Source organism: Molothrus aeneus, chromosome 4, assembly GCF_037042795.1.
Source record: "Molothrus aeneus isolate 106 chromosome 4, BPBGC_Maene_1.0, whole genome shotgun sequence".
NCBI classification, from domain to species: domain Eukaryota; kingdom Metazoa; phylum Chordata; class Aves; order Passeriformes; family Icteridae; genus Molothrus; species Molothrus aeneus.
In genome coordinates this window covers 50,866,903-51,155,260 of record NC_089649.1, presented here as the reverse complement: position 1 = coordinate 51,155,260, position 288,358 = coordinate 50,866,903, and the positions used below count along the sequence as shown (strand labels likewise).

The following is a 288,358-nucleotide window of genomic DNA, read 5'->3' as shown; positions in this document are numbered from 1 at the left end:
TCACAAACCAGACATGGCTATGGAAAGACCCACACTTCTCCCAGTGCTTTGCTAGATGAGCAAATCCTCCTGAGTTAAGTGCTACCCACCTGAGAAGCCACCCTTCTCTTCCCTCCCTGCTTTCCTCCAGGCCAGAGATACCTCCAGCGATTAGATCATCCCTTGGTGTCAGGATTTGTGCTATGCTCGGCTGCCAGCCATGGGTGGATGTGTTATTAGTCAGATTTACATGTCTAAAACATCATTTGTGCAACCACCCCAAGGCATGGCTATGAAGGAACTCAGGATGAAAATTGCAAAAATAAGTTCAATAAGCAGAAAAAGAGTGTCTGAGTTGATGCCCCCCTACAAGCTAGTCAAATCTACTTGCAGCAAGTTACCTAATCTGATTTACTATCAGATTTACTACAGAATGTGTTTGTTATTGAATGCTTCTTTAGTTGCTTCATGTTGCTCTACTAGATGCAGTATGCACTTGGTATTTGTCTCTAAAAAGCAAAAAAGGAAGCTGAGGAGTCCCACACAAGGAGCACACCTCTAGGGCTCCCAAAACAGGCATTAAATCAAGGGGACTTCATAGGCTATGACCATGCAGAAGTTATTTATCTACCTAACCAGGGGCTTGCAGGCTGTCACTCTGTGTTCAAAGCACATCTCTGTGGCACTAGGATGCTGCTGTCCTCACAGAGTAGTAAAATCACAAGGAACTTCAGACAGCAATGGTAAAATATTAACCAAACCCCAGGGGGGTGTAACACATTACAATTAGCTGGCATGGTATAAACCTGTTTTAAATATTTTCATGACAAAAAAAAAGGAAGACTCTATTTTAAAGGATTTTACTCATGCTTTTCATTACCAACACAAAAAATGGCCACAGCCCAACACTCTGGGGAAACCAGGCATGGGAGGATGGGACTAGTGGAAAGTAATTTCGAGTCATATCAATACCACACCACCAGAAGAGCAGGAGTAAAACAGCCAAATTGAAATAATGTCCAAAATGTCCTCATGGAGTGCCCATCCTCCTTATGGGCTGCCTCTAGATCAGTTGTCACAGGAAGAGCTGTGCTTTCCTCCTCCTGTAGCACTGGGGAGGAATAAAAAGCCAGGGCTGCAGCTCTGAAGGGAAGAAAGAGAAATGTGGAACCCACAAAAAAGTACAGAACCAAGGAACTTCCACGCGGCTTTTGAGGCATCGGGCTGGCAATGTCTGTTCAGATCTCTGGCTGCCATTTTCACACATTTGCTTCTCCTCAACCTCTGTGCACTCTGCAGCCCAGGCCACTGCAGGAACAGGAGTGACGAGTGCTCAGACACTGCCCATGCAAACACCATCACCATCCTGTAATCCTACACCTGGTGCAGCCCAGTTTACCTGATTACATCACTTCTGTTCACACTAAGTGTTCATTGTGAAACTCTCTCAAGACAGGAAAAACTAGATAACAGGGGAAGAGCTCCTCTGTGGAGATGGCCACAGATGATGCCTGTTCTCATTGTTCAAGAAATCAACATGGCATCCAAAATAAAAAATTTCCCCGAGATGTCCTAACTATGCCATAATTTTTCACAGTTAAGCTGTGCTAGGAATATTAAAATCAGACTTTATTTCAGTTTCCGTTCACAAAATGTACACAAATAATCCAAAGCAGGACACAGAGCAATATGCCCCACCACCTCTAGGAATCAAAAGTAACAAGAGACAGATTTTTAAAAACTGTTTTGAAACAAATTTATTGTGTAAGAAAAAAAAAATTAAAGCAATTCACAGGAGTGGTGGGCACACCTGCTAAATTATTCAGACAAAATCAACAACCCCAAAGATAAATTCATGTTAAAATTCCTCCAGTTGCTACTAGCAAAATAAACTGACTCAACCCACTCTTCATGCCTTAACTCTAATCATAACCTGGGGCTATCCCCTTAGGTCATTTCTGTCCTAGACATGGGCCATTAGCCCTCAACACAGCAGCAGAATTCCAGCCCTGATTCCTGTCTTCTTTATTTCATCCATCAGAATGTCCTCCTCTCCTTCCACCCGGAATTGCATTGGCAGGTGTAGAGCAGAGGGTGGTAACTTGCCTTCCCACCTGCAGAGAGAGAATATTAATCCCTTCCTCTTCCCTGGAAACGTGGGAGCTGCCTACCATGCTGCAAGCAAAATCTGAGTTTATTTTTAAAATAATACTGTCTTGATTTCTGATGTTCCAGGTATAGGAAAGGCCTTGATTTGATTATGTCTCATGCTGTGTTCCTTAATGACCTCAAATTATGAAACTGTGATCCAGAAAAAGCACAGTGGTTGGTATCACTGTGTAGAATAATCTGCTTCAAAATGTTCTTAGATCTACATCCACACACATCACTAAGACTAATTAATTAATTTATTAGACTAAATCAAAACTTTCTGGTAGCAACTATATGTTATTTATTGAATAAAAATAAACTACTGAAAATAAAGCCATAACCTTTGCATTTTGCTAATCTTTTAAAAGCCTACATCTAATACTAACAACAGAATTATTTGCCTAAAAAATTTCCTATAAAGTACACTAAGATATTTTATTTACCTGGTTTCTGTTGGTTTAAAATAACAAAACCATTTATAAAGTCCCTTTATGGACTCAATGTATGGGCCATATATTACAGTTTTTTCTCTGGTTTAGTAGTGTAAAATTTATAGATTTACACAGCTAAATTAATGACAATGTATAATTTAGGACTCTGATGGTCTACAGATGATTTGCAATTCTAAATTGTAATTGGCCTCACCAGCTCAATGCAGTAACTTGTACACAGCATCTGCATACAGGCTGTGACTTGTAAACTTGCACAGAGCAGATGATGGCCTTTTTATTAAATCACTAAGAACTGACACTGTGTGGTGGAGAGCTTTGATGTGATTTGTATTAAATATCACTCTTGATAGGAGACAGTACTTTTATTAAATAGAATATTTTTCTTGTATCTATGTAAAGTACTAATACAAAACATAGCAAACCAACAAAGCTATGCCAGCAGAAAGGATACTGTTGAAACATATTTCTAATTCCTTGAAGAGTCATGTTTTATTGTTATTTAAGAGGATATATTGGTAGAATTAGAACTGTTTTGAAACCACACCTAGCAACAGTTTAAGGAATTAATTTGTTGAGCAAAAACTTTACTTACAATCCGTGCACAATTCCTCTAAATTTTCAGTATTAAAAAGTTTTGCAGTAAAATGTAGCTGAGTTTACTACTTAGATAGCTGAAGTATGCTGCTCTTTATCCTTAGTTACTGCACTGACCTCAGGCAGCCCCAGAAAAATGTCAATGGAGAATTGCAGCCAACAAACCACTAAAGCTCCATCCTGTCCTGTGAATGTCCCATTGATTTCTGCAGTGTGGGACCCATCTGAAAAGCTTTGATGAGAAATGGTCATGTGCACTTCCACTCTAGGATTCCTCTTTTAATTATGCCATCCTCAAAAATTGTTAGTGCCAACAGAAGTGTACACTGGCCTAGGGTTTCCTCCACGCTTCTTTTATCCAAATCTAAGGAAAGCCTTCTGCTCTGTTTCATGTGCTTTCCATGCAGAAAGTTTAACCTATAAAGCATACCTTCCACTGTGGGATCCTAATGCTTTAAAAATTATAAACCACTGCAAACTTCCACCTAACAGAAAGCTGCTATTGTCTTTAATAGGAGTAAGACTGGCACTTCATTAATGCAGTGCAGATGGCTTTTAATATCTTTCCAGGATAAAAGAGAGCTCTATCAGCATTTATAGGACGTTATTGTCAGTTGTGTGTGAAGAGGCAAGTGGGTCTGTTTCAAACTGTCCTTTGATGATTTATGATCCAGAGGGATTTCAGAAATATAATCTCCTTAACAAGTACTGAGCCACATCTTTGATATGTTTTCTCCTGCTAATGACAAGTCTCCCATGAAGCTCATCATACTCCAGCAATGTTTCTCAAATTGTGGATTGTGACTCCCTTTGAAGGCCTGAAAGCATTCAAAAGAGGCCATGTAACATGAGCAAAGGGAGAGTTAGTCAGCTCAGTTCTTCCAGGTGAAGTGTTGTGTTTACCTGGCTGCCAACATTCACACCAGCCCAGCAACTATGATTTTCTTCTCATTGCTTATAATTGGCTGGCATTAGTTTGGTCCCTTCAGCACATGGGCAGGATTGTTTACACTTGCAAGCAATAATTACCAGCAATTCTCATTGCCACATCTTAAAAGGACTGACCTGCTGTCAGTTCAGGTGGTTTTACAAAAGATGGACAAACCAGAGAAGGCTGCATTTTCAGAAATTCTTGACATATAATGCTCACAGGAGAACAGATAATAAAGAGATTCCTAATTTCTACAGAGGTAAAAAATAAGTGGGCTTGAAACTGTGGAACAGAGAGAGAAGAGGAAGAGCATTCAGCTGGCCTCTACATCTGCAGAAAAACTTACTTACTTTTAGGAGAAAAGTGCACTGTATGAGGAAGGCTGAAAACTGATAAAAAAAGAGAGTGAAAATGGAGACTCAAAGAACAGTCATCAAAATCAAGATGTTGAGAACAAAATTAGTCATGAGCCCAAAGAATGCAAAAAGAAGAAAAACATAATTGCCTAATCATCAGCACCAAGAGCTGGATGAGGGACTGGAGTTACACAACCACAAGCAATGTGTTACAGAACCCAGCATGATAAGTATGTTAAAGCAAATTGCCAGGATCTGCACAGACACAGGGAATAGGAGAGATGGCCTTGCACATCATGTAAGGTGCATCACTGCCTGTGTGCAGCTCACAAACACTCACAACTGAAAAGCTTGGCAAGGATCTGCCCATTCAGTTTGTGTGCTCAGCCCAGCCACTGCATTCTCTCTGCAACCACGATGATCTCTCTGCAGACCTGTTAAAGGTGTGCCCTCCTACAACTACTCTCCAAGTTGCTGGAACTAGGGGAGAAAATTATTTTGAAAGGCTGTGAATTAACACTGTCACTTATGAAGTTCAAGATAAGTGAAGAGGTGGTCTATTTTGCAGACTGTCAAATCAGATCAGATTACTAGATCCATAATGAGCTATCTGTGGTGCCAGAGTAGAAAAACTCATTCTCATTCACATATTCCAGCTGAATGAAGTAGGCTGAATGTCTTCTGTTGCCACTAAAAAAATGCAAAAGTACAGGCAATTTCCTAATTTGAAAATTAAATAAATCTATACTAGAACTGGATTGAAGACAGTTTGATGACAAAACTGTATTTTTGGTACAAGGGATTATATCCCATGAGTTGCATTTAAAGACTGTGAAGTCCAAAAAAGTAATCTATTCAGTTTGTGATACAAAAGGACAAATGTGTAAATGATTCTATGAAATTCTTGAGAAACTGTAGTAGATGTTCAATAAGCCACAGTTTCAAAGTGCCAAGGGCAACCATTCTTTCTCATAGGAAGGAAATATGAGGGCAGTGTTACATTAACTGCTACAAAAGGAAAAGGAAGATGATAATAATAATTACCAACTAGAAGATAGGGACTAACAGAGAAATAAAAGCACAATGACCAAAAAGTAGTATGTTGTGAAGAAGAAAAATTTTCTATAGTGGATAGATTCTACAGTGTCTCTATAACATATTGTGAGATGATAATGGTAAATTATCAGAAGCAGTATACAAAAGGAAGAAGTGTTAACTAAATCTTTCTATTCTGTGCAGGGAACCGTTCCAGTTGGTATATAGTCATATAAAGTAGTGATGAACGGTGAAGTCTTCAAGCTCTATCAGTCCCTCTGTTTGGCAAACAACAGAATTCAAGTGCCAAACTTTCATTCATATCTCAAAATCTTGTTAATTAATTCAAAGATTCAAAGCTTATGTATTTGTTGGGATCATCTACCCTGCCCCGCTACATAGCATAGTCCATAGGATTTGCATGAATCCCATCCTAAGCTACAGAACACCTACAAGGAATACACCTACTTGCAGGAGTAGAACTATGAAACTCAGATGTTAGTTCGTGTCAAAGCTTGTTTTAATTCAGCTTCTGGCCATCAGAGTCTCCCACCTATCTGCACTGTTCAAAGACTATAGCCAGATCCCTCCTTTATCTTCTCCCAACCATGACCATTATGAGGCACATTTGCCATTTCTCAGGAATTTCCACCCTTGCTAATGGAGTAGCATTCTTCCTGTCCTGTGAATATCCAGACTGAATACTGGACACTAGTAGTTGTTAAACCACTGTTAAGCATGAGACTAATGGCAGTGTCTGCATGAGAAAACTAAAGGTGGACACAAGTACAGGCACACATTTGTTCACACTATGTCATGGTTAGTTCCACAGCACATTTCGGGAATATGTGAACCAGCCCTCTGTCAGCCAGTGCCTTAGCATGGTTTGAGGGGTATGTTGGCACAAGTTGTTCAAGTATGAGTGAGACCACTTTGTGCAAGGGAATCCAGGTGTATGGAGGCAAGTTGTCTAGAAAGACAGAGAACTGAACCTGGCTCACTTTACTGATTAGCATAGACATAGATTTTATAAACTTCTCTAATCAATTTCCTCATATTTTTAAGTTCAAGTGTCACAGAAGTTTGTTTTTCGGTGACCCACACCACCAACTCATGCTCAGACAGTTATTCACCCTGTTTACCATGTCCCTCTGAACATCACTATTCCCCAGCCCAGATTTGTCCACGCCATCTGTATGACCTAAGATTTTTGCTCTCTCTCCAATGACTGTATATTCAACCGTGTTAAAACAAGCAATCAAAGGTCACTTGAATTATAACACTACTGATTTAACATTTGTTAGTTTCTTCACCATTAACATCCTCTGAAAATTCCATTAGCACTAGTTCTGTGTGTCATCAGAACAATTTCTCAAAAAAAACTTTGGTATAATAAATCTGTTTAAGGAAGAGGAACTTTCACACTAAATAATGCATTGTGCAAGTTTGCACCTGTGCAGTCATTGCAAAGTCAGAACGAGACCCCAAGCACCTTAATCTGCTGACACCAATACTGCTTTGAGGAAGGGGCTGGACTATATGAACCACAGAGGTACCGTCCAACCCCAAATGATTCCGTGGTCATTCTACATTTGCACTCCAAGACCTGTCAGCTGGCCAGCTTTCAATCAGCCTAACTCGTGCCATGTTAATTTTATATTGCTTGGCATTCTTAACTGCGGTCTCATGTGATGTTAGATCAAATTTGGTCATTTCCATCACACTTATCAAACTAATTTGCCATTTCATAAAAAAGGTGGCAAGTAAGATTTCCAGTATCAATTTATTTCCCATACAGTAATGATGATACAGCATTACTTGTATTTTTCTCCTTTATTTTTCGTTAATTTAGCCCTAATGAGCTCTTCGTTCTTTTGCCCACGATTTGCAATAGGCCCTATTCTATCTAGCAAAAATTATTCTGGATTCCTAGCTCTTGCGGAGTTTCAGGAATCCCTGAGCAGGCGAGCAGTTATCCACTCTTCAGAAGGACTCCGCTAAGCAGCTCGAACGCAGTTGGCCGGGTGCCTTGATTTAATGTTTAACTTCTCCTGCAGCTCCTGGGAGCACAGAACCGTTTCCCCGCAGCCCGGAACGCTCCCAAGTGAGGCGCTCCCGGAGCCCTCCGTGCCGGGGCTGGGCCAGGCCGGGCGGGGCCGGGGCTGCTGCCGCGGCCTGGGGCCGGGGCCGGGGCTGGGGCTGCCGGGAGCCGCCCGGCGCGGAGGCACCGCCCGCGCCCTGCCGCGCCCTCCTCCTGCCCGGGAACATCCCGGCCCCGGGGCGCTTTGTCCCTGTGACTGTCCCTGTGCGTGTCGCTGTCCTTGTCCCGCCCTGCCTCGCCCTGCCTCCCCCGGGCGGCCCGGCCTCGCTCGGCCTCGGCTCCCCCACCCGCGGCGGCGGGCGCAGCGTGGCCTCTGTCCTGAGGGCCTTCGGCGGGGAAAGCGGCGTGCCTGGGATACTTCCTGCTCTTTCTGCAGCTAAAACCCTCGCCAATGAATAGTATGCGGTTCAGAACGACTTAGCACGACGTGGTGTTAACATGCATATCAAAAAGTCCCATTTGTCATGCATAGCCCAAATCTTATCTGTTTTGCTGGCTGATACAATGCGAATGAATTCCAAGAATTCTGACTTTTTTTCTTGCCTACTCTGTTTTTGAGTCATCGAGACACCGGCTTTTGTTCACTGTCTCCAGACACTTCCACATACTTTATATTTGTCAGTACCTATGGCAAATCCAGAGCCAAACACCAACATCCCTCTTTCCACCTACACCATCTGCCAGTAAGGCACGGACTGACATTCCCAAAACATCACTGAAAAAGGGCAACTGATATTTCTGCCTTTAGCATTGCAGTAAACAGAAGATAAATCTTTCTAGCAGTTTTTTTCCCCTGCCAAATACCAGTTAGTTCTGAAAGAAAGCTTAGTAGCCAGTATTGCATTTTGGTAACTGACCTTAAAAATTTAAATCATCATGCCAATTTCAAACTTGTGAGAAAACTTGTAACTATGTCTCACTACCAGTTGTAAAATCTGCTTTCAATTTTTCACCGTCAATCCTATGGGCTTTCCTGTGGCAAACAGTTCTGCCTTTTGGTCTCCAGACAACCAGTGTGTTTTGACTTCCAGTTATTGTACAAAAAAATAAACTGATTTTGTGTATCAGTGCTCATCATCTGTCACTCCCTGGAAGAGAAAATCTACTCAAACCAATCCTTCTACTCTCATTTTAGTTGGTATTTGGAGTACAAAGCCACCCTCCAGAACACTGCTTTTAGGCTCTCCTGATCATGACAGATGTCAAGGAGGGAGCCATGGGGAGTTTTCTCTCTCCCCTGCTCTACATACCACCAGAAGTTAGGTGTCCTTAATACCAAGTTCCTTTTGCCTGAGATGTCTTTCACAAACAGTACTTAAAGACATATGATGAATCCACGGAGGATACACATCATTCCCAGCCCCTGCAGCCATGGCTCACTCAATAAATCATTGCTTTTGGCACTGGGACATCAATCCTCCCCTCCCTAAGAGACAGCCCTATCCTACACAGCCTATCTCCCATCTCATTGGGTTTCTTTGCCACACCAGAAATCTTCGGGTTGAAATGTTGCCCTTTCATTTGTGAGGGTTGATCGATTGATTCAGGATTGTCTTCAGAAACAGAAATGCTGAAGTTTCTTGAGAAATCTTGTATTTATGATATTGTGTGGAGCAATATTGACTGGCTAACACTAGCTCTGCTTCTGCCAAGTAAAGGTATGTGGGACAACCAAGAGATTACAGGATGGACGTGGTAATCAGCCAGCTTCAAGTGAGTAAGAGGCCATATACACTTATTATCCATGGCCCTATCCTGCAAGAAACTCAGCATATCCAGAAGAGTCCCTCAGGTCCTGCTGAAATCAAGATATGTCAATAGTAATAATGGTGATATAAATATGGAACAAAAAGGAAGACACAAACCCTGCCCAAAGGCTTACAAAGGAACAATCCAGGCATGGGGATCCTCTTAGATGAGCACAGGAAAGTATCAAAAATAGAGATGGATCTTCAGAGAGAGAAGAGAGCCAGATGGTCCTCTTTCAAGGATGGGATTTGTAAGAACTGCTAGTAGCAGTTCCCTCCACTTTCAGACACATGCTTTGGGGCTTAGGCAAAACACTGAGGGATAAATATGTAATATCTAGGTTTCATTCTCACCCTGTGGCATGGAGGCACCCAGTGTCTTTTACAAGTTCTTTGTTTGCCCCATAGGGAGATTGAGATGCTTGTGCAGCATGGGTGCAAAGATGCTGAACATGACCTAGGAAATGCCAGGAGAGGCATGAGTAGTAAGTTAGACTTCTCCTAAAGCTCCAATGCCTGACTCCAGGCTGCAAACAGACTCCTTCTTCCAATCAGAGGCAAGTAAACCAGGTCAGTGACTGTACACGGAAAGAGGAGGAGGAAGAGGATGTAGTGGCAGAGACGACGCCCAGTAGCCCAGTGGCAAGAGAACTCACCCTGGAGGTGGAAGATTCAGGTTTGGATACCTTCTCTTCTGCCTGACTTAGAGCAGGGATTTAACTTCAGGTCTTCTGTCTCCTAAACAAGAAAGCCATGCAGTCTCTCAGTATCAATGGCGCTGCTTTGCACAGAACTTTTAAATGCTTCTTTGGCCAGACAGGAAAAAACCATACTGTGTCATCCTGGTGTGAGATATGCCCAGAAAGCACCAATCTGGGATGAACAGTCCAGCCCTCATCTAGTGAAGGATTAAGTACTTTATAGAAACTGAGAGCTGAGTCCCACTGCAGAGTATCCTCTACTCTATTGAATTGTGCACTTTTTACAAGAGAACTGGGTTTAGACCCAGAGGAATCAGGATTTAAATTTCTAGCATCTCTGTGTGAGGTTTGGGGGGCTTGGGTTTTGTTTCTTTGGGGTCTTTTTAGTTTTCTGGTATTTTGGGACAGGAGACGCAGAAGATGTAGTCTCAGATTGCATGGCAAGGTGGAGACACTTGGAGCTGTGAATGCACTCAGTAAGCAGGTATTAGCAGCTCAGAGACATTTAGAAGGAAGGATTGTATGCATGCTGACAGCAAAAATGTAGGTGCATTATAGCCTTAACTTTTGTCAGCATCCATGCCAAAGGGCACCAAGTGCCTCTCAAGCTAAGCAGACCTTGTGCAGGGGGTTCTGATGATCTCAGAATATGCCAGGTCAGGTTAGCCAGATACCAGCCTAAATATCAGTCTAGCCCTTAGTCTGGAGCTCAACTCCACTGTGGTACAGCAGTATCACAGAGACATGGCTCCAGGCCATATCCACCTCCTACCCATCTGACTTGCCTGCAGAAGCACCTTCAGGGCATGTTCTAGGCCAGCCCAGCTGGTACTCACAGGAATGAACTTTATGTGCACCCAAACGCATTGAAGTGCTCTCAAGGGCACACTTATTCCCATGCAGTGCATGGCTCTGTGTCTCTGTGAAGCCTCTGCCTGTTTGCCTGTGCAAACATATCCTGTGACCTTTATCAGGTGGACAAGAACACCTGGAGTGAGACAGAAATGTGTCTTGCCACAGGTGCAGATGGGACTTGTGAGCTATCTGAGCTCAGGCCAACTACAAGCAAGAGGAGAACTCAGATGCTTTGCTGTCAGAGGACCACTGCTCCAGCCCACCCTGGAGCCTTGGCCTGGGGGTGCAGTACTCACAGCCCCACTGCCCCTGCTCCACTTGCAGTAGCTGTGATCATCCTCCTACCAGCAGCATCGTGAGGATGGACACAGTGGTGTGTGGCCACCAAAATGGGGTATAGGCAGGAAAGCTGATCTGACAAAGCAAAAGTGGAAAAGTAGAAGCTCTTTCCTGGAAACACTTCTGGGAAGCACAGAATGGAGAATGGGGAGGAAGAAATGAACAATCATCATTGCCAAATCCTAGCCACGAGTCAGGTCTCAAAAGAATCATAGGATTGCAAAGAAAAATGACATTTTTGTTCCTTGTATTTTTCATCTGATTTTTTGAGTCTCTAGGGTTCATATGCAATCTTTTCCCTCATTAGAACAATCAGGATAAGATTTTGCCTTTGTCACTAATCTCCAGAAAACGTCGTTGTAAACAAACACACCAAACAGAACAAGGATGCCAACTGAAATGCTGAATTTTAGCTAAAAAAATTAGAATTCAAATGTATAGAATGGATAATCAGTGACATGGCTAATGGGTGCCTTCCACAATCTGTTCTCCTCCTGTGAAACATAAGGTGATTTGTATTTCTGTCAACTGCAAGTCTGAAAGGAATGGAAAAAGAAACAATTGAGTATTTGCAAATATTGCATTACTTTTTTTATCTATCAGGGTGCTAGTAAGAGAAATATATTTGAAACAATTCACCAAGTTTTTTGTCAATGTGTAGGGCACACAGATGAGGGTGTTGTGGGAAAATGCAATTGACCTTCATCTTGTCTTCTTCAGCAACATCTGCCACATCCGTGCTGTTTTCATGTCCCTACATGTTAAAGTGCTGTGCTCCTGTCTGGGAGAAGGTCCCTCAAATCACATAGCTGAAGCACAGATCTGAGAATTTTTATGAATGTGGCAATCCAAATGCAATTGATGGCTAACAGGAAGCAAAAGAGAGTTTTGTGTCTGTATTTACAGTGTGGTGAACAGGTGAGTTCAATATCAGGCATCAAAATAAAATAAATCAAAGTCTTACTGAGCTGGAAACAGTCTTTTTTCTAACTCATTTTCTAACTTCTTCCTTAACAAGGAGAATTTGTTCCTGTTATGAAAACTCATATTTCTCTACTTACTTTATCAATTTGCCAATCAAGTTTCACAGTAGAGCACTATCAGAAATTTAATCCAGTTTAAAAAATCAAAAAGGATAAGGTTTTAATAATTAGTTACTGAAATGTCAGCTCAAGTTCCTGCCATTTCAACCAGGATTCAGATCCAACCCTTCTTTCTTTTTGTGTGGTATCTAATACAGACATACTGCAGTATACCTTCTCTATCTACAGGTGAAATGCTTTGACTTCCTAAACTAAAAGATTGTGTGGGAAAATGTTTTGGTACCTTAAAAATACTGAAACAACCAGCTTCTCAGAAGCAGAAATTTTACTTTATTGGACTGCTACAAGTCTTCTGCAGCATGACTGCTAGGCAGTCTTCCCCCACAGAGAACTGAAAAGAGAGAGAACTAAGAAAGTGAGATTTATGGATAAAGCACATAAAACCTTTATGTGCTGCAGTAAAGCTGAGGGCATGTTGCTGGCAGCATGGCTTTACATGTCTGTGTGCATTTCCAGGGAAATGGAGATCCTTGTATGGGAGTCAGCGAGGAGCCACACAGCAGCAGGACACCTCCCATCGGGGATGGCTACACCTTTGTGCCCGTGTCACCTGAGCAGCTCCCGCAGCCCCGCTCAGCTGGGGCAAGGCAGAGCTCATGCACACGTGCAGGGAGCACAAGGCTGATAGCACTCACCTCAGTGACCCACCAGTGCACACTGTGCCCCTTTCCTTCACGGCCATTTGACCCATCAGGGACATCAACATCTGAAATTGTTATGCATCTGTAGTGCAAGTTTCTTCCAGCATCCTCACCTGGGAGACAGTCTCTTCTGCTAGGCTGTGACATGCCGGTGCTGCCATCAGTCAGGCCAGCAGGGGAAATATCTAAAAGCTCATCTATATTCACACCAGCTCAAGTTCACTTCCCTACACCCACTGTAAGAAGGCTTTCAGCTGAAGGAAACCACTCCAGCTTGCACTTGCCTCGGCTCTTTCCCAGCCAGAGCCCTTCCTGACTGAACACAAACATAACTCAGCTTTTCCTTTGAAACAGAAGAAATTTGGTTCTCTTTGCAGTTCCACCGCGGTGTGGTATGACAGAACATAGATCTGTCTTTCATTTTGTTTAGAAGATGTGACACCAGTAGCAACTGTGGATTTAATTATATTTCAGCTGCAAGAGAATCTCAGTTATTTTTTTTATATCTCTTTTTGTTTCTTCTCAGAAAGCCAATTTTAAATAGGCAGAGCATTCTTTAATATCACTGATTGTGGTTGGGTGTGGCATAGGTCCCCATAAAAGAAATTACTACTTACTGTCCAAAATGTTCATTTTGACAGTTAAAAAATCTCTTTGACACAGATATATATATATATATGTGTGTGTGTATATATACAGACATATATATATGCATGTATATTGAATAAATGTCATTGTATAATTGCATCATGAATTGTATAATTAATATTTGAATTTCATAATTAGACTGCATAATGAATGTCTTGGTACATAAATATATGTCATTATCCAAAATGTCTTTCATATACATACACCAACAGTAAAACTTCTCAGTAATCCTTAGTCAGTACAACCATGACAACATAAAAAGAAAGAAAATATATTTATGAAGGCTGGAGTCTCCTAACTTATGTCTCTCCAAAGAAAACCAACTCTGATAGTCTTCATTTTTTTAAAAACATAATAATTTTACCATATACATGTTTCCTTTAAGCTATTTCTTAAGGATTCATATCTGTGAATATCACTCCCACCTTAGCTTAGGCTCTCTGCTCTATTTCCCCAGAACTATATAAGAGATGTTTTATTTGCTTAGTTCAGAACCAACACCCCTCACTGCTTTGATAAAATCTCCTCTTGGTGTGTGATTGATTTTTTATCACAATTTGTTGACAGGCCTATAAAAACACCTTGGAGCAGGAGGGGCAATGAGCAGCTCACATTGCATGCAGCAATGGAATGAGTGGCACATTACAGTAATGAGGAGGGACATGTAGCTATTAGAAAAAGAGGGTGAATAAACCCAGTTCAGCTCCCAGCTGCAGCAATGCCTCACCTATGGCAGGTGTGGGTGGCTGTGGGCAGCTGCCTGCTCCCAGCCCCCCTGCACAGGGCTGGTCAGCACCTGTGCCAGCTTCTGATTTAGCACACCCTGGGGTTCCTGGTCCTCTCTCAACCTCTTCAGCCGCCCTCCAGAACCAGTCTGGGGTGACGTGTACCGCTTCACCACAGAGAGGTAGAGCTTCCAATGAAGTCCAGCAGGCAAAAAGAGCTTCTGCTCAAACCATTGCACAAAACCCAGTCCCCATCTTTCATTAGGAACAAGTTAACTTTTATCCATCACTCCTTTCCTCTTCTGCCTCTTTCCTCCTTAGTCTACTCCCATTCCTGTGTCAGTTGTGTATCTTTTGTGTGTCACTTAGTTGAACATCAGTGGAATGTAGTATACATGAAACATATATAAAACATTTCCTCTGCTGGAGAATCAACCCCCTCATGGGGGAGGTTGGTTTGTTTTCCTTTGTGGTTGTTCTGGGAGCAGTAAGGGAAAAGAGCTGACTCAATGGTATTTCAAAGATATAGTCCCACATAATAAAAATTGAATAAAACTAATAAAAATAAGCAAAAAGGAAATATCTTTATTTCTATATTATTTGTAGTACTTCACTCACAGTATCAAGCAGCAACATAGGGTTAGACTGGTCGGGGGCTTTTTCCTGTATAACCTTGCCGTGGCAGGACAAAGCAATACACTTGCCCTGAGGTCAGAGGGCTGAGAAATACAGCCTTTACACTGAAAGCTGTTACTGCTGGTATGAAAAAAGCTGTGTATATCTGGATTTGAAGAATATTGATTGGGATCACAAACTCCAAAACCCATCTGCAAAGCACTGATGTAGTATAAACTCACTCTGACAATTCAGCCAGTACCAAGAAATCCCTGATGGGTTCACTCGGACTGATGAGGATCTGCAGGATCTATGCCTGACCTCCTCTAGATTTTCACCAGCCAGGCCAGCATAGAGAGGCAACAGAAACATGCTTGGGGTGATTACACAGAAATGTGATCCTGCACCACACCTGATCTGAATCAAACATGTATTTCTGGGAGATCCAGTCAAACACGGATCCAGTGTTAGTAGTCATGGATTTACAGCCTGAGAAGTTTCCAGAGAAAAGACTACAGGCCCAGGAAACAGTCACAGATTAATGGAAATTGAAGGTGAAGCCAATCAGTATTGCAAATGGCTTCTTTACATAATAAAGCCTTTAAAATTGCGTTCTTTGAGAACTATTAATTAAGAAATTTTTAATTGATTTAATGCAGTCAGGTTGTACTGTTTTTCTGTCAGGCACTTTTTAAAATCCATTTCACGAGGAAAAGTACTTTTCAGAAGTCTACCAGTTGTCTGGAGGAGCAAATTCTTAGCCCAGTTTCTAATTTGGAAGCGTAGGGGAGAGATAATGCCATCAAATTGAAATCTAACTACCATACATACCATACAACTTCATGGCTGGGCAGAAGTCATGCAGCTAACCTTTCTGCTCACTATTTGCATGCCACAAGAACCCCTCTAAGATTTTAACTGAGATCAGAGCAGTTTCCTGGCTCGATCTGCTGCAATCGTCAAGCACTAGCACAGATCTTTGCAGATCTCTGCAGGATGCCTGTGTGTGCCGAGTTCAGAGAATCATTCCGACAACTTTAGAATGCTCTGGGGGGAGATTTTGGAAAGTTCAACTTCACCGGTCAGTGCTTCGCGTCCAGTTGGTCGGCGGGCGCCTGTTGGTGCCCGCAGCAGGCGGAGCCGGAGCGGCCGGGGGTGTGTGCGGGTGTGCCCCGGGCCGTGCCCATCCCGTCCCTCCCTCGGAGCAGCCCCGGGGCGCGCGGCCACAGCTCCGCCTGCCCCGCACGGACTCTGGGCAAAAGGCAGCCGGCTCTGCCCTGGGAGCGGGGCTGCTGGGTACCGCTCCTACGGCCAGGCAGCGCCGACGGCAAGCGCGCCTCGTTGTGCAGCCTGATGGTGATCTGCCGAGTCTCTCTGGGCTGCTGGAAATATTCCTGTTTCAGTGCAACACCCTGGCTGTAGGCTTTGGGAGACTGCTTGCGGTAATTACAGTCTGTCATAACATAAGTTTATTACAATAGTCTGTTCTTGTAATAGGCAGGAATGTTTTTACCCTTATGAAATACACAGATGCTGGAAGATTTATGTGGATAATGCAAACAATAACGCCTTTGCAGATTACAAACCACAGCTAATCTGCATATACTGTACTGAAGAAATAGCAAGAGTGGTTTATAAAGTCATCTGCCTAAAGCCAAGATTTCAGTAAATTATTTACCTTCAAGGAAGCAACATACTGTCTTTCAGTAATGCTTCTATTCATTGACAATTACAAGTTATTTGCTGGCACTTAAAAATTTGGGGGAAGGGGATTTGTCTGCTCAGGGGGAGGACTTCTGTTGGCATTTAAAAAATACTCAGACCTTTCTAGGGGCCAGGTACAGCATTAGACTGTTGATGTGGCACCAAGGTAAGCAGGTTTTAGTGCCTGAACTCTATTATTACGGCTGCCATGGCTCAATACAGTAGTTGAAGACCTTGTCTGCCATAGAACAGGCAGATCATAGAATACAGGCATAGAACATAGGCAGCCAGATCTCTGCACTGGAGCTTGCTCACAATTATGGGAGCTGAAGGTCCTTAACTCTAAAACTATTTCCTTAGCATTTTCAATCAAAGAATCACCTAATTAAGGGGTGAAAAAATATCCTTTAATCATCCTCAATAGTATATCCACAAAGCTCTTTATAAACAGCTACAAAAAATGAGGTTAAGCTGTTGGGGTTGATTTAGAACATTTTCTCTTACATAACTTGTTTCCCCAGGCTTACCTGTGTGGTAGTGTGCAAGTTAAAAGCATTTTATTTGTTTGTTTCAACAAAGCTTTTTGAAGAGGTGTAGCTCAACCCCCACTCATTGACATGGTCTGTGACAGGCAGGCAGCTGCCACAGGAGAGGCACAGCTTCTCAGGCTGCTTATTTGTGTCAGTGTTATCCAGGAGATGCTCTCTGTGTCTCCTACCCAAAGAGCCAAACTGCCACAGGCACCTCAGCAGTAATAATCTGCACCTAGCCTTGAGAAAGATTCTGTGGCATGTGTAGAAATTCAGTTTCTTTAAAACTGATACGTTTCTCTTGAAAGTTTTTCCATGTGTGTGACAAGGTTTATAGCTCCATGCTGTTATTATAGCAAAATTTGCAGATACTTATTTGCATTTGGCATAATGGTTCCCTCTTATTGTACAAGCCCCAGTGACACCTCTTCTGTTCAGTCCCCTCCCTGCACATCAAGATGTCAGCAGGACATGCAAAGAAGACAAGCATAGCAGCAACATCACTGATTCTTGGATCTGCCGTTGATTCGACTCAAGGTATTTTTACTTAAGTTATTTTCCTTCTGAAAACCAACCAGGTACACACCAACCAGGCACTAGTGGGGAGACTAATCAGTATTGCTTATCATTTAGAAAGCACCACAAAAATACTTGTCACTCTACGGAACACCAATTCAGAAGTATTGAACAAACATGCAGGATAGTTCGTGTTCTGAGCAGCTCAATTTAAAAACAGGGGTTAACGATAAAAAAAGAGAAAACAGAATAAATGTGTTACTGAAAATGATGTTTAAAAGTTCTATACTTAATAAATTTAATTGCTTCAGTATTGCTTTGGCTCGCAGTATCCTTTCAGAGCTCTCACTGTACTTGATGCTTAACTTTTTACTTTAATTTAATCTATTTTTGAAATCCCAGAGGCAACCAGTATCCATAATACCTGATACAAATTAATTCTTTTTAATAACATGTTACATGGTTTCATCTCCTTTTATTCATTTGTTTAAATTTCCCACCTGATGATTTCTTTTTATCCCACCTAAATCTTTACCACAAGAAACAGTAAGCAGTTCAACCCACATGCATTTTCTCCCTTCCACTCCATTTATCAATTGCTTGTTTATCCTCCCTCATTACCTCTCCTTGGGTTCAGGGATGTTGGTCTACTTAAGTGTTTCTGATATGAAAGCTATTCCATGTCTTAAGTGATATTTCTTCACCTTCTCTATACCTTTTATGATGTGACTGTACCCTATTTGAGAAGAGCACACTATTCAGAGCAGGGGTGTATCATAGATTTATACAGTGGGGTAGTATTGCTGCAAGCAATTTAGTATCTTCAGCTGCTAGTTTAATTACATTTTGAAAAGATGCACAAAGACTAAAAAGGAAATGTAAATCTTTTTAACTTCAGTCACCTCACACTGACTCTGGGACTGATATTCAAGCTTAAATTTCTAAAGACCAATTACTGATTTGGGGAATCTAACTGTTCTTCTGGAGCATATAATGCTAAGTATTTTTGAGACTGTAAGAGACTCAGGTGCTTAGATTCTGTTTGAAAACTCATCTCTGGTTGAAAAAGAAGAGTAATATTTTTGTTTCCTTCTTTCTCCAGATTTCTATGTGAGACTGGAGCAGGAATGAAAGCTCCTTATCTTATAAGTTAAAACATTTAAAATCACAAATCTCCTCTCTGTCTCTTTTTTTTTTTTTAACTGGCATTTTCTCTGTTTGTTCCTCAAGTATCCTAGAAGATACAACCTGTTGCTGTAACTGGCCTAAAAGAGGTTCCTAGAGCACTCTATAATGCAAATATACATACATATATAATTTTAATGATCACACAGTAAGGAAGACTTTTCTCATTATGAAACTAGTTATAACCTATATATAAGGGTATAATGCATAACTACTGCAGCACTTCTTATCACAGAGCATTTGGGTGCTTTGAATAATCTTAAATCATCATAGGTTCTCTGAAGGTACTGGAGCCATAAAGGTTGAAATTAGATGAAATAGGATGAAGAAACTTTCTGACCATGGCAAAATCATATCTGTCCTGTCCCTTTTCAAAGGACATCCAAAGGCTCAAATAGCATGATTTACCTTCCTACGGTCCAGACAGTCCTTATACTGCATTTGCAAAGCTTTTTGGTCACAGCCATACTGCTGACAAAGGCATTATTTACACTGACAGATCTGATAAGAGAATGTAAACACCTTAAAAGTGCCATTCCTCTTGCACAATAAGCTCCTGGCTGCTGAATCAGCACTCTGGGGACAGCCCCTCCTGCCAACCACCCCTCCTGTTGTTCAGCCTGCACCTATCTTTGCTGCCATTGCACCATTCCTCTTCTTTAGGACTCCACACAAGCCTCAGAGAGTCCAGCAGAGTCTTTTGCCAGCCAGCACAAAGTGGTTGTGCCCCTTTTCTAATCCAAATATTTCATAAACTGACAAATTAGAAGATTAGTTGGGTGTGATAACTGGTAGAATCCTTACCATACAGATATTTTCTTTCGGTCAAGTGCACTTTTCTTGAATTACCCAACCAACCCCCCTAGATTAAAAATATAGATATAGATAATCATTGAGTGGTTAAAAATATTTTTTGCATAAGTTTGTAGGTTCCTCCAGAAGCCCCATGACTTCATCCAGATAGCAAACCACAGTACTGTCTGAGCAGAGACAGACCTACTGTGTTTGCAAAATGCACGGCACCATCTGAAATCCTTCATCCATAGTGGGCACAAATCAATTGATTGGAACCACAAATAAAGGTTTATCTTTTATTATCTTGTAAAAGATAAAAGCAGAGCTGATGATATGATGCAGCAAGTGTTTACAATCGTATTATTGTATTCCATAAGCTGCCACTCCACACCTGTCAGCACAGCCCTGAGCGGTAGCTGCTGTGCAGGCTGCAGGGCAGCAGAGTACACTCTGGGTGCAGCTAACTGGTTGAGATGCCCAGTGAAAACAGCAGCTGTTGCATGGGAGTGTGAGAGAGGACAGGATCAGGCTCTCCTTGGAGATGCACAGGGGCAGCATGAGCGACACGTGCTCCAACATGGGACATTCCAGCTAGATACAAGGAAATTGCTGGCACTGTGAAGGGAGCCAGGCACTAGCACAGGCTGCCCAGAGAGGCTGTGGAGTCTCCATCCTTGGAGGTATTTAAACATGGTCTGAGCAACCAGCTCCAGCTGACCTGCTCTGAGCAGGGCAGATGGGGTGAACCACCCAATGTCCAGAGGTCCCTCCTCAGTTACTCTGTGGTGCTGTGAGTTTGTGGCCAGTTACTGTACTGCAGTTGAAGGAGCACTAATTTACAGGTTTTGAGGATTTTTTACATCACTCTAACTATCCAGGGGAAGTACCAAGAAGAAAATAACCATTACCTATTTAAATAAGAGAACAGAAATGTAGATGTTGGAGAGATGTTTTCCAACCAAATTACCAGCTGGCAGCACAGCTTCTCAGGAAATGGAGTTCACTAAGACATGGGGAATTTCCAGCATTCTAGAGTGTGTTTTTAACCAGATTTGAGATGAAAAATGCAGATCATATATTTTACAGGGATAATTCAAAATATTTCAATTAGTAAAAAATGTTAATAGTGTTAAAAGATCATCACACAATACAGACATGCACATACGTGCCTGAACACAAATAAAATATAAATACATATGGAAATACAACAAGAATACCAACACTAAAAAGTCAGGAAAAGTGATGTACGGGAATCAAAATAAAACAAGGAGAGAATATCCAAGTGGAATATCACGATTCAATTTTGAATTTCTTTGAAATTTTCCTATGAAAAAAGCCATTTGTTTTCAACATTCTTCCTTGTGAAATACATCTTGTACCCTGTGGAGCAGCATTTTCCAAAGGGAAAGTTCAGTTTCAAAACTTCACATCAGTTCTCTTCAGCTATTCCTCCAAGAGCCAGTATCTTTGAGGAATACAAGGAATACAACTATTTTCCTGAGCCACAGTTTTCCTTTCATCACAGTAAAGCAGTGAATTCTTCACATTTGTTACACATTTCTGTAATGTTTCACAAAATGGCATCTACAATTTATACTGCCCTATTTCTTTCCGGACCACCCTAACAAACAACTTCTGCTTTATTTTTAGAATTAGCCTTTCTTGCTGGCTTTTATTTTCCTGTGCCACCCTAGCATGATTTACTGCAATTCAAGTTTAACTATTAGTTTGCTGCACTGCACACCTGACTCTGTGGCACAAATAAAACTTACTGATTTCCCTCCGAGCCCTCATCACTCAGGCTATCTGAGTACCCCAAGTGCTGACAAACAAAAAGGACATAATTAATGTAACTTTCTTACTTCAGAGTATGGAGGAGAGGTAATGAAATTAGGTTCCCAGAGATCCTAGCAATCAGTCCTCACTACATTAAAAGCTGTGACACTATGTCCCTGGGTGTAAGCATATAACATTTATGGATGTGAGTTATGGCCCAGAAAGGAGATTTGTGCTTCCAGTGGTATAATGCCACTAAAGGTTATGGCAGAAGAACTGAAAGTCTCTGTATCACAAGGCTATAAAAACCCATGATGTTTCAAACTCATGGTAGTAAAAAATGAGAATGTCTGGGGCGAATGCACAGTCAGTGTCTGAAGCAGCTGCTGCTCCACAGTTGGTCTGGAAAAGGTTAAGATTTTCTGGAAGTGATGTCTCCACAGATGGCAAATTCCTCTTTCTGTTCAAATAAGACTGTCAAAAACAAAACAACCTCTTTCCCAGAGAAAGAAAACTAATTTTCCACGAATTCAACCCTTCTTTCTTCCACCATTTCCTCCGCTGTTGGTTCACTGCCAGCTCACTACATCCTCAGCCCTCACTCCCAGTGGTTCTCAGAAAAGATTGTGTTTGCTGCTTGCTGTTGATTCCCAGCCCTGCTTACCCTACTCTTGCAGTGAACATTCTCCTTCTCTCTGCTCTAATTCCTACTTTTTTTCTCTTACTTGTGTGGTTCCATCCCCAGTTTGCAATATCATGTGCTGCTTGAGCAAAAGATGCTACCTCTCCCTAAAAAATCTGACTCATTCACAGCACTGAACTCTAAAAGTTAATTGCCGCAGGGATTTATTCACTTCAACAGCATCAAGCTAAGCCCCTTTTTCTGATGATTCAGTTTCAAATCTCTGTGTCACCAGCTTTTTTTGCAGATCTTCTCTTGTTTTCCCATGACAGTCTTCATTTGCTTCACTAAGATCTTTAAATTCAGCAAACTTCAAGAGCTGCAGGGATGGTCTTTTTTTCCCCTTTCAGCTTTCCTCCAAGGCTTAAAAGGCTTCTCTTACATTCTTCCTTTTGTTTTTTATCATGTAAGAAGAATCATCTGTACATCATAACTAGTAGGAGCTCAACCATCACAATTAAATGTCTTAATGAAGGCCTGTATTCTTTTGTGAATGCCTGAACACTCATCTGTGAGAATGTGGATGTACAAATTTTCCATTTCTATGACCCTGAAACTTTCTCAGTAGCAGACCCATTTCTCCAGGAGGTTTTGTAGTTCTGTTCATAGTCTATGGCCCAGGGCCATCGATAACTTAGGCATAACTGGACTTCCAGTCAGTTTCATACTCTCACATAGTTATACAAATTAGGGGAGTTATGTTCCAGGGATTTATATAAAAATCTGCTTAATAACATAAATAGCCTTTACTAGGTAAACAAGACAGCAGGAGAACAAAATTTTTGTTACCATAACTTGAATGATAATGTGGAAATGTGGAAAAACATATTTATATGAGAGTGTCATATTTTTTAGGAATTTACATGGAATTTTGAAATCCCAGTCTTTCTGTAGGTCTTGGCTGCATGTGCATGCAGATGTTCATTTAGCTTGTGTCTACATACACAAATCAGATGGCAAAACTGAGCTGCACACTGGTGTGGCAGAGGCACTGCTAGTGGCATGGCTGGCAATGTTTCCATCATTTTCAAGGAGTGAAACCTCATATAATTGCTTTTTGAACACATACAAAAACTACAGCAGAACTGAGGAAGAAAATTCCCCAGCTGAGAAAAAAAATCCCCAGCCAAACTATTCATGCAGATGGATCCCTCCAGCTCTTGCAAGCAGACAGACACCTATTTCAAGCCACCTAACTTCAGTGCTGTGCTAGCCCATTGGATATGCCACTTTCAAGCATATATTCTGCCTGTAATTCCCATGCACAACACTCACAGGGTCTCCTCTTCCAGTCTCTTTCTGCAGGCAGCTATACTGCATGAACTATGCAATGGGTACACTACAAAACCTGGCTTAGCTCTACATTGTTCAGCTGATGAGTAACTTGGGAGAGAGAGGCTGTGTGTGCTTCAGAGCTCAGCTGAACAGGGGAACTGCTCCAAAAAGTTGTACTTAGGTACAACTGTCAGGGCCCAGGGCCAGCTTTGATCTTAGAGCAACTAAGGCACCTGTAATAGAAAGCTCCACTTCTGAGAGAAGAGCCTGCAGAAGACACCTACATTCAGGAAAAGATACTTTCCAAAGGAAAATTATGAAATCCTTTTCTGATATTATCACATATTTTCTAACTATACGGCACACAAAAATTATTACTTCACCATCTATTCCTACTGTCTGTCTCTGCTTTGAACTCCACTTTCACTCCCAGCTAGTTCTAGCCCTCCCTAATCAGCACCTCTCCCAAAATCAGTGACCTGTTGGTGCCTGACTGCCCGAAGTGCCCTGGGTGCCATGCCTTAGCTGGTTGGTTCACTGATGGCTGTGCCAGGTACTCCTGATGGGAGGGGCCTTTGTGGGCCAGGGGAATGGAAAGCAGTCTCTCATTTTGCTAATCATAATTCCAATTATCAAACGGGATCCACTGTTGTTTCTCTTAGCCCTGTTTTTATGGTAGTAGCCATGAATTTCCATGTAGCCTTTGAGTAAGCTGTGCTGGCTGCCCAAGTTCTTTCATTATAAATACTATCTATAGCTGTTGACCACTGGGCTTTCCCAACTCAATCAAGGGTAAAATCTGGCTTGCTCAGGCTCAGCTAAGGAGCAACCTGTTTCCCTAGCCCTCAAACAAAGTCAAGCCAGTCAGTTTTTACATTGGAAAATCCTTTAAAATTATGTCTCTAGTAACTCCAAGGAGTTTCTTAGTTGTTAAATCAAACTATCCCATGACAATTTCATACTTTTAAACAGAATACAGTCTCCTAATCCTTGCATTTCTGTAGATAAATGTTAAATGAGGACAATGTGGCAAAATTCCAGATATCTTGCTGGAAAGCAAAAAGGTTAATTAATCCTCAGTGTAGTTTCAATCATGAACAAATAAAAATGTTTAAAGAGCTCTAGGGTTTAGATTTCAGCAGAGGCTGATATGCATACAGCAAGACTGTGATGTTCTTCATCAGTGTCTGGTGCTCCACAAAGATTTTTCTGTATGAGTCCCAAAATTCAGGATTTAAGTATTTTTCACATAGCCAAGTTTAGGTTGAATGGCTGAGCCAAGCTTACCAAGATGTCAGGACATCCTTCTAGTTTTAACTCCTCATTTCTCTTCCTTACCATCCCTCCAGCACCTGATCTCTTTTCCCTTCAGAGATCACAGCTGTCAGTTCCACACCAGAGACAAGCTATGACCACAATCTGGCATTTCTAACGACTGCAGACCCAGGGGTGTAGTCCATGACAGGAATTTGCATGTTAAACTTTGTGTCCTGAGACTATAGTGACGTGAAAAACCCTTATTCTTCTACCATGGTTTCCTGACCTAGACACTGAATTTTCCCAAAGGTCCGACTATTTTATTTATAGAAAAAAAAAAAAAAGCATTTTGTGCTGTATTGTAATTGGACAAATGCTGAGTGAAAGATCCTAATTTCTAGACTGGTAGTTCTGATGCTACAGCAATCAGAGGAGTTTTTTGCCATGATTTTGGTGGGAATCAAATCAGCCCCCAGATCTCATGAACGATACTTACAGGTGAGTTTGTACTTACTGCTGGCTGTTTGGGAGTGTGGCATATGAAGAATCAGACCTGCAGCTGCTGTGGGTGTAGAGCAACCGTGACAAGCACATGGAGGTACAAAACAAGGTGGCACACCCAGCATCGTTGGTTAAAGAGCTGAAATCTGATGTCTTTGCAGAAGGACAGAGAGCACTATAAATGTGTATTACAAGGATGTAAATTTGAGCTGTGGAACAGAATTAGGAGATAAGCCACAGCCAAAACTATAGATGTGGGTTTTGTATCTATCTGCTGTGGGAAAATAGAACCTTAGCTACAAGAGCACTTAAATCCGGGGCTTAGGACTTTGGTCTTGAAACTCATTTTTTCATCTTTGTAGGTTTTTCAAAACTATATCCAGATTTGATCTAACATAAATTCAGGCCCAGACCCAAAATCTCAATTCAGACTCAACTCCACTGAAAATTATTTACCCAATTTATGCCATTTAAATCCAAATTTATCCTAATTTCTAGGAAGTTCAACCTCAGTTAAACTGATTCTGAAGTTCTATGGTGATGTTAAGGTTCATATACTGGAAACATTTGGAGAAATTAGGATATCTAGAGTAAGGGGAAAACACAAGGGTGAAAAGCAGAAGGAAAATATTGAGAAGACCAGCTGACTGCCAAGAGAGGAGAAAGAAGGGGACACTATTGCATGTCTGTGTTCATACTTCTATCAGGTAGGACATAGTCTGTTATAGTGTGGAAGCTGTGGAGATAGCTTCAAATGTCTATATTATAATAAATCTTGGTTTTCAGGTTCTTCCTGGAATGAGAACGTTCCCATTCTAACCAGTGATGCAGATCTGCAACTGGAAGTGACTTGTATCTCTCTTGGAAATGATGGCACCTGACTGCTTTCACCTTGTGAGAAGGTATTTAGTATTATAGATAGCTGACACACTGCCATGATGCTGTAGAAATATCATGAATATGGGGTAACAGAACCAAGCAGAAATAACTTAGTACCAGTGACATCTCTTCAATGGTGAAAGACCTTTATATTAAAAGTAAATTCTTATTTTAAATATGGTTTCTTCTAAATTGAAATGGTAATTTTTTTTCTCCAGCCCCTGAAAAGATCACTTCCATAAATGGAGACACATGTGGAATATTACTGTTTCGGTTTTGCTATTCTTGATAGAGAAGGAAACCACAAATCCTTGCTTGCTCTGTACTCAGAAAGACAGAAGGAAAAACACTAAGTGATCACTTGCTGTGCAAGCACAGCCTGAGATGTATGTAAAAGCTAGTGAGAAATAAAACCCTGTTTCATTCTCAGTGAGACCAAAGGTATAAACCTCCTCACACACAGTGTCCCCTTGGTCATCAAGACCTACACAGACTGGTGAACTTGGCAGAAACTGTTCTGTGTTAGTGCTCACTCTCTCTCTTGTGTGCTCACCATTGAGAAGACCAGCTGACTGCCAAGAGAGGAGAAAGAAGGGGACACTACATTGAAAGTAACTCCCCTAGGTCTGCACAGAACCAAAAAGGTAATTATAATTATTCAGACAAGAAAAGAATACTCAGAGTGATATGCAAAAAGCATCTTGCAACTGCCTTTAGAAGGGCAGTGACATTGCAGAAACCCAACAAAATTATCATGTGACACTCAACATGATATTGTGGGTTTTGTCCTTATCATTATCCACATTTCTGTTTGCCAATTTATCCTGTGCATGTGTGAAACTGTGCATCCAGCCTCAGCTGCAGTTGTTGCTGTACTGTTTTGTACACTCTGTGCAAAGCTTTGGCACACATGGATCAAGTGCAGATTCCATAAGACCCACACAGGACAGTGATGGTTGTGCTGCAGAAACACTCAGGGGTAAGAGCAGGGCCATGCATAGAAAGGGAGTCCAGACTATGTGCCAGAGAAGCCTGATAGGATAAAGAAGTTTGAAATTGTAGGATGGTTGTAAAACCCAGCTAAGACTTGCATGGAACTGCTGTGAACAGCAGACTGAATGGGCTCTCTCATAAAAAAGAAAAGAAATCCTAGCAGTGTTAAAAATTCCTCTTTAACCATTCTGGAATGTATTTTTAGGACCTTTTGGTTGATCATTGCAGTGGGCCAAGGAGCAATAATGACAAATCTGACCTGAGCTCTTGCACCTGGGAGTGTGGGCACATGCAGACTCTGGGCACGGCCTGTGCTCAAAGTACACAGCTTTTTAAAGTCTGTTTTCTCCAGATTGATGGCATAATCTGGGAAATGAAATCTTGTCTCTGGAGCATTACACTGGGACCCACAGTGCATTTTTAATTCCATGCCTCATACAAAGCAATTTGTTGATGACTACTCACATAGTGAACTGAACAGTTACCCACACAGCAATTGCTGGGAAGTATCTTCCAAGTGAAAACATTAATAATTTTTGACACATATGGAAAAAGTTAAATTAAGATGAAGCTTTCTTGGTTTTCTTTTCCTTTTTGTGAGACATTCAACATTTGTCTCAGCCCCAATGTTATTTAAGTGTACTTGGTGCTCACACAAGAGTTTGGGGCTGTTGAGCATCCCAGAGGGCGGGGTACACAAGTCCAAGGCTAAACTTTCCTTAAGAAAACATTTCAGGTTACCTTTAAAATGATAGGCCAAATGGCAACAATAAAACAGGTAATAAATTACTATCACAACCAGAGCCCTGTATCTCCTCTGCAAGCAAACATCTGAACAAGACCAAACTACCGGCAGTGCAATAAAACACAAAGGGTGTGTGGAGTTTGTGTAACATGAAGACATAATTTCTGCTTCATGAATCTACTTATAGAAAGAGGAATGAATTTCTGGGAAGTAAGCAAGTTCATTTAAACAGAAAATAAACTTCAAAGAGAATCATAAAAAGGGGAGGGCAAACACAGAGATCACTTTGTTTTGGGCTCTGTACAATTGCTCAATAAAAATGTCTGCTATTCAAATTTAATTTTTGGTTTAAACATTGCAGTTTCTTTTGCTGCTCTTGGCAAAATTATGTTCTTATCCTGGAGGCACTTCTGTTATTACTCTCTTTCTTAGCCTCTGAGCTTAAGGCTTCACAGAGACACCAGAGCTCATTCCCACAGACTGACCTCCAGGATTGTGGGTTGCTTATAGCTTATCTGAAAGTGTGGAGTGATATTTTCAGATATGGGCACCCTATCTGCAAAAACAGTACAAGTTAGCTCAAAGTTTGAGAAACTGTATGTGTCACTACAGAAAAAAAATTTCTTCATTCTTTCTTTTCAAGCTACAATATAGATTTCAACTATAAGGAACCTATTTCTGATTTTTAACATAAAAATGCATATCTTTAGAGCAGCAGAGGGTTAGCTGGCAAGTCAGCTCCTGCTTTTTCCCTGTCTCTGATCGCAATTCCTCTTTTAAAAGACTATTTGTGATCCTCTTCAGCAAGGCATATCAAACATTTACCGACAAAAGAAAGATTTTAATTCTTATCAAAAGTTATAGCTATATTTTACCCACAATTTCCCTATTCTCCTGAGTGCCAAACCAGCTGACATTTATGGATTTAACTATTAGCATACTATACATGAAAAATCTTAACTTACATATGCAGTCTTTGTACAGTGACAAGGATTGCTGGTTTTAATAGTTAAATTTCCCATGGCATTTAGTGAACCTAGCAACCTATGGAGACCTACCTCATTTTCCTGCCTTTGAAATTCCAAACCAATATTAATATCTGACAGTTTTTATAGCAACTCTTTTAATATCCAAAAGAACACAAATGGTATTTGCATACAACAGAACCCAGAGGTCCAAGAAGATAAAGAAAGCCAAAATCACAACACAAAGTCCACTGCAGGCAGAGCAAGACATGGTATGATCCTAGGGGCATCAGTATAGTTCTGGTTATCTGCTACACTGAAAGCTGGGGGGAAAAAAATAAAATAAAGTTTCTTATTTACCCATAGGCAAGTCCTTCTTTTGTGAACATCAGACTCACCTGGAGCATGAAATGTTTCTGGAGACTATGGCATTGTTTTGGTCTGGTTAATATTTCTTTTTGTAAGGCTTTTTATCTTGTTTTTCAAACAGTGCTAGCACCAAAATGACCTGCCAGCTTTTCTTTTTAAAGAACTATGACTGGTCAGATTCCTAGGAATAACTATTTATGCCAGAGGGCATGTGGTAGCCAAAGATCCTCCCCACATATAAACAAGTAGTTTTATAAAACTTTGCTGCAGGCAGAGAAATGTGGCAGATAAGGCACTGCTGGATGACAGCTACATTTTCCTCAAAGTAGGAAAAACAATGTCACAGCTCCCAAAGGCCCCATCTCTGTAGGCTTGAAATAGAGCAAAAAAATTAAAAAGAATGAAAAAGAAAGCAAGCACTCTTTTCCATGTCTCAAGAACTGCCAGTAATAAAAAGACAATGGATAAGCCTTTCTCCCACTGTATGTAATATTTTTGCATCTTTGTTAATGTTATGTGTACACAGCATACACAGAGATGTCAAGAAAAATACTACTATCAGTGGAACCACAGAGTTGAAAAAACAACCATTCAAAGGCAACGAAACACAGTCTTAAAATAAAATGCTATCCCTGAACTTTACCCTTCTATATTTATTCTAAAATATTGGATTTGTTATAGAAATAAAGAGAACTATTGGTGATTCCAAGAGCACAAAAACCATAAAACCATTTTTTGTACAATTCAGCATATTATCCTTCACCAAAAGTAACGTTTGGCCCTTGAACATCCATAGGATGTAGAACTTCACCTTAGCTAGTTTTGTGCAAGCCTGTCATATTTGAATTGCAAAAGTGTATTAATTAAGATAACTTTGGTTAAACTGTGTTATTGCTCAGTTATCTTTGCGCAATGAAGGCATGGTTTCATCAGGGGAAAAGTTATTTAATGTGTTTGTGATGCCTGGATAGGCTACCTGGAACAGAGGCTAGACAGTGCTAAAGGAATAAAGTAGGTATTTATTAAAAGGCCTTCAAAGGATACACCTTGGGCAGTGCAAGAACCTGGCCAGGGCTCTACCCAAGATGGACACAAGATGGACCCAAGATGGACAACCGGTCACAAGTTTCCACACTTTTATAAATTTTGGTCCATTTACATATTGGGGTTAATTGTCCGATTACAGCTTCAGGTTATGAAGTCCCATCCTCCCAGATTGCTCTCCTCAGTTCACTGTTGTTTATACTTTTTGGGCCTGAAGCTGCAAAGGTGTCCTTGGTTCTCAGGCTAGAAATGGATTGTTTTGTCTAACTAAACTGTGAAGAGAACTTGCTAAATTCTTAATGAAGAATGCAGTAGAAACATTCTCCTTGCTGCAAAGGGACAAACTATAGAACTCAAATTTAGTAAAACTGTACACCTTTGGTATAAGGATTTAGAAATTTAAACTAAAGATGTCTAAATCCTTTGGTATAAGGATTTAGAAATTTAAACTAAAGATGTCCCTTTAGTACTCAGTATTACTACTACTACTATCCTTTTTTAACCCACCCTAATTTAATGGTCTCATAAATTAGGCAACACACACTCTGAGTATCCTTTTTTTTTGTTTTCTTGTTCGTTTTTGTTTATGTGAAATAAAAACAATAATTAATTAATTAACTGTCTGCATTGATATCAGTCAGGGACAGTTAATTAAGTACTTTACAAATGCACCATTGAACAAAGTGTTCCTGTAGGTTAAAAATAAATTGAATGTAATATTAATTCCTGTGTTAAGGGATTAGAACCAAGGATTCCTGCAGCATGGTGGAGGTTATCAACTAAAACCACAGAAGAGAAAACAGAGGATACCAACACCACAGGAAATCCATTAGACCCAAATGCAATTATGAGCTAAGTAATGTGGTCCTGGGACATTTCAGATAAAATGTTTCCTCTAGAAATGGAACAATATTCATGGAAATATGCATTGCTTCACCTAAATTTGAAGTATTTTGTGTACAATTTTGGTCACTCATTGTTCAGAAGGGATGAATTCAGGATGCAAAAGCAGTGCAGATGACTGGCATGAGCCAAAGAATGGATAGGCTACCATACATGAAAATACAATAGGTTCATTTATTTAGCCTAGAGGAGTGAAGGTCATTAGTGAAAATGGAATCAAGCATAACACCAAAAAGCTAAAATAACTTTTTCAGTTATTTTTCAGTTAGTTTTTTTTTTTTCATCACTATTGCATGATGCTGACACTTGATGGAAATTGGGATTCTGACATTTTTACAATAATGTAGATAGTTAACCAGCAAAGAAATACATTTCTGAAACACACTATGTGAAAATAGAAACCTGATTGCTTTACAGAGAGACACAACTTCTGAGGGATTGTATGATACAGTTGTCTGCAACTGGAGAAACACAGACTTGATCATCCAAAATGTTTTTTTGAATTTTATTATCCTACCTAATAGGTAATAATCCTATAGGTATGGTATAGCCCATAGGTTTAATGGGGTTCAGCCATCCATAGAAGACTGGGCATCACCAAAGTTTCAAGGTCTGCCACAGCTGGCAGGTACTACCACCTCAAAATCACTTTTAAATTCAAATGGAGAGCTCTCAGGCAATGTTTACTCATGTTTACCATTTTCCTGAAATCCCTCGTTTGCTACGGCTACAAACATGCTACCAGTGGCTGTCCCTGCTAAAAGCAGCTTCCAGAGCACAGGTTTCCCAGACTGTGCTGCGTGGGGTCTGTTCCCTGCCCAGGCTCCTCTGCCCAGTGACACAGCCCTGCTGCAATCTGCCTTGCACTGAGCACAAGCACTCAGGGAGCTGGAAACCCTGCATGGAACACACAGTAAACCTAGAGGACTGTGGGAGGGACTAGCAGTGTTGAAGCAGCCAGGATTTGGAAATTTTGGCTTTCGGGAAGAGGACAGTTTGTTAACATGAACTGTGGATCCTGGAGCATTCCTAGCCTGGCCTTTTGACTTCAGCCTGTTTTTATCAAAGACCATTTTTCTGTTGAATGGGGTGGTCCCACCCAGGGGTCACTTTCTGGTGTATCTGCAAACTTATCACCACAAGGTGAAACTGCAGCTATTGTTTAACTGAAAAGAAGTTTTGCCCACCTACACCCATTGCCTGCCATTCCTCCTGCAATCTCATTAAGCTGTTTTGCTTTGCTGACACCAGCACTGCCAAAAAGCTCAGCTGGCGAAGGAGCCTGTGTTAGTAATGTGGCTGGCATTCTGCCTCCTGCAGCTGAGGTCACTGCTGAGCACTTCTGAGTCTCTACTGGTCCACTTGGATGGATGGCCTAAAACTCTCTCCCTCTGTTCAGCTTCCCAATGATGTTGTAGCAGGCTTGCAGTTGGACTATTGCACTGGCCTTGCTCTTTAGCAGTGATAACATCTATAACTGCTGTTCTTCTTGCCTTGTATCTTCCCTAGCCAGCCACCAGAGTTTTTGAAATACTTGAAGATCCTGTGCTCCCATTCTACTCAAAAGCCCCAAGCAGCCTTGCAGACCATTCCCCATAATTCGTGGAAACAACTTAGCTTTGCTGGAAGATTTTACTTAAATTGTTTCAAATTTGCGCCAGAATGCTTCTTTTCTGGTTCCCTTGTGGAACACTCATCGCTCTCACTCATGCAGGTCTTTTGATTTCAGAGGCCAGAGATGTGAAGCACAAACTCTGCCTTTGCACAGTTTATAAACAATATTAACTTCTAGGATGGAGTCCATTTCACTTCACCTTAGCCATTGAAAAGTCAGCCTAAGTCTATAATTTAGATTATCTCTATAAGGGTTGGAAAGGAGAAATTTTTTAGAAGGAAAATGTCTCCTACACTGACACATGGGGAGGTCTTACCCTTTGGAAAGGTCTCTCTCCATTAAATGCATGTCTAGGACACCTAACACTCAGAAACAAAAGGTAGATAAGTCTGATGATTGATGGTTTACGTCTTGACAGTATTTTGTAACAGAAACTAATTATTTCTGGCTCTTAAAAGCTAAGTAGAACTTTGTAGCCCATTTCAAAGAAGGTAAATAGAAGCACATAAAGAACATCTGACCTGTCAAAAGACAGACTGGCAATCACTGTCAAAGTCACAAGAAGAAGACAGGAGATCCTCAATCACAATCCTGTGCTAAGACCACTAAACCATGCCTCTTTCAACAAACACCTTTCTACTTGTTGCCTGCAAACATCAACAGCAGTTTTACATGGGTTATTAATTGCTTTTAGTGCCTTGCCTGGAATAGTGTGGTCACACTGAGTGGCCAGGCCATGTCCCTTAACCCCTTCAAGCCAGCTTGAAGAGAGCAGTCAGGTCCCACATCCAGAGCTATTCTAAGTGATACTTGACTGCTTCAGATTCAGTAAAATTCCAGTGGAGACACAGTTGTACCAGAAAAGTGTTGGTTGATTTCTGGGTTTTTTCCCCAGGAAAGAAGGGATATGATCAAAAGCAATCCTTCCTCTGACCTTAACTGTGGAAGGCTTGCCAGCTCCAAACATATTTTCTAGAGTAGAGAAGACCTCAAGCCTTCACAAGTGCAATGTCACCTTCTATACATAAAAGTCAGGCTAGTGAACCTTCAAGTTCTTAGGTTATCCAAGCCACTATGTGTGCATCTCTAATAATATACACATTTACATATATTTGAGTGCACCCACTCTAAAGTGAGTACACTCAAATATACTCACTCTCAAGAAGTGTTTGGATGAGCACACACATAATTTTATCATTTTTAGGAGTAACTCTTGATTCTGAAATACTTGTTCTCACTAATGAAGTATACAGCTCACCAGTAATTTGTATGCACCTGAAGGGGAACTCCAAAGAGATATCTTTCACTTTATCATGCTGGACTTAGCCTTCTGAAAAGACTGACCAGATCAGGAAGGGAGAGGTATGGCTATAAAGCCAGGGTGAATAATTTGTGGTGCAATGTAGTTGTAAAATCACTGGGCAAATACCTACTGTATCTCTAACCCATTGATCTGCTGGATGTGGAGTGCATGTTGCGGAGAAGTTCAGCTGTGTCATACCAGAGGCTACATGGAGTCCTGAATTTTTATTGTCAGCTTATCAGAAAGAGTCATAAGAGAAAGGAATTGCTCTTTTTCAAACAGTTCAGTAGCTGAGAGCAGAAAATAGTAGGTTTGTTTGTGATAAGGACAGCACTACACCCTGCACTCACTCTGCCACTGTACAGAAAGAGAAAATATAAGAATGCAAAGCAATAGCATTTTAATTTCAGGTTGTAAATGCTACACTCTGCTCTTCATGCCCATGCTTCATGCTAAGGAAAAGCTGCAGAATGCCAGAAAGGAGCTCTTTTCAAACAAAACTGAGGAAAACAACACTGTTTCTCTGCATTTAACTCCCTTCTCATGGTAAGCAACAGCCACACCAGCAAGCCACAAAGCAAGAGACACCTTAATGGTCCAGGAAGTTCAGAGATCTTTGAGTTAAATATTGAGCAATGCAGGTGCAGGCTGCAGATGGGAGGTTGGGGTGTGAAAGCATGCCAAGTGCATAACAAAACTCGATTGAAAGAAGCCAGTATTAAGATCTCAGTCTGAATTCATTGCACATAGATGGCAGGAATTCCACAGATAGCCTGTGTGAAACAAGAGAGTTTTCAAGGTTCCTCAGTGTGCGAGCCACTGCCATAAAAAAGGACCAGCATTGCTTTGCTCCCTCTCAATTACAATTATCACTGCACACACCCAAGGATGTCTTCTGCTAAATATGCAGGGGCAAATAACTTCTTGATGCAACACAGCTCAGGTGACTGTATTCACAGCATCACTGTTTTTCAAGATTTGTGTCTAATTATTTCAGAATTAAGAACTGAATATTTTGCTGGTCATCATGCTATTTCATCTGTAAACTATAGGAGGTAATAACATTTAATACAGGTATATCTCTTACACATAAAGCTTAGTAAAGAGAAACCCTATCAAAGTAGCCCCTCGCATTTCCTTGGAACCATTGACATACTGGCATTTAGAATCTAGGCCATTGCTCATACAATGGTTTTGATATATAGAGCCTTGTGCCTACACTAACCACTCCATTACTGTTGACACATACTTAAAAGACAGCCTTTACGATTTATTCTTCATGTCTTACATTTCTTTGCTTAGGTTCCAATTCTTCCTAACCTTTACAGCCAGCATTTTAAGTTTACACATTATCAATTATTAGACCAGAAATATATGCAGTATATTAGGTTAGACTCATACACAAGCCTTTGTAAAAAGTTGACTTCACAAAGACTGAAATTCTATCTCCTCAAGTATCTTTGAAATCACGCCTAAACTTCTATTCCAGCTTAAGGATGTAAATAGGATTTATGCATGAATTGGGCTGTTGCTGGCTATTAGCACATGGGTGAATTTGGTCCAGTGGGTGTGTATGTTGATTTTCCACTCTAGAATTTCTGATCCTCCCAATTCTTCATTACTACCTGCCAAGATTGCTATTGTTAGGTTTGGGTTTTTTTATACACATGAAGAAAGATTTATAACCTTTATGGTCAAAGTATTCCACAACTGATCCTTTTTCCATTTGCCTTTAACTCTCTTCCCCAGCCCCGATCATAGCTGCTTTAAAAAGTTTAGATGGACTGATGATGTTTTTATTAATTATTCATGTAACTAAAAGCTAGTTTATTAACTGAGTAGGTCTTGGTTTCTGGAGTACTGGGGAAAAAGCATGTCACTGAGGACTTCTCTAAGCTGATGGTGTCTATAGAAGAGGTTCTAACTTTCTAAAGTGCATATTTCTGAGAACTTCTACCTCCAAAGGACTGGTGTTTGCAACAATTTTCTCTGGAAGATTTGAGAGTTTAAACATTTCAGACTTAGTGGCAAATTTTAAAGCATTTTTTTCTTTTTGAGAGAGATGTTAATTTGTGTTTTGAGTTATATAATTATTTCCCTAAGGTAATAAAACTCAGCTGCTTTTGAAAATGAATGTTATTTTACCTCTCTTATTTTTTAAAATAGTATTTCCTTAAGCTTGATAGCTTGATTCTTAAATTAAAGTACCTTTTCTATTTTCACATTGCATCTTAAATAACTGACGCATTTTATGATCCTCTCTGGAACCCAATAAGTAAAGCTCTGATTTGAGACTTCTGCATTATGAATTTATAGTTCTTGCCTGGCACAAGCACACTTCAAAAAGAGATGAAACTTTGTGCCAGAATATAATGCTATTCAAGCATAGAAGAACAAAAACCCAAAAAGTTTAAAATTGCATTAGAAGAGCCATTACTAGTACCCAAGAAAAATACCTATATTCTGAACAAAACTGGAGATTCCACAAACCCTAAAATCTAAGTTTTCAGCTATTCATTGAATACCTGTAGCAGATTGTCCAGGCCTTTTATTAGAAGTATGCACAATATATTGCTCTCTCCAGATGTATTCTGCAACTGCTTCATAAAGAGGAGAAATGGCACAATGGAAGAGGCTAAAGGAAGACTTTGGACATTGTTTGCCCTGCAGAGATGACAGAACAGATTTGATGCCTGCAGAAATAAATACAGCTTATGTATTTTATTTGTAAATACAACTTTTATTTATTTTTAAAAATAAGCTTCAGGATTTCTACAGCAGATTTTTATGATGGTATTTCTAAGTAACTGTTCACCAAAGGCTGTTTCTTCACTGATGTGAATCTGCTTTTGCCATGCCTCACTGGTGAGGTTTTGCTGAAGCAGTTCCTTTGAGAAGAAAGGAACTCACTACAGGAATAACTGAGTTATTCCTCACAACAGGAATAACTTTGCTGTTCATAAGGGAAGAAGCCTGAGGAGAGCATGCCTTCAGTGTAGACAGAGGAGAGTAAACTGAAAAGCCATCTTCATGTTCTCCTAATCTTGTTCATCTTAGTCCCATGTCACTCAGACATCCCAGACAAACTCTTCAATATGCACATGAGCAGCAGTGCTCTCCCAGCACCAACACACTTCAAAAGGCAGCCATTATTAACATTCCCATGATTCTTCCCACACCCATCCCTACTAAAACCCTCTTACCAAGTTTCTGAAAGCATCTTTGGAGCTTTGGAAAGTGCCACTTGGCTATGCCTGTTCCAGGTCAACTGTCTCCTCTCTAAAGACCTTTTCCTCTCTTCCATCTCTCTTGCATACTGTCAAAGGACACAGTAAGGATAAGGTTTTCATCTACAGTTTGTATAGATCCAACAACCCATGTTTTGATGTGACTCAGGAGAGGTAAAATCTAATTTCTGGATAGTTTTTAGTAATGTTTTCCTGGTTTGGGAACTGTTTTATTTCTGTTTAAATGTTACTATAGATACTGGAACTTAGCCTTACAAAGTTACATAACCAGCCTCTGCAAGGGTGTCTGGTGGGATATAACACCCTCCTGTGCAAATCTGACACAGAGAGCATTTGGTGCAAAAGTGCTGGGAGGGGAAGGTACCCTTCACACCTCTCTCCAGGTCTGGGAGGCTGTGTGCCTGCCCAAAGGCCCAAAAGGGCCAGAACATGGCTGAAGCATCTGGGAACAACTGGGTGAAACTAGTCACAGCACAGTCATAAAAAATATTGAAAGGGTAACAGCAGATAGTGTTCAGACAGAGAGAGACAGCAACACATTCCAATAGACACTCCACAGCTTGGAAACAGGAATGAAAGTACATTGCATTTGTCTGGACTATTCAGGACAGTGATGTATATAGAAACCAACCTAGGAAGAAGCTAAGTCCAGGCCCAGAGCATCACAGTGGCCAAGCACACCAGCTAACTAGCCCAAAAAGCAGAGCTAGTCAGTTGTGTCACTGCTGTCTCTGTGCCCAAGATCTGTGGTGATGGCTGGATAAACATAGTTCAAAAATCAGCAGTTTCCTGAAAGCAAACTGAGCAATGTTACCATGGTAGTATGCTCATGGCCTCAGGCATTTTTCTACTACTCATGAATATTTCTTTGTCATATGGTAGGGGAAAAGAAGTCTCTAAACCAACTTACACATTAGTTTGGCTTTTTCATCCTGTTCATAATTTAGGAAATTGTTAGGAAAAGTCCACTACCCTCAAAGCCCAGAAAATCTCTTGCTCCACCAAATACAACTGAACTCCAAGTGGACACCTGCATGTTAGAGGGGAAGGTTGGTGCATTCCTTTCCCAATGTTTTCAACAAAGCCAGGCTCAGCTCTTGACCTCTTGAAACATTGAAGCCTAAATCCACAATTCTAAGCTGAGATAGACACTTGAACATTTAACAGAATTTCTACTAATTCAGACACTGTAATTTTCACACTTCCCTGCTCACACTACCAGTTTCCTGAAAATGGGGATCATGCTTCCCTGTTTCACAGAGCTGCAGCAAAGAAATTCCCTTAGCAAGTATGTGATGCTTGTCATCAAAGTCTAAAGGAAAGGACTGAAGAAGAGCTGAAATAGAAACTCCCTGCATCCCAGGCACATGAAATGCTCAAATGCTTTTTATTTAAATTAGTGTCCATTGTAATCTTGCCTTTCTTGGCAATTGCTACAAATGCTCCCTTTAAAACCAGTGAAGATGCTGCTGCTTCTTTAGTGAAACAAGGAGAGAGCTCAACCAGACAGAGACGTCAGGCACAGCCATTTAGGACCAGAAGTAAGAATTAATCAACATCACATGGCAATAATATGGGCAAGCAGATTTTGTGAACAGAAACCTCGTTTCACCTTCCCTGCACATACCTGCTACCCCAGTTTTACATCTCATAGCTCTATCTCAATTATACTGATACCAGAGCTTTTAACCCATGTGTAGTTTGTAATTAAATAAAGGCGATTTAGATACTCTTCACAAGCTATGAGTATAGTGCTGTACTTGAAAGTCTCCAACACCATTTGAAATAAGTACACACTTAAGTTAGCAGATTTTTCCCAAAGCATGGAAAACAGGTCAGACACAGGTCCACTGCCTCTGTATGTTTGAAAAACAGGGTTTATGTAAACACAAAGAGGGATAGTAAATGGTCCAGCACTGAGAAGGCAAGCAGGAGGTCCTGACTGCAGTGCTTGTAGTGCATAGATATATATAGATATATATAGATATATATTTTAATATAAATATATATACATACACCGATATTTCAATTCTATTTCCACCTTTTGTTACTAATGATGAAATGAAATGAAATGAAACCCCTCACAAAAAAACCTACAAAACAAACAAAAATTTAAAAGCCCGGTTTGCCTTGAGAAATGCCAATAAAGAACAATTTCTATGATGTACTTCCCTACTCTCCAGGTTTTGGCTGGGATAGAGTTGATTTTTTTCCCTAGTAGCTGGTACAGGGCTGGGGTTTGGGTTTAGTATGATAATAATGTTGATAGCACACTGATGTTCTAGTTGTTGCTGAGCAGTGCATACTCTAAGTCAAAGACTTTTCAGCTGCCCATCCTCTGCCAGCAAGGTGGTCCACAAGAAGCATGGAGGAAGCATGGCCAGGATAGTTGGCCCAAGGAGGCCAAAGAGATGTTCCATACCATAGAGTGTCACACTCAGTATAGAAACTGGGTGGGGGAGAGGTCAGTCACTGCTCAGGGATAGGCCTGGCATTTGTCAGCAGGTGAACAATTACAGTGTTCATCACTTGTGTTTCTTGGGGTTTATTTTGCTATCTCTTTCTTTTTGTTGCATCCCCTTTCATTTAAAATATTATAGTATTATTATTATATTTTATTCCTATGATTAAGCTGGTCTTATCTCAGCCCACAGGTTTTATCTCAGCCCCCTTTTTCCCCCAGTTCTTCTCCAACCACACTGGGGGCCAGGTTGCAGCAAGCAGCTGTGTCATACTTAGTTACCAGCTGGGCTTAAACCATGACTCCCACTTTTTAACAACCTGGTTCCTTCAAAACTGTTTCAAGATGCACTCTGAAAACCTGAGGACTTTAAAAGGACCTGGTCTTTTTTGAAAATGTAGTACTGGTATGAAGTGATGTAGATTAAGGAACAGAAATGATGAGTTTTCCCTCAAAACTTAGACTTGAAAATGTTTTTCTGGTGATGGCTTAATCTGATTCATGAAAAATTTTGAAGCTGTTTGGCAAAACATACTGTACAAATGCTTTCCTATTGCACTGGAGAAGCTATGAGCACAACTGAAAGACTTGCACATATTGTGAAATAGTTTCTTTACTTTCACATCATTTTAATGTCACTCACTTTCTGGATGAAATCCTGAACCATAAACTGAGCTGTAAGCAGGATACCCGTGTAGTAACCCCCCATGTTCTGAATGGATGTTCTGAATGCCACATACTCTTCTACCTCAGTACTTTTGCTTTTACAATTCCATAGGGCTTTGCCTGAATTATAACTTCTGCTGGAGTATTTCAAATAAATTCAGGCCACTTTAACCGATCAGTTCAGTGTCATTCTTTGCTCAGAAATGCCAGTGTGACCTTACTATTTGCTGACTCTGTAAATAAGTAATTATTTGGCTTACTTATTAAGGTAACACACCCTAGCTAGTTTGAAAAACCAGACCTACAAGATAATCCTCATCTCAAGTTTCTGGTGGCTGTACTGTCCCAAAGAATATGCCCATATTGAATAAGTGAAATTTCATCTAGCCTTCATACTGCAGTCAGACGTGTGAGGCACAGTGATGAAAGCAATAGTCATCAAACAGGCATTTTGTCCCATTAATTTATGAGTATAGAATATTGCTCTGCAGATAGAGAGATGTATTTTTCTTCCTGCAGGAACTGCATTGCTAAGCATGCAATTAAAATTTTCAGTCAAATCACTTTTCATTAAAATATGTGGATCAATAATGACATTATTAGATATCTGTGTAGAAGGCAAAGAAATTAAATTTCATAGAAGAGGTCTCTATTTCACACTATAGCTGATATCACCCCATTAATCATTTTTTTATATACACTAAGGTTCTAAATATCATTGCTTTACAAAAGTAGCTTGAAAGTATCATGAAAACAGCAAATATGTTTTAAAAAAGAGACATACTGATATAATTTTCTAAAAGTTTTCAAATTATGTATTTTCTTAGATTTCTTTTTTTTTCTTTTTTTGCTTTTAATACTTAGAATATGCAGAAAATTTTAAAAATATATTATTGCTGGTTAAAATAGGGAACAGCACTTTTTCTCTGTTTTTAACCAACAGATACCATTCTTGCTAGAGCATATAGTACTACATAGGTAGCCACTGGCTATTCCTTTACTTTGTTCTTAATGCCTGCATTATGATAATTTTAACCTGTAATTTGTTCTCATGCAGGTTTTGTTTTTAACAAGTACAGCATTTTATAGCTAGAAGTTGCCATGAACAGCCTGATTTTAAAGTATATAATGATCTTTATCTTCCCCAACAGTGGTACTTAATGCAGAAGCAAAGAAATCACAGGGTTGGTCAGGCTGGAAGGGACCTCAGGAGGTCAAACTCCTGCTCAGAACAGGTTCTGAGTTTAGAATGGATTTGTCTAGACTTTGTCCAGTCAGATCCTGAAAACCTTTTGAAAACATTTCAGAGTTTCTCTGGGCAACTTGTTCCAAAACTTCAAAACAACGTTTATCCTTGTTTTGGCTAGAACTCCCCTCCCCATTTCCTCATTTTTAGGAAACCACTGTCTCCCAATTCCACACTGTGCTCCTCAGCTTCAGTTTCACCTCCTCAGTAACCTCCAGTGCTCAGGAGGCTGCTCTGAGATCTCCTGACACCATTTCTTCTCCAGGCTGTCACAGCCTTTACTGAAATACTTTCTTCATATTGTGATATTTTTAATTTATGAAAATCAGCTAAAGATGGCAGCTAGTTCAAACTGGTCAGAGTCTGCAAAGGTTTTTCAAACAGCAAGAGAAGGAACCATTATCTTACCAATTTCAGTACATTCTTCAGTCAAATGTATTAAATTTTACATTTTGTCTGATAAGTCTTTTCAGGGCCTCACAATTCAGCAAAGAAATGTGCTAACTTTTCCATAAGTATGCAATAACATTAAAGAGATACAACATTCTTTGTTCTATATTAACTTTTCAGTTTCTTCTAGTGTATTTTTTTCATACAATACCAGTTTGCAAGGGAAGAATACCCGAAACAACAAACCAAACCAAACATTGTTTCCCAAAATTGCATGCTTTTGGAGTTTGTTTTTGAATATTGAGCATTATGAGTCATTTGTGACTGTGGAAATTCCAGTAAGTCAATGGAGTTATGTCAGACCTGAATTGGACTCTTTAATTCCTGACAGTACCTCCTAAACTACACAAGCAAACAATGTCCCCAAATGTGAAAGGAGTGTTAACATCCTCCATATTTTAAGACAGCTCTCAATCACCCAAATTAGACCCAAAACCTCCATTCTTGCAGGACACATAAAAACCTGTGATCTCTGGATATATGAAATCTCCAAAGATCAATCTGTCTCCTACTCAAGTTATATAAAGCCATACATAATAAAACACATCAAAATGGGGAAATAAATTCTTAAATTTAAAAAAAAACCAAAACATAAAACAACCCAGTAAAACCAAAACCAAAAAAACTCAAGAAAATTCTTAAAATGTATCTATTTTCCCATCAGTCAAGCAAATAAATAATAACTGAAGGTCTAGCAGCTTTAACTATAGGCTACTATAGTTAGATAGCCTTAACTATCTCCTGGAAGATCCAAGACCTGGTTTTCCCCTAGGAGTAACCTGGCATCACTCCACTGAGTTGCTTAACTGAGCAAAGTCAAATGACTTTTACATTATATGGACCCTAAATAGACATAAACTGACACATCTAAATTACTTTTTTGCATAGCGAAGACAACTTCCATCTGTTAACAATTCCACTTTTTATCTAACTGGTGCATTACAAGATTTTCTGAGAACAGCAAAGAGCAGAATTACTTCTCTTGATTTCCCACCTACCATGGACTGATCCTGGTTGGATGCCAGGCACCCACCAAAGCTGTTCTATCACTCCCCTCCACAGCTGGACAGGGGAGAGAAAATACCATGAAGGGCTCATGAGTTAAGGACAGAGAGATTGCTCACCAAATACTGTCACGGGCAAAACAGGCTTGAATTAGAGATGCTAACTTAATTTATTGTTAACAAAATCAGAGCAGGATAATGAGAAGTAAAATAAGACCTTCAAAACACATCTCCTCACCCCTGCCTCCTTCCCAGCTCTACCTCCTCTCCCCATAGCACAGACAGACAGGGAATGGGAGATTATGGTCAGTTCATCTCATGTTGTTTCTGCCACTGCTCAGGGAGAGCAGTCCTTCCCCTGCTCCCTCCCACAGGAGACAGTTCTCCAATGTAGAGTCCATCTCACAGGCAACAGTTCTCCACAAACTGCTCCAACATGGGTCACTCTTCCATGGGGTGCAGACCTTTAAGGACAGGTTGTTCCAGTGTGGGTCCCCAAGGGCTCACAAGTCCTACCAGCAAACCTGATCTGGCATGGGCTCCTCTCTCCATGGGTCTGCAGATCCCTCCCAGGACCCTGCTCCATGACAGGTCTCCCATGGGATCACAGCTTTATCTCAGGCATCCTCCTGCTCCAATGTGGGACTCTTCCATGGGCTGCAGGTGCATCTCAGCATTCCTGTGGTCCTCCATGGGCTGCAGGGGCACAACTGCCTCACCTCACAGCTGCAGGGGAATCTCAGTTCCAGTGACTGGAGCACTTCCTGCCCCTCCTTCTCCACTGACCTGGGTGTCTGCAGAGTTGTTCCTTCCACATATTCTTGTCCCACTCTTCTCTGGCCACACTTACATCTGCACAATAACTTTCTTTCTTCCTCCTTAGATATGTTATCACAGAGTCACTATCACCATTTCTAACTGGCCCAGGCTTGGCCAGCAGCACGGCTGTCCTGGAGCCATCTGGCATTGGCTCTGCTGGACAAAGGGGAAGCTTCTGGTAGCTTCTCACAGAAGCCACAGCTTTAGCCCCCTGCTACCAAAACCTGGCCATGCAAACCCAACACACCATAATTTCAAGGCTTCCAGAGCACAAACAAATCCTTATACAGTGAAAGTCAACAGAATAACTCACTTTTTATCCATGTGTTTTCCATTGCTATCTGTTGGAACAGTCAATATAGACTGAAAGCAACAGACCTTTTATAACAAAACCACTGACTGCATATATTTTTGTATGAGAGAACCATGTCATCTTTCTGTTTTCTGTTATACACTCTGGAGAGAAATTCCAGCCCCAGTACTGAGGAAAACATCATTATAGAAATAAAGCTCAAGAACAGTATTAAGAGACAAGGCACCTACACAAGGTCATTCTCAATTATAACATCATCTAGACATTGTCTTGAGTTCACATCAGCAAACACTTGATGAAGATTTGGTCTCAAGCCCATCAATCTTCACATAGACGTATTTGCCCTTGCTTCCAAAATTGTTGTTATTCTTCCTGCTATGGAAACTTCAAGTGTCCCTCATCCACATCTTGGACATCACTACTAAATTCAACCATCATTCTACAATTCAAATAATGAAATTCAAGTTTAGCAGACTTCAGTAGTCATTACACCTGCAACAAAATCCTGCCTGTTCTTAAAAACATCAACATATGGCAAGAAATTCAACGCACACACCCCAGTCCCCACACATTGCCTCTGCAATTCTGATTGCAGCAGTGGGCTTGAGGGCTGGCCCTCAGAGAGCTGCTTTTTGTTAAAAGCAGTCAGGTGTGACTTGTTGCTTTTAACTAGAAAGAGCAGCCATCCATCCTTTCCTTGTGTGAGGCATGAAGAAGAATACCACAACAGAAGAACCTTGTGTTGTGGTGTTTGAAATTTGTTTCTGCACAAAATGTAAATTCATTTCAGGGGTGAGGAACTATAGTAATTGTCTTGGTCCATGGGCCACAGGAAGGGACAGGCAGGAGGAAGAACCCAGGCCAGGTCAGGCAGCAAGACTCGTCATCCCTGTGTGGGCAGGAGAGAGGCAGGGAGGGGTTCACACAGTAGCCTCTGCCCTAGGCCCCATGCACCTCAATACCAGCTCTGCCCAAGCTCCTCCAGTGGTTTCCTCTTGTCCACACCTGTATGACAGAGGCAGGAAGCCTGGCTACTCACCCTCGCCTTGCCCTTCCTCCAAGCAAACAAGAAGGACCCAATTATGCAAACACACTGACTCACGAGCTGCTCACGTGCTCACGAGAGCCCACCGTTACAACACAGGACATCTCAATGCCATAAAGTGCATCTTGGGCTGTGCTGTGAGCTTTTTAATACCTGCAAAGGCCTTTCCCATGGACCACTGAATTGATACTAGCCACAGAACTCCCAGAAGAGCTTGGGAATCGTTGCCAGAAGACAAGGCTGAGTCACAGAATTCACAGAAGGGTATGTCTGTGCTATAGCCACAAGTGATGTGACTGCAATGCTGTGGACACTCTGCCAGGCAAGCTTTAAATTACTTGTCTAGGGCACTGGTAGTAGTCTGGCCATTGAGTTCAGGCCAGCCTAACCACTCAAGTATTTACCCAGCTTTTTGGGCATGTTTTCCAGATAGCTACAGGGTCCACACTGCCACAGCCAGATTGCTACACAGCCAGTCAGCTCCCCAGCTGACTAGTTTTAAACCAGCTCAGGTATGTACATCACTGCAGTGTAAACATACCTAAGCTTTTAATTCAATTCAATTTCTTACTGCCTCGATGTCTGTATTTTTAACAACTTGGACTTATAGCATGTATCCTCACTGTACTGTGGAGACTAAACATTTGGTGTGCAATAATTTAATAGCATTTTAAGTGTAAATTTTATGGTTCTTCAAAAATATGAACTGTGTTTAAGAAAAGTAATGAGTATTGCTGGCTAGGTGATGATCTCTCCCTCTTCCTTCCAGCAGCTGTTCAGTGAGTACTAGATGTATGAGGTGACTATCTGACCTGAAACTCTGCAGAACACAATAAGTTTATACACAGATATTGAAATCCCTCAAACATGTATCTGTACACTAAGGAAAAACCCACTGGTTGCAGTGGACATTTTCCCTGCATAAATACCACTCACTGACTATATATAGAGTACATTTTGTAACACAGAACAACTTGGAAGAAATGCCAGCTTAACAATTGTACTGCCTGGATCCAGCAAACTACTTTCAATTAGCCTCATAACCTGAAGTTGAATTAAGGACTGAAAAAGTGCACACAATTTTTAAGTATTTCCTTTATTTTTTAACTGATTTTTGGGAAGCAGAATTTGTCAGAAATATTACAGAACAGTCACATTTATTGCAATGTCAATTTGGCTGAATGCAGCAAAGGTTCATTTCAACAAATGGCTGGATTTGGTCTTTCAACAGACATCTGAACATATTATACCCATTCATTTAACATTTTAATACTGATTTGTTCACACCAGAGATCCATACCTTCCCCTCAACACACTCTAGGTAACATCTCCTGTCTGTTTATATCAGAAATTTGTAGCATGTTGCCAACACACTTCCTAATGCTTGGGATTATGGATCCTCAAGGCCCCATCATGTTAAATGCTCCATCTTGTTGCAAGGGCTCATGGCAGGTGCTACAAACCAAAGGACACCCAAGCAGCATTCTTTCTTTTTTTCAATACCAAGGACTTGCATAGCACTTCTCTTCCTTCTGTTTTGAGACAGGAGTCATTCTGTGGGGATAATGGGTAGAACAGAGATGGAAGAGGTGTTGTGCTGGAAGATGTTAAGGGCTGCCATCAACCAGTCCTTTGATCTAGAAACACTTCCAGTCATGGTTACAACTGCTGGGTCTGCTAACCAGATGGCAAGGACTCTCTCTGCTCCCAGCTTCTCCCTTCTGGTTTTTCAATTCCCACTAAAATCAGTAAGATTCTGCTCCCTTCAAACTTGGACTTACCAAAAACAAATACAGGAAGGCAGCAAAATGCTGAAAGGTATACAGTCTTGACAGTGCAAAAGCATCATTCTCAATCCTCCCTCTCCTCTGCTACTTCACAAGAAGACAGTAAAATTACAGCAGATTAAAACAGGTTCATCTGAGGCCACAGCTAGATAATAGCAAGAAAAGACTTCACCAGGAGCATGCTGGCTACTACTAAATATTTTGGCATTTCTCACGATTTGACATCAGAACAGCTCTGCCTCTGACCTAAGGGTTTCAGTTGCTGTTTAACCTCTGCTAGTTCCCAGAATAAAAGAATGCAAACTGGGACATACCTACTTTATCTTGAGCATGTTCCTGCAAGAAAACTACAGCAGCTCCTTTTCACAGCCCTAATGAAATATTTTGTGCCCATGTGTGTAACACAGCATTCTGTTTATTTTATAGGCTTATAATAAAAAAATGACACTTTATGAGCTACATGATAGTATTTCAACAATACCTTGTTGTGACATGATATGGTGTAATTACTTAGCAGGAGATACTACAATTTATTGTTATGTCACTGAGTCATACCCTTCAGGGCTTCAGATTGGTGTCTTAATTTGTTTTTTTAAAGCCATACAGACTAGCAAGCTAAGTAAAGGGATTTATTAAAACATCCTTGGAATAAAGACATGCATGCACAGCCCTGTGTTTGAAAATACTTTCCCCATCCTTTCCCCTTCCTTCTTTTCTTTGTTTTTACAGCATTACCAACTGGGTATATTAGAATCAAAATGAACAGAAATTTCAACCCAAACATACTAACAGGTATGTTACACTAGGGTCCTATTAGACAGTTATATACATAGACTGGTCCTGCAGAGCTGGAAATACTCGGCCCCTTCCACTGACTTTACCCACAAAACAAAGCATAAATGAAGACCTGACAGGTAACCTGTCTATCCATGAGAAGTGTAAGTGGCTTTTCATCTGTCCATGCCATTAGCACTGGACAGGGGCCTTGCCAAGCACAGCATTTGCCTCTTCCTTGGTTAGGTACCATCAGTACCTTCATGGTTAGGTACATTAGTAAGGAAAGAACATGACTTCATATGGCACGCTACAATCGTTGTAAGCACACTGTATTTCAGTGATTAAGAGGAAGCACTTTTCCTTAACCAGTGGAATCGATACAGTCAGCCAAGATACATTTTTTTAAAAAGCACTGCTCCCAGTGAAGTCCCTCGGTCTCCTTCTGTAGCTGTGAGTGCCTCCCATTTTATAGAGGACGCGTACAGTGCGCTCCGCTGAAAGCCGTCTCGAGCAGCAAGCGCAGTCCCGGGGCAGAGCCGGCGCTCCGCCGCACCCCGCACCCCCGTGCCGGGAGCGGCCCCCGGGGCAGCGCGGCCCCTCCCGTGGCGAGCGGAGCCCGGAGCAGGGGCGGGCCGGGTCACGCACACACACCTGCCCCGGGCCGGTGCCAGACACAAGGCTGGGCAGGCAGGGACGGGACGGGTGAGGGAGGGAGGGGATCGCCGCCTCTGGCGACGGGGGTCGAGTCGAGGCAAGCTGGCAGCGCCTCTCCCCGCCGGCCCCTTTTCGCTCCGGCAGGAGCGCACCCGAGGCAGGACGGGCTAAGCGCAGCCATAAAATCCACCCCGGCACGGGCCTCAGCCCCGGCGGGCTGGCCGCCAAGCCGGGGCGGAGCCGGGCCGACACCTCTGCCCCACGCCCGCCGCGCTCCAGCCCTCGCCCCGCCCGGCCCCGCCACCTCCCCCGGCGCGCCGGGGCGCGGCGCGGGCAGCCCGCGGCGGCAGGGCCGGGGAGCCGCCGCCCGGCTCCGCGCCTCCCCGCGCCCTTTCCCAGCCCCCGCCGGCGAAGCCGGCTCGGCGGCAGCGGCCCAGAGTGAGCACCTCCCTTCCTTCCCCCCGGGCGCTGGGTGTTGCTGTTGTTTTGCTGCCGCCGCAGGTCGGCCGGGGTGGACGCGGAGGGAGGGGAGCAGGGAGGGGTGCGCCCTGCCGCAGGGCCGCTGCCAGGTGCACGCCTCTGCCTGACACACGGGCGGGGAGGAGGAGCTGGACCGGCAGGTTTGTCGGTGGGGCGGCCCCGCTCCCCTCCCCTCTCCTCTCCGGGCTGCTGGGGATAATTAGTGTCTGTGCGAGGCTGTCTGCCCCCGGGAGGCAGGGCGGGCGCGCAGTCAGTGCGTGCCCGGCTGTTTGTGAGCGGTGACTCGCCCCGGCCCCTCGGCGGAGCCTCCACCCCGCGGGCGGGGACCCGCCCGGCCGCGCTCCCTGCCGTGACCCTCCCACCGCCACTCACCCCGCCGGCCCGGGGAGCCTGGCAGGGCGAGCGGCGCCGGCGTCATGTGACAGCGCGGCCCGGTGCCAGGAGCCCGGGGGGAAGGCGAGCGGGCGGAGGGCGGGAGTGGGCAGCTCCTCCTCGCACACAGACCCGGAGACACCGCCGAGGCTCCTTAGCCGCGGGGACGCGGGACACGCCGGCCTCGTGCCTCGGTCCCACCGGAGCGCCCCCGCTGCCCACCGCGACCCCCGGCGCTGCGGGAGCCGACGGAAAATCGCGGCGCGCTCCGCACCGCCTGCCGAGCGTAAGTGTGAGGGCGGGGGTAATGCGGGGGCCGGGCTGTGCTGCTGACTGCGGGATGGAGGTGCCGGAGGAGGAAAGTTTTCCCGGCGCTGCGAGCAGCGCGGAGCCCCAGGCGGCAAAGTGATGCCGTGGGAGCCACAGCCACGCCGGGGGTGGCGGGAACTGGGTCTCCGTCAGGCCGCGGTTTTGGGGAGCGGGGAGCAGAGCTCGGGGGGTTCCCCCGGAATCTCGCTGTGCGGCCGGCGGGAGCCGGGGGCGGAGGGCCGCCGCTGTCCGCCCAGTGGGCAGCGCACCTGTGTGGCCGGCGGGGCCGCTCGGGGGGCGCCTTCCCCGCGCCCTCCCCCCGCCTGTCCCGGCGGGAGGGCCCGCGGGCCGCCCGCCCCTCGGGGCCGCTCTCCCGCCCTGCGCGGCCGCAGCCCCTGGCCTCTCGCCGGGGCGGGACAGGCGCGACTTCGGGCAGAGGCTGAAGTGCCATCGGATCCCGGGCGGGATACAGTGCCCGACCAAGCCGAGGTGGAAAGTGTAGCGGGTTCGCTCGGTAGTTGGCAGGGCAGGAGCTGGCGTCCGGGCCGTGTTCCTCCCGGAGGGGATCGGCAAGCGCCATGGCCCCCGTGTAACTCCTGGTGAAGTCTGGGATGAAATCGGCTCCCTGAAGCCTGCCCCTCGTATTGTCACGTCACCTTAGCACCGCTTGGCCGCCATGCAGGCGAAGGTAAAACGTGGGACAGCACGGCAGCGAAGTGTGGAGTTAGAAATAACCTTTCCTTGCTAGATGCCTTTTGTTGGTGGTTTTTTTTTTTTGTTTTAGGTTTTTAGTTTGTTTGTTTTTTAAATTTTTTGTGTATTTATTTTTTAACCGAAATGGGAATAGGAGTTCCTTGCCTCGGACCGCTGTCAGGTGAGTTCCTGGCACAGCGAGGGGAGCCCTGGCAAAGGAAGGCTCAGCAACGCGAGCCTGCGCTGGGAGAGCACAGCACCTATCTGGAGCTCGAGAGAAAGACCTAGTTCAGAATAGCTTAAGTGGTCATTCAGGAGTCACATTAAAAAATACCTTAAAGATGTTCTGTGCACTTCCCTGTTGCTTCAGGTACTGTACATGCGTGGTCCACTGTTTTATTCACTTCCTCACCTTTGAGAATTCAGGAAGTGTCACTGTTTGTGGAACTGAACTCTGAAGATTTAATTGTTGGGAAAAGCTGAATTTGAGTAGCTGATAGGAGAGCTCTGAAGACTTGACTTCATTTAAACTAATATTCATAAATATACATTACCTGTATTGAAAAGAAAGACTTACATGGCTTCTGACTAGTGACTTTCCATCAAATACTTTTAAGATACCGGTGTGATAATCACATGAGCAGCTGGTGCTTGTGTGAGAGGACTTATATCTGGATTTGATAATCTCACCTGACCCAGAAGACACCTATTTCAAATTAGCTTTCACCTTGTATTTTTAGGAATTTATTGTTACTGCCTAGTATTGAAATATAAAAAACCCGAAGTTGACTTGAGTAGCCTTTTTTTCACAACCAGGCATCTGTTTCTGGGTGTTTTTTCCCCTGCACATGCTGTTATAGCTATGGTACAGATCACAAGCGAGACTGGGGGTAAGGGTGAGGGGGTGGGGGCAGGCAAGAATGCTAAATGGTCTTTCCCTGTCCAAAGAATCCAAGCAAAACTTCCTCCAAGTTGCAGAGCTTTGAGGGAGCCATTAGGTACTGTGAACATTTGACCTAGTCACCATCTGTTTAGCCAAAAGAGAAGCCTTCAGATAAATAAAGATGTGTGAGTGAGATGAGTTGAAGACTCAGTGATAATAAAGATGTTATACAATCACCAAATTACCTGTATTTGCAGTTATTCAGTATGAAGAAGTAAGGAGCTGATACTATTGGCATAAAACCCACACCTTGCTGGGTAGGTGCTATACTAGCCAGTTTTTACCCCATGTTCATTATTAAACTCCAACCTTGGAACCCCACAGCATTCATTGGTGTTGCTGTGGTACTCATCCACCTAATTTGCTGTAACATTCTCACATTTGATAATATTAGATGTCCCAGCCATGGTGTATAAATAACTAATGCAAGATATCTAAGAGAAGAGAGAGTATTTGAAACCACAGCTGTGAAAGAAAACAAGTGTTGAAGTTATTCTACTGCATAAAATTTAGACACATTGTGGTATTCCTCTGCTTCAACTTCACTTATTCAGCTTTTTATGTGGGTGCTTCAAAAATAAAAGTAGTAAATTCGTTGGAAATCAAATTCTGAAGTCTGAGTGCATATGAAAACAGGGATGTGTTAGGCTAAGCATGTAATGGCTTAGAAAAATATTCTTGGGTGATGTCGGTGCTCAGCTATGGAGCAGTATTGAGCGTGAGTGAGCCACTGTCCAGGAGCAGCCCCAAGCTTTAGAAATCCTTCCTGCAATTCTCATCCCCCAGCTCTCTCTGGGAAGAAGGTGCTTCTGCCAGGCTGGGTGCTGCCTCTGAAGTCATGAGGCCAGAGCTCTGTTTAGCTACTGGCATAAATACAGTAATAAACCAACTGGTCTAAGGGAAGGTTTCAGCAAATCCTCCTGACCTGTGGTGTCTTAAAATCTCCTGCTCCCTCATGTTAAGGGAGCCTGTTTGTAAATAGGGCAGGTCCCCTGCATCAGGACACTGTTTTTATTCACACCCAATGAACAAACACCTCCACCCACTGTTGTTGTTTTAAAAGACTCCAGCTGCTCATGAATATAGGGTCAGGGAGGGCCGCCTAAATGTTTCTCTGTGCTTTCTCCCCAGCACAGCCAGCAGAGCTGTTTCCTGTTCTTTGTTTCAAGGCTGGGGTTTGCGTCACACATTCCAAGTGGCATATGTGGTGCTCTTTCCTCTTTCAGGCTGTTTTCTGGCAGTTCTGTAGCCTGTCTAGGCCCCTTGTCACTGCCCCTCAACTCCCAATCCCCACCCGATGAGTTATCATGTCTCTACACACTCAGGATTGCTTAAAATGCCTGTGTTATGTCATAACGAGGTTTCCAAGTTAACCTTTAACACGCCCCTTCCACTCCAATGCACTTCTGGGGGTGAACTGGAGTTTTGAGCTCTGTTCACTGAAAACTTGAACTCAAGTCTCCAGAAAGTTGTGAGCCAGTTTTCTGCTCTCACTTGCTCATCAGCTGATCTGGAATAGCTCCATTAAAGTCACAGAGTTGCACTGATGTATAAAGAGTATATGTGAGAAGAAAGTCCACTTCTGTAGGCTCATAGTTGTGAGAGGGTTTTGACTTCAGCCCTTACTCAACCTGAATGGCTCACTATGAGCACTTTGTATTTCCAATTCTCAAAAGAAGTAAGTATTTTCCCCTTATGCAAGCTAGAAAGTTCATTGTCTTCCAGATGTAATACAGAAAATCAGGCACTGCTGTCTAACTTTTCTTCGACATTAATAAGTACTGCTGTCCCACATTTTACATTTTTGAAGGCATAAAAGTAATTGTTTTACTCCTGTTTTTATATTTATCTTTCCCCCTCACCCTGTTGCAGGCAGACATAGTGAGAAATTGAGAGGAAATTGAGAAAAACATAAATCTTTCTGTTACTGTGAATCTGACAGAAGAAGAGCTAAAAGGCCAGAGCTCACTGAAATAGAGAGAAAAACTTGCATTAACTTCAGTGTGCCCTGGATGAAAATGCAAGATAGAGTATTTATTCTTCTGTGTTTCTTATGGCCTGGAATATGCATGGTTACTGTACACACAGAATTACTTCCACCCTTTCATTTTCCTCTTTTTTTTTCCCTCCAGTCATTTTTAAAGTAGTTTTCTCTTGCTCTTCTGGATGCTACAAGTTAGCTATTTGAGATCACTGAAGGTATCTTTAGGAAGTATCTAAGTACACACTTAAAACTTCTTTCAGAGCTTAATTGTATGTGAAAAAAAAATTTATTGGATTGTGTGCACATATTAACAGCAAACTGTTTTTTGTCTGTTCAGAAATCCAGATAAAAAGAAGTATTTGGCTACACTGTTTTGGTAAGTAGTTTATTGATTATTTTAATGTGTTGCTCTCAGCTGTTGTTATTTTGTTGTTATTTCTGTTTGTTTTAGAACACCATGGACGAGTTTACCCATTAGAACACAATTATATATTTTAATTCTTGTACTGTTAATTTGCCAAGATTTCAAACAGTTAATCTTTTTTTCCCAATGACAGAGGAAAAGAGTTGCATTTAACTGTGTTTAATATTGGAAACAGCTGTATAATAAATGCAGTAAATTTTGTGGTTCACACCTCTTTGTAGCCAGAAGTTCTGTAAAATAGGGAACTGAGGTTAAAATTATAATAATTTTTGTAAACCAACTTTTAAATATTAATTAACACCGCTAACAGGAGGTCTTTTAGAGTTCTTTTATGCTGTCAGCATTCAATCTTTGTGTTTTCATTCTGAGGCTAGTTGCTTCCAATCCAGAATATGAAGTTTGGCAGAGCTGGTTTTAGGAGAGCTTTAACTCTTCCCTGTGAAGCAGTCACTTGATGCCAAAGCTTCCTTTGAGGATTTTGTAGCTGTAGGTGATATCTCCCAGGGGAAGAAAGTGTAAGTGTAGATCAGCCAAATAGAAAGACAAAGCTCCAACAGGTTTTAAATAGTAAACTAACTCAGAAGGGAGAAACCCTCCCACCAAACACATGGTCTGTCTGTCATGCAGTCCGTGTGTGTTACCAACCAACCAGCTTGATCCATGAAGACATGACAGAGTTTCCAATTTTTTTTTTAAGAGTCTAAGTGATCTTGATCACTGTCCCATTTGTACTCACTACACTGTCCAGCTCTTTTTCCTGGTTGGTTTTTTGGGTTTTTTTTAATTTCCATAGGTTCATAGAAGTTCATCACCATTTGCCCTGTATTTGGATTCTTGTTCAAATCTATCATTTAGGCTGTTATTCTTAAATGTATACTTCCTTTTTCTAGGATTAGATTTTCTTTTCTTTGCCATGCTATAAAAATGTTGAATCTCTTTTTCACATTTCCTGAAATAGCAAAACCCTTCACATAAGAGAACAGTATTTTCTGTCATTTTCCCCTCACAATTAAAAGGTTTAATATTTCTCCTTTCAAATTACCTTAAAAATTAACCTCTTAAGAAAAACACAACAAGGAAAGCGAAGCTCAGTTTGGAAGGGAAAGATTATCATACCATTCCACATACTTCATTTGTTTTCAAAAGTCTGATCTTTTATCCTTACTGGACTGTTTCTCCTTCTAAGAAGTAGCTTGAGACAGGAAACCAGACAGCAGTCTGCCCTGATAAAGGAGAATATTGTCTAATGGAGGTGCCTCAAGAGGTTCTCCTCTTAGGTTCAGTGAGTATAGAACTGAAGGTTGAACAGGGTTTACATGGGCTCAATTTTTCCTTGGTAAAGAAGGTATTTCCTTAACAAGCACTTCAAGAACATTTTTTCTCGAGATTTTTACATACAAGAACGCCATTTCCAGACACATGGTTTCAAAAAGCCTGCAACAGTATTAGCAGAAATTTAATTGAAATACTAATTGGTCAGCTACATGTCAAAGCAGTCCTAGGTCAAAAAAGGTGACATCAACAAAGTTATGATGCACAAGTTGTGCAAAACCACAAGTTTTTCAGCCTGCTTGCAGTCCTGAAAATCCTGAAAGATTTTCAAGTCTTTGCTAAGAAACAAATGGAGTTTGAAATACTCAATACCAGAATTCTGTAGAAATGCTCTTTTTCTTAATGCCTATCAATAAAACTTTGAGGAGAAAATTTTTGCCTAGGTACCATTTTCTTTTACAAAATATTCTAACATTTTCAACAATTATTATTGTTACCCAGTGGAAATCCAGCAAATAAACACAGAAAGCTGTTGATCAGTAGAACATTTTCTTGGCATGCTGGTTCTTCCTGATTCTCCTTCCACTCTGTTCCCCATGGTCTGGCTGCTCTGGTCTCTTCCCACAGCACCACGTCTGGACCTTTGGTGCTTTGGCTGAGTCTGACTGCTTGGCTGAACTGGAGAGCTTCTTTGTCTGCTGCTATTTTGGGGTCAAGTGCAGTTAAGCGCTTGCTTACTTCCCATTAAAGTTAATGGAACATTAGAAACACTTTTTTGCTGACTCAGGTCTTGACGAGCAACTGGTACAGTAAAGTGCAAATACCTTATGAGCTCTGGAAATCAGCTTTTTTACCTTCCCCAGGGAATGTTTGTCTCAGAAACTGGTTCCTCTCTGTCAAACTTTTTCGAGGTTCCACTGAAAACAGCTTTTCACCTGGGTTCAGAAAACCTCCCTTCCCTTTTGGATTTCATCAGTGGAGAATCCTCTGATACTATTGTTTCTCCCTTGTATCAGAGGAAGTTTGGGTTGCGGTTCACAGAAATCATAGGTTCAGAGCAACGCGTCTGAGTCCCAGAGTGCTTGGACTGAAGAGCTTCTGCAATGTGATAATGTTTGCTGCAGGATTCCAACAGTGCTGCAAGAGCTGCAGTTCCTTGCAGAGGGCACTCATGCAGTGCTAATTTAGCAGATACCATTACATTATTCTGTAATTATACTGACAATAACAATCATACCTTGAAGCTTCTAGACTAAAACTTGCTGTGCATGGGGCAGCATTCCTTTGTTTCCCCCGGGCACAAAGATTGAGGAAATAAGCCCTGTATATGTTCTCAGGCAGAGTGAAGAGGGGCAGAGTGTATGGTCACCACCCCCTGTCTGCAGCAAAAGTCAGTTTCTGGGCTGCTCTTCCAGATATTTCATGAGAGCACAGGCCTTATATTAGAACAGACCTTTGTTGTTGGATGTGCACAGTCAAAACTGGTCCTCCACCCCACCCTTTCCTTTCATAACAGGTCTGCAGAGTCGGTGGACCTTGAAGGTAGATGTGCAGGGCTGCTGGGAGTAGCTGCACTGCAGTTGCCCTTTTCCAGCTGCTCTGCAGTGCAGATGTGAAGTCTGAGTGCATTCTTTAACCACTTCGCACATTTCATCCAGGGTAAATAATCCCTATTGTCAGAATACACGTTTAAGTACCTTTCAGCTTTCATTTAATCTTAATTATGTCTCTGAAACAATAAACCATACACCTGTCAGGAAGTTAATATTGACAAGTGTTCCATCCTGACAAGGTGATGAGCTCTAATGATAATTAACTTCCCTCCTGGAATGGATGCCTTGCTGTATACTGGATCATAAGGACAGAATTTGTGTTGTTTCTGGCTTGCTGTCTTCACTGGACTTCAGATAGGGGAATACTGGGGGACTTTGCCTGGACTTTACCTTGCACCTGTCCCTATTTGCATACAAAACCCAGTTGCTTCATTTGTCTTTCTGAAGTACAGGGTGTGAGCAAAATCTTATCAAAAGCCGGGTCCTGTTTGGACAAGTTGGACTGACTTGGCAGAGATCCACTGGGTGGAGTGAATGGGAGGAGGCAAGAAAGTAAAACTGGGTGGCTTGTTAGCAGAAAAAAAGAGGGAGAGCAAAAAAAAAAAAGAGGGTGGAATGTTTGCTTACCGGATTGCAGTTAATTATTTAGTTTCAGATTACATTCATATTAAATTCTTTTACCTCGCATGAGAAAACCCTTTAATGCAAAATAGTTTACCTAATAAAGACAAAAGTTCTTATTTTTAATACATTTAACATGAATATGTTGTTGTCACCTCACCAGTTTTTCTAGAGCACCTCAGGAATGAGGGGTGGTATTTTGATTTTCCAGAAATTATTTGTATATACTAAACAGTTTGCAGGCCTTCATGCAAGTAGATTCTGAAATCACTCTGTAAAGTAGAACCCAACTGTTTTTTCATTCCTCTGTAATAGAAACAGATAAGACTATTTACCTTCCCTATTGCCCCCTTCTCAAATGTTTAGGACAGAAAGACTGAGAAGTTTTGAGTTAATAGGCATGATTTTACAAATATACTGGGAAAAACTACCTGCTTCTTAGTATAGTACCATGCTTTATTTGTGTGAGTGTACATGCACATATTTGCTCACGAGTGTGGTCCAAGCTATCAATTTGGAGCATTATTTTTAAATACAAAGAGGAGTCTTCTGTGAGTTTATTTAGAGCTTTAGAAATACATCATTTTGAGCTAAATTTTAAATGCCAGATCCAAAGCTGACTTGTATTGACTCTGTAGCTGTCCTACAGGACCAAGTGTTGCAACTTAATTAATTTTCTGTTCATGACGATTGGTTTCCAGTCACTATAAAATGGGGAAAAAAAACCTGCTTAAGAGTAACATGATAAAGAAGTGCTTGATTCCTGTACTCTGATCCACCATAATAAATTTACATAAAAGTAAAGTTTTCCTCTGCTGTTCTTAGATGACTGCACTTGGGAAAGATTGAGAATTACTTTTCACTTTTGTTCAGGGTAGTACACTTCCTGTTGTCTATGTCAGTTTAATTCCTGCACAGTGATTTAGAGCTATCTCAGGAAACACTGAAATCTGTAGCATGACATGTGAAATGTGTATCAAGTGTCTTTTCACACACTTTCTTGGAGCAAAAGGTTAAAATGAGTAATTCTTGAACTGAAGAAAATACGGGTTTAGAATTACAAAAATTACACAAAGGATGAGCATCATTGTATTTACTTAGGACAACCCTTCCTTCCTTCCTTCCTTCCTTCCTTCCTTCCTTCCTTCCTTCCTTCCTTCCTTCCTTCCTTCCTTCCTTCCTTCCTTCCTTCCTTCCTTCCTTCCTTCCTTCCTTCCTTCCTTCCTTCCTTCCTTCCTTCCTTCCTTCCTTCCTTCCTTCCTTCCTTCCTTCCTTCCTTCCTTCCTTCCTTCCTTCCTTCCTTCCTTCCTTCCTTCCTTCCTTCCTTCCTTCCTTCCTTCCTTCCTTCCTTCCTTCCTTCCTTCCTTCCTTCCTTCCTTCCTTCCTTCCTTCCTTCCTTCCTTCCTTCCTTCCTTCCTTCCTTCCTTCTCTATTTCTCTTCTTTCTTTCCTTTCTTCTACAGATTGGTGTGTTACTTTATCTATGCACATAGAAGCTAAAAATCAAAGGTTTCTGGAAACCTGAAAGGAATTAGTTCCAAATTCCTGCATAGGAGCTCTGAGTGGCTCCATTTTACTGTAAACTTCTTTCATGTCTAAAAGTACAACTTCTCTGTTTTCACAATGCAGATGAATGTGTGAGAATATGGGTGATGAAGAGATATGTATATATCCATATTTCTGGGAAGTCAGTATTCTGAAATGTTAGCTCTAGCTATGTGACTTGTTGAAACCTGAGAAAGATAACTAGGTTATAGTTATCTATATTATAACTAGGTTATAGTTATAGATAACAGTTATCAAAATGATAACCATTCAAAGAAAATAGTATAATTAATAACCTTCTCATGAACATGCTTAAGGTATTTATGGAATTACCACAACTTTCAGCATATGGTGCTATCTTACACCACTTCTCCCAAACTAAAACTACATACAAAACTGGAAATTTCATTAAGCTGCATCATTTGTTTCACTTTAGTTTTGCAATTTGTTTTTGTCAGGCCTTCAACTTTTATAAGGTGAATTATGAGATACTATAATTTACTCTGAGACTTGTTCGTTTCCATTATTCAAAGTGCACACTGTTGTAATAAATTTCCAAAAGTCTTTAAACTTTATTTATGTACCTGAATAACTAATAGTAGACTTGTAACAATGCATGCTGTCTCTCGTAACAAATTTTGATCTATAAACACATGTTAACTGCAAAATTGTTCATTAGCATAGGCTTATTAGAATTGTTTTAATTTGAGCAGGTACATCTTTAAATGTTCATTTACATTTCTGGGAGAATTTCCCAGCCACAGGTACCAATCTGTTGGTGAGCTTCAGCCTGTCCTGCTGAAGGGGATGAATTGCCGGTGCTGGAGTCTGGCTGTATTCGCTTCTTTCCAGTGCCATCTACTGGCCACATTGAATTTGTGTCATTTACTTTTGTCCTCGCTCTTAAAAGAGGTCGTACCGCCCCCAGGCAGGGCTGTGAAGTCTGCAGGGTACGGTCAGAACTTGCTCCTTTGACATCAGTCATATAATGTATAACCTCGAGTGATTTATAAACAGCCTGGCAACATCTAAATGTCATTGTGAGCAAATTCCCTTTGCTCCCGCTTAGCTTTATTGTGTACCCTTATGGCTTTACCCAGAAGAGGTATCTCCTTTCCCTCCCAGTATCTTTCCAAGATGACGATGGCAAATGTGTAGTATGAGAGCTATGCCATGCTTTATGCTAAATACTTTTATTTCAGGCATTTGGACATTGGCCAAGTAAGGTTGAACACTGTAGGAAAAAAACCCTGAAACTGCACAGAATGCAAGCAGATTTTTTTAAAGTGCTTTTATGTTGCACTGTTAGCACAAATAGTTGTTGAATTGTCAGTAAATCTATTATCTTAATAATAACTAATATCTAATAACTGATCTATTATCTTGATAATAACTAATATCTAGTAACTGATGCATTTTTTCTGTTAAGTCATTGTAGCATGTTGAATGTAGTCCAAGTAAATCTTGATTTAAATTAAATTTTAGTCTTTTTCTTTGCATTGATATCAGTGCCACTGTATGTGATCTATTGAGTGTTTCTGTTAGGACTCTTAGGAAAGAGATCCTTTCCAGAATCAGTTCACTTGTATAAACAAGATTATTCTGAGGTTGTAATGCTGATGAGAAATGTGTGGTGTAAACTCTGATGTGTTAAAACACTTGACAGCTAATGAAAGTGAAAATTCTGTGGTCTTGGTGTGCTGACATGCACAACAAAAATTCAATTTGCCTTTCATTAAAGTGAAAGTCAAATTGATGTCCCTTTGTTTCAATAGCAATTTGGAAAGAAAAATCCTGCAATAAATTCAGTCAAAGATTTAAAAATCTCTGTTAGAGATGGATAAATATTCACATTAATCTGACAAAATAGTAAATTTTCTACAATTCAGAAAGTTGATTCAGGTATTTCCCGTGGCTTTCTAACACCTTGTCTTTCCCCAGCAGGACAGAACCTCAGAGGCATCAGAACAGGTGAATAAAAAAGATGCTAATGTTTGACCCAGTCCCTATCAAGCAAGAAGCCATGGAGCCTGTTTCAGTGGTAAGACTTTTCAAATATATTAGCCCTAAAGATGACTTTAGTTTTTCCACCTTTAAATTCATAATGAGATGTAACTAAGATATGGACTAGGTTAGGAAAGCATGTGAAGCTCTATTTTGCTCTTAGTGCAATCAGATTCACGTTCTAGGAAAAGTTTCTGTCGTTTATTAATTTATTGCCTTAAACAACCTGAGCAGTTGGCTGTGAGAGGAGAGAGCATCCCTGTGTTCCTGAGCCACTGCTCTGTAAATATTATCTCTCTGGCTCATGCTGCTGATGGAGGTGGGTTGAAATTAAGTTGCCACGCTTCATGGTGAAGTGGCAATAGCCTGTGGTTTCAGTGTTACACCCTTGAACTAAGTGAACAGCTTCTTGCTGTGCCTTTTTTTGTTTTTCTCTTGGTTGTGGTGACAGGTGCCTGTGGCTAGCTCTGCTCTAAGCAGCAGGAAATTAATCCTGCAAAAACCCAAACCAACAATGGCTTTTTGCTGGGTAAACTGGTTGCACTGCTTTACCAAGTGAACAAATGAGAACTAGGACAGGGGGGAAAAAAGGGGAAGAGGAGACACTCCTCTTACTTACACTTTTTACTTCTTTAAAATTGGGTTGATTTTCCATGAAGTCCGAGAACAGGGCCCATCAGAGAAGAGTCTGATAAGCAACAGCAGTGGGACATGTAGGTAGGAGCAGTACAGTGAGAATTGTGATGATACAGGCTGAAAGGAAAGGCTTTGACTTTGCCCCCTCCACACCAGCTTTGTGTCTCCTTTGCGTGACTGAAGAATTGTGTGGTCCTAGAATGAGTTGGAACCTTTGGATCAGCTCACTGAATGATCAGAATTGCTAACCCACCAAAAATACTCATCTTTTGGTCAGATCAAGAAGCTGATCTGACTCATTCTGTGCAGCTGCTCAATATTAGAGCAAGGGGAGAGAGGAGCATGAGAGAACCTCCCCTTTCAGCTTTTAGCCTGCAATAACAGATGAAGTGTAACATGAAACCACACCCCTAGAAAGGCTGATCCATTAAAAGGGTGAAGTCAGTGTACATAACTCAGAGTGCATTAAACTTGTGCTCAGAATGGCATCTTTCAGTGAAAAGTTTGTTTCCTGTTTTATTTAAAATAAAGAGTAATTTTCATAAATTTAAATGCATCTCTAAGCAGTCTGATTTCTTCAGTGTTATTAACAGCACTTCTGGGAGTTAAGTTTATATGTATTTTAAAATTACAGTTTGACTTTTGTGGGGTCTATTTGCTGGAGAGTAATGATAGAAGAATAACTCACTAAAGTACGACAAATTCCAATATTTGGGTCAAGAAAGAATTTTAGTATTGGCCAGCCTGTCACTTTAATTACAGTTACAGTGTAACTGTATTAAGATTAGTGGTGATTATCTGCTATAATCTAAGATTATTCATGGTGTCTGTTGAAATCAGAAAAGAGGCTGGTTTTACAGAAGAAGTGTCATTGCTGTCTTTTGGGCTGCCTTTTGTGCATGTCTTCCTTCATCTCCCAAAGAAGGTTCTGCAATGGTTGGGGCTCTGCACAAGACACACAAGTGCCCCAAACAGTTTTGTGCTTCTGCCAGATGGGCAAGGTCAGTGCCTCAAAAAGCTCACCAGCAGAGGAGTGAGCAGTCTTTCCCAGACCAGCAGAGAAAAACTGCAGTGGGAAAAACAAGGGAGTGTTTCTGAGCCAAGTGCATTTCAAGGCTGGGGTTCCAGATACTGGTTATTCTGTACCATATCCTTCTCCTAGTGATGTGGTGTCTTCTATGGCATTGGACCTTTGGAGTCTTCTCATAAGTCAGTGTAATCACTCTGACCAGCTGTTAAAGACTACTCAGAGCATTTTACCACATCTGATGTTTTTCTTTTTGCCATTGCATGAGGGAAAAAAAAGCAGAAAAGAAAAAGCAGAAAGTCCAGAGGAAAGTATGGTTTCTGAATGAAATTTCCATCACTGGACACTACTTCGTTTTCCCTCAGGCTGAGGACCATGTGTGTTTCAGCTTCTGTACACACAGAGGCTGCTTAGCCCCAAACCCTTGAGCTCCCCACCTCTTCTTGGTCTTGTGGCTTCCTTGGAGCCCTGGTGCCACAACAGAAACTGCTCTGGAGACACCTCTAAAGGGAGGTATGGTGATATGGAGAGAAAATGAAAAAGGATAGCATCCACTGAGTGAGTTAGTTTTCTTGACCACCTTTTGAGGAGGTGGAATGAGAGAGAAACTGTCATATTGACGTTGAGAGGTGCTAAGCAGAGCAGACTGGGCTAATGTGACCTGGAAGTCTGCAATCAGGATTATTTGTATTGCATCTTTCATTCTGATAGGATCATTAGAGGCCAAATTAAATTAAGCCTCTTAAGAATATCTCACTCTTCTCTCTGAATGTAGGTGTACTCTTTACACTGTAGGTGTGAAGTCTTTGTGTCTCTAAAACATCACAGTAGTTGGAGGAAAGGAGGAAATTAGTAATGGTTTTGACACCACTGCATTTCAGGGTGTGTGGCTGAAAGGATTAGCTATACTTCTCAGGTGACTGAAGCTTGCACCCACACTATTTCATCACTCTCCCAACAGCTCATGCCATTTATTGAAATGAATTATTGAACATATATTATGATGGTTCCTAATGAACTACTGACAAAGTCATCCAAGTCCTACCTACAGGACTCCCTGTTTGCTGTGAGGACTTCTAAAGGACTTTTTAAACATTTGGACCAGTTACCATTTGGTGAAACAAGTTGATTTTTTGTTTGAATTGGAATAAACAGTTTTTCTCCAGTCTCCAGCATCATTTCTACCCTTTTGCAGGCTGTGCACCAGAATCAATCACAATCATCATCACTCCCCCATCAAACAATGCAGAAGCTATGTGAGCATCCAGGCAGTTGTTCCTTGAATTCCCACTGGGTGTTCTCAGGATAAGGTTACACCTAGGGATGCTTGTTCTTTAGTAGACTCATTGGCCAAAAGCATTCCTGGAGATTTAAATTTCACAGGCTTTTTCCTTTTTAGCATTCTTGCAATGGAAGAGAAGTTCATAGGCAATGACATTGTGATCATCCCTGACAAACCTGCAGCACTGTAAATGCACTGATGCTTAGTGGTGGAATGTTTACAGTTCATTAAAGCTGGGTGAACTCTACTGTAAACCAATAACGGGAGTTTTAATGGAAGTATTTAATGTTCCTTACCTGTTAAAATTATGATGTTTTTGGCTATGCCCATAATTTGATCCAATTTAATAGATACCAAATGCTGTTAAATATTAAATTATATCAATATTTAGTGGTCTCCATCACTTAGAATGCTGATAATTTCATAGCTTGGCTCAGCAGTTCTGGCAAGTCTGCAGACAGTACTTCTTGCAACAATGGCATTTAATAAAATTCTGATGAACCAATTACCATCAAAGATGAATGTTTGTATAGATGGAATTTGTAAGAATAGTCATAAAGAGAATATATAACTTGCAGCGATTTTACTGTAATATTTACTGTCTGGAGATTAATCACCATTTTGTGTGCTGCTTTATTTGAATCTTTAATGGACTGAAGGACTCAGCTTTGTTGTTCTATCACAGTGCTATGAATGCAGGAGGAAAATTTAATATTTTCTAAACTCAGTGTTTCAAACAGTAACTGAAAATAAAAAAATTATATTTGTGTCATTTTGCAAAAATACCTCCCGTTACCATTGACATTTAAAATGAACCAAGCACTCCCTCACAGGGAAGACAGAGGTAGGAAACCAGGAAGATGTATTGACAGCAGTGTTCACCCCAGGAGGAAAAATAATTGAAATGTTATGGAAATAATTTTATAAAAATTCAGTAGTTTTATGCTTCTGATGTTTCACTTTATAGCATTTTGAACATTTTTAATCCCACTCATCAAAATACTTTTGGTGCCAAGGAAGTAATTAGTATTTTATTTTTAGTTTACTTACCTAAAAACCAAAGATAGCATTTTATTTCAAAAAGTTGACAACACAACTAAAAATTTATGTGTATTGCATTTTCTGTGTCTCACTTTTGTGTTAGAGCATCACATCAGTTTCCATTGTGAGTTAGCTGTTAGTGAACAACCTCAGTTTTTAACACTTTTTAAATACAGTATTGGTCTGGATATTTGTTTAATAATACTGCATTTTACAGTTCATGTTAATACTTCTTGGTTTACAAAAATCACTAGATATGTGTGTTTTATAATACAGATGTACACACATACATATATGTAAATATATAAATTATTACTAAATTGTGGAGATCATCACATAGGTCAAGATTAACTTTGGGGTTTATATTGTAATGGGAACTGCTAGCTACCACTAACAGGAACATTCTTCCAACCCACCAAATGTTTATCCTTGTACTCATTTTCCAAAATTAGACTGGCTAAATAGCTGCTTTTTATCTCAAAAAATCATTTAGAAAGGTTTAGGTTTTACCTTTTGCACTCTTGAGTTACTCACCCATTACTTATATAGTTCAGCTGAGTATTTTGTATTGATTGTAGGGTTCAGATTCATAATTTCTTTCTTTAGTGATGATTGGTTTTCAATTACTTTAGCAGTTGATTGGGACCCATTACTTGCAATTCTAAGCCCAGCTGAGCTCCCCTGTTTCCAGAATTGATGATCCTCAGTATACAGTTATATGCTTGGCATAGCAGATTACCTCCCAGGTCAGTTAAGAAATGTACAGGCATGAATATATGACAGGCAATTTTAAAGGGAGAAAAGTAGTTGAATAAGCCTTGAAGATTTGTTTTCATAATCTGTCTTACATTGCTTCTGAAACAGTTAGTGAATCAGAACTTAACTTCCTGTGTGGAGAATCTGAGGCTTTATTTAATTCCATTTTATTTAGAAACTACATCAAAGTGCTTTCTTAAAACTTTTTCATTTTGCCTGTTTTATTGGCTGCCTTCCTTTTTCAGCAGCAGCTGCTTGCATGTGTTGATTTATTATTTGATTTTCTGTATTTTTTTTCCACTCCTTCTGACAGTCATACCCATCCAATTACATGGACCAAATGAAGCCAAACAAATACGGCGTCATTTATTCTACACCAAGTATGTTGCACAATAAGTTCTACTCCAGCCCTGAAGGACTATCAAATGGGATCCAGATGGAGCCAGTAGACCTTACTGTAAATAAACGGAGCTCACCGCCTTCAACTGGAAGTTCTCCTTCCCCACTAAAATTTCAGACTGTGCACAGGAGAAGTTCACCTGGATTGACTCTGTCCTCCCCCAGCTCACCTCTCAGTAAATTCACACCGTCACCCCCAGGAGTGCAGCCTCTTTCCATGCCAATAACAATCCCTCCTGTAATGGCCGCTGCTCTTTCACGCCATGGACTCAGAAGCCCTGGGATACTCCCGGTCATACAGCCTGTTGTGGTCCAGCCAGTTCCTTTCATGTATGCTCCCCATCTCCAGCAGCCCATCATGGTGTCCACAGTTCTCCCGGATGAGATGGAAACTCCAAGTAGCATGCAAGGTTGGTGTTGTCAGAATTGCTTTTTATGCTGTCTCATCCCCACAAAATAAGACAAATATCCAAGCACTTGGTTTCTGTGGGTTGTTGATATTTTAGGAAGTGGAACGTAATTTCTGTTCTTTCAGAATAAACAGGCATAGAATTTGTTGTGTAAATATTTTACCAGACTTACCAAGGTCATAGGATCACAGAATCAATTAGGTTGGAAAGACCTCTGAGATCATCGAGTCCGAGCTGTGACTCAACACCACCTTTTCAACCAGACCATGGCACTGAGTGACACAGCCAGTCTTTCCCTAAACATCTCCAATGACTCCACCACTCTCTGGGCTGCCCATTCCAATGTTTAAACACTCTTCCTAATGTTCAAACTAAACCCCCCCTAGTGCACCTTGAAGCCATTTCCTCTTGTCATCTGAGGCAGTTGCAGAGAGTGATGAGGTCTCCTCTGAGCCTCATTTTCTCCAGGATAAACAATCGTGGCTCCCTCAGCTGCTCCTCACAAGACTTGTTCTCCAGACCCTTCACCAGCTCTATTGCTCTTGTTTATATCTACATAAACTATTGATCTACTGAGATTTGGACTGATAATAACATCGGACTGATAAAAATGAATAGAAATGTTTTGAGTCATAGTTCATCAGGAGATAACTAAAACTGAAAGATTTTGTATTTAGTGTAAATTGTCACAGTAAATGTAGAACTGATGGATTTATTTTAACTATAGGGGTTTTTTGTATATTATTCATTTCCATAACTCTTCATAATTTTCATGTGTTCCCTTCCCTCTCCTACCCTCTGCCATACAGTGCCTGTCATTGAGTCTTACGAGAAGCCCACACTGAAGAAAACAATCAAAGTAGAGCCAGGAAGTGAACCATCAAAGACTGACTTCTATCCTGAACAAATGTCACCTCCAATGATGACCTCATTGTCCCCTCAGCAAGTAATGTTGCAAGAGTAAGTGGCTAACAGTAGTCCCAAGATCAGCAGAGCAGTGGAAAGCAGTTCATTGCAGCAGTTAGCAGTTCTGAGGAGTGGGAAAGATTGTTGCTGTGCTTTAGAATGTGTAATAAAATACACGTTCATCCCTCCCACCACTGCTACTGTGAAATGTGATTTCAACTTTCTTTCCCCCCTTCTTCAGCAGTACAGGAGTTGATACATATTTATACCGTGCAATAGATCTGCCTTTTCTGGAATGCATTTCTAAAGTGATGATAGGTTACAATTCCACAATTTACTGAAAGTAGGACTCCCAATAAGCCAGTGATAACCTACTTATGTAAAACCAGCAGCAAAATTGAAAGAAACTTAAAAGACAGTTCATACTGATATCTCTATCCATGTTCCTTGAAATACCTTTCTTTAAAATGAGTGTTCTGACTTTCTCTTCTTGGAGGACCTCTTTGTCTTTTCAAAAATTTTGCCTGCTTGGTGGGAAGAACCTCTTCAGCCTTACAAGTTCTTTGTATATAAGTGAACCTGAGGCCATTGTTCTGTTGGTGATTTTTTTGGCACCTCAACTAGTTTCTGAAGCTTTCTTCCCTCACAGCCACTTTTTCCATCCCAGTAGTAACTCATTGTGCTGGCATAGCTATTACTGGGGTCCCTGTTACTGTTACTGCATGAGCTGGGTCACAGATCTAGTGGGTTTTAAAACAGTGCTGCTTGCAGAAGAAATGACAAGGGCTAGAAAAAGAAATTAGGTCTGGGGCATAAACCTTTTAATTGAAAACATTAAAAAATTCTCAGTTCTCCTCTCATGAGAAGCCATGGGCACCCTTCCATTTCCTGTTTTTCTGGGGAAAATCCTGTCAGCTTGAGTAAGCCATGGAATGACCCAGAGCCAGGCTCATCCTTCAGCAGGCAGTGCCCTGGGTAGGCAGGCAGGCTGCCAGCATGGCTCTGGCAGGAGCTGAAGGTGGGAACTGAGCAGGGCTCACAGCACAGAACCTCAGAATCCATTTCTGCATTTCCCTCTTGCTCACTGTCATCCTTGAGGTGGTTGTGTTTGACCTCACCTCACAGAGTAAGGAAAGAGGGCTTCAAGTCACACACTCAAAACCCAGTGTGAGTATGGTTCAGAGAGAGAAAGAAAAGCATGGGATGGATGGGTGGTCTCCTGTATTTCCTCCAGAACGCTGCCTCTTCCTCCTGCAGGTGGCCATGGGGTTCAGAAGCACACCACAGCACCAGGGCTGGCTGTATTCCAGCTTTCTTGTGGGCACCCCTCCTTGTCTTCAAAGTCTGGGTGCACCTCCTAGACTGCAGGCTCTTGGCAATTGGTTGCCAGCTAGCTTTTATAAACTATATGCTGTTTCTTTTAAATCACCTTATACATGTTTATTACATAAAATAGTAAACATGCTTGTTTACTAGTTAGTAACTTACCTTCCATAATGGACCTACCACACAAGGGAGTAAGGTCTTTATGGAGCTGGAACTACTGCTAGGTCAGGACTATCAAATGGTTCAGTTTATTTTTTGTCTTTGTTAAGTCTCTTTAACAAGAACAAACCAGTAAGTGCTGTTCCTGGCTGGTACCACTCCCTTCCTCCAGGGCTGAGACTTCTGCAGGCTTGTCACCTGCATTAGTGATTTGCATTATTTATTTCCCAATGGGTGTAGTTTCCCCAGCAAACCCATCCACTGAGCAAAGAATATAAAATTTGGTATCATATGCAGATAGCTTTGTTACAGAAAACATTTGTGTGTCCATGTTTCCTAAGCATCAACTCTGCTTGCCCATGTACAGTGTGATGTTCATGGAGATTCTGTCCTTGCACTGTAACAGCTTAAATTGCATTGTAGCTTAAATTGCATTGTAGCTGTCCTGTGGAGCTCTAGTTCTTGCTTCTGGAGCCAGCCCTTTCAAGTTCACATTCTGCTGTATCCAAAACAAGTTTATAAACTGTATTATTAAAAAAAATACATAGACAACTCACACAAGTTACAAGATGAGATACTTAAACCTTTATTTTTAAAGAATACTGTTGTCTCACAGCTTTATGAGCTATGGTTAGGCATTGATTTTATCACTATTCAGTGGTTCCAACTGCCCAGAGTGTACTATTCAGTCACCTAAGCTACATTAAAGGGGCATAGGAAAACTTTAGTCTCACTGAAGTGACTTTAAGTGACTTATTTTGCTTTAGTGTTAGCTTTTGGCAGTACATCTATCTATAGCTGGATATTTATATCTATCTATCAAAATAATGTTGGTGGCAATTCTGGGGGGATGGTCCTGGATGGTTTCTAGAATGTCTGATAATCAGTGTAACTGTGCAGTTATTTCTAAAATCAAACTTGAGGTAATAATAATAGTATAAGGAGCCTCATTAACATATTTTAATGCAAGTTTCAAAGTCTAACTCGTGCTGTGAACATAGTGTGGTCTGTGGTAAAGAAGAAAAAGCTGTTGGAGTTTTAACGTAATTTTTAGAAGGTACTCTTACCTATTGAAGAGTGCCAAATGGTACCTACATGAACTTACATCTAGTTGTAAAAGAGGGAACGAAAGAATTTGGCACTTACTTAATATTTACCTCTGAGTTTGACACCACCCTGACCATTTTTTAAAACTGCCACACCCTATCTAATTATTGATAACATTCTGTTGTCTTGCCCGCCTCCTCTCCCATAAGGGGGAAAGGAGATATTCTCAGTGCTTTTTCCAGACACTTGCAGATTGAAAATCTAAATCACAAATGGTGTATGGCCAATATCCTTTTTCTCCCTTTTCCCAGATGTGAGCGTGTCCAGGACTAGCCTCCACATATAATAATTTAAACCAAGTCTGTTTGCTGTCCTAAGCCTGAGCTTCTCCAAAAAGACTGGTATGCAACTGCATTGAAACTGAGCATTGCTTTGGAGAGCTGTTTCTTTGGAAGCTAGAAGCCTGCCTTCTTATTTAAGAGTGTGTGTGTCTCTAACATTACCATCTGGGGTTTCCTGCCATTATAATATTTTTAGCTAGACTTAATGTGTACTTGAAGAGTACATCACCCAACAGTCACAGAACCACCCAAGAAAGAGAATTTGGTTCCCAGTTTCCAGCTTCCGACTCTTAAGAAAAGAATCAATAACAGAATTCATCTTTTCCCACATTGGTAATCCCCATCCTGCTGCTGTGGGGTCAGAAAAATCTTTTCTTCTTAAGCCACGCACAAGATTCTCTGTCTTCAGCACGTGCCCTTTATTGTGCCGAGGGAAGTAGGAATTCAATGTTTCTGAAAATTAGGCTCTAAAGGAACTTGGAGTAAGTAACCAATAGAACCCAGTGCTACAAAACATTAGTTGATTGGTAAAAACATGTGAAATACATTAACTTAGAAAAGACAGGAGTTCTAGAAAGTTCCTTTCTGTTGCGTGGGGGAGCTGGTTTTGCAACAAGGAATGCTAATATCTGCATGTTATATTCTACGCATACCTTTTTGACGAACATGAGTTTTTTAAGATTGATGTGGAAGTAAGAGTTAAGGTTGTCCCCAGTTCTACAGTAGAGGTGTCATTCAACAGTCAAAGACTCCTCTTAAGAAGCCTGTATGTTTTCGCACGTGTGAACATTTATGGGTTTGTTTACAGCAGAAGTCCACATTTAGTTCATATATGTCTTACCTGCACTGTACCTGTGGGCTTCTAAAGTGAAAAATTATGTTTAAGAAGGTGGAGGGACAACTTCAGACATCCTGTGGGTGTGCCACACAGGCTAAGCTCTACTTTTAGGAATTGACGTCAGTGGTACAGGGAGGCCGCACCCTGCTGCCAGCACCAAACAGGAAATTCTTAATTACTTTCTAAAGGAGTGGCTGGGACAATAAAGATTGAGTTCTGCTTTGAAACCCTAAAGATACAATTTCTTTAATAATATGGAATAGCTGTTTCCAATTACAATCAAATTAGTTGTATTTGAAGGGAAAAAAAATAGTGAACAAATTCAAGAAAAGTTCACTCAGGGTTTAAGAAGTTGGGTTTGACTGAAAAACACAAAGTTGAATGGGGTTTTTCCTGTGAAAGTTTTAAAAAAGATCTAGGAAGTAGTAAAAATGGCTACATCATGCCACAAAGTGAGTAAACATTTAAAAATATTACTGCTAAAACACACAAAATTTGCTAAGCCCTTCTGAATTTTTCGACTTGCATGTAATGTTGTTCTTTCTGCCAAGAGACAGAGTGGTAGTGAATAAAAGGCTCTGTTATGAATCGTATTAGCTGAGGTTTGCTGTGCTAAATGTTTTTGATTTTAACATTAATTTAACTTTGCAGGAATCACCCTTCAGTTATAGTTCAGCCAGGAAAGAGACCTTTACCTGTGGAATCCCCAGACACACAACGAAAACGCAGAATACATCGATGTGATTATGAAGGCTGCAACAAAGTCTACACTAAAAGCTCCCACCTGAAAGCTCACCGAAGAACCCATACAGGTCTGTGCATAGCTGTGCTTCTCGTTCATCAAGTCTATGGTAAAATAGTAGGCTGAGCTTGTAACTTCTTCTAATGGCCAGGTGACCACAGGTGCAAATAACTAAATGACAGAAGGTAGATCTGGCATTGTTGTGAAAATAATTATAGGCTGAGCAAAAGACAGAGGACATAGTAGGAAAAACCTACAACAAGAGACTGTATGCCAGAACAGGTTCACAGTGCATGCTGATGTGTATTACATTCACTGGCTCTTCATCCATTTTGTGTCCAGTTGCTTGCAGTTTACTCAGTCTGCACAGCCTGTAAACACCAAATCAGTTCAAATTGCACTGGCTCATCTATGACATCACTGTTAAATTTGACTGTAATTTCTATGGGAGTAGCCCATTTGCAGAAGTTTGGATTGTGTGCCAAATGAAAACACATCTGCTCTGTGGAGATGCTAACCACTGGTGCAGTGGTGCTTTTTATCTGAATGAGTGTTCCAGTAAACGACAATATCCCCATCTTTGCTCTCCACAGAAGTGTTCATCTTTGCATGCTGAATGAAAATATATACCTCCAAGGTTTTTACAAGGGTACCTCTTTTAGGAAAAACAGAGCCCAGTTCACGTCTGTTGTGCATCAAGCCATTTACCTGTTGGGCAATACAGTGGTGTTAAAGGAGGAGGATGGCATATTAGTAATGATAGAGAGAGAGTTTTAAGTTGAGGTACTTGAGACAGTGATGCCAGTCATTTACACTGCATTACATTTCAGAAATCACATGATTTCTGCCTGTTGTGCTTTATGGTAGCACAGTCCTTTCAAAGCTAGAAAATGAGATCCCAGTTCTGAAAATACCTGAACAAATGCTTAAACCTTCATCCTTCTGGGTTTCATAATACAAAACAAGTGCTAATATGGCAGAGAGAGGAACAGAGACAATAAAAAAATAAGTTGTGGCAGGTAGCAATTTTTTGGTCAGTTAACTTTGACTACACAGTTTCTAGCACAGAGTACTCTTCAGCTTTGAGCTGTTTAGAGCTTTTTGAGTAAGCAGTGAAGTACTTACTGAAATTCGGCAAGGCAGTAGAATAAATCTATCAGATTTATGTGTGAACTTACATTATGAGAACTGATGTGTTCACATCTTAAATCCTCACTTCTGTGTTTCCTTTTCCAGGAGAAAAACCGTACAAGTGCACTTGGGAGGGGTGCACGTGGAAGTTTGCTCGTTCTGATGAACTGACGCGGCATTTCCGCAAGCACACAGGAATCAAACCCTTCCAGTGTCCAGACTGTGACCGCAGCTTTTCACGCTCAGACCATCTCGCTCTTCACAGGAAACGTCACATGCTAGTCTGAATGTCTTCTCTCCCTGACTCCTGCCACACTTTTTTGTTTTTTACACATGCATTTTAATTTGGATTCAGCTGGTCTGGATCTCTGAGTTTATACCATTAAAAGCTTACGTATGGTCAGTAACAGATGTTATCTAACCCTTCTATGTCCTTACCACGGGTCAGACCTAAAGAATGTGAACACTTCTTTTATTCTTTGGGGGATGCTAAGCAAACCCTTTCTGCATTCAGTATGTTTATTGTATTTCATTTGTGAATAAGGGAATTTTTAAACTAACAGCTTTTGTTGGTTTCTTCATATAATCAACCCAGCATATACTGATAAAATAGTAAATGTTATTGAATATCCGAAATGCTAGTCCTTGCCAGAGACTATTATTTATGTGCCCCTTAAGGGATACACTCTCATTTTATGCTCAACAATGCAATGAATGGACTCTGCCAGCTGTGTTGATTTCTGCAACGTGGTTCATACAACAGTTTTTGGAAGACACCTGATTTAGAAATCCCCTCTGCCCAAACAGTGAGTAATATTGAGGAAATAAATCTAAACAGTGTAATTACTTTACAGAAAGACTGAGTCATAGTATCATTTACCCCAGTCAAGAAGAAAAATGGGCAGGAATTGGTCCGTACACAATACTGTGCATCTAAACCAATGCCATCTGTCATCTGTATTATAGTGTAGTATATATCCTTGTTTTTCTTGCATAATGCCCCAGTGAATTTGTTAAAGGAAGACTTTGTGTGACTCTGTATGTCTGGTTTCTGTGCAAATGTATGGATGGAACAGCTTGAAGCTGAGTCAGGGGTTTACCATCAGGAAGTTCTTCACCCAGAGGGTGGTTGGGCACTGGAACAGGCTTCCCAGGGAAGTGGTCACAGCACCAGCCTGTCTGAGTTAAGCATCTGGACAATGCTCTCAGGCACATGGTGTGACTTTTGGGGTATCCTGTGCAGGGCCAGGAGTTGGACTCAATGATCCTGATGGGTCCCTTCCAACTCAGCATATTCTATGATTCTTTGAGTCTATGGTACTCTCCTGTGATTTGGAATTAAATGACATTCATGGAAACCTACTGCACCTCATTTCAGGGATATAGATTATCCCCCTGCAATCATGCCCCTGCATTTCTTCTAAATAATTTATTTGTCTTTGCTGTACTTCAGAAAATAGCAATCATTAAGTCAAAAATGCTCTGAACTGTACTGTTGGGAGTACCACTGTAATACACTACAGGATTTAAAATTACTGATCCACAATATTTTTATGAGAAGATGGCATCAGATATGAAGTACTTCTGATGATAAATTGAGTCATGGATCTGTTTTGGATAAAAGCACATACCAAATCATCCAGTTCTGGTTTGTGCGTCTGGTAGTCTCTCCATGGTAGGTACAACTGCTTCCCTGTGGACATGTCTATTGCATTAAAACCATGCCCATTAGCAAACAGAAGTCCATACCTAAAAGAAACTGAATTCAAGCAACCTGCAGCTGCCCCTAGAAATGTTCCTGTCTGGGATCCTCTGAAAGGAAGGTTTCTGTCTGTATTGGCAGACTTTGTGGCACTGCAAGGAAACAGGATGTATTTCTCTACACTCTCACACACAAACACATTTCCCTTCCTTGCCCTGTGTAAGGTAACCACCATTCCCTGTATGTTAAACATACTGAAGTCAGCTTTTCCTTTCTTTTGGAAAAACCCAGTGAACAATGGAGGTGTGGGGGGAGGAAGAGTTTGGTAGAACCCTGCAGGAGACAGGTGGAGTGTCCATCTGCAGGTGGGTAATTTTGAGCTTGTGGAGCAGGTAGGCTGTGCTTCTATAACCAATGGAGCCCAATGCCAAACAGTCTTGGAGATGCAAGAGTGTGAGTGCAAAGAGCCTTTATTTGGTGATAGGACTTTACCAGCTGTTCTGCTGACATCCACATGCCTGTGGAATTAGAGAAGGAGAGGTTTGTACTTCCTGTAGAAAAATGCTCTGACAGCAATTGCTCTGTTCCAGCTCCATACATCCTCACCACCTCGGTAGGGCTGCATCTTGTGTCTTACAGCTCTCCCTCATCTGCTCACCTGTGGCGCTGAAACACCCGGCACACGAATCGGCCTTTTTTCTTTCTTGGTAGGGCAGATTGTTAGTGACATTGAGAAACTTGCAGGAAAGAGACTGATAGTAATGAGTAGCTGTTCCAGAATGTGGACTTCCTATTTTTTATTTTTTTGGTAGCAGAATTTGCTCTAGGTTTTAATGGCAATTTTGTAAATCCAGGCGTGTCACTGGCTGGGAGGCTGTAAGGGGGGAGCTCTGTGGCATCAGTCACAAGTCTACAGATGTTGAGTACCCTGGGATGAAAACAATTCTCTGTTCTGTTGATGAGGGGAAAAACAGATACTAGAAAATAAGCACCTTAATGGCAACTGGTCCCATTTCTACCTTAAAAACGCAAATTTATAAAATTCAGGATGTTTAAGGAACATTTCTTTCTAATGCTCTGTTTCTCTTTTGAGGTTTACATAAAATGTTCTCATTAGTATGTTTTTTAATATTTTTTAAATCAGTACCCTAAAAGCAGACCTTTTTTTGTAACTAAGAGTTACTTCAGATGATTTAGTCTAGGTTATTTGCTGTGTTAATTCATTAGCTTATGTACCTTTTTCCTGAAAGTATTTCTGCACTAATGATGGGGTCTAATACAGTGGAAATTGAGCAGAACTTTCAAATTTCATCCATGTGTCTTGCGAATTAGGACAACAGAAATTTCAATATTAAATATAAGTATTTGAGATTATTACATGATAATGCCTTCCTTATAGGATTTTTCAGTTGTGTCTGTGGTGTCTTTGTGGGATGTCTAAAAGGTCACAAACAAATACACTTCTAGCTGAATGTGAATTCACATCTTAACCAGCTCATTGTGTAATTTTAGCAAACTTTGATTTGAAGGATACCTTGCAACTTTGAAATGTACTTAATTAAATACTTAGCAAAACCAGTCATTCCATCTATGCCCTAAAGAAAAGCCAGTTTAGACCAAATCCTAATCCTGGAAAATGAGTATATTTAAACCCCTCCACTTTCTCTGTAACAGTATTGCACTGTGCAGTGTGTAACAGGTAATACTGTTTTACTAAAATGTGTCTGTTTAAGCTATTTGATTATAATAAATTACTAGTTAGTAGTACAATTGCAAGAAACGAAGCAGGTTTCTTGTGTGGGTTTATTTAAATATACACATGGCATTCTGCAGTGATACTTCTAATGCCACATCTTGTTCAAATATGTTGTCTCTGCCAAGGATAGCAACATGATGAATACAAATCCTTCCTAAAAAAATTTACAAAGCATTTTACATCTCTTAAGAGGGCTAGACCATTTTTCATTATATTTTACAGATATTAGCACTTAATGTACTTTAGAGGGTCAAAATAATCTTTTTGCTTAGCATCTCTCACCTGCAAATATAGCAAGGATTTTTATTTACTTTGATACTTCTATAAACTATGCAGAATTTTTAAAATAAAATGTAATATATTTTATAAGCTAATAAGACAAAATGGCTAATTAAAGGTTTCTAGCATGCATTACTATAACTTGCAAATATGGAGACATTTTGGTAATCTTTTCTTACTAAAGATGTGAATGTTTAATGTACTTTCACTGTTTCTACTTTGGTAGTCCAATGGGAACTCAGTAATGACATTTTGTCATGTCAAACTGTGAACATAAAAAATTTGTACTGTACAGTCCTCATACTATATTTAGTATATTTAGTGCACAGTGCATATGTATTATACTTGTTAATAAAACACTCAGAATGTTGTTTGTGGTCATGTTGTCACATGCTGGGTGACAAGAGCAGTGATGCTGTGCTGGGGTCAGAGGCAGGCCCGGAGGAGACCCCAGTGGCTCTGGGTGTGTTTGGGTGGCCCTTCTGCCACCTCCCCTGTGTGCCTGCCCCACACGGGGCCCAGGGCAGCAGCACAAGGAACTTGTGCTGGAGGAGCTGTGTCCTGCAGCACGCTCAGTGGCAAGCAAGCTCATAAAAATGTTTTACTCACCTCTAATCAGGTCATTCTAATTAGGGCATTCTAATTAGCCCATAGGCAGGTGTGGAGCACCAAACACATGAGTTTGCCTTTTTTAATCACTCACAGGATGACTGACTGGGCCTGCTCCCCACAGCCTCTCCCAGAGCAGGGTGCCAGAGGCTGCTGACACATCTCCACCTGAGTCCTGCACACTTCCAGACACACCTGCAGGCTGTGCTGAGATAACAATGATGATGATGATGATGAATGGGGTTTTATTTCTTCACACCTTATCAGATGCCTAAGAAGAGGGAGCCTGGCTGAATTCACTATGCATCTCTAACTCTTCCCATTCCTGCTGAAGTGTTTGCATCAGGATGTTGGTCTCTCGCTGCCTGGGATCCTGCAGATCAGCCTGGTGAGCGCCTGTGCTATGCCATGGTGATGTACAGAAGGGAAAGCAGGTACAGCAGAAGTGAGGCACAAAAATAAAAGCCTGTAAACAGCAATCAGAATATGAGTAAATTACTGGCTTGTATTTCTTGGCCTCCTGCACATTGCAAAGCCAGAGACTGCTCGTTATCATGCTGCTGATTTCTATGATTTAGGAGGAGGGACCAATGGCAGGGGGAGTCACGGCCACTGACCAGCGTGGCAGCTGTCACGGGAAGAGCTCATCCTCACCTGCCCTCTCGAGGGCACACCTGCAAGAGGCTACTCCAGCTGCTGGCTGATGAGATTCATCTCTGTTTTCCAGTGAGTCAAAAAGCATTGCATACGTTCTAGACTGAGTGATCACTTTCAGGCAGCAGTGATAATTTCATCGGCCATTGGGTGTCCCTCTTAGCCTGAGAAAAAGGCACAATTGAAGTTCATGAGATTGTAATTTAAGATAATATTCATTTTCTCGTACTTGAGAAATTAGGCTGTTCCCTATGTTCCCTCTGAGCTCAATCCTGTCATACACAGAAATCTGCTCAAGGATTTAAAACTGATCTCTGTGTCTTTACTGCGATTTTTAGTGATAAAAATGATTTAAATGTATCCTTTACAATTAAAACTCTGGCCTGGCTGAACACTAACTAAGCCAACACAATGTTGCTTGATGAGAAATACTGTCAAATGCTTACTTAGAAAAGAAAACCAACCAACACACCAAACCACGACAAAATGAGTCTGCTTTATCAAAGGAATTCAGTCGTGTATTTTAAGAAGCTGTAGTGTATGGTATGTACGTAACCAAAATATTTGGCATCTGCATAAAAGATCTGTGAGGTGGGAAGGACAGAGTATAAAGGGCTCTTACAGCATTAATATTCCAAAACAATATACATGGCAGACTTGAGAAATTATTTCTTTCACACCCACCTAAAACTTACATTTCAGAACAGTCTTAAAGGTGAGGGACTCCTCCACAGCCCAGTCTGTACATTATTTAGGACATAACCCCCACTTTGCTGATGCATTAAATTTACAGAGACCAGAAAGCCTGAATTAAGAAATTTTACTTCCTCTTTTCTTGTCTAGTAAACAGGATAGACTACGTGTCTTTTAGCCCACTAGCACTAAGTGTGACTGCTAATCACGTTAGGCTGTAATGCCTGGGAGGGGGAGGAGGCTTTCAGGAAGAAGGGTCACAGGATTTCTTGATAGCATTCCCCGCTTTAAAGTGTCAAGTCCTAGAGAGGTAAAATTGTAAAATCATGAAATCATAGAATCACAAAATAGTTGGGGTTGGAAGGGACTTCTAAAGGTCATCCTGTCCAACTCCCTGCAATGGGCAAGGACATCTTCAGCTACTTCAGATCACTCAGAGCCCTTCCCAACCTGACCGTCAATATTTCCAGGGATGGGACATCCACAACTTCTTTGGGACATCCCTTCCAGTGTTTCACCACCCTCATTATAAAAAATTATTGCTTATATCCAACCTAAATCAGCCCTCTTTTAGTTTATAACCAGTACCCCTTGCCTTACCACAACAGGTCCTGCTGAAAAGTCTGTTCTCATCTTTTTTATAAGCCCTATCTAACTACTGAAAAGCCTCAACAAGATCTCCACGGAGCCTTCTCTTCTCCGAGCTGAACAACCCCAGCTCTCTCAGTTTGTCCTAACAGGAGAGGTGCTCTGCCCTTCTGATCATCTTTGTGGCCTCCTCTGGACTCACTCCAACAGGTCCACATTCTTCTAACGCTGGGCCCCCAGAGCCGGCTGCAGCCCTGCAGGTGGGGTCTCACCAGAGCAGAGCAGAGGGGCAGAATCCCCTCCCTCCCCTGCTGCCCACGGGGCTCTGGATGCAGCCCAGGACACCTTTGGCTCTCTGGGCTGGGAGTGCCCATGGCTGGGTCATGTCCAGCCTCTCATCCACCAGCATCCCAAATCCCTACTAAATCTTGATTTCTGGGTAAGGTTTTGACATGGTCGCCCACAAACATCCTTCTCTAAATTGGAGAGATACAGATTTAACAAGTGTGGAAATAACTGAGAGATAATTAAGATGTAGTAGGGATTTTGAGCTCTTCTCTCCAAAGCTCAGGAGCCAGGCACCTGGCATCCTACTGCCATCCTACCCAGTTAACCTGAACTGGTAGGTGAGTGCCAGCAGTGTCATCTTTGGACACCAGGAAGCTCTCCCACAGCTTCAATTTCACTGTTTCATCTAGCTACCACTCCTGGTGTGTGCTTGGTGAGCCACCTCAGTGAGTGTTAAGGATCACATCCTCTTACAGTTTGATCACCTCATGTGCTGCCCACAGTTGTGATCTCAGGACTTTACATTTCCATCAAGCTGTAAGTACAATGGCACAACTCCACATCGCCATTGAAATGACACATGAAATTTAATAACAGATAAAGAATTAGATGTTTATTAGACTCTCGAATCCAAGCCCAGCAAGTGACTAGATGTCTCCTACTAACAAACACCATTAGTTTAATCAGTAAGATTTTAGCAGAGAAGTTATTTCCTAGGGAAAATGACTCTTTTTTCACCTGTGTGATGACCCTCAGCACCTGCTCATTAAATGAGCAAGGTAACAGAGTTCAGTGAAGCCTGGAGATAAAAGTGCTTCACTTCCAAACATCAAGTTTCTAAGTACTAGGAAAGAGAAAAAACATGCAATCCAGTATAGCTTGATAGAATCACAGCAGAAAGCAGCAATTTACAATACTATTTTAAAAATACCATAAAAAATACTATACAATACTATAAAAAATAATAATTAGAGGTATTAACTGTGAATTTGAAGACAGTGAATACCAAATTCTATGAACTCATAGCTTGGCAGGTATCTATCTCTAGGCAATTGGTAATGTTTAATACAGCAAAGGAAGAAGAACATCAAACAAGAATTAATGGATTCAACTTTTCACATACCCAAGAAAGTCTCTCTGTGATGAAAGATTTCCAGGAAGGGAAAACAGGCTAAAAGGGTGTGGATACTGTACACTTAACACCTACTGTACCAACATACTGGATGGGATTCAAACAAGAGTTTTCTTCTTTGTGTTATTTAATGAAAACCAAGAAAGCAGATCCCTACAATCTTAATGTCACAACATTCACATCAGAACAAAGATGAAATGTATGCCTTGGCGGCCTGATTACACTGAACAAACCATATTCTTATTACTTTCAAACATAGCTTTCAATGGGAAAAGTGAAATAAATGCAACCTGAAAATAAGGTAAATGATTAAGAAAATTTCTCTCTCTTTCTCTTTGTTGATGATAGGCAACTGCAGAGGACTTCTGACTACCTGGATGGCTTGAATAAGCAATAGCAATTTCTTTATGTGCCACATTTCGCAACAAACTGGGAATATTGTAAGAAAACAGAAAAAAAATATTAACAGAGTTTAATGCAAAAAAGTCAAGTCAGTTATTCACACACTTATATTATCAGTAGGTGTAACATCACTCTCCTAATCATTTGCTTCACTGGATATTGGCAGGTTAATGCTAATGGCTGCCCTGAGGTTGGCCCAGAATAGGGCGCGCTTGCTCCTCTCCTTCGGCCACTCCATGTAGGTGCGCTTTGCCATGAGAGCTTTCAGCTTGTGATACCTGGCAGGGATAAGGTACGGAGGGATGGGCTCCAGTAAAATCAGGATTAAGCTGTTGGAATTCTCACTGAATAACTTGTGATGGGCAAAGTACAGCTCATAGTGACACCACTCACTCTGCACAAAGTTGGGAGACAACACAAAGATCGACCTGTAGCTCTTCTCAATGCAGTTAATGATGTTCTCCACAATGCTCTTGCCGGGGATAAAGTTTCTCTCGTGCTGGCACAGTTGCACGCTGCCCTCCCCCCTCTCCAGGTTCGGGATCAGCTCGTTCTTCACCCACGGCGAATCGCGCTCGCTGTAGGAGATGAAGGCGTGGAATTGCAGAATGGCCTCCTGATCTGCGGGGGGGTTGTGCCAAGCTCTGCGCTTCGTCTGCGTCCACTGCCACGTCATCCGCACGTACCACAGCACATCCAGGTAGATGCACAGGAAGGCCACCGCAGCCACCAGCAGCAGTGTCAGCAGCAGAGCTGTCACAAGCAGCAGCGTCGTGTTGCAAGCCAGCGGGCTCAGGTGGAAGTCCTTGAGCTCCGTCCCTCGCAAGCCCTCTGGGTACTCGCACACGTAGGCCGCCGGCCAGCCAAACAGCTTCCCCCCCGAGTGCCTCTCCAGCTGGATAAAGGCTTGCAGCTCACAGGAACACTTGAACGGGTTGTGCCCGGCCTGCAGCTCCCTGACCCTCGGGCAGCTCTGGAAGAAGTCAGCAGATGGGGTGAGGATCGAATTCATCTCCACGTTCAGGAACTGCAGGGACGTGAAGCTGCTGCAGCCCGGCAGGTCGGCCAGCCTGTTCGATGCCAGGTTCAGCTCCTCCAAGGATTTCAGCTCCGCCACCCCGCTGGGGACATTGCTGATCTGATTGTTTCGTAGGCTGAGTTTTTTGACGTTGGCTGGCAAGCACTCAAACACAGCATCCACCAACTGATTGGAGGACAGGTCCAGCTCTGCCAGAGACTCGGCCCACTGGCACTGCACGCCAGCTCCATCGTGGCGCAGCAGGTTGTTGCTCATGTCCAGGTATTGCAGGGATTTCATACGGCTCGTCATGAAGCTTACTTTGCGAAGGCTCTCAAATTTATTCTTCTGCAAAATAAGTAATTTAAGATCCACGAGAGTGTCGCAATTCTGGAACAATTCATCTGTCAGGGCATTGTGAGAAAAATTTAAATACTGAAATGAGCTTGTTCTATTGGGGCAAAGCATATGTGGCATATATGCATCAGCTATTGTCAAATTGGCAATATTCATCTCTGAAAACTGTCTGTATAGAATCTCCTGGTTGAAATAATAAACCTTATTACGAACATGCTCCAAAGTTAATGCTTTCATGGAGCCATCCAAAGAGATTAATTGTTCCACAGAGCTTAATAAGGGTAGAAATGCATATTCAGTCAGCTCCTCCAGTGGTCCCCTAAAAGTCAAATTTCTCACAGTCAAATGTTCCACAGGTGAATACCAAATAAGCATGAAAATTTGTAGGATGATAGCCCATTGTAAGTCCACAGCATCAAGTATGAGAGTTGTTGTCTTGATTTTCTTCAGGAGCATTAAAGATGGAGAGGGGAAATCTTTGTAACTCAAGGTATATCTTAAGTTAACTATTTCTAAGTTTTCTGAAGTGCTCATTCCATCATACAGGAGGGGGAAAATGAAGTTTTGGTCTTCTGCAAAAGCAATGTGGAGATTCCTTGTAGTCAAGACTGTCAGACTCTGAGGCTCATACAGTGAAAAGTTTCCCAAGTTCAGGAAGACAGTGTGCAGCTGCAAATGTTTGATATACCTGAAGTCTGATGCTCGTATCATCGTAGCACTTAATCCAAGGTACTCCAAATGAAACATGTTCCCAAATTCCTGACAGATGGGCAGGGCAGTAAATTTATTGAAAGAAAGATCTAAATGTCTAAGATATGCAAGAGTTAGACAGGAAAATTTTGAAATGTTATTATGAGATAAATCTAAGTATTCTAAATTTTCATTAAAAATGAAGACACTAAAGTCAAGCACTGCAATTAGATTATGAGAAAGATTTAATACTTGAAGGTCAGAAAGATTAATAAATTCTGAGATACTAAGTCCAGAGATCCTATTATGTGATAAATCTAATACTTGAGTACGGACTGGCATGGTTTTTGGAACATTAGTTAGCAAACTGTTTGAATAATTTGCAATAAATTCATCTTCTACAGTTGGCTGAATATTATTGCATAGTGTGAATGTAAAGGCACAAGTTAAGACATAGATATTTGTGAGGGATCTCATTATGCTATCCAGCTGTAGCTTGGTTTTTTGCAGAAACACAGAAGCATATCTTTGTTTTCATATATCTTTGTTTTCTGTTCAATATGTCCCACTGATGAGTCCAGCCCTATAGAAAAAAATACATTAAATTTAATGAAGCTGTTGAATGATTGAAGTTGCTTTTTTATTGTGAAAATAAACTTCAATATAAAATCTATATAATAAACTTCAATATAAAATCTATGTAATAAAAAAATATTTTTACATACTCCTGTTTTCAGTTCTTACCAATCGTCCTCACTCCCATTCTTTAACTCTAATTAATGACTCAGTCAAATGTAAATTAATTCTCTTATAATGGGTGGGATGCCACTGGTATGTTACAAACACATAGATGTTAAGAAATACAAATTTCTTAATCATGAAAAAATACAAAACTGGTACAAACCAACACCAATACATTTATGAGAAGAAACATAAAGGAGAACAAACATCAAAATAAAGGAGAACATCCATCTGCTGTTTCTGTACATTCCGGGTTCACACAAATTTGGAAACAAATCTCCAATAAAACCACCCTCACAGAAACTGGTGCAAAAACAAACTCTTCACTCAAAGAATATTCTTCACACCCCAAAGACCTGGATATTGCCATGATCCTCTCAGGGTCAGATTATCAGCTTTGTCCTTACTATAGCACAGAGATATAAGAGTCCGTTTTTAGAATAAGCCAAGAATTCTGAGGAATTATACAGTCCATTGCATTGGGTTTGCATGGCAAGGTTTTGGTAGCAGGGGAATACAGGTCTGGTTTCTGTGAGAAGCTGCCAAAGGCTTCCTCTGTGCTCCATAGAGCCAGTGGCAGCTGGATTCAAGGCCAAGCTCATCCACAACATTAGTAGTGCCTCTGGGATAACATGGTGAAGAAGGGGGGAAAAGCCCTGAGAACAGCAACTGCATGAAGTATAAACAACTCATAAACAGTTTCAGGAGACAAACATCCCCGGTTTCATTTTCTGTTCTGATTTTTTTCTGTTAAAAAAATCTAAAACCAAAAGTTTTAAAATTCTATCCCTGTGTAATCTTTTGTTAAATAGAAACCAAAACCCCTTTTATTTCAGTTCTAGTTTATAATGTGTGCTAGGCCCTAATAATTTGACTAATTGATGGTTAGTCAAAACTCAACCCTCCCCATCCAAGTTTCCTATCAGGCTTAATCAATTTTTTTCTTAATTAAGTAAAGCAAAAATACATGCAATTAACATCACCAAAACCATTAAATGAATATATCACTAAAGTATTTCTACCTCCATTGAATCCTAGAGAGGCCCAATTACACCTTCAGAAAGTTGTGCTAGAGTATCTGAGGACACAAAAGAAGTGAAGCTGGGATGGTTGGTCAAAGTACAGTATCAATTGCAAGACAAAATAAGACAAGGAAATCTGACCCAGTTCCTTCAAAGTGCAGTTGGCTCTGCTCTTCAGAGTCCAGGCTGATAAACAATCTAACTCTTGAATCAAACAAACTTTGATCTAGAACTACCTGGAGGAACTTCCTCCTGGGCAAAAGGGATGTCAGTAATAACGCAAGAAATGCTCTGAAGGGAGAAAAAACCAGAGATATATTCTCTGTCCATGTTCCAGTGCCAGATGAGTTTTAATTTACTGTACATGCTATGCTAGATACTGCAACAAGGGACAAGCCACACTCTATTGCCCTGCAGGGTGCCACAGTCAAAGAGTAAAGCAAATATATCTAGAAAAGCAGTAGTAAGGATCAAGGGTTACCCTTCCAATGCTGTTTCAGAATGGTATTAAATTAGAGTCAGCTGAGAATTAAAACTGCCATACCAAATGATTTTTCTCCCTTTCCTCTTTGCTGAAATTCAGATGAGTGTTTTCACTGAAACATCAAAATGCAAGAGTATCTTCCAACATCAAAAAAACATCAGCACCTGAGATTTGATGAAGTCCAAGATATTCATATATCAAAGAGAAAATTATTAAAAATAATGAAGCAAATATAACCCACCTTTTGTGCATGGAATTCATCTTCAAGTTGAAGAACCGGCAAAAGTCCTCTGCATACTTGGTTAGCATCCTCAAAATAGAATTTCAAACATTTGTAATCTTCAGGGTGGGGAAACTCACATGAGATGCTAATTCCTCAATAATTACCTACCTCAGGAAGCAAAAAAAACAGGTCTTTTTTAAACAAGATATACAATTCTAAGAATTAATGAAAGCTCCTTACAATGTGGGTATTAAGAGCACAATGACAGGAAACTTTTACCAGTTCAGACTAAAAATACATTTACTCCTGTAAAATTTACATAACCAGCTGGTCTAGGAGGAAATAAGCCTATCTGTAGTGCAGAATATTTCCCTTGGCAAGACTGTTCAATTAATTCTGCATTTCTAATTTCAAGTCTGCTTCTGATGTTACACAGATGTTCTAGAAATCCGTCAACTGCATCTCCTCTTTGCACACACAGAAAAGAGGAAGCAGAACTCTCACTGTCAACTTTTGTTCAAGATCTCTTGCAGAATTCTACCCTACCAAATTTTTTTGCTCATCAAGGAGAGTAATTAATGTAATCCACTGATGGATGACAGAAGTTTATATCTCCAAAGCTAATAACAGGGGCAAACTGGCACAGTTAAAAAACCCTTACAGGGCAATCATCTTTACACTAGAATGATTATCAAGGATACCTCACATTGTGGCTTCCTCCAAAAAATTATAAAAATTAACAGTGAATATTCCCTGTGACAAGACAGCTGTAATGAAGCCACAAAGAATATGACACAATATAGGGCAATCTGGAGCTGAAGGATGTCACCGTTGAGCCAGAAATAACACAAATTCACTCGAAGGCAGAAGTGTGTTTAATACGAAAAATCCTCTCTTTTATAGACAGATTTGACACATTCTACTTGATTGGCTAGCTAACAAAAACATTTTTCCTATAAACACTCCTTGAGAAGAACAGAAAAACAGAGTAGAAAAACACCACCTCCAGGCTGTTTATACTAACAAGTTATCATCGTTTCTATGACTCCCTAAATAGTCTCACAAGTCCACTGTGAGAGAACGAAACCCTTTTGCTCACTCTCTGACCAGGCTGTTGCATCCACAGAAGGAATCCAAGAAAGCAGCCATTCAGTTAATATTGGGAACAGGGACATGAGCCTGGGAGAAAATCAACATCTGTGACCCAAGATAAGACCAGGGATCATGAATGTTTCTCAATAAAGCAGCAAGAGCGTTTGCCAGCTGATACCATCTAGACTCCAAGTTAAAAGAGATGCTCCTATTGGTAGGCATTAATCCATGATACTGAATAGAGTAAGGCACTTGTTGTCTGAACAATGATAGCACAATTAGCCAAAACAGTGGCAGCTTTATGTTGAATATAATTCCTAGAAAAAAAACTGATGCATGGATAAAATCAAATACACCATCAGCTTTCATCAGAACTGACTGTAGTACACACACAACTATTAAAAAAACACCTTTTATTTCTAGTATGTTTAATTTTTTACCAACCTTCTTTATGAAGCTTTAAAAGACGTCCACATAAACAGTTTGCCCTAAAGAAAAATTTGCAGATAGTTAAAATAAAACTCATATTCCTGAATACCTCTAATAAACCATTAGGAACCTTGCATAATTTATTTTTACAAACCAATTCACCGAAGTTTGTTTGGGGTTGGTTTCAGTTTACTGATTCAGTCATTTTGGATGACAGGAAAAACCTAAAAGCAATGTATTTCTGTTCATGCATCTCGAAATGCACCAACTACATACCATCTTTTCCATAGTCAGCTCACACATGTTCATGCAGATACCTTGTTCCATTTCTGAATTTTATACTGCTGGGGTTTTTTGCAGTTTTTGCATCAGTGTTTCATTTCACATTTCTGCCTGTATGTCATCATTATTTACCCAGAGAGGAACCAGAATCCTTGGCCAGGTATGAAAAGCTATTCAGGACCATGCCAAAAGAGTGAAGAATCTCTCTGACAAGAACTGCAAAAGGCAACTTAACATGTGCAAGACATAGGGTTAAAGCACAGTCACAGAAGATGAACTCATTGAAGCACTCATGACAATACAATAATTAAAGGTTCTCAACGTTGGTGTTTGGTCACATCAAGGACTTTAACTGTAATTGTCATTGTCACCTGTATGTCAAGTCGGTGGAAAAAAGGCCAAATTCCACCACAAGTCAAAGTGGGCAAATACTGTACCACATTTATGCTCAAGCCAATTTTGCTTTGGTATAAATAGACACAAGGATCAAAGCTGTGGAAATCAAACTGGTAACCCAAAGCCACCTTGCAGAACACACAATTTCCTCACTTATTGATTATAAATACTGTTTTCTCTTGACAAAATAGTGACTACAAATGAACATTATAGTCAATCTCAGCAAGTACTTCCAAAAGAAAAAACAGACTAACCAAAGCCTTGAATAAAAACACAGATTTCACAGAGGTTTTGAACCTTCCTCTCAGCAGAATCTCCCAGAGTCCCTTTATTTTCCCCTGGGTGCCTTTCCTTCCTCAAACTCTTTGCAGTTAAAGTTCAGTGATGATGTTTTGTAACATTTCTAAAGCTAAAGAAGAGCTGAGCTCTCAGCAGGCAACTCACATTGAGTCAAGTCTGCCTGTCTGCCAGTTTCCTTTATACTATACAATACTTAAATACAAATAAAAACATTTCTGTTTTCCCTCTTGAACTTCATTCTGCACATCTTTTATGTTTCAGAGGGTGTTTATCTCCTATGTTATCAGTTTTGCATGTTGATATTTTTATGTATGTAAAAATAGCATTCCTGCTAGTCATCAAGATGACTAACCAAATGCCAGGAATCGCTCTGATACAGTATCTGATATCAGAACACATTTACACACCTTTTTCCTGATAACTGGAGTGCAGCAGCAGTTAGACATTTCAGTGCAGGACCAAGTGCAGGCACACATCACCAGGCTGCACAGAAAAGCTCAGTCCCTTCCAAACTCCGCAGATAAATTGGCTCACATGCTGGGAGACTATGTATGGCCCCATGAACATGGAAAAATTTCTTCATGGATTAAAGCTGGTTCTATAGAAAGGGTTGAGAGTATGACAGAAACTGAGATAATTGTTTGAAATATTCTAATAACACTTGAGAAATTCATTCTGTCTTGTGGAATCAGAGAAATTAGTTCTAACAATTCATTGCACATTTAGCTGTTTAATCAATTATTTGGCACATATGGAAAAAAAAAAAGATAATAGTATGTGGGCTTCTGGCTCCAAAGTACAAGTTTTAATTAATGCCCATGCTCATTAAAAGCCACCCTTTCCAATTTATTCACTCAAGGATTTTGGAATCCAGAAACTGTAATACCATAGAACTGTAATTATATACTTCTGCTTATCATAACATCAGCTACATTCCCTGAGGTCACATAGTTCCAGGTTCTTTCCAAAGTGGCAAACAAACCTTGCTTGCCTTGTTAAAACCTTCCACGCCTTAATTTCTGGTAATGGCTATGGCTCCCACATGAGTAACAGGAAGGTTTCTTGGAAACTCTCTGACTTTCAGAGTGTTTCTGTCTTTCAGCCAACAGAAGAAGCCAGATGAGTTCTAAAGGTTACACACAAGGGGATGTTAATTGTATCACAGAGGTTTCAAGAGTTACTAAAACTCTTGGCCTAAAACTCTGAGGCTTTTGAAGAACATTTTCAAGCAGGGTATCACATAATCCAGCTGTCCATGGTTGTGAGAAAGGGATAGGCAAACAAGCTGTCTGATCATCTTCAGTTTTCACACTGAAGCAGCAATGGGAGGGGAAGGACGAAGCAGAGAAAACATTTATTTCCACAGTTCTGAATGAAATGTCTGCAATTTGATAACAGGTGTGCTATATTAATTTTGAGGGTAAGTGGGATGAGCGAGCTAAAGGTGTTAAATTTGACCTTTTTTCTACAGGTCATAAACAGTCACTCACAGTTCAAGGCTTCAGGTCAAGAAATCTCAGCCTGCTTAAACCTCAGGCAAAAAGAAGCATCAAAATTAAAATGTTTTGCTAGTAATGGAAGACAGAAATAAGATAAAATGTAGACATCCTATACTACATGAGGATTTCATCATAACATCCCTTTTTCTCTCATATACATGTTGAAAAACATTTTTGAAGGGAAACTTCCTGCTTGATGGTCATCTAGCTCTGGTATTTCAAACAAACTTCCCTTGCTGGGGCAAAGAGGAAGTTTGCTGTCATCATCTTCAGCAGTTGTGAAAGTTTGCCTGAGCCCAGCCATGCTTTCTTCAAGCTAAAATAGTATAAGCACAGACAGAGGGGGCTGCTATGTTTCTGTAAAGGAAAAGCAAATATTGTAAATGTAGTTTGTTTTTCAAACTCAGTGAATAAACCATTAAATTACCGTCTGTCTCAAGACCTAGGAAATTTTTTCAGGCTTTGACTGGTTATTGACTTTCTGGCCAGAAGTCATAGCCATGCTACAAGAGGTACTGTTTCAGCAGAAAAGGACAGATTCTTTTAATAATAAACATAAAGTAAGATATATGGATGAGAAGACAAGAAGTAGAAAGCTAGGGAGGGAAAAGCATGGTTTAGAGATGTCAGGAGTTTCTCAAAACATAGGCAATATGATGAAAGCAGCTCTGTTACTGCAGATGCCCTCCTACCCCCTCTGGTCAAGGTATCTCTCAGGATCAAAATGGTACCAGGACCATGGTATGAGACCCATGGTCTTAGAGCTCTGTGCTTCTCCCTTGCTGTAATGCCAAGCTAAAAAGTGAAGTACCTCACCTTTTTTTTCCTTAAGAAAAAAACCCCAAAACTTTTCTTCCTTGCTCAAACCTTGGTTTTGGCAAGTTCAAAGTTCACAAACTTCTGTGTCTCGGTTCTATCATTTTATCCACCAAACCTGAACAAAGACTGTTTAGCAACCATTTTGAGCTCTGGCCTTCAGGCATCTTCTCAGGATCCTTAATTTTCTTTCACATGAACCAATTTTAGAGAAAATCTCCTTTGACAAAGCTGTATAAATGTTGTGATTAAAGCAGCTCTGCAAACTATCCAGCAGATGAAGCACTCTTCCACATTACTATACTAAACTGCTCCAGATTTTATCGTGCTGAGAATAACTCACTATAATATTTCAAGTCGTATTTCAAAATCCACATTCAAATTCATTTGCAATTTGCTATCTCAAGAGATTTGCAATAAGATGAATTGAATTTTGACTACAGTTAGGAAGAGACACAGGCAAGCTGGAAACAAGATTGTGTAACAAAAAGTTAAACACCTTACAATGAATGGAAATCATATTTATTATTTCACAAAGAAAAAACAGATGAAACTCCATTAGAAAGATGCTTCATCTGTTTCCTCATACAAGTTCTCATCAGCTTTTTGCAGGTTAATGCTAATGGCTGCCCTGAGGTTGGCCCAGAATAGGGCGCGCTTGCTCCTCTCCTTCGGCCACTCCATGTAGGTGCGCTTTGCCATGAGAGCTTTCAGCTTGTGATACCTGGCAGGGATAAGGTACGGAGGGATGGGCTCCAGTAAAATCAGGATTAAGCTGTTGGAATTCTCACTGAATAACTTGTGATGGGCAAAGTACAGCTCATAGTGACACCACTCACTCTGCACAAAGTTGGGAGACAACACAAAGATCGACCTGTAGCTCTTCTCAATGCAGTTAATGATGTTCTCCACAATGCTCTTGCCGGGGATAAAGTTTCTCTCGTGCTGGCACAGTTGCACGCTGCCCTCCCCCCTCTCCAGGTTCGGGATCAGCTCGTTCTTCACCCACGGCGAATCGCGCTCGCTGTAGGAGATGAAGGCGTGGAATTGCAGAATGGCCTCCTGATCTGCGGGGGGGTTGTGCCAAGCTCTGCGCTTCGTCTGCGTCCACTGCCACGTCATCCGCACGTACCACAGCACATCCAGGTAGATGCACAGGAAGGCCACCGCAGCCACCAGCAGCAGTGTCAGCAGCAGAGCTGTCACAAGCAGCAGCGTCGTGTTGCAAGCCAGCGGGCTCAGGTGGAAGTCCTTGAGCTCCGTCCCTCGCAAGCCCTCTGGGTACTCGCACACGTAGGCCGCCGGCCAGCCAAACAGCTTCCCCCCCGAGTGCCTCTCCAGCTGGATAAAGGCTTGCAGCTCACAGGAACACTTGAACGGGTTGTGCCCGGCCTGCAGCTCCCTGACCCTCGGGCAGCTCTGGAAGAAGTCAGCAGATGGGGTGAGGATCGAATTCATCTCCACGTTCAGGAACTGCAGGGACGTGAAGCTGCTGCAGCCCGGCAGGTCGGCCAGCCTGTTCGATGCCAGGTTCAGCTCCTCCAAGGATTTCAGCTCCGCCACCCCGCTGGGGACATTGCTGATCTGATTGTTTCGTAGGCTGAGTTTTTTGACGTTGGCTGGCAAGCACTCAAACACAGCATCCACCAACTGATTGGAGGACAGGTCCAGCTCTGCCAGAGACTCGGCCCACTGGCACTGCACGCCAGCTCCATCGTGGCGCAGCAGGTTGTTGCTCATGTCCAGGTATTGCAGGGATTTCATACGGCTCGTCATGAAGCTTACTTTGCGAAGGCTCTCAAATTTATTCTTCTGCAAGATTAACGTCTCCAGCTGAGGTAGGTTGTCACATTTTTGAAAAAGAAAATCTGTTAAATCATTCTTTAAAAAATTAAGGTATCTAAAGGGACTCTTACGTGAAGGACAAAGCATATGAATCATCTCCGAATCAGCTATTGTCATGTCTGCAATATTCATATCTGCAAATATTTTGTATAGGTCATCCTGTGTGAAGTACATGTCCGTGATTATAATTTTCTTCATTGTCAATGCTTTCATAGAAGTACCTGAGTAGTTAAACTTATATCTTTCAATGTGTGACAGCTGTGTTACATTGTTAATATTGAAGTATTCAACGGATGAGTGCCATACATTCTGAAAAATTTCCATGAGATGATTCCAGTTCACTGACACATTTGTCAGTGTCAGATTTTGTAACCTGGATCCTTGTCTGAAATTAGATAATAAAGCTATCAAATTTTTTACATTTTCATTTAGGATTTCTGACAATGACAGGCTTTCTGTTGTATTTTGTATCACAACCCAATCACCATTAGCTTTGGACTGATGACTCTTTGTATACAGGAGTGGCAGGCTTGTGATTTTTTGGTTAGAATCATCTTCTGGAAAATTGTTAGAAACAGATGAAAAGAGTTCGTCTTCCACAGACAGGCTGACATGGTTCAAAAAGGTTAATGCAAACAGACACTTGTACAGAAAAACATTTCTGAGAAAGTTCGTATTTAGTGTCATACTGTTTTCTCTTTCCTTTCAGGTGCTCAATACTTTTCTTAACTGTCCATCTTTGTTCCAATCCTGTGGAAATTAAAGAAACACAAGCAAAAAACAGATTGTATTATTAAGTAGCTGTGCAGGAACCATCAGAGAGAGAGATTTTTAAGGTTCCAATTTATCATTTCTCCATTTGATTCAAAAAGCAACAGTTTTCTTCAATCATTCAGGAGAGACATTCTTTATTAACAGACCACTGAAATTTTTATTTGGCAAATAAGGTGTATTTAACAAATAATGAGTCTGTTTTTTACAAACCATGTCTGATTTCATAGTTGTCCAAAATTTGCTGCTTTCTTACAGAATTACTGCTGTGATACGGTGCATTATGAAAGTTTCCTAAACTGTGTAATAAGCTTTGATTAAAATGTACAATAATTGGTGTCAACACGTCATCCTCTCCTCAGATTCTCTCCTAAGTGACGTGAACTGGCCTCAGAGACATTATTTTAAAATGGTCTTTTGACAGTAACACTTGGATTGAAACATAGGATGGAGATTTCAAGAGCATGAATCAAAAGCTCAATGTCATTAGATAGCTGAGACTGGATCATAAGTGCTTCTTTTAACTAGGGAAATGAGGGTGAGGGTAGAATGATCTATATTTATGCCTTGGGAAAGCCCATAGAAGGGTTCACTTCTTGTCTGAGCTTAAACATTTCCTGAATTTAGACTCTGAAAGTAGGGTGCTCACATCTGGTCTGACAAGTGTACAAAGAGAACACCAGACACACTGGGAATATTTGCAGGCTACACAAAAATATACACAAAAATAGATGTAGAACCTCTGTACACAAAATCCAGCCCTGATCTAAGGACACTGACCTCAAACATCTCTGTTGCGAAAGAGAGGTTTATTTAAACAGACTTTAAAAGGAAAAAATCATAACTGTGTCTTTGCTTTGGTTTTCCCGATTAGAGGTCACTTTTTCTTTCCAAATGTAGGAGTTTAGGATAGCCAGCCTCCCTTTGTTTAAGTCAGCCATTGAGAATACTGTCTTAAATCTCCTTTAGCTATTGCATAAATCCATTAGACTGCCCCTCTGAAAGAGGAACTGGTAAGAACTTGGTTAACAATTTTACATGTGTAAATATTATTTAAAGCTGTTTTCCAGATTTCTAATATCTTTTTATTTCCTCTTCTTTCCCCTTCCCTCCCATTAATTTTAAATCATAATGTTGCCTGAGGTTTCCCTCAGTACTTTTTAATGACTGCACTGGCCTTTAACTTTCCCTTGATATTGAAGGGGTTAACTTGTGATTTTATATTTCTAATGACTCTACAATGAGACAGTAGCTACCACCTGAGAGACTGATTTACAGCTTCAAGGACTACATTCACTGCGCCATTAACCATTCCATAAGCTTTCTCAGAATTACTGGGGCAAAACACATGTTCTACTTCATCTAACAAAAAAAAAAAAAAAAACCAACCAAACAAACAACAACAAAAACCAAACAAACAAACAAAACCTACAAAAAAAACTTCCACTGAGTTCTTTAGTAAAGAATGCATGAAACTAAGCTTGGAAATCATCTAGAAATAGTGGGGCAATATGGCAAAACTTTTCCAGCCTTTTTCCAAATTCTCATTTGGAAAAATTATATGCATCACAGCCCTCAAAATGCATTTGGGCATATTCAGTTCTGTTCTTCTCATTGTTTGGGCAACTTTACTAATGTGTTTATAATTAACCAAAATACATAGCTTCAAGAGAAAATTGAAAAAAAAATCTACTTTTAAATCATTATTCCTTCTTTGGATGAAATTTCAGCAATATCCATGGACCAGATGAAAAAAGGATAGGATTCTTCTACATGTGTTTTATTTTCTTTCTCTTTCATATATCCTAGCATTTAGTCAAATTATTTATGAATACCTTCAAAATTTCTTTGGAATATCATATGAAGCAACACAAGTAAAAACTTTTATAACATATAACCTGTGATTTGGAGGCTAATACTGTAGAAATTATTCTTCATAGCCATATCACTTAATTCAGAAGTATCCTCATGTCTTCAAATGTGATAAAAAAAGCTTAATCAAGAATAGCAATCCAGGAGGGTAGGCAAGCCAAGAGCATAGCAAGAGAGTGTCCTGTTGTTTAAAGAGCGGGGGGAGAGAAAAAAATTAGGTTTTAAGAGTTTTTCCAATATAAAACTGGTACAAACTGACTAAACTTCCATATAAGAAATAAACATATAGCTAAGACAGTTCAGTATTAAGACATGCACTTCGCAGGTTACCAACATAGCAAAAATTTAATGTTACAGACATGCCTTTCACAAGGATGAACCATATGATGAGGTTAGACCCAGTTCCTGAACTGTAGAAAACTGAAGAAAAACTACTGCCATCACTCTGCCCCCCTTAACTATGGGTGTAGTGCTAATAATAAGAGACTGCTACTTGGACAGGTTTTTTGGATAAGTATTCCAAACACAAGCAACTTCACCATCGTTCCTTACCCATACATTTGGAAAGAACATTGTACACTTGCTACAAAAAACAAGGCTCATTTTCAATAAGATACAGAATATAAAACAATTACAGCTAACTAGCAATAGCACAAAGTCAACAAAATTAAAACTTTTCTCACCAGAAATCCCTGCTGTCCGAAAAAGCAGAAAATGTTCTCAGGAAAACAACAAAAAAGAAACTTCCTGTAACTCTATCCTACTGAGTAACAATACTTAGGAACACCCAAATTTTTATATACATGTTTGTGCCATCTACTGACAGCTTGTGAAATGGCATTTGCTTTTCTCTGGATGTATTTTTCACATACAACATTACTGTAATATCTCCCCTATTCTATTATTGAACTTTATGTTTTTATGCTTTGCAGTATATTAAACAGGAGAAAAATGAATCTTTTTACCACTTTCTACCTTCATTAAATTAATATGAAAATAAGTACTACTTTTGAATAAGAAATTCAAACACCTTTCTATCTGAACTTAATAATGATCTAAGTCTCTATGCATTATTGTAATTTTTTGTCCATTTTGCTGCACCAATTTAGTTGTCAGACTCTTCTCAAGGCAGGTTTATAAAAGTACCATTTGTCTTAGTTTAATTTCCATTTAATAGGAATGGAATAATAATCTCTCTCCTACTCCAGCAGTGTTGTCATTGGGTTAAACAGTGAACATGGAAACACTGAGTGGAATTTGGTTTGTTTTTTTTTTTTTAAATTAAAACAGACCAGTGACTTTGGCACTGAAAGCCCAAACACAGGGTTATTGTCCTGGCAAAGACATAAACCAGTCTCTCTTTATTTCTGTATAATGTGGGTCAGAAAGTCCACCATAGCTGAGATCTAAATACAGAACTGCCACACTATAACCTACCTTTCTGGGTTAGCATATCATAACACATTCATTATTTAATATTTCAATGATTCAGGAAGCAGAGGAAATAATCTAAAAAATTACTTTTTCACTTTAAGGCTTATTCTGTAGATTATATTTAATTTCTCAGCCTCAGGTGAAAAGAGGTCATCCAAAAATGAAATTGAAAGATAGGACAGGTAGTAAGCAACATAATATGGAAAATTCACTGCTATACTGCTGATGAGCCTTACAGTAGTACTGTATGATTTCATGTGACCTCTTGGAGTAGCTCTCCTCAGTGGCTCACAATGTTCTGATTTGGCTCCTGTATCAAAAGTAACTTCTCTCGTTGGCAGACTAGTGATAGAAACGATGCTGTGCTGCCTTTCACCACTGTAAAGGCCATGCTTCGCTTTAAAATGAGGTGGCAAAAAGAGGAACGGGTATGAGGAATTACACAGAAACAAGAACCACAGGGGTTCCCAACAGCCTGAAACCCCTTTGCTCAACCAAGTGTTTCACCGACTGGAAATGTGTGCACGCACCGCCGGCTTCTGTCAGGGGATTTCCTGTAAACATAGCGATAGGAGGTGCCGAGCGGTGTCTGAAACGCTACATCTCCGTTCAGTTCCGCAACCCCACGGGTCAGTAAGTGCTCACTCTGAGGAAGGATTACTTTCTTAAAAAAAAAAAAAAAAAAGTTTTATGACAGCTCAGCAACTAGATTAATTTGGACTTTTTCTCTCAGAGGACGGGTGAGCACTGAACCGGTTTCCCAGCGAAGTAGCCACATCGCCGAGCTTATCTGAGTCCGGGAAGCGTTTAGAGACAACGCTCTCGGGCACGTGGTGTGATTCTTGGGGTGTCCTGCACACGGCCAGGAGCTGGACTCGTTGATCCCGATAGGTCCCTTCCAACTGAGCATATTCTATGATTCTATGAAATTCACCCCTTTTCCGCCTCATCGCGGACGCGGGGGTGCCGCCAGCCCTGAGGGAAGCGCTGCTGCAGCCGCGCCCGACGCTCCGGGCCGGTGCTTCCAGCGAGGTCCCGCCGGGCCCCGCGGCGTCCCCCACGCCGAGGGCCGTGAGGGGCGGGCGTGGCGGCCGGGGCGGCTCCCCGGGCTGGGTTAGAGAAGCCTGAAGCCTGGGGACGGCTCGGCAGCTCCGTGGCGCTGCCCCTTCACAACAGACGGCCGCCTAACAGAGCCGGAAGAAGAGCGAGGGACAAAAGCCAGCCCTCCCTCCTCCCTGGGGCCGGCCTGGGCTGCCGGGCCCGCTCTGCCTCCTCCCCCGCTACTGCCGACGTGGCGGGGCGGGGAAGGGAAGGAGCCGGGGCGCGCCGGTCGGGGCACTGCTGAGCGGTAAGGAGCGCGGCGATTTCTGCATTTTCTGCCGCTTTTGACACTGGCTGCGCCACACAGCTCTGTCCCAGAGGGGAATTTCGAAAAGGGAAAAAAGGAAAAGGAGAAGCGGGAAGTTGTGGCCGCTGCGGGCTTGCGGGAGCGGCGCCCCGGCTGCTCCTGCCCCGCCTGGGGCAGAGGGCAGCGGGGCAGGGGGAGCTGCCGGCGGCGGGCGCCTGGGGCGTTCGCCTGTGCTCGCCGTGCCCGCAGCGGCCCGCGGAGGAGCAGCGACAGCGGGCGTCGAGGTAGAGGGGAGCAAGGTGCCGTCGCCAAAAAAGTTATTCCTCCCTCCCGCTCGGGGACCGTGATTCGTGCCCCAAGGCGCCCGGCGGCAGCTGGGCTTTGCTTTCTAGGGGAGATGAAACTCCTCAGACAGGCTCGGCAGGTGCCGCCACCGCCGGCCCCCTCAGCGCGGTCCCCGCCACCGGTCCGGGCTGGCCTTAGCATCTCCCTCACAAACTCCCAGTAGAGTAATTCCCTTTGGGCGGAGCTGTCCTAGTTGATTTGGATCAGGACAGTCTCACGGATGAGAGGTTGAATGACGCTGGCCCCGGGTGCAGCCCGGCTCGTGTGTTCTGCCAGACGCGGTGATTTGCTGTTATGTGCCGCGCTCCTGGAAGGAAGGTTCAGCAGGCAGCTGCAGGGACCGTGGCCCGAGTGGTACCCAAAGATGATCCAGTAGTGCAAAAATCCATGTGCACTTCTGTGTGATCCTTTAAAAAGTGCTGGGCTTACTCAGAGCTAATGCCCATTCAAAATTATGAAGTGTGTAAAGGTTTTACAGGTTTTAATAGAGGATCCTCATCTCTTATGATGGAATTTGACTTACAAATACAAAAATTTTCCTTAGGTGATGCTGTCCATCACACAGTGAGTACTGTTACAACAATAGCACTACTTCCCAACAATAAAACATTTTATAATATTTGCTGTATTTTTAATGGAAAGCTGTCAAATGCAAAGATTCTGACTTCAGAATTCATGTTTTCTGAAGATATTAAGGTACGGTGTAAGCTGAAGTAATACAAGTGATAGCAAGTGCTTACTTTTTTACTTATGTTTCTTGTTCACTGATCCAAAGTGCTGCTCTTAGAACCATTTAAAGAAGTGAGCTACATTCACATTAGATAAACAGGCTACTGAAGCTATAGATGTATACAGTTCTATAGACTTTAATAAAATATGCTAATTTAAATACATGTTTCTTACGCAGATTTCTCCTAAATCCCAGTTATGTTTTGCTTTTTGCCTTTTTTCTTCCCTGTTCTTAGTCTGTCATACAATCTCCATTCTTCCTGACTGATGCAAACCTTTGAGCCATATTTGATTAATATGAGAGTCAATGAAAAGGCAGCATCTACAGAGAGGACTGTACAAGTCTTTTTATGCCATGCAACTCAACATTTTGCAAGCTCTCTGTCAAGGATTGTCTTCTGAGTGCCAGGTTGTTACCAACAGATAGATGTTAGTAATCACAGACCAGCAGTCCTTTTGGACTCTGGCAGTGCCCCTCCTTAATCAGCTGCAGAGCGTACTCTGTGGCTTTATCTTTGCCCATCAGCATCCTCAGCCTGATGACTGCACAATGGTGGAAAATACCTCCAAAATTACATTGGAAGATAAGGAATGAATAAGACCTGGTAAATAAAAACTGGTTCATAACTTAAAAAAAAATCAGTAACAACCTCATACAAGTTTACCTTGACTTCAAAATTGAAGTTTAATCACACAGCTGGAATTTTAGGAGATGATGAGAAGTGTTGCACTCTCCAAAGAGCAAGACTTTGGGACAAGTGATGCAGAAACAGCGTGAGCAGTGACTCTGTGCTGTGGCTGTGTCTGTGAAATGGCTCTAGGGCCCATGGCCTGTCATGTTCACAGATTATGCCCCTTCTCAAGCACATGAATGTCACCACAGTTGTAGCATTATCCTCCCCTCTGTCAGTCAGCAGGCTGTAGGAACCCGTCACAGCCATGGAAGGGAGAGCAAGAGCTGCTTGGCTATTGCAGCCTGGCTTAATTTGCTCTGCAATGGTCTTTCACACACACCTGATAGTGAGTATAGAAATTACCCATGTGGAAACTCCTACATTTAACTTCTCCAGACATATTAATACCCTTTCACTAAACCATATTTTGGAAAGCAGTAATGCTGCTCTTTGTATTTGAGTGGGATCCTGCAGAGTGAGTGGAGTTACAGTATTATCCTGATGCCAGTGCCAGCGTGAGGCATGTGCCACAGGGCTCCATGCTTTTGGAGATCTTACATCAAGGTTGTATTGTTTTTCAGCAGTAGGATATGGTAAACACTGTGTATTTTATAACAAACACTCAAATGTTTATGGCACCTAAAAGACTTTACTTTCTATATTCAGAACTGAAAATGTCTGAAGACGTATCTGATGGCGTCCCATCTGAAGAAAAACCTGAAGTAATGGAGATGCCCAGCAATGAGGTATTGCCTCATGAATCAGTACCACACCTTGCAGAAGCTGAGATCTTGCATGAGTCTTCACAAGATCAACATGGACAGGTCACTCAGAATGTTAGTAATGGAAAGGAAGGAGACACAGTCATTAATGAAAACCCTTTGACTGAAAATCTCATTGAAAGCCTGCCTTCCAGCCTGCCTTCCAGTGAAGACACAACTGGAGACAAGCCCACCGAGTGCATTGAAACTGTAAGCCTTGATGCAGAACCTGAATTGGAAGAAACACTGCATGAGCAAAGCAATCCAGTAAGCAATACTTTCTTTTCTGTAAAAGCCCTCCTCTCCTTGCATTGTGAAGATGGCTTGTTTTTCACAAAAACCTAGGAAGTTATGTGGAAAACCTACATAGGGATAAATTAAATTTCAACACCAAGCTTTTGAAAACTAGTAATAGTTTAATTTCATTTTTCCAGTATGATACTAATTTGGTCTTTCAAGTGTGGTTGCAATGAAACTTGCATTGTGTAAAAGTGATATGTTACTGGACACATTTTTGAGACAACAGTTTCTTAACATGATTTAAATATGGAATACTGATAATGGCTTAGCACTAGCCATCAGTGTAAAAGGTATGCAGCACATCCTCTGGCTGTGTTTTTATTGAATTCAGTTGTTAGGAGTTCCCTGTGCACATCTACTGAATTACACATGTGAGGAGACTTTGGAAGAGAAGCCTCCAACTCTGGCTCCTGCCTCGAACCCAGGAAGGAGACAGATTCCTACCTCTCCCTCATATTAACCTCAATAAACTGGTATGGCTTTATAGGATTGGGTACCTGAAGAAATATTAGGACATCTGTAAAGATATCTCTGGAGATTAAAGCTCTTCCAGGAACAGATGATGTGAACTATGCTTCTGCTTTTTTTGTGCACAGAAGTTTGAACTCCACATAATACCCAATCTGTCATCATCTATTGAATGCCAGACTTTGTTGCCTGACAGGTTCTTTGTGTTTCCTCCTGCCTCTTGAGAACAAGACTTTTAGACAGTGGAGTAACATTTTTGTTCTTATAGGCTGCAGACTCCTTATCTAAAGCAAGTAGATGGGGAGCTTGGGGTACCTGGGGAAGGTCTCTCCTATCATCAGCTTCTGCCACAGTTGGTAAGTGTTCAGTTGGTAAAATGTGTGGAAATAATTAATAATTTTCATGTGTCATTAGACAGATTAGTGTTGCATCTTAAGGATTCATAGACAATTTTGCCTTGATAAGCTTGGGAACCATGATTTTTTTAAAGAGGAAGATGGACCTTCCTAATTATTCAAATTATGGACAAGGTATTAGGCTTGTTTGTAAAGTTAATGAATTACTTGATTGTGACTTCTTCATAGAAAGGATCCATAATCCAATACAATTTCTATCAGGCAAAGGCTTATGGTTTCTCAAGTCAAAGCAACCCCGATTTTCACGCTCACTCGTGTTAATGGTTTGTATGCCAGGTTTGACTCCTGCCTACACATGAATTCACTTCTAGTAAATCATTCCAGCTTTTCTTGCCACCCAGTGAAACATTCACACTGTCACACTAGATTTCAGACAGTAGAACAATGTATTAAAACATGGGCCCTGTACTCCCTCTCCCTATACTCTCATTTCCAATAGTAGGTCAGACAGAGTGTCCTTGTGAGGACTTCAGGGGAAACTTAATTATTGCTCTTTGAAAACTCACTGTCAAAAAGTAAAGCATAGAAATATGTAGTTACCAGTGGGAAATAATTTCTCACAAACCAGAAATGTTTTGTAACAAAACAATCTGTTAGCTAGTCAGTTCTCATAAAGGATCCACGGAACACTTTCAAAAGATGAACCTAGGAATTAAAATTAATTGCTAGTTACTAAAAATGAGTTCAATAGAGATACTGGTTTTATGATCCCATATGAGGCTAAATAATTCTCCTCCTTATCTCCTCTTTTTCATGGACAGTAAATGGTTTCTGTCTGTTTCTCAGAGGAGGGAAATTTCCTTGTCCTCTTTTTTTTCAGTAACATCCACAGTCAGGAGTAAATAACTACATTTTCTTTCAGACAACAACAATTAACATTTCTAGTTACATTCAGAATGGGTTTCTAGGGTGTGTGGATCAAGTTTGTTGTGTAGGCAGTCTGACTTGATAAGGTTGTGTGATGTCTGTTTTGAACAGGCATGTCATCACCCTGAATAAAAATTTTTAGGGTTGTTATTGTCTAAAAATGAGCACAGCTGGAGCAAGTCAAGTTGCCTTGGAAAAAGAGCATCCACATGCAGAAAAGGAAAAGGAAAATTTTAGAATAATTTTAATTCAACATCAGAATGATTGCACTATTTCACATTGAAGACCTATCTACTATTTAGGTTCTGGCAGTGACCAAGAACAGCTAGGAAAGCACCTAAACCCAGATGTATATAAAGCAGCAGTTCCCCCTGTTTTCCTGTTTCCTAGAATCTGCAGCATAGACAGACTTCCTGATCCTGGGATCAGGGTAGGTTGAGTTTCCATGTTACTATCTAATAATTTTGAATCTAACTTTGTGAATTTATTTAACAAAATTGACTTTGAATTAAACAAAAATCAAATTTATGTTCTTCCATGTTTTGTGAACCCAAGGTAACTTGGAAGACCAAATAGCTAGTCTTAGATTTGTTACAGGAAATCAATGCACCAGGTAATATTTTATATTCCTGATACAGAGGGCTTATTTCCTAGTTGTTTATTATGAAAATTCATCCTTGATCCTCTGGAACACTTAACTGTCTCTCACTGTCATGGACAAGATATGGTTCTGAATAGACCACGTATTTCCTTCAGTATGATAATTCCCTAGTGAGATATATGGAAAAAATTCTAAAGCTATTGGGAATTTCTATAAGCTTTATTATGACTATTATTATTATATATTTATTATTCTCCTCAAAGTTATTCCATTCAATATCTGATCAGTTCAACCAACACTTCATCTCCTGTTCCACACCAGAAAATAGTTTTGCTATGGACCAGTCCATTGTAAAGTTGCTATTCCTTCAGTGTAGCAAATGCTGTGAGTAAAACTGCCTTCTTGGAGTTAAGATTTAGTAGCAACACATTCAGTCTGTGATTTTTCTGTTGTTCTGTCATCATATTGTACAACACAGCTGCTTGTCTGGTGAAATATGACCAATATCTGCTATTCCTAATGTTTTTCTTCAAAATTGTACTTTGTAAAAATAGCAAAAACAGTTTGAGGTGGACTAAATAACATCTTAAAAGCTTAAACAAATACATTCTGCTTTTAACAAAGAGTATAATGGACCAGCCAGGGTTGGACAGTACCTTGAAAAGTCATCTAGTCAGGGGTTTTGTGGGAAAGGCTTTATGCCTCTAGATGAGATTATCTAGCATGTTTTCCAGTCACATCTTGAAAACCTCCAGCAATAGAGACTACCATATCCCTTGGTAGGTTTTTCCAGTGAATAATTCTTCTTACTGTAATTAATTTTTCTTGCATTCCTACCTATTTAAGACTGAGTTAAAATGTTGTTCCAGTGATCTCAGTTTCATTATCCTTCAGTCACTGATAGAGAATTCACAAACACATGAGCATTTTTAATGCATGGCTATAATTTATTTAGGACAGCTGATTTTAGTTCCCAATAATAACTGAGTTTCCAGCTGATTTTAGTTCCCAGTAATAACTCGGTTTCCATGTAGTTTGTATCTCATCCTCCTTTAACTCTGCACATACAGCCATGGATTGTTTTGGTGGTGGTTTTTTATTCCAAAGAAAATATCTGTTGTCTTTGAACTGATTTTGACATTATTTGGATCGAGGTCCCCACGACAAGACAGATGTGATACTACTCTACACAACAGAATCTGTAATGCCCTTGGAGTTTCAGTCACTGCCTGAACCATATTTGGGGTCTTGACACTAGATGTCACACTAAGCAAACTATTGAATCAACTTCATCAATGAGGTGAAGAGATTTCTTTTGTTCTTGAAAGGTGCAAGGAAGTTGGTTCCTCCTTATGGAACCACAATGGAACAGAACCACTGAAATAGTTGCTGGAATGATGAGATGGGAGAAGGCTCACTGTGATATGGAGGAACAACTTGTACTAATTGTCACCATTTTAGTGTCTTTCTTTTCAATTGTGTTTTTTAGTGGGTCAGCCATTACACAAGGCAGTCTTTTGACAGTGTTGATAAAACTATCCCGCTTGAGAGGGTGACTGTTGCAGCTAAGTCAATCAATTAATGGGTAGTAGCCACTGAAATGTGTAGTCCCTCACCTGTCTTTTCTTTGTGTGTTTCTTCCTTCTCCCTGTACCAGCATTCATGTTCCTCTGAGTTCCCTCTAATCCAGTTTAGGAAGTGAAACTGATGTAAGAGTAACTCTAGAGGAAAGAAAAATCCATTTTCTGCCTCTTCAGTTCCTTGAACCGACTCTTTGAGACCAGTTTTGGGGCAAGCAGAAGGGACAAGTGTGGAACGTGGGGAGGAGTAGAACCTCCCATAACTGCACCAAGAAGCCATTAGGTTAGCTTAGCTGTAACAGCAAACTCTTCATCCCCAGGGTTTATGTGAGGCAAAATATATTTTCAGTCCTGGCAGCTTGGGACTTGCATTTTTAAAACATCTTCTATGCTTAAAAGCTTGGGTCTTTGGTTTTTCTTCCAACTAATCTATCTGCTAGCTTAATTAAAGTGACTGCCTTCTGTAAGCCTTGCCTTTCATATGCTGTGCTTTGAATGAGGTATGGCATTCAGAAGGTGCTGAAGTTATGGTGCTCATTGAGCTGCATTTCCAAGAAAAGTCTGTTCTCTATCATGCTGTATACAAATGCTTCACTCTGTGTAAGTTTAAGGTATTTTATCTTTAGGGCCATTGCTAAGACTAGCACCTGTCAATACATTCACACAACAAAAGTAATAAAAAAATAACCCAGCTGTTTGATTCACGTGATCCCCAAAATTTATACTATAAGGCTGCGTAATGCATCTTTCTAATGTATTGTTTGTAATTATTGTTCTGCTATCTTGATTATTTTGTTCTTGTGTATATTCTCATCTAGTTCCTCAGCTATGAGAATGGCACATGAAAATATCAGACACCCATACTTCTCCCTGGTATGCTGAAAAGCACTTTTTGTCACTCAGTGTGACAGAATGAAATGTCTCTTTAGATGTCACTGTGTTCATGAGCTTGGATATTATTATGCATGGGTATGTGTAATAATCAGCATTACATAGTTGACTTCTCTGTGGAACAGAAATGCCAATGCTGCAGATAATGTGAAACTAAAGTATTCAAATATTGCAAATGTCTTTTCTCTATAGGTATTGCCCTGTTGCAAAATAAAGTACAATATTAAAAAAAGAAGGCTGGGTGTTATGCTTGTACTTTATGTGATCATAAAGAGGATAGTTAATCTCTTCAGACCTTTTTTGATTTCATAAATTTGGCTGACTAAGGGAAAACTACATTGGGTTGGAATCACATGGTGTTCACAACTGTTTTGTAAATAACACTTTTCAGCTGCTGTAGCAGCAAGGCTGGCCCTTTGCAGTTATTCCTTTTAAGAATGCTGAATGGAAGTAACAGATGGAAGGAAATGTGGGTGCATTTTGGGTTGGCAATCTCTTTTGCATTCTTTATGTCTTTTAACATGGGCTTATAGTCTAGAAGAGACTGAGAGCCAATAAAATGGTGTAACAGCCCTTTATGCTTATTGCTGTTATTGAAACCTTTTATGCTTGCAATAAGGAGATCTGAATCTAGTCTCATTTACTAGATTAATTGGAGTGATTCCTGATTTATAGACAAGATAGCATAGGTGTTACAAGAATCTAGCCTGGTTTTTTTGTTTGTTTGTTTTAAGTGGCCGGAAGAGAAGTTTTGTGAAGGCTTGAAGTAAATGGAGTGCCAATAGGTTAGCCTAAAATGGAGCGAAATGGGGTCCCACTTTTTAGTGTACAAAACCAGAGCATGGCTGGATTGTCCACATCTCTATACTACATGATGTGGAGTGATTCTCCTCCAGCCAGTTTCAGGTTCCTCAGTTTCTCATGTGGTGAAAGATGCTCATTTAATGCCTTGCTCTTCCTCTTTAGCTTGAGCTAGATGAGGCTTCACTCATGTTAATAGACTAAATTTTGATCAGTTCTTCATTAGATGTGCTCCCATGGTAGGACACAGGTTACAAAGGCAGTGTGTTAGCCAGGGACAAAATATCAAACTCCTCCCCATCTGTACCACTGAATCAGAGAGTCCATTTGCCTGTGAGTACTAGATGGACAAGGGATCAGTGATTCCTATACAGAGTGGTTTAGGTTTCAGACATAGTGAACTGCCCTCCAGAGGTGTCTGTTTGCCTCTCTCAGCTCTGCAGGGAACCCAAAGCTACTAAGCTGGGAGGTAGAAGATAAAACAGCTTGCAGTGAAGTGGGATGGGATCTGACTAAAGCATTTGTGAGTGCTGTAATCTGGCCTTGGCAGATCAGGCAAACCAAAAGGCAGGTCATGTTGTTAGGCAGTGTTAGCAAAACCTTCCTTTTAAAATGAAAGATCCCAGCTAGGAACATGAACAATAATATTCTGTAGAAATTGCCAGCCAATAGAAAGGCAAGGAATCATGGAGGCAAGAGAAACAAAAACAATAACACAGGGGAAAAAAGAATGCTTTCTTCCAAAAGCTCACAGTTAACAATGCCTATTGCATAGCTCTTCTGTCTGCTGTTACAGAAGAGTAAATGGAGATGTCAGAGGTGTCAGCTCGGTTGCATTAGCACACCCAGTGTTACAAAATGAGTGCATCTTTAAATTGTAGGCTACTCTCCCATGACCCCTTTTATTTCTGTGCCTTTTGAAATTACAAATAATCATTTTCATTTCCAAGGCTACAGGCATTTCTGCCCTGTTTGTGCACGTATGGTGCTTCAGTTGTGGTCTTCTGATCTCATCTGGTTTTGCTGCTGCAGTCAAACATACATGCCATATAGCTTAGTTCAGCAAAGCCACCCTTAGGTGACCTGGAGTATCTTCTTATTATTCTAGGACATTTAACCACAGCTCCAAAAATGCTGCCTTTTTTAGGTCAGTAAATACCAATACAGCAACTGTGTGCTTTCTCTTCTTAAATGTGTTAGCTTGTCTGCCAAACTATGGGAATCAATTCAAGGCTATAAAAAATCACAGGAAAAAAGTGGGAAATTGATCTGAAAACATGTAAGTTTTGCAGACAATTCAAATTTTAGCTCAATATTTATAGGATTTTTATACGACTACAGGACCATAGTGTTTTGTTACCAAGTCAGGTTGATTAAGTCAATGAAAAGAATAAAACTCTGGCACATTTAAAAGGTTGTGAGCAGAAGCAATGGAAAGGAATGTGACATGCAGTGTGTATTATATTAGTGTAGAAGCACAACTAGTAGTGATTTGAGTCCCAGGAATATGGGGATTAAATAAAGAATTTGTACATGCTAATATTTTCATTGAGCTCATTAAAATATGTGGGAGATTGAGATTAGACCATGCAGTACACTGCTCTCCAGTATCTGCATTGGAACAGACTTTGCAAAAGTCAGGAAATTATCCAGCAATGACTTAAACATTGTGGTGCATTACCTGGTATGAGTCACACAGTTGGATGCACTACTGTTTTTTGTAAGACACAAGTAAAATAGATAAAGGTCATATTTCCTTTAGACAGGTAAAAGCATTTATCTGCCTAGGCTGTTACAGTGTGAAACATTGGGACCTTGTGCAGCCTATGAAATTCCTTGTTCTGCAGGTCTGTTCTATAGGCCATATCTGTTCTTTATGTTTACCTCCAGATACTGCAGTTTTCTTCCTGTGTGATCTTTCAGAAGTGCTGCTTCACATATGTTTTCTACAGTATATTTATTCATAAATATATATAGTCATAAATCTAAGCTTTCCTTTTTCCTACTCCAACTAGATTTGCTGCATCTTTCTTGAATGAGATGTTTGAAAGCATATTTGTATGACTACACACACAGATGTATATGTTTATTCAGAATGCTGTAGAGCACTGGCAAGTGATAGGCTGTTTTGCTGTAATTAATGTAACTCAGAAAAGATGCTTTGAACTTCTCTAAAATAGAGTGCACACAGTTGTGGGAAATTGTGGACAACACAATCATTATGCATAACTTTCCACCTTAGATGTCTAGATATCTGCCTGACCATCTGTATTAATGCCTTCTCTGAAATAATTTATCTATTTACAGTTCAGTTTAATCAAAGAAGTATGAAATTGTCATTAACATTTCTCATAAGTTGTTAGGCAGGTAGTTGAAGCACTCTGGATTGTCCTACTGCTAGACATGATCAGTTTCATGCAAGATGCACTGTACAGTACAAGATAAAGATCAAATCCTGTCACTGAAGCTATTTAATTTTATGTTGGAAAGAAATATTGCTCACCTGGTTTGTTGTTCACCTGTTGCACCTTAGCCGATACACAGAAACTTCCAGCAAAGCAAGATTAACAGGTGGATTGCTTGTAATGAGAGAAGTATATCATGGACATACTTGTACACATATCCAGAAGCAAAATAGGCAGACAATTTTAGAGTACTCTTTTTTAAGGGCAGCATTTTTCAACTACAGTTGATGCAGATTAGGAAGATACTGCGTCCCCTAGACTGACTACAGGGACTCACCAGTCCCTGTGATCTGCTAGTGTAAATAAACTCTGTGTAGAAAACCAGTAAGGCAATGCTGTTCTGTCAAAAATATTCAGATAGAAACAGTAGCAACATGTATACTTCATATTAAAGTAGACCATTTTAACAGAGGCTAGGGAGTCACTGCAAATGAATAATATAAAGGTGGTAAAATTTCTGTAGGAGATCACCTGCCACTGGAGCAATAGTTCTGTTTGTGTCATTTGATATCAGGAGACTTTACAAAGTGTATTTAAATAGTAGCTTTGGGGAGAGACACTTCAGAATTTTACTTCAAATGAGAAATCAAGGAGCTTAAATCCTGAAATAACTTTGGGGACTGGAGTCAGTATCCCTAAAAACATAGCACCTCTGCAGAGGAAGGACAATTCCTTGCCTCAGTCCTGCAGTTATAGACAATCCATTAACTTTGGGTTAATTGTTCTAGAATACTCAAACTATGTGAGGTGATACCCTATGGCCATAGGAGGACTAAGTTTCCATTTAAACTGATTGCAATAGAATATTTAGCATTTTGAAAATCAGGGAACTAAACTTATGTGGGCCACTGAAATAACTTTTACTTTTCCAGCATAATTTGTGTTATATTTCAGCCTTATAGTTTATATTCAGTTAATATTAATATAGTAGAAGTGAATTATTAACCTAGAGAAAATTAAGCAAATGAGGTAAGTTTAATAGATATTTTGTTTGTCATAATTCATGAAGTATAAGAATTCTATGTGCTGATAGTAATGAGTTTTCAAATCTTATAGTCTAAAATATGCCTCTCCTACAGGTCATGGGATAACAGCAGTAAAGGAAAAAGCAGGAACTACCCTAAGAATTCATAGTGGAAGTTCAGCATCTCTGGAAACAGCAGAGCCTCCTGCAGCTGAAACATCAGTTACTCGTAAGTTCAAGTCCACTGAAATTGGACAAAACTCTTTGACCCTGCCAAATCAGTTCCATTTAGAAAATGTTAAGATTTTGGTCACATAAACCAGTTTACTGAAATTTTTGACTTGCAGAGTTGAAATTATGCTGTAACCTGCTTGTTTTCTTTTGTTAGAAGCAGAAGATTCTTTGGCCCAAAGCTCTTCTGAGAATATTCCTTCTCCTTCATCTGGATCTCGTGGCATGCTGTCAGCTATCACTAGTGCTGTACAAAACACAGTGAGTCATTTTAGTTGGTCTCTCTGCTCTAGTTATTTTTCATTGTTTTTAGGTTCAACTTCACTGTAGGTCATGTTTTTTAAATTCCAGGTCTTTGTAAAAACACTTCTTTTGTAAGTCTGTTTAGTCTTTTCCATGACAAAATAACTTTAAAATTAAACTGTCTAATTAAAAGATAAAAAGTCAAAAAGAACTAGCTCAGTTACTATGTTTTCACCAGTTTCAGTGAAGAAATATGGTCTTCTCCAAAACTATGTAGAATTCTGCAAATTTTTGGAAAATCTTTTTCATAATTGTACCATCATCTGATTTTTTATTTTTACAGTTAAGTCCTTCCAGAGAAAGTGTGATAGGACTTGTTACCATTTTTGAAGGCAGATAGCATAAGAAAATACTCAATTTGCTTATTTTAAGGCTTTTACCAAGCTCTCTATTTTTAGTTCCTGTCCTTTACCTTCACCTCTTTATCTAATCTCTCATTTCATATTAGCCTTCCTAGAAGGGGGTCTGATTAAAAATGTAGAGAGGCAAAATCTTTTGTTCACAGTTATTTCCTATCATCCTTATATTTTGTGTGTTGAACTTCATCCTGTACCGTACCATTTCCAAATAAATTTTTGTGTCATCTTCTTCCCCAAATTTTTTGAACCTTTAAAATTTTGTTGCACCTTAAATTTTGCACCTGGTGTTTCACTTGAAATTATAGAAGTCTTTAAACATTTGCTGTAAAAGCATAGAAGATTAATTCCCCACTGAGCAAGTTTTATGAAATGGCAGTTATTTTTTATTGTATATCCAGTTCACTCTGACTGCCTCATCACTCTAATATCAAAGATTTTGGGAACAGAAGGAGGAGATTCCTATAGATTATTCCTAAGACTGTTTCTACAGAACCTGGAACATCATATGGCTCGTAGAGCTGGCCACCAGTAAGATTACTTGAGCATTATACAAGATTTGTAAATAAGAGAAATGTGCTTGTAGGCAGTCTGGAGAGCTGCTGTACCACAGTGATCAATGTGGTACAAAAAGAATCACTTAAAGTCTCAGTAAGTCACCTGTAATGCCACTTGAGACTTTGGAAAGGTTTTCCATTATATATTAGGTTACATCAGCATTTGAGTGTCTGCCACACCCATAATCCAGATGGAAATGGAAATATTTAGTTAGTGAAATTTCTTCAGTGTACATAAAAAATATGAAGACACAGAAAAACATATGTATTTAAATAGACAGTTTCAGAATCATCGCAAGTGTTAAAATCTTAAAAATCAGATAAGGCAGAATCTTCTGTTCATGATGGGCTTGGCTCCATATTATTCATGTCTAAAACAAATTCCTACAAACCAGATGCCATTGCATGAAATTAAAGTGGAATGGAATGGAATGGAATAGAATAGAATAGAATAGAATAGAATAGAATAGAATAGAATAGAATAGAATAGAATAGAATAGAATAGCAGAGACACAGAATCGTTAGGATTGGAAGGGAACTTAAAGATCATCTAGTTCCTATGTCCTGCCTTGGGCATGGACACCTTCCACTAAACCAGGTTGCTCAAAGCCTGATCCAGCCTGGCGTTTAATACTTCCAGGGGTGGGGCTTCCACCACCTCTCTGGGCAATCTGTTCCAGTGCTTCACCATCCTCATAATGAAGAATTTCTTCCTGATATCCAATCTAAATCTATCCTTTTCAAAGTAAAGCCATTCCCTTTTGTCCAAACACTGCTTGCCCTTGCAAAGTGTCCCTCTCAAGCCTTCCTATATGTCCTGTTTATGTACAGGAAGGCTTCTGGAAGGTCTCCTCAGAGCATTCTCTTCTCCAGGCTGAACAGCCCCAGTTTTCTCTGACTGTTTTCACAGGAGATGTGCTCCAGCAGTTTTACTTTTTTTTTTTAAATTTACAACAATTGTTACATTTCCTCTGGTGTAAGTAGTTCAATTAACTGGAAATATTTGTATAGGGTTTTTTTTTGTTTGTTTGGTTTTTTTTAACTTATTCAGAACAACGTAAATGCATCAATCCTATTGTTAGTTGAAGTATAGGAAATTTAGGGACCTGAATGTTCAAAGATGGTGTCTACAAAAACAATCCTCTTTACAGTTCATATTACTCTAAACTGGGAAGAAAATAACCACAACACGTTATTTTATACAGGGGAAAAGTGTATTATCTGGAGGCTTAGATGCTTTGGAATTTATTGGGAAGACAACCATGAATGTCCTTGCAGAAAGCGATCCTGGATTTAAGAAAACCAAAACACTGATGGCAAGAACAGTCTCACTATCTCAGGTTGGATATATTTAAATACTACTCTGTCAATGCAATTTCAGATTCTTTTTCCAGAATTTCACATGCCTCAGGGAGAGGCTTTATTTATTGCAGTAGATGCTGGCTGGGCTTATGGAAATAAATATTAAGCTTTACAGTTGCTCTACTTTATTTTTCTTCATAGAACCACAAAAGATAATGTAAAATCATCTTTTCTGCATAATCATATATGCAATTGCTGATTTAAATAAGATAGTATATATGGTGATAAATCATTACACTCTGGAGGCAAAATAAAATTGTTGGTGTTTTGGTAACAGCTGTAGATAGATATCTTCCAGCATAAACTTTACTATGCTGTTTTCCTTGGAAATCAATAATACTGGTATATAACTTATGTCTCATTAGGAATTAAACCTATAAAAAGTTGTATCTCAGTGTCCATCTAACTTAATGGTATCCTTACACAGTTGTGATTCATATTTTAAAGCTCAGAGATGAGATTAAAACAGAAGTATAAATGCTGTCAGCACAAAATTATTTTAGTTCTCCAGACCCTGAAAAGAGGATAAACAATAGACATTGAAAACAAAGTATATTTACTGCATGTTTACTTCCTTGTAGAGAAGAGTGTGGTATTTTTTTTTAATGAGATGTTTCATCTTTAGTATTTGTCATTGGAAGAGTTAACAGATTTATACTGTTATAGTAGATCAAAAGCAATTACCTCTTGTTGAGGCCCACAGGGTTGAAATGAGCTTTTGAGAATGCCTCCTTTAACAACATGCATGGATTTGCACGTAGAATCTGAGGCAGCATGCAGCATAAATCAGTTCTCAGGGGTTGCACTGTTGCTTTTCAGCGATTTGTTCATAAAACTTTGTGAATTAACTTTTGAAGATGGAGACTTCAGAGGAAAAATGTACTGTAGTGTAAATTTTAAGTCTTTTGTACTAAAAAAAATCACTGAAGACAATACTGTAGGAATTTTGAACAGTGGAGTAACATACAGGGGGGAGTTCACCTGTATTCAGAGACTGTCATGTGACCTAACATGTGGTTCAGATATATTTACCACCTTTACTGTAGGAAATTCATGAGAGACCACTTCATCCAGGAACAGAAGGAGGGAGGTGAAGATCCTATTGGATATCCTATCCTATCCTAGTCTATCCTTCTTGTACACTGATGGAAGTGTATTAAAAGCCCACCAAAATATACCCAAGGGTAGTTCTGCTCCATCTTTGGTATAAGTCATTGATCTCTTTTGTCAGTCCCTCTGTCACATAAAACTGACTTTAGTATTTGCTAAGAATATTTTATAGAAAATATTTCTGTAGGTGCATTTTTTATGCAAGTTGGTGGATAGGTCCTGAAAATAATACTCTTCCCATTTTGTGATCTGTAAAAAGAATTGCATGGCTCTTTAAGGCTGCACATGAAATAATCCTTTCTCTTTCATTATAATGGGTGAGGAAATGTATTGTATAGTATCTGTAGCTGACATTGCTTTTGAAAATACAAGCAGGATTTTTTTTTTCATTGTGTTTTAAAGAGAGATAGTTAGCAATTACCATTGGGAAAACCCTGCTTAGAATATTATATAAATATTTTATCAGAGAAAATTATCAAAAAAGAAGTTAGCTATTTCACCTCTAAAATTTTAGCTCTTCAGGTGTGATATAGTCCCAAATTTTATTACTACTTCTAGACACACAGAAGCAGATAGTAATAAAATCTGTCACACTTACAGTACTATCAACAAAACATGGAATGATGTATATTTTTACAGCTGTTGCGAGAAGCCAAAGAAAAAGAGAAACAGAGGCGGGCCCAGCAAGTTACAGTAGAAAGAACAGCACATTATGGACTACTTTTTGATGAATTCCAAGGTTTGTCTCATCTTGAAGCTCTGGAAATCCTGTCAAATGAAAGTGAAGCTCAGGTACAGTATGCAGACAGCATAAATCAATATGGTTGGTAAAAAAATTTATCTTTACATTAATTTTATTCTGCAGATGCATGTAGAATGAACAGTAAGTTTTCCATCAAGTTCAGAGAAAGCTGAATTGATCCTTGGGCTGCCCCTGGGTTTTGGAACTCAATACATCTAAAATATAACTACAAGATTAACTCAAACTTCATAACTGAGAGGTATTTTTGTTAGGGCCATATGTAGTCTGCCATACACAGCTTGTAACACTGCAGATGTCTTGCAAATTCCTTGCAGAATTTGCAAGGTTGAAATCCTTTGGTTGAAATCAGGTACAGATACTTACATTCAGGAATTCCAGACCTACTACCTGTGGAGGCTGCTGAATTAAAATTAGTTCCAGATCACTTATTCAGTTCTTATTGTGTTACTTTTTAAAGTTGCATAGAACTACACCAAGATATTATTACTGGAAGTATACAAATGTCTCTCTGAAAATGGTAATATTAATAAGGCCTATCTGATAAATACGTATTTCAATTTCACTCTCAACTTATTTGCTCTGCTAGTACATCAGTAGATCACTGACAGTGGACTAATAGAATTCTGTAGATTAGATTCCTAGTGGTGGTATTTTTGTATTGAAACAGTTTTCTAAATAAATTTCTTAAAAACAAGTTTTCTTTTTTGTTTGTTATTGTAATTAGCATTCTTTGCCTGTGGGGTACTTCTTAAAATATAACCAACTTATGTTTTAAAATATTTTATTTGCTCTCACAAATAAAAGAAGCTTATATTAATAACAGTTAGGTGCATACTGTCAATGTTTTTTTATTTTTTGTTATTATCTAGATGAAAAACTATATGTTCAAACTACACATGTAAGGTTCAAGGGTCTGCTTTTGGGAGCAAAAAACAAAACCAAAAATGGCCAAAAACCCCCACCCACTAAACAGGAATGAGATAGATAGATAGATAGATAGATAGATAGATAGATAGATAGATAGATAGATAGATAGAAAGAAAAGAAGTTCAGGTTAATTGCATGTGTCAATAATATTTTTATTTTACTGTAAAATACCACAGGGTAAGGCAGACATGTGCAGGTTGTTACCATGAGGTTTCTGATGCGCTTCATTTGTGTCCTAGACACGTACATAGTCCTACTCAGTCCAACAGGATTGATGATGACTGTGTGGGTCAACAAGTCCAGTACTCAGATAAATGTTCCACTTACCATGCACAGATGCACCCAGACACAGAATACAGAAAAAGTACTGTAGAGAAACTTGAGACTACTTCTAACAGCCCAAAAGCCACAGGAGGAGTGCAAGAGGTACTGAAAACATGTGTGTTTAAGCTTTTATTTTACAAGTTTCCATTAAAAGAAGTTCCCAGTTAGACCTTGAAATGGATAGTGCTATAGAAAGGGAGGAAAAGGCTTTATGTAGTCCTTCCCAACCAGACTGGAGTGCCACAGCTGTGTCTTGGGTTTAACCCTGAGCACAGGAGCTGGACACAAGGACACACCAGTAAGAAAGTAACAGCTGTGTCCAGCCTTGCACTAAGGTAGAGTGCACCTCTGTCCAATAGGCTTTATAAAAGCCCCTTGAAACAAACATAAAGGTAAAACTTTGTACCAAGGGGAGAAAGGGCATTTCTCCTGGCTTCCATTGGCAGAAGGAGCACTCTGCTCATGGAGTTAACACCATCTAACTGTAGTACAAACAGTGATTCAAAGAATCTGTTTCCATCCCTCTTAGGTGTGCCATCCTGTTAGATATGCAGGGACTTGCAGATAGCTGAGACATGCAAAGACCTGCCAATACATTCTTCAGAACAGGTAGACTGTCAATAATTTTGGCTGCATTTTGAAGGCAACCTTTTCCATCTCTTCCCATGAGTGCTCAGACTAACCATTATGCCTGTGCTCTTTTTGCCTGCTGCCTTCATCCCGGCAATCCCAAAACAGTTTGCAGTTAAACCATAGATTTATAGTTCAAAACTCATGTTCTGGAGGAAGGAAGGGACCTGATGATGTGGCAAGACTAGTGTAATTTTTGTGATACTCAACAAATTCTGTTGACAAGATCTAAAAATATGTCTAAGCTGGGAGATTGGAGACAAGATTTGAACATAATAGAAGTTTCCATTTCTTAGTCTATTTTGGATTCAGGTCCTAAATTAGCATTTAGTAATACTTCCTTTCTTTTACAGATTCAGTCACATTTAGCAACACTTGATGGAGAACAGTTGGAGACCGTGAAAAATGATTTAATTGCTATAAAAGAGATCTTTGTTCCAAAGGAATTAGATGATGAAGTGGTGCAGGCGCAAAAAGGTAATTAGAATTACAGAGACTTAACCATATGAATAATTGCTACTTCTTTATCCAGTAATTAAAAAAATTCCAGTCCAGACTGTAATTTCTGATATCCTAATAGTCTTCATAAGGTAGTTACTAAAATGAATACTCTAAAAGTTCTGGAAGCTGATCAGTGCTTAATTTTGAATTTATATTTTAACTGAAGTGTGAATTATGCAAGCATAAATAAATATTAAATTATTTTGCTATATCATCAATGAAAACAAAAAATTGAAAATAATAACTTTTTTGATAACTGAACTTTTCTTACAGAAATTGTATAATCTGAAAGTTTTGAAGGACTTAGAAATTATTTTCTGTTCGGCAACTTCATCCTCACTCTGCACCCCCTTTCTAGATGGGGGAAAAGATTTGAGTATCATAAAGAAATTTAAGAAGCCTGAATTTTTTTGAATGAAAGTGACTTTGAAACACAGTAGCAAGCTGCTTTATAGGTTTTGCTTAGCAAGATGTGGCACGTGGAGTGTGAGAAGGAGGTTAGAGCAGCATAAGCGTTTCCATAACTGAACACAGTTATGGCACAGCATTGAAGAGAATGGGATGAGCTCCCAAAAATACAATACAATGGGTGGGTGCTTTGGTTTGGGGCAAAATATGTGTCTTAAACGGGTCAGAAATGTTAGCAGTTCCCCAAACAGGTTAGAACCGAAGGGTAAAAAGTCAGCTTAAAGGCAGCATGGTTCATGTCTCCAGGCCTGTGAGATCCATACCAAACCTCTTAGAGCTAACAGCAGAAATCCCCTTGACCTGACTGAAGACTGGGTTATGCCATTGAAGGCCATATTGCTGTGTTTTGGAAACAAAGAAACATAAAAGGATATTTCTTCCACATCCTCTTGGTCTTCTCAGGGTTACTATGCCCATAAAACCTCCATTTTGCAAGATGGTGAGATAAGATTTCTTTAGCCTTCAGAAAAGTTAGCAAAACTGTGTTAACATTCACATATTCTCACAGGAGAGTAATTTCTTCTCAGGCTGCTCTTTCTGGCAGTGCTTACTCAGCTTGCCTGATCCCTCTCACAGGAAACTCACTGTTTCTCATTGAGGGGAACAGGAAGTGCTCAGCATACAGTCTTAGTGTGGTAAAGTTTTGTGCTGGTTTTTTTCCCCTCTTATTTACTCTTTAAACCCCATACCTCTAAGGAGTTGCGCAAAATAGAAGTCAAGAAAATGTATTACCTGCTTAGGAGTGAGGATTCATGAGATGTCTGTTGTTCCATAATTTTTGTGGAAAGTAGTTCCTTGATTTGAAACCAGCTCCCAGGAGAAGCTCTGTTTCTTGCACAAAGTGATGTTTTCTCTGAAGGTCAGAAGTTTGGTTTTTTCCAGTAAATCACAACAGCTTATCCTGCTCCTTGAAACATTTGCAAGGGTTTTGAATGGGTTGCAATCAAGGCAGTGAGCACCTTAAAAAGAGAGACCAAAGCAAAGTGTGCTGCAGATTTGTCCTTGCAAAAGCAAACCACTCATCAGTGAAACACATTCCTTCCTCCTAAGGCTGCGGAAACAGCTCTGACTGTTTTCTAGTACAAGTAGCAGAAGGCCACACACATACCCTTCCCTCTAATGTTTCCTCTCACTTTGATTATGCAGCCCTTTCATGCGTTTTTCACTGCAGCTTCATTTCAGTTGTTTATGAAATAATGAGGAGAATGTTTGAAAAAGTGGCTTTACCTACATTTTGAAAGCTTTTAATCCCAAAAATTTCATACATGAGGTTAAATAAGAGAGTAATCACAGTGAACAGTCAATTCAATATCCCAGCTATCAGTAATTTTGGTGCATATACATGCACACCTCCACACATTCCTTTCTTGTGCCACAGTCACTATTTTAGTGCTGGAATACTTGGTGAAACTATTTCACTGGATGTATTTGATCATATAAAATACTATAGCAGTAACACTCTAACAAAAACTGTCTTGTTATTTCTTGCAGCAGATACAGGAGAAGAGTTTGTCAGCGTGCTCACAGAACTGCTGTTTGAATTGCATGTTGCTGCTACTCCTGACAAGCTAAATAAGGTTAGCACCTGTTACTGAGCTGCCTTCAGTTTCTAGAGCAAAGAAGGAGGGCTTTGTTCTGAAGTCTGACACAGAGCAGTAGCCAGTTCACTTCAGACAGCTCAGAGAGCAAAGTCTGGTAGACTGAGACTAAAATGCTGAACATAGAAAAGCTTTCACAGAAGTGAGATGAGTAAGGCAGTGCAGCTGGATGAGCCCTTTCCAGTGTTAGAAGGCTTGAATCAGGGGTGTCTCAGCAGAACAGAGTTCATGAGAACAGCAGATTTGATCTTACAGACTGGGAACAAAAGTCAGGTTCAGAATAATTTTTCTTGCTCTAAAAGTGAGTTGTGTGCTACTCTCTGTAGCCAGAGACCTACTAGAACAAAAGTGAGATGTCTGGGAGCTAGTCACATAACTAGTCACATTTGTACTATCAGGTCCCTTTAAAGCTGATTCATCTGCTGGTCTTAAGCTCAAATGAGTGTTTGTCTCTCTAGCTACATAGATAGACTTATGGATAACTAGCTTAGGCTTAGGCCTTAATGTGTTTTAATTTGATTTCATGTTAAAAAGGAGTCATCATAAATTTCCTACTAAGCATAGCAGTAGTCTGAACTTGTATAAAGTCTCAGGACTCTTCAGCTTTGATCTATTTGCATGCCAGGGAAAGCAGCTCAAGTTACAGTGATTTTTTATTTATTTTTCCTTTAAGAATGTAATAAATTTCTCTTATTTTTAATAAGAGAATTAATAAATATCTCCAATTTTTTTTTCTTTTTTATACACACTTCTTATTTTCTTGTTTGGAAAACTGTGTAAAGAAAAATTTCTGTGCAAATTCTTTTGAATGATAAAGGTGAAATATTAACTTTGGAATTAACACCAGCTGTATATGTTGGTTAGGAGTATTATACCTTTAGAGGAATTATCCCTGGATGATCCATCTTTATGCAGTCCAAAATGATTCTCCCTACAATTTCTTAAGTGTACACTTCTTAAATGCCACTCTGAGGTTTGATACATTCAAATTTCTGAGTATAAAGAGGAAGTGATTAAATGTATTGTTAACTGATGTTCAGGAATGTCATTTCAGTCTCTTCTCAAGCTGAACTTTGGGGTTGGTTCTTTGTTTGGCAGGCTAGGAAAAAAGCTCATGAATGGCTGGAAGAAACCAGTTTGTCCACCCCAGTAGACATAGAAGAGGAGCTAAATGAAAAACCTGAAGAACCTGGTGAAGAAAAGACTCAAAAAGACAATACAATTGAGAGTGACAAAACAGAAGTAGACAAAAGCAAAACTGTGGAGGTAAAATAACTTTTGGAGGATAAGTTTCATTAAGTGATTAGATTGTTTCTTTGTGTGTTGGCTTTATATGTTATTTAATTTTTAAATTCATGGAATAAGAAATAATAATACACAACTATTCACTGTAGACCCAGTTGAAGACTAAATTACATAAATATTCTTACTGTTATTCTGTTTCCATAAGTAAATATCACAGTGACAGGTTCTCTATCGCATTGTTTTTATGGTTTTATATCTGTAGTTTTGTGTTTAAGCATGTGTATACTTAACATACAGTGAGCTGAGGGATGCTGAGGTGTAATGTCAAACATTACATGCACACTGAAAGTTGTATCTCAGTGTTTCTTAGTATCTCCTTCTCTCAGTGACAATACTTGGGAAAATGTTCAAACTATTTAAAGTTTCAGTCATAAACAGACAAAACAAATATTATTTAGGCAACTAACAACTGTTCATTCTGTTTATGAAAGATAGCTCTTAAGGCTAAAAGTGTTCATTTAGACAGTTCTGATAAGGTTAATTGTGATTGAGTCTTTTCTGTCAAGTTAATGGCAATACTAAATGTGGTTGCTATCTTTGTTGAGATTATTTCTAATTAGAAATTATCTGTTGTGTTTCCTTACAAAAAAGTCTAAAGAAGCAGACAGAATATGTACACTGTATATATTACAGATTTTTATGTGATTGCAGATTACCAGCTGGCATCAGCTTGTGAAAGCTGTAACCTCACAGTGCTACGTACAGATTTCTATAATTGTTGATAAAAGCCAATTTTTTATTGGGCATGTTATCTATTTCTGCTCTAGAGATTCAGCTAAGGGATGGCTCACTACTTTTGGCTCCCTATGAAAATAATTATGATTGTGACTTATTCTAGAGATTAAGTACCTTTCTGTTTGTTAGGACAAAGTTCAAAAGTGGTATGTTGGAAAATCCAAGAGCCTGACCTAGTTCCCAGCCAAGCAGACGGTAGACTTGATCTTACTAATTTTTCAGAGCAAGTAGAATGTCTGTATTTTATAGTCTGTGGATATTTAATTTTCCAGTATTGTTTGTGAAGATGGCTGATTTTACTTCACCATGTGTGTTTTGGTATTTCCAGTTGGGGTAGGAAGGATTCCTACGTTTGAAGTTCTTTTATATGTATATATCTATAAATATATTTATCAGTGTTGTTATTATTGGTTATATTATTTCCATTTTTAATTTAAGGAAATCTACATGCTGTCCATTGAAAGTCTGGCTGAGGTAACTGCTCGTTGTATTGAACAGCTTCATAAAGTAGCAGAATTAATTCTACATGGGCAAGAAGTAGAAAAAACAGCGCAAGATCAAGCAAAAGTACTGACAAAGTGAGTAATATGTACTTCATATATGAACATTTGACATTTGCATAGAACTCATGAAGTTCCATTTAGCTTGAAGGCACAGTAAGTTCATGGATCAACAAACAGCACTGCATTTAGGGGTCCAGGTCCTGTATTTTCTCATAAAATCAGGTTCTATAGGCTACCTGTCATTTTTTGACATGGCTGACATATGTATGTGTTACAAAAACATGACCTATACACAGGCTAAAAGTTATTTCTGCTCCAGCAAGCAAATGTGCCAACTTGGGTTGCATTTCCTGTTCCCTCTGCAGAAGATACTGTGCCTGCATATATGGAATTTGTTTTTAGAGTGTATAATGCAGTCCTATTATCTGCCAACAGAGTTTCATTATCTAGTGTTTATCTGCCAAAAATATAAAAAATCAATTTGTAGGTCTAAACAATAGACCACATTTGTTAGCAACTTTGTAGTTAACCATAGTGAAACACCCAGAATTTCAAGAAGCCAGTCAGTCTAGTGGGACTCCAAACTCAAATATCAAGCTCTCTATAGTTATTAAGTCTACTGATTTCAGTAAGTTTTCATGTTAAGATATTTTAAACAATTGACCCCTAAGTAAGTAAAATATTTAACCAAGTGCTTGTCCTTAGGAATGCTACTAAGAATAGCAAAGTCCATAGGAACACTTCAGTCTAAAACAAAGCACTTATTAAGTATTTTTCAGAATCAGAGCTAAGGTGCAGTGCACCTTGCAGGATGAGGCCCTGTGGGATACACTTGGGAATGTCTAGGAAAACAATTAAAGATCTCAGAACAGAATTGTTCTCTCATATTTTTAACCACAAGTGGTCTTTCCCTTTTAGCACAGAGTAGATGTTTTATTGTTCAGTAGAAAACTTCTCACTGTTCTCATTCAAGTTTGATTTATTTCCAACAGTATTCCCAGAAACTGTGTTGTGCAATCATCAGAAAAAACATGAACTGGAAGTTCAGAATTTAAACAAGTGAAGCATTGCACTGTCAAAAAAAAAAACTGGTGTGTGCAACAACATGTCATTTTGCTGCTGTAGTCACCAGTGGATTTTTCAGTGAAGGAATATAAAACCTTTATCATGAACAGTTTTGCCTAAATATTTTAAAGATATTTAGAAGCAAAATTGCTTTAAGAACATCTTTCCTTCCAGGATAAAGTTTGTCATGGGGTTTTTATCTATTAATAGGTCAAGAATGTATTTTTATATTTGTCTCTCTTGTTTTTTTAAACCAGTTTAACAAGTGCCATGTGCAATGAAGTTTCATCTTTATCAAAGAAGTTTTCTGATTCTGTAACAGCAGCTGGGGTAAGATGACAGCATTTTCTGTAGCATTTGGGTTTTTTTTAACAAAGTTCACCTCTTGAAACAGAAATTCTTATGTGGGTCCAGAGGCTTTATATCAGCAAAGAAGCCACTTCTTTCCTCAGGTCAAGAACACAGAGCATTTTTACAGCAGGGGAAGTTTATAAGCCTTATAAATTCTCTCTTTCTAGAAACCACTTCCTGTTTTTCCCTATCACCACTCAACACTTCTCACATTGAAGGGCCCCACATTTGAAGTTACACAGCTTGATGATATTTTCTTCTCCAACTTAGCCCTATCCCTTTTAAACACATTTGTGTAAAAGTCATTAACAGATTGTACTTGCAGTACCTTAAGATGGTTTCATGAGTTGTCTTCTTAGCCTTTACTAGATCCCCTGGCTTAGCACTGCAGTGTTTCAAAAGGTTTAAAAGATTAGAAAATCTGTTTGGTCCAACTTAAAAAAAAAAATCACTCTGTCTTCTATCATAAAATATTCTGTTTAAGAACATCCATTTATCTGTGAACATCTTTGCTAGAAATAGTGTCCTGCCTTTCAAGATGCTTCAAGGATGACTGACATCTCAGTATTATAGCAGGATTCAGAGGTAAAAATTGTGCTGTTGCTGAAATCTTCTGTAAACATCAGAGAAGAGCAAATTCGGGTTCTCCTGATTGTTCCATGAAAACATGAATGTAATTCAAATGAAATTTTTCCAGTTTTCCATTAGCTCTTCCAGCACATCTCTGAGCATCTTTTTTCATAGTTATTTGCTAAGGACGTGATTTATGTCTTTCCTTTTATCATGAATAATTTACATAACTTCCAATTACTGCAAGGAAAAAAATGCTTATTTTACATTTTGGGATTGTACTTTAGCATATATCTGTGGGACACTTGAAATAAATCCATGCACAAAAATATAAAAAAAATTGCACACCAAATACTAAACTGGGCCACTAAACAGTGCATTTTGTAATGGATTTTCTAGTAACTGAGAGTAAAAATGTAATTCTTTTCTCTGACCATCTCTCCTTGGTTCTGCCATCTTTCTCCAAACTAAAATTAAGAAGTTTCATGTTTCTGTAAATCTGTAATATGAGAGCTACAAGGTTGTAAGTGGAAATCCTTCAGTTAAATTAATTAGTATTGTGTTCAGTGTTGAAAGAAAACAACTCTTGCTGGAGGTTACTGTTGTTCTAAAGAACCACATTGCAAAGAACAGCGTGAATAAAAAAGGGAAGAACTTTTGCCATTTTAAAAAGTAGAGGAGCTAATGAATCTTGATTTTCTAGCCTCTAGTAGTGTCACTACTCATTGTATCCATCTGTCTTCCTATCTGGTGGTTGAGAGGAAGGTCATGCATGCTGAGCTGTTTCACTGGGCAACCTGCACTGCCCAGCTCATGTGCTGCCTCCAGTTTGGGGATCTGAGTTTCACCTGGTTTTCCTTCTGTCAGGGACCTTTCATCTGGTCCTAACCACAGATATTTGTGTAACTTCTAAGAACTTAATTTTTCTTTTGACATGTCTTTTTCCTTTTGGTGTCCTTGAAAATGTGCAAGGAGTTAAAATTGTTGTGGGATGTGAAAAGGTCACTGATAGACAGATGGACAAACAATGTCATTACATAAACCTCACACCTGTAGGAAAGAAGCAATTTGAAACTCTGTGGTACATGAAGTAATGAAGAAGTTAAACCCTGGGCCTCAGGGTTCATTGTACTCTGTGGTAGAAATGCATAGGGTGTACTGAGGTATGGTTGAAATGCAGACAACAGTTACTAGCAATACTGAGATAAACAGGCTGGGTAAGAATCAAGGTGAAAGAAGACCTCTACAGAATTCATAAAATCACATCTCTGATATCAGTATGTTTCTGTTAAGTGTATTTCTTGACCTGGCTTTTCATTCTGTTTTCTGATTTACAGAGCAATATGAAGGCAGAGGTTCTTAACCCCATCATTAACAGTGTGCTATTAGAGGTAAGCTCCACCTCTTCACATTAGAAAATGTTCTAATAAAATTATTTTAAATGAGACAGGCACATTTATTTCCAAAGGCAAAAACTATTTAAAAAGTAATGACAATATCATTCTGGCTGTTTGGTGCCAGAACATAAATTTTGTGCTCAGCCTCTCCCACAAACACTTCAGCAGTCAGGTTGCATTTACTGAGGATTCTTAAGAGCTGTATGACTGAAGTGAGGCTGGCCAACTCTGAAACTTTGCTGCTGTACTGGTCAGAGCACAGTAACAAATTGCACCTTCAGACTATTCTTTCCTTTAAAATTTGGATTGTAGGTATGCTACAGTGTTTCTCATCTGCAGGCATTTAGATTTTTACAAAGATTCACAGTCTAGCAACAGCCTTGGTCAGCACATGGATAACCATGTATCAGACCACAAATATGTTCATGAGTGATTTCTTTTATTTGACACCATGTTCTATTTTTCTTCAGAAAAGCACAGTGAATAAAACATACTTCAATTTTACCAAGAAGAGGTTGAGATGAAGTAATATCCTCATAAAGTCCTAAAACTCATAGGAACTGCAGCACAGGTTTTTAACTCTGTTAGATCACAGACAGAAAGAAACATATAGTAGTGACCATATATTGTCATTCTGTATTTAATAGCTGCATTCCCTTAAAAATAAGGAGAATATTGCTTTACAATAGGCAATTTTGCACTGAATTAACAATACCTTTAAGGAAAATTAAGGAAAGTTGAATAGAGCTGTAGTGAAGACTACCATGCAGTTCCTTTTGTTATAGGGTAAATATGCTGTAGCTGCTGACTTACCTTCCTGTGCTCCAGGAACTGCAAAATCTAGGAATATTTAGAATTGTGGAATACAATGTTTTCTACTTCATAAATCCCATAGCTGTATACAAGTATGTATTAATACAGTCTAGGATCATGGAGAATTACAGGGCACTATACTGTTCAGTATTAGAAATTCCAAAAATAGTACTACATGTTAAAACCATTATAATTTGAACTGTTAATTTCAGTGACACTTCTCCCACCTACAGCAAATTCAAAATTAGTTCAGTTGATGGAAAGCCTAGCTGGCTTGTGTTTCAAAGACAAATCTGCTTCTCAACACTGTGGCATTTTATTCTACTCATATTACCAACAAAACTTAGAGTTCAAACTTAGTGGCAGTCAGATTTTCTATATTTATTCAGGCTATGCTATCTACAGATTCTAAAGTCTTGTATGAAACAATGCTAATATAGCGTGATGCAAAGGTAAAAAAAAAAAAGGAAAATAAAAAGTCCAGTGTCCTTCCTGAAGTACATGGCAGCTGTACTGATGACCCACATGTTTTCTCCCCCCTTTAGGGCAGCAACAGTACTACTTATATCCAGGATGCTTTCCAGTTACTGCTTCCAGTTCTGCAGATTTCCCATATCCAGGCCAGTTGTTCCAAAGCCCAGGAGATGTCAGCTTGAGAGCAGCCACAGACCCGAAGTCTTGAGCTGTGCCCAGAGAAGAGCTGGTACAAGAGATGTCTGGCCACTAGAGTTCTTTGAAGACCCTAAATGCTGTTTTGCACACACAGTACTGAACATTTTAAAACTCTTTCAGACTTTAAGACTTTAGAAGTAGTTAGTAAAATGAATAACTTCTTTTCCAGTGTAGTTCATGCTTTGCATTAATTTAAACAGAAGTTTATTGATTATTAGCATTGACTTAAATACAGATTCTAAATGTTGACCCTTTCAGTTGTAAACAATGTATGAAATTAATTGGAATGTAAAGTTTCTAAAACATTTAACTTCAAATTACCATTTATATTGTTTATATTGTAACTACAGTTAAAAAACTCTGTTTCAGAAGATCGTTTCAGTATTTAATTTTTGCCAACATGAACAAATTATCAAAGTGTTGAGCTTGTTAAGTATTATTTCGAGTAGCAAATAATGACATCATATTAATATATACCACTAACAAAACACTTTGTATTGAAGGAGTTGCACAGCAATAGGTATTAACTTTACTAAGTGAAAATTATGGAGGTTATGCATAAAGAATTATACTGAAAAGAAATTTTCTGAGCCAGTTAAGATTACAGGTATAGCTCTATATTTGCTGACCCATAAGTTTATATTAATTTAGGTCCATTTCATCATTTCAATGGTTGAACAACACAGGAAAAAAAGTAATCTTTTTAATATGCAGGGGATAGAAAATTTCCCTTTTGTTTGGCAATCAAAACACCTGCTGAACAACCTTCTCTCTGTATTAACTGGGTTACCACTTTGGGGTTTACTGATACCTACAGTTCAGAAATAGAAGTTGTAGCAAGAAGTTACGAAAGAATTGGTTTGGGTGTGGAGGTCATATGTGAGAGGAATAATCTTTTTTCTGAGGCAATAGGGCACAAGCAAGCAATAGGAATGACATTTCATAGCAACACTAGCAACCATGCTAATTTGTGCATATCTTTAGTTTAAAATACTGAGCTTTGGACCTAAGAATTTGTTTAGGCTAGTTTATCTCTTAGACAGGAAGAAACTTCCAATATTTTACATAGCCTATTCTCTTGAATTTTTGTCATTTATTATGTTTCTTTCCGTTATTTTGTATTTTTCTGTCTTGGTATACTCATGAATTGTATTTAAATGCTAATTTTTACAGTTAACATTAATATGTTTAAGCATAGTTCATAATCATAAAAATAATTAAATGGAGTGTGAGGCAGTTTCTGTTTGATAGAAAAGAGAAACCATGTATCTGCTATGCACATGGTAACTTCCTTGACTCCAAATAAGTGGACAGAAAGGTCTTTTGGTGTTTTACAGTATTGTGGTCCCTGTTCCTCTGTCACAGTCATAGTGGCTTTTCCATTTTTTGTTATTTAGAGATGAAATTTTGCCTATCCCTGAAATAAGGTTTATTATGCAAAATCTATTTCCTGGCACCCTATGTCTGTAATTTAACAGACATAGAGATATCTTCCTGGGTAAGTAGAAGATGTACAGTCTTCAAATTCATTTGTACAGGCTGAATATAATATCAGAAGCCTCAGGGGATGATGTTTGAAATCCCTGAGGGGCATTCTTAAGACAAAGATTGCTTGTCTGAGTTACTCCTTACTAGAGGTTCATTATCTTGCTTAAATTATGCATTTATGAATAAAATACCTTACCCTGAAGTAAAAGAAGCTATAAAAAGTAACATGGAGACCTAAGGTATTTACATCTGTACAATGTAGGAAGGGGAACAGGGCAGTATGTAAGCATAGGGATACTCCCACCTGATCTTAGATTCAGTCATCTTGTCCTAGGAAAACTGAATGTTGCATCTTCAAATCAGCTTTAGGTAAATAATATTCCAGTAGAAAAGTACTCTATGGATATAGCCAGAGTATTTTGTTTGCACTGATTTGTATTTTTCCACCAGTCAAATAAATAATTTGAGATACTGAACTGAGACAGTACAGTAAAAGGGAGTGGTTTAAAGAATAATGTGATGGGAGTATATTCTCAGTGAAGTAATTTGCTTAGTGATTTTTTCATTTACCTTCGGAATGATGAGTATGATTTTACTGGGAGACTGACAAAAACAGATGCTGCCTTAAACTTCTAATGGATAGTGTTCTTTCTTTCATCACTGCCCTTTTCCAGGTTAGTACACTGAGCCTTGGCACTTGGCAAACTACTAGGTTTTAAGTACTTGTGAAAATTACCTGTTTTCTTGAGCAGATGTGTTTTCCATGGCTTTTTTCCATTCACTTTTGAGCACACCCACCCTGTAATGCAGCAACAAAGGAGGCAGGCTTGTGCACTAAGTTCAGAATTTGTCTGGATTAAACTTAAAAACAAGGTCTGCATGCCTACAGTCTTGCAGATGATCCACAGTTACAGGTCATCCCAGAAGAATGAGCTGTAATGAGACTGTTAAAGAAGTAATTTACTGAATATTAAGGATACTGACTTCTTTTTGTCTTGGGTTTGGGGATTTTTTTGGGTAAACAAACCAAAGCAAGCTGAAAGTTGTTTACTGCTTTTTAGGGTATACTCTATTCATGTGTAAACATCTCTTCCCCATGAGTTCCTCCTACACTCCAGCTTCCATTGCTAGAGACAGCTGAACAAAAGAACTGTCTCTTCCACTTTTTATCATGCTGCTTAAGTCACCCACTGAAGCCTTCCTCCAAAATGTGCCTCAGTCATATCATACAAAATCAGTCATTACCAGTTGGGATGCTTCTTAATGATGTGTGTCACCAGTAATGTCCAGTGTCACTCACCAGTCAGGATTCATAACAATTTCAAGGAGTCTGAAACACCACAGTGTTTTGAATGACAAATACAGGTTTCCCCCCTTTTTTCTGACTCACAGAAGTGTTTTTATCATACAAGCATTCACCCAGCTCATAGGATTATATTTGAGACATTCCAGTTGTATTTCAGATGACAGCCCCATCCTTTCTGCTAGTCGCAGAAGAATGTAGAGCGTGGAAAAGGACTTTCCTGAGTTCTTTTGAAAACCATCTCAGAGTAAGGCTTAACATGATGCCATCAGCCAGTCTGACCTACTTTGGAGTTCTTACAGTTGGACTGGAAACCCCTCTGGACTTTAAACACTTTATTCTGTCTCAGGTCAACCTTTGTTGCTGAAGCTGCTTTTACTGTGCAACTTATACATTTTCCATGCTGTCTCCTACTTCAGCATTCATATTGATGACAGTGTGCAGTTTTAGAATTAAAAATTGAAAATAAAATGTCAAAAATTCAGCTGTATTAAAAAGATGGGAGACGGAAGTTATTTTCCAAAGGACAAAAAAAAAGAATGTGCTCTCTGGAAATAAGAACAATTTTCAAGGTTGGATTAGAGAAAAGCCTCTGTAAAAATATTTTTTTCAGCATTTTTCAGAATAAACAAGAGATGACATCTGATTAGCTCAGCAGAACGGGAATAATGCACTTCTGAAGTAAAATGAAAATCTGCGTGAACTGAAAGGTAGTCAAGAGGTGGAACATTAAAAGAGGAAGAGCTCAAAGGAAAGAATAGAATGGAAATAGGAAAAAGAAAAGAATAGGTAAGAATAGTTAATTTGATCACTGTGGATCTGTAGTGCTCATTCTCCCTCTATTGGCTGCCCTGCAAAAGTCCCTGAGCACGTTTGCTAAGAACTCCTTAGCAGTCTCCCCACTTTGATCTCCTCTTCACAGCCTTCCATTACAGCCTTTTGAGGACCTACCCAGAACACCAGGTAATTCAAGTAATTTTTAAACACCTTCAGAAGTCCCTCAACCTATTTAATAGATTTGGGAAAATGCAGCCCTGCTCTTCCAGCCCTTTGAGATCTCAGAGACTGTATCAGCAGCTTATCTGGTGCTGGCATTTAAGATGGTCTCTGCCTTCCCTCCAGTTCCCTTTGCCAGTTCAGTCCCGTGTCCATTTTGTATGTTCTCTGCTCCATCAGTTCCACCTTCCCCACCAGTTCTGTTCACACACACACACCCCTTCTCCACCTTCATGTCTCTTTTCCCTTGCTGATTTCTGAGGCTCTTCCCTCCTGCTCATCATCTTGTGCTTGAGAGGCTGCACCAGGACATCCTTTCTCTCCTGACATGTTCAGTTCTGACAAAGCCAGAAATGAGGACAAGGATTTACAAGGATGTGGGAGGAGAGAAACCAAACCTCAGGAGGAAATGGCAAGACTAAACCAGTTGTTTTCAGTCCCTCCTCAAGTGTAAGAAGGTTGGACCAGTGACCACCTGAAATCTTTCTCAACCAGAATTACTTCAGATCACATTTTTTGTTACCATCCTTATCAATGTCCCCCCATTCTTCCATTATTTCTTGTAGTTTGGATCACAGTTAGAAGACAAGGTAAGCTTTACTCAGCAGACAAAAGCTTGAAAGAGCCTTTTGGGTTTTCTTGTTTATGGTGTTCTTAAAAGTAACTTGGAACCTTCCAGGGTAGTAAAGCCAAATACTCGGAGAGCTGTGGGATAACTGTGGTTAATAAAATAGGAAATCATATTTTATTTGTCTAAGGAAAAGCGGTAGGTTATAGGCAGCAAGAATAATAATAGAATTAAACTATAGGAGAAAGAAAATTAAGTTGGGGTCACAAGAAGCAGGGCTACCCCTATCAAGATCTCTAGAACTGAAGGGGAAAAGTGATAGATAGCTTGAATCACTTGAAGCATTTAAACACCGACCAAAACTGCCTTAGCAGCTCTGTAGTGAATTGAGACAAATATGTCTCTTTGTCTGTAAGTTGCTCTCTATAATAAGAAGAAAACACAACCAAGAAGGAAATTATGAGAGGCTTACTTTTTAGACTGTATTAAAAACTCTTCTTCTGAAAAGCTTATTAAAAACTCTGCTTCTGAAAAACTGCTTCTGAGAAGCTTTGTTATTACCACAAACAAACCACAAAAAGCCCCCAAATCAAGAAAGTATTTTTCTCTTATTTTTTAATAAGATAGTAAAATAAAAAACAATAGAAACAAATGTTTCAGACTTATCCAACAAAATACAAAAAAATCTATATGCCCTCAAATAATTCAGTAGCTAATGCTCACACCTATTCATATTAAATCTGAACTGCTCAGTGTAGACTGGAAAATTCAATTTCAGAAAGCTTCAGGAGGGAAAGGCTGTATAAATGTAAGGAATTGAGGTAATGAAGTATTTACTGGATGCTAAATTGCTGCCTATTGTGTTTGCAATGGGCAGTTTACAATCTGTTCATCCTGATGGATTTAGCACAAGGGAGCCTGAAGTCCTGGCAATTTCTGTCTCTGCCTAGTAACTGATGGCTAAGCTGTACCCACAAATCATTTGTTAGCACCAAAGGAGTTTGGGACCCTGCTCAGCCCAAACAGCTCCACTGCACTCAGAGGAGCAGCAGTAAATCGAAAGTAAGGAAAGGTTCCAAGAGATAATGGGTTGGAATGCTAATGATCCAAGCTGGAACAAAAGATGGAAATGCAATTTCTCAAAAAGTACAAACCCATTTACTGTCTTAATGAGTTATCATTTTTTCTTTATCCACTAAGATACTGCACAAATTATGATTGTCTTCCTGGTTTACTGCAGAAACTAACATGCTGCAGAATTTTTTCCTTCTGTAATACTTTAGCCACTCTTTTCAACAGCCAGAATCTGTATCTTTTAGGCATCTTAGTCATCTAGAGCATTAAGTAGGTTGAAAATTGTGCTTATTTCACATTAGAGGATAATTCATAGCTTTATACAGATTTCTTATCCTATGGAATATATAAAATAAATTTCTGCCCTGATAAAAATATGTAATTATCACAAGGATTACCTCACAACCATATAACTAAGTATGAATCCTGAAAGAACAGAAAATAGATGTGAAATCTATACTCTGCTATTGAAGTTGTTTATGCAGCAAAATATGCTTGTTCATCATTCATATTTTCTTAACACAAAGTAATTATGATGGAAAAAATGGAACTTGTCAACTAAAATGCATAATTGTTATTCCCATGAAAAGATGGATAACAGGCTGGAATTGGGGATGCTTTCTTCTGTGGTGTATGATGTGTCTTCTTTCATCCAGAAGTGCTGGTATTTCATAGGGTGATACCTGAAACAAAAGAAAATATTATCAGGAAAAAAAGAGGAGGGTAAGTCTTCTCTAATTTATCTCAAATGTCATAATTTTGATGTTCACAATAATGAATTCTCCTCTTTATTACAAAAGAAAACAACATTGTAACTTAAAGGCAGACAAAATAGGTGATGCGCATCAGAATGGAGCAAAAGACTGAGATTGATACCTGGCAGCTGAGTAGTGGCCCAGGTACCTGCCCCACGAGAGTGACACAGGAACTTGAGCAAGGCACACCAGGCCTTACCCACTTCCAGGGAAGCTGGCAATGGAAGGGTGAACATTCACCACATCCACCTAGCTGAAGTGCTTTTCTGTGCCCAACTGCATTCCCATTCTATACTGCTATATGGCAGGACAAATTTGGAAATAATGAAATGAAAGCAGCTTTTTCCACATTCACAAGTGAACTGCTTCTCACTAACCATGAATGACACTTTTGAATTTGGATTGCAGCTCCCAGAGCTCACAGATTCCAACCAAGCTTGTCTTACTTTTCAGGGAGGAGAAGAGGGAGGTGGAGTGGAAGTACAGGATTTCTGTACTTCTAACTTGCACACTGAGTGAAAAAGCAAATATAGCTTGTCACCCATTCTGGTAGTTCCCATAGCTGCACGCCTGATTACAACATCTGTCTACATTTTCTTTTACAGGGTAGGAACTGGGTTTAGAAGTGTTCCTTGGCTGTGAAATCATACTGGAGGCAGCAGCTGCCGAAGTGAGCTAGAAAATGACAAGTGTAGGCAGGACAGACTGCATCAAAAATTGATGCCAGCTAATGGAGCAGTGGATTTAAACAGCCTGCACAGTGCCCCTTCTAGTCCAGTTCTGCCAGCAAGCAGCAGTGCTTCCCTTGGAAACCCTTAGTGTGTCCTTTGGAGAGAAACACAGCCTGGCATGCATTTAGTGCAGGACCCAGTAATTGTGCCAAGTACCCTGGAATGTGCTCAGCAATCTGATTCTGTGAGCTCCTCTGTGCTGAGAGGAGTTGTCATTTTAATGTGTGATTAAGACTAGAATCTCTTACGGAAGCAGAAACAGGAGGAATTACCTTTCATGATATTTAAAAAATAAATACCTCATTGAGTGCATACAGTTCTGAAAACAATTTAAAGCTGCCTGAGGGCATAAATCATAGAATCATAGTTATCAAGAGGAATTATGGTGTAAAAAATTAAGTCTTACAGAAATGGCCAACCCTCAAAGCCAGTAGGTCAGTACTAGTAGGAACTTCTCCCTTCAGCAGCTTCACACCAAATTTTATGATAACTTTAATGACAGTACTATCACTTCAGAGCACTGAAATTATGCTTTTCAGAAAAACTGTCAAAAGGATAATTGGAAGGATCCCAGCAATTTAAAATCAGACCTACTGTTCTTCACAAATACCTGCCTGAAAGCAGCTTAACTGTAATCTTCCTCTCACTCCTGAGCTCACTCGTTACATGCCTTTGCTAGAATGTCTTATGAGTTTCACTGCTTTCTCTGCATAATTCCTATCTTCTGTTGTTTGTGTGGGTGTCTTGCTTGAAGACAGATGAGAGATAGATTCTTTTAAATATGAAAACATTTTTGTAAAGCCACAATCACATAAGGAAAACAGGCAAAGAATATTTTTAGCTGCACTTTCTGTTTGTTCTACTAAGTTCAGCAAAGATGGCATTTAAAGACCGCTTCAGGAAGGCAGCAGCAGCATGAGCCAAAGCCCAGGTAGTGCCATAGGTATACCTGCACTAAAATTTCTTGGCATTAGACTGGGATATGCACAATCAAATTTCTAATTCCCTATGGGAGTGTTTAATTAGAAAACAATGATGGTGATGATATTCTGAATGTTGCTGGGTAAGACACAGCCTCTCATACACTTGTTGATCTCTTCTGCCAACCCTTGCGCCCACAGGTTCCATGCCCACATGCTTCTCAGATTGTGAAAGGGACCCATCAAATTCTTCTATTTTACAATTTTTTGACAGAGGTTTTCATCTTTTTAGCCATACACTGTGTGTTGTCCCTGTCAGTTACCTGTCATCTACCTTATGTTCCAGTTTTATAATCCATTTCACCTGAAGATAAGATTGTGTCTTAAATTCTATATTCACTGGAGACCAACTTGTCTGATTTAACTGTGCAGCTACACTGTCATTCAGAAAGAGCTACAGAGGCATGAAGCATCTTTGGTGTTCAAGGATCTCAAAGCCCTTCACAAAGACAGATGGCAAAAGGCAGTGTCCTAAAAATCATTGGCAGTTGCTGATGTGGAACTTTCATTAGTTTTATGCAGTCTTTGACATGTCTACCAGTTTTATTATAAGAATTAATGCGATGCAGGATACCAAGATTCTTTTATCGTGTCCTTGAGGCATTGATTGCCAAAGAGATTGATGCAGTAAATAAAATGTCTGGGTGATAGTGACCAACTTGTGTGAATTTGATCTAGCATCAACTCAGAGCATAACACTGGGCACTTTCAAGGAAAAAAAAAGCCCACAACAGTTGGCTTTAAGACACTGAGTTTTACTTTTCTTTCTTTCCTCATAAAATGGCAGCACTTCATCCAAGAACTGTCAAGTCTCTATCTGTCCATAATTTCCCCAAACAGAACACTGTTCTGTCCCTAACCATTCATGAAGTCTATTAACCCTGCCTTTGATTCAGAGAATACAGTGCTGCTTCCCCTTAAACAGGCAGAGGACAGAGGTACTGCATGAGAGGGCTCACAGTTTCTCTTCATGCTACACGTGGCTTTTATTCTGCCCTGACCACTGTAAGACTGAAGTGCAGCTTTGGTGTGAGAGAGGCCAGTGAGCCCCCCAGTCTGCCCAGACTGCATGTGGCCCCACCCCAGGGAAAAACAGATTGTCACAAGGGCAGGACTCAGAAAGTCACTCCTTGAGGCAGGCTTCTTTAACATCCAAGGGAAAGGTTAGCCAAAACCTTCCCTACTCAACAATGATTTCACAGATAACCATCAACAAAATCATATTTCTGAATGCTCCAACACCTTCATCTTACATATGGGTATGGTGATTTGCCTCTTTCTTGCCCACTTTCATTTCTTACTTTAATTATTTGCCCCCACTGATTAGGGAATGGCCATTGAATCAAACACATTCAGAAGTGCTAGTCCTCATGGTTTTTCAAACCAGATATACATCACACAGCATTTCACAGTTGCTGAAAATAATAGTTTATGGAAGTAGAGTTCTTAAAGTTAAAAGTACCAGTTGATGCAAGTAAAGCTTTGTTAAAAGCACTATGCAATCTCTTTTAGCTGAGGATAAACAGTTCTTTCTTACAACCATGCAAATTAGTAAGGAGGCATCATTAGGAGAGACAGAAATCATAGTCTCCAGAGCCTTATTCTGGCATGCTCTTACCTGAACTGCATTCCCTCTGAATCCAAATATTTGCCCTGAATGCAAATATATGCCCTGAATAAAATGTTCATGCTTCCAATCTAAACAAAATTAGGGTAAATAATGTCACAATCTTCTCACAGCACTAAGGAAGTACACTGACAGCTGTTATATGTTGTCCTGGGGTCTGGCCAGGACAGAGTTAATATTTTGCAGTAGCTGTGAGGGGATGAGCCTGGAGCTGTGTGGGCATGGCTAGGAGATTATTCTACACCACCTCAGGTCATTGACAGGAGCAGGGATACAGGACTCTTGCTTCCAAGAAGAAGGATGTTCCTTCCAGTGGGGAGAAAAGTGGTAGGGAAGAGCCAGTCAGTATTATCCCAGGCTTTCTGTGAAAATTGTTTTCTTGCCTATACCTTTTGTTATTGTCTTCTTATCTCATCGCTGTTTCCACTAAATTGTTCATATCTCAAGCCATGATCTTTGCCTTTTGTGCTTCCAATGGGGAGGGGAAGCAAGCTGCACTGTGGTTTTAGCGAGACTATTGAATAGGAAAACACCATTCCTAAACCACAACATATGTAAAGTGTATTTCAACACCTGAGGAACATGGCTCATTCATTGTTTTCCTGGGCAGTTGCTAATATGGCAGTTTAATGAAAGATGGCAGAAACAGAGGATTCTTACCTATGGTAGTCAAGTGTAGTTGTAATAGTTATTGTGAAAATACCGAGACATTAAGTGATCTGTGATGAAAAGATTCACCTTTGGCAAAGGCACAAGTGCAGAAGTTGGTGCATTTTTTATTAGCTGAATTAGCTGTCAGTGCAATAGTGAATAACAAAGCATTTGGGTGCATTTCTATGTGCACACAGAATAGATAGATAGATAGATAGATAGATAGATAGATAGATAGATAGATAGATAGATAGATAGATAGGAGACCACACAATTGGATCTAAGTATATTGATAAACATGGCAACACATGTATGGTCATATGTTTATCAATATATTTACATTTCATAATCAACAGTATTGTCTTAAATCTAAAGACTTAAAAAATACATTTATAGAAAGAAATGTCTTTTTCTTGTTAGAAAAAGAAAAACAGTGGAAAATTGCAATGTGTAATTGATTATTGATATCTCTTTCAATCTACTAGTAAGAGCAATACTTCACTGTTTCCAACTGGAGCAACAAGCAAAGAACAGGCAACAGATCTCTCCTGACCATTCCCATGGCTAAACCAATTTTAGCCTTGTTTTTCAGCCTTTCCTCTTTCAATGTGTTGTGTTAAGGGCCACTGCTGAGGCCATCAGCAGATTCTCCAGCTCATTAGCTATAATGAGCTCTGATCGTGATAATAACTCTGATCGTGATCAGAGTTATCCTTGCTTTTACATTTCCTCCTCCTCACAACTGCTGTTACACCTACCACAGCTGCTGTGTAGGTAGTCTCCTGACAGAGAAATCAAACACTCTGTGCTGTGGTTAATGATTTCTCTGAGTGCAGCTCCAGCTGGCTGAAGATGAGGAAAAGTATAACTCATCTTGCCTGCCTGATTCAGGGCAGACATTGAAGTAACTCTTACCAACCAGACTGAGGTTGGTTTGAGGCAGGGAAGGGCAGATGTTAGCGGTATCCCCAGTGGATCTCTCTCAGGTTTCTAGCTCTGCCTAGAATCCCTCCCTATTTGAGGCTCTTGTATCACTTGAGGCACACTCTTGAGGGGAGCAGCTGTCAGTCGTACAAAGATGATGGGTTTGATCAAGAAGATCCCTGGTACATGCTTCTCATCTCCAGCCCACCTCCTACTTCAGAGAAAAACTCACGCTTCATCAGGCTGATGTAGTCTAGAACTGTCTTTGGCAATTCTGGGAATTTGATTATTTTTGCATTTTTCCAGCCTCAGTACTTAGCTTGCATGTGCAGTACTTGTAACACAGCTTATCCCCGCTGAGCAAATGAGTCTTTAGCAGCATTCTAGAGACTTCACATTCTAGAGACTTCACAGAGACAAACCCAGCACTCGTGCAAAAAGCAGATCACAATTTCCTTCCCCAGCCTCAGTTACCACAAGTACTCATAGCTAGCAAGCTTTCCTGGAACTGAGGCACCCACAGACACAAGCAGTAATGACGTGGATCTGACCTTATCAGATGAAGTGAGAAGAAGGGGGTTTTTGCAGGAAGTAAAGCAAAACTAAACAGAAAGTGTTTTTTATCATTTTCACAGAGTATTTAGCTCTGAGAGAGTATTCCTTTAAGAAATGTATTAAAAAAAAAAAAAACCATGATGAAAGGCAAGATCTAGATCTGAATTTCTGCAGCTAGATTATTTAATAATCTTTCCACATGGTGTCATGTAACATTACAATTTACAATGTATTCAGCATTATTCCCACATATCACATCTGGATTTCACCTCACTGCCAGCTGTCCCTCTGACAGGAGGACTATCTGGAAAAGCAAGCCTGCTTCTGTACAGCACTGAACAAGGCTTTTGGGCTTTCTCAAGATACCTAATCTTTTTCTTTCAGTCATTCACACAGAGATTAAGGAAAGGGAGTAATTAAGCCCAAAGTGTCCTGGATCTCATGTATTGTCTCACAGAGCAACCAAAAATCTGAAAAGCTGTTCCATCTCTTCTTTCTATCCTTTAGCTCCTAACAGTTTAGGTAATAAAAGCAAAAGGTCACCCCAACAGTAACTCCCACCTCTAGCAACACAAAAGTTAAATTTGTATGGGAATGAGCCATGACTTTTTCCCTCTGCTTCTAAAAGTTGAGTTTTAGGTGTTTTAGGTGAATGCAACATCCTGGAAGAAGAACAGAATTAATAAAGCATGTTAATGATCAGCCATAATACTGTATAAGTGAAGGCACTGAAGAAAGGTGAGCACCTGCTTAGCAGCACATCCTATTTCAACCTTAGAAATGTCTTATTTTCAAGCCAAGAGTAAAAAAAAACAATTAAGTTGGGCAAGTACCTGGCAGACATGTATGTGACAGAGACCAGAAAAATAAATGGTGTACTGAAGTGTCTGGGAGCAATCCCTGCAGAAAAGGAAGAAGCTGCCCTACAGAAAGGCTAACGGGGCCTGGAAAGCACCTGCTCAGTCAGAAACTGAGCCCAAATGGCAAACAGCTGAACTCAGATGATCTGGGAACTGCTGTCAGCTATGTCACAGAGTTCCCAAGTCATGTCATCTCTTTGTGTCTCCTGACAGCCTCATTTTAAAAATAGCAACAGTAACAACTTCTTATCTTTGTAAGTCTTCACAAGATCTATGGATGACAATCACTTAAACAGGGGCCAGTATTTTTAATAACTATAATATACTATCCTATAACCCAGCTACTCTCATTCAAACACCAAATAATTCTCTAGCTCAGTTATTAATTTACTATGGAATTACCTCATATTCTGTCAGCAAAGCTGTTCAAAATTTTTCGTTTAGTTCTGTTCTCAATGTGCAATTTCATCTTCATCCTTCCACATGAAGAACAAAAATCAAACTGCTCTTCAGTACATAAATTTTTTAACACCATAAAAAGATAGCATGACATTATATTGAGTTTCCAATAAAACTCCATCCAATTTAAATAGAAATATAAAAGAAGAAACTCCTTAAGCCTTTAATGTAAAAAAATCACCATACACAATAATATCATGCATGCAAGTAGCCATCACCTGGTCTATGCACTTGAAATATTAGTCTTGTATTACTTATTCAAGTAGCATCTGTTTTTTCTAGACATTACAAGTATTTTCAGGAAGAGCTATCTCTTATGGCACATTTCTATGAAGATTTGGTTCCTTACATCTGGAATTCCTGAAACAATTACTGCAGCACAGTGGCTGCAGAAAGTTAGGACTGGGAGATTAGTCTTGGTTCTGAACAGAAACCAGCTTCTCATCATTCCTTCTGACTGGTGGAAGAACAACAGAGTGATCAATTTCTTTTGCTTGAGGAATTTCATAAGCAGGCTATTTGTTTCAAATATGGAATTTTCTTCAGAGATCATTTGCTAATTGCTTTTTTCCTCCGCCCTTGTAAAAACAAATGTCAGCACAGTGTTAAAGTTTAGGACACAATATTTTGCACCAGAAAAAAAGTGTCAGAATTTGCACCAAGGTCTGCAGGGACACACAGGGTTTATCAGGCTAACACATATGATTATAGATCACTTTTGGTAGCAGAAGTAAAACTGATTCTCTTTTCATGCCGCCTAGCTCTCACAAAACACATTATCCAGTTTTTCATCTTATTCACTTGGCTAGAAGAAGTAATAATTATTTTCTTCAGATATCCACACTATTAATTCTAAATATATGAGGCAAACCAAAATAATTAGGGTTGTAAGATGGTTACTTACCTTCTACAGTTGTTCCACATGACAATGCTCTTGTTCAGGAATTACAGACAGTCTCTTTGTGGTCTGTGCAGGAAGTGGGGCCTGTTGTTTGCTGGTTTTCACTATTGAAAGTTAAAATAATTTTTATCCATATTATTAACAGCAAATATACCTGCAGAGTGTTGGACTTGCATATGAAAGTTTGAAAAATAATTGAGACCCATCTGAACACAAGACAGAGATGGACAGTACTGAAAGTACTAACCATGTCTGGTATTTAACTTCCTTTTAATGCTAGTAGGACTACAATGTCCTGATTCTACACTGATCTGGGAAGCAGCTTGAAGGTAGGCAAATAAATTTGTGTGAAATAAATTTGTGAATAAATTGTAGTGAAAATCCAAAAGCATGCAAATTTGAGGTTATGTAAGTGCCCCCCAAAATACAAACTCCTAAATTTGGCCAGTTAAGCAGAAACAATGGAAATTTAGAGTGTGAAATTCCTGACTCATTTTCACATAAGGGCACCACAGATTGCCACAGGCACACGTGGTGTGGCCTCAGCTCATTTGTCACACACACAGGGAGAGCTACTGGGTATCACCCAGTTGTCAACAAAGGTGACAGCATACACCCCAGAAGCAGGAAGGGGGGAGGTGATGCCTTTAGCACACAGATCCTGATACAGTATCTCAGTGGAATACTGATAAGGAAATGCAGAGATAGCACTGTCAGGCAAATGCGCGCAGAGTTGTTTATCCAATGCATTTTTCAAAGAACTGCTGTGGAACACAATATTTTGACTCCAGGTCCATCCTGTCCCTGACTATCCATTACTTCTGTAAACCTACAAATGGGTTTCCACTGAGCTAACAACAAGAGGATAAACTGTGCCACTTATATCTAGCTATGTTCATTCTCTACTGGCTACATCATTTGGACTTTTCTTTTTACAAATGCAATTAAAAAGTACAGTTTGGATCTTGGCACTCAAGCAGCTGAATATGAAAAGCAAAGTAAAAAATTTTAAAAGTTTAAAAAAAAATAACAATGGATCTTGTTTGACCCTTAGGATGAATGAGATGAATCTGGAGAGAATGGAAATATAGGCTGATATCCCCTTCAGTGCCTGTGTGTAAGAGTGTTTTGCATGCATGCAAACTGAGCAGAGAAAAGATCCTTTGTGCCTCAGGGCTCTATGGAAAGCATACAGGGGCTATAAAAAGCTCCCTAAAGTTACCTGCATCCTATAGATTTTATCCTTCTTTTTATCTGAAAAAAATTTTAAAAGCTCCAAAGTAGTAATAAGGCTTCACAGTTTTCTTGGTTATGTTGCATTTCAGAAACACATAAGTCTATGTTAAATATTGAATACTATGAGAAGCTTTGCTTTTGCCAACATAATTCATGTAAGTTGCAGAGGGAAAGATAATTATTCAACTATGTCAGGAACTGAGAGGGACCACCAAATAGGTGATGTTTCAGTTAGCCAAGATTAAACAAATTTCTCTTTCTTGTCTTGGCATCTATTTGCTGCTGTAGAAGATGTGTCTTGCCTGTTCTCTTTGCTAAAAAGCAAATGTATTGCAGAATACAAGGAGGAGTAAGTCTGAACTCGCTGGGATGCCAGCCCTGACACTGCTGAGCCAGCATTTGCTTCTGTTTCCAACATGTCAACTAACCTGAAGCTATAGCAACACATCAGAGATATGGCAGAATTTTCCCTATTTCCTCTAATCTTGTGGGAAATGAACTATTATTTTAATAGGATAGCACAGAAAACAATACAGGAATTCAAATGAGAGGGAATTTGTTTTGCTGTTTCTTCTGTGAAAATAATAGCTGTCAAGCCCACTTGTATCAAATAGTATGGATGTCACAAACCCTAAACAGTCCAGGAAACAACTGCAGGCCAGGAAGCCTGAGGTTTTATTCTCTGAATCCTTGTTGTCACTGTGACCCTGCAACGCTCTTCTTTCAGGATGAGTTATGAAACTACCATCCATCAGAATTAACTTTGCATTACTGTGAGCCAGACAATTGAGTCAAGGAATCTTGTATTTGTATCCTAAAATGTAAGGAACCAAACTGTAACTCCATGAGCCAATGGAGCATCACTAAAAATGAATATATTGTTTGAGCAATGTAGAACAAGATATTATGCTTGAACTAAGGCTGCCCACACAGACTGTAGAGCAATAACATGATGATTTTAACAATATGATTCCCTGTCTGCATTGTCCAGTTCTAGTACAGGAATGAGAACAAGCCTTTTTTTCCTAACACATGCCACATTTGAAATAGAATCAAAATAAACAAGGAATGTTGTTCTTACTCTAGGAAAATAAAGTCTGAATGGGAGTTTATGGTGATAAGATTCCAGTAATATAAATTCCCACTAAAGTATAACCCAACTAATTATGTTAGTGAATCTTCCAGACCCTACTAGGCAGATTCAGCCTAGTTATTAAATGCCCTGATTTATGCAACCTCATTCCTCTGCAACTTATTCTTGCCTTTTTTTTTTTTAATAATGTAGCATACAGTTCATGCACACTGGCCTGCTCCCAGCAAGTAATTTTGTGCCATGTGCCCAGGATTACCTTTTTTTTAGGATACAGCTACATGAGAATAACTACACTTAGTCAGTTACTAGACTGAAGAGGTACCAAAGAGGTACCCAAGTGGTTTAGGGAAAATGGGCCAAGGAAGAGGAATAACAGCTGGTTAAGTAGAACTTTCTTCCTTTTATCTGCATTGGAGACCGATTTAAGCAGTAAGCTGCAAACGACAATTCAGCAGTTTCTATCTGAGCTCTTTTAAAACTCTGTGGGGAATACATTCTACTCCTTCTAATTGCCATTATTAATTTATTAAGCTGTTCTAAAACCTCTTCTACTGCTTCTTCAATATATGAAAGCTCTTCAAAGAAATTCTTGCAATAAAATTCTCGAGTGGGAATCTCACTAAGATTCTCTGTAGGAAATGCAAAGCAAGGAAGTGGCTTCAATGGATCCTTTTCCATTTGTTATTACTATCAAGTTCTATTTGATGAAAATCCTCCATGTCTGGAAATACAGATCAGCCACTTAAAGAATACTTCTTGCACAAAAAAAGGTATCCTGTCTTCTTTCACTTGTCTTGTGGATGCATTTAAGAGAAACTCTTTTTTGTCAGTTCATACCATTCAAGGGGCAGTTACTATACATAAATGCAATGGCAGGGCCAGCTCTGAAGTCTAGAAAATGTTTGTACAACCCATGGTCTAGTACATTCTTTTTTAGCTTTACAGCCCAGACAACATTTAGTTAACATTTATGACAGAATGTTATTAAGCTCCCCTCTCCTCACTATATGTGCTTAAATCTTTGCAGTACTGTGAATTTGGAAGGTTGTAAATTTAATCCTTCACCAGAGAACATTCTGTACATTTTTCCCCCTTTCCTCTGGTCACTGGACTTAATGACAATGATTCATGGATATAAAACCACTAACAGTTTTACAAAACTAACATCCATGCTGTAAATTACTTTTTTGTAGGACTACAGTGACATTAAGCCAGTCATTTACTAAGCCTCCTAAGAATTCACTCCCATTGTCAAAGTATAGGCTTCCCTCTTTTTCTTCCCTTGTAATTTCTTTACTTCAAATAACCTTTTAGGAGTACTTTTCCATCTTTTCATCTATAAGATGTACTGTCACATCCTCTCAAGTACTCATTACTGTGTTTCCAGGGTGATTGTATTGTCTTCAGTGGATCTCAATGGTTTCTTTCAAGATTGCAAGCTATGCTCTAATTATAGGGAAAATATTGTCAAGGGCTGTCAACAAAGTCATCTGTAGCTATTTATAATCCATTATCATGGTAACAAATCCTAAGCTTAGCAACTATGGAAAGAATAAACTCTTCATATGGATTTGATTGTATTTTAAATTATATTGGTATAAACTAAGAAATTGATTGGATTGACTGAAATTATGGTGTGTGAAACCAAGGACTTTTATTTTAAAATAAACCCCATTATAGCAGTTCATGTAACTAAGCATCTTTCTGAGTTTCATGGATCAATTGTAGTAGGAGGCACTTAAAAATGAGAATGACAGACCAATAAGGGATTCTTATTCTCTTCAGTAAAATCTAGTAAAATCAGATTTGAATTTCCGTAAGACTCCCTCATCAAAAATGCCTTGGATATACAACATTAAATGGCATTAAAATGCTATTCTGAACATGTGTTTAAACAGGTATGATATTAGTGAAGCTACTCAAGACAATAGATGTCAGAAAAGTAATTCCTTCCACGCAGAATGAAAAGAATGAGCTCATAAATATATCTCAGAGGTAGCCAGTGCTTTAAGAGCAAGAAGCATAAATTGTACTCACAGGGGAGTTCAGACAGACAAGAAGCTATTCACTCTTTTCTAGGTAAAATTGAAATGCCATGAAATACTGAGTTGTAGACATAAATTAGTGGGTCTCCTCTTACTCCCGAAGAACTAACAAAACAAAAAGCAAAGTACTTAAGCCTTAAGTCATATTTAAAACCACTTTTTTTAAATTGCTGGCTTTGTATTTTTCTTGTTTTGAAGGGAGGTTAGTTTGACATTCAGAGCTATTATTCTATATGTTCATGTTAATCTTTTTAAAGATATAGCTCCCTTCACAAAACCAGAATCCATGAAACTTATTAAAACATTTCACTCTTTGAGCAATGTCAGTAACACTCACAGAAACACCTGGTAATTGGCACTCACACAGATATTTGATGCCAAATCCAGTTTTCTAGAATCCAAACTTTGAGTTTAGCCATGTCATTTAATTTGTGTGTGGTAAGCATACTACACTCTCCAAAGACCACAATTTTTTACCTATCTGAAACTCAAAAATTGCATTTTGTGGGAATTTGACCCTAGAAATAGGCTATGAAGTGCCAGCAAAAGCATTTATTGAGTCCTGCTGTAGCCATTCATTCCATGCTTTGATAACAAATTTTATCAAGGGTCACAAACACATAGAGCATACATACACATGTGTACATCTCTCTATATTTTTCATACACACACAAAGCACTCAGGTGACAAACCTCAAAACTGGCACGCAATATGACCAAAAATTAAAAAGTTCAAAGTCATTAATGCAACACACTGGGAAGACTGGGAGAAGCATTCTCACATTATATATATAAGTCTTCTTATAGTTTTGTTGTCAGATTTATTTCTTTAAAACAAAAAAGTGTTTCCTTAACATAAGCCAGATCAAATTTGTGTAGGACCAAGGTAACTCTGAAACAAACTTGAAGCATCTCTTGACAGGAGATTCTTAAAAGGTCTTTCTTGATCTCCTCATGCCTCAAGATTTGTTAAATTTTGTTTTACTTTTATACACTTACCCAGAAAAGGATGAATTTCAGTAGCAGATACAGTTCTTCTTGCATGTATGGAACTCTTTCTTCTTAGAACAGTAGAAACTGATGTTGCTACTCTTTGTTTATAATCTGCTTTAAACAAAATGTCTTATGTTAGCATCAGCCCTTGATTAGAAGGAAAGCTTGTAAATCCCTTATTATTAAACTGTTGAATACCTTGGAAAGTGTTTAAAAAATCAGGAAGGTGTCGGAATAAGGTGATGAGGAAAACCAAGGGCCAGATGATTTGTATTTTCCTGAATGAAATTTTGTAGAAATTTTATTCAGATTTGTCCCTTTCAAATTATTCCTTGCCTTTTTCTAAACTGTGTACCTTGAACAAATTTTGGAAGGATATCAAGAAAAATACATATTTCAGTACAGGTTTGGACACTCACTGCTGACAGTGGAGTAGCAAGGATGGACTGCACAGGCAACCTAGGAAGCTGACAGATTGCTTGCTAGTGTGGGGTGTTCATCTCAGATCGCACAGTCTGAGAGCAAGCTCCACACCCCTGACAAAGCTAGAGCTGGATTGGGCACCTCTGGCTGTTCCTCAGCACTCAGTTCATAAACTCTCAGTCTTTCCATCCTTCTGCTGCTCTCTAAATGCAGTGCTCTCAGTGGGTTTATTGCAGACAGTTGTGCAGCTGTTGTGGTTAGCCCTGTTCAGCAGCAACTGCAGTCCAGGGCTCAGCCAGCTTCTGGTGACAGGCTCACTCCAATTCTATGTAACAGAATTTATTTTTATCTTTTTTCCTTTGAGAACACTAAGAAATTCATTAAGTTAAAATTATTTAGGTCATGAATTTTTTTATGACTAGCCAGTGGAGATCTAAAGCTCTAAAGCCCCAAGCATACATTGTAACAGTTAATGTCAAAGGAAGCTCTGGAAGTGGTCGTGAGACAAGAGTGGAAAGAAAAAGGCAAAACAATTAATTTCCAGTTTAGGGCCTTTGTCATGGATCAGTTGTAACCTTCACCAAGTTTACTTGGATATTTTATTTTCTGCACTTATCAAAATAGCTTAATGATTCAGAGAGTCTCAGAGTCTACCTAGCAGAATATCTTGCAAGGTCTCAAGAGGAAATGAGTAATTCCACATTTCTTAACAGCTTTCAGTGGTGCTCAGAAATGAAGAGAAAAAATACCAACTGAATTATGGCTGGAAAAACTCATGACAGCTGTTTTAGAAACATAGCTAATAGTTCTGCTCTATTCTTTGAGCTCACTGGAAAAAAATAGTGTATAGACATGCAATGAAAGGTGGCATCTTAATATATACACATAAACCTTAAGTTTTATTTTTTGTGCACTTGTCTTTTTATCAGTAACATAATGATGTTGGTTATAATGTTATATATTGTAAATTTAACTCATAAACCCCCTTTTCCTCAATTAGCATAAAATGTATCCTTGAAGCTAGTAAGTTATTAGAAGCCTCAAAAGGGCATCTCTTCCTCCCTGTTTGTGTTCATGATGATTCTGAAAACTTGAATTTAATAAAAATGTGATGTTTAAGAATAAAGGTACTAAATCATTAATCATCACTACTTACAGTTCTACATTAATAGAACAAAATAGAACGTTATGACTCAAAGCAGAGAAAATCAGAGACATGACATTTATAAGTAGTTTTCAAATTACAAATAAAAGTCCTTTAAATTAGAGCACTTAATAGCCCACTTATAAAATCATAATTTACACTTCGTGGGTTTTATATACATGAAATCTGTCTCAGAAATTGCTTCTAGCAATAAGTAAAATATCATGTATTTTAAGCAACATAATCTGGTAAGGAGTTCCTTTCATCAAGGTGGAGAGGTTACAAACTTGACATCTCAAGCAATTATTTTGCTTAGTCATTAAAGATATATGCATAAAGTATTGACATTATGCAAAAAATCACAGAAACATTTTGTGTGTGGGCACTACTCTTCCTTCTGTTCAGTTATGAGTAAAGCTAGACTTCTATTGCTCCTTCATTTCAAAATTACCTGTGCATACAGTAAGGATGACCAGGGGAATGGATAAGGATTATTATTTGGTTTACTACCCCTGTGACCTTTCAGCAGCTCTGAACTACAGGGGAATGCACATCTGCCTGGCAATAGCAACTAAATGCTGGTTGTCTTGAGCCATTCTGCCCACTCAGGGCTGACACAAGCAGAATGTCTCTGGAAACTGCTGCGAAAAGCACCTGAGAGTTATTCCCTCAGGTAACAGCTTAAGTAATATTCTTTCCACAGTGACGAAAGGTAATGTGCTCCTGGTACCACCTACCTCTGACTTGGGAAGAGAAACAATGACCAGCAGCTGACAAGTGGTCAATTTTTGGCACTGCTTTTGTGCAGAGGACTTTATCTTGATTGCTCAAAGGTCTCAAGCTCAGGGTACTTCTACAATTTTATTATTGTTTTATTCATTGTATATTGCTAGAGAAAATACTGTAAATCTGATTACTATCTGTATCCCAAGAGAAGAGCCTGTCATGGCTGAAAGAATATTCTAGAAACAATTGTTTCAATCGCTGAACTAATGGCAAGTTCTCTCATAGCAAAATTCCAATCACTTGGAATATTCAATAGTGATGTTTCAGAAATCACAGCAATGTTTTCTTTGCTGAAGTAATAGCAAAGAGATGAAATGTTATCTGGGCTTAACTCAGCTCTTGGCTTAAGAAAGTGCACCTTGGTTGCCCTGCATGGGATTACACCACCAATGAATTTGAATAGCCAGTTTTAAGGACAGACAGGTGAGTGTATATCTCCTCATATCTATCCTGTAATTTTTTGTGACTGTGACCTAAATAAATTATCTTCAGGAAGGAAAGGGTACTTCAATTCACTTATACTGGTCATTGGGATTTCTGCTTAAAACTTTCCAAAGTTTAAGAGTAATTGTTTCATCTACTGAAATCAGTGTGAAACCAGAAGTTCATATCGCTATGCCACCAATCATCTATCAAAATCCCCACATTTAATTTGCCATCAACAAGTTTGGATTTGCATCTACATTTTTGCAGAGGTGAGAGGTAATACTATCAATCATCTGAGTACTTCAGTCAGTTTCTAAGAAGCTTTTACCATTTGACAATGAAAATATCAGTGTCTGAGCTACAGTAATAAACAGTTTTGTTATTATAAATTAATACATTCTTACTTGCATAAAAATTTAGATTAATGCAGATTAACGTTTTGTTACTTACAGTTCCGGTTATTTTCTTGGACTATTTTGTAGATGACGATTGAAACAGTAAATACAAAAACTACTGGAATCATAGTGAGCCAAGTGATCTTCGTCATACACATTGGATCTGTCCATAAAATGTACAAGAGGGAAAATTAAGCAGCAAATCACTGCTAGTAGAGAAAAGCAGAACATTCCATCTTAGTAGGTTTTCAGATTGTGCCTATCCCCACAGATAAAAACAAAACAAATAAAAAAAAAAAAAACAGAAGCAATTATGCCTTTTTCTTTCAGCCTTCTCTGGTTTTTGATGGTAGGTTTCCTGTCTAGAATTTAGCTTAATTTTTGCCTGTATTTTTATATCTATCTCTCTATATATTTCTATATCTATATATCTTTCCAAGGCTGAAATAGATACAGATGACTGAATGAATGAAAACTTTTCAACTCAGCCAATGGAAATGCTTTATTTAAGGTAGAACAAGGGTAACACGTGTCCCCTCTGTCTGCATAAAGCATGGAAGGGAGTGGTCCACTGTCCAACAATGGCCTGTACTGACATTCTTAACCTTGTGGTCTATCTTCATATATGAGAGAAGGCATGAGCCTACATATAGAAATTTTTCTTATAAAAAAGTGAGGAAATGCCACCACAGGAGCCCTCTGGGGAATTCCTTTAAAGTTGCCTTGAGGAAGAATCACATGGGATTGGATAAAGGAGGTAGGCTGCTCTTTTGGACAACAACTGCTGCAGAAATGCACCCACATTCCACAGGGATTTAGTTCAATAACTAGTACAAGTCAGGACTGTATACAACAAAGAAATGATGTGGAGAGCTTTCCTCTCTGGTTGTTTGAATGGCCTTTCAAACGTCTTTGGCAGCTGCATGTTAATGCACACCTTAGCACTGTCAAATGACTGTTTTAAAAACCAGCTATGTTACTGTAACTCATAAAAAACCAAATTACAGACTGCAGTCAAACTATTGTTTCCCTTTCCCTTACTTAGAATAGTATAATTGGACTTCAACTTCCGTTGTATCTTCTCCATCAAGAACATGTGAGGCAAATGCCAATGACCCCATGGTTCATTCCTCCTAATTTAGAACTAAAAATATCTTTAATACAGTAATCTAGGCGCCTTTTAAACAGAGCAGTCTATCCCATCTTGCAGTGGCTTGTAATGACTTGATTATCAGCCTTGCTTAATAAAAGCCCTGAGCACTTCTTTAGCTGTTGTGAAGTAGAGAGGAAAAAAAAAGGCATATTGTTAGTTTTCATTGCTAATATGAGATTACTGCTACCCAGGTAAATCAGTATTAACAAAAGGTGGTTAGTTCATAGTATTGACACAAGTTAGCAGGGCAAATTACAAATTATGCTCCTCTCATGGCTAGACACACCTATTAAAAAAATCCAAACAAACAAAAACCCAAAACAATCCTAAACTGTGCTTTCTTCTCTAGGATTTTCCCTGGACTTAATTAACATATATTAATCCAACTCTAAAAAACATACTTTTTCCAGCAAAGGTACAGCATAAAATATATTTTCCATGCAAAAATAAGTGAATGCAATAATTCAGCAATTTCCAAATGAAAGTGTTGTAGATAGACAGAATGGAAGTCCTGACCATGGTCAGGAAATCAAACAAAAAACTTTTGCAGCACAAAGAGAAATATAAAAAGCTGAAGGTTGTCCTCAGGGAAAACTAAGCTTATTTCAGCTGAAGATATATCTTTTAAGCATTCTGCAGTAAGGTTATGTAGTAGGCTATTGTAGTACAACAATAGAATGGTCAAACCTATCTCTTGGGTCTTTTATCACTGTAGTTAACAGGGATTTTTAAATTTACCTCCAAGACAACAGGGTTATGCCATTATCAGGAAAGGGAAAATTTTATTTCCAGGTTTTGTCACATGCAATGTGTGAGTCTGTTGCTGCTAAGAAACAATGTACAGATCTTTACTTTGCTGTATTTCTTCTAGAAAAAAAGAAGTCACAGCTAAACCTGCTTTAAATCATTATAAAAATCATCAGTTGTCTACTATGGACTGCTTTTTAATAAGGGATGTTCAAAATTGTATTCTCTTCTTGTGAAATATTTAAAAATTTTCAAATATTTAAATATTTTCAACTACCTACTTGAGATTTTTTGCAAGATTATGTTGTTTCTAGGTTGATTTCCATTCTGAATGTCTTTTGTAACTTACATTCCGTATAAGACTTCAGTTGCAGTGAAGTAGTTATGCAGCCATTTTGGTCTTCCATCAATGCCAAGAGACAAGAATGATTTAGTTGTTTGTTGGCTGTGTTTTGTCCTCTGACTATAGAATTGTTGATGTGGATTTCCATCAGGTAGTTCGTATTATGCTCCACTTCTTTCTTGGAAACCGTAGTGAAGTTAAAATATTTATAAAAATAAGTAACATTTTCTGTTTTCACTTCAAGCGAGCCTTTTGCTTTTGGAAATAAAAATTAAAACAAAACTGTTATACAAGTGGTAAATCAAGACACAACTCTCAAAAAGTACAGTGAATTCTCTGTCTCATTTGCAAAACCATAAAGGTTTCTACATCACTGACTATGAAAAAGATGGATAAATATATACTGTGTAAAGTTACTCTGAATAGATCTAAAAAGCCTTGGTTATCTTATACATTTTCCCTGCAAAGTATAACTCTTTTTTGCTTTACTATCACTTTTTTGTTGTTGTTTTGGTCAGTTGTCAAAGGCAACAGGCAAACATCAGGCTATGAGAAGGATAGAAGCCAGGCAGAAGCCATATGATGATAGAGATTTGAAGTGCACACACTGTCTGTCTGCTACCAGCTGCAGGAGGTCCTTGCTTTGCTTCAAACCACACAATATGTGAGACTTGTGCTGTGTTTACAAGAAACAGGTGAGATATGGGTTAGGGTTAGGGTTAGGGTTCAGATACAGCCTATCTTCATAATGCCAGCAATCTACATGTAGAGTTCCATAATGACATTTAAAATAAAATTCAGCTTGAAAATTTGTCAGAAAGTACAACTCCCTAGAAATAAATTGAGTACTTTAGAAGGTATTTGCTACCAACATGTTTCACTGACAGCCAGGAAAGAATGCCACTGAGAATCTGGCACAAAGTCAGCATTTTCTAGCCATGCAAAAAAAAGCTAAAAACCATCATTGTTCATAGACTTGCAAAGACCAGGACCATATAATTTTCTTCTAAGTACCAAATAAAAACTTGCCTTTTATTTTGTAATTAGCTACTTCAAAATTAAGTATTTCTCTTATCCTACTTACTTTTTTCAGCTATTGACCCTGATCCTTGATGATCAACATTCACATCCCTCTTGGATTCACACTCTCTCTGTTTAGGGTGGAACTGTTGTTCCCTCCAGCACGACTGGCAAATACATGGAATATTTTGGAAATTGGAATTATTTATAATGACCTTCAGCAAAATAGTCTGGTTTTCTCTTCTTTGTTGCACTGATGTTTTGTAAGAATTGTTAAAAGTACAAAGTGGAAAAGTGGTGTTACTTGATGAACAGGTATCCATGCAGGACACCATTACAGTGTTGGCTGTAAAAGAAAGAGTGCTACGTTAGTCAGACAATCATATAGGACACATGGACAAGTATGTGCTCAGAAGCATCATGTAGTGCATATTCCAACCATCTTATGATGAAATGCACTTTTTTATTTTTTCTTGAGGGCAATGACAAGATGTTAAATGCATCATATGTAACAGAAAGCAAGCACAGAGTCTTCCCACAACCTAGACACTGGATTTTATTTGCTGAATTGTATTAAAACTCTTGTAAGAGTAACTGGAATTTCTGATGGTATCTAGTCACATTCCTGTTTCAAAGCTCCTCCAATTTGACTGTTCTTCAAAAGAAGAGAAAGCACATTTATGCTTCTTCAAAAGAATGGAAAACTTGTTTGTAGAGGGAACTCAGCCCTAGAACAATACAGTTGCAACATTCCAATGCATTTATGTTGTAAAGTAGCTATAATCAGAATGAAAGCTTTCTTTCTAAATGACATTGAAGCCACAGAGTGAAAATTCACAGCAATGCTGTGAATCCTCCAGCCAGACCCTTCACATTCTCTGATATTCAGTCAACGAACATGGATTTTAATTATGACCTTTGGGTTTGGTATTCATAGTCAAATTTCAGTATCAAAGTACCATAGCTAGAGTACATTAATGCAGTTCTGGCAAGCAGCAAAAACACATAATTATAAATGAGTGTGATTTCTCTTCCACATTACAGTAGAGCTTTATCATGCAAATTTTTACTTGTGTTAACTTTGAAACACTTTTTCAGTAACTTTGAAGTACTTTTTCAGATACAAAAACTCAAAAATAAAAAAAATTTGTGTGACCCCAACATGAAATATGTATTTATGAATAACCACTTCCCAAAGCTGATGCTGCACTAACCTGTGGTTTTATGTTTCCCATTCTAGCAGTACCCTTCCATCTTTAAAAAGGGAAAATTTTGTATCTAACTCCCATTATGAGCAACTGGAGCAATGTGATCATAAATCCTTATGAATAGAGAGCAAAACATATCCTTTAGTTGCTTCAGTGCTCAGCTTCACTCGGCCACCTGTGCTCACAGAGCAGCAGGTTGACCTCAGAAATGATTCAGTAAGAGATTCCAGACAGGACACAGAAATAAAATCCAAACTCCAGTGTCAAAGTCAATTATCTTCCCTTTACCAACACTACATCAGAGAGTCATGAACTCCTTATAAAACATGATAAATTGAAATGTAAACCACACAGGTAACAAAAAGTTCATTTTGATATAAAAAGGAAGAATATCAGACAAAATTTAGGGCTTGATCTTTCCCTGAGGCAAGACACAGAATTTTCCTTGAAATGCTTACAATCTGACCCACACAACAGGTCATGGATCAGGCTTCTGAGATGAAATTCTTCCACTTGAAAGAGGCATTTTGTGTAGAACTTGTCTGTGGAGATGAGCCAGGAGCAAAAATTTAATGCTTACTCTGCTCCCATGGCAAGCCATGGCATCTGGGCTACCAGTCTAAAACCACTGCTATAGCTTTCAAGGGCAACTAATCATAATTCCCTAACATATCCCTTTCACCAAGAAATCTGTACATGGACTTGGGAATCTGTTGGCTGGACTGTGACAGACATCTCTGTTCAGCACCGCAAAGTCCGTCCATTTTGAACTGCACAAATGGCTAAACAGATTCCAGAGCTGCCTGTAAGCCACGCTGTAGGTGTGTCAAAGGCCTGATATCTGTTGTAGGTGTGTCAAAGGCCTGTTATCTGTTGTAGGTGTGTCAAAGGCACGTTATCTGAGCGGAAAAGGTGTGAATGTTGTTGAGTTAGGGAGAGTGCTTCCCATCCTCTTGAAAGGTCTCTACTGAGACAGCAGATCAAATGACAATCTAGCATAAACAAACTTCTTTCTTCCCACATCACAGGACTGTGGCTTTTCTAAGGAGGGATATAGACTGTTGAACGCTGGAAGAAGGGCTGCAACAACACTACACTTTCCCAGTGGGTTACATGGCAGACAGAGCCATACTATACTCCTTGCTCCTTGCTGCAGCACTGGGAAGCACTCTCCCAAATGTAAACATCACTCTAGAAACTTGGAAAGGATTTTGTGAAATCTGAACACAGGCAGCCTGAATAGTAAAAAAGGATTGCTGAGATGAAACCATGCAAAGTAACTCTAGGGAAATGTTTTATATTCAAAGACCTGCAATCACATGCTTAAGCTTAAGAAGTTATGTGATTATTAAATTCTTCTATAAAACCTCTATTTACAGGATGGTTTTTTATATAAAATCCAAATCCATTAATATGAAAGTATTCCAGGGAAGATCAAAATTTATAAAAAAACTTGCTTCCCATTAAGAAAATCACAAATATTTCACTTTGCATGGGTTTGACTCTTTTTCATTTGATCTGCAGTATTCTGAGTGAGAGCAGCAGTGTGTAAGTTGCATTTTTTATCATTTCCTTATGGAAGCTGGAGTTGCCACATAATACTGCAGAGATATAAGACCTATGGTACAAGTTGGGGAATACACAACTCATAGATTAAACGAGATACACTCCATCAAACAGCAGAACCCAAGGGACAGGACTGGGATTGAAAGCATCAGACCCCAAAAGGATAACCTCCTACTCTAAATCAGTGTAATTTAAAGGTTCAATGACTTGTAACCAGCAAATGGGTTGCTTTACAAACAGAAAGGAAACATTTCACTTCTGGTAATGCTGAACTGTATTATTTTGAAAAAAAATTTAAAGGTTTTTTTTGTTGGTTTTTTTTTTTTTAATTTTTGCAAATTGATTTCCCCTTAAATTGCTGTTTAATGATAAATTTCCATTTTTATTCCCTCTTCATAATGAAAATAAATGCTGGAACTTCCCCTGGGATAAGACATCCAGGAATTAGGAGCTTTCTGCCATTCATTTAGGAACTCGCAGAGGAAGAGCTGGTGATTATATTTCACATCTCAAAGATTTCCAACAACTCTGTCTGCTGAAGTCTCATGGTGTAACCAGCAATTTGAAACATTTACAAAAAAACTATACATTTTAAGTTTGTCACAAAATCTGAAATAAAACCCATTTTCAACAGAAGGTTTTTGATGAACCAGAGACCCAAAATCCTTAGAGATTTTGAATAAATTGTTCAACATATTTACTTTCTAATGTAATTCAGACATCATTACACAGTCTGTTATACTGTAATTTAGTTTTTAAAACTTCCAAAATGCAGCAATAATTCTAATTTTCCAAATATAAATCTGTGCTGCTCCAACTAAAATTCTGTTCCGCACATATACTTCACAATCTTATTTTAGACATGCTGTGATTAAGACAGAATTGCAGTGATCACACTATTGCAGCCTAAAGCATGGCAAATAAGAGCAATCTAGAAAAATTATCATGGAAAAATGTAATTATTCTTTGATGTTTGACACTAAGGTTAATGTTTCCTTCTGGTAATAGTCCTGTAATTGTTTATTTGGATAATCTGTGCTACAAATACTTTGTTTACCTCTGCAGGGAGGTAAAACATTAATTATTTCAACATCTTAAACCGAATTATAAAAGTTATGATATTCAAAACTTATGACAGCTTACCAAGTTTGTTCATTTATAAACTATAAAAATCTATACATTATATTCTAATTACTGATATGTATTCTTTATGGTTAATGAAAAAAATATATAAGTAAATTAATCTGGATATTTTAATATGCTAAATTATTTCAGAAAATTATATTCTTCATAAAGAAATTATGTTATGATGCCTGAGAACACACTCTTTGTCAAAGGGATGCTTTTTATTATCATACTTATTTATTCAAAAGCTTTCTTAGGAATGGATATGACAAAACTATTTGAATTTACTCATGCAGTTTTAAAAAAGTAACTTGCACACATGCGTAGTTAGCATTTATCATAAATTCAGTATCAGCCTCTAGGATCACAAAGAAGAATTTGGCATTTATGCTACAAGATTTGCTTTACTCAGTTACATCCATTCTGCTCTACATTTTGTCAGGTTACCACTGCATATCTCCTTCACAGACAGCATCTCATTGCCAGATAGTAATTGTACAAAGTTTTACAGCATTTAAGTATAAAATCTTCTAAAAAGTTGTTTCTGAAGACATGAGCACCTGCTATAAAAGAACATTAGCATTTTCAATACTTTCTTCATTATGAAGGCCATGAAAATACATGCATGGAAAGAGTTACCAAAAATTTTGCAGTGTACGTAAATGAATTACAAACTCATTCCAAATTACCACACATAATTAACTCTGTTGGTAAAAAAATCAACAAAAAGAGTCTATATCCTTTGCAAATTCCACATGTGGGCAGCATCCTAACCATTGCTTTTAGGAAAGCATGTGCCAACTTTTCAATTGCAGACTTCAGAATAAATAAAAGGTTATTTTAAAAGCTGATCACTCACCTTCATGGATTTTGAAAAATTCAGGTAAACACAAAATAAACATGATAATTATTCCTAGTCCTAATCTGAAGACTACTGGTTTTCTCAAAAGCAAGCACATGTCACCAAAGCACTCCTATCTAGCATAGTGATGGCAACTTCCTTCCTGGTTTAGCTTTTAACTCAGTGCAGACATTATGTAAAATAACACCTATTCATTTCCTTTTCTTATAGTGACTTTCCCTTTTACTTCTCACTGCATTAACTTGCAGAAAACCACATTCTGTTCTTACATGGGCATAGATGAGGATGATTCACTGAAATATGCTCAAGACAAAATTCATGTACCACAATGACAATAAGAAAAAAACCCAACTATTTTATATGTTTGTGGAAGTTTTTCTTTAAGAACCCCTTAATAACCACTTTCATATACCTGCTAAACAGTAAGTCAGTTATCTTTGTGAAGGAATTTTGCTCTCATTTGGCCAAGAAGATTTTTTAAAAATGAGTCATAGATCTTCATTATTTAAATGATTCAGAACCACATGAGTCAGTTATGGGGATTTTATTGTTTTATTTATATACATTTGCATGTGGCTAAGTGGAAGATAATGTAATAGAGAATCTTTCAGACTTTACCAGACTATTGATTTGATCATTACAACCTAAAGTTTTTGATCTGGCAATCAGTGATATATTAAGTACAATGAACTGAGGATGAGTTGTTCATATTATCATTGCTGCTGTATTCTTAAAAGATGACAGATGTGTTGCCAATCTGTCAAATGTCTTCAGTTTGCATTTTACTATTCTTTACACCACAAGAAGACTGGATAGAGCCATTGATATTTCTGTGACATGATAGTCACAATTTTTCAGCTAAACTTTCCAGTTAAAAGTGAAGTATTAATTCTGACAACCACCACGATATTCTATAAATTTTTCTTATAGATGAGACTGCAAAGAACATTTCTGAAATATTGTGAATAAAGCTACCCTGAATAATGCATATGTAAAAACAAATAACTTGTCTCAAATATAGAGTAATATAGTGTAAAGGATTTCATTAATTCAGAAAGATGTCTTCTGAAGTATTTTTCCCACAAGCCATTAAATATTGAGTACTAGCCAAATGAAGTAATATTGTTGAAATTAAAATAAGAAATGCTCTACAAACTCGAAATGCTCTTTTTGTCATCTAGTTATCTCAGAACATGAGTAAGGCAAGTGGAAGCAAATACAGTATTCATTCTATAGAAAGAGTCCTAATGAAGCTGTAGTAAATATAAATTTAATGAAATTTTAAATGTAGCACTTTCATGCAATGAAAGCAATGAAATCAAAGCAAAATAAACTCTGATTTTTTGACAGAATGGTATAATAGAAGCAATAGAATACAAAAAATCATAGGTATGAGTTGAAAAGGAAAAAACTATGCAATTTATATGTCATCCATTAGGAATTTAGCTCTACTTTGTTTTTGCTAATTTGCATTGCCCCTTAAGTATCTTCCATATCAGTTACTTACATTTTCCTGTTTTCAGTGTTGTGTGGTGTTCACCCATCCTATCTGCCCAGAAGACATGGAGAAAACACTGGAAAACTGCAGGAGGACTTTTCAAGTACTATGTGTATCTGTCTCTTTCTGATACAGACTATCACCACTGATGGTAGTGTCTAAGGTCAGAATAGATATTGTGCTATAGGATTCCATCCAAGCTCAGGCTGATACAGTATTAACCTGTGGAATACTCTGAGCATCAGATTCTACAGAAGGTGTCTTCCAAGAACTCTGCAGTAAACTGATATAAGGGGCATATCTATTTTAGGGCTATTTTGATGGCAGATTTTAGTTTTGTTTTGTTTCTGAGTTCAGAGTGCCCATGTATGATCTGTCTGCACATCCCTCAGGATCACCGTAAGCTTTAGATGCTGCTACCTTTGGGCAACTCTGTGTGTGTGTGAGTGTGTGTGAAGTGACTGAATCAAGTGTGTGTGTGTGTGTGTGTGTGTGTGTGTGTGTGTGTGTTTGTGTGGCCTGGCCATACACCAACCTGGAAAACATGAGCTTTCTTTCTTGGGGACAATCTTCCCTCCCCCTAGCTAGTAATTTTTACACAGCTGGAACAACTAGCATCTTTGAAACCCCCATCGTAATGTCAAGTTTAGTTAAACCCGGCTCAGTTATTTAATGCCAGCCAGGATGAGACCCGTCGGACAGGTGAAGCACACAGCCACGCACAGCCAGGCAGGCCGTATTTCCTGCCGTATCTCTGTGCAGAACGAGGCCCAGCAAGCGCTGTGGATCTCATTCCTGCATGGCCATGCCTCAGCAATGGCCTCCTGCACCCTTAAATCAGTTTGAGCAGTTGGAGGTGCATCTGGCTGTCACACAGTCTATTAATTTGGGAAATTATTCCACCTCTGGATGGCAGTGGTCACTGGTAAGGCATTGCATGACGAGGGCAGGAAAGGCTGGGTGTGTTTGCATATGAGGCAGTTAGGAGCGGTTGCCTCAGCATCGAGTACAGGGTCCTGAGAGGAGGTGAAAGGCTGCGGTGTGTATTACAACACGTTTATTTCTCTTAAATGGAGCAGCGGGCAGCTACGGAAATGTTTGGCTTTGTGTTTTTGGAAGAAAGACAAGGACGCCCAGGGGCCGGATGAGGCGGACAGCGCCTCCCTCGCCGCTTCCCCTGCCCCGCCGGCAGGGGGCGCGCGCCGCGGGCGCCTCCGCAGCGCGAGGGGAGCGGCTCAGGCCCCGGCCCGCCGCACGCGGCCACGCGCCGCTCCCGCCCCGGGGCAGGGGGCGGGGCCCGAGGGAGGAGGCGTGTCCCTGCATGGCCCCGCCCCTCCCCCGAGCGCAGGGAGGGGCCGGAGCGGGGCCGCGGGGACGCGACAGCGGCGGGCGGGAGCGCCCAGTGCCCGCGGCTCCCGGCGGAGCGGGAGGGCTGGCGGCCGCCGGGCGGGGCGGGAGGAGAGGGCGCGGGAGGGGACGGGAGAGGGTGCTGGGGCCTTCCTTGCCATTTTTTTTCTTTCTCCGCCCCCTCCCAGCCGCGCCCCCTTCCCGGACCGTGAGAGGTGAGGAGGGCGGTGGGGGCTCGGCAGCGAGGGGAGGGGGCCGCGGCTGCCGGGAGGGGGAGGAGAAAGCGAGAAGGAGGAGGAGGAGGAGGGCGAGGGCCGGCGCCTACGAGGGGTGGGGGCGGGTTCGCCCTCACCGCCACCGGCTCCCTCCTGCCGGCCGGCTGCGGAGAGGGGCTGCGGCCGGTGCCCGGTGCCAGGCGCCCGGGCTGAGCGGGGCCCGGCGGGAGCCGCGGCGCTCGCCGGGGCAGTGCCGGCGCTCGCCCGAGCGGAGCGGAGCGGAGCGGGGCGGGGCGGGGGCGCCGGGGCGGGACGCGGCGCGGGTCCGGTCCCGCCGAGACGGGCAGCGGCCGTGGCCGGCTCGGTGCAAAGCGGTCAGAGCGGAGCCCTGGTAGAAGTGCACTGACACAGCTCTCGGGGACTTAACCCCAGGTGTCTTAACCTTCACCATCACAGGATGAAATAGTGGGAAACAATTTTTTTTTTTATTTAAGACCGGTCGAACAGAATGGAGCAGTGACTGACTGCCACCTCGCTACATGGGGAGCGGCGTTATTACACACGGTGAACAGACAGAAGTATAATTGTTGAACACCAAACAACTGCTGATTATATACATTGCTGGTTTATGTTTTTCCTTAAAGCGTTTTTGTGGGTTAGGGCTTTGAGCTCGGACTGGTTGAGCTTCGTGAGCAGCGGGGCAGCCCAGCTGAAGCCCAGCCGCCCCAGGCTCCTGGTCGGCTTTTTGGGCAGTAATGTCAGAACAGTAAAAAGGGAAGGCTTGGCTTTGTTCTTTTATTTTACTTAAAAGTCGATTATGAAATTACGTGAGCTAAACTCCAAATACAGTCATCTTTTGAGGAAAAATTATTGCTCAGGTCTTTTACAAGCATAAACAGGAATAAAAACTTGAACTCATGGTAATGGTGGTGTAGCTTTTCTGTCTAGACAAACTATGTACTGGATAGGTGGATCCTTTTTAAAAGCAAATTGCATGATGTATTTTCATGAGCAATTCATCAACTTTGCCAGAAATAATCTGATCATTTCTCATAAAGGTCTTTCTGCCTGGGAATTTCCAGGGGCATAGGTGGATTAATATTTAAAAACAAAAAAAAAAAAACAAAAAAAAAGCACCTTGTTCTTGAACTTCATAGGTGCCTTCCTGCTAGGGCAGATTGTATTCCTGTTTTATGCTTTTCCCTTGCTGAACAATGATAGGGAGCATAAAGCAGGATAAAACCAAAATAATAATAGTAAATTATAGCCCTAATCTGAGTCAAATAGTGTTTTCTTCTGCCTTGTGTCAACATCAGGGAGGGGAGCGGCCATTGAACCATCCATCCCTCAGTCAGTTTCCTCTGCATGGGCAGGTCCACTACCAAGGACAGCATGTTTATACCATGGCAGTAGACTAACACATTGTGTTTCACAGAAATGCAATAACTGCTAATTTCAAATAGAAAAGAATTTGAGTGGAGATGAAGAAAATCTTCCATTAGACCGTTATGGTCAAACAGTAATTGCAAGCTGTCGCTAACAATGACAATTCGTATTGGTGGACTTGTTCCAACTCTCTGGACTTTTGTATCACCCATGCTTTTAAAAAGATTATTGTTTGCTTATGTTTATGTCATCTGGTTTTGTTGGTATAATTCAATGTTTCCTGATATGGTAATATAGATTACCTAATCAGACATAGCATGACCCAATAATGGAAGTTTCTACAGCTCTTAAGAAATTATAATATAATTTTGCATTTCGCTTACAAAATTCTTGCAGTTTTCCTCTTTCCATAGCAATTAAATTGCTTTTCCTTACAGCAGTCTTACCTAGTAGAAAAATGGAGAAGTTACAAACCTGACTATCCACTGCTTGCTTTTTGTCACAAGAACAGAATCTTTCACTCAAAGTTCCCAGCAAGGCCATGCTGCCCATAGACACATGTATTATTGGGCTGAGTGGCCTTAAGAAACACTCATGTGGGAGAGATGAGGTTATGTGCTGCAGGTGCAAGAATGAGGTGGTATTACCCTTCAGAGACCTGCAAGGTTCTGGAAGCCAGTAAGAAAGGTCAGACCATGAGAGGTTACATATTAGGTATCACATTATGCATGCTGGTATCATGTAAGGCTACTTTCTTTCACTGCACAGTGCATATAGTAATTTGTTTGGTGCCAAGCCAAAAGGAGATGCATATTGTGTCAGCAGGCTGGATTTTTTGAGCAGAGTCTAACTTTGGTAAGCAAATTTTTAGTGACCTGTAAATAGTTAAGGGTTGAGAACCACTGTAACAGTAAGTGTGAATTTTTATCGAGCTGCTGCATTTAGGGAAGCATGTTTAGTAGTGGTACTTGGCTTTATTCACCAATGCAGTCAGTGTTATTCTTTGGCACTATTGTTCAGCTTAAGTGCTTCATGTGGCAGATCAGTTCTTCACTGCTTTTCCCTTCAGGGAAGGGAATCAAAGATAAGGGTGACAGTGGACTAAGGCTGTTTTTTTTAAGAGGTACTGTCTTTAAAAAACAATGTTTCTTGAGAGTTTACATATTCACATTTCATAATAACTTCCCCTCTTTTTTGTGAGTCTTTGTTGATGGGTATGTAACTTGAAGTTGTGGAAGGAACTGAGGTGACAGTTGTGCAGTGACACACTTTTAGCATCTTCCTATCAGTAAGTGTAAGAATCACAAAACAAATTGAAAGAAGCTCTATCTGAACAGAGTAGGAAATCTGCTTTTGAGATTATTCTTTTTTTTTCTCCCCTCTAGTGGATGGTTCTTACTTGTATTTTTCTGTCTCTAGATTTTTTTCTGCTACCTCAATTTTTCTTGGAAAGAGGAAGATAAAGGGAACTACATGATTCTTTGAACAAGTAGAGATGATTCCAGTGTTATAGGTAAGTATTGTATTTACCCAGTTCTAACAGTAAGTTATGCTACAATGAATGTGATTTTAGCCCACAAGGGTACATACTCTTCCTTACACCTGAAATTTCATCCTTTTTTTTGTCTTATATAACACATCATGTAAGGGCTTCTTTTGGCAAGTGTGCATAAGCAGCAATGAATTTGCTTTTGTGGCCTTTGCATGCCAGTTTGGACTGTTATTAGGTGATTTCAACCCTTGTGCTCTTATCAAAGCATGCTTTATAGAAGACTGTCAGCATTACAGTAAAGTTCAATTTTGATCTTTTCAAAGTGCATGAGAAGCCTTTGCATCTTTTAATCATTATAGGAAAAACAGGGAAATTGATAGAGTCTGTTAGAGAAAATACTGCTTTTGGTAGAAATTAATATGAATAAAGGCCCACCAAATGCACAATCAAATCTCATCACTCCAATAATACTGACTGGGTTTCACTTAATTTCATTTTTTAGCAACAAAGTAGTAAGACTGTTCCAAGTGAAAGTAATTGTCAAAGGGAGTACCTTTGACATTTGCACAAAGGAAAAGGATGTTGAAAGCATGAATACATGCAAGAATCTAGCTTTATCTGAACTCTGTATAATGTAAAGTACTGCTGAAAAATAAGTGCTAAGGGTGACAAAAGCAATCCAATTAATTTAGAAATACTAGGTTTTACTAAAGTGCAAAAAATCTGTTTTCTTGACTGTGAGATGTCTCTGCTTTGGGAATGTTTCCTTCAGAATTTACTCATGTGATACAAATACAAAAAAGAGATGGTCTTTCTCCCTGTTCATGCCATAATCAGTCACATTGTTTCCCTCAGTCAATCCATATCCTTGTTGGTAGCTTCCACTACAGATGGTATCAACACTTCCTTGAGCTTTAAAAATTGTAAGAACTGCTGAGGTTCCTCAGAATTTACTTTGTGAACAGGCTTTGTGTTTTCACTCTTTGCAGAAGTTGAAGATGTGGTAGCTCCACTTACCAAAATAGCCAACCTCTGTCAGAATTTGTGCAGACTTGACCTGCACTCTTTCTACAGTGGTCATGAAAGTTGAAAGGGATTTGAAACAAATGCCCAAATGTACTACAAAGAGAAGGAACTGAAAAGGTTGATCACTGTGGAATATGCCTTTATTCCCATCTTACTGCAAGGTAGAATGACTAACTATTGAGCAGAGCTGCTGGTTTTTAATTATGTCTTAGGGACTTTGCTGGCATTTTTCCAGAGCACAAATTTCTGTAAAGTTGACTATTGATTTGAATCTTTTCTGAGGAATACTTTGCCAATTAATTACCTCTTCTGGCAGTTCTAAGTGCAACTGATGTTAAAAATCCTGACGTCTTCCATAACATATGGATATACTTAAAAAAAATGTTGAGTGGTAATTTGGATTCTTCCAAGACCATCCATCAGATTTTCAGAGTAAATGGAAGACTGTTCACAAAATTGTACAGGATGTTTTTGTAAAACAGTGAAATTTAAGGTGGAGTGAGTACTGGCTTAATTTCTTTGAAAATGCGTGTGGATAGGCTTGTCTCACTGCCTTAGCTGATGCTTTTGTCTGATAGCAAATAAACATTGTATTGACTCTGTTGAGAAGAACTTACTAAAGCACAATGATGATATGATCTGTCTAGAGCAGTTTTGAGTTGATTTGGGTGGAAGTAGTGTCATTTATTACCAAAAAAAAGTTCACACCATTCTGGGACTTACTTAGCCTCAATCTCAGAAGAGAACTTGTCAAAATGAGGCTGAAGTATAGCCTTAAAACAGATTAAATATTCACAGCACCTGGTTGTGTCATATGATGCATATTCATGGTGTAGAGTAAGAGAAGACTCAAGTCCATAGAGGTTTACTAACCTGAACTGTAAAGAATAAAAATAGTCATATGGCTGAATTAGCAAATTAGTTAAATTTTTACAAGTAGCGTGCATGTGGTGAGGAGATGTAGGAGAAGTTCATAGGAAGATGAATTTTTTATCAGTGGTTTTGATGGTTAGATTGTTTGCAAGCAAGTTCATACTTGTTAGCAGAGTAGATGGCTTATGTTGACTTTTGCATGAATAAGCCATTAGCCTGACAGTTGCTGTGAAGTATTATATGTTGGTTATTCTTTAGATCCATATGCATTTGTCTGGTAGATACTTAAATGTATTCTAATATTCTAAAAATAAATACTTTTGAATATTAAATGGTCACTTCATCCTTGCCAAAGATGAAATCAAAGTTTAAATCTTGTTCTTTTACATGCAGTATGGGAAATTATATTTTTGAATGTAAATGTAATTACAAGCTTTTGCATTCAAACTCTAATGAGAGCATTAAGGAGGTAGGGCATTTCATAATGTTATCATAACTTGATATGGCTTGGCAAGATCTTCACCAAGCCACATAGCATTTTAAACTTGGAAGTATTTTTCAAGGAAATAAAAGTAATTAACTAGAATTAGTCTATGAGTTTATAAACATGTGGGCAGATCAAGTGATAAGTAATAGAACTTCACTTTGTACCTCTTCTCACTTCCTGACAGTTTTTGTAATTAACAAATACAAACCAAAGTTGAATCTCTGCATAAGAAATTGTCTGATGGTTCAACTCAAGAACAATTGTACTTAAACCAGATTGATAGTTTCAGTGAATATTCAAACATTATTGTTGTTTGAAAAATTATAAATTCGATGAATGAAAAATAATTTTTTCAAATACTGAAAGCTAAGTAAATAATTTTTAGAACTTTAAACTAATGAAGAGGAGCAATGGACAAATGATTGCAGACCCTCTAAATCTGAGGAGATCTACATGCAATAGTGCAACACATAGTTTTGTATTTCTCTTAAGAAATGGCTATAGTTGATATGAGAGAATGGAAAAAACACACACTAAACAAATAATTAATGTTTTTTATCAATTATGCTTTCTCCTTCTGACAGTTTAGCAATTTGAATTCAAGATTTTTCTCTTTTTTGAGCATATTACTTCAGTAATGAGCCTCATGCCCCTGAGAGTGCCAACAGTATCTTGTGTTCTTCTTGGCACTTTATTTATATTGCTGGTGTCTAGTTCTTTCTCTCAGTGCAGAACAGGAAACATTTAGGGGTTCCTTTAAAACCATGGGTAAGGCAGCTAAGATGGGATCAGTATGCTGTTTAGGATAGCTGAACAGTTAACTCTGCAAGTACCTCAGTGATTTAATAAGTGGTTGGATTTCTGCCGTTCCTCCCTCTATCCTTAAGCTCATTTCAGTTTTACACAACCATGGAAGGTTAGGAGCTCAGAGCTGTGTTTGAACAATCAGTCAGCTTTTGTGTTGATTTCTGTTTTACTTTGTTTATAAATCCTGGGCTTAGGCGATATGAAGCCACCCAGTGCATACTCAGAAGCAAAAGATAGGCAGCTTGTGGGTCTGTAAGCTCCCCAGGCAAGTTTGGTTTATGTCTTGTGGTTTAGTCAGTTCTTCCCTAATAACATTTCTGTCTACTTGCCAGTTTCAGTCAAACTCTGACAGAATGGAGCCCTTGTTGCGTTTAAATTCCTGAAAGATTTTGAGAATACAAGTAGGTAGGAAAAGCCCAAGTAAGTAATATTATTTGACCTGCCAGCTGATGAGCCTCTCTGTTCTCAGTCTAATATGACAAAGAATTTGCTTGTCCTGCCTGTTCTGGTACTTGGTAGGGAGGGATATGCATACATGTGGGATAAGGGAGACTACGTGAGGTGAAACATGCAGAACTGTAGTTTTTGACAGAAGAGCTTGTAAAATAAATCATAGTGGGGAATCTGAGGTTACTTTCACATGAAACTGTGGAGACAGAATAAAGAACCTAAGAAACTAGTTTTCTCATTATGGTTAGGAATACACAGTGGCTTGATGCATGGCTTAACCTGAGATTTAATAGTATCCAAGTAAAGAATTAAAAGATATTTTTCCTTATGTGCCTCAGATACGTACTATTTTAAGCAAAATTGATCCAGGCAGTGGACTAGTTTTGTTTTAGAGTGAAGAGAATAGTTAAATATACTGTGATTTGTTCTGCTTTTTTTTTCCTGATAATACTTCCTTGAGCCAAATCACTAGTAAAGTCAATGGAAGCCTTTAGTTAACATCTCCAGTTTAATCATCTTGCTTTTAACTTTGTGAAGCTTATTGTAACATGAAAAATCTATCACCAAGTTACAATGCTTGTAATAAAAGCAGGTAATACAAGGCATTGAATTCTCTCCCCAAGTGGGGTCACCAAGAGCAAGTTGCCCAGAACCATGTCCAGACAGCTTCTGAATATCTCTAAAGATGCAGACCCCACAACCTTTCTGGGCAACCTGTAGTCAGTCACCCTCACAGTGAAAAGGTTTTTCCTCATGCTTAGATGTTGTGTTTTAGTTGTTGCCTATTGATTCTTGCCCTGTCACTGGGCACCCCTGAAAGACATTTATTTATTTATGCACATTGATGGGACCCCCCCTGAGTCCTTCATGTTGCCTATGATGCCTCTTCTAAGATTCAACTCCAGGTGGGCAAAATGGTGGTAGAAATCTTTACATGTAAAGGATTTTTATGAGAAGTTCTGTTTGGCATCTGCAATGTTGTGCATAATTGGGTTCTAAAAACATTGTAACTCCCAAAATTGATTCTTTAAATAGAAGTTGTTTTTCATATTTATGAGACATTATGATTCTCATAAACATTAATCTTGATACTTACAGATTTTGATATGATTCTTGTAAAGCATTCTGCCTTCTAGTGTGATGATTGTTGGTTTTATACTTTGATCATCTGTAATGCCTTTCTGTTAACCCTGTTTTCTGCAACACTACTTTTGAGCTGCAATGATCAGTTGCAATGATCAGTTGCACACAAGGAATTCCAAATGAGATCACACCACTTGTCTTATAAATATGCAATAAGATATTGTATCCTCATATATTATCTCTTATGCAACTTAAATTTTCAGTTGGGGGGATGGGCTTAACTGAAGCTGCTAATTAAACAGAAATCCTCACTGAGAGAGAAATTGGTCTCTTGAGGTGTTTTTTGGTGTTAAATGATTATTTAGAATGCTCAAGTCTGTGTCTTGAAGTGCTTTGATTCAGTGGCTGTGGCATTGCATAGCTTGACATTTAAATACGGTGTAAACTTTTTGCCCACAGACCTCTATGTATTTCTCTTAGAAGTTTGTGTAGTCTGGCATGGAGTACTATGTTGCATTACCTAATCACTTGCAAATCTGCTTCTTCACTGTTTTTTAATGTGTTTTTTAACATGGTGGATTTTTATATGGTGCCTAATGTAGAACTGTGAATACTTGTCATTTTTTACCAAATAAACATCCTCTCTGCTGTTGACAATGTTGGTAGTGTTATCCTTTACCCATTTTTCTGTGAGTTTTTGAGGAAATCTGAATACTTAATGGTGAAATAACACTGCTGCTGTCTTGGAAAAATGTTAAAATATTGTCTTAGTTTGCCCAGCAGACCTGCCTACAAAAGGAAACTATCTCCTTGTTATTTTGTTTTGATTTGTCTCAATCTTTCAATCAGTCCTTTATGGTCTTTTGTAACTTTATTAGGCAATACCTTCCTAAACTGGTTCCAAAGGATGGCTTTACTTTCAGCAGGACATCTATAAGTGTCTGCAGAACAGTGTTTTTGTCACCACTCTTTCTTAACAGTGACGTTTCTAAAGGAGATGATTTGTCTCTTAAATTTGTGACTACCTTGTTTCCATTAGAATTGGTGCTACTAGTATTCCTGGAGTAGATGAACTGGTAATCTTACTTGTCTTCACCTTGTGTAGTGCTACTTGACCTTTTTAGTACAGAAAACTGGTTCTGAAAGACTGGCCCTTCACAGTGTTGTCCATTTTGTATTACAAGTAAATTTTAACTTAAAAACAGCATCTGACCTGATGAATTGGAGTGCTCATTTTTTGAGTGAGTAAGCTTACTGTGCTGTTTACTGAGGAATAACTCTACACTATGGCTTTACCTGTAGATGATGCAGTCCCTGATGATGCTTCAGTATTAATTGAATAAAGCAAGTTAATGTTTTAATCTTTAATCTTAATGTTTTAATTTTACAAATGTCTTGAATCAGACTTCTGTTGTGTCTTGAACCACAACTTCTGTTGAGGGTGAGCCAGTATGATATTTGAGCTTGGATCTAACAATGTTGTCTTGTATTACATGTGGAAATCTCTCTTGTTCCCCACCCCACCCTTAGCTGAATAAAACAAACAGCAAGGCAGGCTGTTGTTCTGTACACATGGTTCTTTCCATGCTGTTGTTAAGCTGACTGCTCCCTCGTGTTTCGAGGGAAATGCACAATGCAGAGTGGCAGAAAGTTGTGATGCAGTACCAGTACTTTGGCTACAGCTCATTTCTGCCAGTCAGAACAATGAGTTTAAGTACATGAAGTCAGTAGCTGTAGGACATTTTCCTCTCTTTCTCCTGAATGAACTGTGCCACAGTTGCTGATGTATGGCCCTTTTCACATAACTGCAAACCAGAAGTGTTTGCATTTATATAAAACTTCGGGATAGGAAGAGATTATTGTTTTATAGAATCATGAAGCATTAATATAGCAATCTTCCTGAAGTCTTTGTTGAGCTGTTTCTGTAACTTTGGGTCTGGAACACAGGAATAAGGAAGGAAAAAGAAAGTAAGTATTTAACACTTCTTCTAACATAAGCATAGTTATAAGCAGAATTGCAGTTTGAAGTTCATCTATAGCAGTTTTCTTTGAGCAGTTATTTTAATGCCTCAAATTAATATTTTAAAGTTCAGAAATCCCATTTTTAAAAGTGTTAAATTTTGAATGCCTTTTAATGCTGTAAGTGTGTATTTGATTAATTGATGAACATCTTATGGTCAGCGAGTCTTTCTTATGTTTTCAAATACACATCTAGGATCACTAAACATTGACAATATTGCTTTTTCACATCCTAATGAGTCTACTTATGTCTAAAACTTATCTTTTTATATTTAATGCTTTTGTTCAGCATTTTTTCAAAAAATATCTCTTGCAGTCACAATAAAGACTTTATGTAATTATTTTGACATTTACATTCTTAATTGGCACTTTAAGGGATCATTAATGTATTCTCAGGACTACCTGAGCTTTTATGGCCCCTTTTAAAATTAATTTGACACACTAAAAACCTTGAATATATTATATTTGAATTGCCTTGAAGTTGAGTGGTGAAAGGTTTTGGAGTCAAATCATAGTAGTGACAGAAAAAATGTTACCATGAAAAGTAGTGTTGAAATTTAAATATTAAAAATGCCTCAAAAAAGTATTCCATATACATGTTTATTTGAAAACTTGATTGATTTCCTTTGGCAAGAAAAAGGAAAAATCAACAAAAGCACTAGATCTTATTATTTAAATAATGATATTTCCATATTTCCTAGTGATACACTCTAAATATGAAGTACACCTTTCCTCAAAATATACAGTAGAGGTATCTTAAGACTAAAATTGTTTAAATTTATCTAGTTATGCTGGATTGCAGTCTTTAATACTTGTATGAATAAATGTATATAATATCAGTTTTTGGTTAGTTAAAAAAAATGGTTTTTATCTCTGTGCAGATAAACTGTCTGAAGATTTTGAAAAGGGCAATTTCTGAAGCTGTCATGCTATGTTCTTGGTGTTACCTATTTACACAGTTGCGGATTTAACATGCAGCATTTATTTAGATGTTTCTTTTTGTTCACAAGCCAGAATCTGGGAAACTGTCCTCCACTGCTAACTGCAGGGATTTATAGCTTTGTGAAGCTCTTCATATGAGATTAAATGTTCAAGTGTTCCACTTGAAGGAATATCAATCTGTTCAATTAAAAATCAGAGTTCTCAAAATTGTTTTCACAGTAAGCTTACACAACCTTGTTAATACGAACTGAATTATGTTCTCAAAGGTGACAGTGTACTTGTATTTGAAATGTTTTGATTCACCACAAAATAGAAACTGCAACAATGCCCAAGGTCAGAAAAAATGGATATAAGCACTGTTGTTTTCTCAATAAATGCAAACTTTGCCTTAGTAGATGAAAAAATATTTCAGAATCCTTGCAAATCTGTGTATACTGTGCTTGACTAGGATGGATTGAGCAGGTTTCTCAGAAATGTGTTAGTGCTTTGGAAGGATGTATGATGGGAGGCCATAGAGGGTGGGCATTTGGATTTGTGAGCACCAGTCACCAGATGAGATGCCAACGATGAGGTCTGGGTGATCATAGTCAGTGGAAGTCCTAACAGTCCATTGTTCGAGATCTCCTCAAAAGTCTGATAACTTCTGGCTGGAGATCTGATAAAAGATATTACATTATTCATAGTAACAAAGATTGTCCAGAAAAGAGGCCCTCAATTATTTCTGAGGAATACTGTCAGTTTAAATTGAAGAATTAACTGTCACTTGTCTTCTCTTGTCATCTATAACACAGATATTCCTATGAAACAGAGAAATATTTTAGATATTTATGCTGTCCTTAGAACTGTAATTTTGAGAGTGTGTAGAGGAGCAAGAGTTTCTTTAATCTAGAAAAATGAAAGAGAATAGAAAACAGTTTTGTGGTTTGGTCTGTTAAAACTACAGCACATTTTGTTTTCTAATCTATGTTTGAGCCCATAGCTTCACAGCCAAAGAAAAGCAGTAATTGGGCTGTTTTTGCCAGTAAATCAATGAAAAGTGCTGAAAAAGCACTAGAATCACAAATCTGCCACTGTCTTATAGACTTGTACTGGGACAGCTTGAATTTTAAATGAGTCTGTTACACAAGAATGGGAATCCAGGTCACTCCTTATGTATAATGGATTTACCATACCAGCAGAAATAAAGGTATTTAAAGCTTACTTTTTATAGCTGGATGGGTAATTAAAATATTACTGGTTTGATGAATGTTAACAAATACACCAGTTGCTTGTCCTCTTTCTTCTCCCTCGATGAACTCCCAGCACCAATATAAAACAGAAGGAGAGGATAAATAAAAAGATGCCATTTTGTTTTTACTTCTTAAGCCTTACTCCAGTTTCACCCAACTTGCAGTTACACAAATGATGTTATTTGAACACTACAATTAAGTGTTTAATAATTAGCTATATGTGTACCAGATGAGTGGGGTCTGCATGTCATATCATTTTGGTTAAACAGCCATACAATTTTCATGCTAATATATTAAAACACTAATCTTTTCTTAAATACTTCCCTATATTTCTGTGTTTAAATTATATCCTGAGGAAAGATGGTAAGTGCTTTATACATTTACCTACTTAATAATCTTGTATCTGATGTATCTTCAGCTGTTTTCTGGATATGCTGCAAAGGTCTCAGTATTTGGCTTCTGGTAGGCCAGGATTCCAGCAAGGTGCACACTCTGAAATGCATCTCTGTGGAAACAGCTGGAATGCAGTTCCTGTAGAAATGAGCTTTTGCTAGCCTTTGTGAGAAGCACTTAGATCAATAACTGTGCTCTGGGCAATGACTGGTGAGCTTTCCAGGTTAAAACTAGCACTTACAGCATTGTGTTTCCTTAGAAAATAGCATGATATTCTCCTGGCAATGAATTTTAAACAGTCTTTGGGTTTTGGGTGGTAAAATTTGGCACTGCTTAAGTTTTCATGTGGACTCTGCATATAGCCTGTTTTAAATAATACTGCAGGTATCCTAATTACAAGATGCCACATTTTGGAGTTCATCATGTTTGTCTGAGAGAGGGTGGCTTTCATTTTGATGAAAACTGTCGGGCAATAAAGAAGCACTTGTATGTTTGTTGCATATATATCCTGGAGAGTTGAACAGACTAAATGAGTTGTAAAATTTGAAAACATAGATCTCTGTATCAAGGCCTGATAAAATCCATTGCCTCTTTTTTGTTCTAAAATTGTTATTACAATTTGCGTGTGACTGAAATTAATCTCAGCATTTTATACCTAACTAGCTTCATGTGTCAGAGAGGAAATAGGCTGGTTTTCATGGGAACTGTAAATTGGTCATTGTGCATTTTGTGAATAAATGTATATAATATCAGAGAATATCTGGGTAGTAATAGGCTTTCTAGGTCATTCATAGGAATGGCTATTCCTCATTTGAGTAAAAACTTTTGCTGGACATTTTAAGATGTTCTGTAAATTACCAGTCCTAGAGGGAGTTCTATCTCAAGAGTATGCATCTCTCTTTTTCACCGTTCCATCACAGTACTCCTAATGTGATGTGGAACAGTATATGGTTAGAAAGAAGCATTTTGAGCAGTCATCTTACGTTGTTTATTTTGCAGGGGTTTGTCTGGTATCTTGCAGTGATTGGTTTTTTTCTTGCTTTCTGTTTTAGTGATGTATAAGTGAATGGAAACCATTAGCTCATTTCACATAGAAATTTTTGGTTACTGCAGACCTAGATTTGAATCAAAGCACATCAAGATGAAAGGCTTTATAGCCTCCACTCCTAGTCCCTTGAGCCTTCCGAGGCTGTTCTTGTCCTTTTTAAGTTCATTCATGTCCTGTAATGGGAAAAAGAATTATTTACAGTTCAGTTTCTCCCCAGCATAATCAGTTGTCTTTGAGTTGGCTTTGATTCTTCTCTGTAAATTTATTTTTTAGCAGCGTAGAAGGAATTTAATTTGATCTTTGCACTTTTTCCCCTCTGTAGTAGCAAGAGTTAACAGAATAAGAAACAGATTGTAAGATGCAGTATAGAAATTACAGTTTGCTGTCATTTGTGGTTTAAGAAAAGGGGGTGGTATTGAATGGGCTTGAAAGGGCTTTAATGAATATTGTTTAGTGTTTTTGAAACCTAATGGTCAGAGGCAGCAACAGAAACAGCCTCAGAGCTTTTAGGGTGAAGTGATTAGCATTTTTCCTGATGGAGGTGATTGTTTCACCTCCTCTTTCATGTCAGCGTTTTTCACTGTCTGTTGCCTTTTGTTTATATTCAAATGACATACCGTTAAAGAAGCCTTTTTTTGTGTGATTGCAATGCTTTTTCCCCTCCTTCTGTAGAAAATCTGCTTGCCATAGACAGGCAGAGCATGTGTTTCTCTTGTCTTGGTTGGGTGCACAAATCTTCTTTTATGTGCGCTGCTTCTTACCCTGTTGCCTAGACGATCGCTGGCTTTCACTAAGAATGTCTGGTTCTCGTAAAGAGTTTGACGTGAAGCAGATTTTAAAAATCAGATGGAGGTGGTTTGGTCATCAGGCATCAGCCCCGAACTCTGCAATTGAAAACCATCAGGGAGACTTCTGGAATAGAGGACAAAATGTAACAACTGCTAGCAGGAAGTTTTTAGACTCGGGTAACTTACCTTTAACATCAGTTGGTTACAGAAGGTCCAGCCAACAGGATTTCCAGAATTCACCTCTTTGGCCAATGCCATCCACCTCAGAAATCCCTGCATTTGAATTCTCAGCAGAAGACTGTGGAGGTGCATGTTGGCTTGGCAGACAAGAAACAGATGATAGAGCAAGTGAAGAAGAAAATGAATCGGACAGCAGCTCGTGCAGGTTAATTATTGCTTTCCTATTGTGAGAAATGTGTTTTCATTTCATGTTTGTAGTTAGTATGCATATGTAGGCTAGCCTTTGTTCTGAACTTAAATGCTTCAGAAACCTAGCAGCTACTGTGCATCAGAAACAGAATATTAATTATAATCAGGTTCTGTGTGTTTACTAGGACCTTTTTAAGGCAGTCAGTGAGGATAAACAAAGTGCAAACATGAATGCACTCGTGTTTTAAACAGTGTACTAGTACATGCTGCTATGAACAAGGTACTGCCCATTACATGGTAATGTTACAGAGTGCTTTCTACATTATTTTGAAGTGATACTGATTGTTTAGTTATGTCAGTTAGGAGAAGATTATGAAAATGTAAACTTCTTCTGATTCTGACCTCATGCTTCCATGTGTATCTATAGAAGACAGAGAATGAGCTGTAAAAAATACTTAGACTATAAATCAAAGAAAAAAATTACATCAATTGAAAGTCAATCAATTTGTGCTTTAAAGTGGTTCCAGTAACCCATTTGGTTGAATTAAACTGTGCATCTGGCAGAAAAAGAAAAAATGTTTCTATCGCATCTGTAAAGATGTTTTGGTGTTCTTTTCTTACACATCGTTACTAAAGATGAAACTGTAAAACTTGTTCTTGAATTAAAGTTGTTTGCCAGTTATTGTAAATTAGGGAAGTTAATAACCTTTATTGTGAAATATTGGTTAAATTACTTTATTTCATTTACTGTATAAGTCAGTCAGTCTTCACTAAAAGTATTTTTCCTGTTTTGTAGCTCAAGTAGTTCATAATTGCTTACCATTTCAGAAAATGTTATGTTTGCTTTGTTGCTTTTAAGACAGCTTTACACTGATGTGGCATTTCCGAAAGTGTGGCTACTTAAAAGGGTACACTGTTTAATAAAGGCTATTAAGGACGGATCAATTTGCTTATAGCAGTTGAGTGTTTTTCATTCCTTAGGAGAAGAATCAATTTAGTGGAAAGGCAAAGTAGTCCATAATATAAACACGAACTGTTTATTGTATATATGACCTTTAAAGATTCAAGGAAAGGAAGGAGAGTAAAATTGCTTAGACGTGAACATAGTGTATTTGCTTTTATCACCCCATGTCAAAATACTAGAATTACTGGGAAAGGAAATCCTACATACTGCTGCATCATAACAGCAGTCCCACTGTGCTGCAACAACTATGTAGCTGTAAGAACACACCTCTGAAGAGATCCCATTTTAAATGGCATTCAGATGTAAATTTTTAAATAGCTATGTTATTGGATATGATACAGGTATAACATCATTTTCCATTTCAGCAACATATATTTCTGATGGGAAATTTTTACATGCAGCATTATCCCAGTTAGGATATTCTCTTCATAGCAAGGCAATCACTTTAGGAAAATAAACATGTAATTTTAAAAGATAAATGTGTAGATTGAAAATAGTACAATATTTGGTCTTGATTGTAAGAGAATAATGTGCATATGGTAAAACTAATTTGTTACTTTGTTGAATTGGAGAACTGCAAATACATATTTAGGAGATTTTAAGAAGTCTTGGTTTGGGTTTTTTTTCTGTTGCAGAAAATTTTCTCTAGTTATATACTAGAGAAAATGCACAAAGGATTTGAACTTAGTAAATTGGAAATATATTTTAAATTATGTGCTTAATTATGTATAGCATCTGGAGGTTTTTGTATTTCTGTTACTGTCTTCTAATTCATGCTAATGTTTACTTACATGCTTTAAATAATTTAGATAAATTTTGAGTTCTGTGTTAGTACAATTTATTATGCAACTAATGGCAGTGTAGGAGCTTGCTTTGCATTGTTATCCGTATCTCTGTCTTATGGAGAGACTGCACTTATGCCATGTTTTGTTCATTTCATTTGTTAAAAATGTATAAGCTCTTGGACAGACTACACAATTCTGCCTAACACCTGGAGTTTCTCTGATATTAAGGACTTAATTAAATGTTTCTTCTTTGCAGTCTAAAATACGGCTTCTTATATGTTGTCTCAAGGGCAAAAGCCCCATACCAACACTTTTGTCTATGTAGTTTACAAAGAGCTTTTTTTTCCCATATGAAAACATTGTTGCCTCCTTTACAAGTAAATCATGTGCATGAAAAAGTCTTTTTAAAAAACCTTCTGTAGAAGCTATAGTTACCTTTTCTCTGTGCTCCTCTGTAACTTACTGCCCAGTTAGAAGCCCTAATAACATGAAGTAACAGAAGCAGCTCTACTGCTTTGTTTGTATCAGTCCTTCCTCTTTGCCTTGTCATATAGCACAAGGAGAAAAGCATTGAGATAAGGTCTTTGTCACTGACATCATTTAGATCATTATGTGATTCATTTAGAGGAGAGCTGCTGTCAGATTAATTTGGTGTTATATAGAGTTCAATTCCAAGTTTAGTACCAGATCTTTGACCAAGATTGTGTCTGAGATGCAAACAGATCATTCAGATTCAAGAATCAGAGCTAGTCAGCTGTAATACTGTTCACGTTATACTCCTGTGTGTCATTTGTAACCAGCATTAGCTCGAATGGTTGTTTACTGGGACAGGGAGTTTTGAATTCTTCTGCAGATGTTTATCTCCTAGATTTCCTCTGTTGCTGCTGTTTGTTAACTGTCCTGCATCCCTGAGGCAATGATCATCCTTTTGGATTCATACACTTTTAAGAATTTACCAACAGCTCTGCAGACTCTTGTACAGAAAGTGTAAGCCTATTAGCATTAGATTTGTTTTTCTTAACTTTTTTTGGTGGTGCCTTTGCAGCAATCTACAGACCTTGAAGGCATGGTGGAGATAAAGCTAAAAATACCTAGAGCGTACCTAGCGTGCAGAATGTTGTGTCTGCTTCATTTCATCCATGTGTGCACTAAAATACTGGAATTACTTTATTGTAGGTTAAAGTAGGGAAATGTATAAAAATAATTATATTTGAACATTAAATACAAGCAGGATTCCAGAATTCATCAGCTGTGTGCTGACCTTGAACTGTTTAGTAGAATGTCTGTAATTATTTAAAGACAAAGTCTGAATGTACCACGTGGTACCAGCTCTGCAGTATTGCTCTGTATGATCATTCTTGGAGTTAGTATGTTGTAACTTCCAATCTAAGTCTGCCTCTTCACCCTGAGTTTTCAAGCTACAGAATCCTTTGATATGTCTTTTTTTTCACCTCAGTCTCACTGATCTTTGAGGGTGTAAGTACTTTTGGAATTCTCCCAGGTTGTCATTGCTGTGGCAAATGGAACTGGAAAAATATTCATAAAACAGTTTGTGGAAGGAGGGGCATTTAAATTTTTCATATCCAGTTACAGGGTAACAGACACAAATAGCTTTTGAATCATTCTTTTTCCTTTTTTTTTTTTTTTAAATTTTTGCAAATACTGTAACTATTAGACTCTCTCTTTCATGTTCTCTTTATGGACCACTGAACCTTAGTCTTTCTTTCTCCTGTTCCTTCATTATGGAAAATGGTTTGTAAGTTACTAGCTCGAGGGCAGGTATGGGATTGAGCATCTTTAGATGAGAGGGAGAACTAGGCTTGACTCCATTGTGTCCTGAATACATTTTATTGTGGAGAACAGACACCATTGCAATTATTTTTACTTGTTGAATAAGAGTGATGACCGGAGTTCTGTGTGGAAAATGTGCAGTTTTGAAGCTGGCAATAGCTCCAGTGAAATTGTGATCCATCAAGCTTTTTCCTTTGTGGTTTCTTCCTTTCTATCTGCAAAACACTTTGTAAGGTTGTAATGTAAATAAAATTCTGAGAGTGTGTAATTTTTTAAAATGTTATTAATGAAGTTACTTTGAGGAGTATGGGTTAATATATAGTTCAAACAAACCAGAAAAAAACACAACATATTAACCCAATTGAGAATGTGCTAAATTTTGATATGGAGATACAGAATAATTCCTTAAGTATTTGTGCGTTGACCAGCGACCTACCCATTCCACTTCTGGTTTTTGTTTTTCAGGGCTACTGGTTAAAGAGTTGCTTTCACTAAGTACTTCTTGCTCATTCCCTTGAGAATGCCACCCTGCTGGCCAATATAATGTTGTCCATGGTTACATGGTTACATCTTTGTATGAGCCCCCGATCCAGTTTCCAAAATGGCCACAAAGAATACTTGTTCCAGCCTGTAAGAGGACTGGTGGTGGAGCAGAACAAGTGACTCCTGGGCTGCAGGGAGCAGGGAAGAAGTTGAGACATAAATAAATGGCTAACCACAGCTTCAGCGAGAATATTTAACATAAAGTCCCCCAAGGGAAATCAGTAGGCAGGTATCTAATTTCTGATCCATTATTAGATTTAGCTCTGAATTAAATACCAAACTGCTTGGCTTTTTTTAGCTATCTGGGTATGTGCAAAAAAACCCCCCAAATCAAAACATATAAAACATAAAACCCAAGACCGAAACACAAAGTTCCCCTTTACAGAAAATCTTCTGTTGGAAATTCAGACTTTGGTTTTGAGGAGCTCTGTCTTGAAATGAGTACCCTACACCAAGGAGTGAGATAAGTGTTATGGTGGATTTAGCCCCAGGCATGCTGCTCAGTTCATGACATCTTTGTGGAAGCAGGGGTTGGGATGCAGATATTGTGAAATCACATCTTTCCAAATGTTATGGAAGATCCAGAGTATTTTATAAGTTGCCTGCATTGTTGAAAACTAAGCAGTGGTCAGTTAAAGAACTGTGAGGAGAAAAACATGCTTTCCACAGTGTACATCATTAGGATTCATTTCCTTTATCTCCTAGGGCCATGCATTCCTTTTACATTTTCTCTATTCCTGTTTTTTCCCAGTCTTCTCTGTTTGTGTATACAGATGGGAATCATTTTTCTCCCCATCTACCCTTGCTTTTCACTTCTGTTGACTTCTGATGTGCTAGATCTCATATCAGACACAAGGAGGGCAGTAGGAGTGGTGGTGTATCAATGTGTTTGTGGGGTTTTTTTCCCTGCATGCCCATAAGCTTTTACTAGCTGAGTTTTGTTCTGGCCACCTTAGGTTAAGTGTGAAACATAAGTGGCAGGGAGAGGTTTGGTTCCTTACTGCCATCCTTCCATTACTTTTTCACTTTGCAGGGCCTTGGTGGATGTTCTTCCTTAACCATCTGACAGCACTACAGATACAATTGCTGGGCTGTTCTCTGTGTCTCACTTAGTTGAAGAGTACAACATGAAATGATTATACATTTTCCACAAGGGTCTAGATTGTTTCGGAGGAAGAAAGAAAATACGAAAAAAATAAAATAGCAGGGAAATGAATATTAAAACAAATAATGCATATCAACTTTAAAATCACATGTGATTTTTATTTTACCCTTTGTAGATAAAATTTCACCTGAATATTGAATGAACTAAGATTTCTGTTATTGTCTTCAGCAGAACCTCCAACAGCAGTCACACCTTATCATCTTGTCAAACAATGGAGCCCTGTACCTCAGATGAATTTTTTCAGGCTCTCAACCATGCTGAACAAACTTTTAAAAAGATGGAGAATTATCTTAGACACAATCAGCTGTGTGATGTGGTGTTAGTTGCTGGTGATCGTAGAATTCCAGCTCACAGGTAAGTTTATTATAAATTGAAATAACTTCATAATTATTTACAAATGCACCATCAAAGTGTGTCCCATGTTTTGTTTAAAAAATGTCAGAACATCCTAAACCATTCAATTTAAACAGGTATATGTTTTTTAACATTTCTTTGGAAACGAAAAGTTATTTTTTCTATTGTATGCAATACAGAATAAAAAAGTTCAGGTTCTTTTTGTTTCCAAGTATACTTATGATATTTGCATAACAAACCCCCAGAAGTCCCAAATACACTCCCAGAATATTATAAGTTGTAGTGGTTTCTTTACCATAGAGCAATGTAAATTTTTTTCTTAGATTTAATTTTGTTTAATTTTTTCTTTGTACTAGCAATTATGCTATTGGAGTCACAATTAACAATAAGGACAGTCTTCTGTTCACATAATCTTTTTTGCTCCTGTAGTAAGAAGAGTCCTTTGATAGGAGACTTCTGAACACTGGCAGTATTAGAGGTCTAAATTAGTTCAAACTTTATCCTCTCTGTCATCTGTGTATTCAACAGATCATGTGCATGCTGCCTAAAATTTAGGAAAATACCAAAGATTGCAAAACACAGGCGTGTGTAGCTGAAGCACATTATGGTATTTAATGCACAGAATTTGTAATTTTAATAGGAACCTAGGTATAAGTAAGCTATGGTTTCCTAAATTGAGGTCTACAACAGAAATAGCAACCTAAAGCATTCTTGTTTTCCATTGCTGATTCCTACTCCCACAGTGAAACTGCAGCTCAATGCTGTAATGGTAATAAAAAGATGGGAAGATGTTGCTGGTTTGGAGTTGGTGCTTTCCTTAAAAAGCCAGATTTCTGCTTTTATTCAGATATTATCCACACTGTTGTGCTGACTCAGCTGCGGGAATGACAGCATGGGGATGGAAACTGACTTGAGAATCAGAGAGGCTTTTAAACCATAGCCTGCTGTTGCTCTCGGAGACTTCATTTTATGAAGTGTTCAAATTAGTTACTAAAGTGTGTTGTCCCTGTGAAAAGAATGAGTCAGATGAAAACAAGGAATAGACACACCCCTAGTGGGCACATGCTTTAGTAATTTAGGGTGAAAAAACTTTGGAGTTTTGGAGCGGTGTAAACAGGAAAAAATAGTGATTATAATAAGGAAGTCATTTTGCTTCCTTATGGAGCCAAGGTAACCCCTTTGCAATATGTGTTTGGACTGTGGCTTATCTAATAGTTAAAAATGTGTAGAAGGGGTGCAGAGGACAGCCATGAATATCTTTTAAGGACTGGAAGGTTCTATTTGCAATGAAATAAATGGATAGAGAACACACTAAAAAGTCCTTTAATGCGGTTCACACTTGTTTCTTATTTCCTCAGAGAACTGGCTTCACTTCTCCAGTTTGTGCTACTGTATCTATTTCTGTAGTTATTATTATGAGGCATATGCTACTACTGCTCTGGACTTCTCTTCTGAGGAGAAACATCTTGCTGTAGTTAGTATATTCTGTGTTAAATATGTATGAAAGTTAAAGCCAAAGAAGCACACTTTGTGCTTGTAGCAGGAAGTGGGAGGCTTATGATTCTCTCTTGTTCACTTTATAATGTTGGAGCAACTTACAACGAAGCTTTGCCTTTTGCATAATAAGTTCTTTCTCTAACTGTTTTGTTTTCACAGAGAAACATAGCAATAACTGCAGTCTTAATCTCAGTAAATCCAAAGTATCTCACTGAAAACTGATTTTTTTTCATAGTGGGAAGGATAAATATGGAAATCTTAAATTTCATTTAAATTTTACAGAAATTCAATAAGATGACTGCCTTTATGTATTTGTAGTAGCCAATGTTATAAGAAAAAACCTTCTGTAGTATTTTTTGCTGCCTCTATACAAGTTCTGACTTTTTTAGTATTGACCGCAGGGTGGATCAGTCAGTGCATTTCAGAAAACCAGTGATTATTTTGTCTTGAAACTTAATAAGCAACAGAATATGTATTAAATACATCTTAGTTTAATGGCTTGGCATTCTAAGATGAGTAAGAAAACAGAAACTTCATTTACAATGGACAACTTTGTTTTCCTTTATTTTTCCATAAGAAAGATAAGAGTTTTTCATAGTATGTGATCACATAGAGCTGGTAAGAAAGAACATTCTTCATTATTAATATTAATCACACAGAGAGGAGTATTCAGATTTTCAGTTTTGAATTTGGTATTTTTAATAATTCCTGTATTTTTAAATTATCAATTTCTACTTTTTATTGAGTGTTCTGAGGTCCATTATGTATGTTTTTAGGGAAAAGAGACATGAGTTTGGTGTCTGCCTTGGTAATAATCACAGGTAATGCATTACTGAAATTCTGAGAGGTTTTGTATCTCTGAAGAATCCAGGCTATGAGTCTACTACAAATAAAAGCATCGCATATAGTCGTGATTTTTCTGAATATTCTCTATTGTTCCAAAAGTGTTTAACTTCTTTTTCTGTGCTGAAATTATAGCTAAAATATTATTTACAAGGTCAAAAAGCAAGTATGAAAAGAGGACCATTCTCCAGTAGGAAGAAATGTATTATATTCCCACCCCTTCAGCTTGCAGTTCCATAAAGAAATTTTGGATACTTTGATTTAATTTATTTAATTAAGTTTTTCATCGTTTTTCATGTTTATTTTGTGTCCACTGCAATTTCAGATGTCTGCCGTTTATTATGTTTATATTTATTAATTTCAGCTAACTGTTATATCCACAATAAAAGCTTGTTTTGTTTATTAATAACCCACTGATTAGAACATTCATGTAAGAAAAGGGAAATGTGTGTAAATTGCTGCCCAGAGGGCATTTAAAGCCTGTCACATCCTTTAATCAGCAGTGTGGGCAGAACCATTGTGTGTCTTTCTGTTGACACTGAAAGATGGAAATAGAAAAGAGATGGGACTTAAGAAAAGAAGGCAAATGGAACCTTGTGTACTCTAGGGTTTAGGAAGCTTGTTTGAAAGAGCCTGAACTCTTCAGTATCACCTTACAGCTTCAGTGAATGCTGACAGTGAGTTTCCAAGGACAGTTTTCAGCTGTTACACAGCCACAAACAAGGAGCTGCCTAGGAAGAGTCCCTTTTATCTTTCAGTTCTTAAGCAGCACTCTGTCAGCTGAGACGGGTTTGGAGATACTAAACCTGTAAATTGCCAGGTTTGGTAGCTGTCATCATTTTACATAGTAATTGCTTTGGTGACCTAGAAAACTATCAAGATGGTGCAGTTTGTGGCAGTTCCAACAAGTACAGGTTTTAAAGTGTGCCACATGTTTTACTGGCTCTCAGTGGAAAATTCTTCAAAACATATTAAGCCATCATGGTAGATCGTTCTAATTTGGATTTTGGATTTTGTCAGTATTTAGTGACAAGTGAATATCAAATCACATGTGTATAGCATTAATTGATTTTTATTGACTAGTGGGAAAAAGAAAAGGCCAGTTGGCTGAAAGTCTGCCTTTCTTTTCTTCTATCCTAGCTCAGTGTCACCTTGATGCATTGTCACTGTATATTTTAATCCCATTTCTTTGAAAAAACTTTTTTTTCTAAATTAGTCAAATTAAGAATAAAGTGTACATACCTCTTCTAAGGCTTTTCATTGTGAAATCATTGCAAAACTGCTCTCAGGATAATTTGTGTTTTTTCAAATTACCTGTATTAAACTACTTCTGGGCTTCACATCCTCTGTCAGCATGTGCAAGTCACCCTCTGGAAAGCACTTACCACTGTGAGGCATGTATACCTCCTCATGGATCTGAACACGTTTGCAAAAATAGTAAATGGATTTCATTTGTGTTAATTTCCTTTGGATGACTCTTGAGTCTGGAAATTACAGGGAGAAATTTGCTGATATCAAACCTCTGATAGAAGGCATTGGGACCCTCGTGTTATTTTTTGGCGTTTCTTCAGCAGTTGTTTCTAAAATGTGTACAGTCCAGGGTTCTGAATAATAGTGCAGCTACCTAGTCCAGTTGCACTGCTGGGGGAAGAAAGAAAAGAAAAAAGCAACCCCCAAACTGTGATATGACTAAGTATTAAATTCCATTTCCCGTTGCAGAAGACCTGTCTTTTTCAAGCTCTGTTCTGTGTAGAAGTTCCAAGTCAGAACAGTCAGATGTGAATATGTTAAGTTGGTTGTTTTGCCTTTTTAAATTCTGGATTGGACCTGCAGAGATAATTGGGTTATTCAAACCACTTTCCTTTCCAGTGAGAACCCCTGTTTTGTACATAGAAATCTGGTCTTGTCATCTCATTCTAGCATCAAAAGCAGTTGCAGAAATTCTCCCTTGATACTTTCATGAATGTACTCTCTAATTTACTCCACTTCTATAGATCTCTGAGAGGCAGTATTTTCATTTAAATGCAGATTTCATTAAACATGAGGTTAAAATGCCTAGAAGTGATGCCCGAGCCATAGCTTGGCAGAAAGTTCTGACTTTTTTAGCTAGTCAGCTACAGAATAATTCTCATATTTCATTAACAGAATTTAATTTTTCTTTAAAAGAACAGAACTTTGGGGTTTTTTTGACAAAACTTCAATCATACAAGGTGTTAAAATAAAATTAATCTTTTCCCCATGAAATTGTAACTCTACTTTGTTTCCTCAGCAGCTAGAAAAAAAAATTACCTTTTCTTTTCTGTAAGCCTGCAAGCCTGACCAAATGGTCAATGATCAGAAAGTTCACAAGAAAAATATATTGTGAGATTAATTAATCGAAATTTTATTACTTTGCAGTTAATTAACTAAGAGACTGCTCCTTGTATTTCATTACTTTGTATATGTACCTGTAAATTCTCCCCTAAGCACTGGTGCTCACCTTTTCATTTAGTTTTGCTCTATTTTGTGGTTCCTGACCTCTGCCATTTTAACACACCAGTATAATGATTCAGCACAGCATAAACTGCCTGAAGTATTAGATTAATTGAATGTATGCATTGGGACTGTTTAATGCATTTGCAGTAGGCTGGGTTCTTGGGCTTGCTCTTTGTATAGATCCATACATATAACACATGTATTTATATTGAAATCTCTGTGGGCAAGGCAACAGTGAACTGCTACAGCACAAAAATTGATCTAAGCCACAAGGCCATTCCTGGAAGTCTCTTATTCCTCCTGAATAGTTATGGTTGGTTTCATATTCCTGCCTCATATAATTTTCTCTTTTATCCCAGTCTCTGAACAGATGGAAATTCTTTCACATTTTTCAGAGTGACATTATTATTTGTAAAGAGTGATTTACTCTCAATAATCCAAAGAAATGTCCGTTGTGCACTAACATTTACTTACATAGTAAAATAGTCAGGATTATCAAGAAAGGCTAAATAGATACTCAAAAAAGAGATTACTCTGTATCATCTCCATGTTTACTGTGACAAGTTTTGTTATCAGTACTAGTAATTGAATGTATATGTGTGCAGCAAGAGTAAAAGCATTTTAAAGCACTTTGAAAAGGACTGGTAAGTCATTCTTTCACATTTAAAAATGTATCTAACATAATATAAATGAAAATCAATTCAGTTTTATTTTAATAATATATATTCCAATTTGTGTGAATTTGGGGGTGTTATGTCTGTGTTGGCTATTAAAAGTCATTGCTTTGAAAGGGTAATTAGTTTAGATCAGTAGCAAATGTAGGTTTAGTATCAATACTTCATTTCTATAGAGAGAAACTAGAGCATGGAGCACTTTGTCAATTTTTAAATGTTTTTCTCACCGCAGTGTTTCTTCAAAGGGCAAAGTAATGAATCATAAATTAACAAACATCAGGTTGACTAAGATTTTTTTCTTTTCTTCTGTTTCTCTCCTTCTGTGCTGCATGTTGTACTCAGATTGGTTCTCTCCTCTGTTTCGGACTACTTTGCAGCAATGTTCACTAATGATGTAAGGGAAGCAAGACAGGAAGAAATCAAGATGGAAGGTGTGGAGCCAAAGGCATTGTGGGCTCTGGTTCAATATGCATATACAGGTAATTGAAGTGAAAATGGGAATTTCATCTAATGAATTGTCCTCATGTGAGCATTGTATTCCATTACTAGATTTCAAATGCTCTTTACAAATTATTCACATTATTTAAATTCTTATAAATAAATAAAAATAAATCATAGAATATCCTGAGTTGGAAGCAACCTATAAGGATTCTCAAAGTCTAACTCCTGACCCTGCTCAGAGCACCCCAACAATCACACCATGTGTCCCAGAGTGTTTTCCAAATGCTTCTCGAGCTCTGTCAGGCTTGGTGCTGTCACCGCTTCCTGGGGAGCCTGTTCCAGTGCCCAGCCACCCTCTGGGGGAAGAGCCTTTTCCTAATGGAGAAGGAACCTTTTCCTAACCCCCTTCAGGCCATTCCCTCTGGTCCTGTCACCAGTCAGCAGAGAGAAGAGATCAGTGCCTTCCCCTCCCCTTCCCTGGTGAGAAAGCTGTAGACAGCAATTAGGTCTCATTGCTGTTACCTAAGACAACCTGATAGGTTAAAGTTTCTCTGGTAATACTACATTCAATTAGTTAACAAATTATGTGAATCTATTAAATGTATCATGACTGACAAAAAAAGGAATCTCATTAGGATTCCCTTTCTTTACATCATTATAGATACTAATTTTGAAAACTATTAGTTATCTAATGCTGAGGGTGATGTTTACTAAGGCTTCTATTCTGTCATATAATCTGTAAATAATTCTATTGCCTTGGGGTTTTAAGGCATTTGTAAGATTATAAGAGCAAACTAATGTGATTTTCTTTTTGATGTTACTAGGTCGCCTTGAATTAAAAGAGGATAACATTGAGTGCCTGTTGTCTACAGCTTGCCTTCTTCAGCTCTCTCAGGTTGTAGAAGCATGCTGTAAATTCCTCATGAAGCAGCTTCACCCATCCAATTGCCTTGGAATCCGATCCTTTGCTGATGCCCAGGGTTGCACTGACTTGCACAAGGTGGCTCACAATTACACTATGGTATGTTGTTACATGAACTATCATCTGCTTTATTTAGTGAGGAAAATACAGAATGTTTTCCTAAATATAGTACTAATGTTTTTCCACCAGAAAACCTTCATAGTTTTCAAACAAGAATATGTTCCCATGATGAAAAATTACAAAATATCTGCAAAGTTGCTGGTTTAGCGTTGGAAGGAAACACACAAGCATAAATGCTCTGTAACAGAAATGGAATTGTGGGGTATGCATTTAATAACATATTTCAAAAGCCTGTTCTTCTTTCTGACAGTCAAAAACTACAGACTTCACAGTGGGGAAGCTGCCATCGTCTATTCCAAAATTGCACATTACTAAATGGAAGTGTAGAGTTCCTTTTTTGTAATGAACTGGAGTAATCAGGTTCCAAGATATACTTGGGGTATGAATGTGAGCATTCAGCAATATAGATTCTGCATCATCCTTAATAATTTAGCAACAGGATGTCAGGCATCAAAGAATTTAATCCTAGGCTAGGTAATATGTGACTAAATACAAACTTGTACAATTATATTTTTCAGTTAACTTATAGAAATTCAGACCTACCAGCTCAAGTAAACTTCATCTGTTTAACAGTCATACTTTTATTTTAATACAAAATGTTCTTTTTTTTCTTCTCACAAGTGTATTTTAGTAAAGTTATCAGAAGAAGGCAGGAGAACTATGTCTGAAGCAAGTCAGTTCATCTGCTCTTTGCAGTTTTGTGAGGCATTTTGCTCACTTGTTGATGAAATTTTGCCTAAAGAAGCTCTTGGGATTTGAATGAGGGCACATAGATGCTGCATAAGAGATGTGGGAATAAGGATAGTACTTAATTTGCTTGTGTGTCATGGCATTACCTTGCCATTAAGTTATTGGCTTAGATCCAAGAGTTGTAATTTATGTCTTGTAATTAGTATTAGAAATCCATGGCTCTTCCTCTTGCTGCCTTAGGTTTTGCTGGTTTGAAATAATTTTTTAAAAAAATTACTTATTGGTTTAAATTAATTTAGTTTACTATGTATAACAGTTTAAAATAGCTTTTTTTTTTTTCCATATACAAGACAATATTCCTGTGCAGTGAATGGATCTCTCAGATATTTAATATCATGGACACACAAATTTACTGAGGCAGATCAATAAATAAGGTGCAGATTGTAACTTACATATTTCTATTCTTGGTCTTCATTATTGCAAAAACAAAAATAAGGAGTCTGCTTGTTAGGTAGAATGTGCAGTGAAACAGTAAAGTAAATGTGGCTTATGCCTTTGAGGAGTATTAGAATTTATGTTGAATGAGACCAGTGATAGAAAAAATATGTGAAAAGAGAAACTCCCTCCTCTGATCTACTTGTTCTTTTTCAGAATAAGTATGTATTTTGGTCTGGGCAATTGTCATGTCCATTTTAAGTGAACTGCCAAAATCAGAATAGTAAGAATTATTAGACTAATGCATCCTTAAAAGGGAATGTTGGCATTCCAGTCTTAGTATTCTGACTGGCAATTAATGACTTAGGGAAAATAGGGCTGTGAACTTTCTAAAAGCCATTCTTCTGCAGCATGTATGTTTTGTTCAGACCAGAGGAAAATATTTCTGTGCCTTTTGGCTGTTGTTTACTTCAGTGGCAAAATTGTTGCTTTTAAGGCTTTGATGTGAACGAAATTCAAATTAGGTGGATTTTAAAAAGCCATTTTCAAAACTAATTAGTTGTGCTAGATGAATTTTTCCCAAGGCCTCTTTTAATGTTGTTTAGGTCCAACAGAGACATTAAATTGAATTTTAGTAATAATGAGTAATAGAGAAAAAGCTTCTTTATTTTGAAATGAATGTTGCTATGGAAACTGCATAGAAATGTCTAGTCCAATTGAATCTTCAATTAAAATAAATCCCCAAGTAATTTCATTTGTTTAAAAGCTGTTTGAAAAAATAAAATGTTCAACACTAGTAAGTGCTAGGTGCTTGATGCTCTTTCCATTAAGAAGAATTAGAATGTAAGGGTTAAGTACACCTGTAGTAGCTGGCAAAATTCTCTTTCTTAAAAGGGAATTATTTTTATGTTGCATTTGGCTGCATAGAACAGTGTGGGACTATATTGAGTACAGTTTATAGTTCTGGTTCTTTTAAAATACTTGTAGTAGAAGTTACTGAATAATATAAAATACTTAAATTTTAATTTACACGTGTTATTTTCTATGAGTTTTTCTTTGACAGAAAAGAAACCCTGATTGCCATTTAATATTTTTACAAGTAAAACAACTTCTCTGCTTTAAAGATTTTTGTTACACATGTAATAAGTTTGTAATCATCTTACCTGCTTGATTAAAATACCTTTTTACATGAAGTTTGAAATTCAGGTGAAATGAGCATTTGTTTAAACTGGAGGATGAATCAGTGAGTTATCTCCCATTAGGTCTGCCTTTGTTAATAGGCTTCTTCTGTCTGAGTAAAGTACATTAGTCGTTGGAAAGGATCAGTGATTTTAAAAAAAACGAAGAAGGATTTGAATGTTGCATTTATTCCTGTTACAGATATATATCATGCTAAAAGGACTGAAGTATTGCATTACTTTATTGCTTACTGTGTTGACAGTTGATGAATTGTTTTGACAGAAGGGAACAGTTTATCAAAACTGGTCGATTGGCATTACAAACTTAAGCTTGAAAAATCCTCAATATACATGAAATGAAACATGAACTGAAGCAATTCATAGTGGATTTAATGCTGTATAAAGAGCAACTCTGATTTTTACACATCACAGTTCTAAAACAGAGTTGATAGAATCATAAAATGTGTCCGAGTAAAGATATCTTTTGAGCAAAGGTTGTCCTGTTTTGCTGTGGTTTATATTTAGTATTTGGGGCATACAATTATAACTTTAGGAATTTTATTGGACTGGCTAGTATTGTATCTGCTCACTTTAATGAATTTGTAATGGCATTTTTGCACAAAATGCCTCCTGTGCGTTTTTATTGCTGTCTTCAGAATCAGAGCGAACACCCCTTTTTGACATCAAGTTTGTTTGAAACAGCTGATAGTGTACCTTGAATGAAAACCAATAGATCCTTTTCCACAAAAAGGAAGCAAAAGGGAAGTTAATACTTCGAGATGAGGAAAAGCTAGCCTGTGTTATTTCCAGAACATGAAATATCTGTGGTGACTAGTGAGGTATTCTTAGGTAAGTGTCAGTAGCTTCTTCAGTAGCCAGATTTTAACTTTGTGATTTGCAACTAAGAAAGAAAGAGCAGACATTCAAACTTTTTGTGATGGTGCCTGAGTGCCTGTCTAATCATTATTGATCAGTTATGCATGCTTAAAGCAGAGTGAAAAGTAATTTTGATTTTCATCAGAATTCTTTAGAAAGTATGTGAGCAGTGATAGTATTACAAGATTCAGATAAAGTTAGTTTTGGAATTTGTGTGATTTCTGAGGAAGCCAGTGGATGTATAAAAAGAAAAACTTAAAAGAACAGAGTAATAGATTGGGTCCAAGCAGAGAAACCTAGGTAGTTTTGCAGAAGAAAAGGTGTGGCACACTTAGACTTGCTTTCTCCTGTAAGGCAGTAGTTGGGTAACAAAAAATCATTGAGTTATGATTTGGAAGAAAGAATTAAAGAGAGATAATGTGTCCTTTTTTCTTGCAACAGTCTGGATAGGTTTTTCTTTTGTTAATGGGGAGCATGAAGAGAAGAGAAATTTAAATTCTTTCTGTCCACAAAGGGCCAGAACCAAAGTTTGTGATAGTGCCGAAAACAAGGATTTTACATTCTTGCACCTGAAATTGCAGTCCAGAATATCCTGCTCAGTAATCAACTGACTTGGAAAATACTCATTCACTTCCTTTTCACCTGTGAAAACCCAAGATATCTTTGTCTTTCAAGTTCCCTCAGTCCTGCCTAGCACAACAGATCAGTACTGCCTTGTCAAGACTGAAAATGTTTCTGCATGCTGCTCAGCCTGTTTTGGAATCCAGAAACAGTGCAACAAGGAGTCAAGCTAAAATATCTGTACTGCCCCTGCACACAGTGCAAGTATTCAGTTGGTTGATTGTTTAGCATATCAGTCAAATCTGAGTAAAAGTAAAGAAGGTGGTATCTGACAGCTGTTTGACTATTAATAGTTTACCAGGAAGTCAGATAGCTCAGTTCTTAGTGAATTCATACTTAGTTGACCAGTGGACTGAAGCAGTCAGCAGACAAAATAACATTTCCTGATTGCTCTCCTTCAGATCCTGTGAGTCAAACACCTCTTGCTTTTTGGTTGCCCACGTTCAGAGTTTAAGCAGAGCCCCATGGTTAGAGCTGCCTGTTGGGCAGCCTCAGTCCCTCTCAAGCTGCAGGTGTCTGATGCTCTCCAAGGTTTTCATCCTTCTGACACAGTGTGCAGGGAGACTAACCACCTCACTGCATCCCACTGTAGGGATTAAGTATCATTTAGAGATACACATCATGGCATCTTATTTTTATGTGCTCCTAATATTTTTTTGTTCTGTACCAAGTCCGAGGCAGATCTGTGGTTAAGAGTATCAGCATTAATCACTCTGCAGTTGCTGAAGAGTGAATTTGAGATTATGTGAATAAGCAGTACCCAACATTGATCATGAGGACTGCATGTCCCTGTCTTGGATAATACATAAGCCTCAGGCTACTTATTTGATAAAGTTTCCAAGCTCTTTGAGGAGCTAATTTTGGGGTTGGGAAATTCTCTTTACTTTCAGGACCAGAAAGCAAGGGATTGAAACTGCAGATCATTTGTTCTCTGAAATATCCTGTTCTTCCACAGAGAGTTCCCATAAGAAGAAGGAAAGAAAAGGCTAATGAGGAGGTTAAGAATGCTAGGAGATACACTGGCTCCTTCTTTTTGTCTTCAGAATCTCTGTCTGTAAAGGAAGAGGAATTTTCAATTCTGGTTATAAAAAAAAGCAGACATAGGACAAAGAGTGCCTGTATTCCCAGTGGAATGCTTTGATACTCTGCTCAAAAGGAGTCTCTGCTTTAAAAATAGAATGGAAGCAAGAGGAAACTGAACGTGTTCTCATCAGAAAGCAATGGTCTGCAAGAAACAAGAACGAAAATCAGGCTTTTTACACATAACAGCTGTTGAAGTGATGAAATCCAGTTGGAAAAAAGGCTTTCCAAAGAGGATCCCTGATTGACTTACGCAAGATCAGCTTGTTGTTGCCTCCAGAGACAAAAGAACTTTTCATGCAAGTGCTTTCCCCTTCCTCTTCCTGTGATCTGGATAGATAATTTGGAAAGTTTAAGGCAGTAAGTGTTGGTGTTTCTCTCCGTCAGAGCTCACTGCTTGTTCATTCAGCAAAACTGAAAGCACAGCTCCAGCTTGCATACTCTCTAGGAAAAAGAACCAAAAAAAAGCAGCCAGTGGAAACAAATGGACTCAGTCGAATATGAATTCCTGTGAACTGTGTGTTTAAACTGTGGAAATAATTTTGATGACTTCTCAGATTCAACTTTACTGCCAAGCATTTAATATCAGAGTGAAATAAATAACAATGCATGTGTAGTGCTTCTGAATATTGGGACAGTTCTTTTCACTGATTTTAATTCATATATTTGTTCAATTTTACTTTTATTTCATAATACAAATAGTTAAATGAATTAAAGAGGAAAAGACAACTCAATCTCCCTTCTAATCTACTATAGCTCTCACTTGGAAGCACTTTTTGGTGTAGACAATTGGACCTTTGTTGTAGGAAAGCTTTTCAGATATTAAATATTTTGAAAGTTTTCTTTCCAAATTCTATCCACAAGTAGAATTATGCACACCTATAACATTTTGAGTTATTTTCCTGATTTCCAGAATTACCCATGGCATGGAGTAACTTTGATCTTTCCCCTTATAAATCTTGTATTGGTTTTATGTACATCTGGCTTTCATGTAAGCTGGACTATTTCCACCTAATTAGTTTTTTCCTCTTAGCTCAGCTTTTTTTATTAGTCAGTATCTTTGGAGTACTGAGGTATAGCTTTGAAAGCACTAGGCCAAGCAATAAAAGAGAAGTATTAACTTTCTTGCTTTGTTGTCATGATGCCCATTGCATATATAACGCCAAACTGTACTATTGTTTTTGTTGCCATTTTAAATACTAAATTCAGACCTGTTTTGCAGTGCATCTCTTGCTTCTTCTTGTGATATTCTCCCCTTTTTTGACCTAAAAATCCTTTTTTCTTTCCAAGATGTGCTTCTAATCTACAGGTTTTTTTATTAGCATACAATTCTTTCTTTTTAAATCATTAAACAAGGCACTAAGGCCGATTTTCATATTAGGCCCACTTAGACTTCTGTGTTTGTGGATTTAACATGTTTTGTTCTCCAGGTGTTTCAGAGGTGCATGTGATGGCAGACCAAAACCAGCACCCCATTAGCTGGCTATCTAGCAATCCACAGTGCATTTAATAAATAGATTGTAATTTTGTTTTCATCATGAAGCTGCTCTCAGTTTTGTGTGAATTTAGCTGCAGTCTGAGCTACCAAAATACAAGAACATGTTGTGATTTTACTTGCTTGCTTTGCTTTGCTGCCTTGTAAAGAAAGGTATATGGCGAGAGAGGATAGAAATAATATCACCCTTTTCTGTTACATCCAGGTTTTTCACTGTACTGGTGCTGATTGTGTGTTAATATTTCTGCTATTCCAGCCTAAACTGATCAGAATCCTCACAGAATATGCTGCAAATCCTCATATTATGAAGTAATCAGATATCAGCATAGGATGTGTTACATATTATGAATTTCTTATTTTGAAGTAAGGATTTGTTGCTGAAAATGACAGGATGAAAGTTAGAAGATTGAATCCTATCAGAATAAATATTGTTAGTGTAGCAAGGCATGTGTAATATTGTGGATTCTTTGTATGTTTCGCTCCCCAGTCAAATCAGATCAATTGTATAAAACCTATGAAATAGCAAAATAAACTTAAAATAATCCATTATAAATCAACAATAAAATTGTTAGTGTTGTTTATTTTCTCTGAAAACTTACTACCACATTTTCATCTAGCAGTTTTGAAAACAGTTACATGTGCCCAGTTGTTGTAGCATGTTGTGCTCTTTGCTTGACCACAGGAACAAACTGCATCTTTTTAACTGTACTTCAGAAAGCATTTCTTCACTTTGCAGTGCCAAGATAATTAGCACCCACAACCTATGGCTTATTTCTCTGTCTATCTGTACACTTTCCTCATTTGTTTCAGCACATCTGTCTGTGGGACTAAATGATTGAGTTGGGGAAATGATCAGGGTTGAAAATCATTCAGTACTTAAACTTTTTTTTTGGTCTTCCTTCCAATCAGTACTCCAGTGGGACAACTGAGAGATGACGTGAAGGGAGGGAAAAGAGGGGAGGATACAGCTGGTGTTCCATAAAATGTCTTCAAAGTATGATGCTGCCTCTATTAAAATACTTTTCTTTTTCAGGAAAACTTCATGGAAGTAATTAGAAATCAGGAATTTCTGTTATTGCCAGCCACTGAAATTGCTAAGCTTTTAGCAAGTGATGACATGAATATTCCTAATGAAGAAACTATACTGAATGCACTACTTACGTGGGTTCGACACGATTTGGAACAGAGAAGGAAAGATCTCAGTAAACTCCTGGCTTACATTAGACTGCCTCTGCTTGCTCCACAAGTAAATTGTTCAGCTCCTCTCTAGTTTATACCATGGTTACAATGGGTATAATGTCTACAGTATAATTATATTGATAATGTCAAATCATAAAATTTATAGTGATCTGGATTCTTAGAGCTGCGTGTAAGAACTTAGCATCTTGTATAGGCATGATAGTTTGTGTCTCTGTAAACCGCAGCATATTCTGATTCTAGGACACAAAAAGGGGGGGAGATTCCAGAAAAAGTTGCTTTTCTTGCCTATAAAAATGCTTATCAAAGATATCTTAGTCACTAGAGGCCATGTCCTTTTAAAATTTCTTCTATATGGAACTTGCACAGTTTATTTGGCTCATTACATTTCCTTCATGTAGAAATAGCTAGGAAATGCAATTTGAATTAATTGTTTGGAGTGATTTTTCTTCTGTTAACTCTTGATAGGCCATCACTGCATACTTCTTGTTCTTCCCAGTCAATACTTTTTCTCCTTCTTGGAGAAGATTAATAGAAAATGTAGAGGAAGGTTTGGGCTCAGTTTGTTTAAATAGTTGGGAATTACAGTTTTCCTACTCCCCTAGGAATGGCTACTCTTGTTAGTCTCAAACTGATTCCCTCAAAGGCAGGGAGGCCCTGCAGAGCGACCTCCACAGATCAGAGGACTGGGCAGTCACCACCTGTACAAAGTTTAACAGGGGAAAGTGCCAGACTTTGCAAATTGCATGGGGCAACCCTGGATGTACAGACAGACTGGGGAATGAGATGCTGGACAGCAGTGCCATGGAAAGGGATCTGGGGGTCCTGGTCAACAGAAAGTTGAACATGAGTCAGCAGTGCCCTGGCAGGCAGGAGGGACAACCCTGTCCTGGGGTCATCAGGCACAGCATGGCCAGCCAGGCAAAGGAGGGGATTGTCCTGCTCTGCTGTGGGCTGAGGCAGCCTCATCTTGAATATTGTGTGCAGTTTTGGGCACCACAATATAAAAAGGATCTAAAACTGTTAGAAAGTGTCCAAAAGAGGGCAACAAAGATGGTGAAGGGCTTTGAGGGGAAGCCCTCAAGTATAAGGAGTGGCTGAAGTCACTTGTTCTGTTCAGCCTGGAGAAGAGAACACTGAGGGGACACCTCGGTGCAGCTACAATTCCCTTGGGAGGGAAGGAGGAGGAGGGGCAGACACTGATCTCTTCTCTGTGGTGCCCAGGGACAGGACCTGAGGGAATGGTGTGAAGTTGTATCAGTGCAAATTTAGGTTGCAGATCAAGAAAAGGTTCTTCACCCAGAGGGTGGCTGGGCACTGGAACAGGCTCCCCAGGGCAGTGATCACAGCACCAAGCCTGACAGAGTTCAAGAAGTATTTGGACAATGCTCTCAAGCACATGGTGGTCCTTGGGGATGTCCTGTTGGGTGCTGGGAGTTGGAGGTGATGATCTTTATGGGTCCCTTCCAACTCTTATTTCATGATTCTGTGATTCAATTCCTGATAGCAAGTTTGTAAACTAGGTTTGATTATTTTTATTTGTTTTTTCCTTTCTTATTTTTCCTTGCTGGACCTTCTTTAGTAATATTTAGTATTTTCTATATAGTCAAAGGATTTTGCTTTATGACTTTCAGTTTGCTTAGTGAGAATTCTCTCTTAAGTGAAGAAAATAGGATTTTTATGGAATCCAAATAATAGGTAAAATTCATTAAGACAAGAAAAATGGAGTTCAATTAATTCATAGTGATAAATCACATGCACTACATTCTGTGTATTTCTTCTAATCTGATGTCCTCTTGCTGGATAGTAAGATTCTTTACCAAGCATTTTAGTATTTATTTCCATACTGATTATTATATATTCAAAACCAGGATTTTCTCAGTTGTGGCCTTGACTTTGTCATTCATTTTTTCTAGAAACATAATTCAGAGTAAAGCAATTGACAAGGAGAAAATCATTCTTTTGTTGAACATTTAATTAATTGATAACTAAGTAACCCCTCCTGTATTCCTTTTGCTTAATTGGCTGTAATTGAAACATCTTTAGAAACTGAAATTACAGAATTTATCCCAGAAATATGTACTGAAATCAAATTATGTTCACTCAGTAACTGATTAGGAAAATTGCAAGATGAAATACAGAAGCAAAATTATATTTTACTTATTATTTTATCTTTAATTTTTAATCTCATCTCCAAATATATACTTATATTTCTAAAACAATATTTTTCTGTTATGTTTTTATTTATTACTTTCTTTAGCACATTAAAGTGTTAGAGCTATGATTTTAATATGGAAACATTTAGTAGATGAGTAAACGTATTTGAAGTGCCCAAAACTGTCTTAATGTTTTCAGAATCAAGTTTTTCTTCATGATTATGTGACATTAGGCTATCTGACAGCAAATATAGCATAATCAAAAGCTTTTTAGTTTTATGGTTGATGAGTTAAAGGTATTGGAAAGAAATTAAATTAGAAAGTTGAACATCTTGCTGAAACCAAAACCATTGCAAGCAGAGATGCAGATACACTTTAAAAAAATGTTCAGGAAATACTCTGAAACTGTAACACTGGAAGCAAAGAAATTGTAAGCAATCGTTAGTTTTATTGGTTGTTTTTATGCATCCTTTGTGGACATCTCTGGTTAGTGCTAGCAGTGTCCTAAATATTTGTACATTTATTTTTCCTAAAGTTGAATATTTGTCTGCCTCTTAAGCTGTAAGGTGGCAAATATTACTTCTCTGATAAATAATGAAAAAAATGAAAAAATTAGAAATTTCTGAATTACAAGACAGCTCAGATTCCTTTTAGACAGAAATTCCTAGTACTGGAGTTTCTGCACTACCTTTCTCCTTATCAGATTTGCAGTTACTATGATTTCATGCTAACATGTGATTTGTAAATGCTGTTAAAAAGGCTTTCAGTACAAGGACCTATGTAAATAATAAAACTTGAAAAAAAGGTACTCTTAGTAAGCCCATTTTAAGTTCTTTGAGTAAGGAATAATCATAGTAGTTTTAGTTTCAAGAGCCTGCAGACTAGATTGCATTTCTTTTTAAATTAAATCAAGTTGCTTTCAGAGACTGTGACTCTGTGCTGTTAGAAATTCTTTATAGGTTGAGTGGGTTAGAAACTGTAGAAAATGTAGGTTGCATCTTGTTGTTGCAGAACTCACATTCACACATAGTGTTGCTTTAAATACTATGTGCTCCTTGTCCATCAGAAAAATATACTGAAAGTCTGAATTGGTCATGTTGTATTCAAGCCTTACTTTTCATGCATGCAGCTCTGAGAGTGTCTGATTTAGGACAATAGGAATTAATTGATTTCTTTTTTATATATATTTTAAATCATGTGCAATTCTATAGCATTGCACACTGGCAGTTAAAAGGCAGCTTTTAGTTTATTATTTTATAATCACAGAGTGTCCCTGTGAAGTGATACAAGCAGTCGTTTGGGTCAAAAGAAGAAATAATTGAAGGTATGAAAGTAAAGAAAGAGATTAAATTCCCTCTACTAATTTACATGAAAACACAACATTTGCTATTTTAAATAGTGAGAACTTTAGCCACTTAGAGAAATGCTGCAGAAATCTCAGTTTTCTGAAAATCACTGATGAAGGGCTTTGAGAAGGTTTTTTATTCTCTCTGTGATGGTTATGTTTTCTGTCATTTTTTGTGTTATTTTGCCTGATACTGAGGTGTTCAGGTTTAGCCATCTGTACTTACTTGTATCCCTTCTGGAAACATGGTTATCATGTTTGCCACTTTGCAGCCCTAAGGCAGCTTTATTATATAAAACTATATTGTGCACATCTGTTTCACAGCAAGTCCCTTTAGTACTTCTGATGACTGATGTCACAGCAGTTTTGTACCTGTTAGTGGTTGGCTGTCAACAGCTCAATAAAGATATCTCATTCTGGTTTGTGGACTTGCATGTCTAATATTCACAAAGTGTTTGGATTTTGGCTTTTCAAAGGCATCTACCTTTTTTCCCTCTCTCTTTTTCTGACAAATGTCCAAATCCCAGTGGGGCACTTCATTTGTTTTTTCTGTTATTCATGCCATGTTGTGTAGCTCAGAAAAATGCCAGTTTACAGACTTCTAATAAGTAGAATATGACTATCAATGTAATTTTTTCCTGCAGTTTGATAAATATGGACAAATCACTAAAATATTTGACAAACCACTCCAGAATCTTTGAACTTTAAAACTTCTGTTAGCAGTCTTTAGTTGAATTTTATTTAATTCATATTTAAGATTTAAAAGTTGCCAAATTTGCTTGCAAGCTTGATATAAAAATTTTAACAAAGGCTTTTATTAAGTGGTACACTATGATCTTGGTCACTGTCAGGGTGAGGAACAGAATATATATTAAAATATTCAGCATGTGCTAAAAGGGCTTTTACAGACATCTGCATTGGGTCAATTTGAGAATAAAAGCATGAGGTTGAACTAACTTACATACCCAAAGCCTGTTTCCATTTTCTTGAACGTTCCTACACAGCACTGGAACTCGAGATTATGTTTCCTTCCTTTGCACCATTAAGCTGAAATCATCCATTAAGATCAGATGGCCTTCCACTTTAAATATTTATTTATTGATGGTTTCGCTCAAAATGTGAATGTTCTGTTTATTAGAAGTTTATTTTCAATCTACCCTATTTTTTATATGACCATTTTGAAAATACAGCGATTTTTAAATTGGGCAGTGAAAGTGTTTATATAAAACGTTATCTTGGTAATCATGGTTTTATTTTTCATGTTTTTATTGTTGATAGCAATACAGCTTGTTTGATTTTCTTTCTTTTTCACAGTTTTTGGCAGACATGGAGAACAACGCACTCTTTAGGGATGACATTGAATGTCAAAAGCTCATTATGGAAGCAATGAAGTACCATCTGTTGCCAGAGAGACGACCTATGTTGCAAAGCCCTCGCACCAAACCTAGAAAATCTACAGTGGGCGTTTTGTTTGCAGTTGGAGGAATGGATGCAACAAAAGGTATTGGCTTATGTAATGCTTAGCTGATGAGCTGTTTTGGTTCTTTTTAAAAGAAATGCTCGATAGATTTTTTTACAACCTGTTAAATCTTAAATTCAAGGATTTGACAGTACAGAACAGGAAACATCTAAAGTGTATACTGTTTATTAGGTTAAAAAGGTCTATATATCTTTGAGACTGCTGTAAATATTCTGGAATCTAGAGTTCTGATTTGAAATTACCATAGGAATAGCTGATTACTGAGTAGTGAAGTGTTTAATTGAATACAGACTAATCTTTATTTACTTGAGGGGACAGTAACTTGGAAATGGAAGAAGAGGTCTGAAAGAACACAAAGGTGACCTAAACATGCTTAAAAAAAAAGCCAAAACAACAAAAATATTTTGACTGATTGTTAAATAGTTCTGTCAGAACTACTTGGATTTTTTTTTTCATACAAAATTCCATACTTTTTAATGGTAGTTAGAAAGGATCTGGCAAGTTAGAAAAGTGAGAGCAGAGAAAGTGTTTTCTTTAATTTGTTGTTTTAAAGCTGTTTCTTGGTAGTTCATGTCACATACCATCAGCTTTTTTCTCTAATATTACAAAACAGTTTATTTCAATATATGATTGCATTCCACATGGTTGGTTTATATTCCTAATATTTCTATTTCTAAAGGCTTGATTCTGCAAAGCAATTACAAAACCTGGTTTTTGTCTTGAAAAGCACCAAGCAAGTTGTCCTTTGTAATGGTGCAGGTAATTGCTTAGGAAGTCAAAAAAGACTGTTTGTCTACTCAGACTTAAGAATATGCTGCAGGGTATCATGGTGTCTTGTGGGAATCAGCATATTACTAAAATAAAAACTACCCTAGTGCTTCACAACTTGTTCTTTTTCCGTATGTAACTTGCATATATTGTCATCAGGAGCTACAAGCATTGAAAAATACGAACTTCGTACCAACACATGGACTCCAGTTGCAAACATGAATGGACGAAGATTACAGTTTGGAGTTGCAGTCTTAGATGATAAATTGTTTGTTGTTGGTGGCAGAGATGGACTGAAAACATTGAATACCGTGGAGTGCTACAACCCTAGATCAAAAACTTGGAGTGTAATGCCACCAATGTCCACTCATCGTCACGGTCTTGGTATGGACAGTTCTGTAAAGGCTGCCTGCATATTTTTTAAAGGTTACCTGGTCAAAAAAGCCATTCAGAAGTAAAGTTTCGGGGGGTGGAAATTTTGTTTAGATGCCAACTGCTTATTCAATGTCCTTTCTCCTTCAGATTATATTGAAGATTGTATTTGGTAGCATCAGCTACCAAAAGGATTTTTTTTTCTTTTCAGTTTTGTGGTGCACACTGGACTGTCACTAAGAAATTCTGATATTTATTCCTCTTAATTTTCTGATCTTTATTCCCCTTAATTGTTTTCATATCTGTATTTTAGGAGTAGCTGTATTGGAAGGTCCCATGTATGCTGTAGGAGGACATGATGGCTGGAGCTACCTGAATACAGTAGAAAGATGGGATCCACAGGCTCGTCAGTGGAACTTTGTAGCTAGCATGTCAACTCCCAGGAGCACTGTTGGTGTAGCAATATTAAATGGAAAGTATGTGAAAGAGTTTCTGTTTTCAAATTTAAAATCTCATTATTTTAATGTAATTAAAAGACCATCTTAAATAACTATTAATAATTTCTCTTGATAGATATCAGTTATAAGCATTAAGAGCCAAGTTTCTTCATTCACAGAAGAGATACTGTGCTGGGTCAAGCAAGCCTCTCCACGGCATAACAGCTGTATGTCATGTGTACTAGGGCTCTCATCATCCTAGTGACAGTCAGCTGGACTTGCTTCAGTATGGCAAGATCTTTCTTATACCAAGAACCTGCTGCATTACAGTATGAAATTTGGCAGAAAATAATCCCCCTTGCATTCCAGCTGGTCCCCAGAGATCAGAGGGGCTGGGTGCAGCTGGGCCTAATTTCTGTTTATAAGCAGTTCATTGCTGTAAGTCTGGTTGCATTCAATACTTTAACAATCACAGATCCACAAACAGTGTGGTTTTTTGAAGCTATAGAAATGTAGATTTGGAGCTGCTGATTATGAATGCACTTACTGCATCAGCACTAAATATACTAAGGCTAATTAATGATTAACCAAGCAAAGTTAGAAATTCAAGCTAAATTAACAAATTCAGTCTCTTGCTTCACCCTTAATTAAGCTGAGTTTCACCTTGGTATGCACATATCCAGTCAGAGATGCAATTCTTACTAAAGAAGTGCCCCTGCTTTGGGAGTAGAGAGAGGTGCAAGCCATGTTTTGCCAGGGTGACACAGCAGACAAAAGCTACTGAGTAGTATTGTGGTTGTGGCAGAATATTTACACTCTATTGTCCACAAACTTTCACTTCCTGTCTATGTGCTATCTGTTCATCTCCCTTGAGCTACTTGAATGCTACCAGGTAAGAAAAGTTTTTTCACGTTTTTTAATTTTGGAAGCCTAGTCACTGGTAAATTAGTACTGCTGAAAGACAGCTACAGAGTGTTCTCTAAGGTCTGGAATAAGTCCAAGAATGAGTGGAAATGCTCACTGCCTACAGGAGGGAGGGATGAACTTGAACAGCTAGCAAGCAGAGTGCCTTAGCTGCCTTGGAACTGCAGTCTCAGATACCTAAGCTGGGTCTTAAGCTTGCTATATATTCAGCAGTGGGTCTCAGATATGATGAAAAGCACCAGAATTAGAGCCTCACATTTCCCTATTGCTATAGAACATTGCCTAGACTCTTAATGGAGGCAACACCAAAAGATCACTACAGCTGACCTTTTTAAAACACGTGCAGCATTTCAGATGCAGGAGCAGTAACTTCTGCACTTTCCTGTAATGTCTGTTTGTAACTTGGTTAAGTTTCAGTGATTGAAACTGAAAAACCTCCATATAGAGAAGTTAATATGGCTTTCTCCATGTCCAGAATGTGAAATCACTGCATAAATGATCAAAACTCTCTCCATGCTTTGAGGGAAGGTAAAGTTGGGAGCTTCATAAATGTTATGTTGCATAAAGGATTGATTTTAGTAATGAACTTTATGGAACTACAACAGAGTTTTGCAGAAACCCTCAATATATTCCTTACCTTAAACAAGCTGTACTACTGAAGAAAGAAACTTCCATGGATTATTTTTTTTTAAAGCTTATTAAAATTGTTACTGAGAAGGACTAGATCAACCATATTTATAAGATGTTTGTATTTAAGTTCCTTGGTCTGAATATTTTTAAAATCCAAACACTAGTATTACCCAAACTGAGGATATCTTAAATAGTGCTTCATGGTAACCATTGTAAATTCACACTATCATTATCTACAGTATCTAATGTTTGTTTGATTATCTAGCCATTCTTAGGCTCTGAAATCATTTGAAGTGATTTCTCACTGGATTTTACTTCTGATGCATTGCTTCCTTTTTAGAATAGCTTCTGTGTTCCTGCTTTTACAAATAATAGTGCTGGGCATGTCTGCTGCTATGCCTAGAGTGCTCATAAATTCTGTTCATAAGCTCTTAGTGAAGTTTGATTATTTGATTAGTTTTAAAGGTTCATCTGTGATTGTGTCCTCCTAAACCAATTTTTTTTTTCATTCATTTCAGTCAGCCCTTGCAAATAATTTAAATCCTCCATACCAAATGCTAGAAACCTTTTTCTTAGGACTAAGCAGATTGGGCTACCTTGTGGGTGTGAGGGATTTAAGGTGGTGCTGTCAGTCATGAACTAAAACCCTGGTCCAGAAAAGCACTTGAATGCCTAAGATGAGGCAAGGTAGAGATGGTGCATGCACAGATCCACTACTGAATTTGTCTTTCTGACCCTGCAAATCACATATGCAGTTTTGAAATTGTTAGTTATAGGCATAGGTTGGAATATAAATGCTGTGTAAGATATTCCATTTTCTGTAAATTATTGTTGTTATGCATTGATCATTACAATAGGAAAAGACTGGAGCAAAATCTTGCCTGAGTTTTCACAACAGAGCAGTCTACTGAAAGTTGAAAGTCCCCTTCTAAACTTCCCTTTTTAACAAACTTGAAATCCTTCATGTTTCACTAGAAATTGTCTTATTCGGACAACATTTATTTTCTTCTTTTTTTTTTGTTTTACTTTGTAGGCTTTATGCAGTTGGTGGTCGAGATGGAAGTTCTTGTCTTAAGTCAGTAGAATGTTTTGATCCTCATACAAACAAATGGACTCTCTGTGCTCAGATGTCAAAAAGAAGAGGTGGTGTAGGTGTAACCACCTGGAACGGGTTCTTGTATGCCATAGGTGGCCACGATGCTCCAGCATCCAACTTAACATCCAGGCTGTCAGACTGTGTGGAAAGGTAATGTCCTGCTGGAGGCATATCCTGCCATGGGACTCTGACTGTGCTAGTCTGTCAGGTGATTTATGGGAAGAGCTGTAAGTAGGAACCCAATAGAATAGGTGTGTTATTTTTAGCATGAACAGAGGAAACTTGCATATAAAAATATGCCGTGTAGGCATACTATGATTCAAAATGTTACCAGGACAGAATATTTAAAGAAAAATATTTAAATAAAATATTTAAATTCTTCTTAATGCATTTCATCTAGATTATTTTAATAATCTCATTGAATTAATTATGTTTGATAACTGAAACCATGTGGAGTTGATTGCTTTTAAAAATGGAGCAGCTCTTCTTTCACACAAGAAGTATGAATCTATTCATATAATAACTTTCAAAGGAGTTAACAGTAAGGTTTGGTGGATCTTTATATATCAAATTCTTTCTTGTACTCTCTAATGACACTGGGAAATTGGCATGTAATTCAGTCATTCCTAGGTTGGTATATCTTTCTGTAAAGTGATTCATGAATGACTGTATCACAAATTGCAGTAGCACATGTGATCCATAAAATAATTTTAGAAGGTAGTAAATACTTCATAATTCACTGTATTAAATCTTCACTGGCATTTTAGGTATTTCTGAACTATGCTTTAATTTTCTCCCTGCTCCCCCACCACCAGCTGTAAAACTTTTCTTCTTTTCTATTACTTCCCAACACTTAGAGTAAGTCCTCATTGCCCATATTCTTCTTTTACTAAATTTATTCATGCCAGGATATATATTCTACCGTTAACCCCTAAAAAACCCAAAACAAACAAAAAAACCCCCACAAACCAAAACAACAGCAGCAAAAAAAAAAAAAACACACTACAAAAATCCACCACAAGAGAGCTGTAGTTTTCAAACTTTGAGAGTCCTAGTAGAACTGAAAATACAGGGTGGCCCATAGCCCTTAACATGTGGAAGTTGCACTGAAAAGACCCCAGAAAGGTTTGCAGATAGGAAGCTACTTCTCAACAAATACCAGATTTTTAGGGCTATACAGATAATCAGAGACCAAAGAGAAGTAAGTCTGTGTATTTTTCTACATCAGTATTTTCTGAAACAAAGTTACAGAACTCATTACTTCAATAAATTGGAATCATCTTGTAATGCATTTTGTCCTTGTTCTTTAAGTGAGTTGAAATTGAAGACCATCAAATTCATGGAACTAGTTCCTTTAAAAAATTAAAGAATTAAGAAATATTAATTTAAAAAATCAGGCTTTTATGACCACACTAAACTTCTAAATTATATTTTGCAACAGAAGTTGCTATTCCCAGATAAATACAATTGCTTATAAATTATAAAATAATTGGAAAAATAATTTTTACATTTAACTTACTAATCACCCTTTTCTGTTTGCATGTGTGCTTCAAGTGTTACAGTTATGCTTGCATGTATTTGTGTAATACTTTGACTAGAGGACAGCAAATAAAATTGTTAGAGCTCTTTGTATCTATGCTCTTCATGCAAATAAATTAAGACTTCCATCTTTCAACTTCTTTTTAGTAAGTATGATGTTAGCCAAATAATTATTTTCTTCGTACAGTTTTTAGAGCCCTTCAGAGCTCTGTAATTACATTAGTTCTGCTGTAAGCATCTGCAGTCTTAAAAAAGATTGTCCCTTTTAGTCAGATTAAAATATATTCCTTGCCATAAGCATAGCATGGAGTCTCCTATGTAGTTCTCAATTTGACTTGTAAAGAATGTTGATAATGTTCTAGAACCACACAATTTTTTCATTAAGCCATCTGCTGTTTCCTGTACTGATTTCAAAAGTGTTGTAAATTGTCTAAAGGGTTTTGTATTTCCCATATGATTTTTTCAAACCACTTTTGGGGGTCATATTTTTGAAATTGGTAATCTTAGTAATGGTAATCTTAGTGCCAAACCAAATTTTACCAGCCTGTGCTTTGACATACTTAAAGCAAGCACTTGCTCTACTGTGGTGTAGCAGCAGACTTGTTTGTGGCATGGCATGTTTAGGCATACAAAATGTAGTAAGAGCAGCTGTATATGGCTGTATGACTATTTGGAAAGCAGCAAGAAGTAGATATCTGGCTAGTAGTGGCTTGTGTTACCAGATGACTAAAGAAACAGTTTCAAAGGGAGGGGAATTGAGAAAGTCCTTTGAACAGATCTGTGCTGTTCTGTTTTCTACTACCTTGACAGCATCAATTCCAGTACATTTTGTTGTTGTTGAATTTTGGTAACAGTTTTAGTGCATAACACAAATTCTCTTTTAGGTATGATCCCAAAACAGACATGTGGACTGCTGTAGCCTCTATGAGCATTAGCAGAGATGCAGTAGGGGTGTGTCTTCTTGGTGACAAGTTGTATGCTGTTGGAGGATATGATGGGCAAACATATCTTAATACTGTGGAGTCTTATGATCCCCAGACAAATGAATGGACACAGGTATAGTTTCTGATCAGACCATACACTACTATTAATATTGTTATTTCAAATGTGCCTCCTTTTGCAAGGAGAATTCAAATATTCCTTCTCTAAGAAGCAGTTTCTTAACAGTCTGTTGTGAATCTCTTTTTTTCCTTGGTGTACCATCTTGAGATGACTTCTCTTGAACAGACAGTTGTTAATTTCCAATAAACTGCCCTCTGTTCTTTTGCAAGAGTATAGCTATTCTCTTTGACAATTTCAGCTACTTTTAAAGAAATGTATTGCCACATTCCCCAAACTGTCATAAAGGATTCTGTTTACATGACTTCCTGATAAATGATAAATGCAGATTCGTTTTAGCTCTAATGTGTCTCTCAACATTTATTTCATCAAGGTTTTGGTCATTTATTCATAAATAATCCCTTCCTGAAGTGAATGCTATGTACAGTGTATGCAGGTTCCAGAAGGCCTTTACCCATTTTTCTTTTTGCAGCTTTAAAATAAAAATAATTCTACAGTTCATGCTCAGAAACTATTACTGTCAGTTCAGAGCTTGGTTACTTTTATATAGCTCCAGGAATGTGTCTCTGTGGGAAAAGCACACACAAGGACATCCTGAGCTGACTGTCCTTTGGTATCTAATGCCATTTGAGATACCCTAAAGCATCTACATCCACCAAAGGTTGGCAGATACAGCACAGACTCTGTGGGACACCAAGGCCCTCCTGGAGTCCAGTTGCAGACCAGGATGAATGTCCAAGCTCATCTGTAGTAGCATCAGACACCAGTATTTAGGCTGAGTTCTGAGCTACCTGGATATGTTGTTCTGGTAATAGCCCCAAGTTCTTAACTCAAAAACAGAACTAAACTGCTGTTTATAAAAATTCCTGGAACACAAAAAAAACTCAGCTGTCCATTTCCCTCCATTTCATACTGCTTCAAGCTCTTAAAACACAAGTCATCAAGGAGGATCATCAGAACTTGGGGCATTCACTGGTACTGGTAATGATAATCCATGGCATTGTTAGTCCTGCTAAAGAAAAAAAAAGTGTATCAGAGAACAGAAGGTGCTTCTCACCGGAGGAGAGAGACTGTGCTTCTCATCATTGCATCTAAATGAATCTCACATGTCTAGGTGGTGATCATCTGTATGTACCTCTGTATCCTTAGCCTTGACCCTCTATGTCTCACTGAATGCCACAATCCCAGTATATAGGATAGTTTCAAACTTTTGGGATTAGGAAATATTAGGAAATAGGAATATTAGGAAATATAGAGGGATTAGGAAATATTTGTGTACCTTCCTTCTCTTGTTATGTTAGCAGTCTGCCACTTCTTCATCTTCACACAACTCAGGAGAAGGCAGTGGAATTTTCTCAGGTGAAGGTTGTCAGAGCCACAGACAGCTCTATAAAAGTCTGTTGTTCCTGGGAAAGAAAGAAATAGGGGAAATGGCATAAACAGCTTTTTTGTCTTCAGGATAGTCTCTGTACCACTTGGTGTGCTATTCACATATATTGCAATACTATTAAATTTAAAAGGGGAAGCAAAGGGGAGTGTTAGAAACTACTGCCCTCCATTCAAGTCCAGCAGAATCTCAGCAGAAAAGAGTCTTGCCAGAAGTAAATTCTGTTTGCAATTAAAGAATAAAGACTGGTAAATTTGTTCTGATTTCAAGAACTCTTAACAGGATTTTATCAAATAATCAAGTAAAAAGGAGAGGTTGCCCCTATAATTTTAGGCATTTTCTGTTTCTGAGAAATGCATTCTTTTACCGCCTTTACTCAATTGTCTGATTGTCTAGCTCAGGTATCCAGTTTGTACTATAACAAAGGTTTCTTTTTCCTGTAATACTGAATAATTGAAATTATCAATAAGAATTGCTTGATGTCCTTAGGCTTGCTATTGTTTTCAGAGTGCTTCACTCTGTTATATAAAATATCTTTACCTTTGCTTTGTGTTTGTATCCAATTTTGGACCGATTTGTAAGTCATGTTAACACAGCAGGGGTGATATTCTCATTCTGCTGCAGCCATATAATTAGGGGGGAAATTACTTAAAACTGATTGCACTCATCTCACAGATTGTTTGTTTGTTTACAGGTTGCACCACTGTGCTTAGGAAGAGCTGGAGCATGTGTTGTGACTGTAAAACTCTAATTATTTTCTCTGGGAAGATGACATTCTCCTGTGTAGACTCAGAGGATTACTTTTTCCTCAAGCAAACTGCAAGTGCATCAATCAGCACCAGGTGCAGGATATCTACCACAGCAAAGTGTTTGGTCTGAAGTTGACATGATGTTCTTATGGACCAATATTAAGCACTTTTTAAAAACTTTTGTTATGCATATGTTACAAGAATTCTTCTTGTAAGAAAGTCACCTGCAACCTGCCAATTGGCAGTAGAGGACTTCTGTTTAGGAAGTGCTAAGAAAATGAGTGAACTCACTATAATAATGTTATGGTTCTGGGGCCTTGATTTCCCTAAATGCAGAGCAATGATGCTATAAATGGATATACTTTGATATAATTGGGTCTATCTCTGGATGAAACAAGTTATAGGATTGGACCCTGTAGATTTAATTTGCCTGTAATAAATGCAAATAGGTATCTGAGTAACTACAAGGCAGGCTAGCATACCAATGCAAACTATTGTAAATGGCAGGTGTCATGTCTGCCTTGGAAATGAAGTTGTGTATTTGGTAAATCTTTTGCACTTTTTAGCATCATTCCTAGTTTAGCAAACTTTTTATTTAACCAAAGCCTTATTTTAAATATTGTCTTATGCTAATAGAAACCTGCTATTTAATAATTTCTGACAGGTATTTTTGACATCCAGTGTACTTTTTGGGTTTTCAGAGTTGTTATGCAAGATGCAGAAGATCATACCTTTTGCTCTGCTTTGGTTCTTGTATTTACTTTGCTGTTTGTATGCATTATTGGAAGAATTCTAAAGTGTGATTAACAATTAACCAATTTAAGTTTAATATTTGCACTTTGGAATTTTTGAAGCATTCCATTACATTAGACTAATTACATTTTTAAATGAGGCTTTGCACTACTATGAGAAGTATACTTTTATAAGATGAAGAAATTGTCTGTCTTTCCTGTAAGATTATTTAAAAATGTAAAGGGCCCAATCCTGCCAGATGCTCAGCTGCCACCATTTAAGCATGTTCAGCATCTTACAGGACAGTGAAGTGTTCCTCGCAGGGCTGTATTAAATTAGTTACCTTATTTAACAGTTACCTAATTTTTTAAGATACTTCATAATTTGCCTTTCTCGAGCCCTCTGCTGTTACACCGAATTGCTTTGAACGATCTAAATGTTCTCGGGAGAAGCCTTTTTGTATTTGCTTTTATGTGCCTTGTCCCTTATGTTCTCCGAACAGCACCGCCCGTGAAAAACGGGAAGATGTGAACTCATTGAATGTTTTGGTTTTGTTTTTTTTTTAAAAAAAAAGTTTGAAGTGCCCGATACCCGAAGTCCTTTGTACATTTCTAATTTTAAACGTGTGTTTTAACGCTCTCGGCGAACTATTTATTGTTTTAAAAGAAATCGGTGACACTTTGTGATGAAGCTTTGCAGTTGGAATACAGCTGATCTCAAGAGGCTTTGCTGGCGAGTTGTGTGCCTTTATTCCCTGTTTAGAAGCCCGTTCTGCGTGACCGCGCTCTAAAACCCTGCATTTCCTCTGAGAACCGGGGGCCGCGGCCTCACGCAGAGCTCCTCCCGCCGGGGCCGGGCCCGGGGCCGCTCTCTGCCCGCCCCCGTTCTGGGTGCCGCGGCCTCACGCAGAGCTCCTCCCGCCGGGGCCGGGCCCGGGGCCGCTCTCTGCCCGCCCCCGTTCTGGGTGCCGCGGCCTCACGCAGAGCTCCTCCCGCCGGGGCCGGGCCCGGGGCCGCTCTCTGCCCGCCCCCGTTCTGGGTGCCGCGGCCTCATGCAGAGCTCCTCCCGCCGGGGCCGGGCCCGGGGCCGCTCTCTGCCCGCCCCCGGCCCGCTCCGTCTCCGCGGTGACGGCGGCGCCGCGGGCGGGCGGCGCATGCGCGGTGCCGGTGCAGTCAGCCCGCTCTGGTGGCCGCGATGAAGGTGGGTCCGGGGGCAGCGGGGCGCCGGGGCCGGGCGAGGGGCGCGGGGCCCGGCCCGCGGAGCGAGCGGGCGGTGGCGCTTGCGGCCTGGGCCGGGGAGGGAGGCGCGGCGGGAAGGGCCGCCAGCCAGCGGCAGGGGGGCCTGGTGTGCTTGCCGGCACTCCCGCGTTTGTTTACTTTCGTGTGGAGAGACTTCGGGTGGAAGGGAGCTTAAAGGGCATCCAGTTGCAACGCCTCTGCGATGGGCAGGCACATCTTCCAATCTTCCACTAGCCCAGGTTGCTCAGGGCTCCATCCAGCCTGGCCTTGTACGCTTCCACGGATGAGGTGTCCACAACTTCTGCGGGAAACCTGTACCAGTGCCTTTCCACCGTCGCAGCAAACTCTTAGTAACTAATCCAAACCTACTCTCCAGTTTGAAGCCATTCTCTCTTGTTCTGTGGTTGCATGCCTTTATAACAGTCCCTCCCTATCATGTATGTTTCCTCAGGTACTGAAAGCCCACAGTTACGTCACACCAAAGCCTTCGCTTCTCCAGGCTGAGCAATCCCAGGTCTCTCAGCCTTTCCTCATAGATGGAGAAGTGCTTCATCCCTCAAATCATCTTGGCGGCCCTCCTCCTTAAATTATTTTTTTCAAAATTAAACATCATTGTCAGATGTCGTTTATGAGTGTGGCATGTGGTGGTTGTGTTTTTGCTGGTTTTGTGAGCAGAATGCAGATTCAGTGTGAAGAATGCCTCAGTTATATTGACCCAAAAGAAGGGATAAGAACCTGTGGCAGACGAGCAAACCTCACAAGCATTTGGTGGACAGCAGGTGTTGGTGCTTATCTTATGACACGTAGGGATGTAAGTCAGGATAGCCAGCTGCGAAACAAACTTTGTGGCCTTTATCTTACGCCCAGGTTACAGAAAAATATCTGTGGGTGGTGTGAAAGGAAAAGGACGTTCAGAAATGTTCTCCTTTGGAAGTCAGAATCTCTTTCTATAGTGTGTTAGTTTGAGATCTTAGCTTTTAAGACCCAGCAATTCAGAGTAACAAAAAGATTACCTGTCCTTAAAAGAGTGAATGTTGAGCCTTCTCTAGTTTGTGTTTACAAACTAAAGATGCTTTCTGGTGCCAGACTTTTCCATTAAATTTAGAGAACTATTAACGATGTGGTCTTTGAACTAGAAGGGGAGAGTCTCATGCAATTTTTTTTTATTGTAACTAAGAGGCAAAAATAATAGTTTATTATTAATAGAGCTGCAGTTCTCTATGTGAACACCCAGCAGCAGAAACTTCAATTTTTTCCACTCAAATTGAAAGAACGTTTATCTGGGATTTTGCTACTTCAGTGCATTGGAATCACACAGAAGCTGTATTTTTGGTGGAGGGGGGGTTACCTCCACAGTACTCAGTTACTAACATGCTAGGCAGCTGTAGTATTCTTATATATGATGATTTTAAGATGTATCATTTCCTACTTTTTTTTTTCTTTTTTTCCTCCAGCAAGTATTCAGTCTGTATGAAAAAGCTTGGTCTGGTTCTCCTGTGCAGTTTGCTTGGCAGAAAACTTTAGGAAATTTTCTTGCTGTAATAGGGTAAGACTGCAACTATTCATTGCATTTGTCCATCAAAATTGCTGATAAAGAAAGGGAATTATTCTATATATTAATCTTTTTTAGAGGTGATCGTTCTGTGAAAATTTTTGATCGTCATGGTCAGAAGAGAAATGAAATCAACCTGCCAGGGTAGGTACTAAGATAGGTTTAAATTATTTTCATTGTTGTTTTCTTTAAAAATGCTTCTCTTCTGGTGAGGTGCTTAGACAATGGGAGAAATTTGTAGGATGATATACTATCTCTGGTGAACCTGGCAGAGAAGACAAATTATGTAATTAAAATGTAAAAAAAAAAAGACCTATCACATTAAGAAGGCTCATAATGAGGTTGTGTGAAATATATCCTTGCATTCTTGCTATTGTTGATTTTCTAACAATTTGTTATCATGGTTTTGCTGAGGAAAGGTACTTTTTTGGTTTAGTGCTTCTCTTTACATCAATGGCATAACTACACATTGGCATTGTTGCTTTAGGTCAAGATGATACTTTTTTCCCAGATTATCACACTCTGGTTCACATCAGAGAGTGGTATGGAAGTTTACAATGTGGATTTTTTCAGATTAAATCTAAAAACTTATGTACTTTAGGAGGATATATTGAACTTCTTAAAAGGTAGTGAGACCATAGGAGCAGGCTGGATATGGACCAGGGGAAACCTCCTTAGGGAAAAATGGTGTGACATTGGGTCATCATGTTGGTTTGCTCAATAAATACAATTTTATTGGGCACATTAATACCTCATGTTAGTTTCATTTGTGTACTGTTCATCTCTTCTTAGCACTTTACTGTTCTTAATAATCATGGCAATTTTTAATTTTATTTTTAACTACCTGATGAATTCCAATTAAGATAGACCCCTTAGTCAAGGCAAAACTCCCATGGTCTTTAAGGCTGAAACCTCTAGTCAAGAGTATAACTTTAATTTCCAAATCATCACTTACATAGCCCTGTGTCATTGGTTAATATGAGGCAGAATCACTCAGTTCCCCAAGAAGTCTAGAAATCCAGTCTTTGTAGTTTGTGGTAATTGCCACCTTGCACCGAACCAGGAGATGCAATTCTCACAGTCTTTACCAGACTCACATGTTTTTCACTGACCATCACACCTTGCTGCTCGGGTTAGGTGTCATTTATAATATGGTCTGGCTGTGTCAGTCTCTTTTGCTTGGTAATATCCATGGCCCAGCTCTTTCTGTGCAGTGTTTTGCACAATGTGTGATAAATGCACATTCTCTCCAGAAAATTGTCCAAAATGAGGAGAGCTGTGTGGAATCAGAGATGTATTATCAGAAAAGTAATCCCAAATCTGAATGGCCTCTAACAAACCACAGCCTTACAAAGGACTTTCAGTGTCTCTTGAAAATCAAGGTGACTGTATTTCAGGTACTAGAACATAGGTAGCAGTGGTTTTTATGACCTTCCTCTCAGCCCCTGTCATCAATGAGATTTGAATAAGAGTGGGGTTGCTGTAGAAATAGTTTACAGATAAATCTCCAATCTGGGTTTGCAGGGGAGGAGAAGGGAAAATAGGGACTCAGTTGCATAGTTCTGGCTGTTTCTGTACACTTACAAACACATTTTAACATTCCTAGTGATTTTTTTTTTTCTTCAGTAACTGCATTGCTATGGACTGGGATAAGGATGGAGATACTTTAGCAATAATCACAGACAAATCTAGCACCATATTTCTGTGGGATGCAATCACAAACAAAACAAGCCAAGTAGACAGTGGCATGAGGTAAGAAATTTTTTTTAACATGGGTATTTAAAGAGTTTTACCATTGTGACTTGTTGATGTGGAGGCTATATTTCAAGAACATCTTTTTATTGGAGTCCTCATAATATATATAGTAATTAAACTAATATGCTACAGCTCATTGCTGAATTATTTTAATATAAATAAAAATATGTATTTTATTATAAATTTTAATAAAAATTATATTTTTTGTATAAAATATATAATTTGCTGGTTTTTAGGTGTTTGTTATGGATGGGGATTTTGGGGGTTACAGGGTGTTTGTTTATTTTTTGAGTGTCAGCAGTGCAATTGTCTCTAGAGCACTTCTCTTCAATGTTTCTGCGGTAGCAACAAGGATGGGTGAATTTTTCATGTATCTGCACTTGCTACTCTTTCTCCTAAGTCTTTCACACCAGGTAAAGGGAGCATAAAAGTAACGGAAGTGATATCAGTGGTACTAAGAATTTTTTTTTCCCCTTAGATTAATAAGGGGGCTAAAATGCTATTCACAGAGTAGTTTAAGATGAAAGGAGATATCTAAGGTTCTAAGCCTTACCTTTCTGAATTTGGCCACAGACTTTAGACTCTTCTAGGGTCTGCATAACCATCAAGCATTGGGTTAATAGATAAGCTTGGTTTAACAATTAAACTTGTGGCTTCTTTGAGTCTATTCCACTAAACTCTTGCATTCTACATAAACATTCTTCTTGTAGGAGAGAGAGTGGAAACAACTCTTTCCTGTGTTGGTTAAGATGTATGTTATACATATATTATATTGAGGGAATGAACAGACCATATTGTACCATTTTCATGTGTGAGCAAATACTATGGGGAGAAGAGTAACCTGCCAGTATGCAAGCAAAAAGGAACATAGAAGGTACTTCACAGAATGGAGTCTGCAGTTAATTGCAGTTCCTTCATGATCTTTCTCTCTAATACTGGAGGTAAATTGCTTACTGGAGGCAGTCTTGCTAGAACAATATATATCTATGTAAGTCCAGGATCCTTTTTTTTGTCACAGTGTTATTGCTTAAGCAGAATAAGCACCAAGACATAAACAGTGTGATAATGAGGCTTTTCTGATATCCTTCCCTTTTTGAAATTAGAAAAGCACCCTTATATGCAAACCAAATATATTGGAGGTCATTTCACATGTCAATATTTCAAATTTCTATTGCATTCCTAGAGTGAAACTTAAAAAGTTGGGAGGGACTGCACTAATTAGAAAATTCTGGTTTATAGTTTTTTTGCTTAAGAGGCTCTTGGTTTTTTAACATGATATATACTATCTGCGTAGCCTTAATTGTACACCGAAATAGGCCTTGCTCTATCTGAAACTTCAAGTTAAAATTGATCTTTCTAACTTCTTTATTACATTGACTAGAACCAGACCTACTCACTTTTGAGTTGGCTACATGCGTTGGGATATTGAAGAACAAACAAAAAAAAAAAAACAAAAAGCGACTGGAAAATAACCAGTGATTCCATCTAAGACTCTTGATGTTTGCAGACCCATTTTCAAGTACAGGTCATGCTACATTACCTCATACAATTTTTTATTACTTTTACTATCTTCTGCATACTTAGATAATTCTGATATTGGTCAAGAACATTTACTTAATTTGAAAGTTCTCCTTGGTCTGTATGGCTCATAGAAATTAAAGACAAATGCAAAATTTGTTTTGCAAAATGTTTTAATATGTGAACACATGAAAGGAATCTCTACTATACAAAGTAAATTTTTTCTTTGTTTTAGGGATGCAATGTCTTTCTTGTTGTGGTCTCGAGTAGGAGCTTTACTTGCTGTTGGAACGACAAAGGGAAACTTACTCATATATAACCGTCAGACTTCTCGCAAGATTTCTGTCCTTGGTATGGACTGCTTTGAAACTGCTCTGGCACGTGTGAAAGTGGAATTTTGCTAATACACATAGTTTCCTTTCCAGTTCTCTATATAAACATGCAGGTAAAAAGTGTGGTCATACTCAACTTGCACCTTCTACTTTGGTGTACTCAGGAGAGTATTTTGAGAGAATACTAAGTTTTATATATACATATATATATATATGTATATATACACAAATACCTAACACTGCCTTACTGCCTCCTGGGGGACTTGTGTTACCTTTCTTGCCAAGGAATTGTGTGATTGTTCGTTTGCTAAGTTACTCTTTCTTACCTGCTTAGAGTACCTCTGGGCATAAAGGTTATGGATGTAACACATTCCCCAGAAATGTGATGCAAATAAATGTAAGAACAAGGGCTGTGCTGTTTCATATAAAGTCAAAAGATTTTCATCTGAGAGCAGATTTTTTAAAAAAAGGCTCTTGCTCTGACAGGTTGTTTCACATTCTGACAATCTGTGTTTGAGTGACTGGCTGAAGGGTGTATATTCCATCACAGATTTTTTTGTTCTTGTTGTTGTGTTTGATTTATGTTGTATAGGTTTTTTTCTTTTTCAGGTAAACACACCAGAAGGATTACTTGTGGCTGTTGGAGTATTGAAAACCTTCTTGCTTTAGGAGGTGAAGATAGAATGATTACTATAAGCAATCAGGAGGGGGATACTATAAGACAGGTAGTATCTATAGTGAACATTGATTTTGAGATGTACTGGTTTCCAAGAAAGCTGAGACCTATGGGAGCTTGTGCCTTTTGAATCCCAGGGCTTTCAAGGTCCAGGAGCTTTTTCTTTTTTCAGTGTATTTTATGCTAACATGTCATTAAGACCCAAACTGAGGTCATGTCTTCTCCCAATGATTTTCTTGATTTTGGTATTAAATGCAGTAGTAACTTTCCCTGTCTGTCCTTATGCAAAATTATACGTGGCAGGAGTAATGCCATTATTTATCATCAGCATGGGCTACGTTAACTGTTGATTTCTCAATCTGCACTTCTTTCTTGCAGACTTCAATCAGCTCAGATCCCAGTGACATGCAGTTCTCAGTTATGAAGACTGATGACAGAGTATCAACCAGGGAAAGCACAGTAAGAAGTCACTACAAAATACTGTAGCTCAAGTGAGAATAATCTAACAGGATAACTCCATGTGACTTGCTGCCTTTTTTTCTGAGGAAATGGAGCTGACTTCTGTAGGGGAAAGTCTTGAATTTGAGATTGTAAAGATTTGAGTGTATACTGCTGAGCTTGCATTTAGATTTGCGAACCACTGGCTTACATTTCAGGGAATGTCCTGAAAATCTCTTCTGCTGTTGATGAAGATTCAGAATTCAGATCCATGGGTTTCTTAAGGATTATTCAAATTCCTAGATCTCATCTTTTAGTGAAAATATAGGGCCTTAAAGTTATGCCATTCTTGTCATGTTAATTTTTCTTTTCATTCATTGGCAGGTCAGTGTAGTGGTTGGCAAGAAGACTCTCTTCCTTTTTAATTTGAATGATCCTGACAACCCAATTGATCTGAAATTTCAGCAGCCTTATGGCAGTATTGTAAGCTACAAATGGTGAGCAAAACTTTCTTAATTAATTATTCTAGTATTAAGAAGTTGAGATTTTCCAAGTAGTTCTGATAAATGCTGGAAACAAAATCATCTATCCCATGCTCAGACTGGATTTTTGTTGGCTGCATTGTAGACTTTTCAGTAATTCTTTTCTGAACACAAGGTAGTCTACATTTTCTAACTGTTCTACTCAATGATTCAATAGCTGTAAAACAGTATCTTCCAACAGAATCACTGTTGGTATGCCCAGCTTTAAACAAAGGTATGTTGCTGTTGTGACAGATGATTAAACTCACAGGTTTATGGGTTGTTTTCTATTTGGATGAGTAACTGGTGGAAGAGCTAGGGGTAGAGTTGTTCCTTCAGCTAGTTTGTTGGTTTGCAAAGCTATGCAAAGTTCTTGTAGCCTTCTTATTCTGCAATACCATTGGTAATGTTTCTATGAAGAAAGCCGAAGCTAGAAGTTTCAGATCTGTACCAAAAAAGTAGCTGTACTATTTCTGTATCTTTGAATCATTACAGCTTGTCTTTTAATGGCTGTTCAGTCAACATGGAATTGACATCCCTTTATACTACAACTCTAAAAATTCTGAAGCTATATGCTTCTTAGTTTATGACCATGTGTAACAAGGTGTACCTGGGCTGCTTCCCTTGCAGTGATTTTTCTTGCAGTTGAGCTAATGAGATATTGTTTGAATTAATCTTTACATGCTGTAACTATTTGTGCCTTAACCTCATCATTTCTGCTTGATACTATGAAAAGTAAACAGAATATTCACAAATTTGTTGCTTTGGTACTTCCACTGTGTTTGCATTGCCCTTAAGGGCACAGTGACTGGCATTATCGTTTTAACATGGCTTTGATGGGACCACATAGGCCAGAACCTTGAAATGAAAGTTGCCATCTTCTTGTATGTTTATTTCAATGAGGATACCAGAAATCTTTATCCTGGCATCCCTGCCAGGTGTACAGCTTGCTGAAAATAAAGTGGCATTATAACAAACAGGAGACAGTAAAGATGACTTAAAAGGCATCTGGGCACAGGCATGATTCTGTCCTTTAGGGACCTTTGATAGCTTTCCCTTAACCTATTTTATATTATATGGTTCAACACGATATATATAAATTCCCATAATTTGTTTATTCTTTTCTGTTACTGGGAGGCATTGACTGTACCCCAGCAGTCTGAAAGAAAATGCTTTTTGCATATTGCATTAATAGATCTCTTTTCTAAAATGTTGCTTTTTTTGTAACAGGTATGGTGATGGCTATATTATGATTGGTTTCTCACAAGGGTGTTTTGTAGTCATTTCTACACACATTCGTGAAATAGGACAAGAAGTCTTTCAAGCTCATAATCATAAGGATAATCTAAGCAGCATTGCTATATCACAGTCATTAAACAAAGCTGCATCATGTGGGGACAATTGGTAAGTGGTAGTTTATATATAAAGAATAGAATTCATCTCTCAGGACTGGAGCTAATGGGCATTCACACTCTGCTTCCTAAGCCTTCAAGGCTCCCTGAGAAGTGAACTTAGAAAAGGTAAGATTAATGGCTGTATGGAACTGCTGCTCTGCCTAGAGCTAGGAGAAGCTATTGTTGACAAGAATCTCTGCAACTGTAATTAATATCATTAATTGCAAACAAAAAAAGAAATAAACTTAAGTATGTATTTTTCCTTTTGATAAATTTTTTTTCTGTTACGTTGTTTGGCAACAAGATAGTCCAAACTTCTTTACTGAGATTTATTGATTGAACATAAACATCTGCTTAACAACAGGAGAAAAATTAATTTAAATCTGCACTGAGTATGTTGATACCTGATATCCTCCTCTCCAGTGTTTGGTCTTACCTGCAGTCTAGACAAAAGTTGAAAAGTGTGAGCAATTAAGGAAATAAATAACTGGAATTAAATACACTGGAGTTTTTCCAAAATGTTTTGTGCACATGATAGAACAGCTCCTTTAGTTCCTCATCTGCTAATCCCTGATTCTGTGGTATTTGAATTCTTCAGCAAAAGAGGACTTGTGTCATAGTAGGAGTCAAATGGTTCTCTCTGTTCTCAGCTCTGTGTAGGACCAACCACTGATTTATGACACTTGTACATCAAGAGTGGTTTAACTGTGAGCAAAACATGGTGAAACTTCAAGCACTTGAGCTATGGTACAATAAGGGTTATTTCTTTCAGTGGTTTAACTTGCATTGAGTGATGTGATAGCATAAGTAAACTCTCACTCTGTCCCTTTTATATGCAGGAGGATTGAAAGTATTTTTTGCATCTATGTTTCAAGCCCTGTGCGTCCATCAGTAATGTCTTTTAAAACTAAAATGCTATAACAGATCAAAAGGGAATAACAATCTATGTTCCCTAACCTTCAATTCTTTCAAATTGGATTTGTGCCTTTTCCTCAAATTTTAGTTCTCTGAGCAAATATTTTTGTTCTGTGATGCAGTGATACACTATTTACAGTGATGGATAATAATGTGTTGTTTTTAGGAAATTGAAGACATTTTGCATTCGTGTTCTACTTTTTGCTCACTTAGGCTGTCTAGATTGGACTAGGTTTCTTCCAGTTAATGATTACTGAGATTTGGATTGGTGGGAATGACTGACTCTTCATTTTTGTTTTAGCATCAAAATCCATGATCTGACTGATATGAGAGAAATGTATGCCATAATAAACTTGGATGATGAAAACAAAGGTATGTTAACTTTCTCCATGGGGATAGAAAATTTTACAAATTAAGTAAACTGGAATTTTAACAGTGTCTCTGTTCTTAGAGTAAAAGTACTGCTGTTGGAAAAACTGTGTAAATATAGAATTTTTCAAAAACTCCTGCTTTCCCAACTTGTATTTATTAGGTGACCTGTAGCAAAATGGGAGCATATTTTACCTATTCAAAGTATAGAGAAGTACAGCTCTCAAAACATTTGATCAATTTGTGTTGTGCAGTTTTGAATCTGTATTACAATGTATTCAGATTATTACAATAATACACTTAACAAGTTTCTGCTTCTTTGCATGGTTTTTTTTGTGCTTTTCAGCATGTCTTGTTCTAACATTGATATTTGATCTGTTCTTGTCCTGATGTACAGGACTTGTGCCTGTGGCTTCCAGAACAGTGTTACAAAACCATTTTCTTGAGTAGTGAGTTTCCACCCTTATCTCCTCATGTAGTGTTTGTAAATGCTTCAGTTATTGTCAAGTAGATAGTTGCCTCCAGCATTTTATTTGCCTCCAGTTTATTTCTAAAAAACTGCATTTTAATTTTTTTTTTCTTTTTAAGAAATTTAGGATATTTTCAGCACAACACTTCTCTGTCTCCCTTGGAATATTGGTATTAGCCAGTTGGATTATGTTTTTTCTAATGGCATTTTCAGACACTGAGGAACAAATAGCAGTTCTGTGTTTAGTACTTACTGATTTGTAAGTAAGGAGAATAAGATTGAACTCTGCTCAGCTGCTTCCAGTATTATGGATCACTTTGAATGTGCTGCCTGAACTGAATGTGCTCTTTTCAGTGTTGAAGAGGAAGGGTGTTAATCAGTTTTGTAACAGATCTGTAATCTGGTCTAGTGAAGGTGGGTTGCACCTAGATGGCCTTTAAGGTCCCTTTCAGCTCAAATCATTCTGTGATTCTGTCAAGTCTTCACTCTCAGGAAAACACTGGATTAGTTAATTATGTGTTTGAGTTGAGTGATTCTAATTGATCTTGGAATTATATTAATTGGTTAGCTTTAGTACATATATTCTAGATATTAATTCCTACAATTTTCACAGTTTAGAGCAAAATAATTGCTTGTTGGTTACAGTAATTAAAGAAAGAACTGTATTTTTTCTACAAAAACTTGTGAATATTTTAGGTGTAGATCAGATGGCTTGGACAGACGATGGACAGCTGTTGGCAGTATCTACACGAAGAGGATCCCTCCATGTTTTCTTGACAAAGCTTCCAATCCTTGGAGATACTTGCAGTACACGGATTGCATACCTCACTTCTCTGCTTGAAGTCACCATAGCAAATCATGTGGAAAGCGTATGATAACCTCTTCCTTTTAAACCTCAGGTAGATACAATTAAAGTAAGTATTAAAAGTGGATGAAATTTGTATTATTTTGTTTTGTTTTCTTACAGGAGCTACCAGTCACAGTCTCTGTTGAAGTAGAGCCCAGTTTTGTCGCTATTGGTGTTTATCATTTGGCTGTAGGAATGAACAATCGGGCTTGGTTTTATGCACTTGGAGAGAATAGTAAGCATAAATTTAGTTCTCTTAAAACTAATGCAGCACCCTATATTTTATTTTATTAATTTAGTATGGTGTTTAGCAGTTCTGGACATTCCACATTGTACAATAAAAACTTGAATTGCCAGTGGTCCTGCTAGGATGGGATAATAATTTTCGCAGGCTGAAGTAGTTATGGCAAGACATTGTAAATAATAGAAATAAAACTTCTCATTTGAGATGTGAGGTATTGGTGATGAAATGTTGCTTACTTGTTTTTTTCACGTCATCTTGTTCATCAGTTAAGGACTTCAGGCTTTTGAGATATTATTTATCTGTGTCTTAAAGTACTAAGTTTGGCAAAGTACCTAGGAACTATGATCAGAGAGTTTAAATTTTCAGTTCAGCAGATCTTCATGTTGTTTGTATGGTAAGGAAAACTTGGTTATGCTATATCCAAATTTTAGATGGTGGATTTCCAACTTCCATGTTTTTCTAAGTATGCCCCTTTTTTTCAGTGACAGTAAATTAAATAAAAGTGTAACAATACTAGTCAAAGTTGCATAGGAAAAGAGTTTCTCTTGTAGTTTCTAACCAGTTCTCTGACTGCTAAGAAGAAAGTCTCTTTATGTGTGGCTTGTCCCCTCTCTGCTTAGTTGTTAGATTTTCACATCTCCTTACTCGACTGCAAGTTTAGTTACGTGAAGACCTGTACAAAATCAAAATATTTTTACCTTATCTTTTCTGTTTGAATCCTTTAGATGTAAAAAAGCTTAAAGATGTGGAGTACCTGGGGACAGTAGCAAGTATGCGCCTTAATTCTGATTATGCTGCTGCTCTCTTTGAGGGTAAAGTCCAGCTGCATATGGTAAGAGCTCTGGCAATTTGGATTGCCAATGTTACCTAATGAGTTGATAAGCTGAGCAAGTTAATGTAATATTAAAAATCACATAAAATGGAATGATATTCAGTTAATGGAGGTAAAAATTAGAAATTCTGCAGAATAGTTTTGTTGGCTAAGTAAAATATAGAGCTGAGTTTCTGTAGACTTAGAAATACAACCTAGACTAGAACAGGTGAAGAAAAACGTTTTCTTGTCAGCTGTTTAACGAGTTTTATTTTAAAGGTCTCTGGTAATGTGACAGAAGCAGATGCTAGATTCTTAAGGGATGCACATGCAAGTTTTTTTTCATCTCTTTTTCTTACAGTTTGATAAAAGCAACACTATGATACCCTATTGTTAACAGTGGAGATTTTCAGTTCATTCTGTTCTTTATATTTAGATAGAAAGTGAGGGTTTGGGTGCTCAGGAAGAACGAGAAACTCGACTTTTCCCAGCAGATGATGATAAATACCGAATTTTGTGCCATGCTCTAACTAGTGACTTCCTCATATATGGTACAGATGTGAGTATTACTTACTTCAAAAGATCTTTTTAGATGGAGTATATTTATGTTTGAATTTTTTGATTACTGCTTATGCTTTTAGCAAAACAGAAAGTGCATCTGTGAACTTTTAGAGTGGATTATTTTCTGTACAAGAACTTTGAGCAAATAGAGTCAAAATTGCATCCAGCTTCCTTTACTGTTGCATTTATATGACATGCATTGGCAGGAAGGTTGAGTTTTGCTTTTACTAGTGTTTGTTGCAAGACATTGCTTTTAATAGCAGAACTTAATTCTATTGCATTAGTGAGAGGGTTAGCAATCAAAATGGTTTCCAGATGTAAGTAAAAACATAGCACTTCCCTTGCAAATTTGTTGATTTAGGTGGTGATGTGAAAAATGTGGACAAAAAGGTACTGATGTATACAAATGTCTTAGCATAAATGAAAGCCTTCATTTGCTACTGAAGCCTTTGTCAAAAGACAATTTTTTGAATGTTTCAACAAGGATAGGAATTAAGGAGGGCACTGAAAAAGGATGTGGACATGCTTATTGATTTTTCTGGAGTTTTTTATGTATGAGGGTAGTTTTTTGTCCTTTTAATATTTTCTGGCACTGGCCATACAGGACACGTTTGGCATTGTAGGATCATGCTCTTTTTGATATCGATTGATGTATTGACCTGGTTTAATAACTGATTTAATAACTTGAGTGATTTTGTAGCAGATGAGGTCTTTCCCACCTCCTCAGTACCTAAACTGGTACTGGTAAATTTGAAGTACTGAATTTGCAACCGAGCAATTTGATGTGTGCAAATTCTACCATTGATGTCAAAAGCCACATTTTTTAGAATATATCTTTAATCACAAATCAGTTTGATTGCTTTTATTCCCTGACTTGGGTGCTTCTCTTCTTAAGAATGTGTGGTTCTTCCATGGAAGCAAATTTTACAGCTTTTTCTGAAAGTTAGGCTTCTCTCAGCAACAAGACAGACATTTCATTTGTTTCAAGAACTGCACAGATGTCTCCACAAAGCTGAGGGAGATAAATATCAAAACCAACAGAAAACCCCTCAAAGCTCCCGAATCCTTTCTTTGTTCCCCAAAAGTTTTTCCTGTCTTACTCAAAACAGGGTGTGAGAATGAAGCAAAAAAAACCCACTTGGAAGTACTTTCTTTGAATATTCAGTACTCTAAGATGTAAGACACTACAGCCAAATTAATTACCTGCTTGCCACTTACTGATGTAATTATTACCATTTTCTGTTATTTCTCATTAGACTGGAGTTATTCGTTATTTCTTCATTGAAGACTGGCAATTTGTGAATGAATATCGCCATCCTGTCAGTGTGAGAAAGGTTTTTCCAGATCCCAATGGAACCAGAATGGCTTTCATAGATGACAAAAGCGATGGCTTTGTCTATTGTCCAGTAAGTTAGTGTGGGATACCAATACAATATATGTACAAGCAGGCTCTTCAACTATATAGTGTTTTTGTTGGAAAATGAAGAAGATTTTGGCACTCCAGCAGGTATGGTGAGAGAAGAAATTTGCAAGGAAACCTGAAGATAATTTAATGGTAATGTAAGGAAATAAAATCTGTCATACTAGATCAGGACAGTTTCATTATACTAAGTTCCTGATCATTTTCAAAAATGTATGAGTTTATGTATTTAAATACAGATAACCTACCAAGTTTCACTCCCCCTCTCCATACCTTTTTTTAAAAAACAGTAAATATCATTTATATAATGTGTATTTTCTCCACTTCAGATTTAAATTATTGTGTTATTCAGAATCACTGCTTATAAGGAAACTTTTTCTTAAAACAATTTTCGTATTTCTGCACTACTTATGTTATTTTTAAAATTTTTAATGACAGCTGGGATGAATATTTTGTTTCTCACCTTAGTCACTTGGTAGTAATTTTACTTTTGCATTATATGTAGGTAAATGATATAGTATATGAGATTCCAGAGTTCTCACCAACCATTAAAGGAATCCTGTGGGAAAACTGGCCAATGGATAAAGGTGTTTTTGTTGCTTTTGATGATGATAAAGTATACACTTACGTTTTTCACAAGGATACCATTCAAGGTACCAAAGCTCTTTAAAAAGCTTGTTCTTAAAGATTATACTATTTTAGTTAATAAAGTAAAACATGTTCTGAATCTTCATTTGTCTAAAATAAAATACATATAGAAATAAATAGTACTACAGAAGATTTGAAGTGCAGCTTATGTATAGAAAACTAGTTACTTTGCAGCTTTCTCTGTAAGGCATTTCAAGGCATTTTGGTCTCAATTCCATAAGATTCTTGCTATTATAATATTTCATCTGAAAGTTACATATTGTGCTTCAATTGTATGTTGAAGCACTCAAGAGAAAAATCTCAGGATCAGGGTCACAAAACTTGCATCAGGGTCAATGATGCATCAATGAATACAAAACTTGTATTCAAGTCATCATTTTGCAATGATGCATCAATGAATACAAAACCAGTGTTCATTGAAAGTGTTAAAGTTGTAAACATAGCCATTTCTGTATTTGTAAGAGAGAAACATTGAAATTTACCTACCAGCACTTGGAAAAGGACCTTACTGGTTTAGAAGCTTTACATTCTGTATATTTACTGAAAGATGTGTGCTTGTGTAGTTGCTGCTGACTGCCAGAATTACAGACCCTGAATTAATGTCCTGCAAATATACATGTTTTCAGCTGCTTGCTATACTTTTCACCATGTAAGGATTTTTACAAGACATCTTTTTTTTTCTTCCTGATCATTGAATCTAGGATCAAAGATTATTTTGGCAGGTGGCACGGAAGTCCCCTATTCCCATAAACCTTTGTTGTTGTATAATGGAGAATTAACTTGTCAGACTCCGAGTGGGAAAACAAACAGTATCTATTTAAGTACTCACAGTTTCCTTGGCAATTTGAAAGACTTTGGACCTGATATGCTGAGACAAATGCTTATTCAGACTCTAATGTTGAAAAGGTATATCTGTATTTTAATTATATTGTAGAAATTGTTTTCTTCTGTGCTGATAGTTTAATATCTCATATCCTGATGATTTTAAAGTGACCTGCTGAATTTTGATAAATCAGATTGATTTGTAATTTTACATAGATCTCCAGACCAAGCAACGTAAATGACCCAGTGATGGTTTAGCGTGGGTTTTTTTCACTGTCAAGTAAAAACCTGAAGTAAATTTTTTCAAGACTTATTTGGGATTTTGTGACAATGGCTCCTCTGAAACTGGCTGAGGATGCTTCTGTTGTACTCTCCTCCCACTGTAATGAAGCATTGCAAAATCAATATAATGGAAAGAATGCCAGAGTAGGGAGCGCAGATGGTTTACTGAAAAAGTGTGATAGAAACAGGAGAAATAGAACTGTAAGGTACACATTTGTATTTTTCCATTCTTCCTGATACATCTCTCTCTCCATGGCTTAGAAGTAAATGTTTTTATGTTTTCTGTAACAGAGAGAAAAAAATGTTGAGAGGGAGTTTTGAGTATGAGTAATACCTAAAATTAAAATAGTTGTAAATGTGTTTTACCTTCTGTAGGTTTTCTGAAGCATGGGAGATTTGCAGGCTTCTGAATGAGCAGTCTTGTTGGAATGAGCTGGCCAAAGCTTGCTTACATCATATGGAGGTGGATTTTGCAATCCGTGTTTATCGAACATCTGGTAATGCTGGGATGGTGATGTCACTAGAGCAAGTAAAGGTAAAATATAAAGTCTTACCTAGGAAATATAGTAATTTAATTCCTCTTTAAGAATTGCTGAATTCTTGGGGTTTTTTTTGGGGGGGGGAAAGGTTGTTTTTGTTCAAACAGGAGTTGAGTTGCTTTCAAGGGATATGGAGGATAAGGTGTCCAAACTACAGACTGTTTGCTTGGTTTTCTCTTGAAGTGTTGCAGTCTCTACTGTAATGCACAGTATTTCCTTCTGCATTTGCTTGAGAACAGCAATATATTCATGTTTCAGGCACTGGGAGGCTCTTATTTCCTTTTGTTATTTTTGAGAAAATGTGGAAGACTGCTATTAAAAAAAATCCAAAATAAAACCAGATTGCATCTATACATCTAAAAGTGAAATAGTACCTTAAAATTATACTTCTGCAAATTGCTGATTTTAGACAGTGTTAGCTGTAGTGGCGCACGAGGGCTTTTTCTGGTTTGTAGAATCCAATACACATCATTGTAAAATGTAAGGATATTTAGTTTTACCATTTTGCTTTATTTTTCTTACTAGATTATGTTATTTATACAGTTTTTTTTTTTTTTGGACTACTTCTGCACCTATTATGTCGTTCTACAGGGAATAGAAGACCACAACCTTTTAGCAGGACATCTTGCAATGTTTACTGGTGATTTTAATCTGGCTCAGGATTTGTATCTGGCATCCTCCTGTCCTATTGCTGCTCTTGAGGTATTCATTTAAGATGTGTATATTTTCTGCTGGTTTTGTTTCCAGGTTAATGCTGGAATATTTTACTTTCTGATAATTTTGTCCTTTTATGGTTTTGATCTTGCCACTGTGCGACTAGAATCATAGACTATCCTGAATTAGAAGGGAACCACAAGATTGAGTCCAACTCCTGGCCCTGCACAGGACAACCCCAAGGGTCACACCGTGTGCCTGAGAGCATTGTCCAAATGCTTCTGCAACTCTGTCAGGCTTGGTAGTGAGACCACTGCCCTGGGGAGCCTGTTCCAGTGCCCAAACACCCTCTGGGTGAAGAACCTTTTCCTGAATGATATCCAGTGTAAAACTGCCCTGACATAGCTTCAGGCTCTTCCCTTGGATCCTGTATCTGGGCACCACAGAAAAAAGATCAGTGTCTGCCCCTCCTCTTCCCCTCACAAGGGAATTGTAACTGTGACAGGGTTTCCCCTCAGTCTCCTCCAGGCTGAGCAGACCAAATGACCTCAACCACTTCCCATATGGCTTCCTCTCGAGGCCCTTCACCATCTTTGTTGGCCACCTTTGGACACTCTCTAATAGCTTTAGAGCCTTCTTATACTGTGCCCAAAACTGGACACAGTATTCAAGATGAGGCTGCACCAGTGCAGAGCAGAGCAGGACAATCCCCTCCCTTGCCTGGCTGGCCATGCTGTGCCTGATGCCCCCCAGGACAGGGTTGTCCCTTCTGGCTGCCAGGGCACTGCTGACTCATGTTCAACTTGTCATGGGCCAGGACCATCAGGTCCCTTTCCAGGGGGGCCAGTCTGTTTGTACATCCAGGGCTTCTATGTCCCAGGTGCAGAGTCCAACACTACTCATTGTTAAATTTCATACAGTTGGTGAGTGCCCAGTCCTCTCATTTGGCAAGGTTTCTCTGCAGGGCCTCCCTGCCTTTGAGGGAGTCACAAGCTCTTTCCACTTTAGTGTCATCATCAAATTTATTTATTTGACCTTTGGGTCCTATGTCCAAGTCATTTATGAAGATGTTGAAGAGCACAGGGCCGAGGATGGAGCCCTGTGGAACCCCACTAGTGACAGGTCCCCAGTCTGATATCTCCCCATTCACTATAACCTTTTGTGTCTGACCCATGACCCAGTTGCTCACCCATCCCCTGATGTGTTTATACAGCTGTGGGCTGGACATCTTACATACTCTTATGAGACTGCATTCAAAGCTTTACTGAAAGCCAAAAAGATTACATCAATTGACTGTCCTTGATCAGCTAGGTGGGTTACCTTATAATAAAAGGAAATTAAGTTTGTCAAGCAGAACTTCGCTCTCATGAAGTTGTGCTGGCTGTGACTGATGACTGCATTGTCCTTGAAGTGTTTTTCAATAACTCCCAGAATAATCTTCTCCATAATTTTACCAGGCACTGAAGTGAGACTGACAGGCCTGTCATTTATAGGGTCAACCTAACAGACCTTCCTTCAAGATGAACATCTCTCAAATTGTCTGAATCTTTCTAGAATATTAGCTCAATATTTGTATTTAGAATAATTTAAAGTTCAGAATAGAAGTCCAAATTTGATACTTGCTTCAGAAAATGTTACTGTTCTTTGTTAATAGATGCGAAAAGACTTGCAGCACTGGGACAAAGCACTGCAGCTGGCTAAGCGCCTGGCCCTGGACCAAATCCCTTTCATATCAAAGGAATATGCAGTGCAGCTTGAATTCATGTAAGTTCTGTAAGGTCGTAGTATAAGAATAGTAAACCAATACTCAAGCTCAATAGAAGAATACAGAACTGAGACATTTCTGAGCTATTCTGAGATGACTGCATTGCTGCGAGAGAATTCAGTGAGGTCTTGCAGCTGTAGTATGAGGTAGAGGAGTTTTGCAAGGAATCTTTCATGCTAGAGACATGTTAGTAAATCATAGTTCCTTTTGACTAATTCTGGTATATATATAAATTCTTTGCCACTGGTAGGTCCACTATATACTATATGCATCATCTACTAAATAAATACTTTGGTGCAGGCATGTGCTTGGAAAATAGAGAAAGTTGAAATCATTTAACATTTCTACATTGGATGAAAGCCATGCCTTTTGCCTGTCTTTCTTTAAATATCTATAAGCCTTTACTTTCTTAAATCATTTAGGTAGAGGTATGTCAAATTTCAAGGCTGCCAATACCTGAAAGACAGAAGGTGTTAACCATTTGACATGATTTTAAAGTCTATTTAATAGTTAATTCTTCCCAGATGAAACCTGGTCTGTTTAATATCTAAGTCAAGAGGAAAAACTTACCTATTAATAGTTCGTAGACAACTCCCTTCCCTTGGCAGTACACCTGGCATTCAGAGAGAGAGGACACTTGCTGGTCACAGAAGGGAAGAAATGGATGCAGTTGAAGCAATGCAACAATCTGGAACTTGAATTCTGAATATACTCCAGGAAAAAAAATTCCCTTTGATTTTGTGTTGCAAAAATTCTAAATAATTCAAAGATTAGCTTCATTTGTCTTCCAGAAAAATCTGGAATAGAGCTGAGACCACTGAGGTGTATTTTGCAGATAGATTATTTCTAGAGATATTTCTAGGGATTTCTATTTTCCGCCTTTCAGAGGAGGTTTATTGGTCCCTGTCCAACAGAATTGAGGGATGGAGTTGCCTCTGACTAAGAGCTTGATTAAGTCCGTAGGAAGTGCCATGAGAGTCTGTGTAACTGTCCACCTCTTACATACCTCACAACCTTCTATGCAATCGTTATGTCTACATCAAGACAGATACATGTATAATGCATGCATAAAGTGGTAGGAAGGCAAACATCTCTTCCTATTAAAAATATTTGTCTGTATAACTTCCAGTTTTCTTTTAGGGGTGATTATGTTAATGCTCTGGCACATTATGAGAAGGGAATCACTGGAAACAACAAGGTAATTCCTTTTCAGTAATGATAGCCTTGTACTGTTACAATATACATTAAGTTGTCATGTTTCAGACTCATTTGAATTCCACATTTTAAATTCAGCTCTAAATTAAACGTTATTAAGTCTGTAATATTTTGTTCATTTGTTTCAGTGCTTGATTACTGTCACTTTTGTGACCTGGTGTTTCTAATGTGTAATATAGTTACTGCTTTCCATTTGATTGCCAGTACCAGGAACACGATGAAGTTTGCCTTGCTGGAGTGGCTCAGATGTCCATTCGAATGGGGGATGTCCGGCGAGGGGTGAACCAGGCCATCAAACATCCCAGCAGGGTACTAAAAAGAGACTGTGGAGCTATTCTGGAGAATATGAAGGTACTCAAGAGAGTTAATATAAGGCTGAATATGTGATTTCATGAGGTTAGTAATTTAATTATGGTCTTAATTTAGAAATGATGTTTTAATGGTTTCCAATATTGTAGCAATTTTCAGAAGCTGCTCAGCTGTATGAAAAGGGACAATATTATGACAAGGCAGCATCAGTATACATCCGGTGTAAAAACTGGTAAGTACGGGTTTCAGGACAATGTCATATTTCAGAGGATTTTCTGGGGTACTCTTTGGATAATAATGGTTCTCTGAATAGAAAAAATGCCTCATTAACTATGTTTCATTGATTTTATTGTTCGAACTTCAGGCTTAAAGATTCTTTCAGAAATTTATGTTGTTTTAATATAGTCTTACTGTAAATGGGAAATATTTTTTTTCCTTTTTTTGTGTCTTATGTTTAAAGTTTCCTGCAGTTTCAAGTCCTTTGTGGGTGTGTGCACATGCACACATCCACACTGAATTTAATGCACACTGAATATAGGAATTATATTTGTGTAGTTACTGTTTAATTAATTAGATTTCTTAGTTTTATAACATGCATAGCTGAGATTGAGTATTTGGACAGTTGGAAATTATTCAAGAGTAGCCAGTATCATAATTTTCTTTTTTTAAGTTAATTTGATTATTGTGAAGTCTCCATTGGAAAAGTCCAATTTCCTGAGATATTTAAGGACTCACTTCTGGTCTAATTGCATTTTATGGACTCCTCACATTAGGAACCAATCAGACAGTTCAGTAAGACCTCTTTCATTGAGTGCTCTAAAGATTAGGTTGGAATATTTTGTGCATTTATTTGAAAAATAATTTTTTTATTCTACCAAAGAATTATCAGTGGTATCAAAATGAGCCAGGAGAGTGCTTGGTGAAGGGGAGTGGCTTGCATCTAATGATCATCTTGATTTGGGAAGTGGGAGGTACAAGCTTTGTTTACTCTTGCAGAGGGAGGTTCAGTTTGAAGAGTGCCCATCTTTTAGTCAGAGAGGTGAGATTTAAGTCAGCCTCTGCTGAGTCTCTCATGTCCTTTGTCCTGAAAGGCCAACTGCTTAGTTTGCTGGTTTTTATAGATCTTTCAGGTCACCATTTTAATGCTGTGCTTCTTCTGTTGGTTAATCCAATAACACCTGATGTAAAAATTGTTGATCTGGCACTTCTTATGCTTATACACCTGAGACTTAAAAAAAGAGAACAGACTGTCTTCAAACCTGTGTGCTCATAAACTGATCTGTAATTTCATGCTCTTACAAAGTGCAACTTTTGAAAATATTAAAATTACTTCAAAGCTTATCAATTATGTTCAGTTTCTTCTATCAGACTCCTTTTCAGTGTTGATATAAATATGCCAGTTTTACCAGAGAAAACTTGGAAGCAGCTGTATTTATTAAATAACTATTATCTTTCTAGGGCAAAGGTTGGTGAACTTCTTCCTCAGGTTTCATCTCCAAAGATTCACCTTCAGTATGCAAAGGCCAAGGAAGCAGATGGCAGGTACTTTTGAATGCTCTTCTTTAATATAAAACCTGCTATTGCTGTTGTTATTATTATACATGAGTGTTTTTGTAAAATAAATTAAAATGCATACTGAAACTTGCATAAAATAGTCTTGTAAAAATGGATTCCAAAATATGTAAACTAAAGTTTACGCTTTGTGTATTGAAGATATGAAACATAATCTAAGGACATTCATCTGGTGTCAAAGATGTGTTTCTAATTAATTGTTTTCCAGTCTAAATGTTAATATCTTTCTAACAAAAATCATCAGAGGTTTTGAAGTACTGAACATCATTCCATTTAGCAGAGTATTCAATTTCAGTTTGTTTCTAGCAGCTCCTTAGCTGTGATTTTAGAGGTCATTCAAAGGGAGAATTATCATGAAAGAAATTTTTTCATTATAGACTCAGATTATTGGTACATCTTAATGGCTGCACTTGCATAATAATAATGCAAAGTTATTAGCTGAAGTGAAAGCCTGAGGTAGGTTATATTTAATCACAGAATGTAGTTCCTTCAATCCTTAGTGTAAGTAAACTGCTTCAGAATAATGATACTTGAAAATATGAAATAGCACCAGACTTCAATGTTTGCAATGATGGGGCTAGAAAATACTCTTTCTGTCAATTGCATAGTGAAAGAATGAGAAATTTCTTGATCTTGTCTACAGAACAGAAAAGAGGTCTTATTTTTAAATTGTACACCTAGCTATCACGTTTGGTTTTTATTGTTCTCTTGCTCTCTAGGGATTTCATATGGAGGAGATGAACTGTTTTTAATGTATAGCAAAAGAAATGCTGGCAGAGTAGGTCAAAAATAGTATTGTGGTACTCTGCTTTTCACTCTCCTAGGAGAAAATGAAATAGAAACCAAAAACAACATAGTAAATGCAGAGCAACGTGATTACAACTGAAAGGAAGTTGCCACAAAATAATCTCATGGATATAAAATACTTTATGTTTCCTTCACACCGTAATATAAAGAGTTATTTACAAAGTTAAAACAACTGATGTGGAGCCATTATTTTGCAGGTACACGGAAGCTGTGATAGCTTATGAACATGCAAAGCAATGGGATAATGTAATTCGACTATATTTGGATCACCTAAATAATCCTGAAAAGGCTGTTAATATTGTGAGAGAAACACAATCTCTTGAAGGAGCAAAGATGGTGGCCAGGTAACAATCATCTTATGCACATTAAAAAGAAATATATATCTATTGGGAATTTATGAGGCTTGCTAGCATATTAGACTCTGGTTATATGTACTTGGCTAGAGACTGTGTAGGTCAGTTAATTGATTTGAGTTCTCTAAGATTTGGACAACTAAATACGTACTGATTTTTTTTTGTTGTTCTTGTTGATTTTCTGAGTAAAATTATATTAACGTGAAGTAATAAGTTAAGACAATAATAAAAAATTGCCATTCTGTATTATTTATACTAAGTTAATTTTAGGAACGTAGTTAAAACAATCAAGACACAAAATGGATTAGAAGTGTGTCATACTTGTATGTATGTTATGTACTATATTCCTAAAACATTTGGTGTGTTCATTAAGCTAATTAGTACTAAGGTGTTAATTTGTCATTCGGAATTAGATTCTTTCTGCGGCTTGGTGACTATGGTTCTGCCATCCAGTTCCTGGTTATGTCCAAGTGTAATAATGAAGCTTTCACATTAGCTCAACAGCACAACAAGATGGAGATTTATGCTGATATCATCAGTGAGTATTCTAGGCTCATAGTTTACTTGCATTGTGTTTTGCTGTTCTTTTAATTTTAATCAATTTGAAATCATAAGACAATGGGTGTTTAGTTTTGTTTCCCATTTCCAGTCATCGTGCCCAGTTTTGGTAAGGTGTGTACTTCAGGCCTATAAGCCAGACTTTGCTTTCAGCTTTGCCATCTCCTTGTTTCAAATCTTGCCTGTCCTACAGGGTTTTTTGTTTATCCATAGAGATAAGACATTTAGACTATTTTTTTGTGCCCATTGACAAATCCCTTTCTTTGGCCTTGATACAAAATGGAGCATTTCAGTGGTACAGTTCTTGATTTTTGTTTCCTTTTCCTTTTCTCTTGGTTCCAGCTCATTTCTTACATGTCGCTTTTTTCCCTTTTCTACTCTTTAAGACCCTTTGTGGCTTCCTCGTGTCTCAGTGAGAAGTGGAAAGGAGACCTTACTGAGAAGCTGACTTTTATCTTAGGCCATCAAGCCAGTCAGAGTCCACCTTGTCAATTTGCACCAAATTTTATAGCTTGTGTGAGGCACCTTTGAAGAGTTTCCTACCAGCTCTACATATGTTACCTCCCAAATTCTCATATTTTCAATTAATCTCTTTGTTTAGACATTGATTTCTTATTGTGAAGAAACAAAAGCTTGGCAAGAGTTAGCCTGGAGATGTATGGTTACAGATGATTGTCAAGGTGGTCACAATTGTTCTACAGTTCCTTATGCCTTTTTACTTCTATCCAAAATAGGATGTCTCAAGCTGTAATCTAAGTGTGTAAAAAAGGAGTTGAAAACTATCTTTGGAGTAGGGTCTGTCCTTGTTTTACATGTGTACAGCAGAATGGAGTCTTGGTTAGAAGACTTAAGTAGTAGTCCCTGCCACCACATGGTTGCATTGTCCCTGATAGCCTTGCTTTGTACAAGTGTGCTTCCATATTCTGAAACTGTGAAAGTGATTCAGGTGATAATCTCATCATCACTTGCCCTGCTTTATTTTTGCCAGGACATGATGGAAAAATTCATTATCAGATCATAGCAGTACCATTTCATTATGCTTTTTTAGAAGAGAATGTAGTGACAGGATGAGGGGGGATGGTTTTAAACTCAAGGAGAGTAGATTTTAGGAAAACTTAGGAAAACTTTATTTACTGTGAGAATGGTGAGGCACTGGAAAAGGTTGCCCAGAGAAGTTTTGGATGTCCCATCCCTGGAAGGGTTCCAAGGCCAGGTTGGATGGAACTCAGAGCAAGATGGTCTAGCAAAAGGTGTCCCTGCCCATGGCAGGGAGCTTGGAACTAGATGATATTTAAGATCCCATCAAACCCAAATTATTATATTATTCTGTGATTCTGTGAAAAACAGAAATCTCATTATGGTGTAAGACCTGTGGAGACAATTATTAGTCTGACATTTAGTCTGAGTAAATAGTAAAAAAATGTGTAAGACATAATTTGAGTCTGTTTGGCTTTGGTTTTCTTTGAATGTCAGTAGAAAAACAAAGTAGAATAGGAATATGTTCATTCAGTAGGGTCTTTATCTTATTTAATAAGAATACCCTGCTATCACTCAGATCTGTCTGTTGCAGGTTCTGAAAGTTCTACCAATGAAGATTATCAGAGCATTGCACTCTATTTTGAAGCAGAAAAGAAACATTTTCAGGCGGGGAAATTTTTCTTGCTGTGTGGTCAATATGGACGGGTCAGTACCTAAAGGATAAGCCAGTGAAAGTTAAATGTTTATAGAAACTGTTCAAGATACAGTCTTCAGGACAGTTCATATTAGATTTTAAGTGCCTTAACTGAAGACATACTGATACTTTTTTAAAAGGGTAAAAACGTAAGCAAACTATTTATGTTTACAGTTATCTAGGCTGTGTTCCATGAATGATACATTGCCATGCACATAGGTTTTTCATAGCAGTAGAAGCTTGGGGTGAATCAGTGATTGACTATTGTCAATGAATCACTGAATGTCATGATCTGCAGCAGCAATTTATTACATTTCATTGGCTTGACCAGTGGAGACTTGGTTGCAGACTAATTCATTTAATTGCTGTAGCATACCTAACTGAAAGTTTTTTTTAAAAAGAGAAAATATGTTAATTGAAGTATGTTGATAGACACACTTTTGATCAGTTACAGGTCTGTGAACTGATGCTTGTTAAATGTTTAATTTTTGCATACTGAACACATACAAAAAATATGACTGGTTTTTGCAAATTATGGTCATTGTAGATGACAGCTCCTTCAGCTGTGGCATGGGAGGCTCCATGACATTAGAAACATTATCACATTAATCACATTGTGACATTAATCACATTGCTGTGAACATCTTTCACAGTTAGTGGAGGTGAGCACCAGAATCTGGCAAAGTCTCAGTTGTTTCAAGAGCAGTTGCTATGTCTGTAGTTGGGATAAGCATTCAGTGTGCCACTTGTCTTATCAAAATGAACCTGAGAGAGAGAACCTGATAAAAATTAGTAAAAATGAATTTCATGTATCTCAATTTTAACTTTTCTTCTGTATCATTTTAGGCATTAAGGCACTTCTTGCAAAGTCCAAGCACAGAAGATAATTTGGCTATGGAAATGGCAATTGAAACAGTAAGCAACTTTGTTATAACAAAATATTCTCCATCTTTTTGAGAACTTTACCTTCAGTACTATGACATTTCCCCAGCATCACTGAGTGTGTTTGGTTAGATTGCAAATAGAAGGAAAACTGTATCAATAAAGAAGATATCTAAACATGTCTAAAATTCTCAACACATTAGAAAATAAATACAAACTGCTGCATGTCAAAGCTGATGAACCAAAGAATCATCTGGTTTGAACAAACAGAACTAAAAAAATCATGTTCTATATCTATCTGGTTTCTCTATCTATCTGGTGCTTTATTGAAAGGCTCCTTATAAGTGAGTTATTTTTCTCTTCTTCTTTCATATCATAATTTCTTGTGTCTTTTTTTAATAGGTGGGACGGGCAAAAGATGAAACCCTAACAAATCAGCTGATTGACTATCTTATGGGAGAGGGGGATGGCATGCCCCAGGTATTGTATTTTTATCACTGCTGTTGTGTCACATTTCTGTGCTATAAGATATTTTGAGCTTACTTTGTCCTAAAATTCTTGGTAGGCACAGACTGTGCTTTTGCTTTTGTTAGGGAGCAAGACTTGTATGATCATTCCATGAGTCATTCACCCAGTAAGTCCAGATTCAGAAATAAAAGAAAGGAAGCAACTATCTTAGATAGAATATTTTTTCTTCAGTCAGCTTTATGAAAGCAGGTAGTTGGACAGAGGAGGCCCAAATTAATGCTCATAATGAGAGTGAGACAAAACTCAGCTGTTTGTTGTTGCCAGTTTGCCAGCTGGCTGTTGCCTTTCCCAACTGGACAGTCAACATGTGTACGTCTTGAGATGAGCTACAGCAGTGATCTCTTCCTGCAGGAGCAGAGTTGGTCTGACTTTTGCAGTGGAAGAAAGTAAGGTACAAAGTAGGAGATACAGGTCAAAACCCCAAGGTTGACCAGGCTACAATAGTTCTTGTGTTCAACATCAGTGTAAGGCATAAAATGTTGCAGACAGATTTTAAAAATCCTTTTTGATTTCTGAATGGCCTTGATGATAATAGAGCTTGTTGTACATTCAGTCATACTTGGGCTTGAGGTCATGGAATTAAGTAGCTGAACCACTTGAATTTTTACTGCCTGTTACAGCAGACCTGGAATGTGAGCTAACTGGGGAGAGCCAGACCTCAGGTGAGGGTGTTGCAGTCTACTGTCAATTCCTTAGTCAAGGAATTTAGGGTCTCATACAAAGTCATGGTAAATACAGTCAGGTGCAATATGATATATATGGAAGTATAAATTATGCCTTGCTGAGGGCAATAAGGTTTGGTAATTATGGAGATGACAGGGGCTCAGTGCAGTAAGTTAATTTCACCCCTAATATTACAGCTGTGGTTTACAATTCTGTTAGGAAGGTGGAAACTGTCTCTTTCCTCTCTGTATGAATTAAGGGGTTGAGATTTTAGACTTTGAGACATTGGGCATTTGATGGCCAAGCTTTTGTAAGAGGTAAAAAAAGGAGAGCCAAACCAAACCTTTATCTCTTTATTATTTACCTCTTACTTTACCTCTAATATGAAATGTGAACTTCAATAAAATTATGAGAGAAGCAAAACATAGCAAAACAAACAGAATTCAACTGCAAGAGCCCAAAGGGAATTAAGCTGTTGGAGGCACTGGATGAAAAACCTATGCAGTATCAGTGTAAGCAACACTAATTCCATATTTATGCTGGAAGCTGGGTGGAGAGAAACTGTAGCATCCAGTCTCTTTTCTCAGAACAGCGGTCTAGCTGCCTCATTCAAAGAAGTCCATGGGACAGGGTAAGGGAAGTGAGCTACAGTATGATCTCCGTAGTGAAGAGGTTCTAAAGATTTTAGAAAAGATTTGGGAATTTTTTGAATGCCATTATTGCTGTATTTAACATTGTTTTGAACTTCAGTGCAGAGCTTTGTTTTCCTTATTTAAAAGCTCTCTCTTGTTCTTCTGAATGCTTTAATCCAATCTACCATAGTCTCTCTCAGTGAGTAACAAAATTTTACTTATCCAATCATATATATTTGCTTTAAAAACAATCATTATCTTCATTATGCTATGGAGACTGTTCTTGAATTTATCAAGCAAGATATTATTGTTTTCTATTTAGAAAATAGAAGCTTCTATGTCGTGGCATTTTTGTAAAGCTGAAAGTAAGAGTGAATTTATTGGTAGCCATGCAGCAGAAACTTGCTCATCATTTCAAGCATTGATCTTCAAACCAGATCATTACTGACTGGCTGATTGGTTTAAATCTTCCACTGCCAACAATTTTCTGGCATTTTAATGAAGTGTCATATTATCAAAATTACTATGCTCACCAAAATTTTGCTACACTATTGTCTGAGTAATTATAAACTATTTCTTAGATGTCTGATTATGTCAACTATTGTGTTTGCTAATTTCAACATATATTCTTAATTTGTCATGTGCCCTCTTTCGGGGAACATTAACTAGCAAGGTTCTGCTGTTTTCCATGTGCATATTTTCTGAGTACATACATTTTAAAAAGAAAAATTAAACTAAAATTATGAATATCTAATACTAAATCAGATTGCAGTACCAAATTTTCCAAAGACCTTAGGAAATGTATTGTATTAGAAAATCCTTTCCTGCATTTTCTGCTCCTTAACGTACTGATTTTAAAGGTAGGAGTATCAAAGTGAAATATGGGAATATTGAATATTTTTTCTTGAATTACTTTCAATTTTTTCTGGTTTTCCTTTTTTTTTTTTTTTTTTTTTGGGGGGGGGGGGGTTAAGTTTTTAAATATATTATTTAAATATATTATTTAAGTCAAATATAATTAGGAACATGGCAAACACCATATAAGACCACTGGTCCATGCTGGGACAGGGTCATTTCCTGCTGCAGCTGGGAGAAAGGAGAGAAGCAGCCTGGGTGGGGTAGTGCTGTTTTCTGCTAATCATCAATGGAATGGCCATCTGTGGCCATTAGGTGATATCAGAAATTGGGAAGAATTATAACCCACTAATTTTACTAATTTTTGGTTTACCCCACTAAGGGAATAGCAATTTTTCTTTTTAAGGCAGTTTACAGTGGATAATTAATATCTGTTAATGTAAGTAGTTGCAGTTACTTTATTAATCAAGCTAACTATTTCATTATTCTTAAGTTACAGTTCTTAATGATGTCCAACCTTCTGATCATGCGTTGCTTAAAATTCTGCTCCATCATTAATTTAACAGTAATTCCTTTTGGTCACTTAAAGTTTTTTCTTGTATTCAAGTTAGAAAGAAGTCTAATTTTGTCTTCTCTTTTCTTTCCATGTGCGCTTTTTTCTCTCTTGCTTTTATTTCTGTGATTTTTTTTCTTTGTAATTTTTTCTTTGCTTCTTAAGTGCAGTCTAATCTTTGCAGTCATCTTCTCTACAAGGAAATATCTTGATGTCTTTAATATATCCGTTCCCTTGAATTTCTGCTTTTTTTTGCCGTGCCTGAGCCTTACATACAAAACCACACAGTATTCCAGAGAATAATACAACATTGATTAATACAATTATTGTTGTAGTAATTTTCATACCATTTTAACATAGAATACACACTTTAAGTGTTTGGATTTACTACTAATATTGCAGAATCGGCTGGTTTGTATTTTTTTGCTAAGCTCTCCATAAAGTTCCAAGTATCGTCTTTTTTTTTTTTTTCATTTTTACATTTAAGTTGGAACCATACCATTCTATACAATATTTAGCTTAATTCAATTCCAATTTACTAGTTATAAGATTATCATGTACAGGCTTTACTTTTTATTGACCCCATTTTAGAAATCACTGCTAATGATATAAAATAGTGACACTCATCCAATTTTTTTGCTCTTAATATTTCCTTTTCAACATAAGCAAGGTCATTTTATTTTGCTTTTTCTTTTTTATACTTCTTTAATAGCAATAAATAGAATATTTTTAATATTTACTTTTTTCTATTCCTATATTTTATTTTGTATTTTTAGGAATTAACTCTTGAGGATTTCCTCAATCCCAATTTTCTCAAAACCAAGCAAACTCTGATTTCTTATCAAAAACCAATTGTTCTTTCTCTCATTGGTATTCTTTTCTACTAGTCTTCTAGACATTTGAGTACACTTACAAAAATAGAACTCATGTTTGTTTTCTACAATACAGCCATCCTGTTTTTTGGTTTTGTTTTTAAATTATTTCACTAATTTGCCTGCTGTTAGATTGCCAGGTTTTGGGTGAACTGTTTGCTACATTTGCCATTCTTGAATTATATAATTATCCTGGTGTAGCAAATTGTAAATTTTATGCTGGTTGTCCCTTTATTTTCAATTTTCAATTTTTTAGCTCTCTTGGATGCCCACCATCTGGTCCCAGAACAATACATTCATTAGGGGCCAGATTTTGGCATCTGCATCCACACTAAGCAATGTCTACATCCAGATCCGTAACACAATTTAAGCATTTCTGGCAAGACTTCTATTTCTAAAAGGAGTCCCTGGGTTCTTTTCCGACCCTGTCAATGCCCACGCAGCTGGAGCTGTTTGGTTTCCCCTGTACAACTCTCCATGTGCATGGTGGTCTGTGGCTTTCTGCACCCTCCTGCCAGGGCTTGGCCAGCACCTGCCCGCGCTCCGTTCCCTCGGGCCCTTGCCGTGGCTGTTCTGTGCCTGGGCAACAGCCAAACCCTGCAGGGGCTCACACAGAGAGCTCTTCATGGAGCAGGCTTGTCTGCTTTCTTTGGAGAGTGTGGTGCTGGGATGAGCAAGTCAAGAAAGGGAATACAGCAGTATGAATTTGGTCAGTACTCATTGCTTTTGTATGATTTCATTCAGGATGCCAAGTACCTGTTCCGCTTGTACATGGCCCTAAAGCAGCACCGAGAGGCTGCCAGAACTGCCATAATAATTGCCAGGGAGGAACAGTGTTCAGGTAAGTCTCTTTTCTCTGATGTGATGGCAACTCTCATGCTGCCTCCTCAGGTACCTTACTTAGGGTGCTGTTATTTGTGTAGGATTTTACTTAGAGAAAAATGGTGCTTTTAATCATATTTGAGTTCAGTTTTGAATTTGAAAGTAGACTTGGGGAAAACCTGTGGACTCACACCTTTATATTAAATATTGGGGGAAAAAGAAACTTTTGGAAAATATCTGTGTTCTTTATACATTCAAGTAAACATAGTGATTGAGACAGCCTGTGACTTTACCTTTCTGTCTACTACAGTTCATAGAATTTCCATTTCTACATATGGTTTCTGGCTTGGTACTGATCTTTTATCAGTGGAAAATGGGCAGAGGAGTTGATTTCTGTGAAGGACCAGACATATGCTTACTTTAAGCTTGGTTTTCCTTTGTAATGGGTTGCTAATGTTAGAAAAAAAATAAGAAGAGAGAGGGCTAGAAGCAAAATAGCTGCCACCTCCATTATTCACGCTCCTCTGTAGCCATGGCAACAACCCTACCATAACACTGCTTGCTTTTCATTTCAATTATGTAAAAATAAAATCTATAGAGGAAAAATAGCAGTCTCGGGAATAACCCAGGCAAATTATCATTTATGGGCTGCTCCTTGGCTGCTCCTCAGCACTGGGCTAAGGAGGGGAAAAACCTCTGAAACCCTTGGCAAGCAAATCTCCCAGTCCATCATGGAAGTGAATAATGTATTTGTGCTAATTATATAAGCAGGAAATGCAAAGGTTCAAGGGTTTAAATATTTATTAGCATCTCTGAATCTGAAAACTTGTATCTAAAATGCTGTATCCCATGGTGTATTTCATATTCCCTAGTAGTATAAATGTGTTGTGCAACAGTGTAATAAGAAGCACCGTGTTCGTTTCATTTAAAGCGCCAATCTTGCGGTAACTATTTCTTCTGGAGAGGCAATTTTACATCAGCATCCTCTTCCTTCAGCAGATTTCAGTGAGCTTGATTGTGAAATTTGCACCAATATAGTTTGTTCTTTCCTTATCCATCTAATAATAATATTTAAGTCATACTGCTTGGTATTTTTCTTTGGGAATGCCATTTTAAGTGCAGTTTTGCTTGAAGTTATTTTTATCTAATCATGCGATTTTAAGACTGTATTATATTGAGAGTCAGTAATAGAATATAAAAGAATAATGTTGTTTTCCAGCAACTAATTCTGAAGTGATATTTAGCTGTCTCACACAAATTTCACAGTTTGATTCAGTTGTAGTGTATAACAAAACATTACAAATTGGTCTGTAGAGTGAAAACATCTGCTGATAGAGAAATACAGGGAGGCGAAGGAGAATGTTTGCTGAAATAACTAGAATTTCCTTTAAATGCCTCCAGCTGTGAAGAGTATGACTTTCTCAGCCTCTATGAACGCAAAAAATCCCAAAACAATCAGCAAAATAACCCCAAAACAATACAAGAAAAAAACATCTTAAGAATAGACTAATTGCAAAACACTACTTGATTTCAGCTACAGTGATAATTTAATGAAATCCTGTGGTTTCAGGACAATCCTCGATCATAACCTTGAAACAGTATAACTTAGTGAAATAACATTCAAATTTTAACTATCCCTTGACAGGTTTTGGGTTTGGTTGCAGAGGCAAGGAGTTGCCAAAGCAAATGATCAAGTTAAAGTATACTAAATTAATATTTTAAAAGTGGCTTTTGAATATCTGACATTGAAGAACAATAACAACAAAAAAAAACTTTAAATGCTCTAAAAACATCTCCCACTTTTAAAGTTCATTATATAAATTGTCATCATGTATATTTTGCTACTGTTTAGATTACTTCTCCTAGTGTAATTTTTTTTTTTAAAACTTCCTGGCTGATATTGTTTAGGATACTGTGACAAGCAACTGCTTGTGGCTTTCCAAATAAATTGTCATGCAATGGTTTTATTCAAAGGATCAGCATAACTTCTGCTTCCCTATATTTCATTAGTAAAGATATTGTTATGAAAAATTAAATTTACTGTTAATTGTTGGGGTTTTTTTCTTAAGGAAACTATCGAAATGCACGTGATGTGCTTTTCAGTATGTATTCAGAGTTAAAGACCCAGAAGATTAAAATTTCTTCTGAGATGGCTACAAACCTTATGATTCTACACAGCTATATTTTAGTGAAGGTAAGGAAGTGAGAAATTGAATTTATGTGTAAGTTGCACAGTGTCTGTTTTATTGAATTGTATGTATGGATGTTGTGTGTACATAAATTATATTGTCATATAGATTGTATCACAGAATCCAAGTGCATGCTAACAGCAAGCTTCAGGAGGACAATCCATAGTTGTTTCTGCCTCTTTGAGTAGCGTATTCTTTTTTTAAATACTGAATTATTGAAAATTACATATGGCTTCCTGTTTTTCTTTTGCATTCATGCTTACAAATACTATGCTACAACTATTTATTATTGTTGTTGTTGTTGTTGTTGTTGTATTTGAGGTTATTATCCATAAGTAGATCACTGCTTTTCTGCAAATGAAGTTAAGCAGGGGCTCAAATGATTTCTCTTTGTTAACCCATGGATGCCCATCAGGATATCTATTCCTACAGCCAACTTCAGCCTCCCTCTCTACCAGCAGTGAGGCAAGACCTGCAAGTGCTGGGCCGAAGGCCAGAAGGACTGGGGAAGGGCCATGCTGAGGTCTCTGGTCCCTTCTGTAGTTAGCTCTGCTCAGTTTCACGAAGGAGCTGTTGGCATGCAGCTCCCAGCAGGATGGATGCATGCCAAGAGCAGGCTGCAGGAATTCCTCCCCCATGGCTGCAGTAAATGTGGTTTGTGTGCTGCATTCCAGATTCACGTGAAACGTGGTGATCACATGAAGGGAGCGCGGATGCTCATACGAGTGGCCAACAACATCAGCAAGTTCCCATCACGTAAGTGCTGACAGCAGAGGAGCTGTGCTCTACAGGGGGCAGCTCATTAATCAGCACTGCCCTGCAAGGTTCATCCTCCCCTGTGATCCTGTGGGCAACAACACAGTGTAACTGCACAGTGTGCTCTGCATGCTCCTCCAGGCAGCTCCTCTATACACAGCCTCCAGGATGGGATCCTCACCAGCACTTTAATCTGTCCTCACTTTACTGCAGTACTGAGCAGCCTCAACCACACACAGTCTCAGGACTGTGTGTAATGAACTGACTGGTTCTGGGACTTCATCACCAAATCTTGATGGATCTTTTTAAATTATTTTTGGGTACATGGAAAATGTAGACTAAAAAGTAGGCTTTAAAGAGTGCAGACAAGATTTCGGAGAAATGGTTAAAATCAGAACATTCCTGTTGCCATGCTGAGCTTCAGGAGTGTGAGGCAGTAATAGTTGAAACTATGGTTTTTCTGTATATGGTTCCAGGAATGCCCCATATTGTGCAACTCTGTACCATGACAAAGAAGAAAAATAGTCTTTTTTTCATCAGTACTTTTTTAGCTGTATTAGCTTAAAGGTTTTAAACATTAATGTTGGTAAATAAATATTTGACATCATTGTTTCATTGGATTACAGATATTGTGCCAATCCTGACTTCAGCTGTGATTGAGTGTCACCGAGCAGGATTGAAAAACTCAGCCTTCAGTTTTGCTGCTATGTTGATGAGACCTGAGTATCGGAGTAAAATAGATCCAAAATACAAAAAGAAAATTGAAACAATGGTCAGGTGAGTGATGTTAATCAAATGCAGACAATTTCAAGGCCTTACTGTTTTTTACTTTTTATGTTTTTGCTCATAAAGCCTGTAGACTGTTTTCACATTATTTCACTGTCTTATATTTGAAAGGCTAAGAATCATTTTCCACCCTTTTTTGAGGTTTAAAGACTTCCTTTGAATGTGATAAGCCTTAAATGCAATGTGCATTTAAAATGTTTCCTAACCAGCAATAGTGTTTTCCATCTTCTCCCTACAGACACAAGTGCAGCCACAGAGGTTTAGTTAGTTTCTAGTTGAGAATCCAGAGCCAAACTGTTGGCTACTACAGCAGCAAGCATTGTGCTCTTCTGTGATTTAGATGACTAAATGGCTAAGATGAAAAAGAATGGGAGGGCAAATAAAATATATGAATTCCTGATATTTTCTTCCTTATCTGAAGTTTTGTTTTGATCCTAGTCAATATTTTCTGCCAGAGGAGGAAGCATAGGTAATTGTAGAACAGCAGGGCAAGCATATGTACCACTTTTGTCATTTATTCTACTTGTCTCTAACCGAGGCTCAGTGACTTCCTGAGCTCGTATTGATGCTTTAGGTATTTATTTGTGAAGTCTGTAAGCTCTCCATGAGCTTATCCAATCACTCTGCTTAAACTAAATATTTAATTTAAATGTACATATTTAATGACAGTTGATTCCTACAACAAGTTCCATTGTGTCGGGACTGGTCTCTAGCTAGTTAAGGCCTCGTAGGTTTTCCTCTTGGGAAAACTTTTTCTGTGTCATTTATGATTTTAAACATGTTTTATTTATTTCCCCTCTATCTGTTTTACCTTTTCAGGACCTAAAGAGTCTCAGCTTACATAGCTTTTTATGGATACTGGTTTTTATGGTGTTTCTCTGAAATTCTTCTTACATTCTTCTGCCTTTCTGGAGGCAGTTAGAAGCTGTATGATCCTACCATGAAACCAGTTTTTTGTTACTCCTGTTCTCTGTAGTCCTACCACAGAAAATCTCTGAAACAAAGAAACCATAACTTTACAGTCAATACATATAGACTCTGAGTTTTGAAATCTTGTAAAGTATTAGAATTAGTTACACCTCCTAAAAGATGGTGGTGTTTCTAATTAAATGGAAAGTTATCTATTATTTCTGAGTTGACATAACTGTGATGAAGCTTGGGTGATAGTTAAAAGGAAGGAGCTGATAGAATGTAAAATAGCAGCTGGAAGTTATGCAAGTAACTCAAAGTAAAAACACTTGCCATTGTAAAACAGCTTTGTTAAGTTCAAACAGCTTGAGGGTTTTATTCACAGCTGTATCTGTGTTTTAGACGTCGGGACACAACTGAGACAGAAGAGCCAACCACAGCCTGTCCCTACTGTGCTTTCCAGCTCCCAGAGTGTGAACTTCTGTGTCCCAGCTGTAAAAACAACCTTCCATACTGCATTGCAACTGTGAGTGCCTGCTGTGCTTTCTGCACTGTGACAGTAAAGGCAAAGCTGCTTTCCCTTCTAAAAATAAGTTCATTTGAACTTCTTCAGTTTGCTAGTGGATCCAAGCTAGATATTTTTATGCATTTATGGGTTTTTCTAATCTGTTGCCAAATTTCTTTTTGTCTTTGACTATCATAAGAATATCCTCACTTGCCACCTCCAAGTAGCAGGCACCTGATGGCGCCAGTAAATTCAGGAAGTATTCTGGGAGACTTCAGCTTCCTGAAAAAGCACGTGCAGCACCAGGAATCCCCAGCACACATTTGGTGTAGTTGGTGCACTGGGGAGAATACAGATTACTGCTGCTGATGCCTTCCCAGCTCAGCCATTTGCCCAGGGGCTCAAGTGCTCAGAGAACAGAAGTCCCTCTTTCCTTTTCCATGTACAAGAGCTTGTGGAGGGCACAGCTCAACTCCTCTCAGCTACCAAGACTTAATATTAAAAAAAAAATTAAAAAACCAACCAACCAACTGAACAAAAAAAACCAACAAAACTTCAGAAAGCTCTTTGGGAAATTTTTAAGCACATCCAATGCTAATGCTTCAGGCAGTGACCTCAGCATTTCTTACATTACTCATCCTTACATAACTGAGAAGTTCTAATATTTTTTGTTTCTTTAGAGTGTACTGAAAAGGTAAGGATGGCATACATTCTTGGTGGAAGTTACTGTACAGCTACTGTATAACTAACACAGTTTTTACTGGGTTCACATGAATTGTCATACTAAAATTGCAAGAAAAAAAGAACTTACTTGAACAAGAAACAAATGTTAGAATTAACATTCTTTATTAAAACTAAAGAATTAAGTCTCACAAAAAATTAATATCAATTATGTGGGGGTCTTTTTGCTCTACTGGTTTAGCAGAATAAGGTGACAGGTATACTTTAGAAATAATATCTTTAGGAAAACAAAGGGTTTTAAATATAAATTTATGAGCCAAACACAATGTACATGTTAAAGTATGTTACACAATATGTATTTAGGCTCCATCTTGGCCACAGTTTGTTTATGTCACAGTGTTTGCAGACATTAGGACTGTGGCATTTTCAAATATCAAACCAGAGTCAGTGTCAAAACTGTCTGCTGTTGCATATTGTATTAGAGCATAAATCTCTCAGTAGATGTCAAGGTGCTGCTGTGTTTTTATAGTATTAAAAAGATACATACAAATGCCTTCTAGCAAAAGCAAACTAGTAAACTGTAGCAAAAAAGAGAAAACGTAAAGAGGCAAAGGCCAGGCAGGCTCACAAATGAGTGCTGAATGTGACCTACTGGGCTCAGGTGCTGCGGCTTTGGGGGGCATTTTTGGTATGTCATATACACCACCAAATATGCCAGCAGATTTAGGTACAGCTCTGGGTACAGATCTACAAATAGCATTCTAAAATTGCCAAACGAGAAGAATTTTAAACACTGTAATTCAGTATATTCCTAGATTTCCATTTTAAAAAGAGGAATGCAAATGATAACACTGCATCTGTGAGAGCTCCTTTTCTAGTTACAGATTTTACACAGTAATCAAGCTACAGTAACACATATGTGGGGCTTTTAATTCAAGATCTTAGAACTCAGTTGCTGAGGCTTTCTCATAAGAGGTCCAAAAGGAAATGCTCTGTAGGCAGGCAGCACTTGCCCCTCAGTTAGCTGCAGTTTCTGTCTGCAGGGTCGGCACATGGTGCGCGATGACTGGACAGTTTGCCCACACTGTGACTTTCCTGCCCTCTACTCAGAATTCAAAAAGTAAGTTGGGATTTTTCTCTACTGCAGTATTCCAATGTTTCTTCATATTTTAGCAGCTAATGGGTCACTTGGTAGTAAAAACTTGTAATACAGCTGGGCTGGGTGGAAGAATTCCCCTTACTTGGTAATTGGCACCTTAGACACTCAGAGAACATTGCTTCAAAGTTGACCAAAATGATAGGATATGATCAAAGAACTGGGCCAGGGATACAGGGCTCCAACAGGAACAGTAATGAAGATGGATGGTGAGCTTGTGTAAGTTCTCAGATCTGTCCAGGAAGAAGGCCTGACATGGGGGGAGGGCAGGAACACAGACGCAGCAGCAATCACCAAAACAAACAAAGTTCACATAGAATTGGGTACAGACTAAGACAGCAATTATGTCTTGTCCCTCATAATCATGTGACAATGGGATAGCTCTGTTCCAATATCAGCAAAACCTCCTTTGTTATATGTTTAAACGCAAACAGCAGCCTTCCTCATGTGGTTCTCAAATGTTGAAAATGTAGACAGAAGCAGCCATTGCTCTGACCTGCACTTGTTACAAGCACTGGTCAGAACTCTGGTCTAGGCTTTGTGCCTCAGGCCCAACCTCCTTTGAAAAATGTTAGAATTTGCTTTTGACCAGTTACCCTTCCTTTAAAACAGCCTGTTACAGACTGAAAATGTGTGTCCCATGTGTTCTGAAAGGATTAACATTACTGATCTTAAGAAAATAAATGACTGCACAGAATACCTCAAACTAGAAGATGAGGACCAGTAAATTCAGGTATGGCCTACACTCTGTACTTCTTATTTAACAGGGTTCATTCTAGACAGCTCTGGAGTTTTTCCTAGTAAGGAATCTTACCTTAGAGCCTGGGTCAATGCCTCAGATAACTTGAGACCCAGTTCTATCACCTATTTGCCCTCAGGCATGCAAATACCAGTAGGTTTTGCTACTGCAACTTACCTGGTTGTTAAATTGTGCTTCAACTCAGTTTACCTCTATGACTACATTAACATCCCCAAACTGTTGTGGTTTGGAACATGTTCCTGAACACCAGGTGTGCTTGAGTAGCACAGAGAACAGTTTGAAGATCTCAGCATCATCCAAACTTCCCCAGCTCTTCCAGCACGGGTTTAAGTGTGGGGGGATAGAGAGCAAGAGGGGCACTAACTGGAAGGAGCAAATCTAAAATGCAGGTTACCTGATCTTAACTTGCCTATTTAACAGAATCTATCCCAGGATAACAGCAACAAGTACTGGCCTGAAATACTCATCCTTTAAAGAATGAGAGCATGGCTCTGTCTATACCAAAGACTTAGATCCAGGACTTCAGCTGTTTTTTTTTAATGGTAACTGAAAATGAGTTAGTTAACAGTATTCCTCAATAATGTTAATAGTTTCAATAATTGCAATTTACTATTGCAAACACCTTATGTGAAAACTCAGCTGTAGGTCACAGTAATGCACTCAAGTTCTTTTGGGGAATTTGTAGATGATTTTATTTTTCCTGATCTGCTATCACAGTATCTCAGAATATAATAAACCACCTCTGTTTATTTCCAGAACTGCTTGTGTTGGCTGGCAAGCAGCAAGGGAAGCTCTATCACTACATCACACATCTCTTCCCCAGGCCTAGTAACAGCCATGTCACTTCTATTTTGTGATATCTGTAACTATTTAGCTTTTGATAAATTTTGTACTTTGGTTTATTGTAGTAATAAAACTGATAATTATTACAAACAAAATCTGCATTTCATCTGCACCAAAGACAAACCACGGGGCCATCTTTGTAATATGAGTGGCAGGAAGAAAAAACACTTCCCTACTGTTTTCTTTTTCAGTATCCATTCTGAACTGTTATGAATATTTTCAATAAAACAGTTTTTACTCTTTAAATATTCCTTTCTAGTTTTGATTAAAGATATAACTTACTCAAGTACAGACTTTGGAAGTAAATCCCTCACTGCTTTTCTGTATCTGTAACTGAACAAAAGGGAAGTTTAGGAAAAGAGGAATGCCACATCACGTATGTAAAGGAAAAACAAAAGTGTGGAATAAAGGAGGGAAACAGGACAGAACACTCCATGAACTTAACCAAAATTTTAAAAGAATCCTGTGAAACATTTTATTGTAATTTTATATACTGCTTAATTTCTATAATGTACAAATAAGCCATTTATGTATGGGGTTTTTTGCATCATGTACTATTTACAAGACTTCACCACATAATGTCAGGGGATTTATATTAAAAAAAAAAAGCAGTGAAGTCCTAGGAAGACTCAGCAGAAATGCCAGGTAACTAAGCATGACATTTTCAGCATGTTCATGCACCTGGTGTCGTTGCACAAGGAAGTTCTAGCTTGTAACATGTACCATGTTAGGAGTAAGCACAGCAGGGTGAGAGCACAAGAGCTACAGCACCTCTATAAGAGGAGCATTTTCAATAAACTGGTTCTACTTTCCCAGCAGCAGCACTGGATCTGTTTCATGTTCTTGGCAGAAGTTAGATAAGCAAAGCTGTGTCCAAAGCAAGGTTTTAGTCTAAATGTCTTGTTTTCTCTTTTCTTTTCCCTTCTTTTTTTGTTGTTTCTTCATTTTTCTCTCTTTTTGGCAGCTTGGAAGACTTCCCCTTTTTTTGCTACAAACAGAAATACAGACAGTTTAAAATCCAGCTGACAAAAGTTTAAGTCCAAATGCAGTCAAATGTTAAGGAAAAAACCACCTCTTTCTCTCCCCTTTCAGGTGTGAAGTTCCTAAATGCCATAGAGAGTATAGGCTACCATATTCAGTCTTAAGGCTCCCCATTTAGTGATACCTACAAAGGTATTACTAGAATTGTCATCTCTAGGAACCACAGGCACAGGCCTGTGGTGGCTCCTTGCCACTGGCACTATCCTCAAACACTTGAAATATTACTAAGTTTTGGAACTGGATGCAGAATTTTAGAGTAATGTCTCACTTTGGTCCAACATAAGACAAAGGATGGAAGTAACTTAGACTCTTCCACACTACCACCAGTTAAAATTTTAAAAGTTGAGAGATTATTTAATACTTCTGTGATTTTTTTCTTAGCATCATCTTAATGAATTAAAAGTCACAGAAAGGTAACTAAAAACAAACAAAAAAGCCCCAACACTTCAGTGAGGTTGTTTAATACTGAGGAAATTAAATCACCTTAATCATTGCATCACTCTCAACAGTGTCCTGCTCATCCTCATCAGACTGGATCTCTTCCACAGTCAAGTCTTCACTCAGCTCTAAGGTTGCTGCAGATCCCGACTGCCTTTTGGATGCCTTGGCAGCACTAAGGGAATATGGAGTCAGATGTGCCTCTTTGTTGTAGGCACGTGTGAAAGCTGCTTTGACCTGGCAGGGTAGAAGGAAGGAAACTGAGCATCAGTTTAGGAACTGTAGATTGTTAGAAACTTACTGACAGATTCCACATCAACTTTCCTTTGGAAAGACATGACCAAAGATACACAGAAGATGCCACTCTCTCAAAAGGACACAGAAAGTGTTTAAGAGCTGTATGGTGAAGGCTTATTTTAAACAAGTCCCACATAATCCTCAAAAAAGTGTGTATCTTCAGATGCTTGCTCAGGCCTACAATAATTTCAGCACAGTCACACCAGAGCCCCCTTCAGCAGCACTGTACACTTGCCAGACTAAGCAGCATATTCAGACTAGGGGAAAACACCTGATAGTAGTGTAGGTTTAGTTTACAGCAGGTTCTTCTCTTTCCATGAGCACCTGATCTGTTTCAGTTCACATCTGCCTAGTTTGTAAAAGCAATCTGAGCTTAAGCTCACCTTGTACCAGGTGAGGGGCCCAACCACTGGAGTGCAGTAGCTGGGTTCTGGAAGAGCAGTACATGAAGCACTCCAGGTCTGGCACTTCTGTCTGACACGAATGGGAAAGGTGTAAGCTGCCAGGCAGCCTCTGAAGGCAGTGCCTGCTCTGTAACACAGGCAGCTGTGTGTCCCTCCTCCTTTGCAGGACAGTAGGACAGGCAGGGCTGTGCCTGAAGGACACAGCCCTTACAGCCAGAGCCTCCTTGTACAAAGGTACCAGCTTTTCCTGTCCTTCCTCTGTTCTGCTTCTATACCCAAGACACAACAGACAAGATTACAAGATTCCTAGTAATCCTTTACACCAGGAACAAAAAGTGTAAGACTCCAGAGTGAAGCACAGCCTGATTATCTTTTAGGACTTAGCCCTGAACTTAGTGGTATGTTTGACAGCTGATTCACAAGACCTACTATTAATTATGGTTAAGCTGGTCCACCAACTTCAGGCTTTCCAAAGCACATCCATACCATAGCAGTTATTCTAGGATTTCTTTTTTAAGATATGATAGAAAACAAATTCACTGGTGAATTTTACCTTGGGATCCAGCTTTGAAAAAGGACTGGGTTTGCCTCCCCACGTGCTTATTTCCATGATATTTTCAACATCTTCTTTCATCAAGCAGTAGGAGTCCATAAATGTTATAGCCTGTTGTACACCATCTGGTCCAAAGTCTCTCAAGGGCTGGACAAGTGCATCCCGCAAATATGATAAATATTCCATATTTACTGTCCTCTTGCATGTCTGAGTTCTTTGTCAAATTGAAAATAAAATATGGAGTAAGTAAATCTGTCCAACCAGCAACATTGACTTCTAAAGACAAGAACAAATAGGTAAGGAGGCCCTCAGCAAATAACAATCAGCTGCATTAAGAGCAAACTGCAAGTTGTGCCATTCCTTTTGCCATACCTGCATTGGGGAATAACCAATGCAAGGTATTTAAACACCAAGCAGACTGAGGAAACACATCTCTGAGAAACAACTTCAGGGGAAAAAAGAAAAATGCAAAGTACTTGTGATTGACTTGTAGAAATTAGGCACTGAGAAAAGTGTCCCTAACAACATAGGAACACATTCACAGAACACATGAACATGTCACTTATTTGCACCAAGCACAGCAAGGAACTGATGGTAGTTAATGAACTGCACAAGAAAGAATCAGAGGAATGTATCAGAGGAATGCCAGTACTACCTGAGGCTCATGTGCATTGCCAGTTCTTGAATGATACGATCGTGTTTGCCTGTGGATGAAAATTTCCCCAGCCAGCTGGGAAAGACAGGAAACTGGGACATGTAACCCCTCATCAGCTCCCCTGGGAGAACACTTGCATAAATAGCCTGAAAAAGTAACACACATGCCAAACTCAGATCACACTGAAAGTCTCATGGACACCATGACACACTGCCCTGCACTTCACCGTCCCCAGGGAAGAGGGGTAGGTGACACAGGGTCACACTGGAAACAGCTTATTTTAAGAGAACTCTCTCAATTGCTTATTTCTGGTCAATCCCTCTAAGGTTACAGCTTCATCCCTTGTACCACCCTGTTTATTACCATGTTCTAAAATACCTGTGAAGTTTTCTTGGTTTCAAAACCCAAAAAAACCCAAACAGACAACCCCAAAACATGGCCTTTTCTCATGTCCAGTTTAGAGTGCAGTCAAATAGCTGACTTCACACAAACAAGTGATCTCCAACACACAGACATGGTGAAAGAGAGCTTTCCAAAGAACACTGCAATCTACATAAGTCAGCTCTGTTCCTAAGCATACAGCTCTTTGGACCGGTACTGAACTAGATGACATCCAGAGGTGCCTTCCAATTTCACCTACAATGCATTCTCTGATGCCAGTCATAATCCTTTAAGCACAAGTCTTGTCAGTGTTTCAGTGAGCATTAAAAGAAGTACAGTGACCAAGTTTCAGTCCTCTGTGCTTTGAAAGAAATCCTACCCTGGTGAGAGGAAGGACAGAGCAGGCTTGTAACAGCAAAAGTGATAACACACCATGTGCTTCTATGCTTTGTGACTGTCCACCTTCTCCACATTGCAGAAGACTTTATTTCATGTTGCAGCATGGGCTCAACAATATGGACATAGGAAACTCTTCTGATTGCCAGTGGAACAGAAAACACTACATGAAGTACAAACTGTACATATCATATAACTACACTGAAACACCAATTTCCACAGATCCACCTTTAACACTGGACAGCCCCCCCTTAAAGAACACAAAGTGAGTGTTAAGTGCTCACCTGTGTTGGAAGAAGATTCCAGTTCTGCTTGCTACGAATCTGTCTGTCCACTATATCACCATCACATATACTATCAGCTGCTCTACTCAAGAGCACCAAGTGCTTTTTTAAATTACCTCTGGAAAAAAAATGAAGTTGACTTTGTTACAAGGCAGAAATATCCAGATAGGTTTTAGTCTACCTTGACTCCCCAACACAAAAGCCTATACCAATTTAGGGTTTGGAGTAACTCACCCAGCAGCAGCTGGTTTCACATGCACATAGTTCTCTTGGACAAAGAGAGGTGCTAGTGAATAATCATGGAAGAAAAGATCTGATTTGTCTATAAGAGACATACGAGCAGCCTCCTCTCCAGTAGCAAAAACCTTCCGGACAACATCAAAGGGGCCCTAAATAAATGACATTTCAAGAAGTCAGCAGCTAGAAGGTCAGCACAAAAAGTAAAACACAGCACGGTATCCACAAAATCAGTATCCAGAAGTATCTTCACTCATCAGTACAAGCCCCTCATTCAGTATTTCCACCCTAGAACTTTAACTTTACCAGTTTTAAGAACTATAATTTATTTTTGATATTAAGAGAATTATGTCCTAAACAGAGAACAAAGGATGGGAAGTATGAGCTTCATAATTGCATCTTACATAAGAGACAAGTATATCAAAATTCAGATTCAGTCCTGGATATACTACTCTTCAACTATTTGTGGCAAATGTGATAGCTCTTGGCACCTAGGCTTTATTCAGTGCTTCAGTTCAAAAGATGCTTATAAAGCCAAGTGATTATATCAGAATATGACAGTAAAAGCCAATCCAGTATTTGACACTTACCAGTTTGATGTCCTTTTTGGCTCTGCTGGCATCTGTTTTAGCCTCATCATAAGTCAGTGATTTGTCTTTTGCACACCACATATTAAGATTATGTAAAACCTAAAGAACAAAATTTACAATTTTGTAGCATAATAGAATTTAAATGGAAGACTCTGGCAATAACAGCCTAATCTTTATACATAAAAATACTGTTTAAATACTTTGAATTCAATGTACATAATCTGCTATCTGAATGGTCACTGATGCTGAATGGGTACTGACCTGTCTGATGTCCTGATTTGCTGCCAGGATTATCTCTTGCATAGCAGGTGGGGGAATTTTTAAACCTTCTTTAAATGCAATAGACATCATGGCACCCTGTAATCACAATTGAGAAACTGTCACTAGAGAATTCCTATGAGTTCTTGCCCCAGCAGAAAATACTGACACATGTATGAAAGAACACTGCATATTTTTCTAAATTTTTAAATTTAGCTAAAATTTTCTCTCATAATCATAAGCCATCATTTACCAATGGTGTAAAAAAGAGCATGTTTGTTTATAAAAACCAATTTTGGATATATTCTTAAGACAGACATCTAAAATCCAAAAGGCTTTGGGAAGAGAAACTCAGGCAATTCATTCTGAACAACAGTTACTCGCTGAGATGATGGATTAAGTGGTGTATCCAATTTATTCTGAATAAACTGTGCCACACGAAAACTGAAGTTCCTGATGATAATTCGGTGCAGCCCATAAAGCCACAGCCATAAAGCCACAGCCACAGCCTACTTACTTTGATCTGTTCTAGCCGAGGTCTCTGAAAACGGAGATCCAAGCAGTAGTGGACCAAGGAGCGCATCTTGGGGTGGTTGCGATCATTGCACATGCAAATGATGGGAACCTTCGTGTGCCGGATCAAAGCAATCAGCTCCTGCAATTGAAACACGTTACAATGCCATCAGATAACTGGATAATGAGAGCAATTAGAATGTCATACCGAGCAGCATTAGTCCCTGCCTTAAATCAGATCCTTGACAGCTGCCAAGTCCACATTTCTACACAGTGCAAACCTAGCCCCTTGCCTGTATTTTTCACTTCCTATTCTGTTCAGCTGCAAAAGATCTGCTGCCTACCCACTTCCATTCCTTACTTCCAGCAGTTATGTTTGGAACTGTCTTGAAGAAGCAATGAAGACCAACAGCCCAGAGTACAGCTGTCCACCTACAGAACCAGACTCATTTCTCCAAAGGCCAGTTTGACCTGGCTTATGCCCAGAGGGCACACACAGCTTTCTGGCTGCACCCTGCCTGAACAGTGCTAAAGCAGCAGAAAAGGTATCTAAGCTGTAGCAAAGACATGGGAAATAGAACAATAGAGCTGTGTAGTTTAGCTTTCTAAGTTGCAACAAGTTTATTTAGTAGATATTTAGAAGGTTAAATATGAATAGTGCTCTGTGCTTTGTCTCTTATAAACAGGCCATTGTATGCGAGAAAAGGCCACCATTGTTTTAACCAAAGCTACATGTGCTTAAGGTGATTAGATAGAACTACTGTCAGTATGCTTCTGCTCTATGTAACTGGCTAAGATGGCTTTATGGTGTGCTGTAACATCAAGTTTCCTTGGCCTGCTGCCTGACCAGCAAGCAGGTAGCATCTCTTCATTGCCATAACCCTGTAATGAGACTGATGCTGAAAATAAGCAGCTCAAGACGCTTGTCATAGCGGCCCCATCCCATTTGTGTCTGTCAAAGAATGAAAAGGCAGAAAGTAAAAAGATCAGCTCATCTCTGCTCCAAGAGGCTTCATCACTTTTAGGCTCACCAGAACAAACTTTGCTAGCTCTAATGAAGGTGAAAATCAGTTCAGTTTCATTCTTACAATGAAAATACCTGCATCTAAGCTAAAAATTTCTATGCCCTTTACCATCAAAGTACTGCACGTGACTATAGGAAATCCTCAGAAGCTAAAACTGGAGCTACTAAAGAGAACAAAGGGTGCTGCTGCCTATGCCATACATTAGTTACTCAGTGTTACTGCCTATGCAAAAGAGCAACAGTCCCAGCCAGACTATGAACCTCCCACTGCAGGGAGATGTCACCTTACAGAGACCTTAGGATAAATGTACCTGTTCTAAAGTGCACACACTCAAGTTCATCACTCCAGGCTTCTTCTACACAAATATCCTTTTTCCCCCATCTACCAAGGCACAATTCTTACACCAAAACAGGCTTCTAAAACATGTCAGACTGTACTCTGCAGAGAGTTTGTTTATGGACCATGGGTTGAGGACAGAGTGGCTTGACTATCTTGTGCTATATATGGCACACACTCTTGGCAATGGCATTAGCTAGGAACTACAGTGGCTTCACCTGAATCCCTCCTCTGTCTTCATTGCCTGCCATACCATCCACTTCATCCATGATCAATACATGCTTCCCGCTAACTGATGAAGATGCACCTGAAAATGAATATGGATAAGAAAATGAGATGAGAATAAAGGAGTCTTGCTCAGAGTTTTACCCAATGCTAAGTAAGATAACACCATCCTGGGCTACTGAGGTGGTGGCTCTGCCACTTGATCACATGAATCTATGTTCACAGACCAGACTATAACCTCATGTTATTTTCTTAGAAACAAGTCCCATGGAACAGAGGAGCAACTGCACAGTTCTTGAGAAGTTTGTGCAGATTAACAACTCATTTTCCAAGTAGCAGGATTTAATTCTAAACCGAAGAAGAAATATAACAGCTTACTACATGAACCCATCCCTATTAGAGCCAGGCCCTTCCACCTGATGAGCAAGGTATATTCCTAACGTTGTGCAATAAGGGAGCTCTGTCCTTCCTCCAAGCAGACTCTTAATAAAACAAAAATCTCCTTCAAACAACAGACGCACCAGAACAGAAGTCTTTGATGCTGGTGTTGTTAAGTGACTCAGCAACGACTTCCTTCAGACTGTTCTTGCTGCGAGTGTCGCTGGCATTCAGCTCCACGTAGCTATACCCCAGCTCCTGGTCCAAACACACAAACCACATAAAAAGTGAGAACACAAATCAGTGACAAATCATATAGCTTTAATTACTTTCTCCCCTTTACTCCTTTTCTCTAACAATTCAAAAAAAACTCTATAGCCATGTGTGAAACAGATAGGCCCAAAAGAGACACTTTCTGTTTTGTTTTGTGGTGGGGTTTTTTTGTTGTAGTTTTTTGTTTGTTTGTTTGAATTTTTTTGTTGTTGGTTGGTTTTCTTTTTGGTTTAATTGAGGGGGATGCAGAAGCATTGGAGTCAGTGGCACATTTTAAATTTTGGAAGATTAACAGAACTGCCAGCAGGGATAGGAACAGATCTGTGAGCCAAGGCTGGCTAAGCTCCATGGTATTTCCAGCTGCATAACAAAGAAACATACCACATGGCTCTGAAAGCTCCAGGAAAGAGAAGCTTTCAACTATTTAATCAACAGGAAACACATGACTCCCACAGCAGCACTAACACTTCTGTCAGTCCCTGACACAACTTAACCCAGCTGCTCCTTTATCAGCAAACTCTCCTGCCAGAGGCAGCCAGAACACAGCACTGAGCACACACAGCATTGGTCTGTTTTGCTGGCATTTCCTGTGGAGCACAGAGAAATGCTCTGTAGAGTCCTGAGGCAGCTGAGAACAAGCCAGGTTGGAAACCAGAAACAGAAAATGACATGCTTTAAGGAAAAAAAAGCGAGCCCAAGACAGCACATTCACCTTTTCTAGTCTAGCTCTAGGTGTGGCATCAACTTGTTGGCACAGAGCTCAAAGACATGCAGTGGGGGGACGGGGAGAAAAGGATTGAGAGTTATTCTATACAACAGATTTCTAAATTCAGATTTAGAAATGGACACATAGCCCTGTCAATTTCTCTCATCCTGAAGTAGCATTTCAATTTGGAAGAAATCTAGGAAATATCTCTCTGTTAGACATATAAAAACCATGACCTTAGCCTTTCAAAAAGCTTGCCAGAATTTGACTCCCACTAAATGCAAATATTCTCCAACTTGCAGAACCAGTGCTGAATGCTCACAGTTTTGGAAAACCATTTCCAATTATTCAACATTCAACTGTGATATGTTTCCTCTCAATGTAACAGAAAGAAATGCAGACACCCATTGGTACCTTCTCACCTTAGACCTGATAAAGGTATCCAAATAGCCACATATTTTCACCTGTAACCCTGTTCTGAGCAGGTGCAACCTGGCTGAGAGCAGACCCTGTCATTCAGACCACACCCACCTGCACACTGTACCTGTATCAAGACTCAGAATTAATATGTAACAAAAGTGTTGGGAACAACCATTATTATGACCTCACCTTACAAACCAAAGCAGCTGTAGTAGTTTTACCAACTCCAGGTGGACCAGAAAGTAATGCTGCTTTAAAGCCTGTCCCATCATCTTTGCTTCCAGTTTTACTAGGTTTTGCTAAAAAAAAAAAAAGGAAAAAAAAATCAGGTTTTACCTAAGTATGTAATTATAAAACAATGCTCCTAAAGCTAAAGATATCAAGCATCATTGGAATTTTTCCTCATTTAAGGACAGAGAAGAACATCCAAAGATGCACACATAGCTGCATCCTAACTACTCAGGTAAAAGCAGTTTAAACCAGCTTACAGCTCATAACTTGCAGTGATTTTGAACTGAAAAATACCAAAAAGTGCTATTAATGTAATACAACCATTTCAGCAATTTCCTCACAACCATATCATACACATAAAAAACCAAAAACACCACCAAACCCACACACCACCACAAACAAATTAAGCCAAACCCCAAACACGCCACACCCAAAATCCCACTACCTACTAGAGCTGAACTAAACTTAAACACTCTTTTAAACACAGAAAAACCTGTCTGTCTAAAGGATGACCAACTGTCTACTTGACACATGCCCTTCTTCCCAGAGGCAGGACCTTGACAATTCATCCCTTCACATGAGAGCAGCCCTTTAGACCTGCTCTTATCCTGTATCTTCACTGTTGGCCATGCCTAACCTATTTCCTCTTGCTGAGGAAGAAATCAATGGGCTCAACACAAGGCCATTTTTAGATACATCACAGTAGGATATTTGGGGGGATTTTGTAAAAATGAAAACTCAGACTTAGGGGAAAAAGTCTTTTAAGACACATTTTTCTGCTCTTTTTTCAGGTGGGAAGGTGGGTAGTAAATGAAAAACTACTTCACTGAAAAAACCTCAGGCTCAATTGCTGCTAAAAACACATCTGAGTGCAGCCTTACTCCCAATTTCTAGAGCTGCTCTGCTACCACCCAGGCCCTCAGTGCTCCAGGGAACCAAAGAGCATGATTAGCATGAAAGAACAGAGAGAAAATTAACCAGGCCAGTCACCTTGTCCATCTTCCAAGGTGCTCTTGTGCCAGTTTCTGAGCCACCGGAGCAGTTTATTGGCACAGCTCTGCTCACCCTGCTGTCCAATAATTGCCTTAAGAGATACAGGCTTATATTTATCTACCCACAGCAATTTCTCTGTGCCATCTTCATTAACCTCAGAAACCAAGCTCCCCTTAGGTTTTGGGGCTTCTTTCTCCTCTACAGTCTGACGTTTAAAGTCCGTAAGTTTTCGAACAGCAGTGGTTTCTTTCTTGACAGATCTGATGGTTTCTCCTTTTTCAGGAGTAGACTTGTATTTTTTATTATTAGCTTCCCTTTTGTAGGGGCTAAAATTCCTTTTCCCAGCCTCAGCTTTCTCTGGTGTCTTTTTGGGTTTTGACTCCACTTTCTTTGCCTTAGGAAAATAAAAAATTAAAAAGAAATTAAAGGAAAAATACGGTAAATAAACAGCATATTTATTTTAACAATTACAGGGGGCTTAGAAATTGACAAAGCTTATGTATTGATTAAAAAAACCTTCAAGAGCAGATACAGAAATACTTTCTGAGAAATAAAGCACAGCTAAACACAATGTCACCAGGTTCTGTGGTACAACCCACAAAAAAGAGGTAGGAAGTGTTCAGGTCATTCCAAAAGCAGCCCCCTAATTCACAAAGCCTGAGGCATCCTACAATGCTAAACTGATGACTGTAAGATTGGAACAAACGGGTCAGACACCCTTGAAACTCTTGCAAAACACTTCCAAAAGTTGCTCAACCCAAAACAATTCAAAGGGAGCCTAAGTGATAGCTAATAAGCTCAAAGTTGCTTTTCCCTGGGACATTAATGGTATCTTTGCATAAACAAGTCATGTCTTGTAATGAATGCACCACACATTAGAGCTAACAGAGATTCTAATAACATTCTATCAGCCACTACAAGCTAAATTTAAACGTGCACATAAAACTTGGTACCTCTTTTTTCGTATTGAAAAAATTCCCTTTAATATTTGTAGTTCAGGTACCACGTAAAGACACGATCTGTTACATATACACATAGTTTACATATTTCTGGGCCTGTCTGGGTACCACGTGGTATCAGTCACAATTACTTATTCCAAAGAATGAATACTCCTTGTTTCAACCCAATACCATCTAAGGAGATGCAATTACCTGCTCTGTCAGGTACCTAAAATGCAGAATAATGTCAGAGCGCGAAAATAACCTTTAGCTCCCAAGTAGAGTCATTTGTGTTCAGCACAAACAAAAAATTTTCACTTTTAACCTAAAAGGTCAAACTGATGATTGTTTGAGAAGACAAACTCCTTTCAATTAAAAACAAACTAAAGCAAAAAAAGCATACCTCTGTTTCAGCTGCCAGCTCATATTTTGACTTTTTGCCTGGCATAGTTCGAATAAGATCAAACAGACCATCCTCATCAATAATTTTTGTACCTAAAGCTGATGCCTGAAGCAAAAGAAAGAATTAAATGTGAAATCACATTACATTAGGATTTCTGTAATTAATTTCAAAGTGTTTTCTAGTAAAAAAACTATGACTAGGAACACAACAAGAGTTGATATAGATGTAGATATCTCTGTGTGTTGTATGTATGCACAGAAGTAAAAACAAAACAGAGTCGTAAGCCACTTGGCAACTTTTCATTTTAAAGATGCACTTTGTTGTGGCAGGGATACTGGAAATTACCAGATAAGAGAGGAACAATTGAGCTGCACTTTGCCTTTGGCCAGGCAGGAGCCCACTCACCTTCTCACACTTGGACTGGCCGCAGTCCCGGCCCATCACCAGGTAATTTGTTTTCTTGCTGACATTGCCGGTTACCTTTCCCCCGTAACGCTCAATCAGAGACTTGGCCTCATCTCTCTCAATGCACTCCAGAACTCCCGTAATTACAAATGTCAGCCCCTCCAAGCAGTTCTCAGCTCCCTGAGAACCAGAGCATTGCAGAAAATGCCATTACTGATACAATTCTACCAAATAGCCCTTAACCATCAGCTATTTTAACCCTCTACCACATCAAGTACCCTATGAAACTTTACAAATCAGACTATCGTACCTAGCTAGGTAATAGTTCTAAAAGTTCCAATGAGAATAGCTACCAACACAACTCCACACACTGTTTACCTGACCATACTTGTAGCACTTTGTGCTTCAAGCATAGCATATGAATCAATTGAGTGACAGCAATCTTCAACTTTAAGACCTGTAACTATTTTTAATTATCATGACTTCCTAAATCAAGTTCTGAGTACAAATTCTTTAAGTACACTTCCTTACATCTAGTCACTGCTTAGCATTACAACTTATGTTTTTCCAATACATTCTTCCTACTGGGAAAAAAATACCAGTCTTTAAACAGTTATGTTGATATTTTTTTAAACTACTTACAGCAGTAGGTCTACCAAACACTCCCCATCATATATAGAATCCTGCAGCCAAGCTTACCTGAGGTATCTCTTTGGAGCCCAGTGCTTTGGGACCCTCACGATTGAGGAAGCTTCGGTAAGCTTGGTAATTGTTTCGCTTCTTTTCAGAGTCCTCAGGACTTATAGACTGGGTCAGGAGAGGAAAAAAAACTAATATACATATTACAGATATAAAAACAGCAAGATAAACCCAAGCTTCACAGCTTAAGACATTTTCACGCACCAAAGGAAAACCAAGTTCTAACACTTGTTTATAATCTATTAACATGCAATACTGAATCTTGCTCTCCTTTTGGTGCTTGTGTTGAGGTGTTTTTCCTTGTTCCTTTTAAAAATACTTCAAAAATGTGAGAGTTTAAAAAATATGTACCCATTGTTTATTGGCAGGTTTCTGTAGCTTCATCTATTGCACATATACACGATCACTCAACTCTTCAATTGTCACTTTAAATTCACATCCTATTTATGATGTACACTTATATAAAAAGTAGAAATACTATGAAGTACACTTTAAGAGACACTTAAGCTTCTCAATCAGCAAACAATGCTAAAAACTGACCTCAAAAGGAGGTGCAGGCTCTCCCTTCTGATTACAACTGCTATTTAATTGTCAAAATGGGGTACTTCATACTCTATGATTAAGAAGTACATTTTAATGCTGCCAGTAACTGCCAGTGCTCAACAAATACAGTTACTGAATCAGATATAAAACCCCAAATTCTATTCTTACATAGCATGTCAATAATAAGAAAAAAAAGGAGACTAGGGAGAGAAATATAAATACCTAAACAATGCCACCCATCATTTTAACCACGGAACAGATCCCCAGGTCACCACACTGACATCAGTAAGTTTGCACTCACTAAGTGTCAGAATTCCTGCATTCTGCGTTTTCCAGCCAAGTTAAACAAGAGAAAGCACAGAACTGATTTTGCAGTGTACCTGCACACCTTAATGGGCATTAGAGAACCTCAGGTCCTTCATCTGTTCAATTTACACTTTGCCAAATAATTTTTTACACTTAGTTTTACAACTGCTGTAAAGAAGGAACTTACAGTCTTACCAGAATTCAAAACCTTAAAAGATGCTCAGGAGATTCAAACCACCAAGTTACAACAGTGACACCTATAATAAATGAAAACTATTTTCCTGCAAACTCCACCAAGACATCTAAATTAATTTTGATAGCTCCTACCTCAGTCTTCTTGGGAGAAACTTTCTCCTTCTTTGGTGTTGTCTTCTCTTCTTTCCCTGAAGCTGCTTTTCCTCTTAGTGCATTTTGAGCACCTCTTTCCTTTCCAGCAATCTCTTCTTTTTTACCATTAGATGATTGTGGAGGTAAACAAGAACCTTTCAACTGTTCAGATTTAGCTTGTGGCTTTGCAGAGTAATTCATGGCTGCACCAGCTGAGTCTGTTGCTTTCACTTGACAGGAGGCAAAGGGAGAAGAGTTCATATATAAAAATGTATCTCATTAATATTATAAATTAGTGCAATGCTTTTCAGTTTCTGTGTCCTACCTCCTTCTGACTGCTTGTACCCTGCTGTTGTATTAGGGCTGCTGTTGATGCTCTGTACTGTTTGCTCTCCTTCTGTGTTTTTCCGAGCCTAAATAAACACACGATGCCAAAGTCAGGGATGTGTGTCCCAAGCTCCCACAGAGACACAGCAACACACTTCACTTAACTGGGACTAGAACTTACAATACCATCCCTACAGAGGCATCCAGCACACACTGTCTGATTAGGCAGGACACCCTTTACTGAGCAAGGAAAAGCCAGGAGGGCAGTATAAGAAGTGAGTATGCTATTTCCATGAAAACATTTTCCTGCTGTTTTTAAGGCATTTGTATGGAAGTCTCAAAACAAAGGTGTAAAAGTAAGAACACTCCCAGCAATGCAGCTCCTAAAAGTGTAAGTTTAAAAAGAATTCAACCTTTTTCTTCTGTGGTGTTTCATCCAACATGGCCAGAGTTCTAGCAAATTCTTCATCTTCATGCAGCTGTCTCTCCAGCTGAAAGGAAAAAAAAAAAAGATTTTTAGGCTAATGCCAAACAAGTTCTAACTCTAGTGTATTTTTACAAAAACTCTTAAGTGAGCACATAGCTAGAAAAAGGGTGTCCTACCAGAGGCAAATAAATTTCTGGAAATGGCACTGAAGAATTACTTGTCTCCCCCAGAAAACAAGACTAGTTAAATCTAGTGAGAAAAATGGACTTGTTGCACTAGAAACATTATTATGCCTCTATAAGCTGTTTTCAAATGAGTTTTTCATTCATATATTTTATTGTTGTGTACCCTTTTATTTTAAATAATCAAACTTTGAAGGCTGCACCTGACAACAAACAGCCTGCAACAACATGTAACCTGCTGGCTTTATCAAAAGCAGTCCCAAAAGACAAGTAGTAATGATGCCTGTTAAAAATTATAATATCTCCAGAATGAATGCTTTATTCTCATTTACTATTAGCAAAAAATGCATATTAAAAAATTCTGTTCTGGAGAACTTAACTACTGCCCTTAGCCCTGCTCTTAGTGTCAGTTCTATTTACTTTAGGGAAGCAAATATACTTTAACTTTCTATTACTTATACTCATACAAGTGATTTTCTCTGATGAAAGAACCAGTAAAAACAAACAGTGCACAACATCTGAGAGTTATTTATTAGTTGTAAAAAAACCCCACCAAAGTCAGTTTGGCTTCATTTTTATTTCACTTAACATAAACCTGACATCTCCAGTGATAACTGATCCTTTGGTTACCTTTCCTGTGCAATATGGTACCTTGGGGAAAACCATTTCTATTCATGAATAGTGTTCATTATTGCCAATAAATATTGACCACTGTTTCAACAGGAGAACAACAGAATTACTTTCATAATTGAAATCCAACATGCCATGCTTTAAGATCCCAATAGATGACTTTATAAAACCAGTATGCCACAGGCATTGTCTGTATGTGTCCATACAGTGAAATCTACCTTCCCTGAGTATAGTGAGGAAGGGAAAGGGCAGAGAGCACCCAGTGCAAAGCAGACTGGGGCAGAGACACCCCTGAAATAAAGTTCTGGGATGCATAGAAACTCTGACAGTTATGGATAAGATCAGTTCAAAGAAAGACATCATCTTATTTTTCCTGACTGGTTGTTTAACTTTCTAGTAGGGTAAAGCTGGATTCACTTTCTCTCATCCTTACTTTCAGAGGTGCAGATTTGTCTGTACAATCTACTTATTTCAAACAATACTCAATATTACAAATATATGTGGGAAATCAAGTTTTCCCAAAAGCAAGTAAATATGTGTACCTTCCCTCATAGTAGTACTGATTCAAATAGGAAAGTTTAAGACATGTAAGGGCCATTCACATTTTTCTCAACTATAAGAAAATTTAAAAGACATGTAAAACAGACCATGGATGGCAATGACTTTTAATTTTTTACTCCAGAGAATGAAAATAAACATAACGCCATCAAAACATGAGGAAGCAGAAAGTGAATTCTGTGTGAAAGGCAGGATTATTAGAAGCACATCAGCTGCACAGAGAAAATCGATTTTCTCTCTATCCAGACTAAGTGATACATTCTATTTACATAACTGAAATATTGCCTATAAAAATAACTGTGTGACCAGGCTTGCACATATTGATGAATTTTATTACACTTAGTTACAGCATACCTGGAAAGTCCATCTTAACTTCTTAAGGAAAACCAATTTTAAGTTAAACAAACTGCTCTTGATATAGAGCATTAAATTTGTAGAGCTTTTACCTCTGAATCTTCTTCAAGCTGCAGTTGCCTAGCAATAGCCTCATCATCTAGTGTGCTGTCTCTGCTCTGTGAAGGCTATATTAAAGAAAAAAAGACCAATTATTCAGTTACCCCATTACTGTGTCAATTATAATAACTTCACATGTATAGATTCCTTCTGTATGCTTCTAGAAAAGGACTGTGAATGAGACATGCAACATTAATTTCTAGCTCTCTAACCTAAACACTATTAAACAAGGCTATTTTCAAGGGGTTTTGTTATTCAAAACAAGACCATGCTATAATGTCAATATCTCAACTATTAAAACAATGCTAAACATCTCTCAAGCTATCAAATGAAAAAAAAAAATACATCACTTGAAAAATACATTAGTAACTATACTGGGAATTTTTAAGTTCCTCCATACTTTTACTGAGTGCTTTGTTATTCCACGAATATGTGCCCCATAAAGCTTGGGAAAACAACCTTCTCCCTCTCCTGCCTGCCCTCCACCCTAAGCTATCCCTTCCACTCACCAACCTAAGAAAACCTAATGGATTTCAAGAAATGTCACTTGAGAAGGGGCAATAAGAAAATACTACCTTCAACTTCGTGCTATCTTATCAAACATGGAAACCACTCCAAACTTGTATTTGAGGAGTTGATGTGCACATGTGGATCATGAGAGCTCAACTTCTATGTGAGTGCTCATACAGAGTAACAGGAGGTAGGAGCAGCACTTCAGCCCCTCCTTGCAGTCCAACTGTTCATTCTGAGCTGCCACCAGACACACGAGTAGGAGCCTCCATCAGGACTCACCTCTCTCCTTTTACTTGCTACCAGCTTCTTTTCTGAGCGTTGGACACTCCTTGTCCCAAAGAAATCAAGTGCAGAGGTGGGAGTCTGTTTCACTGGAGAGAGGGGTTTGCTTTTAGCTTGTGGTTTTACCTCCTCTTTTTTCACAGTATTTGTTCTTGGACAACCAACCCCTGATGTCCCGTTCTCCTTCGGTTTCAGGGAAATTCTTTTATTGGCAAAATCATCATCTTCATCTAAACACAAAGAGAATTCCATTACTTCTGGTACACAGAACTCAAGTTCTAATAACAGAACTGCCAAGACAACTATTTTAGCACATTACATGAACTCAATCCTTAAAAAATGCAACAGGCATTCCAAAGTTTTCTGAAAAAAAGGCTGAGTTGCACAACATGTAGTGTTTAACACCTTGAATAGCATAACTCAAGTCTGAACAGATTCAGTACTGAAATAACAACACAATATTGTTACTTGCGCTCACACATTACCTCTCAATTAGACAAGTTCACAAGGAATGCCTTCCCTTCTTAAATGAGGAAAATAAACAGAAGATCTAGATCAATGAAATTTGAACTCCCTCCTCAATTCATGTCAAATTGAACAGCGTGACTCTTCCTTTACATTTTAGATGATGCACAAAGCCACGTTTATTTTATTACTTTACAGTACTCATCAACAAAGCAGCTAACATAGGCTTTGTAGACATGCATTCTTAAGCATCTATCTTACATTACAAACCAAGGAAAAATATCAGAACTTTTTTTTACAAAAAAAAAAAAGGAAAAAAGGATTCTTGGGTAAGCTTCCTAGTTATTTTTTTAAGTATTGCTCATAGTTTATGAATATTTTAGCAAAAACATTTCAATGCCATTTTTTCACTTTTTCCATTTTAGAGATTCTATGTATGAGCTTTCTACATCTCTGCACTTAAACACACCTCCTTCCAGTACAGTTGAAACCAACTAAAAGAAAAACAACAATTTCACAGAACACAGAAATCAGACAAGGTCAGCAAGACAAAATGGATTTTTCAGTTTGAAAGGAGGAGGAAAAGTGGCATACAGAGTCTTACTGAGAATTATCCCACAGACCACTGAGCAAAATTTTAATCTCTCCTTTTCAGATTCTTCTCTAATAACCAAGACATAGCCTGCCCAGCAATGAAAAAGAAAGAGGGTTTGATGGCTTTTTATTAATTTTTAACCCAAATTTTTCATCCAGTTAATCAATTAATCAACAAAAAATGAATACCAAGGACTTCAAAGAGTTTTAGGTCATGTTGTGAAGTCTTACTGACAGTTCTACAAATGAAACCCTCTCACTGAGGCATACAAAACCCCACATATCAGATTAATACAACAGCACAGAAGACAAACATCCCTGGACAAACTTCTACAAATGGTAAAAGCATCATCTTTGTGAATTCTTCTACAAACTCAAAGTGAGCAAATAAGCTGAAAGAAAATACTCAAAATTAATATCAGACACTCTATAAAAGCAGCAGAAAGACTTGAGAGGAACAGAAACAGAGGCAGTTTTATTTGCATGCCTCTAACTGAAGTCTAGTTTTACTTTTCTCAAAATAGAGATGCTTTAGACACTCACCTCAACATATCATAAACACAGATTGTTCTAAACATCCTCTTTTTAACAGAACTTGAATTGAAAGCATTATCACAAAAACATGTTCATTTTCCAGCAACCCCTAATTTAAGTCCCCATATTTCTTTTCAAACAAAAATTTGTTTTCTTACCACTTCCCTGTCATCTCTTATTTTTGTTTATATCTATTCCTAGTCTGTCATCTCTTATTTTTGTTGTATTCTAGGCAAAGATGGAGAGAAACAATTGTTTTTTGTTTCACCTGTTCTCAACAGATGGCAGTGTTTGGAGTGTTTCAGGCATAAGCCAGAACTTGCTGCTACTGAGCACTTACTAGGCAGACTATAATGAGAACCAAGCAGGATTCCACCTATTGCTGGGAGAGAAAGTTCAGAAAGGGAAAAACTAACACAGAGATGCATCTCTAGAATGCCTAAAGACAAAAATTTATCCAAGAGAAAGTGGCATTTCAGCCAAGTGAATTCACAAAGCATTATGGAAGAGAAAATTCAATCCCAGGCCCTCAGCTGACAACAGCAGGTTTTACACAAAGCTAAAAGCTTTCCTATTCTCAACACAATTTATTTTCCCAATGCAGCAGTAAATGTCCTACTGCCATTTAGCTCAATTTAACAAACTGTGACTGTTCAGGGAGATTTGGACACCAGATGCTGTAGACTCCTAATTTACAATAGTTTCAAGTCTGAATAGGAGATTACTTATCTCAATTTCAAGAATATTTCTGGTTCTTTCAAATTTTTCACTTTAACAAAAAAACCATTTGCAGGAATAAAATATACTGTTACTGTAAATCAGCAGTTAATGTAGAAGTAATTACATTTATTTGTCTTAAGATTACACAAATCCTACTCTGCCCCCCCAGCTCCCAGTTTTTCTTAAACTAAGGACTGCTCAATGCTAAAAAAGAACTTTTACTTATCATTACTGTTATCAGAGGATCTGTATGCAATATTGATTTTTTTCATTATTCACTTATAACCATAAATAGCAATAAAACCCAACAGGATATTGCTTTCTCTTAAGTAGAAAGAAGTAGAGTAAATACAATTAGATTTTAATTTAAAAAAATTATGCACTCAAGTCATTTAGGAAGACAGTACTACATATTATCAATAGTTAGGACTTGGCTTTAATTATGTTGCTCCAAGAAATGACAGGATTAGAAGCATTTATTGACTGCAAGCAGTGGCTGAAGACAGACAAGAGACTCACTTATGAACAGTCATTGATAAATAAAAATAAAGAAAAATGAGAATGAGAACATGGAAGTTGTCATTAGGAAATGAAACCAGCCTGATTCTATTAAAAGTGGGTTTCAAAAGAGGCTTTAGGAGACTGACACTCAGGCTGCATTTTCATCCCAGGTTCAGGAAATCCATGAACACATCACAAATTCACCTGATCTCCAGGCACTCCCCTTAGTTCAAATACTGAAAAACACCAACTTCTTTAGGAAAACCTTAACACTTTTCCTCCAAACAAACTGCTCCCATACACCTGCTGCCACAGAAGTGAACAGCAAAGTTCATCAGCTGCACACTTCCAGTCTCCTTGTAAGCATGAAGGCAACTTGATTTACAGCCCTGAAGGTGCCAAGACAGTGATACTACTGCTGCTGCACTAATCAGGTCAATGGTGCTCAACATGCAACATGTGACCTGTAAAAGGAAAAAGATGTCTTCTTATTTATAAGAAGCAAGACAATAATTTGTGGAAAATACAAGCGAAAATTTGGGTTTTAACTTGCAAAAATTGTAGATTAATTGCATTCTTATAGCAATTGCTGGGCAAACCTCAAGATAGCCTTACATGGGGGAATGGACTTCAATGAGAAACAAGAATCAATTTCAGCATCAACTAGATGACTTTTCTGTTGTAAAACCTTTCTAGAGCAGAACACAACTATTCCAAGAACAGTATTTCCTGTTTACATTGATCCACTTTTGTGTGCTATGAATGAAAAATGAAATAAAAATGAAAAAATATCCTGAACTTACACTGTTTTTTCCCGGATCAGCTCAGAACTACAAACACAAGTAAAGTATTCTAGTTGAGGCTTCTGGAAATCAAGTACAGGCAGCAAAGGGCAAGCTACCCATGTGATCAATGGAACACACAGGCAGCGACCATCAGGAGATTGCTTTTAATTATTTTGTACACAAACACTACACATGAAGCTGGGATCCATTATGCCAGGCAATGTAGGAGGACAAACTTCCCTAGCAACAAACAACTGCCATCCTGGGGGTTTTAAGAGCTATTCCATGACGTTAAAGCACAGCTGGCTTTCATTTCATGTACTGTTCCAGCAGCAGCACAATTATGTTAATAAACCAATGCCAGCAGGTCACTTGTAACTGCTTGTTATTCCTCTTTCCTACCCTCACCCTTTTTAAAAGAGTTTCACCTGTTGATTACTGAACAACACCTGAGGTTGTTCCCTAACTGAGCCTGATAAAAATTATCTCGGCTGTTTTAAAAATAAATTCAGATCCTTGTAAAAGACTTGGGTACAGGAATGACCTCAGCCAATCTAAAAAGGGAGCACTCTATTGCACACAGGGACAATGGCAACAAGCAGCATAGGACAGGCCCTCAGAACAATGTATTTCATTAATTTATTATTTCTGTACTGTTGAGTTGCTCATCACTAGAAAATGTAATTCCCTGGTTCCTATTCTATTTAGGATACAAAATATTTGAGGCAGGAACAGCCTGTTACTATGATGTCATAAAACCAACTCTAAATATAGGCAGGGCACGTACAGAGCGTAACTGATTTCTACTTATTATTATGTATGTTGAATGGCATTTGTAGACTACTACATAAGGATTTCTGTATAGAGCTAAAGGACTACATCCTAAAATCATTAAATCTACATTACTTGTAAAAATTATAATACTCTGGACATTTTTCAGTTTCAGTGACACCTTTTCTGCACAAGAACTTAAACAGTTCCTGCGCTACAGGACCTGCCATCTCCAGCAACAGGCATTGCTGTCTAAGCTAAATGGAGGGTGCAGAAAATAAGGTTTGTCTACAGTTCTAGTATTGACTTTATTTACTTTACCTATGCATGGGTCAGCAGCCAACACTCCCAACACTTGGCAGGATTGAGTTTTGTACTCATCTTTTGCCTCTTTAAGAAGGTTACCTTTAAGATAACCACTTCTCAAAAAAGCCAGCAAGTCTACTCCAACTCCACCCCTGCAACTCCTTCCAAAAAACAGATGCTATGTGTGATTAGCAAAGTGCATTTTTTCTTTCTCCTCATTTAAAAAAACTAGTAGTTGCAACCTACATTTAAAAATTTAGATATTATGTCATTAAGTCATGTTAGAGTTTTAATACCATTTCTCAAAAAGCTAACTGATTTTAGACGTACTACAAACATGCACTTTAAACCACAATTGTTAGCATCTGGCCTATATTGACATGTCAAGGTCCTGTGCTGTTATAAAAATATAAAGCTCGCCTGAATCATTTCACCTTTACACCCCTGAAACAAATTTATCTTTGGATTTTTCAGTTATAAAAGGCAACCTTAAAAAGTTGCCTCTGCTTTATTTTTCATTTTGAGATAAACAGGTTTATGGATACAACACTGAAATGCAGTTAACTACCATGAGTTAGACACTTGAGTGCCAAACTACACAGCCTTTGATATCCTTGGTCCAACACATACCAAATAAAATTGTTAGTCAAGTCTATATGCTTAGTTTTGGGACCACTAAAATACAAAAGAAGGGTGAATATATTTAAACCCAAGTAAATTATCTTAATAGGCAAACCCATCAATTACAACAACTCCTTCCAAATGAAATGCTTGCACACGGCATAGAAAGAGCTGTGTGTATCACCTCAGCAAGCAATTAGAAGGGATCAGTCCACTAACTTATTATTATTATTATTATTTTTATTATTATTATTATTATTATTGAAACCTGTTCACTGGAGCAGGTTACTTTCCTACAACAGTAGTTCACAGAAGCAGATCTGAATCCCACCATGCAATGCAATTTCCTGCTCTGGCTTAATTGCCTGAAGTTACCTGTGTGACAGGAATATTCAGTAATACCATGTGAATAATTACAAAATGGGAAAAAAGGTAACTTCAAACAATCCAGTCAAGTATAAATGTGCTCATTTTTTCCAGCTGCAGCTCAGCTTACTGAGCCTCTCAGGACACTGTGCTCTGTTTTCAAACAAAATCAATCAGCATAGAAAAAGAAATCCAAACATAAATCCTCTTTTTATATTTTGAACTAATCCAGGAGATTAACCAGTTAAGACCAGTTACTCTGGCAGTTCAATAAGGAGATCTGAAAGGGAGAAAGGTCTCCAGTATGGAGAACAGGAACAGGCAGAGGAAAACAGCAACATCTTGAGCTAACACAGCTACAGCTTAAAGACCTGCTACAGAGACTAAACTAAAATTAATTTTATTTCATGTCCTGCCATGTTTGAAATACAGGCTGACAAGTAATTCTAATGTCTTCTGATAAATGAATCCCTCTTTTTAGTCAGAATTACATTTATTTCTCCATATTGCTGTTATCCTAGTTTCTGTAGAAAGAAAAAAAGACCACTTCTGTAGGAATAAGATTATATCATTTCATGCACACCTCTGGTTTACACCTACTCTCCTATTCAGGGAGTTAACTGCTATCATACACTATGTTCATACAACACTCAACTCTGAAGAGTTGGAGTACAAGAGCACATTTACCATTACATGGCCCTTATGCTGTACTGCTGGTATTCTCAAACTTGACCAAATCAACTTTAAACAGGCTCACTCCTCAGTAACTTCTGCATTCTCCTCTACAACACCCATCCCTGCTTCTTCAGAGATTTCTGTCAGAACTCACTCTCATTCCTTCAAATGCATTTCAAAACTCCCTTAAGGTTTAACTACAGCTTCTCGACTGACCTTTCATTAAACACTTCAGAGCAAAGTTGGTACCCAGAGTACTATTTATCTCCTCCTCACATTTTCACTCAAGTATAGCATTTTCCATAAATAAGTATTGCCCAGGAAGTGCCAGTGACAACATTCTATTTCCCTATGAAATATTTCAGTGAAAGACATGCTTATTCACTGACAACCTGCTGCTCATTTGAACCTGTGCTTGGATGTAGGGACTATTTTTTTGCCCACCAGTATTACCACTTAATTTTTTGTCTGAGGTTGTTTGGGTTTGTTTTGTTGTTTGTTTCTCTATCCCCAATATTCTCTACATTAAAAGAGTCTGTATTATCGAGGACCTTCACAAGCTATTCTTTTTGTCCTGTCTTCTAAGCTCTAAAGAAACCATTTTCCAGTAACCTGCAGACCTCCTCAGTTCCTACCACATCAGTTTTTCTACCTTTATAAATAATTCTGCCTGCCACTACTATAAGGCTTTTCTAATTTTAAAAATATTCAAGCAATCAAGGCAATTGCTACACATACATGATTACCTCTACACAATGTCTATGAAAGGTAAGTATTCATTTCAAGCAAGGTCAAAATTCTTGCTGAATAACCACCTATGATGAAACCAGATGAGGTTCAACAAACCACATTAACAGGCCATCTACAAAGCTCAAGGTTCCATACTTCATTAAACAGTGCAAGTACCAAGTACTATTTTAACAAGTACATTGAACATCTGGATTTTTCCCAATTCCCTAAGACTGTACCACTAATAAAAAAAGTCTTTTTTTTCCCCTTGTTACTGTGCAGAATAACTTAGTTTTATCTTTGACCATCATTAAACTAAATATTTATTTAGATTAAATGTATCAATAAAAACAAAGAGCAACTATTCTTGCTTTGTTCTTTTGCCTTTTAAAAAAAATCACTTGTTCACAACCAATAAGAAAAGCAACACAATAATCCAGATCAGTCTACTTTTATACAAGCCAAAAGGTTCATTTCCCCAAACACTTCTGGAGAAAGCTGGATACCACAGAGATATATAGATCAGCTGAAAAGAAATTCCAGCAACAAGAGGAAGAAAGTTTCAAATTAAATTGAAAAATAGGTTGAAGCAATTAACTACCAAACTTCTACTGCCTTCTTGATGCCAAAAGGCTCTTTCAAACACTGCCACAGACATAGCCCTTGAGAAAGAGATTCTGACTTTTGAGTGAGTCCAAGCACATATTCTTGATTTTAAGTTTTCAGTTCCATAACAGTAAAAAAAAGAACAAATATCTATAAATTTTGTTAGGACCTTTTCTATCTGTATGTCTATATTCCTATTCCTGTAAAACACACTTATCTCAAGCCAACTGCTGTATCAATACCACTTCAATGCACTCAGCTTGACAGTTCCATCAAGCTGAAGAAGCAATTTATAGAAATTATAAGTAAACAAAATTCAAGCATTATGTCTCAAGGTTATAAAGGCATTGTTTTAGAATACACTGTTAAATCAAACCTGTGTGTACTTAAGACTCTTTTGATAAGAGTAACCTTGAGCCCATGGTTTTCAGGGATTTCACTAATAACCTTGACTGGTGTTCCCATGGTATCCCTGTGCAGAAAAATCTGATTACACCACTTGGAATTGCATAATAAACCTAAATATATGCTGTTTATTCCCCAGGAATTTGATAATTTACCTACTCTGGGATAAATGCTTTTTAAAATCCTTTTAATTAGGAAAGAATGGTGGGAAAAACTGTCAAAGGAAACAAAGCTTTGAGTAAAAGGATAAATAAGACAAATAAAACATTCACGTTATTTTGGAAAATTGAGCTAATTTGAATACCTGATGTGGTACAGCAGTATGCCAGGTCAACTACAAGGACAAGCAGAATAAGCACAATGTATCTATCTTAAGAGACATAAAAGACCCCAAGGAGGAAGAAAGGTATAGAAAAAAAACAGCTGAGCCACACTTCTAATGCAATACTGCAGCAAACAATCCCTTTTTGTTTTAAAAATGAATGGTATTTTTATAGGGAGGCAATGTTTATGTTCAGCAATAAACTTACAAAAAAAAATACTACCATACCTAAGGACAGTGTCCACTCTTCCAAAATAAGTATAATAAAACTCAAAGAGGGATTACAGAAGCCCTACTAAAATTGTATTATTTAAAAACCATGTTTTATCAAAACAGATTTGGATTCAAGTCTGTTAATTCAATCACAGGAATTACTGTGGCTAGTAAAGAACTCTACTCCAGAGACAAATAAAGAAGGCAGAAGACAGAAGGTACAGCTTCAGACAACCACTGCAGCAACCCACAAAATAAATGTTTGTTGAGAGGTAAAAGATCCTTTTAGTGACCAACACATCACACAGAGATTAGACATGGAAGGTTATACACCAGGTAAAACAAAAATCCCTGCAGCCAGCTGTCATTTCAAAGTATGCTGGTGAGCAGCTAAACTATATTGTAGGTACTTCCTTAACTTCCTCCCCTAAATCTACTGAATTCTCTTAAGCAAGGAAGCATTACCTCATTAAACCATATGCCTGTTTAAATCAACCTAAGCCACTACTCACCATCACCTCACTTTTCACCCTGCTCCTGACTCTATACAGTACTTGAGGCTAAACTTCTGAAGCATTTTTGGTTAGCTTGTTTGAGGAGAATGTAATTTGTCCTCCTCAATATTAGGTTTTATGGTCACACTTGAGTCTATCAAACAATCCACCCCACTAGAACATAACCCACCCCACTACACATATAATGACATATTTCTTCCATTACCTGTCTCTGAAATATAAACAACAGGATCCCGCTTTAGAACTTTACCAGGTTTAGAAGCAGCTGCTTTTTTCTCAGGTGACTTCTTGGATTTTTTCACTGACTGCACCTCCTCTTCTGAATCTGTGTTTTGACCACAACATAAATGTAGACTTCCTCCACATACGCACAGGGTTTAATAGATCACATAACAGTCAACATGTGTTCACATACATTCAGCTGAAAGACTCCATATTCCTACCATATGGTAGGAAGGTCAGAGCACAGCTTCCCTTTTCACCTAGCACATAAGTGACTAAATGAAAATTTGGTCAGAACTCAGTCTTGACAGTGATTTTTGTTTACATAACAATAAATGCTTTGTTATTAATTTCAGTAACTGCTATATCTATACAGCAATCTTTCTGAAAATGAATGCAACCTTCAAAAATACCACAGCAATTTCCTTTAAAAAAAAAAAAAAACAAACACCCAAAATGAAACAAAACAAACAAAAAAAATTTTAAAAAACCCAACATCAAACCCACAAAAAATATACTATTATGCTGATGTGCTCCAGTAAATGGAAACCTATTCCAAAAACTAACAACAAGCAAAAAACAAAAAACTACAGAGGTGGTACGCTGATTTTTCTGGAGAATACTGGTGAATTGCCACTCATATCACCAACCATTCTGCATATCCCAAAAGCTGTGGAGATGACAGATTTATACTACTGTGGATTATGGATCCCAGCATCCACATGAATAAATAGGAGAAACTGAAGAAGCAGAGACAACTAACAGGTGTTAGAGAGGGCTAACCTTCAGTCTCTCTCTTTCCATGATAAACACAAATATATTGTAATTATATCTAAAGCAGAGTGATTATAGTCAATTGACTTGTATACTGGCACCCTACACAAAACAAAACAAACGAAACCACCATCAACACCACCACCAAAAACCGCCAACAAAAAACAGTTTTCCCTTTTGAAGAGCTTAGAGCACTGTTTCTCTTTTTCTGTCCTACTACTAAAGGATTAGAACTTGTCAAATCTCCACACAATATCAGTACTTCAAAGGTATCAGCAATATATTAATTTTGTACTCCTACTACTCCTCACTGCTGAACAGGAACTGTTTATAAAACTCAACCCACAAAAACTTTCAGATGTACAATTTACCTAATCAACCTTGCATGCTGATGCAAGAAATACAAAGGAATATTCAGAAACAACTGTGAACACTACCTGAATCATAGATTATTCTTCTCTTCTTTTTTGTCCGCTTCTGTTTGGAATCATCTTCACTGGATGAACTATTCACCTAAGTGCAACAGTTCATTAGTTCAACCATTAAACAGATCCTCTCAGCTTTTAGTCAGTCATACATTCAAATCCACGAGCTTCAAACAAATTCTAACAGAAATTATTTGTTTTCCAATATCACATTTACAAACGGTCTTGTGCTAACTCCTGCTTTGGAGGGGAAAAGATGCAGCACAGAGAAAATAAGTTCACATTGAAATTACGTATTCAGAACACTTATTTAAGTAGCATTTCACTACTAAACTGTTGTGTTTCACATTACACATTCCATCCTATTGGAAATTTTCCCACTCTTTAAGTGATTTTTAAACTACCTATAGCCATTGCTCTTTTTTATACAGCTCAGAAGATTAACATGTAAAGTAGTCTGAAACCAGAACCCAATCTAGTTTTATCTGTCATTTTAAAGAATTTGGTCTTTGCAGCAGGTTTAGAGAAGTGATCCCAACAAAGACAGTGTTCATGTTTCCTGCACAGGTGTTACAAAAACTGGTCACACAATAGGCACCACACAACAGACTTTCACCTCATTTGTAAGCATGTCACATTTATGATATGCCTACATCTACTGGGCACAAACCTTGGGTTCATTAATAAAAATTACATTAGCAAACCTACTTAAGAGAACTGTGGCCAATAGGCAGAATAACTTCAAACATATCAGACTGTTCTTATGTGAGCACCTAACTGTAACAATTTCTACCTACCTTTGTCCTACAAACCAAAATTTTAAATCAGCAATTTTCTTCACCACCTACAAAGTTTTACTGCTAGAAGTTAATTTTAAGTGGCAGTTTCCTCCCATGACTATAAAAACAATTGACATAGTCTGTTATTTTAGTATATGAGAAGAACCATGACTTTAAAAAATGCTAGATACACAAATAATCCAGCATCAGTGAAACCAAGCACTTCATAAATATGAAAAGCAAAACTAACCTTAGTCTCCTTTTCCCTTTTCTTCCCACTTGAGGGTCCTTCACCATTTCTAATTTTTTCATTCTTTTTCACAGTCTCACACTCTTGTCGCTTTCCAGGAGGTATAACACCAAAGAATTTCCGGATATCCTAAAAGGGAAAAGAGATTTATAAACTTTTAAATACAGACAGCTCTTCACACTATAAAATAGCAATGCACTGAAGTTACCTTCTCAGCCATTACATTTATTGCAATCAATAAATTTTTTACCATTACATTTATTGATTTTGAAATTTTGTTTACAGTTCAGAAAATAAAGCCCAGATAGTAGAAGCAGACACCCACACCACCTGACTCCAGTCTTTGAATCATGAAAAAAAATTTACTTCTTCCTTAGTTGGGCATCTTCACCAATACACACTGCAGGACAAACTTCCAGCAGCAATGAAATACAATGACTTAAGACAGATGTATAATTAATTTTTTTTTTCTGTTTAACTATCACAAACCTCAACCAAACTCTTTCTATAGTTGAAATTTTTAACACAGCTATGAAGTAGTGTCCCATGTGGAAAGAAAGGACCAGGAGCTTGAAACAGTGAAGTAATGGCACCTACTGCATTCTACACCTTCTCATAAATATTTTAAACAGTAACTTACATCTCACTAAAAAACTAGCCAGCAAGAAACTTATAAAATTTAAATAAAGAAAAATAACACCAAGATCTATTTTGTTACCTTACTGTAGTACCTGACCACAATACAGCCAAAACAAGTTTTCTAAGCATGTAAAATTAGCAGCTGGAGCCTAAATTTTAGAAAATCAATATTGTACACACGAAATCACACCTAACTACTCTTTTAAAAATCTGGCAATGCAGTTTCATGAAAAGAACTTGAGGAAAGAGGTACCTGGTTGGTATCACCACCTCCAGGGTTAGCAGCCATTTTAGAGCAAGGCAGTACCTCCTGTGGCCTAAATCCCAGCCAGCAGGTAAAGGCTGGGGCTCAGGACTCCCCTGGACACAGCTGGGAGCTATTCCCCACCACAGAGCTCAGCTGGCACTTCCTTATCATTACAGGCAACCACAAGTAAAGCAGAACATTCTCAGGAAACTGGCATCAAGTCTGATTGATAATAAGGGGTCCTTGAGGTGCTTCTTCTAACAGTCAACTCCTATCAGTTCGGATTTAGGGCTTAAAATCAATGGAACACATAATTTGAAAGCATAAACAAAAGATGGGGCATGTATAGATTCATTCAGTGCACTTAAAACAATTTTCTAGAATTGGAAATATTGTTTCCTGTAAAAATTTAGGCTCTTTGTGTTTTAACTGCATATATTAATATGGATTCAACAAATGGTAGATTGAAAATAATTCTTCTTTAACGTGACTTCACACTTTTCTATCCATGGAATTCATGCCTTGAAGCATAGGTTTTCAACACTCTACTATTTTACATATATTCCTACAATGTAAATGCAGTACTATATAAACTCCAAAATTTTGACAGCCAATACCTATAGCTAAGAGGTCTGAAGAAAGCATCTATTTAAAAAGTCTCCAAGCAGATAGTTGGACTTAATTACTCAATTACACTCATTATTACTGACTTCCTTTTAGGCTTAAGGTAACATAGGCAAGAGAAAAACAAGTATCATTAGATCTTTTATGTAGTAAAATAATTTAAATGCTTCATACAACATTGCAAAATAAAGTGACTTTAAAGTTCTCTTTTTTTAATAGTTGTTACTTTAAATCTTAAAATATTTGAGAATTTTAGATCAAGGTTCTATTCATTCTCCTGTTTTCACTAAAAACTGTCAACTAAGTGAAGTGCTCTGCAAATATACCTTGTTCTGCCAACCTCTGTGCTACCTGGAAATTGTTATGAGAGGGAACATGGATATATCCCAAAATTACAGTCATCAAGCTTGTACACCTTATAAGTGATAGCAGGGAATATGTATTACATTGGCTAGCCCAGCTTAAAACCACATGTCTGCTTTAATTTATTTCTAAAGCTTTTAAAGCCTTTTCTCCAAAGGCTTCTTAGCAAATTTATTAATCACTGTTTTTCCTCTAACTTGATCTTGAGTTTGGATTCCAGTTCTGGAATCAGTTTTAAAGTGTAGATAATTCTGGCAGAAGCTTTCCAGAACCTTTTGGTGTTTTGAGAACAGGCAATAATATTCTTTAAGATTTATACAAGTTTTTTGAAATGCAAAATTAAAATACACAGCCCTAAGCTACAAAGGAAGATTGACATCTATGCACAGCCTTCTTCAATATTCTGTTATAAATTCACCAATCTTCTTCAGCTATCCTGCCCCTCAGAGGAAAAGGTACCTTTGCTTACATAACACAGTGAATAGAGAACTGCTTGGGAGAAAAGTATGCCCCAGGGTAACAACAAAGTTACCTTTCAGTGAAGCTTTTACCCAGGAATCATGAAACAGATTTTTCATGCTTTTTATAAAGGCATGCCAGATTAATTATTAATTTACTGCATAACTAATTGCAGAAATCAAGCCACCTAAGTATCTATCATACCAGCTTAGATCCTAGATGGGACCACTTTCCTCCCTCCTGGGCTTTAACACACTAACATCTATATAACACACTCTGACTGACCTTCCTATTGGTATATTATGCCATCCATATGTATATAGGGCCACCAGCTGGAAAATCTCTATGTTCATATTTACCTATGCTTGTTGCAACAAGGAAAGGCTGCAACTGCCAAGTTTCCTCCCAGGACATGCCCCCAAAACCCACAGCAATGTGTCCTGTGTATCCTGGAGATACTCACCAGCACAGCTGTTCCCTTGCCCAAGAGGCTAAAATTAAAATAGGCTAAAATTTAGGTGTGGCTCCCCAGGGCTGCTTCAGCACAGCACCAGCAAGGAAGAGCTTTGAGCAGTTCCACCCAGGTAGGAGCTGTAACTAAGAATGTCTGATCACTCTCACTCAGTTAGGGGGTGAGTTATGCCTGGCATCTGAAAGGCCTAAAAGCTGCTCAGCTGTCTTAGAGCTGTATGGCTGTGCCATCCAGTCCTTGCCTGTTCTGCCTACTGCTTCAAATCCTTCATCTTACACTGTAACAGAACACCATAGTCATTAATCATGCCAGGCTGCAAGTTCTCTCTTGGAAGATTTGTATCTGTCTCTTTTACTGGGGAGAGCAACACAAACAGAAACTGAAACCTAGGTAGGACAAAGACTGGCAACTCCAAGAGTGTTTTTACAAGACTAGTGTTTAGTAAGGCAAAATATTTTCCAAAGTAACATCATATAATCCAGTCTGCACCTCAAAATACAAGATAGAAAACTGAACATCACCAACCTAGCTCAATGACTGCAGTAGAAAGTAATGCACCTTACTTCAGGTACTCTGTGTCTCAATGAGGGCCTTCTATCAAAACAATCATATTTCTTTCCAGTATGCCTATTTCAGTGCAAGTTTTGCTCACATATCAGCTCTAACACTTGGTGCTCCCAGAAGTACACTAACTAAAATCAGATTTATACTCTCACTTCAGTGAAACCAGTAACACCTGCTTGGGTAACTACACTTAATGAACAGTTACTGAGTGTGGTAACAGCAGCAGTTTTACAAGCACTATCACTGTTGTAAGTGATGCTGCAGCTCCAGCCAGGAGTGTCCCTCCCAGAAGGGGAAACTCAAGAAACCCCTACTCCTGGGCACTCATTCCCTCAGGTGTACTGCTGTAGTCAGCTGCTTGAGAACTGGGTCATGGCACTAATCTGGGTGAAAAAATAAATCCCTTCTAAGGCAAACCAGTTTGTTGTGTAACTCTGCACACATCAGTTCAGGACAGCTGAGAATATGCTGCAGAATCAAGCTAACAGGGGCTACTTACACCTGGCACTACAGCAGGAAAGTGTGCAAGGGTGTGACATTGACTTGCAATATTCTCATGCTGTCACTGCACAAGCAGAACCATTACCAACATCACTGTGCTCCTGCCTCCATTTCCACAGCTGCAGCAGAGATGGCTGAGCAGCCACTTCAGCACTGAAAAGGGAATGGCATGAGGCAACTTTTATACTCCCAAAAATGATGGTTGTCTTTGTCCCTTCTAGGACAGGCCCAGACACTGTGAGATGTGTGACATTCAGAAGATCACACAGAGGGAGAATGCCTTTGTCCTGGGAAGGTGGGAAAGGAGGAAGCAAGCCTTTCAAGAAGATCAGTTTTCTAAAAAGGTTAATAGTAACATGGGACAGGCAGATATCTTACAAAAATTGGAAGTCATCAGCTAGCCCAAAACAAACCATGAAAGTATCAGTTAATAGTGCCAGGAGTCTTAGTGCTGGCAGACCTCTGTCAGTACAGCAGAAGACTCAGATTGTAGCACCCACCATTGCAGAGCAGCAGGTGTAAGCTATAAACAAACTTAAACTCTTTGGAGAGTCCAGAACTAGAGTTGCACCTTAACTTGCAAAATAACACCTGTAGTTAAGCCAGTAAAAGATGTGCACAGAGACTCCATCAGAATAAAAGCAAAGTTATTTGAGCCAGGAATGAAAAGGGGATACCATCTTACAGTGACTGCATAGGTGAGCAGCACTTTGGAAAGCACAGGAACGCTATATGTTTATGCTTAAAATCTCTTTACATCCTACTGAGGGCTGCATCGTTATCGATAAACACTTGTTTACTTCCAGGTTTCAAGCTCTGTTTTCCCCCATCGAATTGCTTTTCTGCAAATACTGTGCACCCTCCAGCTCGCCATCAGCAACGCCTCGCGTTGGAATTAAGGAAGAGGTCACACTCCGGCACACGGCCTTTACAGCAGGTTTGCTCATCCGCATTCCTTCCCCGGACGAGCGCACGCTCCGCGCCTTGCACCCCACCCGCTTTCGGGGAAAGGGAAACTGGACAGGCTCAGCCGCATTCCCCTCCGGGCAAGGGCATTTCCCCGGGCACGGGTTCGCGTTCCTGGCACGGGTGGAAGCCTCGGCCGCTGGGGCGGGAGCGCGGCGGGGCGGCCTTTCCGCGCGGGGCTGCGCGCCCGGGGCCGCCCGGGGGCTCGCTCAGCCCGCGCCGGGCCCCGACGGCCCCACGGCCGCCCCCGGCCCCGCGAGACCCTGCGTGCCGCCCCAGCCCCGCTCACCCCCGGCCCGGCGGGGAGCCCCTCACCATGGCGGTGGCGGTGCGGTCCCCGTGCCCGGCGGGACGGTCCCCGTGCCTAGCGGGACGCTCCCGGCTCCATGCTCCCGCCTTCGCGCCAACTCCCGCCGCCCGGCGCGCGGCGCTGCCGTCACGGCCGCGACGGGCGGGGCTGCGGGGCGGGCCCCGGGCCGGGGCCATGGCGGAGCCCCCGGGGCCGCCCGCCCGCCTCCGGCGCGCTCCCGCACCCGTCCCGTCCCGTCCCGTCCCGTCCCGTCCCGTCCCGTCCCGCTGGGCCCCGTGCCCGTTCGTGCGCGGGCCGCAGCGGCCCCTCCGTGCGGCGGGGGTTTAACCGGCCCCGGGCGCTGCCCTGGCGGGAACCGGAGCGCTGCAGCAGCGGGGGCAGCTCCTCAAAATGGAGCCGCCCGCTCGAGCACGTCCTGCTGAGCAGGCGAGCCCGCGGGCTGAAAACAGACAGGAGGGCAGTGCCAGGCCTCCATGGCTCCCGCCTCTCTCCAGGGCACTGAGGCACACACAGCGCCCAGAACAGGCGGGCAGCCAGCCCGGGCCGGCGCAGCTCTGAAGGGCATGTCCCGGTCATAGACTGGTCATAAACGTGGGACAGTCCCCTGCTGCTGGCTGCCGAAGCGCCTGCTTCCTCTAATGGTGTTTGATCCCATGCACTCAGGCTGGGGAGAACTCGGAAGTTGAGTCCAAGAGAAACCAGGGAATTAATTAACGTTGTGTTTCTGCCACTGACTGCTTAATTTTCTAATTAATTTCTAATGAAATCTTGTCTATTTTCTTTCACTGAACACACTTGCTAAACACTGGAAGGGGATAGATTTGTTCAAGCCAAATAAAAACGACTACACTCTGAAATATTGTCTGATGTTTAGATTCTGCCAATCTACTGAATTGCTAATAGTTGTTGGGCTTGGAGAAGAATGAGAAAGACAAACTGAATTTGTGACATTACAAATGCTACCAGTGATTTGGGAGACCCTTCATCAAAGAGGAAAAAAAGAAACAACCAGAGTACAAGCTCAATTGGTAGTTGTCTCATACTGCAATTGCTAATGCTGTCACTTGTGTTCCCTCTGTGTTCACTGCCTGCTTGGTGGCATGGTCTTATTTCACACATCTGTTAATGATACTTATTACCATTCCTGTTTAATTCTTGAAATTGGACTTATGGTAACTGTAAGATCCTGTTTGTACAGAAACTGCTGCCTTTCCTTTATGAACACACATGGTTAGGTGGGCCCGCGTACTTTTAGCATTAGCATAGCTCGTGATTTTGGGTTTCTGCATAAGGAGCACAGTGAGTGAGTAAACACAGACCCACAGCACAGGCTGTGCTTTTTGGCCAGTTTAGCAAGTTACTCCATATGCACTCAACATAATAGCTATGCAAACAAAACCGATACTGCTTTAGAAAAACATCTCCAGTGATAAGTTTGTATTTACATATTTAATTCTCGTTATGCAACTTTGAAAGCTGTGCCTATTCCTGATACCAGAACTAAAGATCAGTTAAAATGGCTGGCGTTTGTGAGAGCCAAAACTGTTCAAATAATGCTCAAAGAGTTATTGCAGGTGGTTATCTCTGTTTGTGGTTGATAAAGCTACCTGGAGTAACATCCAGCGGAGGAGTATCTGTTTGTGGGTTTGTGACATCTTCATGTTTCTTGGAAGGCAAGAGTTTAATCCTTCATGGAGACATCAGCCTGAACACCTGGGATGCCTGCCATTCACTCCTGGCTGTGGTGGGGAGACACAGGATACCTCTGTTCCTATGTACATGCCTATGGAACCGGTGGAAGAGGGAAAAACCTTGCCCCACCACAGGAAAGAAAACTGAATACTCATTATTATGTATTATGATGTGCTTTGCAAGATAAAATCAAGGCAAAAATCCCTTGAGTCTATAATTGATCATGGGTAGTATTTTAAAGGCCTATTACCCAACTAAAATTACAGCTTTTTAAAAAGTAGCTAAAGTACACTTGATTGCACCACTCTATTTACAACAATGACAAAATTTTTTTGCAAAATTAGTATTGTTTTCTACCTTGCTGAAACTCACAGACAAATTTGGCTTTTTATGTTGGGGGGTTTTTTTCCAAAATACATTGTAAAAAGTGAGATATTAAGCCTTGAACTTGAGGTTTTTTTCCCCTATATAATAAGCCCAGACCTTCTGTTAATATTATTAGTGAAAGCTTTGTCTTGCTTATTGAGAGAGGAGATTTTTAATAAGAAAATTGCATTTTCTTCTATTGAGAAATAAAAAAGTCTGTTTTCTTTTTGTTAATATCTTGTTTATTTCCACATTCTTCTATATTGCAATGTTGATACTCTTGGAATTGAAACCAACTTTTAAAGTGAATAAGGAATATTTTTCTTACTAGACTCTCTAGTAAAGAAAATAAAAATTTTCAGGCATTGTAGAAACAGAAATTAGCATTTTGTTAGAGACGAACAATTCCAAAAATTCTTCATAAAGCTGTGGTGTAGTTTCTATTGGCATTAGGCTTTCTGTAGTATCCATCACAATGATGTGTCTTTAGAAAGACTTGATCCCATGTCAAACAGTTTTTGCTGTATAAGGTAAAGATAAGGGATTTGCATGATGCTGTTGTGGATGATTACATAAGTTGTGCTTCTTTGAGCACCCAACAGTAGTAGATCTGAGCAGCTGATGTTTATGTAAACATTACACTTCTTCTGAGTGAACTTTGTCTTTGGGTCTTTTTCTTCATTTACTTATCTAGGCCGAATGAATGTGTCAACTCAGATACTCAGTCTTACATTCAAAACTCTATCCTTTCAACTAATGTGTTCAGCATTTCTATAGATCAAACCCCAGATTTTCAAGCCAACCCCCAAAACAAGGAGAGTACATATTCAAGAATCAAGTGAAAAAGTGTTTTCTTCATTTGAATCAGATGCCTTGGCAAAGGCAAAGAAAAAAAGGAAAACTGATAAGTAAGAATTGAACTGAATAATCATTAGGCTTCCTAACTATTGAATCTGTATCAGCAAGTGCCCTGGAGATTTCAGCTTCTCCCAGTCTTGATTCATTGTGAAACCAGATTGGTTTGGTGTGTGGACAGAGGCAGGAAATCCCACTGTGCAGCATCATAGTGCATGATGTCCTCATACAGCATCAGGGTTGGAGCCTGGCCTGACTCTGCCACTTGAGCCAGTGGAATCATTAATTCTCTTCCCCTCCTTTCACAGCCTCACTTCCTAACACCCCCTGATCACATCTCACTCTTCTGTGCTGCTTGTTTTCCAAATTAACAGCAGTCACAGTATTTCCTTTGCCCAAGTCTTTGCTCAGATAATGAAATCCTTCTTCCAAATTCAAGTCACTATACGATTCTCATCACTTAAACTGCTTCCTCTTTAACTTCATGAAGTTAAATTACAGCCCAAACAGTTAAATATGACCAAGCAGTAAGAAACTGGATTCACAGAGGCTTGAAACATTGAAACAATTTCAAACCATTATTAGAGCATGCTCCCAGTCATGTCAATAATAAGGAAAGAAGTACAGTTCATAACCTTATACAGACCAAGCATCTGAGAGCATCAGCCTCTGCTGCACCTTACACATCTCAGGCAGGTGCAACACACTGTCTGCATCCTTGTGCCAGTGATGCTAGCACTGCTGTGTTTAGTGGGGAGAAGCCTGTTGCCTTTCCCTTGCCCACAGATTGCCCATGGGGCTACAGAGCTGGGTTACAGAGCTGTTGTGAGTACTTGGAGCTCAAACATCTGGTAATGATGGTGACTGGCTGCTTTAGAAGTGTAGTGGCATTGATAATGACTTGTACTTGGGTTTTCTTTCATGAAGTATGATGCATAAAATCAATGCTTTTAAAGGTCAAAATAGAAAGATGATGTTGATGCAGTAACTATGAAACAGCATTTTAAATGCTGTTCCATAGAACAAAAAGAAACATGTCAGTATGTATTGTAAGCCAATTTTGTACAGTCCCTGTCTGCTCCTCTTATTCCCAAGCTGCCTGTGTGTGGTAGGATCTTGGCTGAGAAATGTAGATCAGTTACTGCTGGTTAAGGGGAGAGGCTCGTGTAAGATGCCTGGCTACCTCACCACCAGGGACCTGGAGTGCAGAACATGTCAGGCTTTTTCTTCATCTGTGGTGAAAATGTTTCTTGTAAAGGCTCTGCAGAGAAATGCTTACAAGCATGGGTGTTTTGTTGTTTATCCTAAAAATAAATGAATTGGCTTCCATTTGAATTCATCAATCAGCTTTACTGATAAATTAAAGGTATATGTCAGTCCATTCTGCAGTGCTGAGAGCATGGTCCCACAGGGAGCAGGAGCAGTAAAGCAGCAGTAGCCCAGCAGGGCATCTGGACTCTCATGGCCCACATGGCAGCAGGGCTGATTCATCTGAGCAGAGTGCTCTGCTCCACTGATTAATTGTCCCAATCTGAAATGCTCAGATATCAATGTGTACCTCTCTTACACACAAAGCTACTTCATACTTCTGTGTTGTTGCTCAAGGCTCTTCTGCAGCTGTGGTCACACAGTGTCTATTACTATATGTCTATTACTATGTGACTATTACTATTACTATTACACTTTATATTACTGTACTTCAAGAAAAAACAAAAATGGCAGGCACCAGTCCTACTGTGTTGAGTAAATTGACTGTATCTCAACATACATACTGTTGCTAAACATGTTAAAAGATTAAATTATACTGCAAAATTGCTGTATAAATATTTGCTGTACTGATGCTCCAGCTGTGTATATGAATTGTTAAAATAATCAATACTGAAATAGAATTTT

The 288,358-nt window shown here is 38.8% G+C and overlaps 8 protein-coding genes across 17 annotated transcripts; 4 read left to right on the top strand and 4 right to left on the bottom strand.

The window, feature by feature from the left end:
• Nucleotides 1-49,460: 49,460 nt before the first annotated feature.
• On the top strand, nt 49,461-76,828 carry KLF3 (KLF transcription factor 3). 4 transcript variants are annotated; one of them, XM_066548507.1, is made up of 7 exons: nt 49,461-49,619; nt 53,600-53,638; nt 60,621-60,717; nt 65,736-66,231; nt 67,041-67,191; nt 71,500-71,660; nt 72,827-76,828. In XM_066548507.1, the coding sequence occupies exons 3-7, from the start codon at nt 60,661-60,663 to the stop codon at nt 73,006-73,008; spliced, it is 1,047 nt and encodes a 348-aa protein (XP_066404604.1). In that variant the 5' UTR covers nt 49,461-49,619; nt 53,600-53,638; nt 60,621-60,660; the 3' UTR covers nt 73,009-76,828. The 4 variants fall into 4 exon arrangements, with proteins under 4 accessions (XP_066404604.1, XP_066404605.1, XP_066404606.1 ...); XM_066548508.1 differs by having other exon boundaries at nt 60,618-60,717; XM_066548509.1 differs by lacking the exon at nt 49,461-49,619 and adding an exon at nt 50,184-50,330.
• Nucleotides 76,829-80,960: 4,132 nt separating this feature from the next.
• On the bottom strand, nt 80,961-83,366 carry LOC136555651 (toll-like receptor 6). Its single transcript, XM_066548506.1, has one exon. The coding sequence runs from the start codon at nt 83,364-83,366 to the stop codon at nt 80,961-80,963; it is 2,406 nt and encodes an 801-aa protein (XP_066404603.1).
• A 7,313-nt stretch (nt 83,367-90,679) lies between these two features.
• Nucleotides 90,680-95,409, bottom strand: LOC136556092 (toll-like receptor 1). Of its 2 annotated transcripts, none has more exons than XM_066549148.1 (2): nt 95,345-95,409; nt 90,680-92,768 (listed from the first exon to the last, which is right to left on the bottom strand). In XM_066549148.1, exon 2 carries the CDS (start codon nt 92,703-92,705, stop codon nt 90,732-90,734), a length of 1,974 nt encoding a protein of 657 aa, XP_066405245.1. In that variant the 5' UTR covers nt 92,706-92,768; nt 95,345-95,409; the 3' UTR covers nt 90,680-90,731. The 2 variants fall into 2 exon arrangements, with proteins under 2 accessions (XP_066405245.1, XP_066405244.1); XM_066549147.1 differs by lacking the exon at nt 95,345-95,409 and adding an exon at nt 94,688-94,792.
• A 2,020-nt stretch (nt 95,410-97,429) lies between these two features.
• Nucleotides 97,430-127,810, top strand: FAM114A1 (family with sequence similarity 114 member A1). Of its 2 annotated transcripts, XM_066549144.1 has the most exons (14): nt 97,430-97,443; nt 99,858-100,219; nt 100,989-101,076; nt 109,421-109,534; nt 109,694-109,797; nt 111,958-112,092; nt 113,864-114,016; nt 116,222-116,345; nt 118,329-118,414; nt 119,534-119,701; nt 120,914-121,053; nt 122,301-122,373; nt 124,302-124,355; nt 125,720-127,810. In XM_066549144.1, the coding sequence occupies exons 2-14, from the start codon at nt 99,866-99,868 to the stop codon at nt 125,828-125,830; spliced, it is 1,704 nt and encodes a 567-aa protein (XP_066405241.1). In that variant the 5' UTR covers nt 97,430-97,443; nt 99,858-99,865; the 3' UTR covers nt 125,831-127,810. The 2 variants fall into 2 exon arrangements, with proteins under 2 accessions (XP_066405241.1, XP_066405242.1); XM_066549145.1 differs by lacking the exon at nt 97,430-97,443 and having other exon boundaries at nt 100,132-100,219; nt 100,989-101,072.
• A 4,067-nt stretch (nt 127,811-131,877) lies between these two features.
• Nucleotides 131,878-156,379, bottom strand: TMEM156 (transmembrane protein 156). Its single transcript, XM_066549267.1, has 7 exons — nt 156,280-156,379; nt 151,586-151,867; nt 150,508-150,756; nt 148,314-148,421; nt 145,094-145,198; nt 139,722-139,828; nt 131,878-131,958 (listed from the first exon to the last, which is right to left on the bottom strand). Exons 1-6 carry the CDS (start codon nt 156,377-156,379, stop codon nt 139,725-139,727), a joined length of 948 nt encoding a protein of 315 aa, XP_066405364.1. The 3' UTR covers nt 131,878-131,958; nt 139,722-139,724.
• Nucleotides 156,380-159,221: 2,842 nt separating this feature from the next.
• KLHL5 (kelch like family member 5) lies at nt 159,222-209,279 on the top strand. 4 transcript variants are annotated; one of them, XM_066548505.1, is made up of 12 exons: nt 159,222-159,342; nt 162,148-162,241; nt 179,154-179,336; nt 185,168-185,304; nt 186,091-186,287; nt 193,717-193,929; nt 198,696-198,882; nt 199,789-200,013; nt 200,315-200,477; nt 203,026-203,238; nt 205,512-205,683; nt 207,768-209,279. In XM_066548505.1, the coding sequence occupies exons 3-12, from the start codon at nt 179,194-179,196 to the stop codon at nt 207,822-207,824; spliced, it is 1,707 nt and encodes a 568-aa protein (XP_066404602.1). In that variant the 5' UTR covers nt 159,222-159,342; nt 162,148-162,241; nt 179,154-179,193; the 3' UTR covers nt 207,825-209,279. The 4 variants fall into 4 exon arrangements, with proteins under 4 accessions (XP_066404602.1, XP_066404601.1, XP_066404600.1 ...); XM_066548504.1 differs by having other exon boundaries at nt 179,151-179,336; XM_066548503.1 differs by lacking the exons at nt 159,222-159,342; nt 162,148-162,241 and adding an exon at nt 173,211-173,750.
• Nucleotides 209,280-209,689: 410 nt separating this feature from the next.
• WDR19 (WD repeat domain 19) lies at nt 209,690-249,448 on the top strand. Its single transcript, XM_066548498.1, has 37 exons — nt 209,690-209,754; nt 211,247-211,338; nt 211,423-211,488; nt 212,971-213,096; nt 214,853-214,968; nt 215,559-215,674; nt 216,004-216,084; nt 216,448-216,560; nt 217,815-217,988; nt 219,195-219,265; nt 220,428-220,600; nt 220,699-220,813; nt 221,548-221,654; nt 222,070-222,192; nt 223,451-223,600; nt 224,120-224,267; nt 224,964-225,168; nt 225,742-225,901; nt 226,497-226,607; nt 228,214-228,323; nt 229,465-229,522; nt 229,744-229,890; nt 229,998-230,080; nt 231,307-231,390; nt 232,425-232,571; nt 232,994-233,118; nt 234,709-234,821; nt 235,657-235,725; nt 236,095-236,172; nt 240,540-240,636; nt 242,687-242,811; nt 243,481-243,562; nt 244,189-244,339; nt 245,660-245,783; nt 247,487-247,563; nt 248,212-248,332; nt 249,116-249,448. Exons 1-36 carry the CDS (start codon nt 209,749-209,751, stop codon nt 248,324-248,326), a joined length of 4,038 nt encoding a protein of 1,345 aa, XP_066404595.1. The 5' UTR covers nt 209,690-209,748; the 3' UTR covers nt 248,327-248,332; nt 249,116-249,448.
• On the bottom strand, nt 246,592-283,728 carry RFC1 (replication factor C subunit 1). Of its 2 annotated transcripts, XM_066548499.1 has the most exons (25): nt 283,558-283,728; nt 278,408-278,536; nt 277,391-277,466; nt 276,163-276,282; nt 266,827-267,059; nt 266,028-266,102; nt 264,198-264,275; nt 263,783-263,870; nt 263,458-263,687; nt 262,282-262,389; nt 261,583-261,762; nt 261,178-261,282; nt 259,834-260,230; nt 258,802-258,911; nt 257,357-257,471; nt 256,829-256,917; nt 255,254-255,391; nt 254,740-254,835; nt 254,479-254,577; nt 253,886-254,040; nt 253,652-253,769; nt 252,591-252,736; nt 251,936-252,149; nt 250,727-250,918; nt 246,592-250,190 (listed from the first exon to the last, which is right to left on the bottom strand). In XM_066548499.1, exons 1-25 carry the CDS (start codon nt 283,726-283,728, stop codon nt 250,089-250,091), a joined length of 3,564 nt encoding a protein of 1,187 aa, XP_066404596.1. In that variant the 3' UTR covers nt 246,592-250,088. The 2 variants fall into 2 exon arrangements, with proteins under 2 accessions (XP_066404596.1, XP_066404598.1); XM_066548501.1 differs by lacking the exon at nt 276,163-276,282 and having other exon boundaries at nt 283,558-283,653.
• Between the last annotated feature and the right edge of the window lie 4,630 nt (nt 283,729-288,358).

Excerpts from the sequence above, each read along its gene's own strand:
- KLF3 (XM_066548507.1), top strand. The coding sequence starts at position 60,661 with ATGCTAATGTTTGACCCAGTCCCTATCAAGCAAGAAGCCATGGAGCCT. Across the intron at positions 60,718-65,735 it reads CCATGGAGCCTGTTTCAGTG|TCATACCCATCCAATTACAT; the intron begins GTAAGACTTTTC and ends TCCTTCTGACAG. Across the intron at positions 66,232-67,040 it reads AACTCCAAGTAGCATGCAAG|TGCCTGTCATTGAGTCTTAC; the intron begins GTTGGTGTTGTC and ends TCTGCCATACAG.
- LOC136555651 (XM_066548506.1), bottom strand. The coding sequence starts at position 83,366 with ATGAGATCCCTCACAAATATCTATGTCTTAACTTGTGCCTTTACATTC.
- LOC136556092 (XM_066549148.1), bottom strand. The coding sequence starts at position 92,705 with ATGACACTAAATACGAACTTTCTCAGAAATGTTTTTCTGTACAAGTGT.
- FAM114A1 (XM_066549144.1), top strand. The coding sequence starts at position 99,866 with ATGTCTGAAGACGTATCTGATGGCGTCCCATCTGAAGAAAAACCTGAA. Across the intron at positions 116,346-118,328 it reads AGTGGTGCAGGCGCAAAAAG|CAGATACAGGAGAAGAGTTT; the intron begins GTAATTAGAATT and ends TATTTCTTGCAG. Across the intron at positions 119,702-120,913 it reads ACAAAAGCAAAACTGTGGAG|GAAATCTACATGCTGTCCAT; the intron begins GTAAAATAACTT and ends TTTTAATTTAAG.
- TMEM156 (XM_066549267.1), bottom strand. The coding sequence starts at position 156,379 with ATGTGCTTGCTTTTGAGAAAACCAGTAGTCTTCAGATTAGGACTAGGA. Across the intron at positions 150,757-151,585 it reads AGGGTCAATAGCTGAAAAAA|CAAAAGGCTCGCTTGAAGTG; the intron begins GTAAGTAGGATA and ends TATTTCCAAAAG. Across the intron at positions 139,829-145,093 it reads TACTGAAATTCATCCTTTTC|CAATAGTGAAAACCAGCAAA; the intron begins TGGGTAAGTGTA and ends TATTTTAACTTT.
- KLHL5 (XM_066548502.1), top strand. The coding sequence starts at position 173,374 with ATGTCTGGTTCTCGTAAAGAGTTTGACGTGAAGCAGATTTTAAAAATC. Across the intron at positions 200,014-200,314 it reads CACTCATCGTCACGGTCTTG|GAGTAGCTGTATTGGAAGGT; the intron begins GTATGGACAGTT and ends TCTGTATTTTAG. Across the intron at positions 205,684-207,767 it reads AGACAAATGAATGGACACAG|GTTGCACCACTGTGCTTAGG; the intron begins GTATAGTTTCTG and ends GTTTGTTTACAG.
- WDR19 (XM_066548498.1), top strand. Across the intron at positions 216,561-217,814 it reads AGTATTGTAAGCTACAAATG|GTATGGTGATGGCTATATTA; the intron begins GTGAGCAAAACT and ends TTTTTGTAACAG. Across the intron at positions 236,173-240,539 it reads AGGGGGATGGCATGCCCCAG|GATGCCAAGTACCTGTTCCG; the intron begins GTATTGTATTTT and ends GATTTCATTCAG.
- RFC1 (XM_066548499.1), bottom strand. The coding sequence starts at position 283,728 with ATGGCCCCGGCCCGGGGCCCGCCCCGCAGCCCCGCCCGTCGCGGCCGT. Across the intron at positions 254,578-254,739 it reads CAAATCAGGACATCAGACAG|GTTTTACATAATCTTAATAT; the intron begins GTCAGTACCCAT and ends TTTGTTCTTTAG. Across the intron at positions 252,150-252,590 it reads GCAATGCACATGAGCCTCAG|AACTCAGACATGCAAGAGGA; the intron begins GTAGTACTGGCA and ends AATTTGACAAAG.